This window comes from Sceloporus occidentalis, unplaced genomic scaffold, assembly GCF_023333645.1.
Source record: "Sceloporus occidentalis isolate IW3139 unplaced genomic scaffold, rSceOcc1.0.p SCAF_2, whole genome shotgun sequence".
NCBI lineage: Eukaryota > Metazoa > Chordata > Lepidosauria > Squamata > Phrynosomatidae > Sceloporus > Sceloporus occidentalis.
Window position 1 is genome coordinate 220,428,242 of NW_028316982.1, and position 233,269 is coordinate 220,661,510.

The 233,269-nt window shown below is 41.2% G+C and overlaps 1 protein-coding gene across 4 annotated transcripts; it reads left to right on the forward strand.

The window, feature by feature from the left end:
• The first annotated feature begins 14,943 nt into the window (after positions 1-14,943).
• On the forward strand, positions 14,944-192,550 carry LOC149319699 (5-hydroxytryptamine receptor 1F-like). 4 transcript variants are annotated; one of them, XM_089512214.1, is made up of 4 exons: positions 14,944-15,092; positions 176,583-176,734; positions 181,182-181,256; positions 187,568-192,550. In XM_089512214.1, exon 4 carries the CDS (start codon positions 187,605-187,607, stop codon positions 188,724-188,726), a length of 1,122 nt encoding a protein of 373 aa, XP_089368340.1. In that variant the 5' UTR covers positions 14,944-15,092; positions 176,583-176,734; positions 181,182-181,256; positions 187,568-187,604; the 3' UTR covers positions 188,727-192,550. The 4 variants fall into 4 exon arrangements, with proteins under 4 accessions (XP_089368340.1, XP_089368339.1, XP_089368342.1 ...); XM_089512213.1 differs by lacking the exon at positions 14,944-15,092 and adding an exon at positions 161,942-162,042; XM_089512215.1 differs by lacking the exon at positions 14,944-15,092 and adding an exon at positions 175,040-175,099.
• Positions 192,551-233,269: the final 40,719 nt, after the last annotated feature.

The window sequence follows — 233,269 nt, forward strand, 5'->3', positions numbered from 1 at the left end:
TTCCAAGACAGCACTGGTCTGATCTACTTCAATAAATTTCTGTGCCAAGGAGATACAATAATCTGTCATTGCAGCAACAAACAATACCATATTTTGTATGTTTTTTCTGAACAGTTCTGTAGAGGTCAACAAGGCTCCTGAGGGAACATGAAGTTAAGTACATCACAAGCTGCAGTAGGAGGCACAACTAATTCCACTTAAGTGAATAAACTGTGCCATGCTTAACCTTACCTGGGATCCACCTTAGCATTCAGGTCTTAGAATCTGTAAATCACATCTAGCTCATGCTCTCAATTTATGGTGGATTCCAACTCTGAAAACCTTCAAGCCAGCCTGACCAGCACTGTTGAGGATAGTGAAAGATGAAGTCCAACATATCAGAAGGGAAAGGTGGGGTAAAGGAAAATATTCTGATTATTATTTTAATCTCCTCTTCATTTGTTCTCAGCACTTCTCCCTCTCTACACTACAGATTTTTACTAAAAGGAACAACTTTTCTCCCTACAAAAGACTTGAACTTGGTAATGGTGTCACCCTGGAATTCATTTTAACTCCCTCCTCCTCTAAGAACACATATTCCTTGCCTGCACACCAGTTCCCTACTCTTTGCCTGTGTTCTTTGCAAGGACTGAAATGACTTGATGCTGTGATCTCTGCAGCAGGCAAACAATACAGCCAACACTCCTACGCTCTGACCTTGTAATTTTCTGTTTAAAAAAACATGAAAAAGAAAATCTAGTATAAAGCTCCACAAAAGGTTTCCAAGAGGAAAGTTTATTTATAAATTGAGGGCTAAGGTACCTGAAACAAAGGATCACTTCATTATTGCTTCCCAACACATTAAACTGGGACCTGGAAGCTTTAATCAATGTTTCATTGTGCTAAGTACACATACACACACACAGCACCCCAGATTATTCTTACTGAAAGAGTTTATAATGGGAACAAACAAAAAAATGAGACAATGAGTCCTGACTCTTTACACTGAAACAATCATATCTGATATTAGCATATTTGGTTCAGAGAATAATCTAAAGGTACCCAGGGCACTTCCATCTTGACATAACGCTGATCAAGGACTACCCAGAATACAGATGGGAGAATACCTTGGAGTCCTGCTTCCTGAACTCTAATCGTGCTGCCAAAGCAGAGCAAACTGTAGTCAGAAGCCACCACCTCCATCCTCATGATGAGGCTACTGCCACATGGCAGAATTAATGCAATTTGACGTGGCTTTAACTGTTATGGCCCCATCTTATAGAATCCTGGTATTTGTAGTTTACTTTGGCACCAGAGTTCTCTGACAGAGCAGGCTAAATATCTCACAAAACTACAGATCCCAGAATTCCATAGCATTGAGCCACATGGCAGTTAAAGTGGTGTCAACCTGCATTAATTCTGCAGTGTAAATGCAGCCCCAAGCTATTGCAACAATGCAGGAATAAAGCAGTTTGCCATCACCTTAACTGTCATGGCTCCATCCTGTACAATCAAGGAATTTGTAGTTTGGTGAGGCATTCAGCTTGGTCTGTCAGAGAGCTATGGTACCTCACCAAACCACAAATCTGAGGATTCCACGGGATGGAGCTATGACAGTTAAAGTGGGCAAACTGCTTTATTTCTGCAGTGTGGATACACCCTCATTGGAAAGGATGACTTTTCAACAAGAGGACACAGGGAAGAACTTCCATCTGTATTGTGGCCTTCTGTCCACTCATAAACACAGGATACTGCCTTACACCATGTTATTTCACAAGTACACCAAATTTGGTATTGTCTATAATGACTGGCAGTGACTTGTAGACAGAAGTCTTCCCAGCCTTATCTAGAAATGTTGGGATATAAAGAGTAGGTTTAGACAAAAAAAGAAGGAGTAGTGAAGACGGGAGGAATCTAAGATATGGACATGACACTGTACTACTAGCAGGAAACATCTCAGATTTGTAACAATTACTGAGGAACATAAAAGAAGAAAGTACAAAGGCAGACTTAATGCTGAACATTAAATAAACAAGAATGGTTAACACAGTGGAACTATACAAATTCAACCCAGACAATGAGGAAATTGAAGTAGTTAAAGAATCCTCATACCTGGGATCAAAGATTGATCAGAATGGAGACTGCAATCAAGAAATGATAAGAATACAGAATGGAAAAGGCATCTGTGAAAGACCTAGACAAGATCCTAAGTGTACAGAGTAAAGATATACAACTGAACACTAAAGGTAGAGCTGACCAATCCATTGTATTATTCATCTGTGTGTGTGTGTGCGCGCGTGCGCGCATGCAAGAATTGGATACTAAAGTGGATAAGAGAAAAACCAACTCTTTTGAGAATATGGTGCTGGAAAAGAGTGCTGAGATCAGCCAAAAAGACAAAGAAGTGGGTTCTTGAGCAGATAGCCAGAAATTTTCCTGGAAGGACTATTCAAGGGCAGTTAGCAACAAAACATGTTGAACAGTCCATTTTCAGAAGTAGTTATGCACAGCCGGGGGCTGGACTAGATAGCCTTTGCTGTCCTTCCAATTCTATGATTTCATGGGGAAAAATTGTATTAAAGTGGGCCATTAATAGTGTCTGCAGCCTTAATAACATTTCAAGAAAAAAGAGAAATCCATTTCGGGGTGAGGGGGGGATAAATGAACAAGAACACTTTGCTTAAGTAGACCATTAATGTTAGTGAGGGGGAAATCTGCCAGTTATTTAAACTAATATGTGCTGACAAGTAAAACCAACTCATCTTGTATTCTTATACTACAGCAAGCTGCCACACTATTATTATTATTATTATTATTATTATTATTATTATTATTAACCTTTATTTATAAAGCGCTGTAAATTTACACACTACAAGATATGAAAGGAATCAAGCTCTGCAAAATTGTTAGCTCTATGGATGTGTGTATATATATATATATATATATATATATATATATATATATATTTTTATTTGGCATGTAGCCCTTTTCAGCAGAACAGTGGGCCATTAATAAACTCTTACTCATACTCCATCTCCCCATCACATTATTCAACTCTATTTTCGTGATCTTCAATCTGTTAACTCTAACCATCTTGATCAGATCCTGGAGTCTTCTCTCTCTTCCCTAAATCTTGGGGACTCTGCTGACTCAGTAATGTCTCTATTTAACTCCACTCTTTCCTCCACTCTTGACTGCTTTGCCCCTGTCTCTGTACGCACTTCTTCCTCTAAGACCAGGCCTCAGCCCTGGCTTATCCCCCTCATTAAGTTTCTCCGGTCCTGCTCTAGAGCGGCCGAGCGTCTTTGGAGAAAATCCAAACAGTGGACTGACTTTATCCACTTCAAATCTGTTCTTTCATCCTTCTCACGCGCCCTCTCTATGGCAAAACAAAATTATTACAAATCATTGATCTCCGCCAATGAGAGGCGCCTGCAGCATCTGTTCTCCACCTTCAACACTTTGCTTAAACCTCCCTCTCCTCCTGTCTCTTCATCATTCTCTCCTAATGACTTTGCTAATTATTTCATCTCAAAGATTACCACTATTCGTTCTGAGATAGTCCCTCCTGATTCTTCTTCTGCTCATAATCTTTTATTGCCCTCGCCTTACAAATTTTCTGTGTTTCCCCCTGCTTCTTTGGATGAACTCGCTACACTTCTGAACTCTTCCAAACCTGCAACTTGCTCTCTTGACCCAATTCCTGCTCGTCTTCTAACCTCTATAGCTCCTTCTTTTCTGCCCTCACTTCTCCATATCTTCAATCTCTCTCTCTCTACAGGCTCCTTCCCTTCGGACTTCAAACATGCTCTCATTTCCCCAATTCTGAAGAAACCTTCTCTTGAGCCCTCCTCTTTGTCTAGCTATCATCCGATTTCTCTTCTTCCCTTTCTTTCTAAGGTTTTGGAACGGATTGTTTATTCTCACTGTCTTGAGTTTCTTGAAGCCAACTCCATTCTCAATCCCTTTCAGTCTGGTTTCCACCCAAGGCATTCTACAGAGACAGCTCTCACTATGATCTCTAATGACCTTTTATGGGCCAAGGCTAATGGCCTTTACTCTGTTCTCATCCTTCTCGATTTGTCTGCAGCCTTTGACACCGTTGATCACTGTCTTCTAGTTGACATACTCTCTGATCTTGGGTTCTCAGACTCTGTTCTTGACTGGTTTCAATCTTATTTGTCTGGCAGATCTTTTGCAGTGGTCACAGGTGGTCAGACTTCATCCTCTGTTCCCTTATCTGTTGGAGTTCCCCAGGGCTCTGTTCTGGCTCCCCTTCTGTTTTCTCTCTACACACTGTCCTTAGGTAAACTCATTAGCTCTTTTGGTTTTTCCTACCATCTGTATGCCGATAACACCCAGTTGTATCTTTCCACACCTGACCTTTCTCCAAGGCGTGAACAGCAAGTTTTGTCTTGCCTCACAGCTGTCTCGCAGTGGATGCGCCATTGGCGTTTGAAGCTCAACATGTCCAAGACGGAACTTCTTGTCTTTCCTCCTAAGCCCACCCTTCAACACTCCTTTTCTGTCTCTGTGGACAACATTTCTATTCAACCAGTCCAGCAAGCCCACAGTCTTGGTTTTATCTTTGATTCTTCTCTGTCGTGTATCCCTCAGATCCAGACCACAGCCAAGGCTTGTAGATTCTTTTTGTATAATATTGCTAAAATCCGACCTTATCTTTCTGCCTCTACTGCCAAGATCCTGGTTCATACCCTAGTGGTCTCACGACTCGATTACTGTAACATCCTCCTGGCTGGGCTTCCTCTTTCTCACCTCCATCCTTTAATTTCTGTCCAGTGTTGGCATCCCTTCACTGGCTCCCCCTCCCTTTCTGCATTCAGTATAAGCTCCTGCTCTCGACATTTAAAGCCCTCCATGGACTGGCCCCTCCTTACTTATCAGACCTTGTTTCTCCTCACTTTCCAACTAGGGCCCTCCGTTCTGGTAGTCAAGGCCTGCTGTCCCAGCCCAGGATTTCCTCTGCCCCATCTCGGATTCGCCCCTTTTCACTCGCTGCCCCTCACTCCTGGAACCTTCTTCCCCCACGAACAAGAGCCATCACTTCTTTAACCAGCTTCAAAACGGAGCTGAAGACCATCTTGTTCAGAGAAGCGTTCCCAGGCATTGCATAATTGTCACTTGCTATTTGATGCTCTTTTGTTGTCTGTTTTATTGAATCATTTCCTGTATTGCTATGTATTTTATATGTATTATCCTACTAAAAAGGCCCCTTCCCCACCACCACTCCCTTCTCCTTTTGTGTCGTGTCTTTCTAGATTGTAAGCCTGAGGGCAGGGAACCGTCCGATTAAAAAGATTGCATGTACAGCGCTGTGTAAATTTACAGCGCTTTATAAATAAAGGTTAATAATAATAATAATAATAATAATAATAATAATAATAATATGAAATCAGCTGCTACATATTTGGGAGAATACTGTTTAGACACTGAAAAAGTTATTTCTTTGGACTACATTTCCCAGAATTCCTCATTGGCATGACCAGTGAGGGAGCAGTGATTAAAAAAAATCTTTGCCAAGTGCTGGTACAAGGAGGCAATAGAACAACAGATGGGAGCAGGGGAAATATGACTGCCAGTATCAAGGAGATAGCAGCACTATAATTTTCTCTTCTTCATTTTTTTTTAGGGTATGTGTGAGGGGGGTCTACTGCATTTTTTGAAACTGGCTGAATTCTTCCTTACCAAGGCAAGATAGATCTTATCAAAACTGGGTTCCCATGCATTTACCTCTGAGTAAAGGGGAAATGCTATCAGGGTTAGATACTACATACTTAACATATGGCCCACTGGTTCTGTCAAGCCAGGTCAACACCCACAGTTGTTCCAGTGCACTGCTTCTAAAAGTAGGGAGAAACTGACAAAGGGCAGAGGTTATTCTATGAGATCACTGAAAGGAAGCAGGAAATGTCCAATTGAATTAGTACATTTGAATCCAATTGAATTCAACGTCAAATTGAATTAGGAATTTAAAGATTTGAAGTATCTTTTTAGGCTTTCACCACAGGAAAGCAAATCAGACTGATCGACTAAGTCGTGCAGCCTTTGTGAGAGGCATACGTCTGGAAACCTGGCAGTGGAATATTGCTTCATGTCTAATGGAGGTTATTCAGTGGAGGCACTCTCCATCTCCCTCACCTCCACTCACTTTGTAACAGAAAAGGCTTGGAACAAAGACAATGCTAAATTTACTTGGGAAAATAAGACTGGAGTTTGTTGTTTGGGGACCCAAATATTTGCAATAGTGCAGACTTAGTTCAGTATTCACCCTGTCAGAGCCATCTCACCAGAAGAGGGTGATTATTTCACCTGCATATTACCACACCATCTGGGAGACAGCACAAATGTAATATGCAGAAAAACTGTGTTCTCCTCCCCAACCACCCCCTCATGCAACTTGCTAGTAAGTGCTAATTTCCCCCCTTCAGGCATTGCACACAAGAGAAAGGGAGAATGTTATGTGTGCTATGCGTCAGCAGGATTCAAGAGATGGCATTTCACATGCAATCCACAGGAGAACAGATTTAGCAACTGTGCAGATGGAAGAGTTGCATGGGATGGAAAGAGTCATTGCCCTGTCCCCCTGGCTGTGCAGAAACTGACCCCAGGGCAGAAGGTAGAAGCTTGGCAAGAGGGAAGTGGAGGAGGCAAATCTAGATGAGTAGTGTTTCCATTTTATTTATTTAATACCCCATCTTCCAAAATAGAACCCATGGCTGTTCACAGCGTAGATCAAAACATAATCCATTATTTAAAAAAATCTTCATAATAAAAATCATTTAAAAATTCTCCTAAGAAAAAGAGCAGATTAAAACATAATAAGGGGGATGTAAGTACAGTACCACCATCTGATAAAAAGACCCTTCCACCACAGCTAGTTAGTGGCCAATATCTTGTCTAAATAAAAAGATCTTTGCCTACTGGCAAAAAGAGAGGGATCAATCCAACCTCCAGTGGGAAGGAGTCCCATAGCCTGGGGGCAGGCATGAAAAAGCCCTCTTACATGCCCTCACTTGACAGTGGTAGAACTGAGGGAAGGCTTCCCTGAGCAACATCAACATTTATACAGGCTTATATAGAGATTCCCCAAATTGGACCCCAAGAGCGGGCATCTTTGAAATTTCTTACCCCGAAACCAGAGAAAGAATCACTCCTCCTGGAAGTTTCCAGGGAAAAAAAATTCACTTTTTTAATAGGCTGCAGTGACTTCCTGCATTGGCTAAGTTAAATACCCATTTTTTAAAAAACAAAAAACCAGAAATGGACCTCCAGCATTTTTGGCTGCCCACCTGGCCAGCAGAAGGTTTAAGGAGAAAAAAAATGGGGCCTGGGTCTGTCACTGATGCTATACCATCTGCTATACCATCAAGCCATTCTCCTCCTGAAAGTGGCATGTCTCAATACTCAGACTTGCAAATTAAGCTACTGTTTACTTTCCGTGATTAATCACAAAACAAGGCCACCAAATGCCAGCTACACAAGTGAGGAAAACCATGTGATATGACAAACAGATGTCTTTCACCACTTGGCAGCAAACAAAAATCCATGATAAACATTTGAGTTACTTTGACCTAAAACTTGGATTTTCTGCTATCAAACAAGATGGGAGGGAAAGCATGAGAAGAAAACACAAAAGGAAAGGATCAGACCTATCATTAGGCAACGAGGCCTTGAGTGGTAGGTGCTGGGAGCAGTGAGAGCAGCCTCCTGGCTGTTCCTCCTGGACTCCACAGCTGTTCTCCCTATGGCAGTGGTTCTCAAACTGTGGTGTGAGTCCCTGACGGAGGTGTCAGACTTGTAGGCCCTCCTCCTCCTCCCCTTCCCAATTTTTTCTGTCTTGCAACAGAAGGAGAAAAGTGAGGAGGATACTGTTAAGGAAAAAGCAACATGGGATATACAGTGAATGAAATAAAACATGTATGTGAGAGTCAGGATGACTCAGCAGAAGCAATTAGAAGCCACACAGGTGTAAAAGGTAACGGAATTAGCAAGTCCTAAATGCCAAGGACAGAAATGTAAAGTGGATAATTGGACACACCTGAGAATTGTTAAGTGGACAAGGCTGAGATGATGAAATCATTAATTGTGGGTTGAAACAAGAGAACCAATGAGAGTGGATGTACACGCCCACTGGGTGGAAACAGACAACAGTGGGTGGTATTTTGCAATGACTATAATAATGGCTATGAATCCCAATGTATTTTGTGGGTAGTATTGGAGTAGTGTGGAGTTGCGTTGGATAGTTTTGGAGCTGTATATAGTAGAATAAAGTAGATCTTTTATGTAAGACTACTGAGTTGTCTGGTGTCTTGGGTGAAGATACAAGAGCCAGCTGGATCCTGAAGAAGTGTGAAGACTTCTGTGGAAGCAAGAGTGAGAAGGCTTGAAGAGTTTGTCAGGGTCTTCAGCCTATTCTCTGTAACTCTGCTGCTTTAGAGCAAAGCTTTAACCACTGGCCAAAACTGGTCAGCGCCGGTGCGTAACAAGGTGGTGAGTTCGAGCCAGAGGTGAAGAGCTGCAACTCCCATCATCCCTGACAGATACTTGCACTAGACACCTTTCCCTAAGGGAGGAGGAGGAGAGTGGTAAAGCTTGTTGGATCCCAGCCTGAGCCGCCAATTCCTTTTCCCCCATCCATCTCATCACTGCTCTGGTTCTTGGGAAAAGACACTACTGCATGAATATATTCATGTATATTCATAAATATGCATGGATGTGCAAACTGAAATAAACACATTAAACAATATATATATATATATATATATATATATATATATATATATATTCATATATTACATTGAATGGGGGTGGGTGGGTCAGAACATCTGCATGTAGATGTAAAGTTGGTCACAAGCTGGAGCATGTCCAGAGGAGGGTGACCACTTACCAAAATGGTGAAAGGTCTGGAAACCATGTCCTATGAGGAGCGACTTAGGAAGCCGACCATGTTTAGCCTGGAGAAGAGAAGGTTAAGAAGTTATATGATAGCCCTGTTTAAATATTTGAAGGTAAGTCACACTGAGTTTGGAGCAAGCTTGTTTTCTGGTGCTCCAGAGAACAGGACACAGAACAATGGATGCAAACTACTGGAAAAGAGATCCCACCTAAAAATTAGGATCCTATTCACACTACGAAATAACCTGGTTTGGAAACCTAGTTATTTCTCTGTCGTTCAGACTTCCACCGATTGTACTTGATGCAGTTTGCAAGGGGGGGGGGGACACCAAAAAGCCCATTTAAACCAGATCTCTTAGCGGTTCTTTTTTTATTATTTTTATTTGTGACCTGCTATATTTTATTATTTAATGTTAATATGTATTAATGTGTATTATGTTAAATTATTTTTATAGAGTGTATACCATAGGCAGGCTTATTTTATTGTATTTTATTTTTAACTGATTGTATGTAAAGCGCTGTGTAGATTTACAGCACTATAAATAAAGCTTAATAATAATAATAATTACCACAACGATCCACATCTCCGATAGTGTGAGTAAGCTGTCAGACCGATCCGAATCACCATTTTGATCCAGAACAATGGCAAATGCCATTGTTTAAATGCCAGAGAGAGATTTGCTGCCTTAAAATGTAGTGGGAATGGTGGTCGATTTTTAATCTATTCACAGATGCCAATCTCTCCGTGCGAAAAACATAAGTGTGAAGTTTATTGCTTTGGGGTTAAAACGTTCCCCAGTGTGTTCTAACGTGCCTGCGCACAGGCATGCACAGAACGTGACGGGAATACGATGGGGCCAAGAACCCCATTTTTCTGCACACTGGAATGCTGCCTTTGCCGCCGGGCGTTCCAATCACGTTCCCATTGCGTTCCAGGGGACACCATTTCTGAGAACTGTTTCAAAGCGTTCTCAGAAATGGCATCCCCTGGAATGCAACAGGAACACGATTGGAATGCCCGGCGGCAAAGCTGGCATTCCAGTGTGCAGTAAAATGGGGTTCTTGGCCCCATCATGTTCCTATCACGTTCTGTGCATGCCTGCGCGTGGGCACGTTAGAACACACTGGGGAATGTTTTAACCCCAGTGCGATAAACTTCTGTGACTGGCCCCTAGGAAGAACTTCTTGTCCATAAGAGCTGTTTGACAGTTGAACACACTCCTTCAGAGAGGGATGGAGCCTCCTTCTTTGAAGGTTTTTCAACAGAGGTTGGATGGCTATCTGTCAGGGGTCCTTTGATTGTGTATTCCTGCATGGCAGGAGGTTGATGGACCTTGAAGTCTCTTTCAGCTCTATGATTTTATGATAATGATAGAAAGTGTGAGAACCACTCCACTACATGCCCCCAATCCTATAGTCAAATATCTTAGGTGTATTGGAGGACACTCTCCTATCACCAGTGTCCAAGGTATGAGGATGGGAGTAGTACCTTGTCTGTTGCCCCAGGCAGTAAAATACTTTAAACCAGTTTAGCAGGAAGGTGAGAACTGCCTGGTGATGTCATATAGATGGCCAATTAAAAAAAACAAGTGAATCAAGTATGGCTGGCCTGTTGTGAAAGCACCTTCAAGCATGCTTTACAATCAGTAATAGAATATGTTATCAATGGTTATGGGGCGTGTGTGTGTGTGTGTGTGTGTGTGCATGCACACATGCACTAGAGAGAGGATGATGGAAAAGGGAGAGAGAAAAACTAGCTACTGTAACATGGTGTTTATGTCCTTGGGCTGTAATTATGAATTAGAGGAAGGAGATGGGATAAAAGCCCCCTCTCCCTCAAATATTATGGGGCTTTATTACAGACAGACTAAGAGTCAGACAAATAAAGTTGCAGCTATAAAATCATTACCTGAAGCCAATAAAAGGGAGACATATTCCTTCATTGAAAGTGCTGGAAAGGGGAAAAAAGAATAAAGGCAGTCAAGATATTGTGAACATGGAAAGAATGGGTAACCGGAGGCTTCAAATTGAGATATAAACCACACACTGACAAACTGCTGAAGATTTACTGTACAACAAATTAAGGGGGTTTCAGTTGCCTCATTGTTTTGTAAGGGAATATTGAGCACTTATCCATTATTCTTTTGGGAATATCTAAAGAGCTTTGCATGGGGAGAGAAAAGGCAATGAGTATTACATGATTAGCTATGTGGGAAAGAATGCATTCTTTTTCTTCTTTGGCACTTCAGCTGATAATGGCGGGATACAGACCGCCCAAAAAGGGTGGTCTCCCGCCACCCTCGTTTGTTGCGTGAGAGAGCCACAGCGGATAAACTGTGCGGTTCCCTCACGCAACAAAAAGAAGCCACAAAAAGCGGCTTCTTCCTGCGGTGCCATTATGACGCTGCAAGGCACCAATGGCGCACTTGCAGCGTCATGAAGGCGCTGAGACATGTGGACGCTAGGCATCTGGCAAGTAAAAATGACGCCCCCATCACATGCTAGGGGTGAAGCCAGAATGGATGCTGCGTCCTTGGCCAACCCCTAGTATGTACTGGGGGCGGCACAAAGGCCAATTTAAATCAGGCCTATGCTTCCTTTAAAGCCATTATTGAAATTGTGAAATGATGTACTGTAACTCCCAGCATTCCTCACTGTTGTCTATGTTGGTTAAAACTGCAAGGTGAAGACTTTCTCAGGCCCTGAGATTTCCAAACCAAAACTTGAGACTTGGGATGAGACTTAAGTGATGTCACAGAGATTGGGCCCTGGTGATGTCACAAAGGTGATATCATTAAGCATAATTAGATAAGCATCACTCACTGTTGCAGAGAGCGTATCATTCAATTTTTAAAAAATACCAAGACTAACAAGGAGCAAAATATAGATATGTTCACTTTACATGACAGTGTTCTTGCCCTGAGATTCCTCCTAGTTGTCCAAACCAGAAAAGAGGAGGCAGACCCTAAGATCTGGGAACCCTAATGATGACTAAAGTCACTAGCAGCTGCATTCCAACAACTTCTGGAAAAGCACACAATTCCTACAGTTGCTTTAAAGTACAAGACCTTCCTCAGAGGTTGGTTCTAATTATGCAAGTATTTAGACTGAAGCCTTGAAATTTTGGTTAAATATTATAGAGGTTTGGCAATACAGTATATTTACACAGAAGTTCTCTGTGATGTTGAGGGCTATGTTTCAACAATAGGAAAAGACAATAGAACCAGTTTGTTGCAATAACATTTGTTTTTATGAGATTCATTGCACAAACAAATATACAAACTTGAGATTTTCACATTCTTATTACAGCTAAATATGGAATTCTTAATATGATTAAATATGGAATCAGTTAACAAATTGACAGCAAGTTAAACTGAGTTTCATGTGTTATAAAATGTGGATAGGTTGACTTTTTAAGAAATACTTAAGGATATGGCCTGACAAACTATTATATTATTATATTATTTGTTTTGTATAAGGATAGCCAGTTTATTCTTCTGCAGCTAAAAGGTTTAGGAAAACATGCAGAATAGCCCCATACATGTTGATTCAGAGGAAAGTCCTACAGTGGAATTTCTTCCCAGATAAATATGCAGATATAGCCAAGGTAGTCTGTTTTCACATAAAAAGACATAAAGAAATCTAGTATCACCTTTGAAACTAACTGGGAAAACGAAATTTCTAGCACAGGCTTTTGTGAACACTATCCACTGAAGTATACTGTACTAGAAATGATTTCTTCCCATTTAGTCTCAAAGATGCTTCTATATGTATAGAATTGAAGTCAGATATATATGTAGGTATAGAATTGCAGTCCTGTCCACATCTACTCAGAAGCATATCCTATTGGCTCCACTGGAATATTTGTTGTTTTTGTTGTGTGTCTTCAAGTCATTTCTGACATACGGTAATCCTAAGGTGAACCTTGGCAAGATTTGATCAGAGCAGGATTGCCTTTTCCTTCCTCTGAGCCTGAAAGAGTTTGATTTGCCCAGTGCTACTTTGTGAGTTTCTATGGCTGAGCAAGGAATCTAACCCTGTTCTCCAGAATCGTAGTCCAACACTCAAACCACTACATGATGCTGGGTCCATTGGAACCTATTTCCAAGTAAGTGTGTACAGGAGTCCATGCTACTTTACTGTTCATTCAGATAAAGTTTTGAATGTAGTGTACAGGGTAATGTACTAACTTCCTAAAATATTTTACAAGTTATAGAGGAGGTGCAGGTCAGTTTAGAGATAATAGCCCAAAAGCAATCGAATTTTATTAAACCCGTTAAATCACTGGAATAGAAATTACATAAATGTTGAATGACTCACTAAATCCCATTGGTCAGTCTTAACTCACACTGACAGCTGGGTTTAGGCCAATGTTCTTTAGACTCTTTAAATGAAGTTTAAACTGAAGGGAAGAGTGAGAGGAAAGACAATAGAATTGGAAATTATGATGCTCTTCCAAAAGAATTATGATGCTCTTTTAAAAAGATTGGTTGGATAGATGGTTGATTTATATCTCACCTTTCCTCATAGGTGTCCATGGTGGCTAAGAACTTGCATAAAAACCTCTCTAAAATCAGAAATCACATTCAATTTTTAAAAACACAAACAATAGAACCTACATGTTTCAGGCATCTGAAAATCCTGCAATTGTTTTTTTTGATATCTGATTGTTTTCAAGTTAAGGCATGCAGAAGTATTGCTTGTGCACTGTGGCACTGGAGGTATCGCCTGCTTCCGTATAATCTGCCTCGCACCCTCAGGTCCTCTGGGAGGAATCTATTGCAGCCTTTAAAAACCAGACTAACTGCTACCTCCCAGAGGGCCTTCTCTGCAATTGCTCCCAAACTATGGAATGGTCTGCCAGACAAGATCCATCAAATTGCCAGCTTAGACAGCTTTAAAAAAGCTGTCAAGACAGATCTCTTCTGGCAGGCCTTTCCTGAACAAAAGTGCCCGGCCACAGAATGACTGCCCCTCACATCATGTATCAGCCTACCACTCTGTCCTCGCTGTATTTTTTATTGTGTTTTTAATAGATGTTTTAATTGTAACTTGTTTAATCCTGTTTTAAGGGGGGAATTTGGGACATAAATTTGTAAATGTGGATTTTAACGTGTTGTAAGCCGCTTTGATTGTCTTGTCACAGAAAAGCAGGATATAAATAAAAGTTTTATTTATTTATTATTATTTATATGTATCCTGAGTATTCAGTAATTTTATGTGAGTTAGTATCTGGGCTATGGCAATACAGATATATAGAATTATAAAGAAAGAATGGCTTGGTTAATGAGAGATTATAATAATGGATGGACATCTGTCAGTAGTGCTTTGATTGTGTATTCTTGTGTGGCAGGAGTTGGACTGGATGGACCTTGTGGTCACTTCCAATTCTATGATTCTATGACAGATAGTTCTGATATGAGCTGAAATATTTGGGGATTCACATGGTAAGTTTCTGGATGGCTAGTATTTCATCCAAATGTAAGTATAGATTTGGATTTGCTTTTTGAGCTATCAAAAGCATTGGATATTATTAAGAATAGCTCTGAGGGAAAACAGAAGCAAAGGGCAAAGTGAACAAAATGGAAGATCTAAATGTTTCAATCTAAATGTTGACCTACATTTGGTCATTCTTTGGTCTGCTTCTGCAAGTCACTGATGTATTCACAATATTGACTGTAGGTGACAGTAGGATACTAGACATTGTGATGGGGATAGATTATACATTGTTGTATTACTTGGAACACCTGGAACAATCTCTTATATGAACCTTTACTCATTCCACATGCAAGCTTTACTTCAGAGAGTTATCTACAAGGCAAGGAGGAAAGTTACTAGTAACAACCATTGTGGGATTTAAAAAAGAATTGCGAATGGCAGAAATCTATGGGGTTTGATCAAGCAGTGATTTAAATATCCAGCAGGTGGCAGTGACCAAACCAATTTTGGGTTTCCCTAAGCCGTTCAACAATAGAAGCAGCAGCAAGTGCCGGCTGCAGCTGCTGAGCCAGAGAGTCTGTTTCTCGGTTGCTTTTGCTGCCTCACTTCACTTCAGTTGCTGTTAACTGAGGTGCTTTTCTTTGCAGCCTGGACTATTGTACATACCACTCTTGGGGACTCTTGAGCTTGGTGCTGACTGGAGATGGCTAACATGTGGATTCTTTACCTGGCATGGGTTGAACAGACATAGCCCTGAGGTGAGACACGCATGCATCCTACTCAGTGGGATACTTTTGAGCCTCTACCTATTTGTGCTTTTGCTTATCATCTGCCAAATCAAATTCACCTGTCTGTCCACTCTGTTGCTTTCAGCTAAGGTACTGTATCAGGCAACTAATAGTGGATGATGGTCATTATTTCTTCCAATTAGCACTGAGGTTAGTGCCTTGGAATTGCCTCTAGGTTACTGAGGTAAAGGCTGATCAGATGCAATAGAGGACAAAGCTCTTAGCCTTGAGCAGCTATACTGAAAGGGGAGCGGTGTTGAGTGAAGCTTTTCTTCTCCTTATAGAACTGTGACAGAAGAAGTTGTACCTGTCAAAACTCTTTCTCTCTATATATATATTTACATAATTATTAATGGTATGAAATTCCTGTCAGCTGTTGCTGCTCCAGAGGTGATACCAATTTGAAATAAGGGGGGGGGGGGGGGGGAACAACCTGTGATGACTATGGAGACCTAATTTTGTTCTCTGGAGAGTGGGGAGAAAAACATCAGGAATCACAAATCTTTAATCACATTACCCAAGATTCTTCATCAGCCTTCTGCTGTGACCTTGTTTTTCACTTTTGTCTATAAATTAAGGTGCATGTGTATTTGGGTATGAGTCCCATATAGCTCAAGGAGATGTACTTCTCAGCAGGTCTGTTTAGAGCTGTAGTCCTACTGGCCCTAAGGGCAGTGCACAAAATTACAACTATGCTTGTACAAATATTCCTAAACCAAAGTCTAATTTAGGATGTGCTGTACCTTAAAGAATAGGCATGTTCAGCTTTTGTTCTCAAAAATTCCATTTTATCCCTTTTATTCTCCCCATTCATCTGCTACCACCAATCTCTTTCCGCTGTATTGATCTGAAGAAGTAAAAGTTTGCTCTTGTTTCTGTTTCTAATTTTAAACTTCTTTGGATCTAGATTCAAAACAAACAACTTTCTCCTTCTAAAGATCCTATGCTAGCATCTCCTCCACCTCTCTGTGGTTTTATAGTGTGTACTTTGCATTGTCTAAGTTTAGGATGTTCAACACACTCTTCTGTGAAGAGAGTCAGCTTTGCTTCTTGTCAATACAAGGTAGCAAATGTGAAAAGAGTTTCCTCTTCAGATGCTTTCAGCCTGGGTTCATGTGCAGTGAATGGACTGAACATTTCCTTTTTTTGTCCTCCTTTTTTTCTAGTTTCTCTCTGTTTGGATTTCTTAATAAACTGTCATCACATTGAAAGGAAAATGAATTATATGGGGGGAAAGACAAACCTAAGCATCTGACAACCCGCCTACAGTTTTTAAAAAAACAATAGACTCTTTTTATAAAAAATGTCCTTGAACCACTGCAGTTGTAATTAGCTCTACAGTGTGTTGTTTAGTTTTTATTGCTGAAGCAAAGTGAAATGAAAGGTGGCTGTAACAAAGCTATTTTGCTCAAAGATTTAAATGATTTATTGGAAAATCGTTGCTTTTTTTCCTTGACAACTTTTAATACAGTGCTTCAAAATATTTGTTTTTTGGTTTCAAAGCTGTGCAGAAGACTTTGGGGATTACACCAGGTTGATTCAAAGTGACCTAACAACATCCTTTTGAACCCGTCTACTAATGCAGTACTTTGGCAATATCTAGCTTATCCATATGTGAATTATAGTAATCCTGATCAATGATATATATGATATCTTCTAGAAATGACTTGTTTCTGATAATGCTACCCTAGATTTCTCACTTTCCCTAAAAGGAATCAGTTATTTATTTTTGGTAGCAGAACATTTTTGTTTACATGTCCATTAAGGACCATCATACCTTTTCAATCTGTAAAACAGATGAAAATTGGTGAATGTTGAGAAAAAAATAGAATTGTTAAAATTCTAGCTATGACTGTAGGCAGCATTCATTGGTGAATTATCCTAAAATGGAGAAATAGCCATGAAATTCTCATTCATGACATCCATATGGAATTGTCAGTATTCATTCATATCAGCAACTGTGACTTATAAGTGTATGTCATGTGTGTGTGAATATCAATATTGGTAGTGGTGTGGGTTCAATAGGGAAGAAAAAACATTGTAAGCAATAACTTCATGTACGATCTACCAAATGCCACAAATGTACACAAGCTTTCAAGTACTCCAGAACTTTTTATCAGGATAGTGGTATAAAATTTAGGTAATGGGGCAAAAAAAAAAAGGAAAGTTGCTCAGCCGTATGTTGCAATCTCAAAGTAAGGACTGCAGAATTAATGAGTCACTATTAGATATACAGGTATCAGGTTATGCCTGACAATGCATACTGGGATGGAAAAGATATGATAAGTCCTCTCCAGAAGTGTTAGGGTCACACTAAATTTGGAAAGTCCGTTGATGCTTACAAAAGATAATGTTTGTATGGGGGTGGTATCTTATTTTAACATTTATCTGGAAACACTAAGGCTGAAGTGAACTTAAACTACCCTTATCCATGTGCCACTTTTGATACTAAAATTAAAGAGAGGAAGCCATTCCCCATAGTTCCTTTGCTCAAAAAAATGTGGCTGCCTATGTCACTTGTTTTTGTTTTGTTTTTTAGCTATTAAAAACTAAACAGTCCCATGTCCTTGAGCAGCCAGATCATCCTTGGTGTGGTCAATATAATGGAACTTGCACATTTTTAAAAGCTGCTGCTGTTGCTGCTTCTTCTTATTCACAAGTCAGCTAGTGTTTTCAATATTGTTAATAATTTAAGTATAGCTGTTCTTATCATTGGCAAAAAAAAATCCCCAACCAAACTGCTTTTAGTTTTGTGCTTCCAGCTTTGCATATGTTTGTTTATCTGTTTAGATGGTTAAAATCAGAATGGTGTATTAGAAAATGGATTATGGAGCTGTCAGTCATACTTTTTTTAGAAGCCTAAGAGCCTCATGTTTGCACAAAAGCCTCACAGGAACATATGGTATTCCAAGGCAAGGCTCCAGAACAATACGTGTAGCATGTCACACCTCTTAGTTTCTCAGCATCCCACTTCTTGAAGGTTTTGCTTCAGTCACTTAATCTACAAGCCCTGGTGGTGCAATGGTTAAATGCCTATACTGCAGCCGCTCACTCACAAACCATAAGGTTGCGAGTTCAGCATCAGCCAGGGGCTCAGGCTCAACTCAAGCTTACATCCTTCCAAGGTTGCTAAAATGAGTACCCAGCTTATTGGGGGCAATTAGCTAACAGTTGTAAACTGCTCAGAGACTGCTTAGGTCAGTGGTTCTCAACCTTCCTAATGCCCAGACCCTTTAATACAATTCCCCATGTTGTGGTGACCCCCAACCAATAGTCTCGGTTCCTAAGACCATCAGAAATATGTGCTTTCTGATGGTCTTAGGCGACCCCTCTGAAAGGGTGGTTTGACCCCCAATGGGGTCGCAACCCACAGGTTGAGAACCTCTGGCTTAGATGGTATGAAGTGATATATAAATGAAGATGCTATTGCTATTGCTACAATGATGACTATCAAATGAAATCTGTATACTTTAGATATAACAACCACTTTGGGTTGTAACAATCAAATGTGAGCACCATTTTTGGTTGTAGTTATTACTTTGCTGAACAGAAGAAAAAGAGCAGGATAGCAGAGGGAGGAAAAAGAAAGGAGCTAAGTACTAAAGATTGACTGAATTCTCTAGTTGGAAACAGAACTTAGATATCTTCCTTTTTAAACTACTGTTCCAATGGCTGGGGCAGTAATACAACTGGATGATTTTGTATCATATAATAATAGTTGAAAGGGATCCCATGGGCCATCAGTCCAGGATCTACAGATAGAATATTCCCAGAAGGTAACTGATCAGGCTCTTTTTGAGGAAATCTAGGGGAGACTAATGAGCCCAGAAGATTCTGGACTAATGCTTAACCACTGTTTCTATATGTCTGATATCTTGGAATGAAGTAAAGAAAGAGCACCGAACTAGAAAGAAAGAAAGAAAATAAATACTTTTTACTCATAGTTTTGCTTCATAAATTCACTTCAGTCATAGTACCCTCCTGGCTACAGTAATAGAGCTGTTGTTTTTTCTTTTGTTTTTTGGTTCCCTGATGCTAAACATCATATTTGTCTATTAAAAAATAATCATAATGCATCTGATGAAGAAGTCACGAAATTCTGCTGGTTTGGCTAACATGGGTTACTCCCACTACCAAGATGAATGGATAGCTAGGCAGGAAAAGGTATCTCTTAAGAGTAGAAATGATAAAATGAGCATCTGTAACCGTATGCATGCCCAGCTGGCTCTCTAAATTAAAAAAAAATCAGGAGAAAGAAAGGATTCAGAAGCAAGCAGAGCCAACTGATGCTGTCCCAGATGCTGATACTGGGAATTTTTGTCACTGTTGCTATCACTGGCTGCTCTCTGAGTGGTCATATACAGCTTCCCTGGGTTGTCAGGACTAGGACTTTGGCCTTGAAGTCCAGCTCTAGATTCAGTCATTTTGTCTGAAAGACATCTTCTGCAGTTTATCTCTCTTGAACAAGACAATGTAAAATGTTGTTTGCCCATATTGAAGCTTACTGGTTGAAACACATATATAAAAAACATTTATATGTGTGCAATTTAGAGCATGGAGCTTTATTCTGTTGGCTTTGTGGTGGTGGTGGTTGTGTTCCTCTCCTTCTTTCAAGGGATGTATTTATGCACAGATGGATATCAGCTGCTGCCCATAGGCCACCACTGTTGGTTGAGCTACAGCACAGCAACTGTCATATAACCACTTACTAAATGCTAAAGCAGGAGCCTCCTCATAATTGTTTATAGTCCAGTGAACTTCAAGTGACCCAAGGAAATGGATGAAGGCACATGTCCCACCCATTCTGACCTAGGGGAAAATGTATGACAAATTATGTTAAGAAGATTTCTTAATTTGGAAACTAATATTTCTTAATAGTACTTCAACACCTGAGAAGTGCCGTTGATAAATATTCTCATCAGTGTAACTTTTACATTCAGACTATTTGCCTTACATATGAAAAGGGCCCAAGTAAAAACAAAGCTGTAATAAAATTCCTTCATTAATCCAAAATATACAATTAGCCAATGTGAGGTGAGGGGACAATCCTAATTAGCAAAAATTACCTAATTGTGTCTCCAGTTTTGACAGTCTTGGGTTTGTTATATTGTATTTCCTATCTTTCCTCGAAGAAGCTCAGAGCAAGATATTGTCTTCATAACAATCCTCAAGGGTTGGCTAAATCAGGGAATGTAAAGGCTCTGCAAAGATCACTCCCTGTGGGTCAAACTACATATTATGTGCAAATGCACAGCTAACTGAGAATCATTTCAGGAGAAGAAACCATGCTAGCTGGGGGAGTCTGTGATTTTTAATCCAAATATATAGCTTTCCCCAGCTGGGTGGCTATCTAGTTACTATTACTTCTTTGTTTTCTAATATAGCTATATCAGGAGCTGCATCCACACTGGAAAAATAATGCCACAGTTCAATGTTATGGAATTCTGGGAATTTTTTGTGACACCAGAACTCCCTACATAGAAGGCTAAATGTCTCACAAAACTACAATTCCCAAAATTCTATAGCACTGAGCCATGGCAGTGGTGTCAAAATGGATTATTCCTGCCATGTGGATGCAGCTTCAGTTAGAATAGTGGATATGCTTGTTGGTATTACTTCTTTAATAAAGCTTTGGTATCAATGGCAGAAATAAAATGGAAAGAATAAGGACCACAAATATGTGGACAAGTTTAACAAATTTCAGCAAATCTTTTATTCAAAACCAACATGTCCTTGTAAAATGAAACAACCAGGTGAGGCAACCCTACCATAAGTAAAGACAAAAAAAAAAAAAAAAAAAAAAACCAAAAACATTTTTGAACCTTTTGGAGACAAGTTGAAGACAAGTGTCATTAGCCTCCACTTTTCTTATGATTTCCATTTTGGTACCAGATGTATAGATTTGTGCTTAATATGCTAGAGGTAATTGGTGAGCCATGTTTGTCCAGTTTCTTTTTCTCTCTATTTTGCTGTTTGTGCATATTTGATAAATGATTCTCGAGGTAGCTGCTGTTTACCTTGCCTGTTTTAAGCAGACACAGAAGATTATCACACGGAGAAAAGGGATGGGAGAGAAGTGGGATGCTCCTGTCCTTATCGCGCAATTGCATGAAGATTATCACATGACATCCAGCAATGTCTCAGTCATCCCATCCATGAAGTGGAATGGTCCTGTCACTTTTCATTAACAGGAAACTACTGTTAATGAAAAGTGACAGGACCATTCCACTTCATTGACCATGCTGGCTGAGGATGCTAGGTTGGGGCAGTCTTCCATAAACATTTTGTGATCACTGTGCCAGTTCATCATGTCAGATCAATCATGATCAAGAAGCCTCTCTTTTCATCTAATGTAGCTCTCTGGAATTCTGGATATGTTACCATGAAATGAAACATTTCTGACTGTTTCTACTGTTCTTTGAATGTTCTTATCAAAATACAAGTTTGTATGATTTCCTGTATTATTCTTCTTTGAATATTTTGGAGGAGGGCTTAGAAGATCATAGAATCATACAGTTGAAAGAGATCACAAAGACCATCCAGTCCAACACCTTGCCATGCAGGAATGCACAATCAAAGCACTCCCAACAAATAGCCATTCAGCCTCTGTTTATAAACCTCCAAAGACTAAGACTCCACCACACTGTGAGTCACCATATTCCACTGCCAAACAGCATATTTTATTGTCAAACAGACTTGTTTCAAGCTACACACCTCCAGCCAGTGTGACAGTCTACAGTGGTAAAAGACTGGTTGACCTAAAGAATTTCATCAGCTTAAGTCAAATTCATTACTTACCAGAAGAAAGTTTTTTAAAAAAATCAAGGCTGGTGTCTTCTTCTGCCACTGAGACATCGGAAAACACAGTGGAGCTAACAACAACAACAACAACATCTTTATATCCTGCCTACTCCAGTTAGGATCAAGGTGGCTTACAGTAAAAGCAATCTGGTACATAGTAAAATGTCAATACACAATAACCCCAAATTGTTAAGTCAGTGTGTTAAAAGCAGAAAAGCAGTGAGCATCAAGGAAGTTTTCATGTTTGGTGGGTTAAAGGGTAGAAACCCAGTGATAGTATTGCATTGTGGTTGCCATAAGTCGTAAATGACTTAAAGGCACACAACAATAGACCCTACCCCTCTATATTCAGTGCTGCCACCACGGGCACCTTTTCTGAATCCAGACTCTCATATACTGGAGGCCAAAAGTGTATAACCACAAACAAAAAAATCTTTATTTACAGAAGGTAAACATAACAGAGCAGATTACACAATCTACTCTTTTATCTCACTCTAATTCTGACCCTTACCAACCACTCAGTTTAAACTACCTTCTCTCACTCCAACCCCAGTCTAACTCAAATCCTTTTTCTAACTACACTCTTCTCAGATCCTGGGCTAATTCACTGCCAACTCAAACTAAACTCCCACCATCATTCATCATTATGCAAATCTCCTAAACATTGAACCAATGACCATTCATGTCAATGTTCCATTCTCTCCCTCATCCCAGCTACTTACCTCACACTCTTAATATACAATCAATATATCAAATATCCTCAAATACAAACCCATGACACCCCAATCCAGAATTCTGACCAGAGTTCTGTGCTTATAGTTATCATACTGCTCTTCTTTCACCACTATCACCCAGCTTCCTGCCACCACCACCATTAATGTTAACTACAACTGAAACTTTTAGAGAAAACAGAAGTCTAGAAAGGGGCTATTTCCAACAGAAAGCTATAATTCAGAAAAGTTACTTTTTGATATGGGGAGTTCTGGGAGTTGTAGTCCAAAAAACGGCATTTCCAAGCCATGGAGGAAAATTGTGTGAAACTTTAGTTAGACTAGAACTGCATCCAGAATATAAATCTGAATCTTTAACCCTTGGAATTCCCAACTGGTGCAAATTTAAGCAGGCTTTCTTTAAAACTAGGTATAAATATCTACTTTGGCCCATATTAGATTGTATCACAGTCATAGATTATGGTAGCAAACCAGTATACACTTAGAGCTGTTTCACACTGCACAGTTTTAGTACTATAAGCCTACTTTAACTGCCATGGCTTCATCTTATAGAGTTGTGGGGTTTATGGTTTGAAGGGGCACTGTGGCTGAGAATTCCAAGTGATTTCCCCTAAAATGTAAATCTCAGGATTGTATGGAATGTTGCCATGGGAGTTAAAGTGGAATCATAGTGCTATGACTGTGTAGTGTGAAAGGTCCCTCACCCAGGATTTAGTTCCATTCAGTACAGTCATTCTTACTGCTGAGAACCCATGCATACGATTAGGCAGTTGCTGACAGAGTTGCTGAAACATGGTGAAAGCTAGATAAAAGTAAAATGAAACAATTTGATTAAACTACTCTTTATCTCAGAAAGAAAGTTTGGCCAAAGTATATCAGCATCCATTCACGTAAATCAGACTCCAAGGATGAGTACTTTCTGAGACCATTCAGTCTCAATCATTTCAATTAAGCATGCACTTAACTCTATACCATGGAAAGAATTGGAACTAAAATTGGTGGAAATGTACCCATAGATTGTTCTCAAAATGTTATACAGTCCACAGCATTGTCACTCAGACCATCGCCTTAAGATGTTGTTTTAGTTGAAGATTCAATTTTCAGGAGTGATCAAAGGTTGGCTACATTTATAATGTTGTTCAGCTCTCTGGCTAATACCAGAATTCTGCATGGAGTTGATAAGAGACAGCTGTGCCTCATTAACTTCACTAATACAAGCAATAACTTCCTAAGTCAACTCAAATTGTGAAAATTCTCCCCTTCATTTTCTTTTAATCTGTTGCGGGTGCATCTTCCTTATTTTTGGAGCATTTCTAATTTTTGTTATTTGAGTCTATGGTTTAGATTTAGTTTGCTCATTTCCGACTTAAAGCAGCCATTAGGTAACCCTAAGGCAAACTTTTTTGACAAGATTGGTTCAGATGAGCTTGCCTTTCCCTTTCTCTGAAGATGAGAGAGAGTAGAGCTTGCCCAAGGTCAGCTAGTGGGCTTCTGTGCCTGAGAGGATTCAAACCCTTGTCTCCAAAGTCCTAGTCTAACGCCCAAACCACTACAGCATCTCTAGAGCCAACTGGAGCATATGCATATTGTTGAAACTGACAAGTGTTATCTCTTTGATTTTAGATAAATGATGGTGAAAGTGTGGGAGGACCCATTCTTTTATTTTTAACATTAAGAACATGTTACTTCATTCAGCCTCCATATCCATGGATTCAATCACCACAGCTTGAAATTATTTTAAAATATATACATGATAAAAAGCAAACCTTTATTTTCCCATTTTATATAAAGGATGCCATTTTACTATGCCATTGTGTTTAAAAGGACTTGAGCATCCATGGATTTTGGTGTCCACAGAGGGTCCTAGAACCAAACCCCAGTAGATATCAAGGGCCTGCTGCATTTCAGCAACAGTTACTGTATACTTAGGTCTTTTGTAAATAACAGTGCTGCTTGTGAGAGCAATTAAAATGTTGAGATGCTATTACAAGGAAACTCCTTGGTCAGAGAAATGTATGTTGAAATTCAGAGACCTCAGTTCTATTCAGGTTTTGTGCTCTGGCTGTTGGCGAGAGCCTATTCATTATGTGCCTTCAGGTTGATCCAGCCTATGGTGATCTTTCATAGGATTTTCTTGCTAAGCTTTTGTAAGAGAAGGTTTACCACTGTCTTTCACTTAGGTGCAGAGAGTGTGACTTTCCCAATTTCACCCAGTGGGCTTCTATAGTTGAATCAAGATTCAAATTCTGGTCTCCAGAGTTCTAGTCCAATGCTCACTGAAGCCTATAAAGGATGCAGTTGGACCTTTCATGGATTTGGTGGTTTCACCTGGTTATGGCCTGTTATGAGTATTTTTATTTTTTTAAAAACAAATGACTAGAATGTTACTTCTTTTTTTATATAAAAGCCTATGTGGATCTAAAACAGACTGAGAGGGACAAAATTGAGGGAAAGGGCCATTCAGTCCTCCTTCAAAGGCTTTGGAGATATCTGTTGGCCTCAGCTTCAAAGCCCATATCCAAGCCACTGCTGGATTTCTTGGTTATGACAACATAATCCCATTTTAATAATACATTAATAAAAGTTAATATCAATAATATAATATTATCATTTTATCTGTTTTAACAATATTGTACTTTGTTTAACTTGTAAATTACCTTGAGTCCCTGTATTGAAGAGTAACTAAAGTTAGTAATAATGTCAAAAGCAGAAGCAGCTTTCTTTATGGAATACTCCCATTGGACATAGCGGGATTTCCTACCAACTACTCCTGTATATGTTCAACTATAAATCAACCACATATATAAATCAAAGGCAGATTAAGATTGTGCTGTGCTCTACTCAGTGAAGGAGCTGGAAAAGATCTTAGTGTACAGATTTCATAAATGGATATAATTCCACTGATGACAAAGTGGTTTGGAAACTGAAATCCATAGATGTGAATTTAAAACCCAGTTGAAACTTTCCCTCCCTAAAAATCATTTTTATAGAATTACACAATATTTTGCCTTCTAGTAGATATTTAAATAAAATCTAAAACAGGTTATGAGGTGCCACTGTAGATAATAGATGATGACAGTCATTGCACATTCTTTTGTCATCAATGACAGCTCCACAGTTTTGTTGCGCAGAAGATGAAATGGAAATTGTGTTCAGTAAAAGAGCCTTGGAGAACATACTGAAATACAAAGTGTACTAAATCCCCCTTAACAATAGACATTTAGAGTAAGGAACATTAGATTTGAGGTCTAGTAAATATATTGTATATCTAGGAGCTGAGAAAAATCTTTGTGTAGTAGCCACTGCCCCCCAAAATTGAAACGAGATGTGTCAAGAGGTCCACTTCCAGGTTTGTTTGCTTTAAAAAAAAATCTGGGGAAGGAATGCAAGGAATTGGGGGGTGTCATGTCTTAAAGGAAAATTGCCACTTCTGAATCTTATTCTTGGGAAAAGTGGATTATAAATAAAATAGTTAGCTTGCTGGCTGGCTGATGACAGAATTGGAAGAGACCTTCAAAATGTTGTTAAGCTGCAAATTCCAGCATCCTCTGGCCAGTATGGCCAATGGTGAAGAATGGTGGTGTGTGTGTGTGTGTGTGTGTGTGTGTGTGTGTGTGTATGTGTGTGTGTGTGTGTGTGTGTATAATAATAAACATCAGGAAAGCCACATGATTCTGTTGTATCCCAATCCCTTGCCACAGGTTAAAGCAATAAGCCAATTGAAAGAAGGGATAAGTTAGAGATTAACACAACATCAATGCCAGAATAACATTGCTCGGTGAATAAGATTTATACCATTGTACTCTCCCTATTTGGAGCTGTGTTGTGGCTACCAACATCATCCGCATAGAGTGCTAGAGTTGGAAGGAACCTTATAATGAGGAATGCTAGCATATTGATATTACCTAAGTGTTGTTTCCAGAATGTAGATGCTAGAGTGAATGTGGAAAGCCCTTAACATATTAAAAACCAGAGTGTTTTTTCCCTCTGAATTGTGTACAAAGGGGTAATTCCCACTATGATTTAAATCAAATTACAAACCAGGTTATGTGTCCGTCATTCCCACGTGAAGTCGGTTTCGATCTGATTCTGATACAATAAAGTTCCTTAAAAGCCGGTAAACTCTGTGAGAAACCAAATAAAATCACAACATAACAATATACACAAATATGTACAAATATTTGAAGAGACATATATAATGTATCAATGGTTATTTTAAATGTATGAAATATGGATGTTGAATAAAGATACTTTAAAGTGGGTAAACATAGAAAACCTGCTCTCATTTGTCACTACTTTTCAAGAGGTTCTTTTAAGAAGAACCGAATCACAAGTGTGCTCAACAAGTAGGAATGACCTTCAGATCAGAATCTAATCTCACTGGAGGGGAGGGACCATGGCACAGGGTTTGGCAGGGGGTGTCACCCATCTAGCTTTCGGCTGCTTTAAATCTGCGATTTTTTGAGCACTGCCCTTTGTCTACCCATGTGTATGGTGGCTTTTTAATTTTTTGTCTTTACACTGAAATATTCCTCCTGAATCTGGCCATGATCCTCCACTGTAAAATGTGTTTTTGTTTTTGCTTTTCATTTGGAAGGGATCTGTTGTGTGGGGGATCTGATGTGTTTTTGTTTTTAATTTACTGAATTGGTAATGTGATCTCCCATCATCCCACTGAGGCACCTAATCTAGCAAGGGCTTTCCACCTAATTGACTTTGGGCTTTTGTATAATGACCCTTGCTGGCAAACCACGAGACTAAAAAGTGATTGGAAACTGTGGCCCGTTACAGACCGCCCAAAAGGGGCGGTCTTGGGCCGCTGCCAGTTGCAGCGCGGAGGAACCGTAGCAGCCAAACCGTGCGACTCCTCCACGCTGCAAAAAAGGAGCGCAGAAATCGCGCTCCTTCTGGCAACCCGGAAGAGACGTCGCAAGTGCCAAAGTGCGCACTCGCGATGTCTCTTCTGGGTTGGGACGTGCGGACACAGAGTGTCCGCTACGTCAAGATGGCGGTGCCCATCTGTATAGAGCGCCGCCATTTTGACGTATCGATTATGCGCGAGGGGCAAGGCACGTCCGGAAGTGCCGCCCCTTGCGCGTAATCGCAGCGTGATGACAGCGCCTCTTGCGCCCGTCTGTAACGCGCCAGAGAAAGTATTTGGGGAGGGAGGGCACCATTCTCATGTTGCCAAAATTATGCATGGCTATGTCCGCAAAATAACGCCTGGCCATGTCATCAGTGATGCAGCAATGCAATTAGCTTGACTGGCATTTTTAAAAAATGGAACAGATTGAGCAGCACAAATTCTAGTTGGGATGATAATCATGTCTGAAAACACCCCAAAAGGATTGTCATGATCCAGACTGTATGCACGCCCTGCAACCCTTGTACGTGGTGGCGCCATAATCATGACGGCCTCCCATCTACATGGGGGCTGCCATGATTACGTCACGAACGCGCCACATCCAAATGGCATGGTGCAGCACATCCGTGACATCTTTGTGCTGCCCCAGGCTGCTTATGGGGGCCTGGCTGCAGTGCGAGAAGGAGCTCCAAAACAGAGCTCCTTCTGGGTGCATACCTCATTCACGCAGCCGCCAGATGGCTGCGGGAATGACGCCAGGAAGAAGGCCCCTTTCTTCCATGGCTGTGGATCCCAGGGTGTCCAGGGGCATGAAGCCCCAAGGACACCCATTTTCCATGCCATAGAGAAGCGGCATTTTGCCACTTCTCCGTGGTCCGAAAAAACTCTGGATTGAGGCTGCAGGACTGCTGGTGAGGCTGCCCTACCTCCAACCTGGAGATAAAAGGCTGCCCCAAAAGGACTGGAAAAGGACTCCCAGACTGGAGCGTGGCTTTGGTGTGGCTTCTGGACTCTTAGGATGCATGCATCATTGAAACACCATACCTCCACTGTGACTCGAAGCAGCTTTATTTTGGCTGTCTGTAACAGGCCTCTGTTTGGGCCCTGAGTACTACAGTAGCAAGTATTGCAAGCTCCCAACACATTGAACTCATGTGGGGAAAGAAAATGAGAGAGAACACACCAGAAAACAGAGGTGTAGTGGCACACATTTCTTAGAAAAATAATGTAACCCTTTCAGATTCTTATTACTGCAGCTGTAAGTCCATTAATGTCCTATTAATGAAGCTTGTTTTGATAATGCAGGCTCAGTTTTCCTTAGGAAAATAAATGTTAAGTGAGAACAATTCTAGATAGTAACTTCTACAAAGAGATATCACTATTCATTTTCTCACCCATTTTGATACTGGTTCTTCTTCAGTACAATGCCCTAACACAATTGTGTTGTTCATGGTTCTTCCAACAAAATCTAAAGACAGGAAGAAGCACTGTTAAAGCATAGCACTATCTGTCCCCTCTTCTGAGAGGTACTTTTCCTCCTACTTCTTGTCACTGGACAAAGGAGCTGTCTGGAGGTAGCCTAGCTCTTCATTGCCTGCACCAGAAAGGACGAAGAATTAGCAAGCAGATGAGTCACAGATAGGTCAACAAATCATGGATTCTCCAGTTGCCTTTGCTATTTCATGTTGCCATAATCACAGCTGTCATCTGTTGGGGGGAAATGGGCTTTCTTCTTTTGTAGAATCTGCTGTATTTGTTTGTATCTCATAATGTGCACCAGGCATTTATGCAAACTTCAGTTCCTAGAATTAATAAATAAAGACCACAACAAATGCACTTATATACCACTTAAGTATTCAAAGAATTTCATGTAACATTAACAGAGCAAGCATGACAAATGTCCCATTAAGTAAACTAGGATTAGTTTCTCCAAACTGCAGAAGAGGCTATGAAATTCAGCCTAGGTGGCTATGAAAGATTATCTCAGCCTCAGACTCACTTAGTAACAACTGGGAGTTTGCTTTAGCCCATAGATCAGTTTTCATTAGTAGCACAGTCATATGTTTCTATGTGCCTTCAAGCTGGCTGTTCTTATGGCAATGAATTTCATAGGATTTTCTTAGGCAAGGAATACTCAGAGGTGGTTTCCCTTTGCTTTCCTCTGAAATATAGCCTATAGCACCTGCTATTCCTTGGTGGTCTTCCAGCTAAGTACTAACCAGCCTGACCCTGCTTACTTCCCAAGATCAACAGAATCTGGTATCTTTGCAGAATGTTGGCCTATAAGGATGGTTGTTTCTTTTTTACCTGCTTGGTTTGTTTTGTGTTTTCATCTGTTAGCTTGCTATAAAGACAAAATATTAAATTTGTGTACTGCAGAATATATGATGTTCTTTAGTCATGATATTGATTTATGCTAATGGGTTTTCTTTCTGATCATGTTTGAGGTGTAAAAACTTTGTTGTCCACATGCCTTAAAATCTATATATTTTTTTTTATTTTGTCATTCTTATTTTATCTATACTGAATTTTTCTGGAAGAAAATAATAATAAAGGGGTGGAAAAAAAGGAAAAAGGGAAAACAAAGAACAATCCATAAAGTTATAGTACAGCCATCTAAAAATATCCCCAGGCAGCAGTATCAGGATATAATAAAATTTAAAAGAAGCAAGGATGAATACTTAAAATTCCACAATAAAAAGCAGATGAAATAGAAAACTATTTAAAAATGTCTTTAAAATTGTGGCAAATTGAGGTTCTACTAAGGAAGGACATTTGTACTATTGGCAATATCACAAGGAAGCTCCAGATACTTATTTACAGCTCCTACCACTGTTATTAATGCTCTTCCTTTTTGCACACAGAAGTGCTCACATAAATTCTTTTGATATCAGGTATAATTTCTTAAAACTTGGGATTATTTTTCTTTTCTTGTGAAAGTAGTAGAAACTTCACTTTTGAAAAAGTTATGTGAATCTTTCCAATAAATCTTCCTCCTGATTTATCTCTCTCTGCAGTTTTCTTGTATCTGATATTAGTGATTTTGGCACTAATTAGGTAACCTGATATGTTGCAAATGTTCATGAACTTTCCAACTTCTCACACACGGAAAAGCTGTTAGCCATACAATTTTCTTATACCAGGACAACATTTGTACATTATCTATATCCATTAGGGTTCCCAGATATCCCATTTCATATTAGATGTTCCACATTTTGGGCCTGAAAATCCTGTCTTGTATACAGTATGAGACACACCAAATCCCGTATTTTTTCAATTTAGTATGAATAGGAAGTATGGGCTCAAGGCATACTCATAGCAGAACAACCCCAAAGTATTTCAGGCAGCAAAAAGTTCAAAAATTACATATGAAATGTTGTGGAGATCTCTCTGTTGTGAATGTGGTTGACACATTTCCTGCTTCCAATTTTTTGAGGTGCAGGTGACTGAGGTCCAGATGCCCGCGAAGCCTGCCTCACCTCTCTTACTATGGCGGGCAGCAAGGGGCTGCCTCTTCTTCATGTAGATCTCATGAGCAGAAGAGTTCAGGCTGACACAAGATCTCTAATTCCATTGGATCATAGAATTCTTGCAAGAAGCACGCTTCTCACAAGACTTGAGAGGAACCATCATTTTCAGATTGCTAGTGGACAGGCAGTCAGAAGATCTCATATTTTTTTGCAATGAGTCACAAGCGTTTCTCCTCCTCTTTGGCAGTTGTGGGTTAGCACCTGTGAGTCAGTAGTTGAGGACTGGGCAGGACCTTTTCCTCCTTTTTTCCTGAAAAAACAAAAAGCAAGCTACCTCTACCTGGCAGGCTCCTGCGGAGCCCGATTATTTTGATGTTCTTTAAGTTTTCCTTCCTGTTTTCTGCTCAGGTGAGTTAACTGAGTGGAAACCACTCTTGTACTTTGAACTTAGTGTGCAGCAGTTGAAATAAGCTGAGAACAGTGGAGGAGAGAGACACTGGGACATTTTAAAAGCAGCTCAGAAAGTGGGAAGACAAAGGATTAAACAGGACTGTCCCTGCCAATTAGAGACTGCTGGAGAGAGAGAGAGAGATGGAGTTGACAGCAACAATTTTCTTTATTTGAAAACGACAACCAGAATTCAAGGAAGTGTACACTGTGCTCTATGTTTGCATCCAAGCTTCTCTTATCCTCTTTCAAGTTCAGGGTTGTCAAATTTCAGTGGGTCCTTCAGAGTGATTTCTGAGGTAGTACAAGAAAAGGAAAAATAACAATGTCTCCGAATACTGATAGAATTACTTATGTATACACACAAAGTTCTTTGGAATGTCCAAGACACTTCTAACAAACCTATTGGTATAACTTAATTGTTGCGTACTTGAAAAGATGTTGCTGTTCTGACACTAAGACCTTAGTGTCTCCAAGTGCACACAAAGATATATATGGAAAGAGACAGAGACAGGCAGAGCGAGCCCTATATGGCTCAGGTCCATGATATTTGGCAGACCATATCTCCCGGTATGAACTGGCCCGGGCCCTGAGATCCTCTGAAGAGGCCCTTTTCTTTGTCCCACCACCATGACAAATGCACTTGGTGGGGACACTAGCAAAGGCCTTCTTGGTGGCTGCCCCTAGACGCTGGAACTCCCTGTCCAAGGAGATCAGAATGGCTCTCTCCTTGTTGGCCTTTCACCAGCAGGTTAAAACCTTCTTATGCAGGCAGATTTTTTAAAATAATGTTCTTAAAGGAATAGGGTGTTGTGTCATTTTAAGTGTTTAAAATTTTATCTTTTTAACTGTATTTTTATTCTTTTAATAAGTAATCTATTTTAATACAGTGGGCCCTCGGTATCCATGGGGGATCTGTTCCAGAACCCCATGCACATACCAAAATCCTGGATGCTCAATTCCACTGTCTTCAATGGTGGCATTGCCATGCAACCATTGAGGACAATGGCATTTCATCCCCCGGTGCCCCTGAAGCCTGCCTTGCCACACTTACTGCGGCAGGCAGCAAGGGGCTGCTTCTTCTTGCTCTTCCTTCTCTCTCCACTTCTTCCTCCTCTGCCTTTTCCCTCTCATCAGCTCTTCCTCCTCCTCCTCCTTGTTTCCTTCCTCCTTCTCCTCTTCCCCTCACCACTGCCACCATTTCTCTTTCTTCTCCTCTTCCTTCCTCCTCCTCCTGAAGCATGCCTGAAGGGCAGTGGCTGCAGGTCATGAAAGAGAAAGGGTGTGACCACCGCCTTCCCCCCTCCCATTTAGGAGGAACATATTTTACAAGACTGGTGGAGTTAATGTATGATCTGGCTATGTTTTGCTCCCTGGCACTGATGCAGGGGCATCCATAGATGGTTAGTCTGTGTGTTGTGGGTTTATGTGTGTGAAATGGCAGTGGGAAGAAAGGGATGTATGGGTTTGTGTTTGTGAGTGTGTGGTGTTGTGACAAAGGGACCATTGTGTGTTTTGTGCCCCCCCCCCATCTCCCTTTGGGTGGATTCAGAGGAGGGTGTGTGGGTGTGTTTATGAGTGTTTGGTGTTGTGAGGAAGGGTCCATTATGTGTTGCGTGTTTCAGCTCTCCCTCCCTTTCGGCGGATGTGGACAGGAGGGTCAGAAGGTGATTCGGGGGCAGGATAAATAACTATGAGGAGGAAACAGTTGAGGGAGACTCTGAGAAAGACTGCCTCATCTTCCTTCTTCTCTTCCCCACCACCTCCTTGCTCATCCTCATCCTCCTATTCGCCCCTGCTGCAGCTGCCTCTTGCCTCCTCTTCCTCCCCTTCCTGCCTCTGCATCCTTCATCATCCTCATCCTTACCCCCGAAGCCACCACCTCTTGCCCTCTCTTCCTAATCCTCCTCATCCTTGCCCTGCCACCTCTTGCTACCTCCTCTCCTTGTATTTCCTGCCTCCTCTGCCACTCCCCAGCAGCCTTGCCATCCGCAGAGGCCTAAATCCGCGGATAGCAAGTCCGCATATACAGAGGGTGGACTGTAACAATTTAATTCTGTTTTAATGTATCACTTTTCTATGTTTTTAATTGTATTGGTTTTAAATATTGTGAAGCCACTTTTTCTCCCAGTTCAGGGAAAAGAGCGGGATTACTATTACTACTACTACTACTAATAATAATAATAATAATAACAATAATAATTTGTTAGCTGATAATTTCTGACTCAAAAAGACAGATTCTTCCATATCCAAAATATATTTTTCCATAATATTAAAACAAAGCAAGGAGGGTAAATGGGGCAGGGTAAACATACACAATCCATGTGCTGCTGAATACAAATTGCACAACAAAAGGAAAGACTTGAAACAGATCCTTCTGAAAATGTGATCATAAGTCACTTTATCCTGTTTAATTTGCTTTGTTGTGTCTGTGTGTTCCTTCAGTTCACTTGTAGACTTGTGGTGAGCCCATGAATTTCATAGGGTTTTCTTGGGCAAGGAAAACTCAGAAGAGGTTTTGCAAATTCCTTCTTCAGAAATATAACCTATAGCTTCTGGTATTCATTGGCAGTCTTCCACCCAAGTACTAACCGGGAGTGACCCTGCTTAACTTCCAAGATCAGATGGGATCTGGTGCCTTTGTTATTCGCTTTCTTTGGAGATTTTTAAATAGAGGTGGGATGGCCATCTCTCAGGAGTGCTTTAAGACTATGTTCCTGCATGGCAGGCAGTTGGACTGGAGTCTCTTCCAACTCTGTGTGATTCTATTATTTTAAACATATTTGTGTAATTGAATCAGACATGTTTGAGCTTAAAGACTAGTACTACTTTGCTTCACCTCTAAGAGAGCTGAGGTTTATCTGCTCCCAAGGGGAAATTCAGATTCATCATACAGGTAGATGAATTAGAGAAGGAATTATAGAAGCAACAACTGAACTATTATACAGTAAAATGAACAATTTCTTAGAAATTTCAACCAGATGAAATCACACAATAGCCAAAAGAGTAGAAACGCATATCTTAAATTATAAATTGCATTATTTAATACAGCAAAATGCTTTTCATTTTATATTTCAAAATATCATTTTTATTTTATTTTATTTAAGAATATTACACACAGGTAAACATTGAACCCAGAGTAAAAGTGATTTCGTCTGTCTTAGTTTGTTTTCACTTACCACACCATTTGGAAACCTGTAGGAAACATTCTGATACTTTCTTGCAAATTTATAGCAAAAGTTTATGGTTCATTAGCTGATAGTTCAGTTCAGGGACTCTTTGATCAAAAGAGGTCTCTGTAGGTTTATATGTAACTTTGTGTAAATCGATTGCCAATAAAGAGCAGATCTGGAAGTCTGCTTTCTTTATTAGAGCTCTTTCCAAAAATAAATCAAAGACATTATGCTCTGTGAATTCTTATTGGAAACTCATTGATCATTTTAGTGTAGCAAGCTAGTGGTCATTCTGAGTCAATCTGGGATGTTTCTACTTTTTTGCACAGATAAACATGAAACATATTTATTTTAATTTTTTTTAGTTATTGTAGCCAAGGGTCCGTTAGGGGAATTTTATTATTATTGTTATTAGCTCAAATATTGCAAGAGGAGGGCCTGCTACGACGGCCCTTGCAGAATCGTCTCCCGATATGTATACGGAGTAGACCAGGGGATTCCAATAAATAAAGCTGAGACAGACTTTAATAACTAGATGTCTAATTTATTGAAATAGGGGAAACACATTCGTTGCGCATACACACACATGCATTCAAGGCTCAGGAAAAGCAGGAGTTAGCATGGAATAGGATTTTAGGCATCACTGGGGTGATACATACCAGAATGTAGACTCCCTCCAGGAATCCAAATGGAATATGATGAGGATGGCATAAGGCTCAGCCATGGAATGACTGGCCAGGAGCCAGGATTCAAAGGGACATAGCTTCCCCCTGAAATCCAGACTGGCCCAGTGAACAGGCAAACTTGATGATATTTATAGGCAAAATCTTGCTTCTGGCAAAGGTGCTTGATGGTGAGAAGAAAGGTGTTTAATTACTTTCTTTTCACCTGGATGTCCCTGTCTGATTGTCTTAGTGGTCTTAAGCTGCTCGGACAACAGACCTGGGGAAGGGGCAAGAGCCTCAGGCAAGGCAAACATTTGCTCTTCCTGGTCCTATGATAATCCTCTTATGCGACTCTCTAGATATGATAATGTGGGTGCCCCTCAGGGGTGTGTGTACATGTCCTCATGCCTTGCTGGCAATGGTGGACAGGCTATTAGAGTTCATCTAGGGGTCATTAAGGGTTATCATTTATACCAAAATTTATATGGAGCAGCATGGGTAACATTATTATATCTTAAGAAAGATGGTCCTTTCAGAAAGCAAGCAGGAGTTGTTGCTGTTTAACCTAGAACACTGCAGTTAACGATTGTCCAATACTGGTGTAACGGTTTGACTGCCAGAGTTAACAGTCTCTGGAGACCAGGCAATCCCCACTCAGCCACAGAAACCCATGGGGTGAATATGGGCATGTGACACTTTCTCAACTCAAGAGAAGGCAATGGCAAACTCTCTCTGAAAAAATCTTGCCAAGGAAACATCATAATAGGTGTGCCTTAAAGTCTCAGTCAAATGGAAAGGATCTGAAGGCACACAACTACCATAGAATGATTTTTAAAAGCTTGGTTTTTTTTATCATATATGACAGATAAAGTGACCATACTGCCATATAAAATCCTACAAAATATAAATGAAGTTTTGATCAATACAGCTACCATTTTCTATTGGTGCCATGTATTTCTTATATATACCCTATTTATTTAAAATATGTAGTCTGCCTTCATAATTTTTTTTTAAATGAAAGTGGTTTACAAAGAATATCTAAGACTTGGTTCATACCTGCGGCAGCGATGGTTTTTCCTCTGCAGGGAAGCCGCAGCTGCCAAACCGCGCAGCTTCCCTGCAGAGGAAAAAGAACCTTAAAAAGTGGGTTCTTTTTCTGCCGCGCCAGTTATGACTTGAGTGTGCCAATGGTGCACTTGTGACGTAACTGGCGTGATGTGATGTGCAGATGCTATGCATCCATTACATCATAATGGTGGTGCCCATGTACACAGGGTGCCACCATTATGCTGCTGCCAGTATGTGCTAGGTAGCGTTAGGGACTGTGCGGCTGCTGCGTGGTCCCATAACCCTAGCACGGCGCGAGCACGGTACTTTTGTGCCATCTGTACCATGCCTAAGTCAAGGATGGAAAACCTCTCAAACCCTCCCCCCATGCATTTGGGAGTTGAGATTTAAAACAACTGGAGAGCCAAAGCTTTCCTCATCCTCATCAAGAATAAATAATCAGCGACATGAACTTGAACAACCTTTCCTTGCTTGACTAAACATTTTTGATGTTCTATCATTTGCATTAATGGTGTAAACATAAAGTGTGTATGGGAACACACATACATGTTGTAGGTCTTTACTGAGCTATAGATACACATTGTTGGAGCATGGAAAAGTCACCTATTATAGATTCATACACTGTTGGGGGAGTGGATTAGATAATCTTTAGACGCCTTCCAACTACAAAATAATTATATTACTATATATTTGGGAGTTGGGATTACAACTTTAAAAAACTACAAGCAAGCATGCTCCTGGGGACATTTTTGGAACTGTCTAGAAAACTAACTTTTCCTAGCCCTGCCCCCCTCCCCCGGGCTTCAAGAGGAAGGTTTCTCATTTCAGACCTGCAATCATTTGCCAGTGCCATTATGAGCACATGACAACCATGTCCAGGAGTCTCAAGGACTCTCAACTGTGTCAGCATCACTGCCTATGTTCTTCATGTTATGGGCACCACTGTTCATGTGAAATATGCAAACTTCTCTTAACCTTGACTTATTGTTTAGAGAGTCTGTTTAATAACCTCAAGCAATTAAATGTAGAAGTCACTGTTTTTCACTGATATTCTCATTCACTGCATTATATACTTCAAGTATTATTAGTTGCTTAAATAAATAACACAGAATGATAAAACTGGCAACCCCATGGTTCAAGAAGCAAGGCCAAACTATGTAATGTCAGAATCAACAACATCCAGTGTTTTGTCAGGTAGATGATTTTTATTTTTCCTTGACACTGATTAGTCTGTCTTGCTAACAAATTCATTTAAGGATCATAGCATATCAAAAATGATGTTATTGCTGTTGCCAGTTTTGGTTTCACTGACTATATCGCTGTATCTTCCAGACTAGTGCAGCTGAGTATCAGCTATCCTGCAGCATCCCCTCCCCCAGAGAATAATATATTTTCTTCTCACACAACTGGTCAGTGTCACTGCTTGTATTAGAAAAGCCCACAATGCTTCTCTTGTCTAGGAAGGTTATAATGACCACAGCATCACTACAATATAGAGCTTGCAAACAGACTTTGTGGACCACATCTCCCAGAATTCTGGGAGTTCTGGCAGTTGTAATCCAAATCAGTAACATTTCCAAGCCCTTTCATAGTAGCACCAAAATTCTGTTTCAAAGGTTCATGACATACCTGACGAACTGTGGGTTCAGCATGACTTCCTCCAGAAAGTGTGGCCAACAACTTCCATCAGCCTCATCCAGCCTGATTTATGGCTACTTTCTTCATCAGGCACCCACTCGAAATTTTGCTGTACAACTATCATCACCCTCATCCTACATAATAGGGATGACAGAAATTCTGTTATAGGTTAGGGATGATAGGCTAGGTTTCTAAGCCACAAAACTAGAAGGACCCACATTGGGGGAGGCTGGTGAACTGTGCTAACAAATATGGTGTGTGAGCCTCACGCTTACACTCTTGGCTCACCCCTCCTTTCTCATCTGTAAGGAAGAGTTCTGAAGCTTTTGAAAAATTCTAAGATGCAGTTCTGCACCAAGGGTACTGTTACTTTCATGAGAGCAAGAAGAGTACCACACCACCCATAAACTCCTGCTTACCTCCTGGTTTTGATCTAGTTCAGAGTCATTAAAAGTCTCATATTTCCTGATATCCTTCATTATTATCTTTCTCATTTCTCCTCTCAAATTCTTAAGATGCAGTACTATTTTCTTAAGTTATAAAGGATGCCTTTTATGTTAATAAAACAGAAAAATGAATTAATGATTCCAAGTATTTGAATTTTGCCCAAATTTCCAGTTTGCTCTGAATGAATGAATGAATGAATGAATGAATGAATGATGGCACTTGAACAGCACAAAAAAGATAAACAATGGCCTGTTACAGACTGCCAAAATAAAGCTGCTTCGTTTCTTGTTGGAGGTATGCTATTTAAATGATGCATGGGTCCTAAGAGTCCGGAGGTCGTGCCAAAGTCACACTCCATTCCGAAGCACTGGAGTGCAGCTTTGGATCATTTAAATAGCATACCTCCAACGAGACCCGAAGCAGCTTTATTTTGGCAGTCTGTAACAGGCCAATGGCACGATTCGCAGGGAATCAGATATACAGCACAGAGATAAATGCAGCATTTTCCTACAAAAGTATATATCCAGATAGATGTCAAGAAATCTACACACACATAAGGAAACACACAGTGAGAGAAACATATAAAGATTTCCAGCAATTGTACATTTCTAGCAATGCTGTGGAAGTGAATATTTCTTGAGTCCTTCATATATCCTTCCTAGGAAAGGGAAAGATCCAAGACTCCCTCAGGCTAGCATCAGAATAATAAAGGATTTTTGTGATGCTCAAATGTAGTCACACAGCATGCAGATGCTCACTGTTGTCTTCTGTGCAGCCACACATCTGGATTAAAGCACAGAACTCCCTGTATCTTGTAACTGACAAGCCAGAAAAGGAGATGATCCCAGTATTGTCTTTGCAGTAGTGCAGAACAGTCACGATGATATGTAGCTTTTGCTGCAACAGCTGAGGTCAACAAAAGCAAGTTAAAAACTAAATAACATACTAGGCAATGCCTTGCCTCCATTGATCACTGAGTTTCTCAACATCAATTCAGTTTGACTCTTTCATCTGTGCATTTGTTACCTTTCTGGTGACATTCCCCCCTTTTTTTCTTGGCATGCACATCCACCTTAACTTCAAGAGACAATGCTCTGTTTGTGAGCACTAATCTTTAGAAACCTGAAATTATTTGGCACAGAGATCTGAACTTCTGTTTCCCTTACATCCATCTGGTGATGTACTCAATAGATCAGCAGCTTGCTCTCTTCTAGATCACATTTTACAGACAATGTGAAAGGTAACACTGCTGACATCTTTGACTGATAGTCTCACATTGCTATATACCTTATACTTGCTGCTTGCAGTTTCAGTCCTTTCTTTTGTCAAGCCTGAATTCTTGTCACCAGTTAAAAGTTATTACCTAATAAAGGAAAAGTTAATCTTGCAGCATAACAGGGGTGGGCAAACGTGGCCCTTGGGATCCCAAGTGCAACTCCTAAAGCCCCCATCCCATAAACCCTCCACCAAAGCCTTCAGAATAGTTCCCCACCCTTGTGAAGTTGTCTGTTCTTACTAGAGCAAATGGATTCCTCCAAGCTGATATTCATTGGAATGCCTAAATATTTCACATATTTAGGCATTTCTAGAGTCATAGTCCAACACTCAGCCACTACACTTTGCTGACTTAACTTTTTTTTTTTTTTTTTTTTTTTTTTTTTTTTTTTTTTTTTTTTTTTTTTTGCCCATGTTCAGTTTTTGTAAAGCCATGAACTGGGAGGTTGTAGCAGATGGATAGACTCAATCAAGGAAGCCACAGCACTACATCTGCAAGACCTGAGCAGGGCTATTGATGATAAGGTGACTTCAAGGTCTCTCAGTCATGGAACTGTCATGTTGAAGTCAATTAACAGCAACAAAGCAAGGGCTGCACTGGTTGTAGGGAGGAAAGGAGCAGTAGTGAACAGAATGAGGCAATAGCAGGGTAGGCTCATGTACTCCCACATGAGACAGTAGGAAAACCTAATGGCCCTTCCTTCATAAAATGGCACATGGTGGAGGTGGTGGTTTTTGACATCCAGTAAAAATGTATCATATTGCTTCAGGCACCAAGTCTTGAAAAATATCAGACTCCATGGAACTTTAACTTCTAATCACTGTGTTACATTTTTATCCCGCATAGCTGCATTTCTCCACTTTCACTCCTGTAGCTTGTTTGCTTTCTGTACAGTCTTTGCATGGAGTTTCATGAAAAAAGAATTCAGTTAAACTTTTCTCAAAAAGCTGTACTTTTCTCCAAAAGTTGTACCATGAACCCAGGGAACTGGAAACTGGCATCGGGAGGATACTAGTCATAGGTGTGAGACCTCAATCATTACATAAAAGCACTCAAAAGCAGGCTTAACATAAAGAGATCTTGCTGAGAAAATGATCAACTGTCCCAAGATTTGTTTCCACATTTTTGGATATATATATATATATATATATATATATATATAAATTAAACCAGCATTTTTGTGCAAAACTCAAGTTTTCTGTACAAAGGGATTTTCCTTTTAAAAAAAAATCTAAAAGTGAAAATCTCATTTTGTTTTTGTTTTTTAAGAAAGTCCTGAAGTGCTGAAAAACCTTTGAAAATGCACAAAAATGCTTTTAGCCATGCATTCTGGTGATTAAGTTTTGAAATCCTTTGTTCTTGTACAAGAATGAAACACATAAACATTTTTATCCCCAGTCTGAAACTAAACTATTCCAGGTTTAGTCTTTCTGAGCTTTCTTGGAAAAACATGAGGTTTTTCTGAATATCCTTAAAGAGAGCTTTGGAAAATTAAGCTAAGTATAAGGTGTACATGAAGGTGGATGTAGTTTAGTCCTTCCTAAATTGCATCAGTTGTAAACCGATCAGCTGCTATGCTATTACACAAACTCAGCTTTCAGTACTCATAAAATCTTTGTGTCTCAGAAAATGCCACCAGAAACAGAGAAAGAAGGGAATCTCAGTCCTGAGTACAGTGTCACATATTACGTGGCTAACGTTTGTGCCCTCCAGAAGGCACAACAATGACAAGGAGGCAACTGAAGTAATGTGTTCAATTACTCTCAATGCATCATTTCCTAAATCATCTGTCTTGAGTTGTAGTCACTGTTGTCTGTTTGACCTGATTCTATGCCTTCTAACACTGTTTTGTCAGTAAATCATTTCAGTTTTGAGGCCTGAGTTCCCACTTCTTTTAAAAGGATTAAAGCTACACTAAAGAATGAGGTTTAATTTCCTTTTATCATATCTCAACAGGGGCCTAATTTACATGGGAATCCTGTCAGAGCTGGTTCTATCAGATTTTTAGGGTGGGAGAAGGTATGCAGGTAATTTTACCAGTGTTCCTACTGGTACATTCATAGAAGAACCAGGATCCATTCTATAATTTGCCTTTGTGTTCTGTTTTGTGGTCATGCATTTCAGGAATAATACAAATGTATCTCCTTGTTTGAGTTTCTAGCAAGAAATATGACTGTGCAAACATGCGCGAAGGCCCCAAATGCCTTTTTTATTTGGATTGCCTCCACTTGGGACATCAAAGCTTGCATTGTATTACAGAATATAGAAGAATTTGTTACAGAACATGAATCCCAGATTGTTTGTAGAATACCATCTGATATTTACAGTGCTCTGCACATGTGAATAGTTGTTTACTGCTGTGTATTTTCATGTAGGGCTACATAACAATCAACAGCCTGAGTTGAGCAAGGAAGATAAATAATATGGAACCAATACAAAGCCTAAAGCACTGGTATTATATGCTCTTAGTAAAGCATTTTATCAACATTCTGTATCCAGCACTGGGTAAGGTATATAAGGATACATAGTATGGTACAGCGGTATGGGCGTTGAGTGAATCCCCACTCAACCATGGAAACTCACTAGCTAATCTTGAGCAAGTTACAAGTTCTTAGCCTCAAAGGAAGGCAAAAGCAAACCCCATCTGAACAACTCTTTGTCATGTACTGCCCTGGGACTGACTTAGAGGCACAGTCAGAGGACTCAGACTCTGAAGAGATGGAGGAGGCTGAGACAAGGGCAGATCTGGGGTTGCCTGGATCAGCAGTCTCAGAGGAGACTCAGGAAGCCGCACAGGAAGAAACAGACTCTATGGAGGGATACAGACGGGCAAAAAGGGGTGTATTCATGATGTCATGAAGGTAGAGCCTTCAGATGGGCCTTACCTGAATGCCGCCATGAACACGCCCCCCGCACGCCCCAAGTGGGAAGAGGCGGCATTAAAAAGGTGCTGCTTTTCTCCGCTTCTTTTCCGTTTGATGCGCAGCTGCGCATCTCCGTCTGTAAGCTGCTGCACCGGTACGCCAGAATTGCTACGCCGCTAATTTAAGTTGCCCATTTAAAAGCTCCGTGTCTGCTGCATCGCATAATGAGTCGGGGTCCTGGAACATGCGCAGTTTGCAGTCAGGCTTTAATTGCAGCGTCAGCTGCCATGCAGGCGTGGAAGCTGCAGCACAGCTGCAGCGCATTTTAAGACTCGTAACCCTAACCCTAACCCTAACCCTAGAGCAACATGTATGCATGCGCTGCTTGGAAAGTTTGGACTTTAAAGTGAGCCCCTACACACATTCCTGTGCCATTTTCACCTAACAATAAAAACCCCTAAAACTGTAAATATTTACATATGTACAAGGGAGGTGATGGGGGATGGCAGGGGGACAGCGGTGGCAGCGGCGACAGCTGTGGCTGTGCATTGCAGATTCAGCAGGAGCGCGGGGACCAAAGGAGAGGAGGCATCCATGATGCTGGTGACACTGGCAAAGTGCAAGCGGGCAAGGATGCCAACACCAGCTGATCACCAGCTTGCAGGAGACCACCATTGTTCTTGGGCAGAGCGGGGAAAAAAGTTTTAAAGGGGCTTGGGCACTTTAAATGTGCCCATAGGCTTTCTGCCGCCGCTGCTGAGCGCCGCAGCTGCGCAGCTGCGCATCCGCCAGCCGGCAAAAGAAAAAAAAGCCCCGTTTTTGGCCGCCCGTGAGGAAGCTGCCTCTCTCTTTGCAGCATCCTCCGAGGTGGCGGTTTGGAAACTGCGGGTCAGAAACAGCCCCAGGTGAGGCGTCTTCACTGCCCCCCATGTGGAAGCCCCATCTCCTGAGCCACGCTCCCGGGGTGGGTGGTCTGGAGGCTCCGTATTCAGCAGAATACACCTCCAAGACGTCTTCCCCTGCCCGTTTGTATCCCGCCCTTGTTCTATAGGCTGTAGATGCTAGGTCCTGTGGAGCAAAGACAGGTCAAGGAGTCTTTGAGGAGTTCTTCCAGGCTAGAAGCCAAGAGGAGAGCTAATAGGTTTCAGCTGAGAGAAGCAAAGGCCTTTTAAAAGACCTCCAGCTGCAGAGATTCTTTGCAGTTGACAATCAGTCTTGCAGCCTTGTTGTTCCTTGCTCTTTAATTCATGACTCTGGTTATCTGACCCCTGGACTTGCCTTGTAACTAGGCCCTTGCCTCTGCCCTTTGCTGTGACTGACTGGTATTGCGTGACCTTTGGACTGGACTCTAGAATATACTCCTGCTGTGCTGCCCTCAGTAGAGGTAAGCAGGATACTCTTGCTTAGAAAATTCCATGATAGGTTCACTTTAGGGGCACCATAAGTCAAAAACAATTTGAAGGCACACAGCAAAAACATTTCAGTTTTCACTATGGTTGTCTCCTTGTTAGCATCTATTATAATTGAATCATATGACATTGCAAGAATGAATGGATTAGCCAACAATAACCTGTGAGAAGCAAACACACTCTTCAGACTCAGGTGAGGCCAGACTAGGACAACACAATGCAGGGATACCAATTCCACCTTAACAGCAGCTTTGGGGCCCATACACACTATGCAATGATAATGCTGATTCCACTGGGATTTTCATTTTAAGGAAAGGTATTTAATTTTTTGGGTGAGAGATCTCTAGTGATTCATCAAACTTCAAATTGCAGGATTCAGTAGGATGTCTCCAAGTTAAAGTGGAACCACAGTGCCATAACTATGTACTGAGAAGGAGGCTTGGATGTAAAAATCTTCCGTGTAGTTAAAGAATCAAGGGTAGTGAGATTCATGCACTACAATAATAAAGCCTAATGTGTGCGGAAGGGTGGAAATCTTTGATAGATTAATATTTGAGACAGTTTTACATTAACAATCAGGCTGTGCAGACCAGTCATTAAGGCCAGCCTGGGGGTGGAGTCGGGGCATGGCGTCCACATGACACATGCTCTAACTCCACCCCCATGGTGGAATGACACCATACGGCACATGGCACACGGCGTCACAGTGCTCCTCTGGTGCTGCATTCAGATGACACAGTGCCAAAGGGGTGCCATAAACCTGTGGTGCTGGTGGCTATAGCACCCTTTCCAGGATGTAAAAAGGAACCGCCTTTTGCAGCTCCTATTTGCTCCACAGAAAGGCCAGATCAGGGCCATGGCCTCGATCTGGTAAAGATGGCGTTGGCTGCAGGCTGCCCCTTTAGGGGTGGTCTGCACAGCCCCAATGTCTGCTTAAAGCATGGATTCTAATTCTATCAAATTCTGACACATTTATAGTAGAAAATTGTATATGTGTATTTTAGTAAATGCCAACATAAGAAAATCTTCTTTAAAGAAATTGTTGGCTGACAACAGGCCAAAATATTCTATTTGTTCCAGACTGACACAAGTTTTTAATCTTTGGCATGAAAGACATATGTTTAAATGTTCTCACTGGCTTCTTGTCATATGTGTAATGCAGCCATTCCTTTCTCCGTACCATGCGCCCACGCTTTCTCGTCTGACAATCAAACATAATATCAACCAAGAAATTTAAAGACATGTATAAAAGTAATAAAGAAAGTGCATTAATCCATTTTAAATGTCAGGATAATATCTAGTATAATAACTTAAATTAAAGTGATCTCTTGGAAATTGAATGATAGTTAATAATAATTATAATATAAGGTCCAAGCTAACTGAAGTTTAGCTCTTTTAAATATATTAGTCACAAGGCACACTCACATTTAATCAGCCAATGAGACAAAGTTGTTCCTAATTTTGGCTAGATTGTATTCTTAGAATGTTTACAGCATTTTTCATTCTATGGTGCTTTCAACATATATAGGTCAAATAATATGGTTACCATAAATTGAAGTAGACTTGGTGGCAGTTAATCATAGAATCATAGAATCATAGAATCGTAGAGTTGGAAGAGACCACTAGGGCCATCCAGTCCAACCCCCTGCCATGCAGGAAATCCAAATCAAAGCATCCCTGACAGATGGCCATCCAGCCTCTGTTTAAAGACCTCCAAGGAAGGAGACTCTATCACCTTCCGAAGAAGTGCATTCCACTGTCGAACAGCCCTTACTGTCAGGAAGTTCCTCCTAATGTTCAGGTGGAATCTCTTTTCCTGTAGCTTGCATCCATTGTTCCGGGTCCTGTTCTCTGAAGAAGCAGAAAACAAGCTTGCTCCCTCCTCAATATGACATCCTTTCAAATATTTAAACAGGGCTATCATATCACCTCTTAACCTTCTTTTCTCCAGGCTAAACATCCCCAGCTCCCTAAGTCGTTCCTCATAGGGCATGGTTTCCAGACCCTTCACCATTTTTGTCGCCCTCCTCTGGACACGCTCCAGTTTCTCAATGTCCTTTCTGAATTGTGGCACCCAGAACTGGACACAATATTCTAGGTGGGGCCTGACCAAAGCAGAATACAGTGGCACTATTACTTCTCTTGATCTAGACACTATACTTCTATTGATGCAGCCTAAAATAGCATTGGCCTTTTTAGCTGCCGCATCACACTGTTCACTCATGTTCAACTTGTGGTCTACTTGGACTCCTAGATCCCTTTCACACGTAGTTTCATTCAGCCAGGTGTCACCCATCCTATATCTGTGCATTTTATTTTTCCGCCCTAAGTGCAATACCTTACATTTCTCTGTGTTGAATTTCATTTTGTTAGCTTTGGCCCAGCTTTCAAGTCTATTCAGGTCATTTTGAATCTTGATCCTGTCCTCTGGGGTATTAGCTATGCCCCCTAATTTGGTGTCATCTGCAAATTTGATAAGTATGCTCCCAATTCTGTCATCCAGGTCATTGATAAAGATGTTGAATAGCACTGGGCCCAGGACAGAGCCCTGTGGGACCCCACTGGTCACTTCTCTCCAGGATGAAAAGGAGCCATTGTTGAGCACCCTTTGGGTTCGGCCGGTCAACCAATTACAGATCCATTTAACAGTTCCTTTGTCTAGCCCACATTTTACAAGCTTGTTTGCAAGAATGTCATGGGAAACCTTGTCAAAGGCCTTACTGAAATCCAGATATACTATATCCACAGCATTCCCTTCATCTACCAAGCTGGTAATTTTATCAAAGAAAGAGATTAGATTTATCTGGCATGACTTGTTTCTCTGAAACCCATGTTGACTTTTTGTGATTATGGCATTGCCTTCTAGATGTTCACAGACTCTCTGTTTAATGATCTTCTCCAGAATATTTCCTAGAACTGATGTCAGACTAACTGGACGATAATTGTTGGGATCCTCTTTTTTCCCCTTTTTGAAGATGGGGACAACGTTTGCCCTTCGCCAGTCTGCTGGGATCTCTCCTGTTCTCCAGGAGTTTTCAAATATGATTGCCAATGGCTCCGATATTACTTGTGCCAGTTCTTTTAATACCCTTGGATGGAGTTCATCTGGTCCCGGAGACTTAAATTCATTTAGATTAACAAGGTGTTCCTCTACTGTCTCTTTACTTATTCTGTGCTGAAATTCCCCTATTCTGTCCTCTGCTCCATTATCCTCAGGTTTAGCACCCTTTGCCTTTTCTGAAAAGACTGAGGCAAAGAAGGTGTTGAGTAATTCTGCCTTTTCTCTATCTCCTGTTAGCATTTTGCCATCTTCTCCACGCAGTGGCCCTACCGTTTCCTTCTTCTTCCTCTTGCTGCGGACATATCCAAAAAAGCCCTTTTTATTGTTCTTAACCTCTCTAGCAAGCCTGAGTTCATTCTGCGCTTTAGCTTTTCTGACGTTACCCCTACACATGCCTGCTATTTCTTTGAATTCCTTTTTCGTGATTTCCCCCTTTTTCCATTTCTTATACATGTTCCGTTTCAAACTTAGCTCGGTTGAAAGTTCCTTAGTCATCCATCCTGGTTTCTTGAGACACCTCCCGTTTTTCTTTCTCACTGGAACTCTTTGAAATTGTGCCTTCAGTATCTCTCTTTTGAGAAACTCCCACCCATCCTGAACTCCTTTATCTTTTAGTATTTCTGGCCATGGAATCGCCCTCAATACTTCTCTAAGTTTACTGAAATTCGCTCTCCTAAAGTCTAGGATGTGTGTCTGACTCTGCCTGGCTTCTCCTTTCCACTGTATTACAAACTCCAGGAGAACATGGTCACTTCCACCTAATGATCCCACCACTTGCACCCCATTAACCAAGTCATCCTTGTTGGTTAGGATCAGATCTAAAATAGCTGACCCCCTTGTTGCCTCTTCCACCTTTTGGACCATGAAATTGTCTTCCAGGCAAGTGAGGAATTTGCTAGACCTTGAGGATTTTGCTGAGTTTGACTTCCAGCAAATATCAGAATAGTTGAAGTCGCCCATCACTACTACATCTCTCTTTTCTGACTGTGTGGTCATCTGTTCTAGAAAGATATCATCCAATTCCTCAGTCTGACTTGGGGGTCTGTAGTAGACTCCCACCGTAACACCCTTGTTGTTTCCCTCCCCTTTGATTCTTATCCAGATGCTCTCCACCTGGCTTCCATGATTGATGTCCAGGATCTCTTCACTGGTATAAATATCTCTGACATATAGTGCTATTCCTCCTCCTTTCCTGTTTGGCCTATTTCTCTTAATAAGGTTATACCCCTCTATTTCCACATTCCAATCATGAGACTCATCCCACCAGGTTTCAGTGATGCCTATTATATCATATTTGCTTTGTTGTACTAGGAGTTCGAGTTCATCTTGCTTATTTCCCATGCTCTGTGCATTAGTGTAGAGACATCGCAGACCATGGTTCCCTTTTACTTGCTGCCTGTGCAAGTTTTTTTGCCTCCCACTGCTGGGTCCTTGCACTGTTTGCCTTGTTTCCTCTATGTCAGTTTGACTATTTTCGCCATCCCTTTCGCCTTCCTTAATATTGTCTCCCTTCCCCTCGGAACTCAGTTTAAAGCTCTCCTGATCAAGTTCTTGAGACTGTTGGCAAAAACATTTCTTCCAACTGGCGTGAGATGCAACCCGTCTGTTGCAAGAAATCCCTCCTCATGGAACCGCAGCCCATGATCGAAGAATCCAAATCCTTCTCGGCGGCACCATCTGCGAAGCCAGTTGTTCACATCTGCTATTTTCCTCTCCCTTCCTGGACCATGCCCTTTAACTGGCAGAAGAGACGAGATGACAACCTGTACATCCATTTCTTTCAGCTTCCTACCAAGCACCTCGTAATCCCTTTTGATGTTCTGAATGCTGTGTCTTGCAGTTAATAACAAAGCCAAATAATACTTACAACAGTCTACAAAGTTAGACAGTTTTCTGAAATGTTCCTAGTAGTAAATGATATTTCTAGTGAGAGGTGGTGGCATTTTTGTCAAAGGAATAATGAAACTGTTCTAGTTTTCCAAGGTACTCCACCCTATCTCCCCAGCATCATGGATAGATCTTTTAAAGCTTTGTGACAGAATGGATTCATTAACCACGGACCTGGAAGTCATCAACCACCACTGGACATTTCTGAATGTCCCTAGAAACATCATTACAGGTTCAGGAGCCAGGTGGATAATACAGCGACCTAACTACAGAAGTAGATGGGAGCCACTGATGACCTCACTAGTACAACACTCAGTCTTGCAAGAATATACAAAGAGATTGCTTTCATCTGGCCTTTCTTTTGATTGAAAAAGGGAGAGGAGAAATATGTAAGGAAGATACGGATGAGGTAGAAAACTGGAGCCATTTTGAGTTTAACAGAAACATAAATAAGATTGGAGCTGACTTGAAAAGGGGCATAGGTATTTAACTATGTGATTCATAAATTTGAGGTGACACACACATCTCTTTTCACCCTTATCCTATTCCTAGTCTCACCCATTTTAGTGAAGCTGAGGGGAATTTGCCTGTTACTGGCCACTACTATGTTACAAAAGCTGTAGCAGCATTTTGTGTGAGGAAAGAGCTGTTTGGCAGACTCCATTCATTTCATAAGGCCCCGTAACCCTGTGCCAACTTAACTGTTTTAGCCAACCATACAAAGTTCAAAACACTTCTCACTGAACACCGAGGCTTGTTATCTTCTACCCATGCACTTTGCTTATATTTACAGATACTTAAACTGGACTGTTTGGATATCAAATACTGCATGCTCCTTCAGCTTCTGAACTTCTGGCACTCTGCCTCCTGGAGCAGAGTGTAAACAGGACAGTAAATGTAGAAAGCTATGCCAATACATATATAGAATGATAAACATGGATGCTGAGGGAGTTGTTGCAGTGGCCTGCAACATCTGTACCATGTTTGCTTTCTTGCCAGAGGATTCTCCACACTATATTTGTTGCAAGTGCAAGTTAGATACCCTCTTGAAGAAAAAGATGCTGCATCTTGAAACTTGTGCATCTACACTTCGAAATATCAGGGTGGGTTAAGCTTCTTCTTCTTTTTTAATGAGTGAAGCTGATTCTTCTTGAAAGGGAAGCAGTCAGGGGTGTTGGGGGATTCTGAAACAAGAATGAAGATGTTTGGAGGAATGTGACATACAGAAACAGAACTATCAAGAGCCATGCTTCAAGTTTGGAGTTACACAACTGATTCAAAGTTCTCCCCCAAATGGTGATAATGAAACATGGTCACAGGCACAAGGACAAGAGGCTCCAACTCTGAAACCCCTTTCTGTCCTATGCTGGCTGAAGGAGAGCATGAGTAAGTCTGGCTCTTCCTCCTCATTGTCCAAGTTGGCAGGACTCTTTGCTAGCACCAGTCCTGATGAACTCATGCCAAGTTCTTTATCCTCCTTGATGACATCATTCCCTGGTGGGACAGATGCTGATAAACTTGTGCCAGGCTTGTTGTCCATCTCAGCAACAGATCTGAGTTGCTCTGTGTCCTCAACCCCTGAATCCACACAGGGCATGACAAAGCAAAGGCAAATATGAGTTAATAGTCACCACTGAAATTTAATGGGATGAGTCTCATTATTAGAACATAGTGCTACCCAAAATGATAAGGTCCCAAGAGGTCATCTACAAATTAATGTGTTTATAGGGAAATTTTAATAATAGCTCAAATGAAATAATATTCTGGACAAGGCAACAGTGGCCTTAGGAACCAACTCAATTATACCAGTTCTGAATCACACAGAACTCCAGAGACAAATCCAAATAGGTTTTTGGATTTTTATTAGGGGAATAATCAACACACACACATACAACAAATGCACTCACACATGCACATAAGAGCTAGGAAGCAAAGGTGGGAGAGATGGAAAAGTGGAGGCCTTGTTAATGGCAACACTTACAAAGATGAAGCTTGCTTCCAATTGAAGAAACAGAAATGGGTTCATTAGCCACCTGGAAACATGGGGTGTAGCTGGTTACTGAGGGAATCTAGATGCAAACGGGCAGCAAGGGTGCCTGCTTGTAAACTAAACCTGGGGAACTGTTGTTTTACTACCAATATTTATGCTCAAGACCTTGTCTTGGGGGTAGAAACCAAGGAATGAAAGGATTAGATTCTTGTTAAATGGGTTTCTAGGAGGAAAACAATGGCTAGGAGCTGCGGCAAATGGTAGGGTGATTGGTATGAATATCTTAGACAAAGGGATTTGCATTTCTTGTTGGAAGTTCCCTATCCTATGTGATCACAAATAATCACCTTCCTTGGCCATGACCCACAGTAACCCTCAAGAGACAAAAGGGATGATGCTGGGGCCTTGGGAAATCTCATCATGGTGGGTGCCCTCTAACTCTCTTGCTAGCATAAACTGGTTTTCCAAGTGTAAAGAGGTCAGGCTTCCACAGCATGGTCATTCCTAGGTCGCCCACCCCAGCATCCTTTTTAATATTAACTTGATATTAAATATGAGGGGGGATCGGGTGTCTGATCTTGGGGTAACAATAGTAATGGAAGGGTATAACCATTTCCAAATAAATAGACCAAACAAGAAATGAGGAAGAGTAGCATAATATGTCAAGAATTTTTATACCTGTAAAGAGATCATGACTTAAATGGTGGAAGCCAGGTTGAGAGCATCTGGGCAAAAATTAAAGGACACAGAAAAACAGGAAACACATTGTGGGGGTCTACTAAAAATGCCAAGTCAGACTGAGAACTTGGATCATGCCTTCCTGGAACAGATGACCAAACATTCAGAAATGAGAGGTGTAGCAGTAATGGAGATTTCAACTATCCTGATATATGTTGGAAGTCAAACTCTGCCAAGAATATGTAATACAACAAATTTCTCACTTGTGTTTAATTGTCCAGATGAAATGAGTCTCATGATTGGAGTGTAATGAATTCTTCTCTATAAAGAAACAGACCAAACAGGAAAAGAAGAGCAGTAGCATTATGTTCACACTGTGAAGATATCCATGAGCATGGAAAACAGGTTAAGAGTCTTGGGTTAAAAATTAAGAGAGAGAAACAACAATGCTCTGATTGTTGGAAGTCACACTCTGCCAAGAGTGTAAGTTCTAAGAAATTCATCATAGCATTACAGACAATTTCATTGTAAAAAAGGTAAAAGAACCAACAATGAGAAAATTACCACACTACACTCTTATAGTGCTGCTATTCCACTTTTATTGCTTTGGCTGCCTCCTACTGCATTCTGGGATTTGCAGTTTAGGAAGGGGCATTTAGAATTCTCAGCCAAAGAGCTCTTAGGCCTCACTGAACTACAAGCCTCAGAATACAACAGGAGGCAGCCAGAGCAGTTAAAGTGGAATAGCAGCACTATAAGAGTGTACTGTGGTAATCTACAGGGATTTGCTATTTTGGATATGAGATAATCGAAAGATGCTCAATGGGATGGAACTAGTAGGATCATTAGATGGGAGTGACCATGTGCTACTGGAATTTGTTATACAAATAAAAGGATAAGACATGTATAGTCAGATACTCCTTCGGGACATCAAGAAAGCCAAGTTTAGTACGTTTAGGGAAATACTGGATGGTCTCATGGTCAGAATCTCAAATCTCATGGTCAGAAGTTCTCAAAAGGAAGGGAGATCATGGTGCATGGGAGTTCCTTAAAGGTGACATACTGAAGGCAAAGTTACAAACAATTCCAAGAAGGAAAAATAGTGGGAGGTGTCTAAAAGAAACCAGGGTGTACAAAGAATTTTCAGGTGAGACGAAATTTAAATGAGCCATGTATAAGACATGAAAGATGGGGAAAACCACCAAAATTGGAATACAAACAAATAGCCAATACTTGTAGTGGGAAAGTCTTAATGCTAGAAATTATAGAAATACTAAAACTGAAAATGAGCTCAGGCATGATAGAGAGGATAAGAATAAGAATGTTTTTGGCTATGTACAGCACAAGACGAAGAACAAAGAAGTGGTTCTTCTTTGCATAAGATGGTGGAATGTTAACACGAGACAGCTAGAAGGCCAAACAGTTCAACACATTCTTTGCTTCAGTTTACTCCCAAGAGGAAAACAGCATTCTAACTGGTGGAAACAGAACAAATAAATGCAGTAAAGAGAATGCAGCTGTTCATTGGTAAAGAAGGGACGAAAGAGTAATTAGGGGCTAAACAGACTGGCGATAAATGCCAGTATCGGAGTGCAGTGGGGGCATGGCGACTACACACCACACACCCCAACTCTACCCCAATGCTGTCATCATGCCACCCTCCCAACCAGATGGCAAGCAGTATCACACTATTTCTTTGGTTCAGTGTTTAGACATGCTGTGCCAAAGAAACCCTGAAAAGCTGCCGCCACTGCAGCAAAGGTGCCTTTTTGCCAACTCTAAAAGGAGCGGCATTTTGTAATTTCTTTTAGAGCCATCAGAGTGCCGGATCAGGGGCATGGTGTATGGTTGCCATAGCCCCATTCTGGTGCTGATAGGAGTGGCACAGAGCCGCTCCTTTGGGGCAGTCTGTTTTGCCCCTTAGTTAATCTATATAAATTCAAGTCTTTAGGGCTGAATGAACTGCAATCAACAGTACTAAAGACAGTTACAGATATAATCTCAGAGTCACTGTCAATAATCTTTGAGAATTCTTGGAGAACAGGAGACGTCCCAGGAGACTGGAGGAGAGGAAATGTTGTCCCAACTTTCAAAAAGGTCAAAGAAGAGGACCTGCGCATGTACTGACCAGTCAGATTGATGCTGATACCAGGTGTTCTCTTGGAAAGGAATGTGGTGATTATTAACAGCGAGCATGGGTTTCTCAAAAATAAATCATGCCAAAACGAATCTTCTCTTTTTTATTTGAAATACAAACTAGATAGATATGAGGGTGCTATGGATATTGTGTATCTTGGTTTCAGTGAGGCTTTTTGACAAGGTTTCTTGCAGGCAAGCTGGTGAACTTTGGGTTAGACCACATTATAGTGGAGTGGATCTGAAACTGGTTGACAGACCACACTCAAAGACTACATGCCAACGGTTGCTTTTCATCCTGAAGAGAAGTGACTCATGGAGTACCTCAGGGTGCTGTCATAGGTCTGGTGGTTAGCATTTTTATAAATGGCTTAGATGATGAAATAGAAGGCATGCTTATCAAAGTTGCAGATGACACCAAATGGAGAGGGGAAGTAAATACTCCAGACGATAGGATCAGAATTCAAAATTAGTTTGGGAAAGTGGGTCAAAACTAACAAAATAAATTTCAGCAGGGATAAATGTAAGGTACTACATCTAGGCGGAAGAAATGAAATGCACAAGTATAGGATGGGTGCATCTGGTTTGAAAGCAGTGCAGTGGAAAGGATCTATGGGGTCTAAGTAAAAAAAAAACTTATGAGGAATGGCTTAGGGAGCTGGACATGTTTAGTTTGGAGAAAAGAAAACTGCAAGGTGACATGACAGAGATCTTTAAATGTCTGAAGAGAAAACAAGATGGAGGCAGCTCCTCCAGAGATTAGAAAAGAGATTCCACCTAACATTTGGGAAGACCCTTTTTACACTAAGAATTGTTCAACAGTAGATTAGATTGCCTCAGAGGGTTGTGTACTCTCGATCTTTGGTGATCTTTAAATAGCATTGGATGGGCAAGTTTCAGACATGCTTTAGTTGTACAGTCCTGCATGGCATAGGATTGGACTAGCTTTTAGTCCCTTTCAACTCTGTGATTCTATGATTTATTGGTCCCAGTGGAACTGACTTCTCATTATGTATAAATTGGATAGGACTATTCCTATACATGGAGCCAATGTGTCTGAGTCTTTGACTATGATTCTAGAAAGCAAAAACCTTCTTACAAAGGACCAACTCGCACTACAGAATTACAATGCTATTATTCCATTTTAACTGCTGAGGTTGTTTCCTGTGGAATTTTGGGACTGGCACTTTAGAAAGATTGATTTAGAATTCTCAACTGGAGCATTCCAGTGCCTCACTAAACAAACCCAGGATTCTCTAGGCTGGAACCCGGCTATAATGCTAGAATTCTATAATTTGAATAAGCTGTGGGGTCTTCCCCATCAACTACAGAAACTCACTGAGGCCCTATAGAGATGGACCTGAAAGGCCAGCCTGTGGGCAGAGTCAGGGCACAGTGTTCTGACTATGGATGCTCTGACTCTGCCCCAGGGTGTCATGATGCCATGCACCATTCCAAATGGTGCACAGCATCATGGCGTGCCTCCGGTGCTGCGTCCAGATGATGCAGCACTGAAGGAGTGCCATACAGCTGCACTGCTGTAGCTATGCCACACTTAGGAGGATGCAAAAAGGAGCCGCTTTTTGTGTCCCCTTTTTGTGCCCTCCAGAGGCCGGATCAGGTCCACAGTGTGAGGTTGCTGTGGCCCCGATCCGGCAAGGAAAGTGGCGGCCTCCCACCACCCCTTAGCAGCAGTCTGTAGAGCCTCTGACTCACCATGGAAATATATTCAGGGTTAGCTGTATTAGCCATGTAGAAAAGTACAATAACACCCAAAATCCACAAAACAGTGATATTTTAAAATGTGGCTATTCATTTTGCATTTTGCACTTTGGTAAGATGTGGCTGCTCATTTCCTGGAGTACCCAGATGTTCAGAAGGAGAACAGGTCAGCTGCATAAATCCCAAGCCCCCCCCCCCCCCCCCCCGTATCACCTGAACTGAGAACAGTAAAATGCAGGCTTGTGACTAATGTCATCCTAATTTTTTCTCCTGTATGATTTTTAACATCTTTGCCTGATTAAGAAGCCAGTGAAGCTTTGAAAGCTTGCAACATGTATTTTGTGCATTTTGGCTGGCCCAAAAATAGCATCACTGTTTTGTGGATTTTGGATGTTATTGTAGAGTTACCTTGGATAACTCATGCTCTCTTATCCTCAGTGAAACAAATCTTACCAAGAAAACCCTAAGATAAGGTCACCATAAAGTTAAAATTGACTTTGAGGCACATAACAACAACAACATTCCTGTGAAACATCTACATGGTCTTAAAGTGAGAAATAAACTGAAGATGCAAGTGAGTCAGCAGAACTCCTCACACAAAGTGAAACTGATAATTGAAAGCAGACCACATAATATATGAATAACCTTGTATATATTTTTCTCTATCAAACATCTTCTTTCAAGATGTTAGCCTATGTTTATATTTAGTTAAATATATTATTCAGATTCACATTTAACAATGAAAGATGTCTGATTTCCCTCAGTTTTAAAAATTATTAAACAAAGCCCTCTGTAACAAGCAGTTTGATAGAATCACGAGAAGCAGACGTTTGTCATGCAGACAGTCTATGGCATATTCTGCGAGTGGGAAGATTCCATGGTTATAAAGCAGCTGCTCCCTCATAACTCTATGAACTGCTGCTTTGAGAATGTGGGAGTAATTTTCATGAGATGGGGTGAGCACTTGTCACCAGGAAGGGTAAGCAGAAGATGCAATTGTTGCCAGAGAGTAACTGGGAGCACTTAATGCATACAGAAATTTGAGTGAACAATATTAGAAGAAAAGGGAAAGAGATGTGTCACGGTGGTACCTTGCAACTTTTCATCACAGGTCTTAGGATCCATTTTGAAGAGATAAATTAATATCATTATCAAGTCAGTTTCACCTGTGAACCAAGCTTTTGGAGACAGGCTTTTTCTGAAGATTATCTGAGAATTAAAATGCATGTAAAAGCACTACCTGTGTCTCCTTAAAAAGAATAAGTGATACAATAAGGAAATAGTCCTTAATCTGAAGGCATTCGTCTCAATCAAATGCAGCTCTTAGATGTCACAGACTCCAGCTTTGTATATCCTGTGATTAGATTGTTCTAAGGTAATCTGGGACATTGTTGAAATAACAAACACATGTAAAATATGGGAGGTTGGCAATTTTTTAAAAAAAATGTTGCTGGTTTCTCCTAAAAAGATTTTGGCTAATCTTCAGCAGATGGTGATGATCATTAGCTTTAAAAACCCCACTAAAATATAAATAAACACATGCCACTCTTTCCCTTGGCAAGTATCCAACATTTCTTAAGATGTAGAAGAGTTGACGTCTCTAATTATCTTCCTCTTTTAATACACAGGAAGCTTCCATGACAGTATCTGCTACTTAGTTTTAATTTGTTTTTGTTTTTGTGAGTGAGATTCTCAGCTATGCTGTTCCTGTAAACTTTAGTCGAGATGCCCAAAGTTGCTGCTCATTCTGCTGAAACTAAATCAATTTAATCTCTTTTCTCCTAAAGATACTGCCAGGAAGTGTGTGGCTACTCTCTGTTCCCTGACTTTTGCCCATCTTGGTTAGTTAAGGAAGGTCATGAGAAGTGACTGCTGCCTGCATGTTTAGCAAAAGGGAATATGCTCCTACTAGTGCTCCTACTAGTGCTGTCTATTACTTCTTACTTTAGTCAATTTAGATTTTTAGTCAGCTGTTGCTAAAGACAACTTTTGAAATAACGATCAGTCCATTTCAAATGTATATGAGAGAGACAAACAATTGAAAAGGATCGACAGAGGTGCTCCAGGAACTTCTGCAGAGTGCTGGTTGACTAATTCAAGGGTGGGAACTGGTCGTCTCTCATGATGTTGTTAGATAGCATCTCCCATCTTCCCTAGTCAGCATAACCAATGATGAGGTATCTAGGAGCTACAGTACATCACATACAAGGCCACACAATCCCCACCCTGGCATGAACCTATACTGTTGTTGTTGTTGTTGTGTGCGCCTTCAAGTGGGTTTCATGGCAGAGCTGGGATTCGAACTCTGTTCTCCAGAGTCATAGTCCAAAACCCAAACCACAACACCATGGTGACTCTTTATTACTGCTGACATAGTATGGCATAAATCACATTGGAGGATGAGCAATTGAAAGTCCCTCTAATAATGTGGGTGCTGTCATTAGGTCCTGTGACGACATTTGCTGAATAGATTTGTTAACAGAGTTTGCATCTGGGTTTGTGGCAAGGCTTTGTACCAGTGTCCACATCAGTGTTGTGTATCCTCCTGTAGGTAGGTAACTGTTTGAAGTTAGAAGTCTGGAGGCTGTCTGTTGGGGAGTAAAGGCTGTCCTTGAGAGGGCAGCATTATTGTTCAGAATGGGTTGTTGTAGTTCATTGATAATATATCTGAGGTTGTGACCCCTAGTGGGCAAAAGATATTGTAGCATAAGTTTTTGTTTAAGCATTTGAAGAAGTAGAGGAAGCCCCTCCCGAATTCGTCCCTTCTCGCTTGCTGCCCCTTACTCCTGGAACCTTCTTCCCCCACATGCACACCTCATCACTTCTTTACCCAGTTTCAAAACTGAATTAAAGACTATATTGTTTAGAGAAGTATTCCCAGAGGTGAGCCCCTCTCTGACCCAGGAATCCTCCTTTTAACCATCCATTAAGAAGCCAAGCCCTTCCTCCAGTCAATCTGCCTTGGTCCAGGCCTCGGAGGTGGAGAAGAACTGCTGGACCTGATCCCATTCCCCACCACCACTCCCCTCTCCTTTTGTGTCGTGTCTTCTTAGATTGTAAGCCTGAGGGCAGGGAATCGTCTAACTAAAAGATTGTATGTACAGCTCTGTGTAAATTTACAGCGCTTTATAAATAAAAGATAATAATAATAATAATAATCCTACGAAAGCTTATGCTCCAATTTCTTTCACAGTTAGTCTCAAAAGTGCTACAAGATCTCTTTGCATACAGATCTTTGCAGAAATGTTCAGTATCACTGGTACTTATTCCCATTTTCTACAGAAGTTGAGTTTACACAGAAGTATATAGTTAATAGCCTTTGGCAAAAATCTGCCCATTATAAAACTATCTGACATTGTTAACAAAAAGAGTCATGTTTTAAAAAGCAACATAACCGTGATGGTAGAGGATAAGGAGATATTTTACAAAATCTTCCAAAGAGCTCTCTATTTTAATTACAACAATCATTTTGAGCCTAGCTCCTTTCTCTTTTGTATACTTGCCTCACAAGCTTTGCTCACTGTATCTAACCAAACCTGTGAAGCAGATTGCTAGGCAACAGAGACTCTGCAAAAGAGGTGCTTCTCCTCAAACCCATTACTGCTGAAATGCTGATAGAGACCTGACAATACAGGAAGCCCACTGACAGAACAAATGAAAGGGGGGGGGGGGGAGAGAAGCTTAGTGTTAGAAGAGGGGGAGGTGAAATGCAGGGTTACAGCAGGAGTTAAAAGTAAACGGTTTCCAAGATAAAGACAATGAACATAAAATAGAGTATCAGAGTGTTTTAGGGGGGAAAACAGGAGTTGGAATAAAGAAAGATTTTAGAAGCTAAAAAGGTGCTAAACCAAGTTGCATCAAATGGTTATCTCTTGCTGATTGCAAGTACTTGTGATGATGGGCCCTGCCATTAGTTTGGCCAAAACAGCTGAGAGGTGTGGGTGTTGTTGTTGTTGTTGTTGTTACTGTGTGCCTTCAAATTATTTCTGACTTATGGAACCCCTAAGGCAAACCTATCACAGGATATTCCTCACAAGATTTGTTCAAAGAGGGTTTGTCTTTGCCTCCCTTTGATACTGAGAGTGTATATCTCACCTAAGGTCATGCAGTGGGTTTCCATAGCTGAGTGGGGATTTGAACTCTAGTTTCCAGACATACTTCAGTGTTGAATCTACTAAACCATGCTGGCTCTTACCTGCAGTTAAACAAAGGGTTAACGACATTAAGGTTAGATTGCATTTATTAGGGTCAGCATTATGTAGGCTTGACAGAAACCATTAGAGACAATCAATCAGTGGAAATGATCTGCTTGTGATAAGTATGAAAGCTTCCAGACACTTCAGAGATGAGAAGTTATAAAATAGTGTTACTCAGAGTTGTGGTCCCTGGACTGGTGCTGTCCTCTGAGTCATTGGCTGCTGGTCGTTGGCAAGTTTCCAGGACAGAAAAAATGTTTGTACCTCATAGGCAAACATTTAGTGTTGGTCTCTGGCAAACTAGGAAAAAATAAGTCAATCCCACATAGCAAATAGCATGAGAAGTTTTGGTATACAATTTGGTGGCACAAGGCACAAGAGGGGCTTCTGAGAGACTGATGGAGGGGGAAGAGAGGTGTTACCTACTTCATCCCTAGAGAAGCCTGTTCATAGGCTGGAGGTGCACACTCCCAGCTTGCCATGAAGATTCAGATCACCCACTGTATCATGAGTGGGATAGAAATGTTTACTTAGTTATATTAGAGCTTATGGTTTCTTTCTAACCACGGCTGAATATGATTTAAGACTGTTTCTGTAACTTGTGGTTGCAATCCAGCTTCAGGGGGTCTTGGATGAAATGGATTATCTGGACCCATTTCAAACTGGCTTTCGGGCGGGCTACGGGGTTGAGACGGCCATGGTCGCCTTGGTCGATGATCTCCGTCTGGGCATCGACAGGGGAAGCGTGTCCCTGTTGGTGCTCTTGGACATCTCAGCGGCTTTCGATACCATAGACCATGGTATCCTTCTGGGGCGCCTGGCAGAGGTGGGAATCGGGGGCACTGCGCTCCAGTGGTTCCAGTCCTACCTCTCCGGGAGGTCCCAGATGGTGCAGCTGGGAGACGTGTGCTCCGACGAGAGGGCCCTTAAAACTGGGGTCCCTCAAGGAGCCATTCTGTCTCCCATGCTATTTAACATTTACATGAAACCGCTGGGAGAGATCATCCGGAGACATGGGGCGCGGGGTTATCAGTACGCTGATGACACCCAGATAATTTTCTCTATGTCTCCGACTGATGCAGTGACTGAGGATGGCGTCTCTCCTCTCGTGGCCTGTCTGGAGTTGGTAATGGGCTGGATGAGGGAAAACCGACTCAAGCTGAATCCAGAGAAAACGGAGGTACTTGTGATAGGTTCCCCTGGTCCAGGAATGGCGGTGGTTCCACCTGTCCTGAACGGGGTCACGCTCCCTGTGAAGGACTCCGTGCGCAGTCTGGGGGTGCTTCTTGACTCGTCCCTTCGCCTGACTGCTCAGGTGAATGTGACGGTCAAGAGCACCTGTCATCAGCTTCGGCTTATTCGCCAGCTGCGCCCATACCTGGCCCAGAGGGACCTTGAAACTGTGGTACACGCCCTGGTAACCTCGAGACTGGATTTCTGCAATGTACTCTACATGGGGCAACCCTTATACCAAACCCGAAAGCTTCAAATGGTGCAGAACATGGCAGCCAGGCTGGTCACTGGTACGTCCAGGGCCAGCCATATAACACCGGTATTAAAAGATCTCCATTGGCTGCCCATTCGCTTCCGGGCGCAATATAAGGTGTTGGTGATGACCTATAAAGCTCTAAATGGCCTGGGCCCAGGATACCTGAAGGACCGCCTCTCCCCATACATTCCGCCCTGCACCCTCAGAACATCTGGGCAGCAATTACTTAGGGTTCCCGGGGCGAGATTCGTCTCCACTTCCAGGAGGACTTTTTCCATCGCCGCCCCGGCCCTTTGGAACACGCTGCCCATAGAGCTCCGCTCAGCTACCTCCCTGGCCCAATTTAGATGGGACTTGAAGACCTACCTGTTTAGGATAGCATTCCCTGAATAAGGTCCCATATGCCCCCCCTGCCGCACTGGCAATGGGTTTGGCTAGCCTGGGGCTTTTTGTTTTTTGCTTTTATGGTTTATGCAATTCTTGTATGATTTTAATGTCTACTGTTTATGTATTTCAATTGTTGTAAACCACCCTGATCTGATGGAAGGGCGGTATATAAATAACAATTTTATTTATTTATTATTTATTTACTAAGTAGAGCCTGAAGGGAAGTGCTGTCATGAATATGATATCTTGTTATAGACTTGTATCCTTAGAGTAAAAGCTTCTTTTAAAAGATCTCTTTTCTACCCTATGCCAAGATACCTTTGCTCAGTTTGTGCACAAGGGAAGGGAAAGGAAAGCCTCTCCAAAATCAGAGGTGGAAAGGGGCAAGTTAAAGCCTCCAATGACTTTCCACTAAGCCACTGATCTTTCGGATGCCCATCAATGGGCTGATAGAATTTGGTGATCTCCTTCTACACAAGAATGGAAGATATGGGGAACCCTAAGAGTAGAATCATAGAACAGAATCAAAGAGTTGGAAGAGACCACGAAGTCCATTCAGCCCAAGCCCCTATCAAAGCACTCCTGACAGATGGCCATCCAGCTTCTGTTTAAAACCCTCCAAAGGAGGAGATCCACCACACTATGAGGGAATATGTTCCACTGTCAAGCATCTCTTACTGTCATGAAGTTCCTCCTAATGAAGTGCATCTCTTTTTCTGTAGCTTGTATCCATGGTTCTGGGTCTTATTCTTTGGAGCATCAGAAAACAAGCCTGCTCCATCTTCAGTAGTATTATATATTTCCTGGTTCTCTGAACAGAGAGTTGTATGGACATCCTGGCTAGGAGACATTGTCATGAAAAAAAAATGTTTTCCCCCAAACTCTGCTCAAAAGCAAGTTTCATTGTATTCACAACATTGTATATATATTCAGGACACTTTATAGAGTCTGTTTGATATTTAATTTATTGACCAATATACCAACAAAATATAATAAGAGGCAGACTATTACTTAGAACAAAGAGGGAGAGGGAATGTGGACTGTGGTCCGCATGTTGCCTGCATGACCATTTTCAAGGCCACCAGGTTTGAAGGAAAGTAGCAAAACATTCACAAATTTTCAAAATTGGTAGATGTGATGGAGCCCTTGTTCAGGTTGGAGTCATGGGAGCTTATCGTACTGGCCCTGAGATGGGCCCAGTGTGTTCTAAATGTGTGTGTGGGCAGACGCGCACGGAATGGGATGGGGCCAAGAACCCCATTTTACTACACCGTGGAACGCCACCTTTGCTGCTGGGCATTCCAGTTGCGTCCCCATTCTGTCCCAGAGGGCACCATTTCTGACAACTGTTTGTAAGCGTGCTCAGAAATGGCGCCCTCTGGGACGGAACAGGGACGCGACTGGAATGCCCAGCGGCAAAGGCGGCGTTCCACTGTGCAGTAAAATGGGGTTCTTGGCCCCATCCCGTTCCGTGCACGCCCCCGAATGCACACATTTAGAACGCACTGGGCCCATTTCAGGGCCAGTACAATAAACTCCACAGTTTCAGCTCTTGGGTTCCTACCATAAACAGATATTGTACGAGATGGACCGTATCTGGACTGAACACCATTTCTAGTGCAGAAGTGGCTTATATGCCATGAATGTTGTCTTCTGAGACTCTGTGTTCACAGATCGATACAATAATGCAAATTTTCACATTGATTGCTTGATGTGCAACTAGCACATGGGTAGCTGCTTCAGGCTCCCAGTCAACATAGAAGCTCTCCACTATCCATGTGCACTAAGAGAAACAGTGTGTAGAGTGTCCTTAATTTCCCATTTACTGCCTATGTGCCCCTTGTTTTTGCTTTATATCACTCATACAGTTTATGAGTTTAAAAGCATTTCCAGTAATTTTTCTCAAGAAATGTTTTTCAAGTTAGTACACAGAATAAACAGCATTTTAAAGCTTCTGTTTTCATCAGCTCTACAGCACAGCACGGACTTGGTCGCTTAATGTTTTTCTTGTTTGTGGAATGGGTGTGCATTTAAGTGGTAAATGGGAGTGCCAAAGTGACACTCTCAAGACCTAAATTGTTTTTAAGTATCAAAAGTAGACATTTTAACTGGAAAAAGCCATTCTGGGTTCCTTGGAGTGCTGTAGGGGTCAACTGTGAATAATTTCACCTTAACCTCCACCTATGTTATAAGGTACTTAGCATTACTGTAGCAATGAAAGCCTCAGCATAGGCTCCCTCCCTCCTTCTTTGGTGGACATATTTTTATCTGCTCACAAGCCAACAAGCCTATTTGGATGGTTTATATAAGGCCAATGTGGCCAAATAATAATATGATTCTTTCAGTTAATCTCTAAGGTGCTACAAATTTCTCTCTACATACTGATTCTATAGACGAACACAGCTATATATTTGAAGAGATGGAGTTCATGACAACGTGCTCCTTTTACCTATGCTGCTCACAAAGGACATGGATGATGGATCCCAATGTCCTATGTGGGAGGGGGCTAGCTTGGTGACACAGGGGCAGGGTGCTACAGGGGGAGTTTCAGAAATTTTGAGCTATCACTGAAAAGGATCTCACCCTAACAGCTACCCATAAAACCTCAGAAAATGGCATCCAAGGACGATTTTAAAGAAGATTCAGGTGTATATGATGAAAGGTATCCCAGTTATGTGGGTTTTGGATAATTAACAGTTTTTATAATCCAGAGGAACACTTTCAGTTTGGTTTGGAAGTAAACTGGTAATCATAGGCGGGTTACAGACCACCATAAGGGACGTCCTCTGGACGTCCTAGGTTTAAAAAGGGGCATCACTTCTTGACACCCCCAAGCCTAATACGTCCTGAGGACATACAAGATGGCGGCGCCCCATCTACATTGGGGGTGCCATGATGGCATCACAAACGCGCCACCTCAACGCTGTCGTGCTGCGCGAGGATGCTTAGTGCGCCCTTTCATCGGCGCAGGAAGGAGCTCCAAAACGGAGCTCCTTCCTGGTCTTGCGTCGCTGGCGCAGCCTTTAGATGGCTGCGCCCAGCGACGCAGAGGAGAAAGGAGCCAAGCGGCCCCTTTCTCCTCCTCCCTGCCGACGCGGGGTGTACTTGGGGCTTGAAGCCCCAAGGACACAGCTTTCCAGGCCTTGGGGAAGTGGCCTTTTGCCGCTTCCTCGTGGCCTGGAAAGCGGCGGATTGGGGCCTCAGTGGCTGCCGCTCTGGCCGCTGAGGCCCTGATCCGACGGGGAAAGGGGTGGGTGCAGGCCGCCGCTTTTCGGCGGTCTGTAACGCGCCATAGGGAGAGATCAGTTAGCTATATCTCCTTCAAGGGACAGACTATTGACTGCAATACCAGGTAAACTGGCCTATAAAATAGTGAGATACGTGTCTTTCACTTTTTAGATTCCTGAGCATGAATTATGACACCTCAGATATTTTTGCAAAGCATTTACACAATCTGGCATGTAAGTGTTTTATGCCTCAATAAGAAACAAGGCCTCTCTGGTAATCTTGTCTTGTCATTAGACATTTAGGTCACAATCTAGCACAGAATTAATCAGGCTGAAGCCCACTTACATTCCATAGGCTGAGGTGTACTAACTTCTTTGTTGAACTGAAGCTTCAGTAAATGGGATAAGACTGAATATTAATAGGGTTATGAGAGAAATAAAGCACTGAAAACAACCAAGTGGCATTTGTATGTCTCTGGAAATGGGCAGATTTATCAAACTTTACAGAATAAAAGCACTAAAAAACCTTTCATCTGACTTATTTCTTTAAGCACACTGTCCTTGGACTTAACATAGCAGGACAACTTATTTAACTTGTAATGTCTCAGTCTATAATGCTTTCTCACAGAATGGCTGAGGCATCACAGCAATTCTTTATACCCAAAGGTCCCAAATGCACTTGGCCTTTCAATGAAGTCATACAACCCATACACAATCAAGATAGGCCTTCTGTTCTTTTATAATATAACTGCAAATACTCTAGGTGTACATAAAATGCAATTTAGTTTGGAGCCCAATTCAGTTATTGGATCTGGGCTCAAATTGGTCCAGATTAATCCAGATCCATCAAAATTAATGTGGACCACAAATCCACATCAAGATTTGAAATTCTGATCTGCCAGTCATCCCTTGTTGACTTGATTGAGAAACCAAATGGTTGTAATATTTTTGCATTTTTTACATCTCTGTATAACACCTAGAGATATGGTAGATCTTAATAGAGGGATCATTTCAGCTAAACTTCAGGTACCTTCAGGGATTTTTCTGCTAGGCACCTGTAGTATTAGTTGTTATTCAAAAGGCAAACCCCATTTTTAAAAGCTATTGATTACTCAGTCTTGGAAATTTGTGCTGTTTTGTCTTGCCGCTTTCCACTAGTGCTGATGAACCATTCTACAACACAGAGAGGATCCCCAGCCTCTACAGTTGAGGAACTGTACCACTGAAGAGCAGAGGCAATGAAGAACAAAACTCACATACAGCAATATTTGCCAGAGGGACAAAGCATGAGTCTTCAGATGCTCCTCACTTCTTCATCAGAATGGCAAGCATAGAGCATCAGTCAGCTAAATCTTTTCAAGTCATGATCAGAAATGATAATATTAATAAAGTGATTGCTTGAGGAGAGAGATTTGGTTTGCTGTCATTCTGGTGACAACCTCTTAATTCCCCTTAAGGCATTTGATATTCTGGGCTGGTGAGAGAAATATCTATCTCATTGTCCTATATTTACCCCAATCCACCTCTTCTACATTTGTCTACCTACGACTTATGGAGGAATGAGAAGTCTTCTGGTGCTAGCAATTTGCTACTGCTCAGTTGCTGCATACAGTTAAGGCAAATAGCAATCTTGAGATCTCTTAGGGTGGTTACAACAGGAACATGGTAGCATCAGAGAAGGCTTCTGGCACTGACATTCTCCCTCTCACTGCTCAGCCATCATATCCTCTCATTCAACTAACTGAGGGCCTCCTCAAAAATGTTCCTTTAAATTTGTCAGGTCGCAGAATGCTGGCTTCAGAAATTATGCTTCTCTAGTTTTCTGGGAGACAAATATCAGGATGAAGTGTAGGAGAAGATGCTATGAGTTTTTGTGTTAGGGGGCTTTAAAGATCAGTGTACTCATCTCCTTCCATTCCCAACTGGCACCATGGCTCATGCGGTTAGCCTGAGGGTGTTTGTATTTGTGTTGTACTTCTGTATTGCTGCACTAGTGCAATCTGTCTGTCTGTCTGTCTATGAGAGTAGCAAAGGGGAGAGGCTAGGGAAGAAACTATCATCCATTCTGAAATAAAGGAGGGAATGGGACAGAAGCAATGAAACTTCTTGTAGCACAAATCCTGGCAACAACAGTACCAGGCCTGGGAAGAAAATATTGTTTTTAAGAGTTCTTTGGAACCAACAGAATACTTCAAACACAATATGAGATCATTTATTGAAAAAAAAAACAATACACACACACACACACACACACACACACACACACACACATAGACACATATCCATGTCTTCAATTAGGTGCTGGTGTGGGGTGTGGTTGTAGGATTCTTCTGTATATGGTGCTCAACAGTATTGCAACCTGGATTACAAACCTTAAAGTCCTAAATAGGAAGTGTGAGTATAAAATAGGTGCAATATAATTCCTTATTATAATAAACAACTTTAACTAATAAGAGGATATAAAAGAATACAAATGCAACATTTTTTTCAACTGAAAAAGTGAATCAAGTTGGCAACAAAAGAACAGTGCATTTGCCCCACAATATGGAATGATAAGAGCAACAAGAATAGCATAAGTGTTTAATCCTTTTCTGAAAAGAATTGTGAATTGTAGTAATTGCTTCTTGGCAGAATTAAATGCACACACATGGACAGAGAGAGGAAATAAAAGACAGATTAAATTAAATGTTTAAAGCAACATATATCTCACCTAACAAAATCATTGTGCACGGAGAGAATCCTATACTTTCAGCTTATTGGTATGGAGTGTATCTGATCCTAACTGCCATTTCTTTACACACAGATAACTACATAATTATAATGAGGAAGGACAGAGGAAAAAGAAGAAAAGCAATTTTTAAAAGCAACAGTCAGACACCTAACCTAAAAATCTAGGACTATTGTGGGGTGTCCAAGAATAAAACATACACTGTAAAATCAAATATATACACAGTAAAACTGTGAAGAAGTTGATTTTTTAAAAGTAGCCTAAGAAAATTCAGTGGCTGAGGATTAATGATAAACTTAACAGTCAAATCAACAAATGCATGTGAATACTTAGATCAAAATACTATGCTTGGATTAGGAGGCAGAGAAAAAGAACTAAAATAAAATGAGGGTCAAACCTGACTGAAAGAGATAGTGGAATGGTGGGAATCAGATGGATGAATTGTGGCTTTTCATGGGGATGTTCATGCATGCATTGAGGCACTCTGTCTAGCTGTTTCAGACTTGTTTTTGATGTCTAAGGAAATTATTGCACACCTTTTTTTGCCCAATCCGGGCACAGGCTAGGCACTGTCTTAAACAGGTGAAAACAGATTTTATCACAGATTTGCCCAACTCAACTGCATCACATATACAATCCAAACTCCTGGCGTAGTTTTTGAATGAACAATATTTTCCCATTCTTCAAATAGTATGCCAGGATTCTGGATCAGGTACATGATGCAGCTGATTTGGGCAAGGAAGTGTGCAGTGTGATCCATTTCCACTCATTTAAGCCTGTGCCCAGGCCGTGTTCGCATAGGGTGAAAAAAATGTGAAATATTCTCCTAAATCTCTTCATCAGTCCAACCCACTCTGGAACCAAATCAGACAGATTTTATTTGATTTGGATCTAGTAAAAATCAAATATGAATCATTAATTCAGTTTAGGACTCAGAATTTAACCAAATCAATTGTACATTCTTAGACGACACACTGATGTGTGAAAAGTGTAGCATTTTCTCAGTGTGCAGAACAATTAAATCTAAGGGGGGGAGATAGCATGCCCTGTACAATGGCATAGTCAAGAGCTGGGAACACAGATCTGGAACTTACTGTTGTCAAGATTGGGGAAATTAGACAGGAAAATAACGAAGCAGACATTGGAAATGCCTTTCCTTTCCTTGGCTGTTTCTTCACATTAGCTATTTTAATGATAGCACTTCTTTGCAAGATTCTTTTCATTTCTAAATAAAATGTGAAAGGGTGCACTGCAACTGGATGAAGACCTTTTCTGAATGTCCAAGGTGCTTCATAATCCAAACGTGTGCAGTCAGAGAAATAAGCACCAATGAGCTCAATGGAGCTTGCACCCATGTAATTATAGGATGTAGATATCCTCATAATTTCATTTGAAAGAGAAAGCAGGTAGTCTTGTTGAAGAATGTAGCTTATTGAATACCTAGCCTGGTTAAGTTTTTAACTTAAGTCATAATATGGTGTGTGTAGGTGGGGTGTTTTAGGTAGTGAAACTTATTTTCCCCACCCCATCCCAGCACCAACTGCCCTTGCTGTTAACTGTTTTGTTTTCTTCTTCAATGTGATTCACTTTTTAAAATCATCTCACTAGTTCTTTTGTCTGCCTCTGTGTGCAGTTTTCATCTTTCAACAAGCCCATTTTTAACATTCACAATAGTGTTGTTGTCATTTTTATTATTACCATGAAGCAAAGTAAAAGAGCATTATTTTATTACATATTTGGTTAAGCAAGCAAATTATGAAAATTAATTTCTATTAAATCTCATTAAACTTATACTGTATATCATTTGTTGGTGTTGTTGTTGCTATTGTTATATCTGATCATTACTTTAATTTAATCACTCACAAGGTATCTCTGCAGCAGCAGTTCAAATCCACCAGGTTACAGAAGGAGGGGGGCAGACTAATTTGCTTTTACTCCAAGTAAGACATGTAAGGAGCAGTAATTTTGGTGATAAGATAACGAGATGACCTCCTTTTCCAGGACATGTCCCTCATTTCAACCTTCTGTTCAGAAAGATTCTAAAATGCCCTCTCTTTTGAACATGACTAAGAAGCCCATTGAGTAACATCACATTTGCTTTCCCCTTCAAGAAATTTATCTACTTGGCAGCCTATCCTCCCTGCAAATAGGAGGTCAGGATGGATCCTTCTAAAGTTATGTTTTCCTAGGAGCAGCAGCAGACAGGACTTGCCCCCCAGAGCTAAGAGTGAACTTGTTTCTAGGGGGGAAATGGACAGCAAACATGTTTGGCAATGGGCTGCTTGAAGACACAATGCAAATGTTGAAAGGGTTATTTTCTTAATTTTAGCACAATGGACAAATGAAAGGAATAATTTAAATGTAGATTCAGCCAAGGCTTGTTGCTAGTAAAGTACAGTTTTGAGCATTTGTCTTGCTCAGAATTCTATAAATATATTGTAAGCCAACAAGACATTTTAATACCGTTTCATCAGAAAATATGGTTGAGTACATTATAAAATACAGTATATGTAATATAGCTGTAAATAAACCATATGAAGTGGGTTTATATTTTGAGCAGTGTTTTTGTAATGTCCTACATTTTTGTTGAATGGCCTTCTTTGTGGTTATGACATCTGATCACTATGGGTGAAAGAGGGAGCAGAATTTATAATGGTCCAGGCTGATAGTAATAGGAAGAAGGCAGACAGTTGGGACTCATGACAGAAAAGAAAGAATGTTGTCTGGGACCATGCTGAAGTGAATCCAGATCCCAGAACTGCTATCTGCCTTCACTGTAGGCTGCAAATGGGCAGGAGTAGCTTTCTAAGACACCTCTAGCAGCCTGCTGAAGCAACATCAAAGACAGTAATAGAAAAGTCTCAGCAGTTAGGTGGCAAGAGAAAGACCTGTATGACAGGAACAAAGAAGCAGCTCTAGGCCCTCTCCTTCCAGCTTCACTCCTTGAGGCTTAGGAAGGTACCTCTCAAAATGATGGGGTGGGAAAAATTTTATGCTCTTTCTGCCTACCTGCCTATATGCCTGCCTCTCTGCTAGCCTCTACCAAGTGTTACTGGCTGTGTGCCTGGTGACCAACAGTCCTTTTTCTTAGCCCTGTTTAATTCTTTAAAGGGGTGTCATACTGAGGATGGAGCAAGCTTGTTTTCTGTGGCTCCTGAGATACAAGGCAATCATAGAATCATAGACGTGTAGAGTTGGAAGAGACCAAACTACAAGAAAAAAGATTCTGCCTCAACATTAGAAGGAATGTCCTGACATCAAGAGCTATTTGACAGTGGAACACACTTCCTCGGAGAGTGGTGGAGTCTCCTTATTTGGAAGTTTTTAAACAGAAGCCATCTGTCAGGTGTGCTTTGATTGAGAGTTCCTGCATGGCAGGGGGTTGGACTGGATGGCCCTTGTGGTCTCTTCCAAATCTATGATTCTATGATTCCTCTTTGGTGAATTTTTACAACTGTAAAAGCTGGAGATACTCTGCATCAGGGTGGGCAACTGTTCAGAGAAGCAAAGGTCAATTTTTGCCTCTGCACAACTTCAGTTGAACAAATAGATATATTTTCCCCCAAATGATATGACATCATTTCCAGTTTCAGTTTTAGCTAATTTTCTGCCAGTATTGCACGGGAGGTATTTTAGGAATTTGGGAAGCTTGTGGTGTGGGGGAAACAAAACTGCTGAATTTCTGGAGCTGTTTGGCATGATTTGAAGAGATTTTTGGCCTAAGGTATTTTAGATGCTTGGAATATTGTGGTCTGGGGGGGGGGGGGGACAAAATAGGGTTGGGGAAGAATGCAGTACATGTTGGGACATACTTTTCCCACCCCTACTCTAGATAATGTAGGAAGTATCCCCAAAACCTAGTGGACAGTATCAACAGAAAAGTGATACTAACTGCCAAGACTGATCAGTCAACATTTTAAAAAAAAATCTTGAAAAATAGCAACTATTACAAGTGCGTAGTATAAAAAAGCAGTAAAGGTACCTGTCTGAAACTATGCTGGATAAGAGTCAAGGTCAAGATTGGAAGAATTATAGAGCTGAAAGGAACTTCAACCTTTTCGTCAATGCAGGATCTCCAGTTAAGCATCCCCAGCAGGTAGTTGTGTTGCCTCTTTCTGAAAACATCCAGAGAAGGAAACACCACCACTGCTCTGTTCATCAAAATCTACTTCCTGTAACTTCAAACCATTAGACCTGGTTTTATCCACCGGGGCAGCAGAGAACATGTCTGCTTTCTCCTCTCTGTGACAGCCCTTGAGGTGTTTAAAGAATATAATCATGTCACCCATCAGTCTTCTTTTCACCAGTCGAAACATAAACAACTCCTTCACCTTTCCTCATATGTTTTGTACTCCATACCTCTTATCATCCTCATAGCAGTTCTCTGAACTTGCTCCATCTTGTTTATATCCTTCTTAAAATGAGGCACTCAGAACTGAATGCAGAACTTCAAATGAAGCCTGACCAGCAGGGACGTCGCTAGGGGGTGCAAAGGATCACACCAGGTGACACCCTAAGGGGGGATGACATCATTGCTTCCCAAACATCTACCTTTTGGCAGAAGTAGGCTGTGGCATTTGCCTGAGACTCTTTAAAATGCTGAAGAGATGGAGTGAGTGGGGTGAGGCTCAATGGGAGGAAAGAGAAGAGACCCCAGGAGTTTTTAAAACTAAATTTAAAATTATTATTTTTTAAAAAATTAAATATTGAGTACATAATAAAATATACAGTATATTATAGCTGTAAATAAACCACATGAAATGAATTTATATTTCATAAAAATATTCTTTTAAATTTTTCTTTAAAAAATATCATCTTTTAACTAAATTTTCATTTCAACCACATCAAACTATGTATACGTAAATACATTTAGGCTGTGAATATGCTTTTGTAAGTGAAAGGTATAGTTTTAATTGTGCTAGTTGTTTTACGTCACAGCTGTTGCCACTGCCTTCAGTGATTATGCAGGAATTGCAATTTATGAGTAACATTAGTACAAAAAAGAATTACTAAGGATTCTGTATTGTATGAGAGGAGGTTGACGGAGAGGATGACACCATGAGTTACTGCACTGGGTGACACCAACCCTAGTAATGCCGTTGCTGACCCATACAGAACATTACTTCCCTTGACTTGGAAACTAGGCTTCTATTAATATAGACTAAATGTTCAATTTGTGATCAACAATATTTCCAAGGTCCTTTTTACATTTATTACTGCTGAGCCATGTATCCCCTACCCTTTACCTGTACATTTGTGGTCTAAAGTTAGAATTTTGCATTTATTTCTATTGAACCTCTGCTCAACTTTTTTGTTGTTTATCTAGGTCAGTGGTTCTCAACCTTCCTAATGCCGCGACCCCTTAATATAGTTCCTCATGTTGTGGTGACCCCCAGGCATAAAATTATTTTCATTGCTATATGCAAATATGTGTTTTTGGATGGTCTTAGGCGACCCCTGTGAAAGGCTTGTTCGACCCCCAAATGGGTCCCGACCCACAGGTTGGGAACCACTGATCTAGGTCCTTTTGAATTCTGTCCCTGTGTGTTAGCCACTCCTCCCAGTTTTGTGTCATCTTCAGACTTGATAAGGATTCCCTCCACCTTGTCATTGATAAAAATGTTGAAGCATAATGGCCCTAGGATAGAACCCTGAGGTAATCCACTTGAGACCTCTTTCCAGTTTGAAACTCAGCCATTTATTTATTTATTGGATTTATATCCTGCTTTTCTCTCAAAATGGGATTCAAGGAGGCTTACAATAATTTTAATACAGCTCTTGCCATTGATCATGACTCTTTGAGCATGGTTTTCCAACGAACGATGGAGCCATCTGACAGGGTTCATACCTATTCCATATTTAGTCAGTTTGCTAATCAAAGTATTATGGAAGACCTTATAAACTGCTTTGCAAAAATCTGGATAAATAATATCAACAGTATTCCCACCATCTACTAAACTAGTGATTTGAGTTATTTTTAAAAGGATATAAGATTGGTTTGGCAGAATTTGTTCTTGACAAATCCATGCTGGATCCTACTAATCACTGCATTGTCATCAAGATACTTGCAGACAGATTTCTGTCTAATCTGTTGTAATATCCCCCCCCCCCCCCCGGTATTGGGATCAAGCAGCTTGGCCTGTAGTTTCCTGGATCTTCTTTATTTGTCTTTTTTGAAGAGAGAGACAATGTTTACCCTTCTCCAGTCAATGGTACCTCACCAGTTCGCCAATATTTCTCATAATTGATAGCAAGCAGTTAAGAACATGCATCAGCAAGTTCCTTCAGTAGTTTAAGATCTAACATGTCTGGCCCTGCAGATTTGAATTCATTTAGGTTAGCTAGGTGATTCCTAACTAACTCCCTGTCAGTTTTGATTTGCAATCCAGATCTTTTGTCAAGGTCCACAAAGTTCTCTTTTTGGGGGGAAACTGGTGCAAAATATATTTCAGTAGTTCTGCCTTTTCTTTGCGATGAACCCATCTTTCTTTAAGCAGATGTGTTATTATTGTTGTTGCTGCTGCTCCTGCTGTTGTCATTTTTGAAAAGCTCTAGCCATGCCAGTTTCCCAGTGCAAGTCTACATGGGATAACTGGCCTATCTGGATTTCCAAATATGGATTCAGATTTATCCCCAGATATGAATCAGTAAATTGAGCTCCAAATGAGATAATAATAATAATAATAATAATAATAATAATAATAATAATAATTTGTTTTATTTATATACTGCTATTCCAAAGATCATAGCGGTGAACAGCAAGTAAGCTAATTAGCAAGTAAGCTAATTTGCCCCCAACAGTCTGGGTACTCATTTTAGCGACCTCGGAAGGATGCAAGCCTGAGTCGAGCTTGGGCCCTTTTGCTGGTCTTGAACTCGCAACCTTGTGGTTTTGAGTGAATGGTTGCAGTACAGGCATTTAACCGCTGCGCCACCAGGGCTCCATATCAAGGATTCTGTGAACAGATCTGTCACACTCACCCTGGTTATTCATAGAAGCCTTTATATGGCCAAGCACATTTTAAAGCTATTCTTGCCATCATGGAATTTAGGTATGGAATTTAACAGCTTTCCACCTAGCTACAGCATTTAGAAAACCCCTGAGAATGGTACAGTTAACACTAAAAGAGTTGTCAAAACCCTATTAGCCACTGGTATAGAGAAGAGAGAAAAAAAGATGTCTTAAGGCACCCACTCTTTGTAGTTTCTCTGGAGTATTTGCTTTTCTGTGATAATACTTTCACAGAGGAATCATTTTAGGACACAGCAGTAATATTCTTTTGAAAATTGAAGTCCTTTGTCAGAGTTGTACAATTCTCTTCAAAGCACTGTATCACAAGGGGAGAGTGAGTCTGTGTGGTTGCAGGATGGCCTTTTTATGTGAAATTCTTTATACACGAAAAAGATAATTAGGCTGTGGTATTGTCAACTGTCAAGTTGTTCAGAGCTGTTTTTGATTTTTGGTTTTAAAAAGCAATGGAATTTATCACATGGGAGGCAAGCGTCCTCCTCCCATCATTTAATCATGTTAATCACATGATTGGAGGGAAGATTATCACACCCCAGTGCATTTATCCCATTCTTGTCCCATTTGTAAACAGTAATAGACATGTCATTCGGCATTAACAGGAACTCCCATGAATACCAAATGACAGGTCCATTACTGTTTACAGATGTGACAAGAACAGGATAAGCACGTGGTGATGTGATAATCTTCTCCCCAATTGCACAATTAACTTGATTTAATGACCATTTAATGATGGGAGGAGGACGTTTGCTTCCTCCATGTGATAATCTCCAATGGCATTCATACACTGCAGATAACATGAGACACCGGAATGCTAATGTAGTTAATGTAGATTGGTGCTGTTACTCAAAAGCAGAATGACATCACAGAAACAGAGGAAATGCATCAGCAAAAAGGTCAAAAGAAGGAAGAGATCTACAAAAAAAAATGCATACCATAATGCATAGGTTCAAAGTTAGAAAGAATTGTTGTTATTGTTGCTGCTGCTGCTGCTGCTGCTGTTGTTAATAGCCTTTGAATTGACTTCAGGTCATGGTGACACTGTGAATTAGACATCTCCAAGACTCCCCATAATTTCTGCTCAGGTCCTTCAGTCCAGTCAGGTTTCTGACTGAGTCTAACAATCTGGCATGCAGTCATCCTCTCCTTCTATTACTTTCCATCTTTCCTAGCATCATTGTCTTTTCTAATGATTCATTTTTCCTCATGAAGTGGCCAAAGTACAATAGCCTCAATTTAGTCATCTTGTCTTCTCAAAAAAATTCAGGTTTGATCTGTTCTAGAATCCATTTGTTTGTCTTCTTGGCCATCCATGGTATTCTCAGTACTTTTCTCCAGCACCACATTTCAAATAAATTTATTTCTTCCTATTTGTTTTACTGTCCAGCTCTCGCATCTATACATAATGAAGAAGAATATAATGCTTCGGCCTGTCCTTACTTTATTTTAAAGAGTTATCTCTTTACATTTTATGCAACCATTTCATGATCTCTGCAGTCAAAGGCTTTGCTGTAGTCAATAAAGCACATGCAGATTTTCTTCTAGAATTCCCTGGTTCATTCCATTATCCAACATGTGTTTGCAATGTGATCCCTAGTGCCTCTTCTTTTCCTGAATCCACCTTGCACCTCAGAGAGTCCATGATGCATAAACGATAGGAGTCTTTACTGCAGAATTTTGTGCATTACTTTGTTTGCATGGGAAATTGGTGTGATGGCTCTGTAATTGCTGAAGTCTTTTGTGTCTCCTTCTTTTGTAGATGGGAATATATATTATTTTTTCTCATCTGTGGGCCACTGCTTTGTTTTCCATATTTTTTGGCAGATTTTAATTAAAAGTAACCTTGACTCTGTGGATTGTATTAATTTTATTGGTATGTCATCTGTTCCTGATGATTGGTTCTTTCCAATTGCTTTGGAGACACAGCATCTACAAGTCCGAAGTGACACTGTGCAATCAGTATCACCAAAGATGCTATTTTCCTACTGTAATTGCAGTTTAAAAGCCATGTGTAGTAATCTCCATGGTTAAATTATCTCAATATCATGTAGTCACTATTATCAATGCTATAAAGATGCTGAGTTGTTGTTGGTTTTTACTAGTCTAGATTCTACAAATCTAGAATGTGTTTATAAATGTAGCCATACATTATGAAATACTAGAAAGGGCAGGAAAGAAAAAGATTAGAAATAAACCTGGATTTGTTAAGAAGTACTTACTATGAAACAAGTATTTGCTTCATTTAAGTGTCTAAGGCTGGATAACACACTTCCCAAAAAGAAGACCCCACTGCATTCTGCAAAGCTTCCCTTAAAGTAGTCACACAGGGGATTGCGTGTGTTTACGTTCTTTAAAGGCTTGTGTTTCCATCTTTTGCCCTTATCCTTGGGTCACTGTGTAAATAACTAAGGTCTGCCTCATAATGTCCATCTGTACAGCACAACTAATTCAGAAGTTCTATACTGCACATCAATCAGCTGTAAATAACTAACAGAGCTTTATTCCCCCTCATGAGGCTTTTTGGATTTAACCCCAGATCCCTTGAGAAGGTGCATGGTGGGGGAGGGCAGGAGCATAGCCTTGAGGCATGCTGCCATGTTCTTCTGCATGAATGGACATGTATAAAGTAAAGTGCCAGTGGCTTCAAGAGAATGTAGCTGCAAATCGCTGTGTTTCTGGGGCCTAGAGCATCTCTTCTTTCTATTCTAATTGACAACACTTACATGTGATGCTTGTCTATCTCTAGAACAGCCTCCTCTAACCTGAATTCTTCTAGAATTTCTTAGACTCCCAATTCCCACTAGACCCAGGTGACACATGCACAAGTGATGTACCCCAATTGCGTTCTCACAAAGAAGAACAAACATTTTAAACATTTTTATCTGTATGCCTTTTACATTATTTTATAATGTTTTATGTGGTGATCAACAGAGTTGAGACTGCCATGGTCGCCTTGGTCTCTGTCAGGGCATCGATAGGGGAAGTGTGACCCTGCTGGTGCTTTTGGACATCTCAGCGGCCTTCGATACCATAGACTATGGTATCCTTCTGGAACGCCTGAGGGAGTTGGGAATTGGAGGCTCTGCTTTGCATTCCTACCTCTCAGGAAGGTTCCAGATGGTGATGCTGGGGGACAGCTGCTCTTCTAAAAGAGAGCTGATATCTGGCATCCCTCAAGGTGCCATTCTGTCCCCCATGCTGTTCAACATTTACATGAAGCCACTGGGAGAGATCATCCAGAGACTTGGGGCATGGTGTTATCAGTACGCTGATGACACCCAGATCTATTTCTCTATGTCTTCGACTGTTACAGTGACTAAGGATGGCATCTCTCCTCTGGATGCCTGTCTCAGGTCAGTAATGGGCTGGATGAGGGAAAACAAACTCAAGTTGAATCTAGAGCCCTGGTGGCGCAGTGGTTAAATGCCTGTACTGCAGCCATTCACTCAAAACCACAAGGTTGCGAGTTCAAGACCAGCAAAAGGGCCCAAGCTCGACTCAGGCTTGCATCCTTCCGAGGTCGCTAAAATGAGTACCCAGACTGTTGGGGGCAAATTAACTTACTTGCTAATTAGCTTACTTGCTGTTCATTGCTATGATCTTTGGAATAGCGGTATATAAATAAAACAAATTATTATTATTATTATTATTATTAGAGAAAACAGAGGTACTCATGATAGGCACCCTAGGTGCGGGAGTGGAGATTTGTCAACCAGTCCTGGACGGGGTCACTCTTCCCCTAAAGGATGAAGTTTGCAGTTTTGGAGATCTCCTGGATTCATCACTACAGTTGTCATCTCAAGTAGATACGATGGCCAGGAGTGCTTGGTTCCAACTTCAGCTGATACGCCAACTGCGTCCCTACCTGAACCAAAAGGATCTTGAAGTAGTAGGACATGCACTGGTAACCTCTCATTTAGATTTCTGTAATGCGCTCTACTTGGGGCTACCCTTGTACCAAGTTCGGAAGCTTCAACTAATCCAGAATGCAGCAGCCGGAATGATCACCAGTACTTCTAGGTTTGACCATATAACACCAGTGTTAAAATCTCTACTCTGGCTGCCAATTAGCTTCTGGGCGCAATACAAGGTGTTGGTCATTACCTTTAAAGCCTGAGCTACCTGGGTGAATACCTCTCCCAACATAATCCACCCCGCACACTCAGAACATCAGGGAAGAATTTGTTGGAACATTGTAATACTCGATTAACCACAACTTCCCATAGAGCATTCACTGCTGCAGCCCCTAAATTATGGAACAGTCTGCCGGAGGAGATCCCGTCTTATCACTACCTTAGATGCCTTTAAGAAAGCACTAAAGACGGATCTCTTCCGGTGGGCTTTCCCATCAGATTTGGTATAGAGATGGTGATTAAGACCCCCCTCTCTAAGTATAATGGTATATGAATTGATGTTTGGAGATTTTAAGGAACTAAAAGGGATGTATATCAGTATCAGTATTTTATTGACTGTTCAATTGCATTGTATTATTTTAACGATGTAATCCCACTTCGATCCTTGGAAGAGGCGGGACATATAAATAAAAATTATTATTATTGTTGTTGTTATTTTAATTGCTTTTTAAAATTGTTGTGAAGATTTTTTTATTTATTCTCTCTGGCAACTGCTTTGAGACCCACTTTGGAAGAAAGGTGGCAAACAAATGAAATAAATAAATAAACAAACAAACAAATTAATACATAGCCACTCTGGATACTTCTCATAGCAGTTTTCTACTGGTTAAAATAAGCTGAGATATTTCAGAAAGTTTAAAATTATATCCACATCCGCATATTAAATACTTTTTTGTATCATATCACTTTTCGGCCTTTTGGCTAAGATCAAGTGTGTAGTATCATATCTTGGATGCAGTCATTTCTTATATATGTGAATATGTATATCTTTTTGCCTAACTTTCCCATGAATGAAGAAAATGGAATCCTGTTTTGTTTTGGATTTTTATAGCCTTCTCCAAAGCAAAAACATTTTCTGGCTGTTCTTAGCCATTCCTGCATACAGGAGTGGGAGGACAGGAACTCAGAGGACGTGGTTACAGCCTACCACGGCTGTGAACATTCTGTCTTCCACCATCAAAAAGCCATTCCACATTATTCTAATCTTTGTGCAGTTGCTTAGAAACACCAAACCTTGAACTAAAAACTAGGAAGGAGACAACTCTTTATTACCATTGAAAAGCCCCTTTATTTGAGAGAAGCTTCTTCTTGCAGGCTATAAATTCATATTAGTTGGAAAATAGCTCCTTTCATCTTCACATCACATATTTGTAATGGCTTTTGTTTAAATGGTAAATTTTGTTTATTTATGTCACATTTATTCATACAATGGCACGCATTAGATTAAATTTCAAACTTGAGGTGAGCAAATATCCATGTTTTCTTCCTTTTGGTAATGGCTTTACATTAATTATATTGACTGACATGGCTGACACAAATTTATGGGAACACTAAAAATGCAGTGGTGTTTTAATTCTAATTCTATTTTTAGTAGACAGGAATGCAGCTCTCAAATATGTGCTGTTTCCAGGATGAGTCATATGGCCACACTTTGGATTTGCCATCTGAAGGGTTGACGTTCCATGCACCATTCATTATAGTTTCTAACAAACACCAAATTCTTTTAGTATTAACTAGACTACACCCATTAAAGCCATTAGATTTTAGCCAACTGATTGAATAGATCTACTGTAGTTGAAACTAACCCAGGATGCCAGTCCAAGTTTGCCATGTTCACCATATGTGCCATGCTCACCATATGTGCCATCTGCAAGCTGACTGACAAAAAAGTCAACCTGTTTTGAAAAATAAGACCTAAAATGAGACAAGTGAAGTAAGAGAAAACCTGATGTTGAATGTTTGGTATCCAAACAATTTACATCTATTATTTCACCTTTAACAGCAAGGGTGGGAAATCTGTGGCTCTTCAGTTGTTTTGGATTTTAGCTCCAAGATGTCTCATTAAACATGACCAATGGTAAAGGACTATGGAACCTGTTGTCCCAAACATTCCAAGGATCACCATCTTTGTTCTATATTACATCGGTATTATGGTTCTCAGACGTCAAGGAGATGCTTTTATAAGCTACTTACGCTACACATGTTAGTAGTTTTAAAGGTCTATGATGCAAGCTTGTTCTAACCAACTGTTCTAACTGCATCACTTATGTCTAAAATGAGCATGGCCAGAATCCCTTCATGTTTCACACTAGTTTCCATGGCATCTCAAATTGCACATGGCCAGATGTGACCATGGATTTACATTTTTCAGTATCTGTATATTTTTGTAGCATTACAAGGCATCATCTTTGCTATCTACCTATCAAATCTTGTGGTTCACCACTGCCACCTAAAACATTTTGCTTGCATTGGTTCTGCAACTGTTGAAAATACCCACTATGAAAGTGAGCTATAATATGGTACAGACTGTGCAAAAGCACTGTGCTGATGCTGATTTTAGGGTTAGGTACAGCATGGCAATCGCATGGTCCCTAACCCTAACACGGTGGGGCACCATAATAATGGCGGTGACCCATGTACATGGGCACCGCCATTGTTACATAAGCGCTGCACTGTGTCCACACCACAACGTGGCACTTACGTAACAAGTGCGCCAGTAGTGCACTCGTTACTTTGGCCTTGCAGCACAAAAAGAACCCAATTTTTCCGGGTTCTTTCTCCTGCAGAGGGAAGCCACCTGGTTTGGTGGCTGTGGCTTCCCTCCAGAGGAAATTAGACCTCCGGCAGGCTGTGTTTTTCAGCCGTCTGTCCTGCACCCCCATTTGCATCAATTACACCACTTACTCCTTGACAGTGTATCAGAAATCAATCATTCCAGGTTTTTATTGATGTTATTTTCAGAGAGTGCAGAAAAGCTGTGGACAACTGAATTAGATTGGCTTTATTATTTTGTAAATAGCCTTTATTGTGTTAGCATAATTTAGCATAATTCAGCATAATCGGTAAACAATTTCAATCCTTGTTTTCTTTTATAGAAATGGTCTTCTCATGTTGATTTGAATGTTTATTGCAAGTGATATCTTGCATTTTCAGACAGCTACCTCACTGCCTGCCTGTATTCTAAGAGAAAATCAGCCAGAATTTGACTACACATGGAATGATTCATTGTGATCCAAAGAACTCCTAAGCAAATACTTGAATGATATGTTAAATCATGTGAAGCTCACTTCTGCAAATTACCAGTGTTATCACTCTGACCACCGGAGTTCACTTGGGATTCGAGCTGCAGCCGGGCTGTACTCACCCACCGGCTTCAGCGGCAAAATTCTTGCAATAGGACACGACTGCCTCCTGATTTAGGCTTGAATTCGGATGAAGTAAACCAGGTTATTTAAGTGGGGTGATAAGATCCTTACTATAGTCTCAGTTCAGATGAAGGGTGCCAAATGTTCGTTTCTCCATGTTGAACCATGCCAAGTCTGGCTTCTATATCAACTAGTGATGATTCCCAAACTGATTCTCTTAGATTAGGAATTGAAATCACACAGGCCATGTGCAACCCTGAAATATGTTTTTACAATCCAGTCCATCATCCCCCCCTTTTTTTTTGAACAAAAATATCCTTAGAGAATCCTGTCTTACAGGCCTTCTGGGTATGCAATTCTCCTCTTTAAAAGGTAGACTTCCCAGACCCTTGTTTTATGCCCTAAACCTGTTTTCTTGAAACTGGATTTTTTTTTAATGGAAATGACCAGATGCACTAGTACTGCAGTGAGAGGTGGAAAATCTTCCCCAAAGGCTTCAAGACTCTCCTTTCTTGCTCTTGATCCTGTTTAGTGGAACGTTTGATTTAAAAAATAATCTAATTAGTTACACAACTTCGATTTCTTCTAAACCAATGATTCCTGTAGGAAAATTTATGTTTACAAGCTGCCTGGGCTTCTTTTTTAGATACAAATGTTTTCCAGTAGTTAAGGGTTGCCATCATGATACTGCTATAAAGATACTATAAATATTTCTTGGGGGAGGGGTTAAGCAAGGTCCTAATCCCCAGTCAGCCATGGGAACCCACTGGGTGACCTTAGGCAAGTCACACTCTCTCAGCCTCAAAGGTTTTCCCATCAAATGTCCAATCAGTCAATCATTTTAGTATCCTTTAATCATTTTCTAAGCTCCTGTTCACTAGGCCCCAAATTCTCCTTACCACCGACCCAAACACTGTGATATAAATTACATATTTGCTAACAGTAGCAGCAGTCACAGAGAACCTCTCATACAGTGTTTCTGTTTCTTGGGGAAATAAAAATCCATTTTTATTTCTTATTTAACAACCAATTGCAAATTGATTGTTGAGGCACAGTGTATTTACTGCCTATACCCAGCTTCTGATGTTGTTCAGCAGTTTCACTGGCTTATTTCTGTAAAACTATCAACGTCACTATCACTGTCATTATCAGCATAAGCCTATGGACTTTATCTCACCACTTCCTGTGCCTGACTTACCTCTTCTGAATTTGAGCCAAATTCGGAAGTTACACTGATTTTATCATATGGACCTTTATCTCAGAATAGCTTCCCATTGCCTCCAGTGTTGAATTTGGGCCCCAATTTGGAAGCTTTGGAATTTGAAAAACACTGGAGATAATAGGAAGCTGTTCTGAGGGGAAAGTTCATGTGATAAAATCAGTATAACTTCCAAATTTGGCTCATCTTCAACCCTTCAACCCTTAAAGACCAGGTTGATGTTGACCTCCCAGAGGACATTTTCTGCAACCACTCCCAATTTATGGAATGGCCTGCTGGACAAGATCCGTCACATTAACAATCTAGAGAGCTTTTAAAAAGCCATTAAGACGGATCTCTTCCGGCAGGCCTTCCCGGAATAAAATACTCAGCCACAGACAAGACTTCCCATCTAGTGACTCTGCCCATGATGATTTTTTTTATTAGTTGGTTTTTAATCATATACTGTTTAATCTTGTTTTAAGAGGGGGTACTGTGTATATATGGTTGTATTTTAACTTGCTGTACGCCGCTTTGATTGCTTAGCAAAAAGTGGGATAGAAATAAAATTTTTATTTATTATTATTATTATTTAAGAGGTAAGTCGAGCACCAGAGGCAGTGCAATAAAGTCCCATGACTCTGGTGATAAGAGTTTTAATTCCTACTCAGCCATGGTCACCCATTAGGTGACCTTAGACAAGTTGCCTCAGAGAGAGGCAAAGGCAACCTCCCCCCCCCCAAAAAAAAAAAATAAAAACAAATCTTGCCAAGAAAACCCCATGATGGGTTCGCTTTAGGATTGACATAAGATGGAAACAACGTGAAGACAATTCAGAACAGTTCCTGAAAATCACCCTCTGTGGGATAGTTGAGGAATGGAACGGGGACCTCCAGCAGGATCGGCAGCATTCTGGCATTCAGTAAAATGCATCCTTTCCCTGTTCTGTTCCCTTCCCGCCCCCTTTTGTTCTGTGCTAGGCCCATTCTAAAAGCCCTATGTGATGAAGTCCTAAGATAGAAAATGTCCCATTTTGGTCTTGAAATTAACAATCTCTACATTTCAAAAAATATAACATGTTCCACATTTGTGGTTGCTTATTATTGCTCCAAATAACCCCCTCCCTTTTGGATGGATTTCTTTCTTTTCACATCCAGCCTTAATCTACAAAGGCTGCTGACTATTTTTGAAAACCTTTTCGATGATCCCAGTCATTGTATGGTCTGAACCAGACTAAAGAAAAGCCTTGTCATTTTGAAAGAGTGGAAGGTCAAATGGTGTCCTTTCCTTTCCTTTTAAGTTTCCTTTGTTTAATTACCTTACTTCTCTGGCAATCTTATCTCTATCTGCAGCCAGACAAATCAGTATGGTGAGTGGAGTAGCTGGCTAGATGAGTATTAGAAATAAGTTTATACAATATCTGCATGTCTGTAAATCACCAGCAATTGCCCCCCACAGTCCCTGGCATCAAAGTCCCTGTTTAGTATAGTGCTTTCTCCCTGTTCTCTTGTGTGCCTATTGTTACTGCACTGTTAATCAGTACTCATACTCTTATTTTGGAGCCACAATGCAGAATTAAAGTAATTTGACACTACTTTAACTGCCATGACTATATCCTATTGAATCCTGGATTTGTAATTTGGTGAGGTATTCAGCCTGGTTTGTCAGCTAGCTCTGGTATCTCACCAATTTACCAATCCCAGGATTCTGTAGGATAGAGTTGTGGCAATTAAACTGCTTTAATTCTGCAGTGTGGCTACACTCATAATGACATAAATATTAAATAATTTAAATTATTTATGTTATAATGGATTATGCATCATAAATTATTTTTAAACAAATTAATTCCAAGCACTGGTCACATCCGAAGAACTACATGAGCTGTCTGAAAAGCTTTCAGGGTGGCCTCTACATACAATGAGTGCCATACTTGAAAAACAACAACCTTGGGCTACGCCAGGGGTGTACAATCTACACCCCACAGGCTGTATGTTTTAGGCAATTTCCTTTCACTTTTTCACTACAGTCAGTGAAATCAGCTCCAAAGAACAGCTTCAGGATCCAGATGAGGACTCAGAAGGAAGATTCCTTTAGCTCAGCAAGGAAAACCATTTTATCTCCAATCAAATACTATAGATAAAGGCCTATTAAAGGAAATTAGATTTTAAATATCCTATTTTTAAAAAATCTTGAGTTGTGCCTTTCATGCCAGAGACCTCTTGTACTGGAGCATATATCTCGGTAGACACACTATGGTTTGTGTGGTTGGTGGATAAATGCCCAGATTGGTAAGAATCACATATGCATCTGCAAACATATGTGCGGGTGCATGCACACTTACTGCCCCCTGCAAACCCCAAATTTAGCTGTCAGGTGCACGAAGGTTTTTCACCCCAACAAGACCTGATAAATTATTTGCCAACAGAATAAGACATCAGCTGAAAGATAACCGAGCCCTACTAAGCTTGATTTGCAATCATCCAAAACAGAATGGGAAGATTGAGCTAGGGGGCTGAGAAGCATACATGCTCATTAAGGAAGGGGGGTTCAGAGACTGCAGGAAAGATTAGTCATATTGCTGTTAGCATTTTGGGGAATCGAATTGAAATGACTTAGAAATGACAACATACTTTCATGACTATGGGCAAATGCCTTGAATTTTGTTCTTCTGTTCTTTATCTGGGGTAATGAAATTAATTTACCTCTCAGGACTGCTATTTAGAATTAATTCATCTTCATAAAGTCACTTTGAAGATAAAAAGCCCTGAAAACAGTAAGGTGTTTAAGCAATCCATGTTCAGAGCGCTTACTGAACCCACAAACTCTTTTGATGTAGATTATCACAAAGCTGGCATAAGAGAATATAGCTTTTAAAACTTTGCTAATGTTCCTAATGGGTTTTAATATATTTCACTTTTCAGAACAAAAGAAAGGTTTTCAGAAGGCGATAGTATTTCTTAAGAAGAGGCCATTTGTAGCAATTGTACCCAATTCTGGCAGTTGTAGCCTACAAGAGGTTTTTGTTGTTGTTGTTGCTTTTTAGAAACTTGTATTTAATACCTGAATGAACTCCACATTAGTATATGGCATAAATGTCATCTATACATTCAAGATAATTTGTGTGGGTGAGGGAGATAACTGCATACTGTAAGTTAGATAATAAAATCTTTGGGGGGAAATCTAGATTTATCTCTTTCTTACAATTAATGATTTCTAAATCATTACAAACTGCTTAGAAAGTCACACAGCTTGAATATTATCCTGACTAATGGCATCAAAGCATGAAGAATACTAATTAAAGCACCCAGTGTGTTCCCCTTATTCAATTATAAATATTGAAAAATTCCTCATGTCTTTAATGTAAAAATTCAATTGCTTTGAACAATTGTTAAATGTACACAAAGTGAAAGAAAGCATACTCAAGTAGTTGAATCAATAAATCTTAAACTTTTATTTAAAATGGACCTAACAGTAACTTAATGTCTACCAATTTAAGCTTCAAATAAATAATCAGATAGATCCTGCTGGGCAAGCACAGTTTGTTATTTTGCGCAAATGCCTGGTCAAAATATGTCAATTGATTTTAAAACTGGGATTGAAACATTAGCTGTTTTACAAGCAATAAAAAAATCTGCAACCATAAAAAAGACTTTTTTTCAATCTCTTTTAGTAATGACAAATTAAAACTTGTAATAAACTTTGGTGCCCTTGTGTCTGGCACAGAAGTTTGAACAATGATCCTGCATCTTCCCATCAGTAGACAAAGAGCTATTGGCCTTCCTTAGCCAATGTCATTCTGCTATTCTTTCTATAACATACCTGCTCTGTAAAAGGAGAAGTACATGGCACTAGAGGAACAGAAGCCTAAATCCAGACTTGAGTCCTCCCCTCCATCTCCTGTCCTTCCCTGTAGCAATAGCAATAGCACTTTACATTTCTATACCACTTCATAGTGAACCAAGCACTTTCTAAGTAGTTTCAGTGTGTTAGCAAACTGCCCCCAACAAGCTGGGTACTCATTTTGCCAACCTATGAAAAGGTAGAAAGCTGAGTCAACCACCGGGGATTGAATTCACAACGTTGTGGCTGTAATATCAGCATTTAATCACTCTGCCACCAGGGCCCTCAAAGCTGCTGGAAAACAAAATCTGGAGAGCTTCCCCCCTTCTTCTGGATTCTTTCCTTTCACCAACAGACGTGTGGCATTGGATTTTGCCCAAGATGCAAGTCAGAAACCACCTGAACAAAAACATCCTGAAAAAACCTCCTGCACTGAAAGCAATTGGACTAAAGAGCAATTAATTCAGGCCCACAGCAATGATCATTTCAACAGCTAATGTTGCTCAGGTTAAGACATTAACATCACTGCACCAAATGTTTGTTGCTGTGGTATTTTAAAAAATTACTCTGAAATATATTCAAAGGAAATAACTTGGGAGCTGCCATATGTGATTGATTATTTCTTAAACTAAATTATTAATAAACCCAAAACTTCACTAATGTTTTTAGTAAATAATGATGAACTGCAATAGTGTTTGTGTTCTAGTTTGAAAAGGCACTGGAAACTGTGAAGCCATTTTTCATAACACTGTAAGCCATGGGTGTCAAAGCTGGGAAGATTTAAAGGACAAATTTAATTTCACCATCCAACAGCAGAAGAAGCAGACAATAGCAAACAACAAACTCTGAGGAGGACCATTGGTTAATTTTTAAAATACTGTTTGTCATTCAATCCCATTGTGCTGTCCCCCCATATGGTCCACTAAAATCCTGACGTACCACCAGCATCCCCAAAATGCTACACTCTTCCATGCCTTGATCTCCTTGATGTTTCAAACCCATCCACATATGTTTGTTCTCAAAATGCCCCACATGTCAGACAGCTGTTCCTCCAAATCTAGGAGCTACCTGCCTTTTCCCTATGATTGTTATTGTTATTAACCACCCTCAAGTTGACCCCAATTCATGCCAACCATGTAGATAAGACATCGCCAAGATTTCCTATCCTCCTCTGCTTTGCTAGAGTCCTGCAAATTCATCTTATTCTGAATCCTTTTCCCCTGGTTGTAAATGCTAGCTAATTGCATCTGTAGGCCAGCCCTTTCACTGTAAAGACTTCACTTCTTCACCCTGTGCAGAATATGAAACAAGAATCATGGGACACAATGAGGATCAGAAAGGAGCTGGTGACCCTCCATTTCTTATGTTTGACAATGATACTGTTAGCTCTGACACACATTCAGTGAAAATCATACATCCAGGTCTTCCCCCATGCTTTCCCCCCTGTGCTCTGAATAGCTGCGTGTATTATTATCAGTTAGAGAGCCAGCATCATGAAGTGGTTTGAGCATTGTACTGACTTGTAAATTGTTCCTTGAGTTCCTCTAAATTTAAAATGCTGTTGATGTGCTTTGAAATAGATTTTAAAAACAGCATATGTTATGTTTGAAAACAGTTTTTTTAGGTTTTGTGCCAAATTCTCAAGCTGCTCTCGTAACTCTAGAAAATCTGAAGAATGAATTGGAGGTTTTTCCTGGGCACCTTTATGGAAGCTTATTTGAAGTGTGTCTACAGGCCCTGTCTCAAACTGACATGTAGGTTCCTCTAGAGATGTGCACCCTTTTTTCAGCTCTAAAAAATGTACTATTTACCCCTCCAATTTGTAACTATATTTCATAGGTTCTATATGATATTGGCTGTTTCAAAGATGTCAACACTCTCCTTGACTTACTATACTGAAAAACAACCAGATTGGTATTTAATTTCAGTTTGTTAATACAACATGGCTGAGACAGCCACTGGAACTGACACCAGCAGACTGGGTTACAATTTGAATGGTGCACATATCTCTTTCTGTCATTTTTCCAGCAACTTCCATCCAAGGCAGACAACTCACTCTGCCTAATAGTAGGATCAACATTCTAAAGGCAGCGGTAAAGAAAAGAACATCTCTAGATCCCTTGGCTTGTTGTTGCTATCAAATCATTTCCAACTTAAGGTGACACTAAAGCAAACCTACATTGGATTTTATGATTTAGATTTCTTCAGAGGGGTTTGCCTTTGCCTTCCTCTGAGGCTAAGAGGATATGACTTGCCCAAGGTCATCCAGTTGGTTTCCATGGCTGAGCTAGGATTTGAACCTTGGTCTCCAGATTTGCAGTTCAGCCCTCTAACCATTACAGCATTATGGCTCTAGAGTTATCAGCACAGCAGTAGGAGTTTTTTATTCTGTGAACTGTGTCCTGCCCTAAGCAATACTATGCCCTAGATTTGAAATGTAAGGGACTTTTAAAAGCAATTGGTGATGAAGAACTAGGGGAGAAGTGGTTTCACTTAAGAAAAAAAGATGAAAGTCTTGGTACACCCACATAAATCTCTCCATATGACTTAAGGTTCTCACTGGGTTATACATGTAAGCTACAGTTTGGGGCAAATAATACCATTGCTGGAACAGGCTATGATGTTTTTTAAAGTGCTGTGTTGCTTCTTTTCTTGTTATGAGAAAACAATCATGTTGTACTCCAAAATAATGAATTATCATAAAATATTGTGAATCTTTGGCAATGGCAAAGTATATGCTCTTGCCAAAGATTCACAAAATTTTATGATAATTCATTACTTTGGAGTACAACATGATTGTTCTCTCATAACGGGAGGAGAACCAACACATCACTTTAAAAAAAATCATGACCTGTTCCAGCAATGGTATTATTTGCCCAGAACTGTAGCTTACAGGTATAACCCAGAGAGACTCTTAAGTATATGACCATAAAAAGAAACAAGCACTTATATTTAGAAAGTAGGCAGCCCAAATGAAGATAAAGACAGCCCATAATCTGTTGACTGGTTAACTAGTAGCAAACCTCTGTGTCCTCTTCTTCGTTTTCTCTTGCAAAAGTTAAAGTAAGACACTGGGGAAAGTGAATTGTATCATCTGTACTGTTCCTAAAATTAGAGTTTGGAAAGCTACTTTTTTAAAATTCACCTCCCAGATTTTCCCAGCCAGCAGGACCAATCTATACGACTACGACCTTCAACACATACAGGGTGCATCTGCACAATATTTTAGAATTTATTTCTATACTGTAGAAATAATGCATTCTGTAGGATGGAGCCATGGTAATTAAACATGTGTCAAACTGCATTATTTCTACAGTATAGAATTTATTTCTATACTGTAGAAATAATGCAGTTTGACACCTGTTTAATTACCATGGCTCCATCCTACAGAATCCTGGGATTTGTACCATACCACCTTTTTTATGAAGCACCAGCACTCTTTGGCAGAGAAGGCTAAGATCCTTGTAAATTTCATAGGATGGAGCTACAGCACTTAAAGTAGTGTCAAACTGGATTATTTATACAGTGTACACCCACACTGTGTACTCACAATTTCTGAGGCTTATTTCAGGGGCTAAGCAGAGTCAGAACCATTTCATACCCCTATATATGAACATCAGCTACAGCTAGTAAATAATCCTGTCTGAAAACCTGGAGGGCTGCTGGCAGTGTTAATACAAAATTCCATGGACCAATGGTCACTGTTAACAACACAGAGTTCCATGGATAAATGGACTGTATAAAAAGCACCTTCCTAAATAACTGCATTTTACTACCAAAATTTTGTAAACCTTGCCCAGAATCCTAATTTGGCAAGACTATGGGGCTGTGCAGACTGCCCAAAAAGGGTGGCCTGCAGCCACCTTCAGCTGCATCAGATCAGGACCACAGCAACTGCATGCTGCAGCCCCAATTTGGCCTTTCCAAGGCACAAAAAAGATTTGCAAAAAGCATCTCTTTTTTGTGCCCTGGAAAGGGTGCAATAGCTGTGGTGCCACAGCTTTAAGGCACTCCTTTGATGCTGCATCATGTGGATGCAACGCCAGAGGAGCAGTGTGACTCCACATGCTATGTGAAGTGGTGCACAGCATCACACTGCCCTGGAGCAGAGTCAGGGCGTGTGTCATGTGGACACCACACCTCAACTCTGCCCCCAGCCTGGCCTTTATGGCTGGTTTGCATAGGCTCTTAGGGGCTGTGCACAGCAGCATCTTTGGCCGGGTTGGGGAGGAGTCAGGACATAGCGTCTACATGATGCATGCCCCCAACTCCGCCTTCAGGATAGCATGGCTGCATGCCACACAACACAACGCATGGCATCACGACACTCCTCTGGCACTGCATCCATATGACACAGTGCCAAAGGAGCACAATAAAATCACAGCGCCACAGCTATCGCACCCTGAAAAGGCCAGATTGGGGCCGCAGCTTGTGGTTGCTGCTGTTCCGATCTGTGGTCTGCACAGCCCCTATGACATCCAGTATGCTGCTCTGTGCAGGAGATCTAGAGCTAAAGCATCCCCAAGTTCCAACTTCTGCTTAAAGAAACACAGCAAGGAGAAGGCTCAGTCACCCCTGGGAAATTGGATTCATTATTCAGCTTTCCTTACTGTTAAGCAGTTTCTCTTAATGTTCAACTGAAATTGGATCTTCTTTAACAAGCCTATTAAAACCAATCATGCTTTTTCACGCAGATAACAAACTTTTGTCCTTTTTTGTGTGCGACAACCTTTCAGATAGTGAAGAGTTCTATCAAGTACTCTCTTCTTTAAACTAAGCACTCCCAGTGCCTTCAACTTTTCATCCGAAGACTTGTTTTCCATACTGCCAGTCATCTCCCTTGCTGTATTCTGGATCTATTCTAATTTCTCTACATCTTTATATAAGAAATAAAGCTATCAATGGCTACTATCATCATGAGTGTATATTTTCCCCTGTGCCAGAGACAGTATGTCTCTTAATACCAGCTGGGAAACATGAGTGAGAAGGTGATATTGTCATCCTGCTCATGAGTTTCTCATAAGAGTCTAGTTAGCCACTATGAGATCAGAATGCTGAACCAGGTAGGATATTGGCTAAATCCAGTGTGGCTTTTCTTGTTCTTAGGTTGCTCTTTTTATTATTGTAGTGCAGTACTCAGAATAATCTAAGTATTTCATATATCTTAGTGCAGGTTAACATGGACATAAACTGCAATCACAACTGAAGTAGATGCATGGAACTATTTGCACTTACTTATATATTGATTCACCATTCAACAACTGATTCCATGGATTTGCTCTAGTTGAGGTTAACCAATATGTTCCAGCCATTGAATGACTTGGAAAAAAATGGTTCTTGATAAACTACAGTGGAATTAAAAATGTTCTGTCTGTCAGATCCTAGGATGATTCTTACTGAGGAAGGTGTGTGGCTGCATCATTTATATAAGGATAGACTGGGGTGTGGGGAGCCATACTGTGCCAAGTTCACTAATGACCTCTATTGGTTGCCTTGGATAAATTACTACCACATCTGTCAGAACCAGCTAACTCTGTTTCCAATGTACAGTTGCCCCTCTGCAGAGGATCTGTTCTGGACCCCCCCCCTCCCCCGGCATGAAAACAGAGTTTCACATATATTCAAGCCCCATTGGCTTGAATATAGGTGCACGGTTGTGGGAGCACCCATGTGTCGGTCACTCACTCCATTATTTCCCCCTCCATTCATCCATCATGCGTAAGTGAGAGACACAGGTTCGAAACCCATGAGAATGGAGGGAGGACTGTACAGACAACCAGTCGGATTGTGATGGAAAAACAAAAAAAACTTTATTGCAGACTAAAGAATAGAAGTTGCTAGCAAAGTGTCTGAGTTAGATCTAACCAATTCCAGTACCCAACATGGTATTAAAACTTAAAACAATAAAACTCCACCCCCCACATATTGGTGCGCAAACCTTATTCCCACCAGTTACCTCTAACAGTTTCATTATCTCCCAACCACCCATTGCCATTCCCAAAACTCTAACAGTGTCTATGTCTTGGGGGGGGGGGGGGGAGAGACAGAAAACACTCCTTCATGTTCCAAGCCTCTGGCAGAAGCAATTTACATGTCAAGCAACCAAGATCTTGATGTAAATTGTCCTAACTGTCCCATCCTCCACCCAACATGACTGCCTTCACAATACCAAATAGATCCCAAAACCCACCCCAAAACCATAAATAATGACAGAACCAAACAAGGATCTGACAACATCCTTGTGCCACTCACTTAAGTGTAAGTACTACTGGTAGCAATATCTCATTGGGAATAGCTTGCAAGGAGCTGCATAAAATTCTGTGAAGACAAGTGAGCAGGTTTGTGGAGAAGGGGCATGGCATCCCATCTGTATTCAGCATAGAAACCAGGTGAGACAAGGGAAGTCACCTTCTTTGTTCATTATTATGTAAAAGGCTTATAGTAACAGTCCCCCTAATATAGCTCACAGTATTGTTGGAAGGAGGAAAATGAAAGAAACCTATGCCTTTATGTATTACATGGTGGACAAGAATACTTACAGGAATAAAATATTTTTCCCCTGTGCAATTTTTTTCTGTATCATAGAATTCCAGATTTCGACATGCTTCCACAACATTCCAGTTTTGAGTTCATAACATAGCAGCAGTTGTGTGAGTATGTTTTATTGCTGTTGAGCTCTTGTTATTGCTTTGGGATATAACTGGAGATCAGATGTTCATCATGATCCTAGTCTTAATATTCAAAGCTAACATCTGAGGAAGTAGACTGAAGAAGTCTACAAAACTCATGCTGCCAATTTCTTTCTTTCAATTAGTCTCAAAAGTGCTACAAGATCTCTCTACATATTGAATTCCATTAATTATCTTGGCTAAAACCACCATTTTTGTGGACTGCAACACCACAATCCACACACCAGCATGGCAGGTGATTCTGAGACATATAACCCAAAGTAATTTTTCTGAGCTCTGGCCATGCAAAATGCACATAGATGAGAAGTAAAACTTTACAGGTAGCTTTGTTCCCTGCAGCTAATTATTTTGAGAGGTAAGGAATGTGTCACAAAGTTCCTTTTAAAATGTAACAAGAACAATGTTACTTTATTGGTGAAAGAAGTAACAGTTTGCAATTATTTTCAGCATTACTTTGAAAGGCATTGTTAGAGAGTTTATGACATGATGTTTGCAGGGGGTTATGACATTTTCTCAGAAATAATAGGTATTGTTTCCCTCAAAAAAGGTAACAAAAAGTAGTGGAAAAGTAGTAAGCAGGGCAACAAATAGCATAGAAGGGATGCAGACTGGCAGAAAGAGGTGGTGAGATGCTGCCCCTTTCTCCAGCGGATCATTGACGCATTGACCGCATGTCATGACAATGATGCATCATGAAAACAGAGCTGCAAAATGTGACTCCTTTCTCTGCCACTGCCAAGGCACTATTAGCGCCCTGGAGTGGCACGGTGACATCCCTTGTGTGCCACACCGTTTGGACACAGCACACGAGGCATGTCATTGGTGTGCACACCATGTGAATGTGCACACCCTAGAATGGCACCCAGACAACGCGGTAAGGCTCAGGAGCGTGCAGATGCTCCACTCTCCCAAGCCCTAAAATCAGCTCCAGGCTGGCGCTTTGTGCCAGTCTGTACCAGGCCATAGTCAACTAACTTTCTCCTTCAGTCATAAAGTGTAACAACAATGTGTTCAAAATATAGTAACGGATGCTGAAATGAATTACTTTTGAAAATTAATGTTCTCTAATCTGATACTTAAACTGTTTACTGCCAGTCCAGAATCACCTTTTGGTACCTGAAGGTGCAGTCCTTAGCATGTTTTTTAGGGAGTAAGTCCCATTATAGTTCAATAGCGCTTAGCCTTCAGTATACCTTTGAGTCAAGAGAGAATAATTTTCAGATGCACCCAGTGGCTGAAAAGTGCTAGTATCAGAATCATGTAATAGATAAATAGCATTTAACCTTGCTTAGCACTATGGCCCTTGCAAAATACTGGTTATTTTATGTGATAAATAGCAATCTAATGCTATGGTAAGAGGACCTAAACATTTTCCCTAATTAGTGCTTCTGTTGCTGGGGTGTTGCATGCAGCTTTTAGCACACAAACAGCAATGTTTTGTCAACAGGGAAATAAGACTCTTGCCCCAGTTCACACATCAACTGTTTTCAGAAACGCTGTGTGGAATGTGGTTGCGCAGATGTCATCACTTGGAATGTGTGACAAAATTCTCACCTTTTTTACATTTGCCTTTTAAGCAAAAAAGGAAAAAAAAGGTCTGGAACTGATTTGCCTTGAATCATAACAAATAATTAAAACATTTTTTTGGGTATCATCAAAACATCAATGAGCTCTAGTAGCTCTTTATAATTATGAAGGGAATCATTAAGGATTTGAATAATTGTGATGTTAATGTCCAGGTTTTTTAATAGTTTAGAGATGTTCTTCTTAAGCTATCTGATGTAGTGGACTGGGATGGATTTTACCCAGTGTACCAGGCATTAAAACAATATCCATGCCTATTGTCTTTTCTTTTGATTCTGAAAACATGCCACAGAGCAGCAACCAATGGTTGATAGACTAATACCAGTCGACAAACCACCACTTTGTGTACCACTGCTTTAGAGAACACATATGTGTGTGAGACAGTGAGCATGAGTGGGTGAACTGAACCCCTCTACTGAAGCCAGGGTAAGAATTGTAATGCTCATGGGTTACATGCAGCCAGCCAAACACAAGCAGCAAGAGCCCCACGACTCTCCCAAAATGGCAGCTTAAAATGGCCAACTGCACTCCTAAATTGTGTTCCTCCTGCTCAAATTACATTTCCTAAGCACCTTTTTGGAGACAGAAATAGATTAAGATCTTTCTTTTCCAGCAAACCTTTGGGAACTGATTTTTAAAAGAGAAGAGGGTTTTTTATGGTTTAATCTAGATTTTGTCCCTTTTAACAAATCTATGGGGGGTTATACACCGCCATGAAAGTACAGAGTCAGTCCGTACTAGGGTTAGGAAGGTGCGGTGCTTCCGCACCCCCCTAACCCTAGTACGGACTGAGTCCGTACAAAATGGCGGCTCCCCTTCCACATGGGGGCCGCCATGATAACGTCACGACCGCGCCGCCTATATACGGGGCGGTGCGGACATGACGTCATCGGTCCGCACCAGGGCGCTTAGTGCGCCCTTTGCTTGGACCAGGAAGGAGCTCCATTTCAGAGCTCCTTCCTGGTTTGCGGCGCTGATTTGCGTCGCTAGGCGCAGCCTTCAGATGGCTGCGCCCAGCAAAGCAAGGGAGAAAGGGGCCAAGCGGCCCCTTTCTCCTCCTCCCCGCTGCCGTGGGGTGTCCTTGGGACTTGAAGCCCCAAGGATACCCCTTTTCAGGCTGCGGGGAAGCGGCGTTTTGCCGCTTCCCCGCAGCCTGAAAAGCGGCGGATTGGGGCCTCAGCGGCTGCCGTTCTGGCCACTGAGGCCCCAATACACCGAGGAAAGGGGTGGGTACAGACTGCCCCAAATGGGTGGTCTGTAACCCACCTATATCTGTTTTTATTGTATTTTCTGTCTTTTTCTAAGCCTCCTTGAGTCCAGTCTGGGAGAAAGGCTGGATATAAATAAAGTGATGGATGGATGACATGGAAAAAGCTGTTTTAAATAAGCTTCCAAAAAGAAGGGTGCATGTGGAGGGAAATGGGTAGGTGTGGCCAGCAGACCCTGTACAGTTGCCCACTCTTGTCTTAAGATGACATCCCCTTGCAAGTATTTGTCCCAAAAGTGATGAACAGAAATTAAAGTAGCAAATGAGATTCAATGTAAGTATAAAAAGGTATGCACTAAGCAAAAACAAAAAGGGTCAAATGTTATATATCTGTCAGTCTATGCAATCTGTTCCCTAACTCTGAGAGAAAGAAGAAAAAGCAGTTGGAGCCATTTTTAGTTTAGAAAAAAACTGAATCTCTGTCATCCAGCAAAAGTGGTTGAGGAATTTCTGCAGCCTTCACAAGCCAGCCAAGGCTGCAACAGTATTCTTCCTCCTTTTTCCCTTTACATAGTGGCAAGTCTGCTGGCTCTCTTGGCTGGAGAATTCTAGAAATTCTCATTCAAAAAAGGGAAAGTTCCCAAGCTCTTCTGAGAATACATCACAGTTTTGGTTGTTGTTTTTTTTAAGGAAGACAGAGTTGTATCTAATATAAATCCAATACATGTCAAGCACCCCAAATCCATCCACCCTGTTAAAATAACAACAGTTCAGTTTACCCTTCAACAAGGAAGTTCTATGGATACCGTGGATTGCCAAAAAGACAAATAAAGGGGTCCAAGAGCAAATGAACTTTCACAATAAGGTCTTTATTACACCAGGTTCACAAGGTGCCACAATTGCATTAGTCTATGAAATGAAAACATAGCAGGTTGGAGATTATCAGTCCCACAGCTTTTCCAAAACACCATGCTACTGCTTCTGCCCTGACTCTCTCTTCTGTACACTGCCTCTATAGCCCTGTCTCCCTACCCTATGTCCGTCCCAGCATGCCTTTCAGTCTTTATTTTATTTTATTTTTAACACAATTGCAAGATCATAGCAATCCATTGAGTAAAATCCATTAAGTAAAAAAAGAAGAAAAAAAAATTGAGGAGAGGAAAGGAAACAGCCTGCATGGGAATAGTGAGGGAGAAAGGGGAGAGGGGAGAAGAGCAGACTCATGCCCACTCATACCACACGACTGCCTGCATATCAAAACTGCTTTGGGAGGAACTTCTCACATGTACATTAACAGTGGAAAAGCAGCATAAGTGGAAGGCATTGACAGAGTTTGTCCATCAAGGAGAAGGAGTGCTCCATTGATGTGTGATAAGGTACAGCCACAGGTGCTATGTTTCTGCTCTAATTCCACATGTGATAAAGTCCTCAGTCAAAATGACCAGTCTGAAGCTATCATACATTGGCTGTATTGTGAGACAACATAATTGAGTAGAAAAAAACAATAATGCTTGGCAAAATGGAAAGTGATAGGAAAAGAGGAAGATAAAGTTACAAATAATTGATTCAATAACGGAAGCTACATCCTTGAGTTTGCAAGACCTAAATAGAAAAGCTGATGACAAGACCTTTTCCAGGGCTCTGATTCTTAGGGTCTTCATATGTTGAAACTGACCTGACAACAAATAACAACAATTACAGTACCAACTCAAGGCGTTCGTATTCCCATGGTGGTGTAGGCCTACACTGCAATCCTATGCCTGCAGGACTTACTTCTGAGTAAGTTTGTAGAGGATTTGGCAGTCAATCTTTTGCCTGGTTGGCTTTTTCTCTTTTCTCGTGTTGCTGTCTCACTATCTCACTTTCTAGAATATTATTAATAGCCTTGGATCTCTCAAGTGACATTATTACATAGAAACATTATTGAGAATTAAAGCAAAACTGAGGGAAATCATTTATGTCTAAATCAGCAGTCACCATTAATAGTTATTTAAGGCATATGATTCAAAGTGAACAATTTTAGCTGCAGTTCCTCAACAGGCCCACTTTAGAATAAACATCATATGAATTACGCATACAGTCACCAAAATAATGATGTTAATATGGTGGGTGCATGTATTTCTAGTTGCAACTGACTTTATTTGACTTGCCAAACATTCCTTTTCAGATAGTGGTACCATTTGTCAAATACAGTACTCAATTTTCTATGTTTATTTTCATTTTATTTTGGGGGTTTGATTTGTGTTTTAAAGATATTAAGATCACATGACAGGTCTGCTGGAACATACCAATGATCTGTCCATTCGATCATTCTGTTCCACAGCTAAAAAGTAACTAATTTTAACAAATTACTTTTGTAACTAGTTGTGGATTTCTTTTGTTTTTGAAGTGACAAGCCAAAATGCAGTTACTTGTTGCCTGTAACAGCCATGGCAATAATCCACCATTTTTCAATGGAATGGGGACAGGTTCTCTCCTTGTTCCTCCTTACTGAGTATATGTCCTGATTCAGAGGCTTATCGCATTGGTTATTAAATGAGTTTATCCCTATCTGGTTTAAAACTGAATTCAAGTGGCATCCTGATCTTATCAGATGTTTTTTGCCATTGAATCTGCCACCTGAATACAGCCTGGGTCCCTCCCTGCTTCCACAGCCACTCTACTGGCCATTTTCTTAAGACAGCAAACATCTGGATCCAATAAGAGCCAGAAGGAGCAGCTCTGGAAGTGGGGATGGATCTGGGCTATATTTGGGTGGCAGATTTGGTGGCAAAAAAAGTCTGATAAGATCAGGATGCCTCCAAAATTCAGCTTCAAACCGGATAGAGATAAATCAATAAAATAACTAATGTGATAAGCTTGTCAGTCTGATCAGTGGGAGGGAGATGAGGAAAGGTCAGACTCTGTACCACACCTCTACCAAGATGCACATGTGTATACTCAAAAATGTAACCACTTTAGACTCTCTGGTCTAAGAGATCAAAGGGTTAACTGGTTCAGTCCTTTGCTGAACTCCATTATCTACCACCATCCTGTTGCTTAGGGCCCAAACAGACAGGCCAAAATAAAGCTGCTTCAGGTCACTTTGGAGGTATGCTGTTTAAATGATGTATGCGTCCTAAGAGGCTAGAAGCCGTGTCAAAGCCACACTCCAGTCCCAAGGACTGGAACACAGCTTTGGCACAGCTTCTGGACTCTTAAGATGCACGTGTCATTTAAACAGCAATCCTCCAAAGTGACCCAAAGCAACTTTATTTTGGCCTGTCTGTTCAGGCCCTTAAGTTTCCTGAGTGAACATACTCTGTGTGACTTCAAGTCATCTTTTGACTTGTGGCAAACCCATGAATTTCATAGGCTATTCTTTGGCTTTTTCAGAGGTGGTTTTGCCAGTTCCTTCCTCTGAAATATAGCCTACAGCACCAGGTATTTGTTGGAAGTCTTCCATCCGAGTACTAACCAGGACTGAACCTGCTTAGCTTCCATAATAATAATAATAATAATTTTTATTTATATACCACTTTTCCAAAAGATCAAAGCGGTTTAAAACCAATTACAAAACACATCATAAAATAGATAAAACCAAGAACACTAAATACAATATACAAATCTAAAAAAATTCATTCAATCAATCAATAGGGTGAGGTAGAGAGTCAATGGGCTCAGAGTACACGACTTCATTTTCCAGGGGGGAAGTCTTGACAGAAGAGGAAGGTTTTAAGCCTCTTTTTAAATGTTTCCAGGGGGGAGATAAGACGGAGCTCATCGGGAAGACTATTCCAGATTTGTGGGGCCGCTACTGAGAAGGCCATCTGGGAAATAATAACATATTTAGAAGGTGGAATTTCCAGCAAGTTCTTGCCAGTTGTTCTGAGTGTGTGGGGCGGATTATATGGAGAGATGCGGTCCCTCAAGTAACTCGGGCCCAAGCCATGTAGGGCTTTATAGGTAATAACCAACACCTTGTATTGTGCTCGGAAGCGAATAGGCAGCTCTTTCAGAATTGGTGTTGTATGGTCAAACCGGGACACACCAGTGACCAATCTGGCTGCCATATTTTGTACTAACTGAAGCTTCCGGGCTTGGTACAAAGGTTGCCCCATGTAGGGCGCATTACAGAAATCCAAGCGAGAGGTTACCAGAGCATGTACCACCATTTCAAGGTCCCTTTGGCCCAGGTAGGGTCACAGTTGGCGTATCAACCGAAGTTCATAGCAAGCTCTTCTGACCGTTGCATCTATTTGAGATGTCAATTGCAGGGACGAGTCCAGAAGTACTCCTAAACTGCAAACTTCGTCCTTCAGGGGAAGTGTAACCCCATTCAAGACTGGTGGACAAATTTCCTTCCCCAGGCCTGGGGAACCTATCACCAGTACTTCTGTTTTCTCTGGATTCAAACTGAGTTTGTTTTCCCTCATTCACCCCTTTACTGACTCCAGGCAGGCATTCAGAGGAGAGATGCCATCCTTAGTCACTGCATCAGTCGGGGATACAGAGAAACATATTTGGGTGTCATCAGCATCCAGTGGTACCCCGGGATACGAATTGATCGCGTTACGAAATTTCCGGGGTACGAAAAAGTTAGATTGGAAAAAACTGTTCCGGGTAACGAAAGATTTTTCGGGTTACGAAATTCATTTCGGCGCGAAATTTAAATGCGAAGCGCGGCTAGCAGCTTTCCAGCGCTAACGGAAAGCCTTTTCGGGTTGCGAAATGTATCGGGTTACGAACGGCGCCGCGGAACGAATTAATTTCGTAACCCGAGGTAGCACTGTATTGATAACACCGCGCCCTGTGCCTCCGGATGATCTCTCCCAGCGGTTTCATGTAAATGTTAAACAAAATGGGGGACAAAATAGCTCCCTGAGGGACACCAGATGTCAGTTCCCTCTTAGAGGAGCAAGTGTCCCCCAGCTGCACCATCTGGAATCTGCCCAAGAGGTAGTAACAGAACCACTGGAGCGCAGTGCCCCCGATGGCCAACTCCCTCAGGCGTTCCAGAAGGATACTGTGGTCAATGGTATCGAAAGCCGCTGAGATGTCCAATAGCACCAACAAAGTCACACTTCCCCTGTCGATGCCCAGACGGAGATCATCGACTAAGGCGACCATGGCAGTCTCAACTCCGTAACCCGCTCTGAAGCCAGTTTGAAATGGGTCCAGATAATCGGTTTCATCCAAGACAGCTTGGAGTTGGAAGGCAGCTGCTCTCTCAATCACCTTACCTAAAAATGGCAATAGTGAGACCGGCCTATAGTTGTTTCTTAACAGGGGATCCAGGGAGGGTTTTTTGAGCAACGGTCTGACTGTTGCTAATTTCAAAGTAGATGGAAATTTTCCCTCCCTGAATGATGCATTAATTATCCAACACAATAAAGATGTTACCGCATCACCACCCTGGGCAGTCAACCAAGAAGGACAGGGGTTGAGAGAGCACGTCGTCTTCCTAACACTTCCAAGAAGCTTGTCCACTTCATCGGTATGTACAAACTCAAAATGATCCAGTTTAATGAAGTCCACGGAAGCTCTGGACACCTCTTCTATTGTCTCTGAAGAAATGCCAGTGTCGAGATCAGCCCTTATCCGAGAGATTTTATCTGCGAAGAAGTTGTTAAAGTTGTCACAGCAGGCCTTAGTTGGTTCTAAAATAGGGTTCAGGGCGGGGGAAAGCTGAGTTAGCTCCCTGACCATCCTGAACAGCTCTGCCGGATGCAACTCCACAGACGCAATACATGCAGCATAGAAAGAATTTTTTGCTGCACCTATTGCCACTCCATAAGACTTCAAAAGAGCTTGATGGGATGTCTTGTCGGACAAGCGCTGGTGTCTCCGCCAGCTGCACTCTAGTTGTTGCGCAGCCCACTTCATTTCCCTGAGATCTTCCGTGTACCAGGGTTTCTTGTTCGAAGCAGGCCGGAAAGGACGCTTAGGAGCAACACTGTGTATAGCCCTGGAGAGATCATTATCCCAGATGTTAGTCAGGGCATCAACAGAGTCGCCGTCAGATCCAACCATAAACCCCTCTAAGGCTTTTTAGAACCTTTTGGGTTCCATCAGCCTTCGAGGGTGGACCATTATAATAGGTCCTCCACCCCTGGGGGGGATTTGGGTAATTGCCTTAAGTCGGAGCTCGACCAGGAAATAGTCCATCCATGATGGGGCAGAGGTACTACAGACCTCTGCCCATGGATTATCCCAATCCGTACTGAAGACGACATCAAGTGTATTACCTGCACAATGTGTTGGTCCCGAGACTAGTTGGGACAGGCCTATGGCCATCATGGAGGCCATGAACTCCCGAGCCACACCTGTCAGATCTTGTGAGCCGGCCTCGAAAGGGATGTTGAGGTCCCCCAGAACAAGAAGTTTGGGAGACTCCAACACCAGTTCTGAGACCAGCTGTGTGAGCTCAGCTAGGGAGTCTGTTAGCGCACGGGGTGGATGGTAGACCAACAGAATCCCCAGACTGTTCTTTGCCTTCAGGGTCAAGTAAATAGACTTGATGAAGTCTGTCTTCCAGATGGGGTTCCTGGTTAGGGTGAGAGTATTTTTATGGACTAAGGCAACACACACACACACACACACACCCGCCCACGTAGCCTGGACTGCTCCTTAACAGTATACCTGGCTGGGAGAGCCTGTGCCCAAACAGCAGTACACTCGGACCCCAGCCAGGTCTCAGTGATGCAAGCCAGGTCACAGTTCTTATCCTTCAAAAGATCATAAATGATGTGGGTCTTATTCTTGATTGACCTGGCATTGCACAGGAGCAGAGACAGGGTCTGTGGTACGATTGGACTGACCCTCGGTTCTATTGGGTTAGCAGGGTGGATGGAAGGCAGGATTGGTATTAAGTATTGATCCTGCCTTCCCTTATATTGTAATTCCACCCTCCTATTGCTGTATCTCCCCTTGCCCCACACTACCTCAATTGGAGCTCCGTCAACAAAATCAAGATTCACACTACACCCCACTTCCCCACCAACCCCATCACCAGCATGTGACACATCTCTACTAGATAGCAACATAGTTAGTACTTGGAGGAAAGCCAATATTAAAGACATTCCTCTTGCTATCATATCAGGCAGGATCTGGTGCCTTTAGCGAATTTAGGCCCTTGAAATCCTGGATGCTCCCCAGGTTTTTTCTCACCCAGGGGGTGGCACTGCAATTGGTAATGCATTACAAAAAGGAAAAGTAGAAAATAGCATCTATGGTATTTCTGTAATGTCTTTTCTGAGTGTGCTTGTCCGAGTCATTACCAGCTTTTTGCTCCAAGTACTGGGTAGTCTGCTTCAGAAAATCTAGGTGGACACCCTTTTTTGAAGGAGTCCCTTTGTTTGAAATAAATTTTGTCATCTTCTCTTCTCTTGCATTAGATACTTTAAAAAATTTTTACAGCAACCCATTTTGGAGTGGGGTTTACTGAAGCAAGAACACCATTGTCTGTCTCCTTCTGGAGGACTCCTGATGAAAATCACTGCCTAAACTAGATTAAATCACTCTTTCAGACCCCCAAATTTTGTGAGTTTGGTCAGAGAATCTGATTAACTCTCTCTGGTTCTAGTTCTTGCTTAGTCTGGTTAACTTTCCTTACACTATCCTAGTCATAGGGGCTCCCTAGTGTCTAACATGACCAAGGAAAGGTTATCTCTCAATCTCTTAAATTTATCTTTCACTGAGTACTTTCCTTGTACATTGCAGCACCCCAAAATAGCTTGGTGTGTGTGTGTGTGTGTGTGTGTGTGTGTGTGTGTATTAAGGGAAGTATTATATTACACATATTCTCCCTTTAGCAATCCCTACAGATTCAAACTGCTTTTAATTCCTAACCCTCACAGCCTTGCCAGTTTGCTATTCTGCATGTACCTTTGCCATTTCTGAAGCTCTACCATAACATTTGTTATTTGTCATTGCAACTATTGTGTATATCTTGATTCATGTAAGTGCAATAAAATTCCTCTTTTAAAGAATTCTGTGTGAATGCAGGGAACTTTATTGCACTCGTTTTTCGGAGTGTTAAGGGCACTGGAAGAGGACGCTTGTGCAGATTTGATTTATTAAAAAAATAAAAAAAGACACTGGTTAAATGGGTCTAGTGCATCCCCTCCTCTCAGAATTGCTTCAGTGATTCATATTAAATGGGAACCAGGGTCATTTGAACCGGTTCAAACTGATTCATGATCCAGTTTAAACGTAGTAGGAATGAGACCCTGGATTACAGTTATACCTGTTAGGAGATCAGAGAACAGTCCACTCACATTATACACGGCTTTCAGAATATACTGAAAGCCACGCCAGAAGAAGACTCAATGTGCCCACACGTGCCATGTTCACAAGCTCCATTGTTTTGAATGGGGCTCGAGCATATGTGGAATTCCCTTTATGCCGCAGGATCAGGAACGGATCCCCCATGTAAGGGAAGGGCCCACTAGGCAAGCAGGCCCCATGGGCACCTGGCAGCTGAGAAAGCACTGTGGTGGCTGGGAGGATGCACCCAAGGCACTGGGAAGGCCCCATGGGGGGCAGGAGACTGAACAGGTGTCACCCCCTCTTCTGTGGTGTCAACCAGTGCAGTCTGCACCCCCCCCCCCCCGTGATGCTACTGCTCCAAATCCATGACCTGATCCCGACTAGTAGCCACTGATGACACTAACCTCCATGAATAAGTTAAGTGGAAACCTCGCACATTTGTCACAAAAAAGGGCTGCAGTTCTGCTAGTTAGTCCCAACTAGAGTAGACACATTTCATTCCTCTCTACTTTATCAAAAACCATCATTTCTACATCATGAAAAGTAATTAAATGGCTAGAATCTCATTGATTAATCCCAACTAGAGTTGAACTGTTGAATCAGTTTTTGCGTGGTAAGTCAACATGAAGATAAATTCAACTGATTCAATGGCTAGTCAGGAGTCAGGACTAACAAGGATTTTAGCAAGGTTCATGGGCGCATATATGAACATGTGTAGTCTAAAAAAACATGGAAAGGTGAATGCCAATAGCAGGGAAGGGAGTGATGCAGAGTAAGCCACCATTTTTAGGCCCAGCCATCTGACTCCAGCCACAGCAGATATGGGGAGAGAAGCAGCAAAGAGGTGCAGCAGATCTCCATTTTTGATACTCTTCCCTCATTACTGGATTCAGTGAGGGGTGTGTGTGTTATATAAACCAATCCATCTAGATGTAGTTGATGCCCTGATCCTAGGGCCTCTTGGAAAAACAAAGATGATTCAGAGCCACTCATGAAATGCTGTTTTGGAGCTTACTACTGATGGGAACATTATTGGTGATAGACCATTGGTATCCATGGAGCTTTCCTCAGATGTGCTACAGGCCTCTGCAGTGAAGCATTTTTCCACAAACAGATGAATAGAATTGTAAATGAAGACCCAATCTAAATCTCCTTGAATGGTCAACCATGAAGGTTAGATTTTGCTCTGAACTAATTATTGTGATGTCAAAAAGTGTAATTGTCTCATAACTTTAGTCATCTGTTTCAGGGTATACAAACAAACTGATAAAATGTTCTTTTAAATGCATTTGCCATTTTCCTTCTCTGAACATCCTAGCTGAAGTTTTACTGTTCAGAGCAAATTGTGCATGCATAGTCTTGACTGCTTACCTGCTCCTACCAAGCCCTTCACTACAAGCTGGTACAAAATTTTAAAAAAGGAAGCATATGAAAGGTGGGAAATTTTATTTTTTTAAGGAAAGTGTTTTTCCATCCACCCACCCAACATTCACTGTTATTTTTTGAAAAAAAGAAAAAGAAAAAAGAAAAGAAATTGCCTTCATCTGCAGTGCAAGTTTTAAAAAAAATATCCATTTTGTCTTCTGAAACTAGGAAAGAAAGAGGAGGAAACCAAGAGTGGGTTGGGATTAAATTATTTATTTTGGGAAGGGAAAGGATTGCGGCAGAGCTCTTAAAGTAAAAAATCTTTTCTAAGTCTCTGTCCAGAGGGAACCTATTTCTATGTTATAAGATGTCACCCTAAATTTTCTAGCATTTAAACATCCAGGGAGGCAGAGGAACGCAGTTATTCAAGTGGAAGGAAATCTAAACATGTTAACAGGAGAATTTATCACCATATTCTATAAATCAGTCTTCAAAGTAAAACTGGCTCTTGACAGAGTACTAGTAGGGGCAGTTGGCACCCATCTGAAAATGTTGCTGCATGCAGGCAAGCAGAGTGACCTTGTGCATATGAGCTTCAGCTGTGGCTAATTAGCCTTGTCCTTCTGGTGCTGGATGCTCATGGTCACACACACATCTGAGCATTTCTCAGTTTGCTGGCTTTAACCCCTAACAGGAACAGCCCTCTGGAACAGCCCCCTAGGGCAGCCCTCTGGAGGACAGAGGTGGTGGCAGTGGCAGCTGTCGGGGCTCATTGGATGTACCTCAAGTGTGCCTCTGTCCTCCAACATCTCCTGGAGCATGGAGGCACACTGGAGGCATATCCAATGAGCCTGACTGCCCCAGCCGCTGCCACCGCTACCACAATAATGATGGAGGCAAGCCACGGCAGGGGCAGACAAGGATCCAGCCCCCGTCCTCCCATCTTGGCTTTCTTCTTCCTTCCTGGCATCCATCTAAGGTAGGCCTACCAGCCTGACTGCCCCAGCCGCTGCCACCGCTACCACAATAATGATGGAGGCAAGCCACGGCAGGGGCAGACAAGGATCCAGCCCCCGTCCTCCCATCTTGGCTTTCTTCTTCCTTCCTGGCATCCATCTAAGGTAGGCCTACCAGGGCAGAGAAGGGAAAGGAGGCCGGGCAGCAGAGAAGGATCCGGCCAGCCGGGATACCGAGGAGGAGGAGGAGAGGGCCAGCACAGAACCCTGACAGCCCCTCAAAGCCACCAGCAGCCAGGTAGGCAGGCCGTCCAGCCAGCAGAGGCAGAGAAGGCAAGAAGACAGAGGAGGGAAGGAAGGATGGCAGAGAATGCGAATCTGCCTGTGGTTTCCACTGGGATTAATTGATCTATTTTAGAATAGATCGATTCATCCCAAAAACACCACTTTGAAAGTGATATCAGGAAACATCGGGGTATTTGCGTTTGCCCCGTATTTTCCCCTTTGAAATTGATCTGATAAGGATCAGGATCAATTTCAAATGGGAAATAGGGTCATTTACCTCGATTCCTGCTGTGATTTTTTTGTTTTTGTTTTTGTTTTTTGTACTGGGAATGAGGCCTTAATTTATTTGCTTTTAGCCAGAAGGTGGATGCAGGGCAGAATTGAGGGTGAGAACTGGAACTATATGACTCGGGGATGAGGAAGCTAACTAAATACAAAGATTCCCCTGGAATAGGGTTGTCATTAGTCAGGACCTCCAAACTGGGACAAATGTAGGACAAAATTTTCAAATGTAGGACTTTCCCCCCCCCTTTTTTTTTTGGTCCTACATTTGAAAAAGAGCCTCGCTGAGGGGAGGATTCCTTCTCTGCCTGGGCTCCGTTGGACGCAGCCCAGGCGGAGAAGGAATCCGCCCCCAGGGAGGCTTTCTTTTCCCCCTGGGCTTCGTTTTTGCTGGCGGAGCTCAGGCGGGGAAAGAAGTCTGGCCTCGGCAGACGAGGCTTCTTTCCCTCCCTCGGCTCCAGCGGAGCCAAAGAGGGGAGGGAAGCCCCTCCGCCAAAGGAGAGAGGCCTACAGAGGCCTCTCTCTTTCCCCCACCACCGCTGTTGCACACTTTGCAACAAAGCCCGGGGGCGGGGGAAATCCCGGGGGCGGGGCCAACCCGGAGCAGAACCGTGCAGACCCGCCCAAAACCGGGAAAGTCCCGCCCACAGGCGGGATATGGCAAGCCTACCCTGGAAAGTCTTTGCAAGTTGCAGCAACAAATGAATGAAGCCTTGCAAATTACAGCAAGCTACTGCTTTAGTAGCTGAGAGGGAGCTTTGCACACAGTTCTTTCCTTTTTCTCGAGCCGAGCCCACCAAAACTGGAGAATTTGCACTCCTGTCTCCCACCTGGAGATGATGCCCCAAAAGTGGAAACTCAGGACCAAGGCCTGAGATCTGGCAACCCTATTGGTTGTTACTGAAATAGACCAACATGGCTATCTTTTTTGAAAAATGTTATTTCTAGACTTGAGCTATAAATACTCAAAAGGTTAGGATCCCCAGGTCTCAGGGCCTGCCCTGCTTTCTCAGGACCAGAGGATGAGAAAAAAAAAAATCTTAAGGCAACAGCACTGCCTCAAGAAGAATTTTGTTTCTGTCTGCTGCTGGCCCTTATTGCCACAGTCTGCTTTTAAAAAGGTGTTATAGATTCTCCAGAAATATCCTCCCCTTGCTTTGTTATTGTTGTGTCCCTCCAAATTGTTTTAGACATGGAAACCCTAAGGTGAACCTATCACAGGATTTTATTCACAAGATTTCTTCAAAAGGGGTTTTCTTTTGCCTTCCAGAAACTGAGAGTGTGTGACTTGCCCAAGGTCACCACCCAGTGAGTTTCCATAGCAGAGTGGGGATTTGAACCCTGGTCTCCAGAGTTATGGGATCACGTCTATACTGACAGAAAAACCCAGCTTAATTTTGGGTTACTCCAATCCACAGAGACCATGGGTTTGTCTAGACTCCATCACTAGCACTACCAACATGCACAAGAGTGGTCTGCTGAACATGATTCTTTCCCTGTGAATATTAACAAAAAGGTATTTCAGTTATCACCTTGTACCTCTGAGAAGTTCCTGCTACATTGAAGTTTTGCTTTGTTTTGCTTCTGAACAGCTTTCATAACAGATATCTGGTCTTGGTCACAAAAATATACTGCTCAAAATGAAGAAAAACTGTGGTTCAGATTATTGTTATTTTTAATTAAAGTATTAAATATCCCCTTTAATATAAATATTAAATATACGAAGAATTTAATCAAGTAGTCCAAAATATAATGGATGTAATTCATAAATGCCATCTAATTTTATGACCAAATTTACTTAGACCCATCTGGGGCTTGAGTAAATAATAACAATGAAACTCAGCAGAGTTTATATAAGCAAAGTATTAATATTATAGCTGTGTTCATTTGCAGTAATGAAAATGTGGTAATTTTCAGAAGAGTGCCTGTATTCAGGCACCAACACAAATTACATTAAAGATGTATGCTAGCAGATATGTCTTAGTTTTTTGTTGTACTGTGCAGGAGTGGTTTGCAAACTTTGCTTGGGACTTCAGCTCCCAGAAGTCCTAGCCAGTATGACCAAGACTCAGGAATTCTGGGACTGAAGTCTTAAGCCCTGTCTTCACTAGTGTGGGGAGGCCAAAGTATCTTACCTCCTGAGCTATCCCGACCCCTCTGCATTACAAAGTTCTCCATTCTGAAGAAGAGTAGCTGACTGCACACCCATCCAGCTGAGCCACCCAGTGATCCACCACTACCACAGATCAGAACAAATGAGTGCCTCTTTATTACCTCAGAGTGAGTGGCTGGTAGCAGCAGTGGATGCACCACCTGGCATCAGAATGGAAAGCTCCAGATATTCTGGGAAGGTCTGGGGCAAACAGACACTTTGGAAAACCTACAGTAAGAGGGGTAAAACCTGGTTCTGGTGCTGAGCTGGCTGGCTGTTGTCCAGTCTGCTCACACCAGAACCAAGCTTTGGGCTGTTTGTACATCTAATTTCCCCACCAAGGAAATGGGGAGAGGCCAGTGTATTTGGCCTAAAGCACAGGTTGCGAATGCTTGCTCCATAGGGGCTTGACAGACCACCCCAAAAGGGCGGGCTGGAGATGCCCATTTTTGCTCCTGAAGGAACCCGCAGCAACCAAACCATGCGGGCTCCCTCCACACCAAAAAGAACCCAGTAAAAGTGGGCTCTTTTTGATGCGAGCTTTAGCTGCCATGAGTACGCCATAGGTGCACTGTCAATGATGCAAATGTGATGCCGTTACATGTGGATGCTGCACTGCGCTTGCATCATCATTACAGCCCCGTGTGGATGGGAGGCCGCCATGATGGCACCACCGCCACGTGCTAGGGCTTGGGACCATGCAGATACTCTGCACTCCCGAACCCTAATTTTGACCTGAGGCCGGCGCTTTGCACCAGTCTGTACCAGGCCATATTAAACACAAGAAACTGAATATGGATAAAGATACTAGCATGGGTGGTAAGGTCTTTAACACTTTCCATACCCTCCAATTTTTCACAGATGAAAACTGGGATATATCTGGCCAAGCTGAGCATCATCAAGATGGCAAAAGGTATTACTGATAAAAAGCACACAAGCTAGGAGAGGATGCAAAAGTTTGCTTTTCCCTGAGCCTACTACTCCTTTCTTCTCCATCCTACTAAGCTAACTGATTGCAAACTACTTTTGCACTTTGAACTCAGTTTGCCATAGCTGAAGTAAACTGAGGATAAAGAGGGAAGGGGGATTGTTAGCATACTCTATACTCTCCTCTCACTGGAATATGGGTTTTCATATTTTCATATTTTGATATCTAGAGTCAAGCATGATTTTAAGAGGTTACAATGACCTTTTAAACACTAGGAAGTTTCACATGGGAAAGGCATGCTTTCCCAAAGATATGTGAAAGACCTAGATACTACTAAATAAGGTCAAATGGGTTGGCTGATCACTCCATCTTCCCCCAGACTTTCTGCATATCCTTTCACCATAGGGACTGAGTGAGTCCCATCACAAATCAGGTCTTTGCTACACAGCAGGATAGCAACAAGTAACCCCCGAGGGGCAAAGCAGGATATAAATATCCACCCCACACATGGCCACTTTGTGCATAAAGCTACTACAGACTGAGACTCTGGGGCTGTGCACACTGGTGGGAAAGGCTGGGGTGGGGGCATAGTCAGGGCGTAGCATCCATATGATGCACACCCCAGCTCTGCCCCCAGGGCAGTGTGACACTGCGCACTGTACCACATGGCACATGGTGTCACGGCACTCCTCTGGCGCTGCGTCTGCATGATGCGGTACCGAAGGAGCACTGTAAAAACACAGCACTGCTGCTATAGCACCCTTTGCAGGGCGCAAAAAGGACCCACTTTTGCAGCTCCTTTTTGTGCCCTGAAAAGGCCAGATCAGGGCCACAATGTGCACTTGCAGCGACCCCAATCTGGCTGTAAAAGGGACAGTCTGCACAGCTCCTCTGTCTGACAAACTAGAACTCTACTCTTTGTATCACCTTCAGACTCTGTCAGAGCTACTCTCCATCTTCCATGGAATCCTCTCTTCAGGACTGGTAATGATCACCCCTCCTAATTACTGATTTCACAACATCCAACACCTTTCTGTTAACCTTGTATAGTTCTGAAGATCACATTGATTTTGTGTGTTTTTGTGCACCTTTGCTCATTTTTAAACAAAATTATTTTTCTTCATTGAAGCAAGAGCTCTCTGCAGTTAGCTTGTCAGAGTACAGAGCACTCTGGTCAGAAAATGTCAGAGATTTGGCTATAGCCTGAAACTGGGACAAAGGTGATAAGATAACCTAAGTTCAGGTGGCAAACATGATGACTCGGTATTTGGAAACTTTTGAGTCACAGGAATCTGGTGAGAAAGGGGCAGGAGGTGAAACCAGCAGGCTTTAATTCTGCAGAGTCACAGCTGTCAGGTGACAGGAAACTGGGTGACATCCCAAGAAAGTGTAGGGTTCAAAAACCCAAGAGGGGGATGTGTATATAAGAGAGTAAGCTGAATGCTCTGTGTGGTGGTATTTGTATACAGGAGTCTGGAAAAGCCCTTTGATAGTCTGTAAATATCAGAACCAAAGATTAACGTCCTCTTTGTGAGCACTTGGCAGTTCAGCAGTTATTTATCCAGCCGGCAGCTTCTGCATGGGAGGATTTTTCCTTTGCAGCCTGCACAGTGAAGACCTTCCAGTGGCATTCCTGTTCCATGTGCATGTCTTCTGCATGTTGCATGTTTAATCCTGATTCCACATGCTTCAACAGTTAGAACTATATGTAGGTGGAAGATAACTTTAAGTTACCCAACCTCTCACAAGCCTCCTGCTGAGCTAATAAATTATCCCCAAATACCAAGGAGATGTTGTCCCTGTTGGTTGGGACCCCAAGTCCCCCCCCTTTTGTACACAAGAGAAACTGGGACATTTTAAAATCAACTGAAAAAGTGGGACCATACAGGATCAATTGGGACTATTCCTGCTAAATTGGGACAGTTTCAGGGTATATTTTTTACTTTCCTAGAGTTCCAATCCAGAATGGGCCTAATGTGTTTGTAATTTATATTACAAAATGGTGACCTATCAATTTAGTGGATCACTATTTTGAAACATACATTGTGAATGCAGTTTGCCCCTCACACACCAAGCACAATTAGATAAGGCCCTTGTGCTTACTCTTATTATGCTTACCTTCTTGCTATGATTTTACCAGAATATCTGCTTCAGTTCTGACTTTCCTTGGTAGTGCCATCTTACAAGACTGTTTTGGCTTGGCAAAGTTTTGATTTGTTTTAAGCTTGCAAAAACAGGGCTGTATCCACATTCAGTTCTGCAACATTGCCATTCAGCACAAGGCTTGTATAGTACAATCAACGTGTAAGGCTACATACAGAAATTTATGCTATGCAATGCCAATGTAGAATCTTAGCCAATGTGCTTCATAAAGATCGCTCTCATTTTGAGTATAGTTGACAGGGCAAAAAAAGAAAGGGAAAAAAAGAATTAAATGCCCCATGTTATTTCTTTGGAGAAATAGCTCTTGATTTTATAGTTCTTTGACAATAGCTTCTGACAGCCAAAATTGGTTTAGCTTTATTAGAAGAGATAATGAACCTCCCTCATTATCTGTTCATGTATAATCCCGTAAATACAAATTAGCCCTAATATATTACATTTACTAAAGAGCTGTTTCTTAATTCATGAATCTACAAACAATGCTAGGCCACCCTTCAAGCTTCTTCATATAATTCTATTGCAAACATTTAACGTAATAGCCATTTGTTTTGTTTCATTTTGTTTTATGCATTTGAATGTAATCAGTTTGTAGGCCTGGTATAAACGTAATGTTCCTAACTGACCAAGAATAAGGTTAGAAGATCAGGAACATGCTGCAGGCTTTCCTCTTCTTTCAAATTCTCTCTTTCCCTTCTGTTTTAGCATTAACTGCAATCAGTGTTACATGTGTTTGAATTTTAAGGGTGCTATAGCCTTAAGGCTACACACGTCAATAGCAGATTGATCAGGCACACAGACCACTTGGTTAGTTTTCCCTGCTAGGATGAGATGTGTGGTATTTTTGTTTCAACTGTAATAATTGTTTCCAAATGTACAGCCATGTATCTAAAGTCACCTATAATATTTTAATACAAATATACCAGCTGTATCCTCTTCTTAGTGGTGTTCCCTCTCCCTATTACCAGCACCACTTTTTGTGATGTGTATGTGGGCATGTTAATAGAAAGGATATATAGTGTATGAATCTAATAAAGGAAAAGCTTAGAACTTCTCCATAGAGACCAAACACATTTTGTCCTCCAAAGCTGATTTGCCACAAAAAGGCTGGCCTCTGAAATGTCATGCCATGTATTTATATATAATATAGTTGATATAATCCAGTTAGACTCTTAGACTGATTATATTTGTTTACTATAAGAGTAAGTACAAGGTTGTCAATAGATAAAAATAAACATGCATCAGCCAGAATGAATGATCTTGACATCCTACTAATTTCCATGAGACACTCTTCAGTTTCTCATTGAAGCTAAAACTGATAGACTTTGTTTGGATCATGTCCATTCCCATTTATTCCATTTATAGGTCAGTATTTATTAAAACAACATGAGCCTGCATGTCTTCTAAAAAACTGCTGATGCATGTTAACAATTGCTTATTAATTCAGACCAGTAGATTTAGGAAATGTAAATAAAGAAAATCATTTGCATATGTTTGGCATTCTTCTGTGTGAGAATTTCAATGTACTTTTATAAGTGTCTTGTTTCACCACATCCATGTGAATTAGGTGGGAATTATTCTCATTAATGATAAGCAAGGGAAAACACAGTCTGAGTGCTCAAATTCCACACAGGAGCTCAGTAGGCTCAAAGGAAACAGATTTCAAGCATAATATTTTTTCCTTCCATTGCTGGAAAATAATATATGAAGTACCATCTAACTGGGTCACAGTGAACCTTGGATTATACCACCAATCCATAGGCTGAATTTCTATGCAATGAAGTAAGTTCCATTGCACTCAATAGGATTTACTTCCAAAAAAATAATGATAGGGTTGGGTGATTGAGACTTTTAGAGGGGAAAGATCTTTTCCAGCCAAAGGACCAGAATGCCATCCAAGACACCTCACAGGTCCTCATGCCAACAATGTATGTGACACCCATAGACTCTGTATAGTATTCACACAGGTGCACCCACCACCTCCAGGTGCAGACCTTTTGCATATGTGTGTACATACATACCCACAAACACACACATACACACAAATTAGCATTGAGGTGCCATCTCCTTGACACATTTTAGACAAAAGGGAGAATTTTTGGATTTATAGACTAAAACCTCTAATGCCTCATGGGTTCAGTTTAGAGGATAATACCAAAATCCACTAAGAATGTTGATAACATGGAATTGTAAACTGCCACCTAGTATGCATTCCAGTTTCATCTTTGGCTACTGAAGTATGCAGAAGCTGAAACATTTTGCTCTTGATATGTATTTTAAAGTTCTGTTTGTGCATTGTTTTGATAAATGTATATGTATCTCCAATGATTAACTGCATCCTGCATGGATCCAGGACAAAGATGTCAGGCTGAACAGGAAATCCATGCTGGCTCTATCTGCCTTGTTGTCCAGTTCTCACTTCTCTAGAAGAAGCTAAATATCAGTGATAAATTCTGAAATTTTAAATTGTTTGTGATAGAATGACCTACACACTAGAAGAGTGGTACTCAGAGACACTGCTGGTTATCCATAACCAAACAAGCATTTGTTCTATTCTTTTTCTGTTCAACCAGCTAGGACTTCAACGTGTTTATCATCATTAAAGATTAGCTGTGGAAAAAGAAAGACAGCATGTTTTGCAGAATCTGAATAACCCATAAGCTTCAGAGCACAGACTCCATGGCACTTTATTAAACATACGTATATATGCACAGGAGCTGCTGCTGCATATACAATCAGATCTTGGAAAAATTATTTTGGGGAGTATAACTTCCAGAGCCTCATGGTCAGCATAGCCAAGAATTCTTCAGCCTGCATAAGGATTCTTGGAACTGTAGTCCAAAACTTAATTTTTCTGAGCTCTCTTTGTGGGTTCACTGTACTGGTTGGTTGGACCTTTTCTCCTGGTTTAAATTGTAGGAGAGTAACCTTGTCAATGCCACTGTTGAAAATGATTGATCCATGCTTCTGATTTTGCTATAATTTATAGATCTCAGAGCATCCTCCTCCTGCTGCTGCTCTCAGTTATATATGGCTTCAGTATGTCCTTATTTCTATTTTTATTTAGAGTAACATTCCAAGCTCTGCTTCAAGATGTTTAAACCAGCAACAGTTCTGTGAAGAAGAATACGCTGAAATATAATGATTTGCTTCAGACAATCTCCTAAATCAGTGCTGCTCAGAGTGGTGGTCACTGGGCTGCGGCTGGTCCCTGAGCCATTGCCTGATAATAAGAGAGATGGGAACAATGGGCACAAAGATGAAGTCAGTTCCTGGCAAATTGCTGGTACCCAACATCAGATAGCTTAAGAACTGTCCTAAATCATGGCATAAATTAGGGGTAGGCAAAGTGTGATCCAACAGCCTACATTTGGCCCTGGACTTCACTTTTGTTGTTGCTAAAGCCCCTCATCAGTCCCTCAAAGACCCCCATCCCCCATTTAAGAAAAATGTTCAGCACAGTTTTTGAACTGAATTAGCTTCAAATCTATGCAGAAAACCCCCAACATGTGTGAAAACATGAAACAAAAAAACCTACCGCTCCTTACCTCTCACAACATTTATTTATTTATTTATTTATTTATTTATTTATTTATTTATTTATTTATTTATTTATTAATAGCAATAGCAAATACATTTCTATACCACTTAACAGTGCACTTACGCACTCCCTAAACCAGTGGTTCCCATCCTTTCTAATGCCGCGACCCTTTAATACAGTTTCTCCTGTTGTGGTGACCCCCACCATAAAATTATTTTCGTTCCTACTTCATAACTTTAATTTTGCTACTGTTATGAATCGTATTTTCATTGAACATAAGTAAAGCATAGTGATTAATCACAAAAAAGCCTCAGAGGATGGCAAAGGCAAAGCTCCTCTAAAGAAACCTGTCCCGAAAGCCCCAGGATAGGTATGCCTTGAGCCTTGGGCATGACGCCACACTCTCTCAGCCTCAGAGGTTGGCAATGGCAAAGCTCCTCTGGAGAAACCTGTGCAGAAAGCCTCGCCATAGAAGGGCAGAGGGGTAGTGGTTCAAAGTGAAACTGAAACTCTTTGGCTGTGCTGTCTCTCTTCCTTTTTGCAGAGCTTTATGTTCCTGAGAGAGGCAGGAAAGGGGACTCTGTGTGCAGTTGCTAAGCAGCTGAGGAGGGGCCTGGAAGTGGCTGCTGCTCTAATGGGCCTAGCTTGGGGGCCCTTTGTTTGGGAAGTGGTGCTCTGAGAGGGGTCCCTGGCGACCCCCAAAGGAGTCCCGACCCCCAGGTTGGGAACCACTGCCCTAAACAGTTTACAATGTGTACGCTAATTACCACCAACAAGCTGGGTACTCATTGTAGTGACCTACAGAAGGATGCAAGGCTGAGTCCACCCTGGAGCCCTGCAGGATTGAACTCACATGTAGCTGTGAGTGTGTTTATATATTCTTTCTCTCACAGTGGGATCCAAGACACATAGGTCCAGGGCCAAATTACATATTTGGTTATCTTTTCCAATACCTCTTGGAAGTTTGGGAGTTTGTTTTGTCCTGTTTTGATTTCCTTGAGATATAGTTGTGCTAGATAGAAAAAGCACTGATGAGATGTGAGTGGCTGTTCATTGTCATCTCTCTTTCTCTTTTTAGTTTCTCTTTGTCATATTGAATAACCCAGCTTAATCTCTTGGTGGCATCCCTTGTTAATTTCACTGCAAAATAAATTCCACTACATATTTAACATATAGACTTATAAACAGTCAGAACTCAAAACTGCCAGAACTGACAGTGAAACTAGTAAATGACAATAACACCATCAAGCCCAGTCCTCAGTGGATTCAAATCACCTGTCTAAATAGAGAATTGTGTGACAAGAGAAGGCAAGTCATCAGATCTTTTTCCTAATTTATTCTAGGGAGGGGAAATGGGTGCTTCCAGGAAGGAATTGCCTCCAAGACAACCAGAACCTGAATAGTTTACCTGGTGTATGATGGCCAAGTAGAGGTTGTAAATGTGACTGCTGCCCCCTGTTTATAAAGTAACTTTTATTATAACTTGCTTGTAAAGCAACTTATTGACCAATCTGAGCAGAGAGTTAAGAACATCTATGAAAATCTAACTCCCATAGTTTAGGAAATGTAATACTTTTTGGTAATTTGAGAAGGGGGGGAGAGTTTGAGAGTTTTCAAACTTGCTTAGCTTGCTGTCGAAAAGGCAACACACACACATATATACAGACATAGCCACTACCCACCCACTAATTTGAAGATCTAAAAACAGAAAATGGAAATGGGCATCAGAAATCCTAAAAAATAAAGAGAATTATACAAATTACCATATAGTTGATAAAATATCAGCATGTAATCAAATAGACCAGTAGGCTTTACTTTAGCAGCTGCAATGCCGGTCCTTGAGCAGTCTTCCCAGATAAATAGGGCTGTGATATTCTCAAGTGGCAAGATCTCATTCTGTGATTGTTGATAGGATGCTTTTAAGGAATTCGTGAGAGATTATTCTCCTCAGAGATGTATGAATTCAGATAAGATTAAAGCCATATCAGTTCAACATCAGCAAAATAGAAGTGTATAGTGCTGAGATATGCACGAGTGCATAGACACCCGATCGTTACTGCATTCATTCAAGACACACAGGCCCAGGGCCAGCAAATTCAGACTCCAGCAGAGCTTTTGACTACATTGTGATTTTTTTTTTTAAATGAAACCTCCATGGAAAAACAGAAGTGTCAAAAGGGATGAAGATAAGACATTCTGAGAGAAGAAACTAGCTGGATGAAGGCAGAAGACAGATAACTTTTTAAAAGAAAACCGTCTTCACATTTCATAAAATTTGATCTAAAGTATTTATAATGATGCTGCTATTCCCATTATGTATTGCAAATTTTTAAAAGCATGATTACACAAGCATATTAAGAAACAGTTATGAAGAATCTGAGCATCATTATATAAGACACTGATCCCAGTCATAACCCTCACCAAGGAAGCACAGAATCCAGTTGATAATGAAGTGCCCTAACAGTACTGTAGCTTCCTAAGTGAAGACTTACGTCTCCCAGTCATTCACTCAATTTGCTGCCTAAAGGCAGTTAACTTGCAGTTGATATGTTGGATACTCCACATACTGAATCCAAATACATACCCAGCTTAGCACTCAGTACTTCTGTTATGTCCTCAGGTAACAGAAGTCCTACTGTACATCCATGGCCAGTTCCTGAAAAGTGCGCAAGAAATGGCCACAAACCTGATCTCCTACTAGGCCAATGAACAGGAAACCATCCATGTAGGGCATAAATGCACCCTTACATTCACTTCCCACTGGAAGAATGTGTCTCAAACACAGCAGAGTAAATGAAACACTTTTTTTTTAACTATGATACCCTGAATTCCTTAGTCAGCACCGTGATACTGGTTAGGGGGATTTGGGTAGTTGCCTTTCAATCAATCAGTCAATCAATCAGTCAGTCAATCAATGCCTTTATTACAGTCAACAAACGATAAGGCAAACTGATGACAACACAACTACAACAAAATCAATCAAAATATTCCATCAGTTATATACATCTTATACCTTATACGCAAAAAAGAGGCACTCCATATTGTGGAAGAAGCCATATTAAAATACAATAGTGGGGTATAATTAAGTGCAAATAGTAATATAATAATAAATTGTTTATTTATAAACCGCTTTTCCCAAGATCAAAGCGGTGTACAACATATCATTAAAAAAACAATACTGTGAATAACATAGTAAGAATACACATTAATACAAATTAAATCCAAAATGTTAGGTAAAAAACGTATAATTTATCATCATTAAAATCCTAAATATCAGTACATCACAATCAATAGGGGGAAAACATTATTACAAGGAATTGGGAGGGTAGGCTTGTAGGAAGAGATGGGTTTTTAATGCCTTTTTAAAGGCTTCAACCGTTCCACTAAGGCGGATCTCCTCAGGTAAGGCATTCCAAAGAGAAGGCGCTACTGCTGTGAAGGCCCTTTGCTGGGTAGTCGCCAATCTCACCTTAGGATAATTGGAGACGTGGGAGACATAGAGCAGCAGAGCATTGAGATTCAGAGAGGATGTGCCTTCGGCGTTCCAAGAGGCTTGCTGAGAAGTGCTCATTAGGCAATCAGCAGCTGTGATAAGGGAGCTAGATATAAGGCACCTAGCAGACTCTGAGCTCTCTTGCCAGATACTATTAGTTCTCATTAGTGAATGCTGCTTGATGTGACTCCTGCCTTCCTAGACCCTTGACTGCCTTTGAATCCTTGACCTCAGACCAGACACTTTGACTAGCCCTCTGGCACTCTTGACCTCGGACTGGACTAGTAGTATTGCTCTCTGTAATCCTCAGCTTTGGACTGGCTTGTGGCTTACTCTCTTCAGACTTCATTTGGCATTGTTGCTGGAGGACTGCTTCTTAGCAGCTCAGTGTGTATACCTTTTGCCCAGCAGGCTCTTATCAGCCATGTGAGTGTGTGTTGGCAGCATTCCCAGACACCCCATTTGAATTGAACCACAGCCCAAATTTATGGGGGAGCAAGTGGTGTATGCAGCAGAAACTGCATGTTGTCTTTCTAACTTCTGACCTGGGCTGCACTGCACAATTAATGCAGTTTGATACTGTTTTAATGGCCATGGCTCAATGCTATTAAGTTCTGGAATTTGTAGCTTTGTGAGATATTCTGGCAGACCTTCCCAGAATAAACTTGGCCACACTAGACTCCCCCACACATGTGATGACTCGGCCCATGGTTATTGGTTATTGGTATTGGTTATTGTTTTGGTTTTAATTGTTGAATTTTACCCTTATACTGTTTAATCCTTTTTTAATGGGGGGGGGAGATATTATTTTAATCTTTGTACACCACTTTGATTGTCCTGACAAAAAGCGGGACAGGAATATTGTTATTATTATTATTATTATTATTAGCCTTCTCCGTCAGAAAGCTCTGGTTCCCCACCAAACTACAAATCCCAGAATTCCATAGGATGGAGTCATGGCAGTTAAAGCAATGTCAAACTGATTTATTTCTGCAGTGTAGCAGTAGCCCTTAACTGACCTAAGAATCTGATCATCTTTCAAATGCTATGGAATTTTGACAATATATTTTAGAGGTTTAAGAGTACAGCATTCTATCATATTATTCTTATCTATATCTAATAAACTGATTTCTTGCAAGACATGGTTCCATTTTAATGTCAAGTCTCTTTTTATAAATTTTACATGATTTAACTTAAACTACATATTACAAAATAATAGATAATGTGACAGGCGTACATTTTCAACAAGAAATGCTATTAAACTATCTCTAGAATAATCTTTGATTTAATAAGACATAAATATGAAGAGCAAGATCTTATTTAGTCTTTAATCTCACCCAAAGAGGGTGTCAGTGAGCCAGAAACTTAACCATCAATTCAGTGATTCCATATCACAGTTGCTATCTTCCTAAAATATAGCCAAAAGTACAGAGGAATTATATTTTGCAGCATTCTTCTTTCTGTTTGCTTTTTCCACATCTACAGTGTTGATTTGTCTTACTATTCTTTGCTTCCAGGTTCATTTTTCAAATTAGCACAACACAAACTCCTCTTTCTTTCTTTCTTTCTTTCTTTCTTTCTTTCTTTCTTTCTTTCTTTTCTTATGAGTTTTTAAATATTATTCATATCACTGCTATGATCTTACCAAAGAAGTGCTGCCTGTCTTGGAAGCAAGAGTCTAATTGTTGTTTTTAAAATAAAATTTAATTGAGCACTGGGGAGGCAATAAATATTGTAAAAGGGCAGTCAGGAACACTGCAATGAAAATCAAAGCATTGTTGTGCTGTAAAGAACTCATCAAAAATAAGTGACATTGTTCAGGTCAGAAACCTCTTGGCTTACCTTCTGTAAAGCTGTTGTTGCTTAGAGGCAATTTATGAATAATGTATGGCAACCATCCAGTTGTGTCATTCAACACAAGATCCAAATTACCTTCAGCATGGATAAATTTTGCAACCCTACTATCAGTAATACTCTGCTTTAATATGCTGAGCTTCGGTGCATGTAACCTACTTCCCTCAAAAAAGAAAAGCAAGATGATAGACAGACAGACAGATGTTCTTCTCTTCTTGTTCTTATGTGCCTTTAAGTCATTTCCAACTTATGCTCACCCTAGGGTAAACCTATCATGGGGTTCTCTTGGCAAGATTTGGTCAGAGGGGGGTTGCCTTTGGCTGAGATGCTGACAGAGTATGACTTGTCCAAGATCATCCAGTGGGTTGTCATGGCCAAACAGGGATTCAAACCCTGGTCTCCAGAGTCATAGTCCAATGCTCAAACCACTACACCATGCTGGCTCTCCAGAGAGGGCTGAATCCTATATTATAAATATCTTTTGATAACTCATTTAAAGTTTGAACAAAAAAAGCCCAGAGTGCATTCACCATTCACTGAAATTGCAACTATAAGCCATGACTACAGCAGCTTCTATAAACTGTTATACTGAATTGTTCTATAGAACAGGTGACAGTCCAAAGAACTATATCTCTGGCTTTGCTTCACGAATGAAGATTCAGGAAGGACTCATCCCTGCGCTTTGTACAAGCGCGTTGGTGACTAAAAAGGCCAATCCGGGACAAACAGGTCCGGGTGCAGAAAGCACAGCAGAAAGTTTCTTTGGGTGATGTTTCTGGGTTGTGGTTCTTTCTGCATTGTCATTTCTCTTCGAGACTCATTCGGCGTGAGCTTTTGAAAAAAGCTGCAGCATCATGGATAGTGCATCTCCATGCCTCCCGATGCGAGGCCAGGGCAGACCATTGTTGGTGATCAATTTGGCCAAGCCTGAGATGTTGTTTCAGGGAGTCCTTGTATCTCTTCTTTGGGGCACACCTCCTACACTGACCCGTGGCAAGTTCACCGTAGAATACTATTTTTGAGAGGCGATGGTCCTTCATCCTAGAAATGTGTCCTGCCCAGCGCAGCTGCGTCCTCAATAGCATGGCCTCAATGCTGGTGATCCCTGCTTGCTCAAGGACAGCAACATTTGTCACATAGTCAGTCCAGTGTATATTTAGAATTGTGCGTAAACAGCGCTGATGAAAGCGTTCAAGGAGTCGTAGGTGTTGGCGATAGGTGACCCATGTTTCAGACCCATAGAGGAGAATAGACAGTACAATGGATCTATACACACTGATTTTTGTGCTTCGCCTCAAGTGTTTGTTACTCCAGACTCTTTTGTGAAGCCTTCCGAAAGCACTATATGCCTTTGCTAATCTGTGATCAATCTCTTTATCAATCTTGGCGTCTGAGGAGATGATGCTTCCCAGGTAGGTGAACTGCTGAACAGACTTGAGCACAGATGTGCCTACAGTGATGTGGGGATGGTAGTGTTCTTCCTGAGGTGCCGGCTGGTAGAGAACTTCCGTTTTCTTCAGACTGACTTCCAGTCCAAAGAGCTCTGCAGCTGTTGCGAAACAAGATGTTAGGCTCTGCAGAGCTGCTTCCGTATGGGCAGTGAGGGCAGCATCATCAGCAAAAAGCAGCTCACGGACTAGATAGTTAAGAGTCTTAGTGCAGGCCCTCAGGCGGCTTAAGTTAAACAGGCTACCATCAGTACGGTAGCATATATAAATGCCGTCTTCTTCTTTGAGATCTGCCGTAGCCCTTTGAGCATCATGCTGAAGAAGATTGTAAATAGAGTTGGAGCGAGAACACAACCTTGTTTCACACCATTAGTTATTAGAAAGGGCTCTGAGAGAGCATCGCCATATCTGACTTGACCTTGCTGGCCTTCATGTAGCAGGATGATCATTTTGAGGAATTTGAGGGGGCATCCTAGTCGTTCCAGGATCTGCCACAGACCTTTTCTACTCACATTGTCGAAGGCTTTGGTGAGGTCGACAAATGTTACATAGAGTCCTTTGTTCTGCTCTCTACATTTCTCTTGCAGTTGTCCAAGGGCAAATACCATGTCTGTAGTGCTCCTATTAGTTCTAAAGCTGCATTGGCTTTCAGGGAGAAGTTCTTCTGCAATAGCAGGGACTAATCTGTTCAGCAGTATCCTTGCAAGGATTTTTCCAGCAATGGAGAGCAGTGTTATACCTCAATAGTTTGAGCAATCCGATTTTGCTCCTTTTTTCTTGTACAGGGTGATGATAACTGCATCTCGGAGATCTGATGGCAGTTCGCCTTTTTCCCAGCAACTCACGAGGAGCTCATGGAGTTTAGCATGGAGTACATAATAATAATTAATAATTTGTTTTATTTATATACCGCTGTTCCAAAGATCATAGTGGTGAACAGCAAGTAAGCTAATTAGCAAGTAAGCTAATTTGCCCCCAACAGTCTGGGTACTCATTTTAGTGACCTCGGAAGGATGCAAGCCTGAGTCGAGCTTGGGCCCTTTTGCTGGTCTTGAACTCGCAACCTTGTGGTTTTGAGTGAATGGCTGCTGTACAGGCATTTAACCACTATGCCACCAGGGCTCCTTGTTTCCAAGCTTCAGGTGGAATTCCATCAATCCCGGCAGCCTTGCCATTTTTCATCTGCTGTATGGCCTTAAGGGTTTCTTCCAAAGTGGGAGCTATGTCCAATTCATTTTTCATCGGTTGTTGTGTCATATGTTGAATAGCTGAGCCTTGGACTACTCGGTTGGCACTAAAGAGACTTTGGAAATGTTCAGCCCATCGGTTCAGAATGGAAACTTTATCTGTAATTAATGTTTGACTATCTGTACTGCATAGGGAGCTTTTGACCTGATATGAAGGTCCAAACACTGCTTTAAGAGCTTTGTAAAATCCTCTGGAATCACCCACATCTGCACAATGTTGTGTCTTTTCTGCTAAATTGATCCACCACTTGTTCTGAATGTCTCGGAGTTTTTGTTGGATTTGACTACATGTGAGGCGAAAGGCTGCTTTTCTTACATGGCAAGATGGCTGGGTGAGGTGTGCCTGGTGAGCAGTTCTCTTCTTTGCCAACAGCTCCTGGATCTCGTGGTTGTTTTCATCAAACCAGTCTTGATTTTTCTTGAGGGAGAATCCTAAGGATTCTTCCGCAGATTGCAGGATGCTGTTTTTGATATGTTGCCAAAGCACTGTAGGAGAAGAGTCTACAGGATGGTCTTCAAGTTTTGTTTGCAAATTTGCCTGGAAGTTGTCTCTCATGGTAGCTTGTTGAAGATTGTTGACTTGGAGTCTCCTCTTTAGGATGCCACCCCTCTTAGGTTTAAACTTAAAATGAAGATTTAGTTTACATCTTACGAGGCGATGATCTGTTTGACATTCTGCACTGGACATCACTTGGGTATGACAGACATCACAAATATTTCTCTGGCGCACTAGGATATATACTGAAGAGAACAACAAGTGGGAGGCATAAGAAGATAATGCGATCAGAGTGTCTTGTTGACAAGGTTTCGAGTTTGGAGGCAATGGAGTTTTTGATCATGAAGCCTACACCTGAAAGATGTTTTTCAGTTTTGGGTTTGCCAGACCAGTAGAGTGTGTAGCCGGCACCGTGTCCTTTAAGGCTGCCTTCCTCGTGGAGACGAACTTCACTAAGAGCAGTGATGTCAATGTTAAGTCATGACAGTTCTTGGGCTATTAGAGCAGAACAACGCGCAGGATGTCCACTATCTGCAGAATCTTGCATGGTTCTGATATTCCAGCATGCAACCGTTAGTCTATTTGCACCTTTGGAGGCTGGTGTGTGCCTTTGTCTCTTTGTCTTTGTTTGACTGCATCAGAAGATGCCTGTTGGCTGTGGCTAGCCAACCGGGTTGTTGGGGATGAGCTTTCTTTAGGCCACCTTTTCTAGGCCCCTCTCCATATGGAGCAAGCAGTGCTCTCCTTTAAAAAGGCTGCTTGGTCATTCAGGATGCTGCCGAACAAGACTGTCATCCCCAAGTCAGTCTCAAGCGACCAAAGTCCTGAACCGCCTGCATGCAGGGTTGGGTCTGCGGCTTCCAGTGCATCTGGAAGCCGCAGAGATTGGTTGCTGGATGTTCCAGGGCAGACCATATAACACCTATCCTAAAAGGTCTCCATTGGCTGCCTATTCGCTTCTGGGCCCAATACAAGGTGTTGGTAATTACCTATAAAGCCCTAAATGGTTTGGGCCCAGGGTACTTGGAGGACTGCCTCTCCCCATATAATCCGCCCCGCACACTCAGGTCAGCCGGGAAGAATCTGCTGAAGGTCCCAACTGCGCAATATGTGGTGACCTCGCAAAGGGCCTTTTCCATCTCGGCCCCAAAAATGTGGGGGCCGAGATGGACAGATATAGGATGCACAGATATAGGATGGGTGACACCTGGCTGAATGAAACTACGTGTGAAAGGGATCTAGGAGTCCAAGTAGACCACAAGTTGAACATGAGTGAACAGTGTGATGCGGCAGCTAAAAAGGCCAATGCAATTTTAGGCTGCATCAATAAAAGTATAGTGTCTAGATCAAGAGAAGTAATAGTGCCACTGTATTCTGCTTTGGTCAGGCCCCACCTAGAATATTGTGTCCAGTTCTGGGCGCCACAATTCAGAAAGGACATTGAGAAACTGGAGCGTGTCCAAAGGAGGGCGACAAAAATGGTGAAGGGTCTGGAAACCTTGCCCTATGAGGAACGACTTAGGGAGCTGGGGATGTTTAGCCTAGAGAAAAGAAGGTTAAGAGGTGATATGATAGCCCTGTTTAAATATTTGAAGGGATGTCATATTGAGGAGGGAACAAGCTTGTTTTCTTCTGCTCCAGAGAACAGAACCCGGAACAATGGATGCAAGCTAAAGGAAAAGAGATTCCACCTCAACATTAGGAGGAACTTCCTGACAGTAAGGGCTGTTCGACAGTGGAATGCACTCCCTCGGAGGGTGATAGAGTCTCCTTCCTTGGAGGTCTTTAAACAGAGGCTGGATGGCCATCTGTCAGGGATGCTTTGATTTGGATTTCCTGCATGGCAGGGGGTTGGACTGGATGGCCCTAGTGGTCTCTTCCAACTCTACGATTCTATGATTCTATGGTTCAATAATGTGGAACAACCTTCCCGACGAGCTCCGTTCCACCACCTCCCTGGATCTTTTCAGAAAGAACCTTAAGACCTTTTTCTTTCACCAAGCTTTCCCCCCATGAGATGTGATATTATCCCATCTCCCCCTATTGTGTAACGATTTTCGCAATGTTTTTGGATCAAATCAACCAAGCTGGCTGTGTAATAGTTTTTAATATGATTTTTTACATTGTTTTTATTGATGTGTATGTATTTTTATGTTGAATTTTAATCTGTATGCCACTTCGATCATCGCAGAAAAGCAGGATAGAAATAAAATCTATTATTATTATTATTATTATTATTATTATTATTATCTTTACACCTGCCATTTCGTCCCTCGCCTATCGCTACAGGGCTTTTTCGGAGATTGGATGTATCCTTCAAGTCTGTGCAATGGATTTTTATGGTGGAGCGCAGCATGCACAGAACTGGCCTCACCCATTAAACCAGAGGTTCGTCTGCTGAGGCCTTGACAAGCATGGACGGTGGCAGCGAGGTCCTCGGGTCGTAGGTTTGATTAGAGTTTCCTTCTCTTAGATGGTTGACCTTACAGGGTTAGACGAGCACCATCTGCCCAGGTTTGGGATTAGAGTTTTCCTTCTCCTAGGATGGTTGCCATAAGGCTAGAGAGCCCATCCTGCCCTTTGGCGCTCTTGGTCAGACCCTTCGGTTGTGACCTGTCTCTCCATTGACACCCCCTTGTCGTAAGGGAGAGGCTTGCACACCCTAATGATGTTGTGAGCTATTCTGGTGGTGTTATAATAGCCACCGGTAGGGCCTCCCAAAGAACTATATAGGGGCTGTATAAACAGTCCCTAAGGGGTGGCATGCAGCCACCACTTCTTCAGCCGGATTGGGGCCCCGGCAACATCATGCCAAAGCCCCAATCCAGCCTCTGGAGGGTGCAAAAAGGAGCCGCAAAAAAGCAGCTCCTTTTTGCACCCTCCAAAGGGCACTATAGCATGGCAGCACGGCTGTATGGCACCCCTTCAGCACTGCATCATTTGGACACAGTGCTGGAGGAGCGTCATGATACCACACGGAGCGTCATGGCATCCTAGTGGTGTCGTCATCATCTGAACGCAATGCCCTGACTCTGCCCCCAGGCCGGCACAAAGTGCTAGTCTGTACAGGGTCATAGTTAGTCTTGGATATTCAAAGGGACTTTACATTTCTCTTTCTCAAACAGCAGTATTGCTTGCCATATGGAAATGTGCTTCTGGCCATTTTGAAACTGAGGAAAATCTCTAAAGCAGTTTAGATACAACGCAAGGATCTGCTGTGATAGAAATCAATTTTTTAAAGGTAAGCCTTTGAAATTGACTAAATAGTTGTTTAGAATCTGAGCCTCATACTTCAAATCTCAAGTTTCACAGTATGGAAGCAAGCAGTTTCCCAGACTGTTGCCTTGGTACTGGGTGAGGACTGCCATGTTGTAACAGCAGAGGCAGACCAGATCTTAGTAGTTATTTTCTTTTTCAATTTCCAGTTAGTTGCTGTTATAATTCCCAGGGCATATAAAACTAATTAGTTGCCATCACAGACTAACAGAATTGTAAAAATGGCAGGAACCACATGCATCATTTAGTCTAAGCTGTGCCAGTTCAGGAAACCATAGCTAAAGAATCCCTGGCAGGTGATTATCTAACCTACATTTAAAGACTCCAAACAAATGAGAGACCAACACCTTCCAAAGCAGTCTGTCCCACTGACAAATAATAGTTGTCATGAGGAAGTTCTTTCTGATTTTTAGTTGAAGTCGCCATTCTGATAATTTGAGTCCATTAATTCAGGTCCTATCCAAAGAAAAGGCAGAAAGAGATGTTCACTCCTTATGATAATGCTTCAGATATTTACAGTACTTATCATAACATACACAAATCCTCTCAGTGGTGTTTGGTTTGACCCACTATAGGTGTATGGAAAGGTTTACCAGATAGTGACATCAGACTGCCCTGTCCCCCTCCCTCCTACTGCCTCAGTCATCCTCCTGTCCACCTCATGGCCATCCACCCACCCTTGGCCAGACCTTGAAAGGGCTGCTGGAGCTGAGAATGGCCTCCCCTCCCCTCCCTTCCCTCCTGCTGCCTCACTCACTAGTCCACCCCTGCCTGGCTGCCCATCTCCTGGGCATACCCAGAAAGGACTGCCAGGGAGTGGCAATGCCCTGCCCTCCCTTCCTTCCCACTGCCTCAGTTGCCCACCCACCCACACATTCCTATGGCACCACAATTGTCATTTCTTTCCAGTATGCTGAGAAAACACTGATGAGCACTCTTTGGGTTTGGTTCATCAGGCAACTACAACCCCACCCAACAGTAGCCATGCTAGTCTACAGTTTATCATTTTGTCTACAAAGATAATACAAGGGACCTTGTCAAAGGACTCACAGCAATTAAGATACATCACACCATTCCTCTGATCCTGTAATTCTGTCCAAATAGAGGAAGTGGGAGATGAGCAGGAGATGAGTCTGATTTGTTTTTGATAAGTCCATGCTAGTTCTAAATAATTACAGCATCCTTTTCTAAATGCCCACAAACCATTTAATGATATTCTCTAGACTAGAGCTTTTACTGATGTGTATGTCAAGCTGACTCGTCCATAGCTGCCCTCTTCTGTCTCCCTTTTTGAAGATGGTGACAATGTACCCATCTCTAGTCTGCAAGGATGTCGCTTCTTTAGTAATTTGCAAAGCTTATAGACAATTCCAAATAGTTGTTTCATAATGTTTCATTTTTTTTAAAAAGGTTGTGGTATTTTCAAGTTCTGTAGCAAAACTGAGGGTGGTTTCAGATAACACTTTTTTCACACTGTCATTTCAGGATGCACTCTATGTCTATTTCATCTTTTCTGCTTAATGGGTTTTGTGAAAAAAGAAAAAAGGCAGAAGATACTGGGTGAAGGATGATGTCATCATATAAAGCTGCTGCAAAATTCAGTGAATGAAGCAGGATAATGGTGTGATAAAAGTCTCATCTGAAACCAGCCTGAGGAAATGCTATGAAACTCTAAATACTAAAAAGAAGTTGCTAGCATTGGGTGCAATGAAGAAGGCAGAACCAGTCAAGTAATATTACTTGATAGATTTGGGGTGCCTTAGAAGAAAGATACAAGTCATTCACATATACACAAACCAGTTACTTTGAAGCCTGGCATTCTGTTAGTAAGGTCTGCAGCTGTAAGTGCAACTTACTGCCATGTAACTCACTGTTTTGCGATCGCAAGAGGTCAGAATCCTCACAACTAAATCCCCCCCCCCAAAAAAAATTTAAACACTGAAAACGCGAAACGCAGCAACCAAACGGGGCGGCAACGATGCACAGCAGCAAAGGAGCCGCCTAGAGCAGCTCCTTTTTTGCGGTGTCATAACGGCTGTGATGCAGCCCTATGATACCTCTTCCGCCCAGAGCAGTTTGGGCGCTCGAGCTCCCGTACGTCATGAACGTGTGCCCCATGTGGGTGGGGCCATGCAATTATTGCGGCGCCCATATGTACTAGGTCTCAGGAGCGTGCAGTTGCTGCGCTCTTCTGAGCCCTAGTTTTGGCCCCATGATGGCACTTCCCGCCCATCTGTACTGAGCCTTAAAGACTTTTTAACCTTCATGTACCAGAATGAGATATTTTTGTACCCAGCAGTCGTGTTTTTTTGCACACACAACTGGACTAACACTATATGCATTCCACGGCATTGCAAGATATACATTTTTAAAGTTTCCTCGGTGTTCTACCAAGTATAGGTTTGGGTTTTGGACTAGGACTCTGGGACAGCAGGATTTGAATCCTTGCACAGACACTGAAATGCACTGGATGACCTTGGGCAAGTCACACGCTCTCAGCCTCAGAGGAACACAATGGCAAACCCATTGCCAGAACACCCCATGATAGGGTTATTTTAGGGGCCCCGTGAGTTGGTAATGACTTGGAGGCACTCAACAACAGGATGTTGTTGTTGTTGTTGTTGTTGTTAAGTGCACAACTCATGGCAACCCTGTGGATGAGACATCTCCAAGACTCCCTGTCCTCCACTACTTTGCTTAGGTTTTCTAAATTCATACCTGTGACATCCTTCATAAAGTCCATCCATCTAGTATGTGCTCTTCCTTTCTTTCTTCATCCCTCCACCTGTCCTAGCATTATTGTCTTTTCCAGTAAGTCATACCTTTTCATGAGGTGGTCAAAGTACAATAACCTCAATTTTATATTATTGCAGTCTAATTAAGAAATATGTGGACCTCTAGGTTTTATTGGATCAAAACCCTTCTCAGCCTTGACCAGCATAGCAGTGATGACAGATAACAGGAGTTGTAATCTGGATGGCCCCACTTTCCCAATCCATGCCATACAACATTTATGAATGTGCTGATGTCTTATCATTTTGATTGTTAAAATCTGCAGGCTTTTCTCCACTTTATCCACTGTTGTTTACATTAATATGCAGACTATTTTTAAAATATAATTTCCTCTAGTAAGTTGGCTGTTTGGAATTTTTGACTCTTAAATAGGTAATTTGCCTGCCTGCAAATATACTGCCTTCTTTTCTTTTGTTTCCTCTTGTCATTTTTCAAAATATAAATGAAAAGAAAATATTCCTCTTTGTAATTATATTTCAATAAGCAGATAATCCTAGATGGAAACACTTTTCTCAGTAAGACTACACAGAAAAAATTTTGGGAAATTCTTATAAAAGTATTTTATTTAAATCAGCAGAGAATTAAATGTTCAGGTTTCTTAGAAATCAGTAGTTATGTTTTATGTACTGCCAGTAATATTTTTAAAACCACATGTACAGTGTTGATAATAATTCCATTCATGATATTAAAGTTATTTATTTCTCATACACATGACCTTGGGAAATTGTAAGCATTTCAAAATCACTCCTATTTAGATTTCCCCCCTGCTATTTACTGCTATATCCATGATATTGGGGTAATTTGCACATCTTATGTTCTTATGTTTTACAAAGTTATACATCTTATGTTTTTGTGTTTTATAATGTTATACTAATGTTATACAATCTGCTAGTGCATCAGTTATTTAGGATACACCATTGCCATAGTTAGGATGAGCCTTAGCCAGATATTTAGGTGGGCTGCAGCCGCCAAGCCATCATCTCAAAATCCCTTATACCTAACCCAGACCTTCAACTTTCAGACAAACAGAAAATCAAATCACTAGCTAGAGATGCAAATCCTTGACAATTTCATCACATGCAGGGATAAATAGTTATGGTAGTTTTCTCCCCACTGCAAGAAAAAGCAAACATTCCTCTGCAGTATTCTCTCTGCATTCAAACAACCTGAAATCTTGTGGAGGAATTATTTTGTATGGAAAAAAATGCAGTTCTTTATGCAAACCCAGTTTTCTGTGCAAAATGGTTTCCAATCTGTACCTGGAAAACAGCGCTGGCCTGGATAATTGCTAGGTTGCCTCAGGGTGTCCTTTCCAGATTCCCTGCAACCCTAGCACATAACGGCAGCGTTGTAATGGCAGCGCCCTGTCTACATGGGCGCCGCCATTACGAAGTCACGGCTGCACCACAGCCAAACACCGCAGCGCAGACGTGACGTCCTGGCGTTTGTGGTGCCCTTTCAGCAGCGCCAGAAGGAGCTTCATTTTGGAGCCCCTTCCACCACACGTATCGTTGGCGCGGCCTTTAAACATCTGCACCAGCGATACAGAGAGAAAGGGGCTGAGCGACCCCTTTCTCCCTTTCCCTGCCGCTGTCGAGGTGTCCTTGGGGCATGAAGCCCCAAGGACACCCCTTTCCAGGCCGCGGGGAAGTGGCATTTTTCCGCTTCCCCGAGGCCAGGAAAGCAGCGGATCAGGGCTGTCCCAGGAATTTCCACCCTATATGCATCTGAAGAAGTAGGCTCAAGTCTATGCTGCCAACTTTTTTCTTTCAATTAGTATCAAAGGTACTGCAAGGTCCTTTTGCATACTGCTTTCTGAAAAGTACAGATGATTTCCACTGAGCTAGGTGATTTCCTCAGACTTTGCATTCTTGCCCAAATATTATGGGTGAGTCTGCTCCTGAGGGCATAGAAGAGTACAATGTACTGGGCTCCTAGACCTATTATGGTTTTGATCCAACCATAGAAGCAATGAAATATCTTAAGACAGGGGTCGGCAACCCCCGGCCCGTGGGCCGGATGCAGCCCACGAAGGTGGCAGGACCGGCCCCAGCCCGGTTCTGCCGCCGCCGCTACCACTGCTGCCGCCGCCTCCTCCTCCACCTCCTCCTGGGCCGCGCAACTGTGCTGCCCTCCTCCTCCTCCACTGCGCGGAGGAGGAAGAGGAGGGTTGCGTGGCCTGGGGCAGAGGAGGCAAAGGGGGAAGCCCCGCGCTGCCCTCCCCACCTCCCCATGTGGCCCCGTGCTGCCCTCCCTGCCTCCCTGTGCGGCCCTGCGCTGCCCACCTCCTTCTCCTCTGCCTCCTCTGCCCCGCCTCCAGGCCGTGCGGCGCATGGAGGAGGAGAAGAAGGAAGAGGAGGAAGAAGAGAAGGAAGAGGAGGAGAAGGAAGAGGAGGAAAAGGAGAAGGAAGAGGAGGAGGAGGAGGAGGAAGAGGAGGAGGAGGAGGAGGAGGAGGAGGGGGAGCAGAAGGAGGTGGTGGTGAGTGACCAGAGGCCTCAAGGTTTTTTTAAATTTTATTTTGTGTGCTTTAAGTGCTAACAAGTCCCCCTTGCTTTGACAATGATAGTGTGATGATGATGATGATGATGATGATGATGATGATGATGATATGAGTCAGCTTGAGAGGCATGCAGGCACTGTTTCAGAAGCTGAGAGAGTGTCACCTTCCAAAGTGTGTTTTGGGTGCTTTTAATGCTAACAAGTCTCCCTTGTTTTGATAGTGATAGTGTGGTGGTGGTGGTGGTGGTGGTGATGATGATGATGATGATGATGATGATGATGATAATGATATGAGTCAGCTTGAGAGGCATGCACACACTGTTTCTGAAGCCAAGAGACTGTGACTTTCCAAAGTGCCTTTTCTGTGTGTTTTTGGTTCTTTAATGGTGATATGGATATCAGAAAGCCTCTGAGGCAAGGCCAATGTAAATTGCTGTGATTTTTACAAACTCAGGCGCAGTGAAGAAAAACCAAAGTCCCTTGACCAAGTACACACTTCTGAGAAGTACACTTGGTGCAAGGACTGTGAAACCACCTTGACATGTTAAATATGCATAGCCATGTGAACCCATGTTCAGTGTGAAACCCACAGAGTTTGGTTATGCAATAAGCCTCTGAAATATGCAAGAGATTGCCATGTTAAGTAAAGCCAAGTTCAATGCCCAAATGTGCTGTTTGGAATGGGGGGTGGGGGGGTTGGCCAGAAAGGGAAGTACATTTCTGCCATCTGTCTAGGAATAATGCCCAAATGTCCTCCATTTTGATCATGCCTAAGAAACATGCATTTATATTAACATTTTTTAAAAATCATCAAATTTTTTCGCATGTCCTCCATTTTTTTTAAAAATGTGTCCTACATTTGAAAATGTTGTCCTATATTATTTCATTATTTCATTATTTATTTTTTGGCTCCCCCCCCCCCCCCCCGGTTGTCTGAAGGACACCAACCCGACCCCTGGCTCAAAAAGGTTGCCTACCCCTGTCTTAAGATATTGTTTATTTCTTGGCCTGGCTCAATAGCAGATTCTGGCTTTCACGTCAAGAGAGTGGTAGATTCATTTTTGGATTCCTATGTACCTTGGCTAGCCCTTTTACAGTTGAGACAAAAATCCAGAGCAGATTCACCTCGCACTGCTCTGGAAACCACCAGTGCCTCTTCTTCCAACTTTCCACACTCTCTTTTTAAAAAAGAGTTTGAAAATACAGTACTCTTGTTTCCTATTGCTGTTTTTATGGAAGCTGTAGCATTTTGAGCTTAAGCCGCCCCTTGTTGCGGTCTTCAAAGTAATGGAGAGCAAAGGGAATGGGGAAAAAAGTTATTTAAAACATCTTTCTGCTGACAAGACTATAAAGCAACTATGATTTAGGAACTCATTCTGATACGCTGTACTAACAGCTTTGGCGGCAGCCCATTAATGGGATTTTCTAGGTATAGTAGGGAAAATGTGGTAAAAACAAACAAAATTTCAAAGAACAGAATTGTCTGGAAGCAAATTGATTTTTTTATTTTCTTTCTTTCTTTCTTTCTTTGGCTTTGCACTTGTCTTTAGTATATAAGGAACTTGGGACTTGCTATACTTCGAATGGTAAGAGGTTTCTTTGAAGGTCCCCTAAACTTTCTTCAAACCCATTATGTGGAACTAGGTCCTTGAAACTGTTTTGCCTACTTGAGTGGGGAAGACAAATTACTTTTCCCATCCATTACCATTCAAGCTTCTTTAAATATGAAGACTTTCGCAAGCACAATGTCTACATGTAAGTGCCATCCATATGTTCAAGGTAGCTTGTCCTCAGATAAGTAGGCATAGGATAGATTGTAGGCAGCCTCTGTTATTCCTGGGAAGGCTCAATAGCAATTGCTTTCTAAATATTTCATAATGCTTGATGATTCAATACCCATCTAATGAATAATGACTAAGAAGGCTCAACTACACAGGTGTCTTGGTGGTCCAGTTTTGTCAGATCATTGGCTGAGTCTTCTCCCCTACCCCATTTCCAGGTCAGACTAGATATGGAGGTTACTTACCCGATTTAAACTAGATGGTGTCAACTAATACAATTGTTGAGAATACGCCTGCATCACCTGTGGCTAGCATCCTCAAAGAGCTCATAGCATGAATTTTATTTTCACAACAACCCCATGATATAGGTTAGGCGCAGAGAGAGTGGTGAGATGGAATTAAAACCAGAGATGTCACAAGTCCCAGTCCCAGGTGGGGGACATGTGGGCTTCTAGATTTTGGACTGCAGCTTTCATCAGCCTTAGACAGTGTAAATAACTGGGAGGGATGACAGAAGCTGAAGTCCAGCAATATTAGAGGAGCAACTCATTCCCCTCCTCTGCTCTAAACACTTCATGCCATTGACAACACTACAGGCATGTTTAGTGCAGATCTAGGCCATATTTTATTGTATTAGTTGCATCGTGATGCCACATGCTAAAGCCTACATCAGGTTACCCTGACCCAGACTGTGTGGAGACCTTCATTTATTCTTATCTACTCATCTTTTCTTAGCAAAGAGCTTTATGGTATTTGCAAGATCAGAAGTGGGGCAGGGAGGAATTCAGTGATGCCTTCATTGCCTGGCATGAATGAAAGCACAGAGGATGAACACCCTGCAGTGCTTTCAGGCAGACAATGCAGACAGCAAGCTGGCCTAAGCTTTCCTGCCTCCTATAATATTTGTATGTCAGGATCATCTACAGTGGTCTTTTCTTCCAACTCAGTTTATCATTTTGGTAGGAGAGAAGAGTATACACCTCTTCACAAACAGGCACAAAAGTGAAGAGGAAGGAGGCTGAGAACTGGAGATGGGAGGTATATAGAATTTCCAGAAACTGTGGTGTTAAAAACCATTTCTTTTAGAGATCCTGTAGCCTTTATAGTATTATTTATAATGAAACCTGTGTCTTAAAATAATGTTTTATCTTTATTAACTCTATGACAATGAGCAAGTCTTGTTGCAGCCTTTACTTATGTAAGCATTCAGATGTGGTTATAAAATTGCTAGCAGGAAGTGATCGTATACATTTCACATTAAGAATTATGAGCTAGAATAAATGTCACTTTGATTTGCCTGGTGGGAAGATGAAAAGTGATTTCAAATAATCGCTCTGATTTGGAAGCAATTGACAACTATCAAAATTAACAACTGTTGAAAGGACTTATTTATTATTTGATCAAGAAATCTAGATCATAATAATTGTAACTGGAATGCAGCTTGAAACAAAAAGCCCTAGATAGAAAAGTGTGTGTGCATGCATGTGTTTAATCCAGTTTAAATTTTTTTAAAAGATGCTGCACTGCACACACAATGAGTTTAGTGAACCTAAGCTAAAAAATCCGAAGAGTAAACATCAAACTGAATTGTCTACTCCTCCATTTCTGATGTAATTTTATTATTTTAAATTGAAAAGGCGGGACTGTTGTGGAGAAGTGGATGCATTTTATCTTGATAAGAAAGAGTTGTGGATTTGCTGGCTCCTCATATGATATTAGAGAGTAGCATAACAAAGTTTGGCTGACTAAATTTGTATGCTAGGGTTTGGAGCAGCACTGATATTATTGGATCTACAGGAACCTATAGAATGCTGCACATGTTACTTACTGCCACACTTCCTGTCTTAGCAACAGCAACAAAATGAGACTGCAAGAGGGCATACTGCTTGAATTTTTAAAGCCTTCCATACTGTCTCTCTGTGTATACACCCAGTCTATTTCTCATGGGTTTTTCCCCCATTTCTTGAACACGCCAGCACATCACTCAGTTCTAATGCATGAACACTGGAACAGTCTATACTGTATAGTGTATCACTGATACAAGTAATGGGGTTGGTTGTGATTGTTGTTAACTCCCCTTGAGAGGACCCCAGCTCATGGTGACCCTGGAGATGAGACATCTCCAAGCCCCACTATCCTCCATTGCTCTGCTTAGGTCCTGTAAATTCAGGCCCATGACCTCCCTGATTGAATCTATCCATTTGGTGTGTAGTTGTCCTTTCTTTCTACTACCTTCTATCTTTCCTAGCATTATTGTCTTTTCTAATGAGTCATGCCTTCTCATGGAGTTAGACAAGTTTATTATTATTTTCCAGAATGTCTTCATAAATGGACGTGTCTGCAGGAATTGGAATGATGCAGTTGTGTAACATCCATATCCAGTAGAAGGTTGCTGTTATGTTACTATATAGCAGAACGACCAAAGTGTCCAGATCATGTGGCCAGCATGATTGCACAGAATGCTGTTTATCTTTCCACTGAAGTGGTCCCTATTTATCTACTTGCATTTGCATCCTTTCAAACTGCTAGGTTGGCAGAAGCTGGGACTAGTGATGGGAGCTCACCCCATCATGCAGTACCTGAGCCTTGAACTGCCAATCTGCCAATCTTGCAATTAACAGAGTCAGCATCTTAACAACTTGAGCCACTGCATCCTAGGACGATAGAACAGCACAGTAATTAAATGCCATTGCAGTCAGTGTCTAACCCATATTAGAACAGAAATGTTTTCACTTGCCAATAGATGGGAAGCAAGGAGATAGGAAGCATCCTCACTCTAGGGAGGATCGCTCCTGATGACAAACAGGGACATAGCCAGGATTTTAGGAAGGGGGGGGGGGTCCAGACTGAGTGCCACCATTATAATGGGGCTTGGGTGCGGCGGCGCAGCAGCACACACCATTCATTTTCCTAATGAGAACCCCCCCCTTGGCTACGTCCCTATGACAAATCAGGTAAATGCGACAGTCAAGAGCACCTGTTATCAGCTTCAGCTGATATGCCAACTGCGCCCTTTTCTGGAAGTAAGGGAGCTCGAGACTGTTGTACACGCGCTGGTAACCTCATGTCTAGATTTCTGTAATGCGCTCTACATGGGGCTAACCTTGTGCTTGATTCGGAAACTGCAATTAGTGCAGAATATGGCGGCCAGAGTAGTGTCAGGAACATTGAGGAGGGACCACATTACTCTGGTATTAAAGTCCCTCCACTGGCTGCCTATTAGTTTCCAGGCCCAGTACAAGGTGTTGGTTATCACCTTTAAAGCCCTAAATGGCTTGGGTCCAAACTATCTCAGGGACCGCCTCCTCCCATATAATCCTCCCCGCACACTCCGGTCCTCTGGGAGGAATTTGCTGCAGCCTCAAAGGCTTTCAGCTACCTCCCAGAGGGCGTTTTCTGTTGTCGCCCCCAGACTATGGAACGACCTGCCGGACGAGATCCGTCAATTGACATCTTTAGACAGCTTTAAAAAGGCTGTCAAGATGGATCTCTTCCGGCAGGCCATTCCTGGATAGATAATCCTGGCCTCAGGAACCCTCTTCTCATGAGAGTCCCCAAGGTCCTCTCTGGAAATTTGAGTGGAATGCTGCCACAGTTTGCTGTTTTGTTTTTGTTTGTTTTGTAATGGTGTGTATGTGTTGATGTTGTTTTAATTTGTTGGTTTTAATTATAATTGATTTAATAACTTTTTTAAGGGGGGGAGGGAAGTAGATTTTGATATATATTGTATTGTATTTTATTATTGTTAGCCACCCCGATTATTATTATTATTATTATTAAACTTTATTTCTAAAGCGCTGTAATTATACACAGCGCTGTACAAAGTCAGTAAAATTAAAGAGAATATAAAAGCCTGCCCAAGGCATACATTCTAAAATAATAACAATTAAAAGAGGAATAGATAAAATTGCCATATAGAAAAGAAAAAACAAATTAAAAACATCAAATATAAATCAAATCACATCACATCAAATATTATCAGACAGCCAGATGACAATCACAAATTCCCTGAGAACGCTTCCCTAAACAATATGGTTTTCAGCTCAGACTTAAAGCTGGTTAGGGAAGTGATGAGCCGTGCATGCAGAGGAAGAAGGTTCCAGGAATGAGGGGCAGCAAGAGAGAAGGGACGGATCCGGGATGGGGCAGAGAAGATCCTGGGTTGAGAGAGGAGATTTTGGCTACCAGAGCGGAGAGTGCGAGTAGGGATGTAGGGAGAGAGAAGATCGGTTAAATAAAGAGGGGCCAGCCCATGCAGGGCTTTAAAGGTGAATAGCAAAAGTTTGTACCTGATGCGGAAAGGAAAAGGGAGCCAGTGAAGGGAGGACAACAGAGGGGAGACATGATCGTAACGGTGAGCGAGTGAAATAATGCATGTAGCTGAATGCTGAACAGAAATTAATGGGTGGAGATGAGAGAGGGGAAGCCCTGCCAAGAGGAGGTTACAGTAGTCTAGTTGTGAGACCACTAGGGCATGAACCAGTGTCTTTGCGGTAGAAGCTGAGAGATATGGACGGATTTTGGCGATATTATAGAGAAAAAAATCTGCAGACTTTGGCTGTAGTCTGGATCTGAGGGATAAATGACAAAGAGGAGTCAAAGATGAAACCAAGACTGCGGGCTTCCTGGACCGGCTGGATAGAGACGTTATTGACAGAAATAGAAAAGGAGTAGTGAAGGGTGGGCTTAGGAGGGAAAACAAGAAGCTCGGTCTTGGACATATTGAGCTTCAAACACCGATGGTGCATCCAGTGGGAGACAGCTGTTAAACAGGATGACACTTGCTGCTCTAGCTCTGTTGAAAGATTAGGGGTAGAAAGGTACAGTTGGGTATCATCGGCGTACAGATGGTAGGAGAAACCAAAAAAAACTGATAAGTTTGCCAAGGGAGAGTGTGTATAAAGAGAATAGAAGAGGACCCAAAACAGAGCCCTGAGGAACTCCAACAGATAAGGGGACAGAAGACGAGGTCTGACCACCCGAGACCACTGAAAAAGATCTATCTGACAAGTAAGATGTGAACCAATCGAGAACAAGGCCCGAGAAACCAAGGTCAGAGAGTACGTCTATTAGGAGACAGTGGTCCACGGTGTCGAAGGCCGCAGACAGATCGAGAAGGACAAGGATAGAGTAAAGGCCATTCGCCTTGGCTCGCAAAAGATCATTCGATATCTTAGTAAGGGCTGTCTCTGTGGAGTGCCGTGGGCGAAAACCAGACTGGAAGGGATCCAGAATGGAGTTGGTTTCAAGAAACTCAAGACAGCGTGAATAGACAACTCGTTCCAACACCTTAGAGAGAAAAGGAAGAAGAGAGATTGGACGATAGCTAGCCAAGGAAGAGGGGTCAAGAGAGGGTTTTTTCAGGATAGGGGAAACTAAGGCATGTTTGAAGACTGAGGGGAAGGAACCCGAGGAGAGAGAGAGATTAAAGATATAGAGGAGGGAGAGTAACAAAGAGGGGGCTATAGAGATTAGAAGACGAGAAGGAAGTGGGTCAAGAGAGCAGGTGGTGGGTTTGGATGAGTTCAGCAGCGAAAAAAGTTCTTCCAAAGAAACAGGAGGAAACACATAGAGTTTATTAGTAGGAGGGGCGAGGAGATTAATGGTGGGAGCCAAATCATGAGGAGTTAACTCAGAACGAATGGTAGTGATCTTTGTAATGAAGTAATTGGTGAAGTCAGAGGGAGAAAATAATGGAGAGACGGAGGGAGGAGAGGGTTTTAACAGTGTGTTGAAACAGGAGAACAAGCGCTGCGGGCGCCTCTCGTTGGCGCAGATCAATGATTTGAAGTAGTCTTGTTTTGCCATCAACAGGGCGCGTGAAAAGGATAAAAGAATGAACTTAAAATGGATAAAGTCGGCCCATTCCCTGGACTTTCTCCAGAGACGTTCGGCTGCTCGGGAGCAGGACCGGAGAAATCTAACAATGGGAGTGATCCAGGGCTGAGGCCTAGTCGTAGAGGAAGAGGAGGACACGCGCGTAGATAATGGGGCAAAGCTGTCAAGAGTTGAGGAGAGAGTAGAATTTAATAAAGACATAGCTGAGTCAGCAGAGTCCCCAAGATTGAGAGAAACGAAGGATGAGTCCAAGGACTGAGTGAGATGGTTAAGGTCAAGAGAATGAAGATGGCGGAACTGGCGGAGGACGGTATGATGGGAAGGTGGGATGTAGGTAAGAGTAAAGGAAAGTAGGTGATGGTCAGATAGTGGAAAATCAGAAGCCGAGTAGTCGGACACGACACACTTGGAGGGGAGAACTAAGTCAAGACAGTGACCAAGGGAATGGGTTGGAGAGTTGGAATGGGATTGGAGACCGAAGGAAGCTAAGAGAGAGCTGAAGCGAGAGGTTGAGGAATTCTTGGGATCGTCAAGGTGGATGTTAAAGTCACCTAAGATCAGGGAGGGGACAGTATCTGAAAGGAAAAATGTCAACCAAGACTCGAAATCGGTGAAAAACTGAGACGCTGAACCAGGAGGACGATAGATGATGGCAACCCGGAGTTGCAGAGGAAAAAAGAGTCAAATGGAGTGTAATTCAAATGAAGAGAAGGAATAGCTGGGGGTAGGAGAAAGAACCTGAAACTGGCAGGACTTTGATAATAAGATGCCGACCCCTCCTCCACGACCCTCAGGGCGGCCAGTGTGGGTAAAAGAGAGACCGCCAAGAGAAAGGGCAGCAGAGGTAGTGGTATCATGGGCCAGAAGCCAAGTTTCAGTGAGGGCGAGAAGATTGAATGATTGTGACAGAAAAAGATCATGGATTGCCGCTGCTTTTGGCGCAGCGGCGTGGCAGTTCCAGAGAGCGCAGGAGAATGGGAGTTTAGAGATAGGGAGGGGGCAGATAGGGATGAGATAAGGAGAAGGAGAGGTGCGAGGAGCCATGGAGAAGAGAGGTTTGGATGACAAACAGATGGCAGGAGAAAATGTAGAAAAAAGAAAAGCAGAAAAATAAAGGTGCAGTCCAACAGTGCTGGATGGGATAGGCTGACGATCCCAAGACATGAGGGAGTTCAGAGAGGAGAAGGGTAGCTATAAGAGCCTCTGGACGTCCCAGGTTCTGAGGATGAGGGAGGGAGGGATGGCTGAGGGGATGCTGCCCCACCTCTCTCTCTGCTGAGCTGGAGATGCTGCTGCTACTTCCAAGAAGTCCCAGAACAGTGGGAAGAGGGAGGGAAGGTCAGCATTCAGGAGAGGTTCCTCTCAGGAGGCAGGCAGGCTGGCTGGTATTGACCTCAAAGGGGCGGGATATAAATAAATAAATTATTATTATTATTATTATTATTATTATTAGGGAGGGAGTTCCAAATGCTTGGGGAAGCCACCAAGAAGGCCTTCTACCATGCTCTCACCAGAAAAGCCCATGAAGATAGTGAGACTTGCAGAGAAGCCTTGCTTGAAGATTTTAGAGCCTGGGCATGATTATATCATCTTTCATATAACCTGGACCCAAACTCTAGGTATCTGAAATCCTGCCCAGTAAACCAGATTAACTGGGACTAAGGGGCTGAATAGACCAGCATAATACACTGGCCTCAGGGCAGAGAGGGGTGCAGCAAACGCACAACACACGCCCCAATGCTACCCTGACTGCACAGCGGGTAGTATCACGGTGCTACTTTGGTGTTGCATCCAGATGACACATGCCAAAAGGAGTGCTGGAAAATGCTGCCATGGAGACAAAAGCGCCTTTTCTGCAGCATGAAAAGGAGTGGCATTTTGCTATTCCTTTTAGTGCTGGGGAAAAGCTAGATCGGGGCTGTGGCATGTAGTTGCCATGGCCCCAATCTGGTGCTGAAAGGGGCAGCGGCAAGCCGCTCCAAAGGGGTAGTCTGTTTAGCACCTAAGTTTCCAAGAGCTTCTTATTTCCAGTTTCCCTAGCGTTTTAAATTTTCCACTTCAACTTTATGGCTCCTTATTTTAAAAAAATGGGTTCCCTGTTCCTCTGCCAATGGAATTATGGCATGCCAGTGTCCTTAACTTTTCAGAAATGTGCACAGATAACATTGCCTGGAGACTCTTTTAGTACAGTGACCCATCCTGGAGCAGCGGAAGCATTTAACTGCAATATAAACATGGTCTCATGATCAAGAAGCAATGTACATTGATAAGAGGTTTATTCAATGTACTGTGTAATCTTTAGTTGAATTGCTGTGGGTCTGCAAAGTGCTTTTCAAGGTATATCACTCATTCTTCTCTTGCTGTGGTAATCCAACACTCACTACTGCCATGAAAAGACTTACCAGCAGGATTCTATTTCCAGCTGACTTCTTTAGAACAGAGGTTCTGACCACAACTGGAAGAACAAAATTCAAACTGTTCCAAAGAAACAGGGCCCATTATCTAAGGCGGGGTACATACCGCCGCTTTGCGGCGGTCTGCCGCCGCCACCAGTAGGTCCGCGGGGGAGCCGGAGCCTTCAGACGGCCCGACTCCCGCGCGGACCGAAAAAGAAGCTCCAAAATGGAGCTTCTTTTACCGTCGCGTTTGCGACGTAGCGAGGCGCCAGGGGCGCGCTCGCTACGTCACAAGCGGCGCGACGCGTACGGACGCTCAGCGTCCGATACGCAAAGATGGCGGCGCCCATGTGGAAGGGGCGCCGCCATCTTGTACGTATAGAATACGTACTAGGGTTAGGGGCGGAAGCACCGCCCCTTCCTAACCCTAGTACGTATTCTATACGTACTAAATGGCGGTATGTATCCCGCCTAAGTGTCTTGGCCTTTGCTGTGTCACCGCATGAACATTGTAGATATTAATCATAGAAATATTGGCAAAATCATAGGCTGTTGTTGTGTGTGTATGTGCCAATGCAAGAAGGGGTGAAGTTCATTCCTAAATTCATTTAAATATCAAGAAGAAAGCACCATTGAAAATTATAGATTTCTAATACTATTTTAAGGTCCACTAAAGAGTTAGAACAGTGAAGGGTAAATGAAATAATAACAAGGAAGGAGACTTGTGACAGCTTTAAGACTCATTATATCAGCATAAGCTTTTGTGGACTCCAATCTATAAAGGTTTATGCCAAAATAAATCAGTTGGTCTAAAAGTTGCCACTACACTCCTCCTGTTTGTTTATACTGAAACAGACTAGCCATGGGCATCCCTTTTAAATTATCTTTACTATAATTTAAATTACTTTCAAGATCTTCCAGATGGATGTTCTATGTCTTTAAGACAAATCTTTGACTACTGCCTTAATCATAAGGGAGAGTCACTAAATTATCAACTTTACCCCTACATATTTATTGGCATATAAATGCAAATGAGCAATGGCCAGCATCAAGACACCTCTTTTATTTCTTTGTGTAAGTACATAATTTCTAGATTCCCTATTCAGGGGCAATGATTTTATGAGAAACAAAGAACTGGGCATATTGAGCATGACTGTAGGCACAGACTCAGTGAGTATTTCAATTGTTTTCATCTCTGCTCTATTAAATGCAGCAGAATTAATGTCCAGGCAAGAGTGAGTAGACTGCAGCCTGATAACCCTTGTTTCCTCCTTAGTTTCTCCTTTTCCTTCAGTGGGCAGAATGTCTCCTTCTGTCTCAATCCATACATTCAGAAAGAGCAAAAATTATGTTAACTATACCTAATAGTACACCAATGTTCCCACATTTAAATTCTTTGTTCACACTCAAACAGCCAAAGTCATTAATAACCATTCCCACAGTTTTGCACTGTCATCAGAACTTTTTCCCTTACACAGTGGCACCTGTAGGATTGGCATCACTCAGTTCAGTAACTCATCATGTCATCCCACCCCACTGACCTCTTCCCATAACACACCATACAAAATCCTTAGTAATGTTTTTTGTACTCATGTTACCCATAAATCATAATTCCTGCATACCACTGAATGTAATAGCAATAATTTTGTCATAAACAACTAGCAAAATTAAAAGTATACCTTTAAATTACAACATCATACACACAACCTAAATGTACATATAGTTACATAGTTTCATAGTTAAAGTGAGAATTTGGTAAGTCATGATTTTTTTAAGAAAATGTAAAAAGAATTTTAAAAATTATTTTTTAAAAAAATTACAATAATTTTTAAAAATTAAAATTTAATTTTTTAAAAAAACCTGGGGCTTCTCCTTTCTCTTCCCACTAAGTCTCATCTCTCTCATACCATCTCTTCATAATTTTAAAGGGACATAGTCAAATGCCACAGCCTATTTCTGCCAAAAGGCAGATGTTTGGGGAGTAGTGGTGTCACCCCCCCCCCCCTTTTAGGGTGTCACCTGATACGAACTCCACTCACTGTACCTGCCTAGTGATGCCCCTGTCCTTGCACAAATAAAGTGACAAATTAAACATTTTCCAAGTACAGTCACTTATTGAGGAGGGATGACTTCTGTCCCATGATTCCTCACTCCTTTCCCCCATACTGGTAATGTTCTGGCCTCATTAACAAAGGCTTCCATTTCCACATTCCCCTCTCATATTTTTGTCCACATTTTCTGTCCCACTTGGATGCAAGGGATGCATCACATGTAGTCTTTCATATCATGTGAGCCAGAATTCACAACAGCAGCATCCCTTCATTCTTTCCACTGCAGCCTCCTCATTCTCTTCTCTCCCCACAGTTTTTCCCTTAGACTCATGAACTTTCCAGAACTTGGTCTGACGTCTTCTGAAGTCATTCCATGAGAAATAAAAGGGTTTGGGAAATGTCAGCAAATGGAAGACAAGGTGGTTGAAAGGTGCAAAATTTGTGTAGAATTCAAAGACATAGCCATGTTAGTCTGGACAATCAGTATGCTGAGGAAGTAGGCTGAAGTGTATGAAAGCTCATGCTATCAATTTCTCTCTTTCAGTTAGTCTCAAAGGTGCTATGAGATACCTTTGCATAAAGTATGTGTAGGCAGAAATATAGAAGCAAGGTGCAAAAGGTACTTGGTATGTATAAATCAAGAGGAGATAATTACAAAAGAAATGAGCCCAGGTTACCACGCATGCGCACATGCACACGCACACACTGGGTTGCATGGCACAGCTCCGGTGAACCAAAGTGACATCACATGCAGCCAAAAATCAGCTATTTAGAGGTGTTTTTTATTTGGGGGATTTGGAGATCAGGAGGCCCAAATATATCCATACCACCACATTTTAAGATCATTTATGCAGCAGATTGGGCTATTTCAGGACAATTTTTCATGGGGGATTAGTGATACTTGGTATGAAAACTGGCTTGCGCATGCAGCCCACAAATTGCACTTTTCCTACTCCTGGTATAGATGAACAATTTGCAACATTTTCTGTAATTCAAATAAAAATACATCATATCCATATCATCTACTGGGCAAGGTGGAGGCCAGAATACCCAACCTGTTCAATCTTCCCTCTAGTGTAACTGTTGGTGGGCAACTTTAAGTTTTGTTGTTTGTTCTTCCCTTTAAACTGTACAGGAAAGATCATCAAATTTGTGATGTGTTGTAATGTATTGTGTTGAGTTATTTATATCCTGCCTTCTTCCCAAAGCTAGGACACACCTTAAAATAGAGAAGACTGTCCTCTGTAAAGGAGGATGCCTAGCCTTGGAACAACAAAAATACAAACACTAAAGTCATGTCTAAAACAAACTAAAACAATTTTCCAATTAATAAAACAGCCAAAGTATCATTAAAATACATATTTATATGCAGTGTAGAACATGTGATAATGCAGCAACATACAGAGAGGATAATCTAAATGTACCTCAACTAAAACGAGATGCTTTTGAATTTACCAAAGGTTGTTCTATCTCAGTGAAGCCCATAATGGCTGATGTTATCTTGGATGAGCCAGTCTGACATTACCTGAGGAGAAAGTCATATAATATTTCTAGACCAAGTGTGGGAGATAATTAAATATGCTCAGCTTCATTTAATACTGTCTGAACTACTTCAGGAAGGTTAGGCTAATTGTATTTGAAACTACTACACTCTGTCTGAAAGTACGTAATATAAAATAAGTTTGTTAAGTTAGTAATTTATGCCGCTAAGCTTTTTTTCCCCTGCATAAGCCTCAATAAGGTGAATTATTTTCAACAGATTTGGATAATCAAGAAACTTGCAGAGGACTAGTAGCAGTCCACTAATCAGTTTGTAGTAGAAAAAGTAGTTACCTAAGACCTGAATGTAGACATTAGCCTAAATTCAATTGCTGCTCCCAACTAGAGTAGACATAATGATTCAATGGGATTTATGTAACTGCTGACTTACTCTTCAGCAATTCAGTCAATGGATCTACTGCAGATGGGTCAGCAATTGGATTTAGGTCAATCATCTTCTGCAATATAAAACAGATTGACAGATTATTATTTCCTAAATTACATCAAGTCATGCAGTCCAGAAAAATCATTCTGTTATAGTTTAGGTTTCACCCTTAGCATTTTTCCTATGCACTGGCCCATCATTATTTTAGTTTTATAAATGTTGAGTGTTGGATTAGGGCTGGGAAATCATGATTCAAATCCCCATTCACTCACAAAAACCCACTGGGTGACCTTGGGCAAGTCACAGTCTCTCAGTTTAAAAGAAGGCAAGAGCAAAACTCCTCTAAATAAATCTGAGTAAGAAAACTCAATGAGAGCATTACCATAAGTCAGAATCAACTTAAGGACACTTAACAATAACAGAAATCAGGAACCAAAAATATAGCAATGTCAGTGTGATTACCAACTAAATCCACAGCTATAATAGAACTTAATTTGATTTTCAAGGATCAAAGCACTATTCCATCATCCACTGGATGTCATTGGATATTTCATTTTTGTTTTTGCTGTTGTTGTTGTTTGGAAGGTTGTTGTTTGTTTATGGCATGAGAGAGAATAACATGGCCCTCAGATGTTGTTGGACCACAGTTCCCAACAGCCCTACCAAACAGAGAAAGTGATGAGAAATGCTGAGAGCTGCAGTCCAACAAAATCCAAAGCATCTCATGATTCCCACCCCCAAACTATGGTTATGCTGATCTAAACTCAAAACAGCAGAAATGAATGGCTTATGGTTGAATGGCTACTGCAAGAGCAGCTAAAGCTAAGTGATTGGGGGGTCCCATAACAACACTGTAAAGCTTGATTTCGCAGTTGGAAACTTAATGCCAACAATAGAATCTGTTCTGTATACCAAGAGGGAGCAGCAAAAGCAAACATGTGAAAATCTCACCTTCTTTCAACACTGCTATCCAAGGCCAATTACAATTCAATAGTATCTGAGAATGCACCTCAGATTATAAAACACATTAATAGTAGGATCCACACAGATTTATGCATACCACAGCTAACCATCACCTGTGGTGAACTGGAGATATGTTAACTGGAAAACAGGACAAATAATTTTGAAATGCCATCAAGGGAGAAAAAAGTGTTATGAAAGTAAGCAGAGGGGTTTTTTTCTCCCTCATCTGGATGTTACGGGTTAATGTTACAGATTAAAATTTTAAAAAGAGCATCTCTTGCAACTGTTCAGTTTCTAGCAATGTAAAACAAAATTATGCATTAATGTGCTTTAAGAACAGAATGGAACTAACCCTACAATGTAACTTTTTAAAAGAGAGAAATATTATAGGTTTATGGGGTGGTGAGGGTGGAAGATCCTTTTAGCAAGAGGACTGGCTTTCATCACAGCACAGTACAATGACTCAGAGCAGTGAGAAGGAAATAAAGGCACTTTTTATCTGCAGTGTAACCCTCAGTTCTGGTCAACTGGAACTAGAATGATAAGCTGGAAAGGGATCCAAAGCAGGCAAAGCTACAAAGATGGTAAATCCTTATGAGATCAAGATTTGCCCAGAGAGCTATGCTGATTAGTTTCAAACAGTGGTAAGTGTTTTGGGAGGAGTAGGAAGAAGAAACATATGTGCTTATTCAGACTAATTGAGATACGATAAAATGTTTGGGGCTAGAGGAAAATAGGTTTAGGTTTAATGATGGCCTGTGACTTCCACATCTATAAATGATGATGATGATGACAATGACGACGACGACAATGATGATGATATTTATTTTTATCCCACTCTTTTCCCAGAACTGGGACCAAGAGCAGCTCAAAAGGGGGTGAAGCAGACTGGCAGCTTGGAGCGGCCTAAGGACGCTCCAGCCCCAATCAACCGCCAATTGGCACAGGATCGCAGCAATCGGATGCCATAGTCCCAGAGCTGGCTATGCCAGCAAGGAGCCATGAGCAAGGGCCGCCAGCAAGAAGCACTTTTTAAGCGCTCCTTTTTGGGCCAGCTTTGGGCCAGCTTAGGCGGTGGCAGGGCTGTTTGTTGCCGCTCCAGGAGTCATTTGCATGCTCTGCGCCCGAGGTGGCCAGAAGCCACTCTTTCCTACCTGTTTTTTTTTTTGGGGGGGGGGGGGGGCAATATTAAAAGAACAGTAAAATTAAAAAACATGAATCTGTGTTTAACACCAATCTTTAAAGAAGCTAGCCATGATTCTCAGCTCTATTTCCAAACTAGCTCCAGCACTTCAGATAGCTCCTCTGAAGTATAGAATAAAACTTGCAATGACAATTCAGCAACAGCATGCACTTCCAGTAGTATTTTCAAACCTACTGAGGTTTTCAAAAAAAGAAGAAGAAAGGTAAAATATCTTCTGTATTTATGTTTGTTTCCAGCAAGAGGACTGAACTATAAATGTGGCTTTCAGGAACATTCTAATCTAGGCAATCCTGGAATTCTTTGGAATTTCCCCAAGGTATTCCTCACAATTTTTAAAAACTAGAAATTATCTTTCAGACACCTTCAGATATGAACTTGGGGAGAAGCATTTTTGGTAGTCTGTTTCTAAAACAATTTTCTTAAACAGCTAATTGCCCCTGCACCTATGGCACTTGCCCATTCTTGAGCTAACCCTTCAGTACCCTCTGCCTGGATGGATAAATCTGTCAGTATTACTTTCTCCCACATTCCTTTCATTTTAAAATTTTGAGTTCTTTCCATTCTGTTTAGGAAGAAATGTGCATATATTGTAAATTTTAAAAGAAGAAGAAGAAGAAGAATAAGCTAGAAAAATTCACACCCATCTCTAGGTGTTAGTCTCTTGCCATCAGTGGCACAAACTTGACAAATTCTCCAAAAAGAGCTGACATTTAGAGAAGTGGGGGATCTTTACAGAACATACTAAGAGCCTAGTGGGTTATAACACTAGAATGCAGAGGTGTGGTCACCCTTACCCCTGAGCCAAGTGAATGAAAAGGGTGAAAGGAACCAAAACAGAAGCTGAAACCTCAATTCAGTCTTACAATATCAAGGATCAGGTAAAGCATACTATGAAGACAGGGGCTGGAGAAGCAAGGCAACAGATATCTGCTGTGAGGGGTAGTGCCTAGCCATAGGGAGCCCTGGTGACACAGTGGTTAAATGTTGGTACTGCAGCCTCTCATAGCCACAAGGTTGTGAGTTCAATCCTGCAGGGCTCCAGAATCGACTCAGCCTGGCATCCTTCCGAGGTCACTAAAATGAGTACCCAGCTTGTTGGGGGCAATTAGCTTACACATTGTAAACTGCTTAGGGAGTGCTTAAGTGCACTGATAAGCAGCATAGAAATGTACAAATGCAGACATCTCCACAAAGCAGTGACAAACTAGGGACCGACAAGCTTTACAAGCTAGCTTGGCAAAGCTAAAATAAATAAATCCCAGTGCTGCTCAGATTATGCGAAACTTTATTAGGAAAATCCTGTTACAGATTAAAGGACTGATACATCCTTCATATCAAAGTCAGTCCCATGTTTGAATGGACTCAAGACTAAATGGGTCACCTTCATCCTCCATTAGTTCTGATGACATGGGTAAATGGTTATGTCTGAATCAACACTGGCTGCCATTTTAACTACTAACAATCTTCAACTTCAACAGAACATTAGCCTAGGATATTGTAGAAAGCTAAAATACTGATTCCATACCAAGAGATACCAGGGTTGGCTTCAGTGCAGCAGTGTGTATTCATAGAGTTGCCATAAACTGAATTCATCTTGATGGCATTTAACAACAACAAAAGAAGCTCTCCCTCTCAAAATATCATTGCATTCTTACTTTCATCAGGATATGTTGCCCTACAGAATTTGGAGAGTTGTGTTAAAAGTATTTAATTAAGTTATAATGCCAAGGTTACCATTTTTACTTACAATTCTAAAAGTACCTCATTACTTTCCCAGTTTTCAAAATTAACTAATATGTTAAGTAACTAATGTTCACTATTAGTTAAATTAATATGTTAACTGTTGGTTAAAGGTAAAAGGTAAAGATAGTCCCTTGACACGAATGTCTAGTCATAACTGACTGTAGGGGGCAGTGCTCATCTCCATCACTAAGCCAAAGGGCCAGTGTTATCCAAGGACTACTCTGGTTGTCATGTGGCCAGCATGACTGCACCTAATGCTGTTACCTTCCCACAGAAGCAGTACTTATTTATCTACTTGCATTTGCATCCTTTTGAACTGCTAGGTTCACTAAGGGAGAGGCAAGATACAAATAAATATATTATTATTATTATTATTATTATTATTATTATTATTATTATTAGGTTGGCAGAAGCTAGGACTAGTGACAGGAGCTCACCCCTTCATGTGGCACTTGGACCTTGAACTGCCAACCTTTATCTTCTGATTGTCAGAATTGGCATCTTAACCACTAAGAAGTTTATCACACGGGGCAGAAAGCGTCATGATCCCATTTTTTCCCCTGTTACCATTGTGCAATTGCAAAGAAGATGATCACACGACATCAGGATGATCATGTTGCCGACTAGTTATCAAATGTCATGTTCCCGTCAGATCCCAAAACGTCTCAAAAGTGCAATCTAAATGTTATTACCACAAGTGTGTACTTACAAAGCATTACAATTGAGCAATTGTACATATCTGCAATTGCGGTTTCATTCCCAGCTTGCTATTCAAAATAACAGCAATGATGGTTGGGGGGAGGAGAGACCTGCCAGGATATCTCTTCTGTGCCTGGCAATCTATAGAAAAAGATAGAAATGGGGAGGGGGAAGAGAGACAGGGAAAATCACAAAGACACAGACTTCCTTTTGCTCACCAAGAGCATCTTTGGCTTTAAGCCACATAGTTTAGTAGAGGGTAATTGTGGAAGTAAACAAATGAAAATGTATGTACAACCTGGGAAAACCTCACTTCTGTGTCATGGTTATTTTTTTCCGCTCTTCCATCTTAATCGCCTGAATTATCAAACACTGCATAGGGAACAAACAACACGAAGCCATTTCACCCATTCTTTTCCTTTCAGTTGGCCAGTGGTATGCATCTTATGACGCATGCTTTAGATTTATCCTCAGAACACACTGCCGGTTATTTCCATCTTTTTGGGATGACTTTGAGAATAAAGGGTCAAGAAACTTTCTGGTGAATCTTGGCATCTGCTATGAATTCATCCCATTTAATCCTTGGCTCTTTTCTGGAACATTTGCCTTCCAAAGCATTTAGATTCTTTTCTGTATCTTGGTTGGCTTCCAGTTTTCATGTCCATATGGCAGATGGAAATAACACTAGCACTGAAAATTTATAGTGGCAAATGTTGATATTTAACCTCTTGATCACCAGATTTCCTTTTAGGCTGGTAAAACACAGTTTCCATCTTGACAATATGTAATGTCATTAGACATTCTTATTTATATGTCCATTTCTCATAAGCCCTATTCAGACTGTTTTCCTCCACATCAAGTAACAGTGCATGGACAATAAACAGGTATATTTCCACTGCCACAATTCCTGATTGTTCCAGCCTCACACTATGCATGTGGTGATAAAAGGCTTGAAATTGGCTTGGAGAAGTTACCGGGGGGGGGGGGGGGTTCAACTCCCATAATGTCCTGGAACTTCCAAAGCTACATCTGACTTCACCTAAAATTTTTGCCAGGAGCATGCTGACTAGGAGATTTCAAACTTGTAGTCCAAAAAGTAATATTTTTCCATTCTCTGCTCTTGAATGGGGGAGCCTTCTAAATGTACAGAGGCTACTCACAGTGCAGCTGACTATCTGACATCAGGCCTTTGGAACATAGCTTCCAAGAAAAATTATCCTGTAGGAAAACATAAGACTTAATCAAAATCAGGTGATGTTCAACAACAGTGCAAGACTGGATATTGTACTGGTTCCTCCTTAAATGGTTAAGCCATGAGCAATAACCAGATCTTTATGTAAATTGATATTAAACTTTGCAGCAATCCTCAAATTCATAGAGTCATAGAATCATAGAGTTGGAAGAGACCATAAGGGCCATCCAGTCCAACCCCCTGACATGCAGGAAATCTAAATCAAAGCATCCCCAACAGATGGCCATCCAGCCTCTGTTTGAAGACTTCTAAGGAAGGAGATTCTACTACACTCCAAGGGAGTTGGTTCCACTGTCAAACAGCCCTTACTGTCAGGAAGTTACTCCTAATGTTGAGGTGGAATCTCTTTTTCTTTAGCTTGCATCCATTCCTTACTTTTACCAATCAGGTAGGATTGTAGCCTACACACTGGCAAGAACTCTAACTGAATTAGAGCTGGCAAGAACTCTAACTGCCAGTACCAAGGCAGTTTTGAACCATAGCTCCCAGAATTCCCCAACCAGCATAGCCAGTGGCTAAAAGAGTCTGGAAGTTATGATCTAAAAAATAATTCTTCCAGGCTCTCATTTCAAGTGGCATGGCACCCTTACCACTAGGCAGAGTGGGGTGATTGAAGTATCAAATGGTGAGTTGTTTAAATTATCACTATCATTGTTGCTGCTGTTACAGCATTGCCTCCCATATTTTATTTTCCATCTCCTTGACTTTCCTTGACCAAATTGTGTTGATTTCCTTGAATACTATTCAAACACTAGCTCCATGTTTAAAAACTTCAGTGACAGCACAGCTTCAATAAAGATGTTATTAAATGGTTTTAAAACTACCTGAGTATCTAAAAGCATTTATCTTTGTTAAGAAACTGGAGTATGGACTTCTTTGATTGTTGTAGATTAACTGAAGAAATACATCTGCTTTGAAACTGTACTAAAAATTACACCAGGATGAAAACTTCAATATGGTAATCTCTGAGACTGAACAATGACAAATGGCAGAACATTTTTGTTCTCATTTTACACCCGTGGTTTCCTTTTTCAGGACTAAAAAAAATCTGTGCTTAACTATATAAAATAAGGAGGCTTAATTCCTGTCTTACATAAAAATGCATTTTAAAACAGATTTCCTTTTATTAACATAGTTCTGTGTATAACATCTCACTGCTAAAACAATCGCATTTTTATTGTTGACAGTGCAATAGTACTGTGACAGGACTGGACTTTACAGCTGGTTAGAAGGGATAATGGCCGGATACTAAGTCCAGTCAGTGCTGTTTGATGACTCCTTTCATGTCTACAAATGAACTAAAACTGATTCTAGTTTGTTTCAGCTCACAAATTCCTCAGCTGCAACAAGCCAACCAGTTTCCCCATAATAAAATAATGCATTTTATTCTATTTTACTGTTCTCAGCCATATTATAATATTATATATATATATATATATATATATATATATAAAAAGATAAACATTTTTCAGTATCATGTCATATGGAATGTGTGTGCACTTCTATCCTGGCCACTGTGTTCCAATTGCACAAATGCATTTTGTCATCTTCCAATCCCATCCCAAAAAAACAATTTATATAAATATACAGAAGCATAATTTTGTGAAAAAACAGGATTTAAATGATTATTATGATTAGCAAGATGTTGTAGTGTTGTTGTTGTTGTTGTTGTTGTTGTGTGCCTTCATGTCATTTCCAACTTATGGTGGGAAGTGTTCTCTCTAGAATCGCTCTGGTGGACCTAGAAATGTCTAAAGAGAGTACTTTTTTGTTATATATAGGGCAGCAGTAGAGTCATGGGCAAATGCAGCAATCCAGTAAAGCAATCAAATCTGTGAATGCATAACCCACAAATGTGGAGGAACAACTGTATTAGAAACAAATCCAATATATTTCTAAACTATTTAAACAGGATTAGAAATGGGAACTATTGAGTATGCAACAGTAATTGCAAAGTATCAGGACTGTAACCACTGACGGCAATCTTTTTCATCTTAATGGCTTTATCTTCCAACCTTGAAATTTACTGTGGTTCTTTTAATATCTTTTCCCTGAAGTATCTAGTGGTCACCGTGCTCTTCGTACTCATTAATGTATCATAAGATTGTAACTATGCTGTGCTTCCCCCATATGTTATTCTTAGCCAGAAAACTATTGCATGTTAAAGAGCAGTAATCAAGTTGGTTGATGAGAGGAACTACTGTGACCACCTTAACCTCTCATTACTTCCTGCAAGCTGGTGAGTGTTTTGTTTTATGGGGATAGCAAGAATTGTATTTAAAAACTCCAATGGTCTGTGAAATACATAAAACAGATTTATAAAGTTTGTCTGGTAAATTCTACACATTACCCAACTCCATTCTTTAACAAAAAATATAGCCTTTCTTTGTCCTAGGATTTTGTTAACTGCTATCTTAAAAGACTGAGGCTGAAGCCAATGGGATGCAATAACCAGTGCAGCATTGTGGTTAGAGTGTTGGAGAGAGACTTGGGAGAGGTGAGGTTTGGACTTTTTTGAACCGTGGAGTGCCTGGGGTGACCTTGAGCCAGCCCCTTTCTCTTGGCCTAAATTACACCACAGGATTAGAGAGTCATATACGCTATCCTGAGATGGTAGGAGGAATAGTGGAATAGAAATGTAACTAATTCCAGAATGTCTGGTATCCTGCTTGCAAGTTGCATCATTGTCAGCTGACTTTGGAGTGCATAAAGTTATACTGTGCCATTGTGCAACATTTGTATTCTCAGGATGGGAGGGGAGAGATAGGCCCATGGCACAAACAGTACCAGTTGTGTGGCTGTTACGGAACAGTCCTGATGCATAATGTGTCCTGAGACACAAGAATTTATTACATTCAGGTTAGAATGGCCCTTGAGCGTTCTTAAAGGGACCGTTCTGGGGATGGGAGGCAGAGGGGAATGCTGTATATCACACAGCGAGAATGCCACCGCCGGCGAACATTCCCCTTCCATTCTGGAAGCGTTCTAGAGGGCCAGTTTTTGAGAACGCTTGAGAAAGCATTCCCGAAAATAGGCCCTGGGGAACACTCCCAGAACAGAAGGGGAAAGCTCGGCGGTGGCGTTCTCGCTGTGCGATATACAGTGTTCCCCGCCACCTCCCATCCCCAGAATGGTCCCTTTAAGAATGCTCAAGGGCCATTCTAACCTGAATGCGATAAAGCTCACAGTGTGTTCCACACTGAAGAAGTCCAATAATGCAGTGGAAGCCCCTGTTGATGCAGAACCTCAGCCATAATTTATCATTAAGTGTGTGTGTGTGTGTGTGTGTGTGTGTGTGTGTGTGTGTGTGATTTATTAGTGGTTTAATATAATATGTCTTGAAAGTTAAGGTCCCAATCAAAGTAGCAAATCCAGTCACTTTCTGAAAAATCATTCATTTAAAAAATTACTTTGAAAACCCATATCATTCTCAGTGTTTAGGATTCATAGTGGGCCCTTGGTGTTCGCTGTAGTTTGGTTCCAGGATCCCCCAAGGATATCAAACTCCATTGATGCTCAAATTCCATTAAATACAATAAAATGGTTTCCCTTATATAAAATAATAAAATCAAGTTTTGCTTTTGGGAATCTCTCTATATATTTAAATTTTTTCAAATCATGGATGCTTGAACCCATTGATTAAAAATCCATGGATATGGAGGGTTGATTGTAGTTTGCTTGCATCCAATGCCTAGCCAGTACCAATTTCCAGTTAAGTACTTACAATATAAGACTTTGAATGAATGGCAAGAAGAAACAGATTTGAATGCAACCTGCTTTATTATAAAATCTGTCTTTCAGTCCTGACTGATCATTCAGAGTGGCTATCTGTGTATGTATCGATCTATCTGCTGAACAGTTATCACAGGGTGGGACAGTAGGTGATGAAACTTTGCAGGACTGCACAGATAAAGATGGCAAATTTATTGAGAGCATCCTGTCCTTTGCCATTATGTATGTCTTTTTCCAGTTAGTTCAGGTGGCGATACTCAACACTCTGCAATGGCACCCTTAACTCTTTATTTACCATTCTACAGCCAGGCTGCCCCTCCATAGCCATTTAGTAGACAGAGAAGGACAGAAGTTGTCAAGCCAGTGATGGGACACATGCACCTGAACAAGCAGGCATCCTCATGCACCTCCCAGGATCTTCAGAGGACTTCCAGAAGGTCTAGAGCAGGGGTAGGCAACCTGCGGCCCGCGGGCCGGATGCGGCCCAGCAAGGCCTTGGGACCGGCCCCAGCCCGGTCTTGCCGCCGATTGCCACCGGAGCCTTTGGCCTCTCGCGTGAGGGTGTGGGGCCTTTGGCCTATCAGGAGGAGGCGGGCAAGGGGGCAAGTGGCAGGTAAGGGGGGCAATTGTCTATAGAAGCCTCCGAAACATGCATTTATATTAACATTTTTTTTAAAATCAGCAAATTTTTTTGCGTGTCCTCCATTTTTTAAAAAACGTGCCCTCCATTTGAAAATTTTGTCCTACATTTGTCCCGGTTTATTTATTTGATTAATTTTTTTAAAAATTATTTAATTATTTATTTTTTGGCTTCGGCCCTCCAGTTGTCTGAGGGACAGCAACCCGGCCCCCGGCTCAAAAAGGTTGCCTATCCCTGGTCTAGAGGATGTAATCCTCATGCATCCAGCTGCAAGAACATAGCCTCCTATCCTTTGCTGGCCACTAAATGGAATTACAATTAAATGGAATTGCACTTGGTAGTGATTTACAGTCCACCATCACAATCTAGAAAAACATTCAAAGCAGTAAGTAAAGAAAGGACTGTCAGTTTTGTTGTATTTTTCCCAATCCTACCTGCATTTTCTACTCATCTTTGTTTTGTATCAGATTGTGAGAGCCTGCTGTTTGGCAGTCACATGAAAATACATGCACATCTTTACAAATTGTTCAAATATATGCATTTATTGACAAGCTTTACCCAGAATAGACATTGTCCCATTTTTTCCAAGTATACACATTTTTTAACAATTTGCAGTTTATGAAATGCATATTGTTGTATGTGTTTTATTCCTCCAAGCAGCCCCATAACCCTGGTAAAAGTGCAAATTCTTGAGACAAGGGCTGGAATCCTACATTGGAGGTAGATGTGTCTCATGTAGCTATGTCTCCTGAACCTAACAACTCCACACACAGGCATAAACCACCTTGTAAGTAGCACAGCCTGCACGCAACAAAGCTATTTTTGTGATGTCAGAAAATGAGTGTGGGAGATGCATCTGCTATTTTCCTGTAACTGAATGTACTACAACATGTGTGGAGCAGGTCCTCTGTTGGTTCTTGAAACAGATCCAGTTACAGGAAAATAGCTGGACACATCCCCACTGGTCACCCCCCCCCCCCCGGCAGTCTCTAGCAACAAGGAAACAGCTGTGTTGGAGGCCTGTTATCAAGACTGGGTTAATCCTGTCATGAATATTGTGCTTTGAGACCATGATTGGTATGCTACGTCTCCTGCCATTAATACAGTGCTGTAAAATACTGTATGCTTAGTATGTTCTGACATGATCTGTATGGTGTATATGTTTATTGTGAAGTTGTGGAATATATATTTAGAATAGAAGGTTTTGCTATGTGTGTGTTTATGGACTTAGTCAGATTAACTACTTTGATTTGGTGTCAGTTATGCTGCCTTGGTATGACTGTGGTTGATAGGCTATATGATACGTTCTTTGTTACGCATGTATGTGTTGTACCATGTGTGTACCATGGTTATGCATGTATTGTTTCTGTTGGGTGGTATGGGGCATGGGGTTGGAATATAATTATCCTTGAGAGAGGGACATGCAGAGAGGATAGGTGTTCAATGAATAGGTATCAACATTGTTAATTTGATTCTGTGTTATATGTTAATTATTAGTTATGTAGCTGAATATTAGTTATTGCTTTTAAATCTTGGGAGTGTGTGTTTGGTAGTTTCATCCAGCTATAGAAAAGAGGTCTGAGAGGGAAGACCAGCCTTCACTGAAAGTTTGCATGAAAGAAATCCCAGCTGCATATATGAGAGTTAATTCACCTTGCATGCTAGCTCTTTGTTGTCACTGGTTTTGACAGCTAAAGAAGCCAGGCAGAGACAGCCACAAACAAAACCGTAAAGTCACCCAATTGTTTGGGAAATGAGGAGAATACATTTAGCCCACCAATTGTCTAGAGATGGGACTCTATCTTTCGAATACTTATGGTTGGTGTTTGTGTGCCTAGCCTTTAGTTCTGTCCTATCCATCCTCCTGGATGCTTTCCTTCATCTACTGAAATAAAGTCTTACTGTTTTCACCTACAGTGGATTGATTTACTGAGTTGGGGGAAGAGTTCAACTAGTTTTTGACACCTATGTTTTTGCAAGGTGTTTTGGGGAAAGATTTTGGTCATTGCATGGTCAGAACAGAATTCCATTGTCTACAGTGACCAACAAAGTGAATTGCAATGGTATAATTCAATTAATGTCATCACCAATAGAATTCAGTCAATTTGTGGAAAATGCAAAAAGAAAGTCACTTTTTCCCATTACTAATGGAGAACAATCATTGACCACAATCCCACCAAGATTTACAGGAACAAAAAACTCTCACTGAATATTGTGGGATATCAACACTAGTCATACAATATAATCTGCAATGTGAAATGTGGTTTAAAAGTTCTGACAGGTATAATAGGGTGAATTTTTTTCATGGTGATTGTATTCATCATATTCTGGTTTTGGGCATCTTGAACCTTGGACTTTGAGAGAAAGGAAATTTGTATGTGCTATGCCAGATACTGTGCAAACACTCTTGGAGTATAATTGGCTTTCATTGTTCTCCCAAAATATCAAATTAAGAATTATAGTCATGTCATCTTTCATCAAATGATGTTTGTGATTTAGCAAACTCAAGTGATAAAGTGAAATTATCTGTCTTTCTGTGTCATATGATGAAAGAAGTTAATTACTGGATATAGCAAGAGGGGGAAAGAATGGGATAAATAAGTTGCATGGGTTCAGTGTTTGTCCTGAATAGCCCTGACTGCCACAATCCATCTAAAACATCGGACCATAAATATTGCTTAAGAGCATGGTCAATTTCTGGAGTCAGCATGACAGCTGTTTGTTAACAACATATGTGACACAAAACAAGAAGTAAAATAAACATTTCGGAAAAGAAAGCTGGCGTGGTAGTACAGACAAAATAGCTGATCTTCATGTAGAACAGCAAGCACATTAATTTTATCTTTTCCAAGTGCATCTCCTAATTAAGTGAATCATTAACTGGACCTCAAGGGCTCAATTATTCCTTTTAGTAGGCTGAGATTGGGAAAAAGAAGTGTCATGTTTCTGCCCTGCCTGCAGTTATAATGTCTTTACTCACAATGTTACCAAGGACACCAGGCAACAGTGGTATCTCTTCTTGTGCAGCAAGTTTAGTCAAGAATCCCTAAGAAGCTAGCAAAGAATTTAAAGAATGTATGTCAAAAGTACTCTTTTGGTGCAAGTTCATCTTGTGAACAGAACCATCCAATATTATTACTGCAGAGAATGCCTATTGACCTGGATTCAGGAGATGATAATGGACTTTTCTTTCTCTATTTTCCCCATGAATAAACTGACTACCATGAAATGGAAAAAGAACATGTGGCTCATCTATTACAGACAGTTCATAAGCTGTCATATAAACCATCATTTAATTTAACAAATTGCTGGAGTAAGTAAAAAGTGAATAGGAACAGGCAGGAAGAACTTTAAAAAGAAGAAGTTGGGAAGATTTGGTAAATAGCGCAGTCATCATCCTAATAAACCCAGGCTTATACATGATGAAAAAATAGCAATAACACTTGACAATAGAGCTCTCCATCTCCTTTCACCCGTCTCATTTTAATTCTATCAAAATCCTAATTGCATTCAAGATATTGAATTATCTTTAACAGCTTTTCAGAATTTGGCACTTTTCATTTGTGGTGACTACAACATCCATTATCCCCAGAAGCACAGATCTCTGTGTGTGAGAGGGAATATTTGACACTGCTTAGAGGATGTTATGATTATCAAATGGATACCACATACTACCAAAAGACAAATAAATGAATCCAAGAGCAAATCAAGCCTAAACTCTTACTAGAAGCAAAATTACTAAACTAAGGCCCATTCCGGACGGGCATAAAGTACGCGCTCTGCGCGTACTAGGGTTAGGAAGGGGCGTCACTTCCTGACGCCCCTAACCGTAGTACGTGCAGAGCACGCACAAAATGGTGGCACCCATTCCACACGGGGGGCCACCATGTTGACATCGCGGATGTGTAGCGTCTGGACGTCACGCGGCAGAAGTGACGCCATGAGTGTGCGACTAGCGCCTCGGGGTGCCACTTCCAGGGCACAAAAAGAAGTGCCATTTTGGCACTTCTTTTCAGCTGCACCCGAGAATCACTCGGTTTGGCCGCTGCGGTTCCTGGACACAGCAACCAGCGCCGCCGGCAGACCGCCACTTTTAGGCGGTCTGTAATGCGCCTCTGATTACCATACTTTATACCTATCATAAAACAATTTCTAAAATAAATACAATTTCTAAAAAAAAATATACACTTTTAAATGTTTTTATTACGCTTTCATCTTCACCTAGGCCTCATTGAAGATACATCATTTCAGTGTTTTTGTTTTAAGATGGTGGGTAATTTCACTTTAGCATGGAAATTTACTGGTCAGCCCCTGGTCCTTACTCTAAGACATTCACAAAATTCCATCTTGCCTCTCGTTCCTTTTAGCTTCTACAGAAACAGCAAAGGGAGATCATCAGGAGATTTGGAGTACATGTACAATGATGTTGCCCTCTATTTCTCCTTTTTATCTGACTCAGGGAAGACAGCAGAGGAGCTGAATCATTGTCTGGGGTAAGTAATAGGCTGGAAGAAAGCCAATAAAATGAATCTCAATCCAGATAAGACGGACCTTCCATCATTCAATGATGGCTGTATATTACCTTCAGTGCAGAAGGCAGTATGCCTCTGAATACCAATTGTGGAGACCACAAGTGAAACCAGCTAATTGTGCTTGTGTCCTGGCTTGTGAGCTTCCCATAGACATCTGATTGATTACTGTGGGAACAGAACACTGGAGCTGGCATTCTTTCAGATTGATTCAGCACAACACTTCTTATGATCTTTTATCAATGTTCCCATCTGACTGGAGACATGGTGTTGAATCTGGTCTGGACACGTTGCATTCACACTGGAGGATTAGATACTCAATGTGTAAGGTGTTAATAGAGCCACCATTGTAATTATATGCAAGTGACATTTAAGGCACCAAGATTTTCACCAGCTAAGGCTATACCTCCTGGACAAAATAATAAAAATAAATAATAAAAATTTTATTTATATACCACCCTTCCATCGGATCAGGGCGGTTTACAACAGTTAAAATACAATAATACAATAATAAGCATTAAAATTATACAAAATTACGTAAGACATAAAAACAAAACAGAGCAAAAAGGCCCCCCAGGTTAGCCAATCCCATTGCCAGTGCGGCGGGGGGGCCTATGGGACCTTATTCAGGGAATGCTAACTCAAACAGGTGGGTCTTCAAGTCCCGTCTGAATTGGGCCAGGAAGGTAGCTGAGCGGAGCTCTATGGGCAGCGTATTCCAAAGGGCCGGGGCGGCAATGGAGAAAGTCCTCCGAGAAGTGGAGACAAGCCTCGCCCCGGGAACCCTAAGTAGTTGCTGCCCAGATGTTCTGAGGGTGCGGGGCGGAATGTATGGGGAGAGGCGGTCCTTCGGGTATCCTGGGCCCAAGCCATTTAGGGCTTTATAGGTCATCACCAACACCTTATATTGCGCCCGGAAGCGAATGGGCAGCCAATGGAGATCTTTTAGTACCGGTGTTATATGGCTGGCCCTGGACGTACCGGTGACCAGCCTGGCTGCCATGTTCTGCACCATTTGTAGCTTCCGGGTTTGGTATAAGGGTTGCCCCATGTAGAGTCCATTGCAGAAATCCAGTCTCGAGGTTACCAGGGCGTGTACCACAGTTTCAAGGTCCCTCTGGGCCAGATATGGGCGCAGCTGGCGAATAAGCCGAAGCTGATGACAGGTGCTCTTGACCGTCGCATTCACCTGAGCAGTCAGGTGAAGGGACGAGTCAAGAAGCACCCCCAGACTGCGCACGGAGTCCTTCACAGGGAGCGTGACCCCGTTCAGGACAGGTGGAACCACTGCCATTCCTGGGCCAGGGGAACCTATCACGAGTACCTCTGTTTTCTCTGGATTCAGTTTGAGTCGGTTTTCCCTCATCCAGCCCATTACTGATTCCAGACAGGCCACGAGAGGAGAGACACCATCCTCAGTCACTGCATCAGTCGGAGACATAGAGAAAATTATCTGGGTGTCATCAGCGTACTGATAACCCCGCGCCCCATGTCTCCGGATGATCTCTCCCAGCGGTTTCATGTAAATGTTAAATAGCATGGGAGACAGAATAGCTCCTTGAGGGACCCCAGTTTTAAGGGCCCTCTCGTCGGAGCATACGTCTCCCAGCTGCACCATCTGGGAGCTCCCGGAGAGGTAGGACCGGAACCACTGGAGCGCAGTGCCCCCGATTCCCACCTCTGCCAGGCGCCCCAGAAGGATACCATGGTCTATGGTATCGAAAGCCGCTGAGATGTCCAAGAGCACCAACAGGGACACGCTTCCCCTGTCGATGCCCAGACGGAGATCATCGACCAAGGCGACCATGGCCGTCTCAACCCCGTAACCCGCCCGAAAGCCAGTTTGAAATGGGTCCAGATAATCCGTTTCATCCAAGACCCCCTGAAGCTGGATTGCAACCGCCCTCTCGATCACCTTCCCCAAAAATGGCAGCAGTGAAACTGGCCGATAATTATTATACTAAAACTAGCCAAGACTCAGTTATCCACATTCTGGTATCTTCTAGACCTAGAGTGGGCAACTTGTGGCCTTCCAGATGTTGCTTAACTTTGGTTCCTATCATTTCTCACAATTGGTAGTGCTTGCTAGAGCTGTAGGAAGTTGGTGTGTAACAACATACCAGACCACCATTCCACTCAACATACCATGGTTTCAGAAACATATGTGGTTTCAGAAGTGTAAGCATGGTCAAATCTGATTAATACCTAAATACAAGAATTTCCAGATAAGACTAGGATATGCCTGAAAACCTGATTGGCCATTGCCAGCTAGACTTCCCAATACTGGAATTGATGGAAGAAATGTGGGACTCATGGTGCATATATACTTTAGAAATAATGTAGTTTGATGCCCCTTTAACTGCCATGGCTATATCCTACAGAATCTTTGGATTTGTTGTTTTGTGAGGCACCAGCATTGTTTGGCAGAAAAGGCTAAAGACCTTGTGAAACTACAAGTTCCAGGATTTCATAGGATGGAGCCACAGCACTTAGTGGTGTCAAACTGTCTTATTTTTACAGTGTAGATGTGCCTTTGATTATCTTTACTAGTTAGGAGTCACCTGTTATTAACTGAGGCTTATCCTTAGAAACATCTCCTCAGTGGCTAGGTGGTTATGTTGAATGTAATCTCATTTCAATGTTCAATTCAAGGTGCTTGCTTTCACCTGTCATAGCCCTAAATGGCTCGGTTATCTGAAATCCTTCTACCACAGACCTTTATAGATTTACCAGAGTGAAAACTGGAGAGGGCTCCTGTACTTTTGAAGAAGAAATAAGTGGTTAGTAGGTGTTGCTTGTTACCTGGTACCTTGTCAAGTAACATCTGTGGAGATTCCCTTTTCTACACAATCATTAAAAGTACAGGAGCCCTCTCAGATTTTCAGATTTGGCAACCCTACAGAAGACCTGTATGGGCTTTTTTGGCATGATTTTGTACAAGCTATTTTTCAAGACTTTTTTTTAATAGCCTCTAGTTTGTATGATTAGAGAGCTAGTGTGGTGCAGTGGTCTGAGCACTGTGCACAAAGGCCAAAGTCTAAATCTCTGCTCAGCCATGGAAACCCACTGGATGACCTTGGACAAGTTACAGCTTCAGAGGAAGGCAAGGGCAAAACCCCATGGACAAATTTTGACAAGAAAACCCTGTAACACAGTTGCCTTAGGTTTGCCATAAATTGGAAACCCACACAGCAGCAAGTTTATATGCCTATATCAGGGGTGGGCAATTGTCAGAAACTAAGGAAACTGCACTAAAATATCCCCCCAAACATGGTGAAAAGGCTGCACATTCCTCTTTCACAGGGCATTTGAGGGCCAAAAATATTTTGATCCTAAGGTAAAAGTAAAGGTTTCCCCTTTGACAAGATTGTCTAGTTGTGCCTGACTGTAGGGGGTGGTGCTCATTTCTGTTACTAAGGTGAGGGACCCAGCATTGACAAAGATAACTCTCTGATCAAGTGGCCAGTGTGACTCTATGGAATGCTGTTACCTTCCCACTAAAGTGGTACCTATTTATCTACTTGCACTTTTACATGATTTCAAACTGCTAGGTTGGCAGAAGCTGGGGCTACTGACAGTAGCTCACTCTGTCACATGCTGGCTGGCTCTCAACCTACTGACCTGCTGACCTTGCAATAATCAGAGTCAGCATCTTAACTGCTATGCCACCGTGTCCCACAATTTGATCCTAGGGTGCCCTAGAGATCATAAGAACAACCCTGGGAGTCACACGCTGCCTATTCATGGTCTATATAATTTTCAGTAAATTGCTAGAAGTTATGGCTACAAAATAAAAAGTTAAATTAATAATTAAATAACATTTTATTGACTAAAAGGAAATCCCATTACTAGCCAAAACAAATGTTTGAAACATTATTCTTGGTTTAAAAAATTGACCAAAACTGCAAACGGTATCTCAAAATAGGCATTCATCATGCTTTCTCACTATATACCAGTTTTTCTCATACAGGATGAAACACCTCTTCTGTGGATTACACTAGATGCTAAGCTAATTGTGTAAATGCAATTAATGTGTTTAAGTAGGATAGTGAACACAGACTTAAATCTCAATGCTAGTCCTAACTAGAGCAAGAGATAAATTTATCTTAGCTGGGACTAACAATCAGATTTAGGCCATAACATGAAGGGAGAGCTGCTTAGCCCTACAGCTTTCTTACAGTACCAATGAAAACTTCTTGTTCACAAAGTACAGTGCACCCTTGCTTTACGCGGGGATCTATTCTGGAACCCACCCCCCCCCATAAAGCAAATAGTGTGTATGCTGGAGACCCATTGAGAATAATGGGACTTGTGCATGCGGCATGGCGTGGCGCGTGCGCCATTCTATTTCTATTGCACTTCTTTCAGCATAAGCTCAAAGCTGCGTAAAAGGTGCCTGCATATGACGTGGGCGCACTTTAATTATAAGAACTCGAGGGGGGGGATTTTATCAGGCAAAGGGGTTAAACAACTGTGTCTGCACATCATGGTTCCAATCCTCTCTACCACCAATCATCGTGGTTATTTAAGTTGGGTTTTGATGGATTTCAGTAAATGAACAAATCTTGGCATTCTAATGCTAAGAAAGTGTCTACAACAACAAAGAAAACAGAAATTATGCTTCAGAATAGTTTATATATATATGCAAATCTATAAGAAAATTAACTAAACCTCATACAATAATGATTTTTTTTCATGACTTGAAAGAAATAGAAGAAAACAGGAAACCTCTTTGAAGCAAGAAACCAGATGAGATTGTAGAGCTTTTGGATAATAAAAGATTGGATAATAAAAGATATGTAAAGGGATTACTCAAAGAAAGTAATCATGGAGAAATTAAATACATTCTTTGTATCTTTCAGAGTGTAACACAAATATCAGGTTGAAGTCACAAAGGACTTAGAATTAATCATTTAACACTAGAGTGACTTCAAGACCAGATGGCATTCATTCAAGAAATCTTTAGAAAATGTGAAATTGAAGAGTGAAGAATGCAATATAAAACATTTCTTTTAAGATCAAATCCCATACAAGTGGCAGGAGAGTCAAAATATCACACTGTTCCTAAAAGGAGCTGGCCTGAGTGCAGGGAGATTATCATACAGAGGATAAGGACAGAAGCAAAGTGAAATGCGCCCATCTTTATCCACACAATCATGTAAAAGATTACAACAAACAGCGTGCTTATGCCATTCTTCTCCCATCAGTGAAGTGTAATGGCCCATCATTTGGTATTAATGGAAACTCCCATTAATACCAAATGACAGGGCCATTACACTTCACTGACAAGAGAAGAATGGGATAAGCATGCCGTAGTGATAATCTTTTGAACAATTGCGTGAATAGGATAGGATAAGGACTGGGATAAAAATACAGTGAATGATTGATTGATTGATTGATTGGTTATCATTACATCAGCCTAACTTCTGACCTAGTTACATTTGGAATAGAACAGTTCAAATATAAGGATGAATGCCCAGGCTTCAACAGTTCAACTTGCCACACTCTCCATGGCAACTGTGGCACTACCCTACATGGCAGGAATGAGAGCACTTGATGGCTGTTTCAAGCTGCAGTGATGATGAGTGGAAATAAAACTCAGAAACTTCTGGGGCCTTTTAAGACTGTTATAACACTATGATTCCACTTGAGCCTCCATAGAAACAGTGATGCTATTGAGCGTCAGTGCACTGTACCAATGGTATGGTTGTAATAATGTGTGCTTGTGAAATTAATTTGCACATCTATAGAAGGAACGGTGCAGTACTGATGGTATCATTGTGCTAATGTGCACTTTTGTGATCAATTTGTACAACTACAAAAAGAATGGCTTCAGAATCGTGCAAGCTTAAAAGTGAAAGTGCTGTGGTGGGGAGTTGGAGGTTTTGGGCAGGAAGAGGTCAGCAGTTTGTCCATTGCCACACCAATGTGCAATCTGCATACCGAGGGCATTCTCCAAAGTTTCATCCCTAGTCTAGAACCAAGGGGACTTTTTTTTAACTCCAGAGAATCACCCTGGAGCATGGCTTGGGCCTATGTGGGCCTCATGCATCATCTAAACAGGTCAATGTAGGAACGAGATGGGAATGTTTATTTTCTTCTGTACAGACACCACCAGTATCTAATTAACATTCTACACCAAATTATAAATCACAGAATTCTATAGGATGGAGCCACAAGAGATAATATGGTATCAAACTGCTATAAGACTCAGGAGACTCCAATTCAAATGCACATTTTATAACAGAACCATTTGGATAATTCTGGGTAAGTAAAAACAACAAGGAATGCTGTGATGCCTTAAAGGCTATTAGGTTCTATTTCACCTAAGCTTTTGTGGAATCCATCTGATAAAATGGGCTGGAATCCATATTATTTTTGTTGTAACAGACCAACACAACTATGTTCACTTCTCAAAATCCTGACCTAGTAACTACCTCCCAATCTAATTTAGGCCTAAAACAGATGGCCCTAAAGGATTGTCTCTGCACTGCCCCTTTGCTTGTCAGATTGGGGCTGCAGCAACCGCATGCCATGGCCCTGATTCAGCATTTTTTCAGTCCCATAAGAAGAGGCAAAATGTCACTCCTTTTTGGAGTGGAAAAAAAGTTACCCTTGCCACCGCCATGGCTCTTCCATATTTCTTTGGTGCAGTGTGTGTAAACTTCTGGTCAGGTGGATGGCATGATGTCACTTTGAGGCAGAGTCAATGCAGGTGGAATGTGGTCATCACACACACCACTCCACCCCAATGCCAGCATTTTTTGCCAGTCTGTAAAGCCCCTTGGTTCACAGAATTACTGTAAGGATAAAATGAAAGATGAAGGGCATATATCTTTCTTCAGTTCCTTGGAAGAAAGACAAAATATAAATATAATAAATAAAAGCAGGGATACTCTTCTGGAATTATGCCACTATAAATGGCAGGGAAAAAATCAGTGTTCATTTCACCCCATGTATTTCTCAGTTGAAAAATGTTCATACTTTGAACTATTTTAAGAGAGAGCAATCAAGTTGATAATGCTATCAACCTTTTTGCATTGGAAATTCTACATGCAGGAATTGTTTTTTAATCACAGTTTACAGAGAGTGGAGAATTGGGTAGAGCACACAGACATCATCTGTATTTAACTGTAAATATCTTTGAGCTTTTACATTTGAAAGCAGGATGCTTGCAGATTTAAATAATCTGTAATTCAAGGACTGACAATTCAAAAAAATCTTTACAGCTGCTTTGAATATGACTATCAATAGTTGTATAAAGTTCTCTTTTTCAAGAAATATGTAGCACTTTTTTAAATATACTGAAAGCACATATTGTTTTTCATTTCTTGTTCCTTTTTAAAATGGAATTGTCTTAGACAAATAGACAGGCTTGCATGGTAATTAAAACTAGTCCTTCATTATTCATTCTGAATCACTGATTTTAAAGCTTACATCTGAAAGTCACTCACCCTTGTGTAGGCCTTATGTCAGGTGTCATAAAGATGTCAAAAGTTGTTATGCAAGAGAAGAAGCTTTTGTGACAGTCAGTTATTTTCGTATCAGGAATGACAATTAGATAGCACAGTGGTGTAGGCTGAAATGCCTTATTTAGTAATCAGAATGTCTGAAGCTGGAGAACAAGCATAGTGAAAAGTGAAATTTTGTCAAGATTCTTCTAAAGATAAACACAGACTCTCCTTTCAGCCTATATTAATGAATTATTTTTAGCAATCCCTGATTCCTTGCATGTTTTAAGCAAAGTTAGTACGGAATCATAGAATTTGAAGAGACCCCAGGAGAAATCTAGTCCAACCCCTGCCAATGCAAGAAACCATTGTCAAAACAACCCAAGGGGTGGCTATGTAATCTCTGTTTAAAAACCTGCAAGGGAAGATAGTTTACCCGCCCTACCGTCCAAGGGAGAACAATAATGTCATGAAAATGTAATATAGGTGGAGCCTGGAGGCAAAATCTATTGATCAACAATCCTATTACAACTACTTGGGTTTAAGATTTCAATCTAATTTATCATGGAAAATGTAATAAAATACCTAAATTTCCAGAGGTTGGAAGATTAGTTTTTAAAATAATTCATGCTAATTGGTCCTTGTAACATGTAAAAGGTATTTTGTTGCCATTGCTCATTGCAATGTGAAAGGGTAGCTGGTTCCATTAGTCGTTTTGTTGACAGTTACTTTTTCCTTCATTTACAAAACTGATATGATTGATAAGACATTGCCATACAACCTGGTAGGGAAGGAGGAGCCCGATCAAAATCTAAACATGCCTTTAAAAATGATTTTAAAAGTAACTGGAAAGCATCACTTCTTACACCAAAACTACCTTTATCCCTGGCTCTGTTTGCACTGCAGAAATAATCCAGTTTAACACCATTTTAACTACCATGACAAAATGCCATGGAATTCTAGAAAGTGTAGTTTTGTGAGACATTTAACCTTCTCTGGCAGAGAACGCTGGTGCCACAACAAACTACAATTCCCAGAATGCTATAGCATTAATAATAATAATAATAATAATAATAATAATAATAATAATAAATTTTATTTGTATTTCCCGCTTCTCCCTGCGGATTGAGGCAGTTAAAGCAGACTCAAACTGGATTATTTCTGCAGTGTGGATGCAGCCGCTGTTGACTACCTCTCCTCTGCAATGTATTTTAATCAGGGCCTCATTACAAAAAGGTAGAAGAGTCCTTGTTACTACTGTCTACATTGCTTGTATATTTCTGCTTCCAAGCTTTGTGAATTGAGGGATCTGGCCATCATGCCCTACCTATGGTCTTTGAACAGGTCTAGCTGTATTCATCTTATGTCCTTAGTAAATATTTTCATGCCCCCCAAATGTTCCTATCTAGCAGCAACAGACTTGCTTAATTGCCCCACTTTTTTCAGCTGCTTTTCAAATATTCCAGTTAGTTCTCCCTCTTCCACCTTCTTCTTCTTCTTCTTCTTCTTCTTCTTCTTCTTCCTTTAATTTCTTCAAAATAAGTTCAAAGTCCAAAGGTTGTTTATACTGTATTATCTCAAAGGGACAAAGAGAAAAGTGGCAGATTCATGCCCTTCCCTGCAGACCCAGGCAAAAGCAAACTGCTGCAGCCTCCCCCTAGCTTGTATGTTGTTATCATCATCATCTTTTGTTTATTTATTTATTTACATAGCACCATAGATGTACATGGCACTTTACTGTATAACAACCAAAAAACAACTGGGTCCAGCCAAAGGACAACAATCTAAAATATATGTGTATACACAAAGATACACAGAGGGAAGGAAGGAACAGTAAAACTTAAAATTATATAATGCAATTGCAAAACAAATTATCCAGATAAAATGCAAAAATGCAATATAATATAAAACAAACTGAGCAATATATGTAATCAAAATATACAACACTATAAAACAATAGCAAACTAAAATTCCATATGTTTGGGGGGGGGGGAACTTAACTGAGATTTCAAAATAACAAAGGAAGGAGCAGTTTGGAAATATTCAGGGAGACAATTGCAAGAATATAGGGCAGTGAGTGAGAAAGGATAAAGCTGAGCCAAGGAAAAGGAAAGCCTTGGTTGAGTGAGAAGCCTCGAGTTCTAGAATGCCAATCTCTGGTAAATAAATAAATAAGGGTTGAAAGATAATGAGGAGCTAGATTGTGCATAGCTTTGTGTAGGGCTTTCTTTGTTAATAACTTTTGCCAACTTGACTATACTGGCATTACTTGGCCTCACACATCCCAGTTTTCATCTGTGAAATGTTGGAGGATATGGGATCTGTGCACAGTAGCCAAAGATTGTCTTCTTGCTGAGCCCTTACTCCATTCCCTAGTAGTAAAAATGCAGGAATAATTACATTCATTTAAATAAAATAACAATATGCTGTGATTTCACATCATCCCAATCTAGCTGCTTGAGATATATCAATTATTATTATTTAGACCTCACTAAGGAAGGGTAGCTTAACACATCATAACAGCTCACGGGAAAAACTATAAACTGGAATGAGATACTTTTATTGTTATTTTTGAATTTAAGAAAAGATTTTGTTCAAAAATGTTCATTTGCCCCCAATTTTGTGCAAAAACATGTTTTTGGTGTATCAGTTCTTTGCCCCAATTATTTGAATTTTTATTTACTTATTATTTTTATTTATTTATTTTTGCTTCTGCATGGGAAAATCAAATAAGCAGCTATTAATATCTCTACCAATTGGTTGACTGATGAATCTGCCTCACTCTGCCTAACTCTGTTATACTTTATGTCAGGAAGTAATTGGACTCAGAAGAAAAATCTTCATTCATTGATAATTCAGGCATTGAAGGAGAAACTAAATTTCACTTTTGTTAAACACAATCTCTGTGCACAACTCCCCTCTCCTTTTTGCCTGTCTACAATAGGGACATTATATTGGTCTACAGGCCCTTGCAGAATAACCTTTATAGAAATATCAAAGTGTGTCTCTTGGGGTGCCTCAAGAAGATGGCTTCTAGGGGTTCCAATTAAAAAATATATTGGCCATGGTGGCTGGAGAATTCTGGGAATTATAGCCAAAAAATTAACTTGTGCAATAAAAATATCATCTGGAAGTATTTCTTCTCTGCTAGAAGTCTACTAGATGAGAGGCTGTCACCGTAAGACATGTAGCATGTTTATGTACAGCCCACATAAATTCTCTACTTATCTACCTAGTAGATATAAGGGAATGGTGAAGTATGTACTATGTACAGGTTATGCTCTTGGCATGAGGCAAACAAATCCCCTTTTGATCCTATTCTGCATCCCTTTTATCTAGATACCTTATCTAATACCTTTTATCTAGAATAGGTAAATTAATTTCCCTCCCAGATATTCACAGCAATAAAAAGTAAAGATGGCAGAAATGATAATTTCACATTAGAAGCAGTATTAGTAAATCCGTGCTAACATGTCCTTTAAACATAAATAATGAAAGCTTGCATTCTTGCTGTTCAGCAATTAATGGCTTGTGTGTATTGATAGAATTGTTTTTAAAATGGCCATAAGAAAAAGAACAGTGTATTCCTAGAAAAAGACTCAGGGGCTGTATAGACCAACAGTGAGTGCCAGCTTCGGGGTGGCATGGTGTATGGTGTTTGGACAACCCATGCCCTGATGCCACTCCCAAGTTGGCATTATGCTGCCCACCTGATCACATGGTGGACACCATTACAGTGCTCCTTTGGTGTGGTATTCACACACCACATTCCAAAGACAGCATGGAAAAGTTCCACTGTGGTGGCAAGGGCATCTTTTTTCCAAACCAAAAAGAAGCGGCATTTTGCCAGTTCTTTTTGGCCCGGAAAAATACCAGATCAGGGCTGAAGCATGCAGTTGCCGCAGCCCTGATCCAGCACTCAAATGGTTGGCGGCAAGATGGTCCTTTGAGGCAGTCTATTTCACCCCTAAGTCAAGGTAAAATGAAATTATCTTCAACCTTTTGGCCTTATTGCAAATGCAGTATCTTTGGTCAGAGACAAGTGGGTTGTATGCTGACTTCATATGGAATTATTAAGCATTGGGACAAATCCAGGTTGCCCATCTTATGGGGAAGGCATTGGGGAAAGGCTTCTGGGACATTCCTAGCTCAAGAGTAGTGGATCTGTTTTATTCCAGAAGGCAAAGAAATCACACTGTCTTACACCTATGTGGGTCTTGTTTCCTGTCACTCCTTAGTAAGCAAGCTGAGGTGGCTTGCTGGCTGATACATGGGGTTGCCAATGTCTAAACCCTTTGCAATATCCTTTGCAATATCCTACAAGTCTCTTCAGCAAATGCCAATAATGTTGTAGTCGCAGCTTGCATTCAAAGTACAGAACTAATTGAAAAGTGTGTTTTTATTTGTAATTATTTACAAAAACTAGTTCAACTACATTTGAGTGATTTTTAATGGTATTATGCAATGATATACTGCATTACTGGGCTGCTCGTCATGTGGGATCATCTCAGAGAGTGAATGGGTCTCTGGACTTAATATCCATTCTGGACTGAATGTCTAGAGGTTAAATGTTTGATTTCTGGCTACTATTCTCAGAATCTCCAAACTAGTGGTACTATAGATTGGCAAATTTGGGGCGCTACAGTCCAAGAAGTAACTGTACCAAGCTCTGGGTGTTTGCAGCATCAGTTAAAGAATTGTTTTCCCAAATATCTTGCTTATTTTACTTATTCTTAACATTGTCAGTGAACTCTGGTTTTTAATGACATGTTTTCAGTGGATAATTTTATTGGGTTTTTTTTTTAATTGAAAAGGTTGTTTTTAATTATATTTTAGTTGTGTTGATAACTGCTTTTTGGTTTAATAAAAATGAAAAGCAACATAAAATATCCTTAAATATAATACAGTATATCACTGGGAAATGAAGACACCTGCATGATGACATTTGTACACTCGCATATGAAACACTTAGGAAATCAGTTTTATTTCAGTAAAACTCTCCTAGAAAGAAAACAACAAAAACAAAATGACTTTGATTTGATACTTTGAAAATGCAGACTGCTCATTTTGAACTGGAAAAATACAGGGATTTGTACAGTCTGCATTTTAAAGATGTCATTTCCTATATTACTGTCAAGAAGCAAAGAAGTCCAATTTTCTGCTTCTTGAATAGCTTAAGCTGCCTTACTTTATAAAGTTCAGACAGCAACATTTTTCCCCTAGCACATTTGTAACACTAAGGAAACAGCTGAAGGGATCTTCAACACTTTCATATACGTACACACACAAAAACCTAGACTCCAATTACTAGCTTTTGAACAGTGTAGGAATGTTGTGCTTGTCAAAAAGTTAGCAAATGTACTGCAGCTTCTTATGAAATGTCTCTAGACGTGAAACACCAGAGCAGATCCATTGCCCTGCATTCCAAATGTAGAGACAGAGGCTCAATCCTACTATGCATAGATAACAAAGGATGTCATTTTTCTTGCATTCTCACATACAGGAACAAGATTTTCAAGTTTTCTCCCCAGTGGATGAAATTATAAGAGACTTGTGGGGACTTGTTTTTGGTTTGTTTGTTTGTTTGTTTGTTGTTTTGTTTTTGAGGGGGGTTTTGGTGAGAGAGTTTGCATTTTTATAGTTTTCACATCTGGGAACCTTTTTTGTGAAAATGTTGTTTGTGCAAAAGCATGTGGTTTTGTGCAAAAATATTTGGTGCAAAATATGTTTCATGCAAAGTACATGAACCTGGTGCATGAAAATCACATTTGGACAAACTAATTCCCCCCCCCCCCACCAAAAAAAGGTCCTAAACAAAACTTGCAGGGCACCTTGATGTACTGAAAACGATTTCTGAACAGGACACCTTGATGTCCTAAAACACCCTTTCTCATCGAAGATTATCATGCTAAGGCTTACCATCTGACAGTTGTCCCTGGATCATTGGGGAAGGGCACATGTATGAATGTCTGGTGCACTTCCTCAGCATCATAGAATCCTCAGCTCCCTCTAGCATCATGGTATCATTCAGGGAGAGTGAATTTCCTCTTAATGTAAAGTTTCTGTTAAGAGGCAATTCACTCTCCCTGAACAATTCCATGATGCTAGAGGGAGCTGACAATTCTAAGATGCTGAGGAAGCATGCCAGGCATTCATACAGGTGTGCTTCCCCAATGATCCAGGGACGATTCACAGACGGTCAGCCCTAGCGTGATAATCTTCATTGAGAAGAAGAAAACCTATCATGTTTTAGATTGTGGAATAGTCTCCCAGAAGAGATCCATCTTACTACTTCCCTGGAAACCTTCAGGACTGCAGTTAAGATGGAGCTCTTCCAGTGAGCATACCCACCCAATTTTATATAAGACACGAATCCACCTCCTTGAACTTCAGTGTCGCTTTGTGTTCTGTTTTTAATAGCTAATTGTTATGTATTTTATTGAATTGTTCAATAAAATACATAACAATTAGCTATTAAAAACAGAACACAAAGTGACACTGAAGTTCAAGGAGGTGGATTGTTGTGTTTTATTCTGTATTGTACCCCAAATTAGGTTGTGATAGAATCATAGAATCATAGAATCGTAGAGTTGGAAGAGACCACTAGGGCCATCCAGTCCAACCCCCTGCCATGCAGGAAATCCAAATCAAAGCAAAGTGATCCCGCCTCGATCCAGCCAGGAGAGGCAGTAAAATATAAATTATTATTATTATTTCTAATTAATTTGTATTATTAGAGTTTATTTGAGCTGCACTTTACAGTATCATCATATCACATTCCTTCTAAAGGACAGATGCTCATTCAGCATACTTCTAAATGAAACTTTTGGTGTGCAGTTGCCCTGAAAATGATTTGTGCAATTGTGCTTAATATGCTAGATAACCACTGGTTCCAACCCATTTAAACTTCCAATTTTCCCCGTGTGATAAACTCCTATGAGTATACATGGATGTCCAGGGTACTCAAAAATTCATTTCTAATCTTTAAAATATTAATAATTTTTTTAAAAATTGTTATTTTTAACTGAAAAACCTATCTCCTTTATGTTATAGAATGGTAAACAAGACACAATCACAACCTGTCCAGAAAAGATCCCATCTAGAAACATATGCAACACACAGTTATAGATGTGTTAAGACTGGGACCAGAATCACATCATACAGGATCGTGATGTCTACATTGATGTATGGAGCTTCAAGGAAAGGTTTGATCAGAAAACCTCTTTGTTTAATAGCTGTGTTTGTCAGCCTTTATTATAGTCACTACAACAGAGCTTGGAAATGTATTTTTGTTGTTGTTGTTACCAGAGGTGGTGTGGACCAAAATTCCCAGATCCCCTCAGCCAACATGGCTAGCAACACATTTACCTGAGAGTGTGCAGTCATTCTCTCCATGTACAGGGAGTGCAACATAAAGGCTCCATGTCTGGCAAGCAAAAGGAGTGAAGAGGAGAGAGCAGACAAAAATGGCAGGAAGGCAATGACAAATGCTGAATGACAGGAGACAGGCAGAGAGGAGGAATTGGTTATCCCAGTCGGCTCCCCTACTCCATCTTGAGACAGCATACAGGTATCCAGCTTCACAGCTTCCAAAGTACTTCATTGCAGGCAGCAAGCAAGGAGTCCCAGTTACTGGTGGCATATATTGTAGCACCTGACAGATACAACGTAAGGCACTGAAGGCTGCTGCAGGTGCAGGGCAGTTATTCTGTCAAAAGGCACTGCAGAGTGATCAGTGGAAGTTAGTGGCTCCCATGTGAGTGAGATGCTGAATCTACACCAGACTTTCAATGAACTTTCAATGACCTATCCAAGGTGCTGAACTTATTTGGGCAAGAGGATTCAGCACTTTGGATAGTAGTTTGAAAGCTATTCCTTCTCTTTTCTTCTTGCCCCTGACATGTATATTTTATCGTCTTCCTGTTCCGTTTTTGTACTAATGTTTTTAACTGTTATATTGTATTTTTTAACTTGTATTGGCATGTTTTAATATTTTTGTAAGCCGCCCTGATCATACCTATGGAAGGGCGGGGTAGAAATAAAATTTATTATTATTTTTATTATTATTATTATTATTATTATTATTCCAGTTTTCTCTCATTGGTGAGTTTTCTGTGATTAAAAAAAAATTCCAAAGAAGCTATGGGAACATATGAGAGAGATTAGATATAAACAGAAGACATTGTGATGTGGACTGCCTACTACACTCCCCCCCCCCCAACTTGCCAGGCATGCTCAGGACTGCTTAGGACACATGACTGAGACCTACATAAGGCTGCATCTCATATCAAATCTTGCAAAAATAAAAATAAAAATATGGAAATCTTATGATGGCATACAAGCCATTGTGAGATAAAAATGCCCTGTTCCTGCTTGGCCAGCCAGAAAGGATAAAGAGCAGCCCCATGGCCCCTCAGACAGATTTGTTGCATTTGGTAAGGCCTGATTACTGCACACCAAATGCTCAAGGATTGGTTGGTTGGGAGCATGGCCAACATTCTCAAGAGTTCAAGTGATTCAGGATTTGATATGGAACCAAACTTAAGGCTTCAAATATGGGGCATCCCATTATCAGATGAGAAGTCTGGTGAGAAACCTACTGCCTCCTCAGAAATTCCATACATAATGTGGAAGAACTGCACTCACTATCTGTGACAGTTTCTTTTAGCTTCTTTTAGCCAAATTTCAGAGACATCCCTGGGGGTTACATTCCAGTACTGGGCTCAACCAAAGAAACAATGGTGGGGACATAAATGGCCATATATTTTAGCTTAACATTCATACTGCCAAGTCTTGGGAGAGGCATTTCAACCTTTCAGGGGAAAAGGCATATAAAATCTGGGAAACCACCAAATAATGGTACTGTGAGGGGAAAGGAGAGACCAGAAACCAGAATGAAAACCCAGGAGCATCCAATTTGACCCGGGGCTAAAAGTGTTCAACTTTTACTAAGAGACACTATGTGTACCCCCACCCCCAGCATAACAGGAGTCTTTGCATCATTTGCACAAGAACAGCAGGAATTCACCTATATGATTCTGCTGAGTAACCGAATATTTGGAATGAAAAAGAAATAATTGCCCTCAACTACTTCTAAGACACAATGCATCCTTTGTTGCTGTTACTGTTGTTGTTGAGTGTCTACATGTCATGTCTGGCTTATAGGGACCCTAAGGTGAACCTATCACCAAGTATTCTAGGCAAGATTTCTTCAGAGAAAATTTGGCTTTGCCATTCTCTGAGGCTGAGAGAGTGTGACTTGCCCAGTGGGTTTCCATGGCCAAGTGGGTATTTGAATCCTAGTCTCTAGAGTCCTAATCTGATGCTCAAACCACTTTACGATGCTGGTTCTCAGGGTCCTAGGCTAAGACTCAAACCATTACATGATTCTGACTCTCACAGTGCACACTACATGTTCTAATTGCCCAAAGCATATAGACTGCCCTTTGTGGCTGAAAGTAGGTATGCCTCTTGACACTGACACAGAAATACCATTAGACTCCAACATCATGTCCATGCAGTTTGAGAGTTATCTAAAATGATTAACTAAAGTAAGATGTGGATTACACCTGCAGTATTATTGAAAGCAATGATTGCTATTATGGCACTAGCCCTAGCTGGCCATGGCAGACACTGAGATTAGAATTTTCCTTTCCATTCTTTTTATTCTTAGTAGATTACCATATGTTTGGCTGATCAAAGCATGGAAATGTATAGTTATTTTTGGTATGTATACCCAGAAGGCTATCGCTGGCATAGCTCTAGAAGGCTGGAAGGACACATATTCTGTGGAGCTGCAGTTTAGCTATGTAATTTAAATTTGTTCTTGTCTACAGATGAGTTTGCCTTTTGTCAGACAAAAAATGGGGGGAAATCAGTGCAGTTCCAGTCTAGCAGGGATTTAGCTTAGAGAAAAAATAATTAATTATTCCATTTAGTATATAAAAAATCTTTCTGTTTTCAAGTTATTCCTTAAATGAATTATTGGTAGAGTTTTTGGTGACCATATGTGAAAAGGTAAAACTGGTTCTTTACAAGATAAAATTTAGATGTAAACGTGTAAAATAAAGCATGATTTTTTGGTCAGTCTGTCAGTTTCCCTTTGATATTTATAAATAATCAAGGTATTGCTAAAGCTACTGCCGCTTAGATAAATCTCAGATCTCCCTCTCTCTCACTCTCTCTCTCTCTCTCTCTCAGTCTCACTCTCTTTCTCACACACACACACACACACAATCTGGACTCTCCTCCTCCCAATAGAATTCCATAAATGACACAGAATGATTGCCTTACCTGGAAATTATCACTGTCTGGAACAATTTCTTTCAGCCTCTTTCAGCCTAAGGCCAAATTCAGTTTCATAGAAGTTATTGGGAGTTAAAGACACACATATTTATACCATCCCAAGCATCTAGTGTGCAAAATTTCTACATCATGTATCTTTATTGGGCTATATGTGGAGAATAGATTCTTACCCCTATAAAAGTTAATTCTATTTTGGTCAAATCCCATAGGACGAAGGATATTCTGCCTTAGCAGCACATAATACCCACCCAAACCCAGATGCCTAGTTGTACAAGATGTACATTGGGAGGGAGGTTAGTACAGCAGACAAAAAAAAAAAATCCCACAGACACTTCATGCATCTCTAACAGTAAAATGTGCAATAACAAACAAAATAATATTTCCTGACATGGCCTGATGGAAGAGTTAGTGCTGGAGCTAAGATACCAAAAAGTCATCCAAGTGAATCCAAAATTCTCAGCAATCTGAAAGCAACCTCCTCTGAATGAAGTCAGAGAATTTAGAATCTATGCTTTCATGGAGGTCTTTTATTTGGTCAGGAGAATTAAAAAAAAAAGTCTTCCATTTTGTTTCTGTCATGTGTGAAACAGATTGCTAGGAAGTATACAAATAGGACATGAAGTCCAAATGGAAGCCTGTAGCTCAGGGGTAAGGCACATGTTTTCTAGTCAGAAGGTCTCATCTTCAATTCCAGGTCATCTAACTGACACATTGATGAGCCTCTACTAATCAGTCAACAAAAATAGATTGAACTGACCAATACAGTGATTCAGGCAACTTCCCATATTTCTCAACCTGTTGTTTATTTTCTGCATCAGAATTTTCATGCCTCTGAACACAGAAGTCCAATTTAGCTACCATTGCTAATTGCTATTGATAGACCTATCCTTGACAAATTCATCTAATTTTATTCATAACAACAGATTCGAGTGGAGATGATCCCTTTCTTTTCTTTTCTTTTTAAATGAGAAAAAAAGTGTGACATTTTTATAAAACAAGCCAACTGAGGCATTGCTTAACTTGAAGCAGCCTAATGTTTAGCCAAACCAATTAATGAGCACATTTCACATGTCAAGTAGCTGTTCTTTGTGAATGATCTCCTGTGCATTAACTTCAGTGTGACAGGTGGAATACACACCTACCTAAATGTGTTTCTAAGAGCCAATAATGAGTGAGTGAAAACAGGAATGCAACAGCAAATGCCATTATTCCCTTAATTGTTTTCTGGTTATCCTCCTCCCCATCCCCACCACACAGATTCTGCATATTTATTTGTTTTATCTGCTCCTGTGTACTTTTTAAATGCACCTATTTTAATATGTGTCCTTTCAACTTGTTTTTTCAAAGGGCTTTGTGCAAAAGAAACAAACAAACAAACCCAAAATAACCCCACCTGCCTCCGGAAAGCTGGAAGAACAGAATGTAAGAAAGTAATTATTTATAGGGTGACCTGGGGTTTTATTTTTATTGGCTCAGTAAGCAATTACTACTTGAAAAAGAAAGAAGCAACAACAGCCTTTGAACTGTACCTGGCCCTCTGCTCTCCACATTGTCTATCAGTGAAAAATAATAAGCCAGAAATGGCTAGAAAAGCTCTCCAGCCAGCCAGCACAGAAAAAATCTACCCTGTTGTGCTTCAAGAGACTGTGGTTTCAACCTAGTTGGTCCTGTAATTTGGTGGAGTGAGGCCTCAAGAAAGAGATACTAGCTGGTGTAGACACAAATGCTATGGTCTTTCTTGTATGTTAGAGACAGATCTATGTGTTCCAGGCATCTAGCTCTGGGCTCCCTTAGATATCCTACTGCCTGCAAGTGTGAGGGAGCATTTTGTCCCAAATCAGAAAGATTTAACTGGTAGTTTTCTCAGCTTTTACAGATTGAATGGGGATGGGGGTGCCATTTTGCTCTTTGTCTCAGTCAGCAAATGACTTGGGCCAGTGCTGGACAGTGAACAGCTTCCACCTAAGCTAACATAGAAGGACAAAAGCTTCCATTGTCATGATGATGGCAAGACAACTGCTCCTGGACATTTATGGAGTCATTTTGTTGGTCTTCCTCAGTGGGCTAATTTTTAATGTTCAATGTGTCACTTTCCAATATCAAATAGTTGTAGTGGTCCAATGTGTTAGCATTTTCCATGGCAGCACTAATGCTGCCCTACTAGGTTCATACAACTATGTACTGTTGGAAACCAACATATTGAACTTAGACATGCATGCAGGATGATCACGCAGATAGATCTTTGGTATGGTTCAGCAAGACTCAGATTAATTCATTATCAGTTACTGCAATGCAAAAAAAAAATCCTCTGTTGAAACACCCCGGACTGTTTTGAGGTATTTAGAGATGTGAGACTAGGATTTCTGGTAATTTTTGGTAAGAATTATACAGTTATAAGATTGCTTGAAAGTAATGTGACCTTTCCTGCTTCAAATCAAAGCTCCCGTAAGGATTTAGGAAAACATCTGGCTTTGGTTATCCCCGCCAACTTCTACTTTCTTTCAGGATTCCCAAGCCTGTTGTAAAGTGTTCTCCATTTATTCCCCTGAATCCTGTCCTGAATCCTCCCCCAGAATGACTGTCATGCAAAATTTTAAGAGGACACTACAGCCCAGTGATCCCCAGAACAGGTGTGTGGGCATCAAGCAGCTGCACCATTAAACTTGTCAGCAATTCCTTGCCTCAGTAAGAAGTCAGGCATTTCAGCTAAGAACTATTTAAAGGTTCAGATAAATGATTATGTGGAGGCAATACAATGCAAAGACAAAACAGTTCATAAAACTGTGAGAAAGCAGTGTCTAGCATTTTTTCTATGATGGCCATATAGTATAATGATAGCTGTAACAAACAACTGTTAATATATGATACAAGAACACTCGTTCTCTATTTACTTCTAATAATATGGTTGCTTCAGTTACCTTCTGTAACAATCTTTGTAGCCTACAGACCACAGTTCTGCAACATGTGCCTCATTGCATGTTAACATATGTTAACCCATTGCATGTTAACATAGGACAGGAAAGGTATGGTGCTTCAATAGAGAGAACATTACCTACAAAGTGACATTCAGCAGCTGTTCTGTCTTTCCTCCTAAACATGTTTTATGGGTTAAAAAAGGGACAAGAGAGTGGTGGGAAAATATGGGTTTCAATATAAGAAGGTGGCATTTCAACCCCTTAACTCCCATGTTTGATGCAATTGTGGAATAAAAGCTATATTGAAGGATAAAAGCCTTGTTGTAGATTAAAAGCCACATTTGGAATAGCCCATCATCTCATCTGAGGGTTCCTGGCCCTCATAATTCAGCTTCATGCAGCCCTAGAACCCATGTGTGGCTCCTGAAGAGTCTCAGCAGTCCCACAAAATCCCCACCCTCCAATACTTTTGGAGAAATATTTTGGGTAATTGCTTGCAGATAAAATCCCCCAAACACACGAAAACAAAAGATACACCTCCCCCTCCCACACAATTTTGTCTTTTTCTTTTGGACAAAAGGTGATAGACATTAGATTATGGTCTGTATCACATGTGGATTGCCACCTTCCCATCTACTGTCATCCTGGCGAATTCCACCCCAAACTGCTGTTAGACACAGTTGGTAAATCAAAGAAGACCCTTGATAGGGATTAGATTTTCATCTGGATAGCAGGACTGAAGGCATGCTAATCTCTCCCCCAGCAACACATGGTAGAGGGTTACCCTCTACCAGGGTACAGTGGTCCCCCCACATTTGCTGGGGATAGGAGTGAAGGACCCCCATGAATGTGGAAAAACTATAAATAAAAAAACCCACTCTTCTTTTTACCTCAGAAAACACCTCTCTATGGCGCTTTACAGACCGCCTCTGCCGGCACCGCTGATTGCTGCGTCCAGGAACCGCAGTGGCCAAACCGCGTGATTCCTGGACTCAACAAAAAAGAAGCTGCAAAATGCAGCTTCTTTTTGCGCAGCAGAAATGGCACCCCAAAGCGCCAATGGCACACTGGCGGCGTCATTTCTGCCGCGTGATGTGCGGACGCTAGGCGTCTGCAATGTCAAGATGGCGGTGCCCATATAGAATGGGCGCCGCCATTTTGTACGCGCCAAACGCGTACTAGGGTTAGGGGCGTCCGGAAAGGACGCCCCTTTCTAACCCTAGTACGTGCTCGGCACGTACGTTCGGCACGTGTGCAACGCACCTATGAATCTCCAGGTCCTCCAGTGCAACTCTGTGGTCAACATCTGCCAGAAGTTGATCATAGAATCATGTTGGAGGACCTACAAATGCCTAGAGAAGTGTTTTCTCTAGGAAATTCTGGGTCCTCCAGCACAACTCAATGGTCAACTTCTGGTAAAGTTGCACTGGAGGACCTAGAGTTTCCTAGAAAGAAGATATTAATCAAACCCGCAAATAATCAAATCTGCAAAAGTCAAAGTCACAAATGTGGAGCGCCAACTGTAATTATTGGGTCCTGGCTGCAATATGCAGACTCTACTATATAATCAGTGAACAATAGTCAGTGGCATTAAAAAGGGGAGTATGTGAAAAAACAGAATCCCAAAATAAGTATATTAAAGTGAAGGAACAGCTGGATGAGAAGTCGAAGGCTTTCATGGATGGAATCCATAGTTTTTGTGGGTTTTTTGAGCTATGTGGCCATGTTCTAGAAGAGTTTCTTCCTGACGTTTCACCAGCATCTGTGGCTGGCATATTCAGAGAATGCTTTGCCTGGAAAGGACTTGGGTATATATATTGTGTGATCTGGAAAGGCAGGAGTGATTTGCATGTGTAGTGTTCTGTTGCTAATGGCAGGCCTCAGGGTGGATGGGTCTGCAAAAGAGGATTAGTGTCTGCTTGATAGTGCTCATTGTCTTCTGGAAGATTTCTCATTTGCATTTGTTGAGTCTTGACCTTGCTATTTTTCAGGACTGGTAGACAAACCTTGTTTACTTTAAGGGTTTCCTCTTTCCTGTTGAAATTGTCCAGGTGTTTGTGGATTTCAATGGCTTCCCTGTGCATCCTGACATGGTAGTGGTTGGCATGGTCCAGAATTTTGGTGTTTTCAAACAATATTTTATGCCCAGGATGTTTTGTGGCATGTTCTGCTACTGCTGATTTTTCTGGCTGGCCCAGTCTGCAGTGTCTCTCGTGTACCTTAATTCTTGTTTGCTCACTGCATTTAGTGGTGTCTATGTAAACCTGTCCACAGCTGCATGGTATGCGGTAAAGTCCTGCAGCTGTGAAAGGGTTTCTCTGGTCCTTGGCTGAGCAAAGCATTTGCTGGATTTTCTTTGTCGATTTGTAAACCATTTCAAGGTTGTGTTTCCTCACCACTTTGCCTATTCTGTCTGTGACTCCTTTGATATATGGTAAAAATACCTTCCCTTTGGGTGGCTGCTTGTCTTCACTCCTCTGGGTTTTCCTGAGCCTGGCAGCCCTTCTGATGTCTGAGCTGGAATAACCATTGGCCTGAAGAGCCTGGTCCAGATGCTTCAGTTCATCTTCCAAGAAGTGGGGTTCGCAGATGCGTTTTGCTCGGTCTACCAGTATTTTGATTGTGCTTCTTTTTTGTCCTGGGTTGGAGTTCTTGTGCATGTATCTGTCTGTATGTGTAGGTTTTCTGTATATGGTGTGATCCAAATGTTGGTACGGTTTGTGGATGACAAGGACATCCAAGAATGGCAGAGTTCCTTCCTTTTCTTTTTCCATAGTGAATTGGATGTTGGGGTGGATGTTGTTCAGATGGTTCAGGAACACAGCCAGATCTTCTTCTTCTTCTTGGCTCCAAATGGTGAAAGTGTCATCCACATATCAGAACCAAGTTTGGGCTTTTTCGGTGCTGTTTCCAGGGCTTGCTTTTCAAAGTGTTCCATGTAAAAGTTTGCTATCACGGGGCTTAGAGGGCTTCCCATTGCTATCCCATCTCTCTGTTCATAGAATCCATTGTCCCACTGGAAATAGCTTGTGTTGAGGCAGTGTTCAAACAGGGCTGTGATGTCTTCTGGAAAAATCTGTCAGATGAGTATCATGGTGTCCATTACAGGAACATTGGTGAACAGGAAAACCACATCAAAGCTGATTAATATGTCCCCAGGTTTTAGTTCAAGGTTATTGATTTTTCCTATGAAGTGAGCTGAGTCCTTGATGTAAGGGGGGGGGGGGTCTGCCCTAAATGGGTTTGTAATTGTATGGCCAGAAACTTGGCCAAGTCATATGTGGGGGATCCAATAGCACTCACTATGGGTCACAGCTGGATGTGATATTAAAAATGTGATTGAATTTAATATGTCTATTTAAAAACAGAACAACAGAGATACCCAAAGATATTGGGATCAAGGAAGGGAGCTACGCATGCTTCTGAGCTTATATTTGTGTGTTACAGTGGGAGAGATTAACATGCCTTCAGTGCTGCTATCCAGATGAAAATCTAATCTTGATCAAGGCTGCTATTTAATTTACCAACTATGTCTAACAGCAGTTTGGGGTGGAATTCTCCAGGATGACAGTATATGGGAAGGGGGTCATTCCCATGTGACACAGACCATAATCTAATGTCTATCACCACATATTTATTTAACAAACAAAAAAAAGACAAAATAGACACATAAAATGCAATCACACATTTAGCAGTGTTTCATCTTAAGGACTGATATACTTCTAAATGTGTTTTCAGAATCAGAGCTTAGATAATAGACTTTTGTGTTACGGCTCATAGAATTCCTCAGCCAGAATGGTCACTGAATGGAGATTCTGGGAGGTGTAGTCCAAAAAATAAACCTTTTCTACTCAGCCCTGTTGCATATATAAATGGGCTTAAATCCAGAAGAAAGGAGGTTGATGTTGTCAGAAGGCAATTCTACGCCTATACATATATGCTGGAAGAGGAACAAAAATGTTTAGTATGGACACTGCTGTAATAAGCTTTTCCGGGGAAAGGGAAAATAAAGTGAGATATAAAAGATATACAAAAATATGAACATTATGTTTTGACCTTTCGAGTTGGGTATAAGAAACAAAAATTAGTTGTGTTTAATGTTTGGAGAGATATATGTAGAAGTAATAGTAGATGAGTGAAGATTCTATGGTTCTATGAAGAAGGGTTGATATAGTAAATATTAAGAAAGTCGATTAGAGAATAAAGGAACAGGCAAATTTGGTAATAAGAAAGTTGGAACGAATGTTAAAGTAAATGAAATGAAAGATAGTAGGGTGATTGAGAAAGAAAAGAGAAAAGTTAGTAAGTTAGAAGAGGGTTGGCGTAAGTGAATAGAAAGGAGTGAAAGTGAGAAGAGGTCTTGTGGAACAAGAGAAAGAAAAAAGTGAAGAAGAAGGGGTAGTATGGAAAGGATGTGAGAGATCAGAGAAGAGAAGAAGGGGAAGAGAGAGAGGAGAAGAGGAGAAAAGAGGAGATAAAGTGAAGAGAGTAGAATGAAGAAAATAAGAAGGATATTTGGAATGATTGGAAATGAGAAGAATGTGATTGTTAGTTGTATATTTGGGATTATGGGGATGTTTTGAATTGGTATGTTTGTTTTTTTAATACTGTTTACTATTTGTGTATGTTTGATTCATTTCTTGTGTATGTTTGGGTTTCTCTTGTTCTTTTTGAAAATCAATAAAAAATTAAAAATGTGTGGTATGGAAATATAACAGGAAAATATTGAGAAGAAAGATAAGATTTGAATTTCCTAGGAAAATGCATGGTGGCTTTGTTCTGTTTTGTTTTTTCTAAACTGTGTTTACTCTCCTGCAGGTGTCTTCATTAGATAAAAACCACCTCAAAGGGAATAATGGATTTCCTAAATTTTACAGAACAAAATTATACGCTGGAGCAAAATGATACATCAGAAGAACTACTTAAAAAAGTAACTTCCAAGATTCTGGTTTCTCTCACCCTTTCTGTGCTGGCAGTAATGACAACTGTCATCAACTCTCTGGTCATGACAGCCATCATTGTGACACGGAAGCTTCACCACCCTGCCAACTATTTAATTTGTTCCTTAGCAGTCACTGATTTCCTGGTTGCCATCCTTGTTATGCCCTTCAGCATTGTCTATATTGTCAAAGAGACCTGGATCATGGGTCAGGTGATGTGTGATATTTGGCTCAGTGTTGACATCACCTGCTGTACCTGTTCCATCTTACATCTTTCAGCAATTGCCTTGGATCGCTACCGAGCAATCACAGATGCTGTGGAGTATGCCAGGAAGAGAACACCCAAACATGCAGGGATTATGATTGCCATTGTGTGGATCATTTCCATTTTCATCTCAATGCCACCATTGTTTTGGCGGCACCAGGCAGCCAGCAGGGATGACGAATGCATAATTAAGCACGACCACATTGCTTTCACCATTTACTCCACATTTGGAGCCTTCTACATCCCACTGGCATTAATTTTGATCCTTTACTACAAAATATACAAGGCAGCAAAGACATTTCACAGAAGGAGCGTGAGCCGGGTTCTGAAAGAGGAGGTAAATGGACAGGGTCTCTTGGAGGGAGGTGAAAAAAGTTACCGACTAACATCTTCAGCATCATGCACTAAAGACAAAAAATCTAACCCTTCAGGAGATTTGGACAGGATCCACCTCTCGTTGCGAAGTCCTGATTCTGAATCCAAAAATGAAAAAGGGTGGCGGAGACAACGGATTTCTACCACAAGAGAGCGCAAGGCAGCCACTACCCTTGGTTTGATTTTGGGGGCCTTTGTGATCTGCTGGCTGCCTTTCTTTGTGAAGGAGGTGGTTGTTAATACCTGTGAAAGGTGTCAGATTTCAGAAGAAATGTCAAATTTTCTGACATGGTTGGGATATATCAACTCTCTGGTTAACCCATTGATTTATACAATCTTTAATGAAGATTTCAAGAAAGCATTCCAGAAACTTATCCAATGCAAGAGCTATCTTTGAATGGGAGGAGAAAGTCAATTTTAAAACTTGGTTTTTAAGAAAGAGAATTCAGTAAGGGATTCATAGCTCTGCCCAAAGAGAGTGATGTGTCCATTATACTAGAGAATTCACAAGAATTGAGAAGGTTCCAACGAGAATCCAGAAAGTTTCAGGGAGATTATATGTACTTCCAGCTTTGATCTTCTGCCATAACATAGTATCACAACAGTTCTAGAGGCATAAGCATTAACCAGGAACTTCTGTGCCTCATACTTTCCCAGAATGTTACTAAACAGTGCTAGCCTATATTGACTGGGTAAATTATAGTGGTAGAAGTTGATTGCAAATCTGGACACACAATACACACAACAAAAATCCAGCTCCACCAAACTTTTATCTGGAGCACATCTCTAATATTTATATATTTGGCATTTAAGAATGTTAGCTGTGTTTTTAGGAAAGGCCTTGATACATCCCCATATTGACTATCTCTGTTTTGTCTCATTAGCATCTCACAGTGAATGTTGTCTACTTGTTAAGATGTAATCACTAGTCATTTTATTTATTAGAAACAGGAAACTATACGCACAGAAAGGATGTAGGGCTATTCAGATGTGTGGAAAAGCTTAATGTTTCAGCATGTATTTTAATTGCATGGCATACTTGGGGTTCATCCAGAATGTAGATTAATGTGTTCTTGATTGGGTGCTGTAGCACGCAACTAGGAGTTTAGTTCCAAGAGAATGCAGGCATCTGTTTCCTGTGACATCACTGAAAACCAAGTGCAACATCCCAGATATAGAAAATAAAAAGTGGAACCTTTCTAGAGAACAAATTCATTCCTCATTTAAAAAAAAAAAATAGAAGATTTGACTAGTTGAGCTTGTAATTAACATTGGAGGGGAGAGAAATTTTAATTAAGGCTTTGTCCGGGCACTTAACTTGCCAGGCCTGTCATTAAGGGAATATTCTTCCAGATAACTACTCAACATGAACAGTGACATGTTGTTTCTTGGGGATTTAGTATGCCTTCAGTTTCTACTGAAGTAGTCAAATCACTACCGCTTTACTTATCTTACCATGTTCTGACTGATATGTGAGCATATGATCCAACAGTCATGGCTCTTATTTAAAATAATGGGCCGGTAATTTATATTAGCTACTTAACCCAAAACAGACAGGCTTAAAAAACCAGCTGCTGTGCAGCTTGGAGTGGTGTTGAGATCACACACACATCCAACCCGTGCAGAAGCCATGCTGGGGTTGGTCCCAGGCCACCTAAGTGGCCCAAAGCCAGCCCCAAAAGGAACGGATGTTTTCACTCCTTGCCATTTGGGACCGCAGTAGGGGCTGGCATTGAGACCACCACATGCGGTCGCTGCGGTCCATTGGCACTACAGGTGAGAGCAACCTCTGGCTGCTCCTTCCTGCCTGTCTGCTCCACCCTTCAGTTAACTTGTGGGACATGGTGACTTACCAGTTAAGATACTGACTCTGATGATAACAAGAAATATATAAAGGGCTTCAGCTGGTGCCAAAAGCCATATGTAAGGTCAGGTTTTTGTATTGCCTGTTCAAGGAATGAATTCCACACACAGTTCTTTATGACTATTGCATTTCTAATTGAAAGCAAAACACAACAGCCTGGAAATCTTGTTACTCCCAGTATGATCTGATTTGTGGAATTAACTGCATAATTTGAAAACATTACAAGAATACTTTCCAATAGAATTGCATGAACTCTGCTCAAAAGAACTACAAGCTTGCATGCACTCATTTTTTTTCAATCTGGAAACAATCACCCTTTGAGAAAACTCTAGGACAAAGGTGGAACCCCTTTCACTCCCAAGGGTCAAACCTAATTTCAGTGAGGTTCCTGAGTGGAAGGGAGATGCATTCAAGTACTGGGCAAAGCCAAAGATGAAAAAGTGGGGCCAAAAACCCCCATACCTGAGTACATTTTCACTTAAAGCTTTTACTGCCAGTAACTAAGCCTTAGGCAAATCATTTTAACTTTTTATAAGAGAAAAAATACCACAGAACATCTAGGAAATCACTAAACTATGGTAAGATAGCATCAGGAAAAGACAAGAGAGCTGAATTAAGATTGTCTTCCTGGAGTGTAAGAAGAGTCAGAGGATGTGTTGGCTACACTGTTTCTAGAGACTGCTTTTTTCTTTCAGCCTATTGCAGCTGTCTACTCAAGCTGAATTATTTATTTTATTTATTTGTAGCATTGATAAAATGCCAATGCATTGTCTGTTGTTGTTATTTTTATTATTATTAACCATAATTTTATGCTGCAGTTTTTCAGATACTCAGTTCCATTGCACCCATATTGCCAAAAAAGAAACTTGTCTTTGCAGCCATCATTCCTCTGTCTCTTCCCATACAAAAAGCATGATGTTTCCCATCAACCAACCTGGAACAGATAAATTGCTAGTGTGTTGAGAAAGACCATGTAGGTTTTACACATGGCAAATGAGTCAGATGAGTTTTGCTACTAAGATATGCTTAAAAGTAAAACAATGCATTATTGTGTTCCATTATCCCCACACAATTAATGTAAGTAAATTTGGTGAAATTGAGCATTTTTGGAAAAATTATACTTTTGCTTTTTTAAAAAATGTCTTTTTTCCTTCCAAACTTTACTGCTTTCCCACATAAATGTACTGCATCTTCTGTGTATGTGACAGCTTTAGAAACTACAATTGATATCCCTGGCCAGATTCTTCTATCTCCCACACATCCTTTCTCTTTTCTGGTTTGTACATACTTTATCACTCTATCATTAGCTGTCTAGACTGTGGTCTCTGAGCACTGCTTACAGTGGCAATGAAACCATTTAAAATTAATCACTGATCCTGCCATAACAGGAGCAGGCATGGCTCTCAGTGAAAATATTTTACCTCCCCCCCACCCACACACACACACACACACTAGTGTAGCCAGGTTTTTCAAACATCGATATATGGCAGGACATCTCTGATGGCCAGCCAGCTGAAGACTGACTGGTACAAGTGAGGCAAGCCCATATAAAGCCCAGGTCTTGTGAGAGTTCCAGGTTCTCATAAGATCAGAAATCTTGTTGAAGAGATTGGATCTATCATGCAAAGCCCTCTTCTTGTGAGATTATATAAAGCCCACTTCATGTTACCCAGTTAGCTGGTGTTGGAGAACTGAGAACAAGAAGAACAGATGCCTGACATACAACAGCAGCAATTAGTCTGTTATGAGCGAAGCTGGCACCTACTCTTCATGCTCTTCCTGCTCTGATCTGAACAAAATATCCAAACGTTAAGGCTCTTCTTCCCCAGAGACAAAAAACTATGCAACATAATCAGGCTCAGGCCACCTTCCAGACTCCTGGTCCCCAGAACTTTGTACTACACCACCACACACACACCATCAGTCCTGGCTCTGAGGTGAATAGGAACTCCATGGTGCTGAATCTCTAGTCTGGCATAAGCCAAGCTCCAGTTCAGTGCCAAGCTATTCTGAAAGGAAGATTAATAAACTCAAGAGTGGATTAATCACCTCTATGGTGATGGATGCACTGGTTACCCCTACACTTCAGTTCCATCTTTTCTCCAATTTGGGACTGAAGGAAGCTTTCACCAGTTAAAATAAACACTGTCAAAAATTCACAATAAGCTAAAAAGTAATTAAACCATTGTAAAATTCAAAACAATTAAAAACATAAATCACTAAAACAGCAACAACTACTACAGGTTGAGCATCTTTTATCTGACATGTTTTGGGACATGTTTTGGATTTCAGATTATTATTATTATTATTATTATTATTATTATTATTATTATTGGGTTTTGGAATATTTGCATATACATAATAAGATATCTTGGAGATGGGACCAAGTCTAAACACAAAATTCAGCTATGTTTCATACTGTATGCACTTTATACACTTAGCCTGAAAATAATTTTATACAACATTTTACATACTTTTGTGCTTGAAACAACATTTGTGCACATTGAACCATTAGAGGTGCCATTGTAGGTGTCACTATATCAGCTGCCCCTGGGGAAAAAAAGGATTTTGGAGAATTTTGGATTTCCAGGTAACAGATACTCAACCTTTACTACTAGTACTACTACTCTTATTGCTGCTGCTAAAAGTCCAGCACATTATCCAAGACCTGTTTCCCCCAGCTTAGGAAACACTGCAAGACTACAAAAAGACTGCAACATCTCCTGTACTTCCATGTCACATGGTAACCTGTGTGTTAAAGCTCTAGCTTTGCCTATTAAATCATCCTTCATTAAGAGAGAGAGGAAAACTTATCTTTGGCACTTTACAGACCGCCCAAAAAGGGTGGTCTGCCAGCACCTCCATTTCCGCCGTTGGGAAGCCTCAGCCTCCAGATGGCGAGGCTTCCCGGTGGCCAAAAAAGAAGTCCCAAAAAGCCAGTGGTGCACTCGCAACATCATTACCACATCGTGACATGCGAACGCTAAGCATCTGCGATGTCAAGATGGCAGCGCCCGTGTAGAACGGGCACTGCCATTTTGTACGCACTTGGCGCATACTAGGGTTAGGGGCATCTGGAAAGGACACCCCTTTCTAACCCTAGTACGTGTCGTGCACATACTTTACGCCCGTCTGTAACGGACCATAGGCTGCTTATCATATTATAGCTAGTGGAATTTGGTCATGTGGAAGGAATGCCTAAAAGAGGCTTTTCTTAATACATGTATTGCATTGCCCAAAGTATGGAACTATCGTGACTCTCACCATGTTTGTCTGACATTACTATGACCTGCTTGGTGGGGTTTTTTCCCAGAACAGTCAAAGAACCCAAATACTTCAGCTAAAGAAAGCATTTTAAATCACATTTACTAATGGTTTCATCAGGATTTTTCTAATATAGGCCCAGTCCAGACGTGCCAAATGTGCCGTGCTGGCGGCATACTAGGGTTAAGGAACCGTGTGGCAACAGCACAGTCTCTAACCCTAGTATGGTGCGGCACCATAACAATGGCGGTGCCCCATGTATACGGGCCCTGCCTTTGTGACATGATGGACACATAGTGTCTGCATGTCATGCCACGCCAGTTACATCATGATTGTGCCATTGGCGCACTCAGGCATAACTGGCACGGCACAAAAAGAACCCGCTTCTCATGGGTTCTTTTTTCTCTACAGGGAAACTGCATGGTTTGGTGGCTGTGGCTTCCCTGCTGGGGGTTGGGGGGGAGGCGCCAGCAGGCCTCCCTTTTTGGGAGAGCTGGTAGAACAGAGTCAGTTTCAACAGAAAACAACAATGGTTGTGGCTGGGGTCTAATTTCTCTGTAATTCATCAGATTCTGACATGGGGAGGGGAGGGAAAATGTTACTTGATCTATGAGACACAACTGATATCATGGGGATTGGTAGCCAAACTAGACACAATTCACCATCATGTCCTGTCTGTTTATTCACTCCCTATGAAGCATATTTACATCGTAGGTATACTATTTGATTTCAATTGCCCAGAAAAAAGTTATATTCAAAATAATTTTAAGGGACAGCTCAACATTTCTATTGTATGTAAATACTTCTCCTCTGCAAAGTTAACTCAGAGCACTTTACTAGAACTGCAGTAACTGCTTCTTTGGATGCAGCAGCCACTGTGTTTCAGCTTATTAAGGTGAAAGTAAAGGCTAGAAGGGCAAATTGACTGGCGCTTTACTTATCCCTGACTCCAAATAGTGCTACAAAATTGCCGTTCTATAAGGACAATAGCCACAGAAAGGGACCTTGATGTAATGTGTCAACTAAAGGACTTCTTATAACTGCACAGCACTGCCCTTAAACCACTCTGTCCAAATTGGGTGTTCTGATGTAGGACTTCGAGCCAGGAGCTTCTTAATTTGCCAGTCACAGCACTGACAATTGATTTATATGGTCCATTTTCATAGTGGTTGCTGGGTGCAAAAGTATGATATTGACATTATTTGTAAAACTTGTGGAGCCGAACAAAAATGGGCTGGGGAAGCAGTAAGGCATCACTGTTTGGAAAGAATGTATTAAAGCTATCATGCAATACAGTGGCTCAGGTTCAGAAAATGGACCAATATGTAGATAATAAAAGAAAAAAGGAAATATCAGTTAACGTGTTTTACAGTGCTTATGCATATGCTTGATGAATATTAGTTATGCTATGAGTCAGAGGTGAGATCCTTTCATTCTTTCTGGCTGGTTCCATCTCGGCAAGAAACAGTAGTGTGAGTTCTGGTAGTAATGACAGGTAAGTAGCATTTTTATGAACTCTTGTCATACGTTACTGGCTGATTATCCAATTCAATATGAGGTTTTCTGACTGGATCCAAGAACTGTGCTGTATCATGAAATGTCGGGACTGCTATCTGCAAAGCAGCAAAAGACTGGTTGAGTATGCAACTCAATCACACACCCCTACACAACTACAACAACAAAGATCTAGCAGACTCAAGAACTTCAGCTAGAGTTACCTAAATATGTACGTAAATATGTCATTTGGAAAAGACCATGCCAACTCTCTATGTCTAGAATGTCAAGTATGAACCAAAGACAGGGAAACAAAAAGAAATCTATTCAGACATGTGGAAATGACAAAAGATCAAACTCCACACTAAAGATCCTCAATTCAATGGCATTTGACAGTAATTCAAGTGATTTTGCTAATAGAAAAGTTCTAAATGGTTTTCAGACTTTTTCTTCTTACAAAAATTACTCTAATTTGGGGAATTCAGTAAACATTACCTTTCCACTCAGGTGCTTCCCAATCTTAATCAGGAACAGGCAGAGTACAAGTTTCCGGATACAGTTGAACTATCACTCTTATCACCTCTATTACCTTTATCTAAACTGGCAAGGGCTAATCAGGGTTGCACTCCAACAACATTTTGAGGGCCAAACTTTCTTCATGTTTGTGCTAAATTTAAGGTGCCAACATGACCAATCTGAGCTTGGCTTATTGAAGAAATGGCATTGTACAAATATCACCTTGGTCATCACATCAATAGCATTTCATCATAATAAATAATAATAAAATTTTTATTTATATCCCGCTTTTTGTTAAAACAATCAAAGTGGTGTACAACATTAAAATGATACAGTAATATATACAATCTCCCCTCCCCCCTTAAAAAAGGATTAAACAGTTCTAACAATTAAAATTACAAACAATACAATCTAAAAACAATAATACAATAATGGTGGGCAGAATCATCCCATATATATGTATATGGGGGGATCTTACGTGGATCTTTACAAATAATAATAATGCACACTTTAAAGTTGCCTGTTCATTTGTGATGACCCCACAAATTTCCTAGGATTTTCTTAGGCAAGGAAACCTCAGAGATGGCTTTGCCCATTCCTTCCTCTGACCTATAGCCTACAGCACCTGGTATTCATTGGCAGTCTCCCATTCAAGTACTAACTAAAGCTGACCCTGCTTAGTTTCCAAGACCAAGCGGTAACTGGTCACTTTAAGGATTTAGGTAGAAATAATTACCAGAACTGTGAAATGTTAGATTCATTCCCAAATACAGAGACTGGAAAGATGTGAATGTCTAAAATGGTATACTTTCTTCGCTGCAAGAAAGTATGGGAAAAATATGTTGGGAGGCTGGGGAATTTGTTGCTGTCACTCTCAGGGTTGTTTTTTGTTTGTTTGTTTTAATATCCAAACATTTCTGTTGTCCTGGACTATTTTCTGGCAATTCCTGGCACCAGCAGCAATATTTTATAGCTACCCCAAGTGGTTTTCTTTTTAATTCTGACACTTTTTTCTTTTTATAATGCTAAAGTACATCTGTATATTAGTGAAATGGCACTTTAGCAATATAATACAATAAACTTTTTTTAAAAAAATCAGATAGGAGAAAGTGTGCCCTTGAAACCATAGGGCCACCTCAGCAAACCATGCCCTGTTTTGTTTTGTTTTTAAAACCCTTTGGAAGAGCCCAGGCGAATCACTACAAACAGCCCCAAAAAAGAATGGAATGAGAGGACACCAACACCACAAGAATCAGCAAAAACCAGGGAGCTATATTGCAAGACATAACACTGCTTTAGACCAAGAGTCCTATCTATGAACTTTCCAAGTGTGATAGTATGACAGCCAAACAGTCAGATGGATTCTCCATCACTGTATGGTTCTGTACATGTACAGTGATATTCTGTACATGTACAGTGGTATTCATCACTCCATAACCTAAAATGGTGGACTTTATTCCTGTATCTAGATTAAATGCTGCATGATATTTAAAAGTTTGTTCTTTACAAAAACTCGGGGGGGGGGGGGTATCTTAAGTCTATGAAAAGTGACTCAAACTTAGCATGTGAACTATAGAAAATGTCCTGGGCTTTTTTGTTTGGCATACAAACCAATTTAAGTTTTCTGCACTCTCAAGTTTTCCTTAAATAGGAGTGTGCTCACCCAACTCTAAATAACATCAGAGCTATCATTGTACCTGCTTTGAAGATCTCCATGTGTTAGCTTGTACATAGTTGGATGACCAATTATTATTTTTAAAGTCTTTTCACTTAAAAACATTTATTTATTTAGTGTACTGCTTACCTTTTAACATTAGTATGAAACAGCTGCAAAGACCATGTATAACATGTCAGAACACTGATGAGAGAAATCCATTTTTAAAAAACAGCTAATTATCTGCTATTTTTTCTTCTGCCTTTTCTTCTCCGCAGGACCTCTTACAATTTCCCTTATCCTCACAAAGGCCTATGCCCACCTTAGCAGAAAACTTTGTCCAATATTCAGTTGCTTCTTGTATTTCCAGTTTTGTGCTAAAGACTCAGTTGTATATATAGAAAGCTAGTATATGCACCTCATCATAGGCTGCAATCCTACACAACCTTTCCTTGGAATAGGCCTTGTTGTACTCAACAGAAGGGAGAGTGCCAGGCTATATTCAGAGGAAGGCAATGACTAACCACCTCTGAGGATTCCTTTGCTCAGAAAACCTTATGAAATTCATGGAGGCCTTCATGGGTCAACAGGCAGCTTAAAGGCACACATCTGACTTGACTCAGTAGAACTTAATTCTAAACTGAAGAGCTTAGAATTACAGAGTAAGGCTGCACTCCTGTGTGGGCTAGTACAGCACTGTAGATCTGAATACAGATTTAAACTAGGCTGAACCATGTACCACCATCATCACCACCCCATCTTACTGAACAGCTTCTGAAGTCTCCCCTCATCCTGCACAGCCATTCCCAGCTTTGTGGGGAGCCAGCAGGATCACAGAAGCATCTAGCTACATTTGCAGTGTGTGTGTGTGTGTTATGTGCCTTCAAGTCATTTCCAACTTATAGCAATCCTATTATGGGGTTTTCTTGACAAGTTTCTTCAGAGAGGGGTTGCCATTGCCATCCTCTGAGGCTGCGAGAGTGTGACTTGCCAAAGGTTACCCAGTAGGTTTCCATGGCCAAGATCTCAGCACTGAATTTAGCATTTCACATCTGGCTATGGAGAGACACTTCTGCAATCCTGACTGCTTCCTAAGAAGCAGAGAATAGCCATTCAGGGGGCTTCAGAGGATATCCAGTCAGTCTGGTGGTCTTGGATACTGCAGAGAGAGGAAGGAAATACTCCTGCAATGTCCAAAAGATGACACACACACACAAGATACTTATACGTGTATACTAGGGGTAAAGTTGCTGACTCTGATGACAGCAAGGTTGGCAGAACAGGCCCCAAGTGCCATGTGATGGAGTGAGCTCCCGTCACTAGTCTCAGCTTCTACCAACCTAGTAGTTCAAAAGCATGTAAAAGTGCAAGTAGATGAATAGGTACCGCTTTGGTGGGCAGGTAACTGCATTCTATGCAGTCATGCTGGCCACTTGACCATGAAGTCATCTTTGACAACGCTGGCTCCCTAGCTTAGTAATGGAGATGAGCACCACTCCCTGCAGTTGGACATGACTAGACAAACTTGTCAAAGGAAAAACCTTTACCTTTACCTATGTCCCTAACAGGATGCAGCCTAAGTGTTCCTGAGTTATTATGGTAATATCTACCTTCCTTTAGCAAACAGCTTCTGACAAACTGTGCATTATTTGAACTCTGTCAGGGAAAAAGTCAATGGGTCATAAAAATATAAGAATAGACGTGCAATAATCTATTGAGTCTATTGTTCAGGACCCTATCGCATGGGGTAAAGAAACCCGGCTTACCTTTCCTGAACTGAATTCTAACTCGGGAGTCAGTCGAGTTCTATCATAGGTAAATTGCCACCTAGATCCAGCCCGGATGCAGTCCAGGTCGAAGCTGCACCCAGCCAGCCCCTTTTCAAAGACAGAAGTTTCTGACTTTACAAAATGACTGCCAAAGCATCTCCAGGGACCCAGGCTGTATCCAGGCAGCGATTTTGGTGGCAATTTATGCATGATAGGACCAGGCTGCTTCCTGAATTAGAATTCAATTTAGGATAGGTTATCCCGGTTTTTTACCCCATGCAATAGGGTCCTCTGTTAATGTGTGCCTCTGGAACTGGAGGAAAATCAGAGAGAGATTCATCTAGCAAGCATTTGTCCAAACCCTTCCTAAAGCCATCTAAATTTGAAATCACAGTTTTATCTTGTGGTAATAATTTTTACAGTTTAGCTATATGCTCTAAAGAAGTGCTTCTGTTTATCATTTACATCAGTATGTCATGACAACCATGTAAAAAAGAACACTTTCCAAAAACAGCTATGAGAAAGAGGGAAAACAGGATGTTTAGCAGTGCCTATCTCACATTCCAGCTGACAGTTGGGGACTTTAGACACTGAGCCTTGAAGATACTGCCATGCTCTTTTCTGCTTTTACCCATCTAGATTCCATGAGATTCTGAGAGATGTTAACATGTGGCTTTAACATCATCATCATTATTATTATTATTATTATTATTATTATTATCATTATTGTTGTTGTTATTATTATTATCGCATCAGAATGCTTCTGCTGAATCTGGCACTGAAATGTGCCTGTTTAGTTCAAGCAATAAACTTGGAATTGTAACTATGTTTGTCCCAATGGCTATCAAAGCCTTGAAGCTGTTCTGTGTCCCTTGAAAAAAAATATTGGAAGCAGGAAATACAAATTGAATTGGTCCTAATGAATACAGAAACAATTTGGATTTAGTTGTGGTTAAAGACACACAGATGTCAAGTGCTGGGTATGGGCTATAGGACTGGATTTGAAAACTAGGCTAGTAGATGGCACAACTCCAACAGTGTTGCTCAGGCAGCTTCTGGCTAATGGAAATGGTCCAGGCCAAACAAGTGCAGTGATCCTGTGGCCTCAGTTGCCCTGATGCTGGGACATTCATATAGGCAAAACTGCAGTCACATCCAACCCTCCCACCCCAGAAAATGAATGCATCACAATCATTCTGATGGAGAAATATTGGTTGTATTGCTGTTCTCTTTTGTCTTGCCTATAGCACTCCTTAATAATATATTTGAAACCTCTGCCTGGGAAGTAACATACCCTGATAACAAATTACTTGGTAATCCTGTTTGGAATTGTGGCTTGCTATTATCCTTAGAAGGCTACCAATGGAGAAATTGTAGCATTGCTCTTAGAGATATGACATATGATTTGCACACTGCAAGATACCTGTTATTTGTAAGTGAAGAGAAGGGCACACTTCAGAAAGCATATAGAAAAGCCTGGAGCAAATAACTTTTATCTGTCAGTGTTGTGCAGTAGTGCTCACTAGTGGCCCCAAGCAAGCCTCAGCCACCACCTGGATTGTATGAGTAAAGATACTTAACTACTTCACAGGATTGCCGGAAGGTTTCTTGAAATAACATCATGGGTGAAGAACATCAAACACACAAAAAATGCTGTACAAATAATGCCATCAAAGATTGCAACTACTGCATTACACTGACTGATATCAGCACACTTCAGGACTAGGGATAGAGTAAAGATCAGTAATTAATTCAGATAGTAACTGAGTATCTTTGCAAACTGCTGCAATTTATCTTCCCATATTGTTGTAATAATAATAATAATAATAATAATAATAATAATAATAATAATATATTTATATCTCCTGTTTCTCCCTTCGGAGATGTTGTTAAAGTACAGTGGGCCCTTGTTATATGCTGGGATTTGGTTCCAAGATCCCCTGTTGATAACAAAATCCGTGGACGCTCAAGTCCCATTAAATATAAAGACATAGCAAAATGGTGTCCCTTATAAAAAATGAAAAATCAAGGTTTGATATTTGAAATTTATAGTTTTTTGAACATTTTCAAACCGTGGATGCTTGAATCCGTGTATAAAAAAATCTGTGTATAAGAAGGGCAGACTGTATTTGTATATCAAAAGATCTCAGAGTGTCTTACAAACAGCAGTAAAATAAGTTAAATAGTTTAAAACAATAAAATAATTTAAATGAGTTAAAAATATACAAAACATCATAATGAGTTAAAATAGATTTTTTTAAAAAAAACTATGTACAACAGTATTTGGGATGAATTAATGAGACCCAATGGCCTTGGTGAACACACATGTTTAACTTGGTGCCTAAATGAAACGAGTGCTGGCACCAACTGAGTCTCCAATCCCATAGTTGGCCCCTCTGGGGACTGTAATGTCCAACAGCCATGGGCTGGGAGTTTGAGAAGCTGTCGTCTAAAAATGTAACTTTTTCCCACCTCTGGCTGCACTCTCAAAGCACACAATTAGACACTCCTTTATATAAAATACAATCTCCTGCCCACACAACAGGTCATGGTAACCAATGCCTCCTTACTGCTGTTTATGCTACTGAATCATTGCATCTTTCCTCCTTCAGCTCCACTAGCATTCCTACCCACAATGGCAAAAAGCAAGTACATGATGTGAAAATCATTTTTGAAAATCACTTTCAGTTCAATTATAAACACATATCAAAATGATAAACACATGGAAGGATAACATCCTTGACATTAATCAAACAATTAAAATATGGCCGAGCAAGAACTGAGTGTTGAAGGGGCATGATTGCATAGTCCCTGAGCAAATCTTCATTCATTTTGTTCTAATCAGTGGAAGAGCCTGACAGCCTAAATATGCAATCCTTTTATACTTACTCTTACCACTTACTGTATGGTAAGCATGACCAGGAAAATAGAACAGGCTGAAGAATGGCTTCCAATGTTGGACATTATACTTGGCCTCAACAAAAGATTTTGTATCTTCATCCCCTCTACATTTCTCATTTCCTGTGACAGACATGGCTAAAGATAGCCAGCACACATATCCAGTTCCTTGCATGATTTCCCCTTAAGTACAAGGGACCCAATCCATGCAGAGACCATGACAAGGTGAGGGAGGTGACATATGGGTTTTTACTGTTTGGCTCCCATTATGGCACCAGTTCAGAACAACAACCTCCTGACTGTAATTTGCACACACTGAAGCTCATGGAAGCTCACCATACCCATGCAAATAGAAGAAACAGAGAGTTCAATCCAGAGTGGATGAAAAAAACTTTATTCCCAAACTAGACCAGACCCCAGTCCAGAATGGGGACCCTGTCCTGACTATTTCTAAAAGAAACAATTTCTAAAAGAAACAATTCAAGGACACCTATGTGGTTGATGTCACATATACACTGGGTCTTATTCTCTGGTTTTTATAGTATGTGACCTATCAAGATAGGCAAAGACCAAAATATTTTACCTCTGCCTTTGGTGCAAATTTGATCATCTAGAACACCCTCAATAAATGCAGTACCAGCAAAAACAGTTCTGTACCTGCTGAATGGATCAGATTCTAACAAAGCATACTCTGATAGAAAGCAGAATCTGATTTATATAATTGCTAAGACTTTAAAATCATATTTGGATCCCAAAGGAAGCATGGGTTCCCTAACCCACTTCATTCTGAAACGGCTTGGCATAGTATTCAGCTCTGATCTGCTCTTAGTTGTCCATGTGCTAATCCCTATTGGTTTGAACATATAAGAACAGAGGTGCTTTATCAGCACAAAGATCTAGTTCATCATTTTGTCCCCATGGTGGCCAATCAGAAGATGCTGGGAAGACCACCAGCAGAACTTGAGCCCATTGGAACCCTCTCACTTCTGTTCCCCCACCCTTGGTGCTGAACAAGCATATTGCTTTTGCATGTGTGATTCTGAAGTTGAATACAGTGTGCCCGCACATACACGGGTGCTCCATATGAGGCTTTTGGCTTATGCTGAAACTGCGCTGTAATATACATGTCCCTTACACATGCAGATCTGATTTTTCAAGCTAGTATTCCTATCCTCTCTGTGCAGTGCCCAAAACCCTACGCCTAACTCATGTTGAAGCCTCAGAGCCACCTCATACAGGCATTTTGAGCTTCAACATAAACAGGCAGGATCAAGGAAGCATTTGTAATCCCCCCATCCCAAGACAGATGCACAATGATCAGAAAAATACTGGGAGCTCTGGAGAACTCTTACGGATATTGGTACAGATGTCATTGTTGTGCATACAGGACTAGGCAGACCTTCTCCGATCCTGCCTGCTCACATTGAAGCAGGGAATGCCTGTGTGGTGTGGCATCAGGTCTTTCAAATAAGCTGGGTGGAGGTGACACATAATTCACTTGGCAGAAAAGATGTTGAATTGAGGCCATAATCTGCAATGTGGCCAACACATTGCCCGTCAGTAGTTCCAGCTGGTTTATTGCTGGAAAGCAGTCAGTTCAATGCAGATCCTTAGGAGGCCCTGCTTACTCTGTTCCCTCCATTGTCAGATTGTTTATTCCTGCTCTGTGTTCAGGGTCAGCCCAATTTTGCACAGAACACATTCATTGCTCCTGAGGCAAGATAACATCCTGCCCACATACAGAAGTCAATTGGTCTGACCATTGTAATTTCCATACTTATAGTGGGACAGTGTCTTGAGCCATAGCTGAACCAGTAGGCTGGTTTAGAAGACCCATGACAAGATTCCATGCCAAACAGGAACAACAACAGGAACAAACAGGAACAGCCAAAGATATTCTGAATGAACTGGTAGGATAAGGTCATTGCTGTCTCACAGTCTCTTCCCTGAGACAATCACCTTACTCTACGCATAGGGCCAGTTACCAGTTAGCAGTTGACAGAGGGACAGTCATCTTATCCCATGATGACTATGGCACAGTACAGATCGGTGCTTTGCACCAGTCTGGGGCTAATTTTGTAGGGCTGGGCATCCGCACATGCCCAGCCCTACTATCACCATGTGGGCACCGTGGTAGCGTGCACCCATCCATATGGGGCATGCAATGCTGACAGCCGTGCAGTGTGGCACCCAAACAGCATCACACCACACAGATGTCATTGTTGCATGCAAGTGCACCAATGGCACCTCGTGTGGGGCAGAAAAAGAACCCTCTGGGAGCAGGTTCTTTTTAAGCCTCGCGGAGGCAACAGTGTTTGTCTGCTGTGGCCTCCACCCGGGGGAGAAAGGGACGGCACTTCTTTATGCCCGTCTGTATCCCCCCAATGTTCTTAAGAATAAGCAGATTAGTACTCCTCTGAACATGATAATTCTATAGCCCATGAACTTAGGTTCAATATCTTACAATATTCCAGAGCTTTGGTATGTATTCAATCACCAGTTTCTACTGAACTGAATTGCAGGTCTCACCATACTGTATAGCCTTTCACACTATACTATTGTAGCACTATATTTCATTTTTTTGCCATGGCAACTTCCTATGGAATCCTGGGTTTTGTAATTTGGTGGAGCACTAGAGTTCTGTGACTGAGAACTCTAAATAACCCTCCCTAAATTCCACAGCCCAGGATTTCATGGGATGTTGCCATGGCAGTTAAAGTAGAATCATAGCATTATAACTGAGTAGTATGAAAGGCCCCGTAGGAATCTATGCAAATAATTTCTTTACTCTTGGCAGTTAGCTTAGAGCATTATTTGATCTCCTGGCTAGCAACAAAACATACCAACAACAACAAAGCCATGCTATAGTTCCACTTGCCTCATCCTAAAATTATATACTGTTTGCATTCTGACAGTAAGGATTTTAAGACACACTCATTTTGCTTTCTGTTTTCTTTTTCTTGTCTGGAGGTAAAGGTGGTGAAATCCACTCAAAAATATCTGATTGCATATGAAAAGGATAAAATTCAATGCACTTTCTTTCTTTCTTTCTTTCTTTTTTACTTCACTGAATATAAATAGAGTAACACTTCCCTGAACCATCCTTTCCATTTACTTAGCTCCTTGTTCCTACTGTTTCCACCCACAGCAAAATAGGCACAATAGATGAAGCAGGAGAACTGGTTAAAATAGAAAGAGACATGATTTATTCTGTATAATCAGCTGAAAGAAGACTGACAGGAGAAGTGGATAAGCGTAGGATTGAAGAGAAGCCAAGTGACTATGGAGCGAGACTCTGCCATGGACTCCCAAAATGATCCAGTCTAAATGATACAGAGAAAACAGATTAAGGACTGCTTCTTACTAAACAGGGGGAAATAATGCTAATATTTCTGTATCAAGGGAAGAAACTACATCTTGGATGGTAGAGAACATATGATTCACTCAGTCTTGCTGAAGTTAATTAAGGCTATGTGTAGGTTCACATACCCCTACTTAGATTGTAGACTCCCTTATTTCTAATAAGATGTTTTATATATACTTTATTCCCATTTCTGGTTACTTATGAATTCTGTAACAGAGGTTGGGTCCCCAACATTCTTCAGTCCACTCAGCATTTCAGGAAAGTGACATGTGGGGCGCCTTCTTCCTGCATCCATGATCCATACATATAATAAACATACCAGAATACCTCTTCCCCGTCCCACCCCATTCTCCATGAAGTCTAGCAAGAACAAGAAATCATTAAAGTACATCCATCTGGATTCATCATATTTCTACATAGTCAGTACCACTACCATGCTGCTGACTATCAGATTGAAATGTATATTGGTGTCTATAGACTACAGGGTAAAACATCCAGATCCAACATCATTGCAGCCAACATCATTGCAGCATAAAAACATAAAATCATAGGAGAGATTCTCATGGATCATCAAGAATGTTCCATGGAATGCCAACCACTGTCAAAACAAAGAAGATGCTAGTAAGCACAGAGGTGAAAAGCCTTGCACAAATCATGTGAATCCATAAGGATCTTTTTACCAGAACTATGCCTTTGTCCAATGGTGACAATGAAAAGGATTATATCCATATTTTTGTGTTTTAATAAATGTTATTTTATGGTGGAGGACTCCTTTGTAAAAAAAATCATGCAAATTCAAGAGGATCAGTTTTACTAGATCCATATCCCTGGTGATCCTCCAATGTGAAATATGTTGTGATCTGCCAGCAGTGTCCCATAGTGTTTATATAGGGCAAACAGAACATCCTCTACAAAAATGGAAAAACAGACAAAAATGTTATATGAAAAACTGCAAGTATTCAAAAGCCACTGACGAAACCCTTCAGTCTCTCAGGACACTGTCTCAACCTAGAGGTGCCATCCTTGAACAGAACAGCTTCAAAGACAGAATCCAATAGGAAGCAGCTGAATAAGAATCATCAAGAATCATCAAGCTGTTTAACTTTCATTGCTTGATTAGGAACAAAGGTTTCCTATAGCAATACCAGCTGCATTTCTGTACCACTTCATATTGAACTAAGCAGTCTCTAAGCAGTTCACAACACGCTAGCTAATGGCCCCAAACAAGCTGGATACCCATTTTAGTGACCTCAGAAGGATAACAGGCTGAGTCGACTCTGGAGTCCCTGGCTGGGATCGAACTCACAATCTTGTGGCTGTGACTGAGTCGCTGCAGTACCATCATTTAGCCACTGTGCCACCACGGCTCCCTTTCCTATCTCACTATAGACACCATCCTACATTGTTCAGCATAATGTAGTAGAGTTACATGCATAAGTATGCATTGCTGAGCCATTTACAACTTCATGGACCTACAGCAGAGACAAGGAAATTATGGTTATTCATGCTTGGAAAAGAAGAGGGTGGGGTGGAATTGCAGAAGCAATTGACTATGTCCCTGTATCCAGACACAAAATAGTTACATAAGTCACTGGTATCCATCAGGGACCTCCAGAGGCTCAACTGATGATGTAATAATTCCACATCTGGCTATCAGTATATAACTAGATGCTTCTTGGGGAGTCTTCAGTAGCTTTATGAAAGGACCAGGAGAAGCCTTAATAGCTGCAAAAGAAGGAAAAGAAGACTAACGTTCACAGCTTCCAGGCACAGTACAAGGTGTTGGTTATCACCTATAAAGCCCTACATGGCCTGGGTCCAGTCTACTTGAAGGAACGCTTCCTCCCATACAATCCTTCCCATACACTCCGATCCTCAGGGAAAAATCTCTTACAATCTAGAGAGACTAGACTGGTGGTGACCTCCCAGAGGTCCTTCTCTGTCACTGCTCCAAAAACGTGGAATGACCTGCTGGAAGAGATTTGCCAATTATCCTCGCTCGAGGCTTTCAAAAAGGCGACAAAAACCTTTCTCTTCCAGCAGGCCTTCCCCAATTGATAACATCCAGAACCAATTGAATCCCCCTACTTTTATTATTTTTCTTATTTGTGGTTTGTTTATTAATTTTGACGTACTGTTATGTACTTTTTAACCATGTTTTATTGTTTAATTTTATACTTGAGAGGGAGGGTTGGGCCGGGGTCTTGTGGGGCTTGCTGTTTTTATTGTTGTATATAAAGGGAGGAGGTGGGATATAAATAAAGATATTATCATTATTATTATAATTATTATTTAACTAGGATATATGCAGGAACAGGGTTAATTTACCGTATGCCTGTGTATGCCACTAACAGAATACCAGCCTACATATGTTAACTAGTTCATGGAGGACACTGCGCAGCTGCGCACCCACGCGGAGGACTTACCATCTGCGGCTCCCCAGAGAGCAAGCGCGCAGCTGCGCAACTGCGCAGCTGCGCTTTTTAGGTGGGTTAGGGAGGCTGGGTTCGAGCCCTTAGAGCAGGGGATGCCTGGGGTGGCTAACCCCTGCTCTTTATATCGCCACGGTGGGATGGGGGGAGGAACTGGTGGCGGGGAATGCACAGGCTGGGGAGGGAAGGGATAACATCGTGTTGAGCGGAGCTCCTATTGAGGTAGTGTGGGGCAAGGGGAGGTATGGCGGTGGGAGAAGGGGCTTACGTTCCAGGGGAAGGAGGGATCGATGCATCATATCTATCCCTCCTTCCGGTCCCCCTCCCAACCAAAGGAACCTGAGGGTCGCTCCAACCGTGCCACAAACCCTGACGCTGCTCCTGTGCAATGCCAGGTCAATCAACAACAAGACCCACATCCTCCACGACCTTGTGGAGGACTCAAAATGTGACCTGGCTTGCATTACCGAGACCTGGCTAGGGCCTGAAGGGGATGCTGTGTGGGCTCAGGCCCTGCCTGCTGGGTTCTCGGTGAAGGACCAGCGCAGGTTAGGTGGGCGGGGGGGGGGTGTGGCCTTGATACATAGGAACACCGTGTCCCTCATCAGGAACCACATCCGACAGACGTCCCATATTGAGTGTATCTACCTGACCCTAAAGGCTAGGGACAGTCTAGGGATTCTGCTAGTGTATCGGCCACCCCGTGCATTAGCGGACTCCCTTAACGAGCTGACACAGCTGGTCGCAGAGCTGATGTTGGAGACGCCCAGGCTTCTTGTCCTGGGCGACCTCAACATCCCTCTTACGGCCAGCTATGTTCCATCCGGTGCGGCTCGGGAATTCATGGAAACCATGGCAGCCATGGGCCTGTCCCAGCTGATACAGGGTCCCACACATTGTGCAGGTAATACTCTCGATTTGGTCTTCTGTTCGGATGCGGAAAATCCGTGGGCGGAAATAGTTAATATTTCCCCCTTGTCATGGACGGATCATTTCCTGGTAGAGGCAAAAATCAAGGTCTCTACCCAGATCCCCCCCGGGGGTGGTGGACCTATTCGGATGGTCCACCCTCGAAGGCTGATGGAACCTGGAAGGTTCCAAGAGGCCTTAGAGGGGCTCATGGTTGGCAGTGACGGCGATTCTGTTGATGCCCTCACCGGTATCTGGAATACCGGTCTTTCAAGGGCTATACATAGTATCGCTCCTAAGCGCCCTCTCAGGCCTGCTTCCAAACGTAAGCCTTGGTATACGGAAGACCTCCGGGCAAGGAAGCGGGAACTGCGACGGCTAGAGTACCGTTGGCGGAAATACCTTCGCTTAGACGACAAGGCTCTCCTAGACCAACTGTTAGAGGACTATGGAGAGGCAATACGAGCAACAAAGAATTCGTTCTATGGTGCTCGTATTGCGTCCGCAGAGTCGCGTCCAGCAGAGTTGTTCAGGGTGGCTAGGGAGCTAACTCAGCTCCCTCCCTCCCTGAACCAGATCCTTGAACCTTCTAAGGCCTGCTGTGACCAATTTAACGACTTCTTTGCGGATAAAACCTCTCGGATAAGCGAAGGTCTTAACGCCGACATTCAAGCAAAACCTAGGGTAGAGGTGTCCAGAGCCTCCGTGGACCCCATTGTACTGGATCGATTTGAGTTGGTGAGTACCGATGATGTGGACAAGATCCTCGGAAGAGTTCGGAAGACGACCTGCTCTCTCGATCCCTGTCCCTCGTGGCTAGCGGCCCAGGGGGGACCGGCGGTAACTTCGTTGTTACGCCGGATTATTAATACATCTTTGAGGGAGGGCCAATTTCCATCAGAACTCAAATTGGCCATTGTAAAACCTATTTTGAAAAAGCCCTCCCTCGACCCCCTGGTATATAATAATTATCGGCCAGTTTCGCTGCTGCCATTTTTGGGGAAGGTGATCGAGAGGGCGGTTGCAATCCAACTTCAGGCGGTCTTGGATGAAACGGATTATCTAGACCCATTTCAAACTGGCTTCCGGGCGGGTTACGGGGTTGAGACGGCCATGGTCGCCTTGGTCGATGATCTCCGTCTGGGTATCGACAGGGGAAGCGTGTCCCTGCTGGTGCTCTTGGACATCTCAGCGGCTTTCGATACCATAGACCATGGTATCCTTCTGGGGCGCCTAGCGGAGGTGGGAATCGGGGGCACTGCGCTCCAGTGGCTCCGGTCCTACCTCTCTGGGAGATCCCAGATGGTGCAGCTGGGAGACGTGTGCTCCGATGAGAGGCCCCTTAAAACTGGGGTCCCTCAAGGGGCCATTCTGTCTCCCATGCTATTTAACATTTACATGAAACCGCTGGGAGAGGTCATCCGGAGACATGGGGCGCGGGGTTATCAGTATGCTGATGACACCCAAATTATTTTCTCTATGTCTCCGACTGATGCAGTGACTGGGGATGGTGTCTCTCCTCTCGTGGCCTGTCTTGAGTCAGTAATGGGCTGGATGAGGGAAAACCGACTCAAGCTGAATCCAGAGAAAACGGAGGTACTAGTGATAGGTTCCCCTGGTCCAGGAATGGCGGTGGTTCCACCTGTCCTGAACGGGGTCACGCTCCCTGTGAAGGACTCCGTGCGCAGTCTGGGGGTGCTTCTGGATTCGTCGCTTCATCTGACTGCTCAGGTGAGTGCGACGGTCAGGAGCACATGTTATCAGCTTCGGCTGATTCGCCAGCTGCGCCCATACCTGGCCCAGAGGGACCTTGAAACGATCGTACATGCTCTGGTAACCTCAAGATTGGATTTTTGCAATGTACTCTACATGGGGCAACCCTTATACCAAACTCGGAAGCTACAATTGGTGCAGAATATGGCAGCCCGGCTGGTCACTGGTGCTCCCAGGACCAGCCATATAACACCGATTTTAAAAGATCTTCATTGGCTGCCTATTCGCTTCCGAGCTCAATATAAGGCGTTGGTAATTACCTATAAAGCCCTAAATGGCTTGGGTCCAGGATACCTGAAGGACCGCCTCTCCCCACATATTCCGTCCCGCACCCTCAGAACATCTGGGCAGCAACTCCTGAAGGTGCCAGGGGCTAGGCTTTCTTCCGTCACTAAGCGGACGTTCTCCATCGCCGCCCCGGCCCTCTGGAATACGCTGCCCACTGAGCTCCGCTCGACTACCTCCCTGGCCCAATTCAAGAAGGACTTAAAGACCTTCTTATTTCATCAAGCATTCCCCCCATGAACATCTTTTAGGGCCTCCCTCCTCTTCCGTGGCCATGAGGAAGGGCTAACTGGGGTTTTATTTTTTTATTGCTTTTATTGTCTCTTTTGATGTATTGTTTGCGCGCGATTTGTTGATTTATGTATTTTTTTTTTCATTGTTGTAAACCGCCCTGATCTATGGAAGGTTGCGGTATATAAATAAAACTTTTATTATTTTTTATTATTTATCTGTACATGTTTCTCTGTATTACTACTCAACTCTTCCTTGTTTTGTCCACTATTCAGCAATTTTTCTCTCTTGCTAATAGCATTTGATATTCCTCCAACCCAGGTGAGAAGTTAAACTCCATCTTTTATATTTGTATTAGATAAAGACCAAACAAGTTTTAATATTCTTATCTAGGCTTCGTTGTTGTGAGCCTTCAAATTATTTCAGACCTATGGCAACCTTAAGGTGAACCTATCATAGAATTTTATTGGCAAGATTTGTTCAGAGGAGGTTTGTCATTGCAGTCCCCTGATGCTGAGAAACTGACTTGCCCAATGTCACCCAGTGAGTTTCATGAAACCTGATCTCCAGAGTCCTAGTGAAATGCTCCAATCAGTATGCTAGAAAGATATAATTTGTAGTTAATTCCCCATGGTATTCAGTTAGCACTATTTTCCTGTAAGTATTAAGAGTATAAAAGCCTTTGTTCATCCCCTAGACCAAGATTTATCAAGCAGGGTTCCACAATAGGTTACTAGGAATTAGAAAAAAATGAACTTTTTTTAGCTATATTTTCTGCAATGGTTCCCTGAAACCTGAAAATTATTTAAAATTACTTTTGTTCCAGAGTAAAGGGGTTGAGAAAGCTGCTTTAGGCCCCATTCACACTAGTGTTTTGTGCCGGGAAGGTCTGGGGAGATTCAATAATGCATTCAAAAATGCAAGACCGAATTTGACCTGAATTGAAGTTCCCACTATGTTTACCCTGATTGAATCTCTGTGGCACAATTTAACCCTCTCAAAGTTCACACTGACCAAAGTAATGATTCAAAATGGATCATCCATATTGATCACATTCAATCATGTTTGGGTCTTTCTTTCTTTTTTTGTTCTGTCAGTCAAATGATGTGCATACATATAATTCTACTTCTGTTGCCATCCTTGTCCTCCGTGTGGTAATTCCTGCCTCCCCCTGGCTACTATATCACTCTGCTGTTTCTGCCCAGGAACAATGTCCAAAATGGCCTCCATTTTGAGCAAGACTAAGAAGCATGCATTCTATATTTATGAGCTTTTATTGGAACATGTCCTCCATTGTCCTTGTACATCTTCCATTTTACGGTGCCACATTCTACCCCTCCAGCAGAGACAACATCTATCTGGTCTTTCTGAGATAAGGACAGGGTGACCAGAGCATCCTCCTTTCCCAGAACCTGTCCTCCGTTTCATCCTCCTGTCCAGGAAAAATGTCCAAATGCCCTCCCTCTGTAACCTGACCCAGCATACATTTTATTTTTCTATGAGTGTTTTTAGTTTTTCTTGGGGCATGTCCTCCATCTTGTGATGCCTTGGGCACGTTACAGACCACCCAAAACAGGCGGTCTGCCGCCACCACCGGTTGCTGCATCCAGGAACTGCAGCGGCCAAACCGCAGCCAGAAAAAAGTGCCAAAATGGCGCTTCTTTCTGGGCCCCGGTAGTGTTGCCGCGAGGCGCTAGTTGCGCACTCGCGGCATCACTTCCGCTGCATGACGTCTGGACGCTACACGTCCATGACGTCAAAATGGCGCCCCCCGTGTGGATAGGTGCCACCATTTTGTACAGACTCAGTCCATACTAGGGTTGAGGGGCGTCAGGAAGTGACACCCCTTCTCAACCCTAACATGCCCCTTCTCAACCCTAGCACGCCCCTTTGGCGCGTCTGTAACGCGCCATGGTCCTCTTTGGTAGTGATGGCATCTGGGATGAGGATTAGCATGATGATGATGATGATGATGATGATGATGATGATGATGATGATGATGATGATGATGATCGGGAGCCCTTCTTTCCACTCTGGCCTGGGGGAGTCCCTCGGATTCCACAACCTTAAGCTGTCGTCTCTGCCCACTGGGGGGAGGTGCCTGGGGTTCTGGGCTGACACAGTGTAGGGGTGTTTGTGTGTGTCTGTTGGGGGGAGACAGAGAAAGACTCCCATAAACAAGCAACAGGGTGTGTGGGTGTGTATTTTGGGGGGGGGGGCTGCCATGAAAATGTGGGGAGGGGTATGGGAGAGACACAGAAGGAAGTGAAAGCAGCACTGAACAATAGAGAGAAGTGGCAAAGAGGAAGGTCTGGACACGTCAGAAGCCCCTGCTGCTGGTGGTGGTTGCAGTCCCTGGCTCTGTCTGTCTGTCTGTCTGTCTGTCTGTCTGTCTGTCTGTATATATCTCCTCCTTTGGGAAGAAGAAGAGGAGGAAGAGAAGAGCCCCCCCAACCCCACAGAGTTACCAGTGGTAGAAGCATCATATCTCCTCCTAGCCCCTGGCAGGGATTGCGGGGCACCAAGGCTGGCTGGTGAAAGCTTCCCCAACCCTCCCTCCTTCCCTCCTTCCTTCTTTTCTCCTCCCTGCTCTTTCCCCCCATCCTTCCCTCTATCCACCCACTCCTTGCAATGGCATCATTAAGGAACACAAAAATAGCAGAAAATGGAAACAGCGGAGCGATAAGGTAGCAGGGGTTAACACTAGGAGAATAAATCACCCCATGCAAACACAAACTCAATGGATTCCACAGTCTGTTAAAAAAATATTTTAAAAAAATGTTCCCAGAAGACACAGCCCTGCCCCCCTTCCCTGGGTTTGGCGAGGTCCGAACATGTGACAATGGCATTGTTGGGGGAAAAGATCAGAAAAGGAAAACATCTGAGCAGTTGTTTAAAGGGCACACCAGCGGGAAATTTGAAAAGAAGACCTGCAACCACTGGATGCCTATCCAGTGGTTGCAGGTCTTGTTTTCAAATTTCCCGCTGGTGTGCCCTTTAAACAATTGCTCAGCTGTTCCTATGCCCACTTTCTCCCAGTTGATCCCTCCCTTCAGGAAACCCCCGAATCTGATTGGGAGCCAAGTTCCCATTGATGGCACCCTGACAAAACCCAGTTTTGGGAGGAAAGAAGCAGGGAAAAACATGATATTGGATAACCAGTGCTAAGGGCCCACCCCAATCCAGATTGGAAAACAAACAAAACAAGCTTCATTTATATACCGCTTCATACCGCCTAAGCAGTGTCTAAGCGGTTTACAACTGTAAGCTAATTTCCCCCCAATAATCTGGGTACTCATTTTAATGACCTCAGAAGGATGCAAGCCTGAGTCAAGCTTGAGCCAAGCTTGAGCCCTTTTGCTGGTCTTGACCTCATAACCTTGTGGTTTTGAGTGAGTGGCTGCAGTACAGACATTTAACCACTGTGCCACCAGGGCTCCTAAAAATCCAATTCAAGTGTGAATGACCCATGCTTAAACTGGTTTGCAAACCAATTCAAGTGTGAACTACCCTCTTTTAAACCAGTTGGCAACCCATGTTATTACATAGTATGAATGACCCCTTAGACAGTGGTTCCCAACCTCTGGGTCACCACATATCAATGGACTACTGTACCCAAAGGGAGCCCTGGTGGTGCAGTGGTTAAATGCCAATATTGCAGCCACAAGGTTTTGAGTTCGATCCCAGAGGGCTCCAAGGTTGACTCAGCCTTTCATCCTTTTAAAGTCATTAAAATGAGTACCCAGCTTGTTGGAGGCAATTGGTTTACAGATTGTAAACCACTTAGAGATTGCTGGGGTCACTATTAAGCAGTATGGAAATGGAAACTTCACAGCTGGCCACACTAGCTGCAGAAGCTCAAGCCTAACAACATGTAGGGACCCAAGGTTAGCAACCACTGCTCTAAAGTATTGAGGTAAATATTTGCATTTCTAAATGGCACTGCATGCATCTGTCATAATGATATTAATCAGTGAGATGTGAAGCAGATTAGGTGGCATTTCAAATGTCATGATGGAGGTTGTTGTATGCCAGACAGTTGCCAGACAATGGAGCAGGCTTTGTTTCCTGATTAGCTGACTTGTGCCACTGTGTGATTTCCACCCTTCCATTGTTCTCTGGATCACTGTTAACAAAACAAAAATTCTGGCCAGTAATCCATGGGCAATCGCCAACTGAAGTAAAAGATAATCACCTCTGGCAATGTCAACACAGAGTTCTGCTAAGCACATCACAGAGGTTAGCCATCTCCATGGTTCTTAAGCTGGTTGAACTGAGCTGTCAGTTCTTGGTCTAGCAGTTCCCTCCAGTGGCTATTCCAATAAACTGTACTTTCAAAATGATAGGCATTAAGGTGAACAGGAAGATTTTTTTTTTTTTGTCTTGTAGGCTTATATAATATGGCTGTGAAACCAAAACAGACTGCAATAAATACATGCCTTTTCTCCCCTATTAACAATATTCATGCAATGGTGGGAAGGAAAGCTGCAAAGGAGGGATACCTCAGTATACCCATGAATTAGATGGGAACCTGGTTAACAGAAAACTGAGTATCAGAACTTCCTGGGCAACAAAAAAGAAGACCATTTTAACATGTTTTAGCAAACATTTTATTCAAAATTAACAATATGTAATAACAATTTCAAATGAAACAAGAGAAACAAGCCTTGTAAACAAAAACACTTTAAACCTTCTAGACACCACTTGATAGCTTCTTCTAAAGTGCAACCAAGGATGATTTCCCCCCCACTAATTTCCACTTTTCTTATGATTTCCATTTTGGTAGCCAAACCTATATATATATGGGTTTTGGGGGGAGAGTAGCATGCTGGGGATTTATCTGCTTTCCTTCTTTCAATCATTATGTTGTTCACACATGCTCAGTAGGGGATTCTGAAGGCAGCTGTTGTTTTGTCTGTAAGCAGACACATACAGCAGCATTGGTATAAAATAGAACAGAATCCTGCTTCTTCCCATCTCAGGGCTTTGTTTATTGCATTGTTTACTGCAGGCATAGTGCTGCAAACTGACAGCAAAAGTCTGTATTTTCCAGCCCTCTGCTATCCTCCCAATGCTGATGCTACCAAAAATTTCATCTAGACAGAGAATGAGGAAGAAAAGAAGGTCTGGGGAGCATAAAAATGATATTATTGAAAGGAACTTCTTTGTCAGAGGCTTTGTTAACTAATGTATGCCTGCATATTTTTCAGTGGCTTACGTGAAAATGAATTTACAATAACATGTGAGACACATCTCATATCTGATGCTGTGGGTCATTTCTTATATTTTGAAATGTATTGTAACACATCGATAATCTACATGTAAAATATGAATGTGCATGTGTTTCTAAACAGAAATATGTAGGTAAACACTTGCATTGTGCTGGATCACCTTTCTCAGAGTGGTAGACTTTAAGCAAAGCATGACCTTGATATCCCATGATGAAATCAGAGTCAGCTCAAGACATTTTGGTGCTTGAAATAGAATAGTAAGTGCCTCCTCTCTCTCCTAGTTCAAGGGGTAGAGTACCAAAAACTATTCTGGCACATGAGCTAGAAGGTCCTACAAAACACTCCTCCCCACCCCTTGAAGCAAAATAGCATATTCAATAAGAAACAATGTGCTGCCCTTTCACCCAAAATCTGCTACTCAAGGAAACTGCTTCACTCTGCCTAATGGTAGGGCCAATCCTGGATAAAGTCCAAATGTGGTGACAACAGATGTCGATATAAAAATGCCATTGGAACATAATGTAATCTGTTGAGGGGGGGAGCCAAGAACAACAGGTACTTTTTATTGTGAAACAATCAATCATAATATAATAGAAGGTACTAAATCCAAAACATTTTTTGCATAGGAAGTGATTTCTTTCAGCAAGGTCTGAAAGGGTTCCCTTAAGCAATCATCTCTAGTCCTCATACTGAGAGCAATCACGGATAGCCTAATTTGTCAGACATCCTCTACTCTAACAGAAATCTCATTGCTGTTGTCCTGGACTATTTGCTGTAATTTCCAGCACCAACAGCAACATTTTAAGCCAGTTATTAATTGGGTTCCTTTTTATTTCTGAAACATATGAAAAAAAAGTCTTTTTCTTTCCTTTAAAAAAATAGAGTTATAGTGCATCAGAAATAAAAATTCAGATAAGACAAAATTTCCCCTTCATTCCATATGAACACCTCAGCAAACAATGCCCTGGGATGAATCTACACCAGGGTTCTGTCCCAACTCCAGCATGGTTATTCTTCCAGTTTGCCTCCTGTCAAATGCCAAATGTTCCTTTTAATCCATCTTGGAACTGTAAAGGCAATCCACACAAATCCCTCATCAAAGAGCTAAAACAGTTTACAAGGACATATCTGGTGTGCTCAGATATTAACTGTGTCCAATTGTTTTGAATCACACAATCGTGGAACTCACAGTGGATGTTGAGCTTTCCCTCCTTCCTTCCCTGCTGCGCATGTATACATTCCCATAATCATAGCAGTTACCAAAAAGATCACATGGATTGCTTTGCAGTCTTTGTTTTGTTTTCACAGTTGTTCACCTGTGCTCACCCACTTGGCACTGACACAACTGCCTCCCTCCCCACTAGCATTGGCAGTCCTGCTGCTGCTTTCTCCTTATTGGCATTATAGGTGAAGCCTCCTCAAAAATGTGTATAGAGAATTTCAGCCTTATCAGCATAATCTCATATATGCCTACTCATAAATAAATCCCAGTGAGTGAATGGGACTTTTTCCCAGGACAGTGGATATAGGTTTAAAACCTTATGGTGCTGTTTTAGTGGGACTTGCTCCTGGGGAGAGCTATATAATCTATACTGATGCTAGAACATATCCCTGGTAGAGATTCAACCAAGGACATGGTTTGCTGAGATGATCCTATGGTTTGAAATTCAATAGTGCATACTCCCAGGAGAGTTGCTTATAGTGCTTGATCCATGAGATTCCCCTCCTTCTTCCTCCCCTCACTCAAAAGATCAACCAACAGTCTGGCAAAATCAGGTTCCAAAAACACTTAAAACCAAAAAGCCAAAAGATACATGGATTTGCTGACTCTGAGTAATAAATGCATGCACCATTGTATATAGAAAAGTCTGGAGTGCAAAGAAAAAAATGGCACTGACATTTCTGCATCACTGCTAATACAAATTGATGTGGCTCAGTGTAGGTGACCCATCTCCTGCTGTGTTTCTCCAGCCATTCTACACCTCCACATTTCACTCCCATCCCAATCTTGGCTGCAAGACACACAGTTAAAAGAAAAGAAAAGAAATTCTGGTTCTTCCCCAAAACCATAAAGTAAAATTTAAATCATCTCAAAGCCCTCAGTCATATCTAATATCAGGCAAGATCTAATTTGAAATTGGATGGGTTGGGGGGATTGTGTGTTGTGCCTGGACTGAGAAAGAGATAAAGTTACATTATTTTACCTTTAGATTTATCCCTCCTTTTTATTTTGCTTTTCAAAACTTTAAAAAGAGCCAAATTCAGATCCAAGAAATCACTACAAACAGCATCCCAATAGAATGGATGTAACAAAGTAATAATTTGTAGTTAGAGTTACTGGTAATCTCAGTAAATTAATTTAGTTGGATTTGTAACTGTAGAATAATATACTGGTTCATGTGTGGGTTTGTCTCGTTCTCATTACAGTTTTGATTGAAAGTTCATACCCCTTTTCTGTTTTAGTTAAGCCCAATACAGATGGCCAAAAGCTCCGTCATGGGGCCAATTTTAAGGCTCCGGAGAGCTGGGCATCCATATGCACTCAGCCCTCCTAGCGGAGCCTGTGCGCCATCTTGCCAGCGCACCACCTACATAGATGGCATGACAATGATGCGGGGGCATCCACATGCCCAAATGGAAGTGGCAGTGTCAATGCACGCAAGCACCATTATGGCACTTCTAAAAAGAAGCTGCTCTAGGCGGCTTCTTTTTAGGACATACATCAGTGCCACATTGTGGGGTTGGCGCAGTGCCGATGAGGGGCAGAAACAGGTGTCATGGAAGGGCCCGTCTGTATCACCCCTTGGTTATGTTTAATGTATTAGTATGTCTATGGCCTCATTCCCACTACCTTTTAAATCTGATCGTGAATCAGTTTGAACCAGTTCAAACGCCCCTGGTTCCCACCTAATTCAAATCGCTAAAGCAATTCTGAGAGGGGGGCATGCTCCAGACCCATTTAACCTGCATCTTTTTGACACTGATTTTTTCCACTTCTTTTTTGATAAATCGATTCAGCGCAAGTGTGAACCACAAGCGGATCAGAATCGATTCAAATTTCCCCTTTGGCCAGCTGGAACCAGTTCATTTTGATTCATTTCATAGTGCATTCCTCAAGGCCCCCCTACTGAGCCTTCTCCACCCTATTGCCAAAAAAGCAAAATGAATAAACAAAAGCACCTTCAAAGTGGGCTGATGGTGCCCCTAAGGAGCATTTCTTTTGTTCCCATGGCAATTGTTTTAGGTTTGAAATAGCCTTGCTGTTTTGTGGTGGTGGTGGTGGTGGTGTGCCTTGAAGTCAACTCCAACTTATGGGCAACCTTGCCATATTTATTTATTTATTTAGTGGAAAGATTTGTTCAGAAGGGGTTTGCCATTGCCTTTCTCTGAGGCTGAGAGTGTGTCACTTGTACAAGGCCACCCAGTGGGTTTCCATACCTTAGCAATAGATTTGAACCTTGTTTTTTTTAGAGTCCTAGTGCAACACTCATGCCACTATGCCACATTGGGTCCCCCCAAATCAGAATATTCTGGAAATTAATCACTTCCAATTTTAGCGAATGACAGTACCAAACCCCCTCTGAAGAAACGGGCCAAGAAAATTCGCCTTAAGGTTGCTGTATGTCAGAAACAACTTGAAGGCACACAACAACAACAAACAAACAAACAAACAATACTGAAACTAGGTATGCACAAGGGATGATCAGGCATACCAGAAAGGAACATTATTTTGTACCAGGAAATCCACAGCTACATGGTGTTGCAGATCCTCACTTGCTCCTTTTTTCTTCAGTCTTCAGTCCCTTTTCTGTCTGTCTGTCTGTCTGTCTGTCTCTCTCTCTCTCTCTCTCTCTCTCTCACACACACACACACACACACACACACACACACTACTCACTCACGTACACACACACACAGCATGTATTACCAGCTTTGGAAGAATCCATCAATGGATCTATGTACATTCAAGTGAAAGCAAATAGCAGCATCCCACATGGATGCTGGTGAATCAGGGCAGGGGCTAACATGTATTCCATCTCTTCATTTGTAATATCATACCTAAGCCCATATCCCCCATGACATCATTCTTCCTTCTAGGAAATGGGGGCTGAGAAGGCGAAAAGAAGTTGCAGTGTCCCTATCCCTACCAGAGTTGTTCTTGGTCAAGGACTCTATTCTTAATGCTAGACAACACATGCCTTTGAGGCATAAAAAGGATAGCCAAAAATTTTTGGAGAAACGGTTGAAAAATTGATTTTGGGGGGTATCAGAAAACCCTGTTAAGGAGAATCATCTATGAGAAAGAATCTTTAACAATCAGAATTTATTCTACATGAAAAATGCAAGTGGGGACAGAGAAAAGCATTTTCTGCACAGAAAACAAGCCTAGAATGGTATTTTCTATGGAGAAACTAAAATGCTGTTTTCTGAACAACAATAAAAAAGTCTATATTCCAAGCTGTGCAGAAAACTTTAGGTGAAGGAGGGGATACAGATGGTGCCATTTTCCTTTTGGTACTCTCTACTGGTGTTTTTCCACTGCTTTTTTTTACTTCTTTCTTTACAGAGAAAATTGATTTAGAAGGGGAAAAGTCAGAATTGTTATAAAACAAACTTTTAACTGGTGGTGTCAAAAGTTGTCTGAAAGTGCTGCAGGACCAGTGTGATTCAGTTCAGAGCTTGCAAGAGACGGGGAAATATTTGATGGAAAAGAGAAAAGGTTTGGTGTGGGTCCGGCTTTCCAAGTTTGCTGTTTGTAGTCAACATAAATAAATGCTTAATCTAAATCAGAGATACATGATATGGCAGCCATTATAAAAGTTGAAAGCCATTGTGTCTGTTCATTACAATACCTTGTCATGGAAACTGATCTGACAGTTTCATGAAGTGCTGTTTTCCTTTCTTTTTCTTTTTCTAGCTAGTTTTGCTTGTGTTGAAAATGGAGAAAGAAACAACAAAGCTACATGGTGACAACTAAAGCCCTATTCAAACATTTGGGATCAATACACAAAATGGGGGGCATGCTAGCCTTCTGCCTCCAGTTTTGTGCTCACATGGAGAGTGACAGGTTTGAATAGAAGGGTTTCTGCTGCAGGTGAAGGCTTTCCACACAAATGGGCCCCCTGATTTTGGTGGGGTTTATTGTCACATAGAGAACTTCCGTGTATAGCAGAAGAGCTCTTTTCATGATAGTTTATTTCCACGTAAGAAGAGCAATGGGCATATGCCTTGATTCAACTTGTATCCTAAATGAATGACCAGGAATTCTGTGCCTCAGGGGGCAGTGGCAGTGCAGATGGAGAGCTAGTGTCACCTGAAGATTTTCCTTTCTTGTCATCATGGCCTGTCTTCTTTAGGGGTTAGTGAAGTGCACCTGTCCAGATGTTCTTGGACTGCACCTCTCAGGAGATCTATTCAGCATAAACAGTAGTGAAGAATGTGGCAACTGTGCTCTAGCAAATGTCTGGAGAGCTGTAATTTGGCCACCTCAGGTCTAGATAGGAGCCAGAGTGGTGTAGTGGTTTGAGCATTGAACTAGAACTCTGGAGACTAGGCTTCAAATTCTGGCTCAGCCCTGTAAAGCCACTGGGTGACCTTGGGCAGGCCACGCTGTCTCAGCCTCAGAGGATGGCAAGGGCAAACCCCTTCCTAAAAAAAACTTGCAAAAAAAGCCCTTTGATAGGCTCACCTTAGGGTCACCGTAAGTTGAAAATGACTTGAAGGCACACAACAACAGGTCTAGACAGCAGGGATGTAGCCATAGAGAGTATAAAATTAAGGCATTGTTTCCTCTCACCATAAGAATTCTGTCCTCCCAAATTAAATTTTCCTATAATCCCCAAATTCTTCACATTGCAAAGAGTGAGACACTGAAAATTGTTCACTCTTACAAAACTTACATTTACTTACTTGGTAACTGTGGCCCGGTTCATACTGACCTGAAAGACCGGCCTGGGGGCAGAGTTGGGGCATCACATCCACATGACGCATGCCTTGACTCCACCCCCCAGGGCACCATGATGCCATGTGTCACTCCACATGGCACGCGGCATCATGGCGCTCCTCTGGCAATGTGCACTGAAGGAGTGCCGTATAGCTGTGGCAATGTGGCTATGCCGTCTTTTCCAGGGAGCAAAAAGGAGCTGCTTTTTGTGGCTCTTTGTTGTGCCCTGGAAAGACTGAATTGGGGCTGTGGTGTGAGGTTGCCATGGCCCTGATCCAGCTGATTTGTACAGCGCCTGTGTCCCTAAGTAGTAGTTTAGACAGTCAAGATACTACAATGCTTGAAATCTGAGGCTTGAAGGAAAAGTTAATGGGTGGTGAGGTTCCTTTTAGGAGGCAGTTATTCCCCCTCATAATTATATCTCTACTAGACTGACATTCTCTGGTATGACCTCACTTCATTTGTAATCTGACATCGTCCATCTCTCACTAATACAAAGTTAGTCTGCTGATAGGATCTCAGATTATCTTTCTGTCTCAGATAGGGTTCTATAATAAAGTTATCTTTTCCATCCTCTTCTGTGGTCATTGCTGCTCGGCTATCAGTTTGGACTTACTTCTTGTAATACCTCTGACAGACAACATTAGGCTCCATGGACCAATGACTTTACTCAGTAAAAGGCAGCTCCCTGTGTGTATTTGACTCACACAAGAGCTACAAGTGTGTGATTTAATAGAAGAACAGGAAGTCTTTTGTGTCTCTGTTAACTAAACACTGGTTTCTTTACAGAGCTGAGGGAGTGATCACTGCAATTGATTTACTTTAACCTTTCTTTTCAGGAGCTTATTTTAACAGCTCTGATTCATTGTTCCTGAGGTATTTTTAAAGCCATGCACATTTGTTACATCCAGAAAAGGGACAGTTTTCTATGGTGAAAGCAAAATGAGAGGCCAAGAGCTCAATAAAGCCATTGTAGCACAGCTGTGTTTAATAACATATATTTGACTACAGGGATGACTAAAACCGAGAACCAGTATTTGTCTTCAGCCACAAACATGAAAAAGTCCAGTTCTTAGAATCTACTTTCATCTTACTTGAATTTTAGACTGGTTAATCTGCTAATATGCTTTTCAATCCTGTTGGGTTAGTTAAGATCTTCTTGTGTATCATTTTTGCATGGAAGGTGTGGACAGGAACTGAAAGGTATGTATGTAATATTAATTGTTTTTACTGGCTTTATTTTATGTGTGTTCATTTGGAATGTGTACAATTGGGAGAGCTTTTACACACATTCTTAAAAAGCAGCACTGATTCTATTCAAAGCTACTATGAGCCCAGAGGGGGGATGGATATTCACAACAGCACTATTCAGGTATTATATATTTAGGAGTTGGGGGGAGAAGAGCTGCAGAGATTAGCTTCACCTGCATATTTTGCATGGTAACTAGTCTCTGCTTCTAACCAGAGCTTGGAAACTACTGTACAACTCATAGTTGACTGGAGGATTCTGGGAACTATAGTCAAAAAGTAATCCCCACCACCACCTTACTATTTGAGATCCATACTTACAGCATCTCTGTCTCTGTGCTCCACTCTTAGAGAATAAACATCTAAAGAGCGAGAATATTCATATATGAATACAGGATCAAAGGTTTCCATGCAAGTTGATCAGGGATGCAGATTGCTCTGAGGGCTTCAAGCAAAGATCTGTATACATAAAGGCTTACTGGAAGAGATCTTCCTAATTACATCATTAGACGCCTTTAAGAAGGCATGAAAGACGGATCTCTTCCGACGAGCGTACCCATCCGACCTGGTCTGATAATATGGAAAACAGATGCTCCAGATGCGCTGCTTCCCATACTGCGACACCCTGACTGACTGGCACTGTTGATACTGATGTTGATATTGTATTTATTATGTAAGGTTGTTATATAACGCTGTTTTAAATTTGCTGTTTTAAACTGTTGTGTATTCTGTATTTATGACATTGATGTGATCCCGCCTTGATCCGCAGGGAGAGGCAGGAAATAGAAAAATAAACATTATTATTATTATTATTATTATTATTATTATTATTATTATTACCACCTCCTGGAAACATTTTGAAAGGTCTTCTAATAAGCCGTTTATAAAGGTTTTATTTATCTAAAAGTTTTTATTGATGAGCATGTATAGAACATGGAAATAATGTTATACATAATAACATTACCTGTAATTCATGGACGGGGGGCAGAATAATGAGGATATAATGATGTAACTTTTGCAAATGATACCTTTTTGTATAACAAGTAATGTTTACTTGTCACTTTTTCTTGTAACTTTTGGAGAGTGAAAATTCTTTCCTGGAGTATATTAGGGGGCTTTCAACTACCTTCCAATCTTTCCCTCTGCAGAGGGTGTGTGTGAATAATAGTATGAATTGCATATGGGGTTATCACAAGTCACGTACCCTCCCAATAATAGAAGGTTTCTATTTGTATGCCCCATCGCAAACGTTTAAGGTTTATATTCTCCATGGCAGGTTCTGGAGGCAAATTTTGGATGCTCTGCTCTTCCAAGGTTGCCTACCCTTGTTATGAAAAGGCCCATCTCAGCTTAAAAACAATGGAGGAGGAGGGCAGCAACTAGTTAACATCCTACCTTGACTACTTAGTTACAAGTGCATAACTAAATATGGCCTGACCACCTAAACCTGGCCCAACCACCCAAACCTACTTTGCCAGGCAGCAGCTGGACCAAAAGAATGGAAATTCACCCAGTTGATTATTAGGGCACAGTAGGATGATGCTTTGATCCCTCTCTCACCTCGGTCCAAAGCTGTGATGAGGAAACAGGGAAACAAGAAACTGTCTTTTCCTTGTACCTTGATTGGTAGCTGACCAGGTCTCTTTCACCCAGTCCAGAAAATAGTTGTTAAGGTTCCAGGGGGAGCACATACATAATCTTACAGTGAGATGACAAAGTCTTACTGAAGACGGACCAGTTACTGATCTGTAAAGCTAGGTTACAAGTCCATAACTGCAATACAGAATGCCAACCACCATCATCATTCTCATTTTACAAATTAAAACAAGTGTAATATAGATATTTTTTTAAAAAAACTTTTATTATATGATTTACATAGATGTTAATATACAGTAAAGTCACTTTCATCAATAGATGCCAATCAATTTCAGTGCCGAATGAATTATTGATAACAATAAAAAAAATAGCCATGGGTATAATAATGCAAGAAAATTTAAGATGTATGATATAGGTTTATTGTTAAGTAAGTGTAATATAGTTTAAACCTACAGAAGGTCAACATTAAAATGGAATTAATAATAAATATAAATAACCATTAAAATAAATTTAAAATATATATTTAAAACATAAAAAAGCAGATTAGGTCTACATTTTAAAACTGTAAAGCATCCTATTAAAACAACCTATTAAAAACCTTTGCTTCCAAAAACATACACTTCTCAAAGCCCTGCCAAAATAAGAAACTGTCTCAATCACTAGCAGAACAAAAAGAAAAGGGCCATCCTAGCCTACCCATGAGGGGAGTTCCAGAGTTTAGGAATGGTTAGCAAGAAGCCCTCTTAGCCCAAGAGTGGGAAAAGAGCAGCCAATGGACTGCATGTGGACACAGGACCTTCCAGGGGTCCAAAAATACCACTACAAGTATGCCCTCATGGCCCCTAAAGGGAACTTAGGAGTAAAAAAAAATAGAACATCTGTGTAGTAGGGTGCAGCCCTCCAAGGTCTCTTGGAGGGCTAATGTACCCCATTGCTCTCACATGAGCTGTGCACCTCACATTAGCCTAACTAGAACATTAATGGCTACCATTAGACTGGTACCAACAGTTTTGGGGGGAAAGGGGAAAATGAGAATCATGTACACCACCTTGAGATCCTTGGAGGAATGATGAGTTATGAAGGCAGGAAATAAGCGCATGCTCCCATTTTGTCTCCTTGCCAATTATCCACAAGCTCTTTGGGTCATGAAAGGCCCAGCTCCTTGGAGTTGTTTTTTTCCCCCTGTTATTGTTGGTGGTAGTAGTGGTGTTTCTTTACATAGCCACACACCCCAAATATTCATAGTTAGATTAACATTCAAGTGTTGCTGACTGAAAAACCACACAGAGACATATTCTCCATCTCTACTTAACTTCAAAATAATAAGGTGACCTGGGACTGTTGGATGCACTGTATTTCAGAAGATCGTTCTATATCGCATGAATATACACTATCTCCATAGTGATTCCTAGAACTTTGGCACATTACAAAAAGTTCATAGAGAGGCCAGCATTTGCTATATTATCATTGGTTATATGAGCATGGACTTCAAATGAATGTCTCATTTTTGTTTAACAAAATGTGGCTATGGTCTAGACACATGTGGTCTATAACACTTATTATCACTAAATGCCATGTCATATTTAAAGGTGGAAGAAAGACATAAGCTTATGTTTATAAATGCCAAAAGCCTCTCAGTTGCCCAAATGCCAACATCCACCCCCCTTTCTTCATTAACTACTGACCCAAGTCTGCTCTCTCCATCTGTTTTAACCTGTAAACCAACAAGACAGCTTTTATTTGTCCAAAAGTATGTAACATTTACAATATTAACATGTCAGTGTTACATTTTAAGGAAATCCAACATAAAGATTTAAGGAAACCTAACATAAAAATATGGAGATGGCTAGGTAATATGAGATAAATAGCTATACCAGCTAGAGGGAGGAAAGAATCCCTCTCTTGATTTATTTTTAAATATTCATTGATCAATAATCTATAATATTGTATTGGATATGGCCTATCATCAGTTATTTTTAGACCATGCCTTATTATTGACCCTGCCAATCAAAGGATTTAAACATCTAATGAAGATTTTAATCCAATTACTAGTCCCAGCAAGATTAGACCCACTGAATCAATTGCTCAATAATCAGTCAACAGTTATGGAAATCTTGTTCATTCAATTAAGCTATTCTAGGACTTAGACCAAAGGCTTTCTTCTTTTTATCTTGAGGTGATTTTTTTTTAAGTTAAGCAATTGATATAAAAAAGGCTCTTTCCCTGGTTGCTGGTTGAAATTTAAGATAACAAAGGTTAAGGGTCTGTCCATGTGTTACAATAGTAGTTTCAGATGATATTCCTCATTTTATTATGATGATGATGATGATGAGACTTCAAGTCAGGTCTGACTTATGGCAACCTTCTCATGGGGTTTCCTGGCAAAGTTTATTCACTGAAGGTTGCTCTATATTATTCTGTTAATGGATGTGTAAGGGAAAAGGTTGATGAGAATGATGACATGTTTCTTTCCCATGCTAAAAACATCATCCAATGTCTAGGGAAGACAATGCTGGCATTAGAAGACAACATTTAATTTACCTGCCCTGTGATTTCTCTCATCCACATATTAGAAGAGTAGGAAGAAAACCAATAGTTGGGAAACATACTTTTGGGGGCTGCAAAAACTCAGTTTGGAGCAACCCATTGTAAGTCGAGCACAAAGGGGGAAAGGGGGAGAAACTGGGACATTTTAAAAGCAGTTGAAAAAGCAACATGAGTGAAGATTAATTGTGACTATCCCTACCAATTCATGCCAATTGGAGGGTATGGGGCTGATCTAAATGTGACCGTTCAGGAATCCCTTACAGTCTGCAAAAATTGGAAGTAGTTTTGAGAAGGTGATACCAAGCAGAGCTTGGGAAAGATCTTTTTTTTAAAAAAACCAAACAAACCTATAACTAGGTCCCCCCAACTGGTGTGGCTAGTGGCCATATTGGCTCAGTGATTCTGTGAAGTATAGTCCAAAAAACAAATCCTGCTGTTGCTCAAGCAGACTTCAAGACTGAAATGAGTGCTATAGTACCCACTGCAAACCTAATGGAAGAGTACCAATTCATTAGGCTATTCATTCTATTAGTTAATTTCACTAATATTTGACATGAATGTGAGTGTGTGTGTGTGTGAGAGAGAGAGAGAGACATTGAGACTGAGAGAGAGAGAGAGAGAGAGAGAGACCATACATCACAATACAGCATCAGTGGGCCTCCAGATCTCTCTTTTAAAAGAACCCACACCCTGCGTTAAACCAAATGTGCACCCCACAAATCTCTTTACACAAGGATGGAGGCAAGGCACAGCAAGTAGAACAGTATGTGCTTTAAACAGAAGACGAGCGAATAGATCTCAAAACATTTTAGAGACACTTTCAGAACTTAATGACCAATTTAAAACTTCAGCAAAGACATGGTGTTTTTTTTTAACAAAGACTTTAAAAAAAGTCTGTGCTTGAAGAGCTCAACAATAGTCTATTTGTTGTTGCATTGATATGAAGACACCTTAATCTTGCTTGTTAAAATCAAGTTCTTTGACACTAAGTACAGACAGTACTCTAGAGAAAGTCAGAATATCTTTTATGACTAGTTGCTCAGGAGTTTCCTGCTGTTTGTTGTTGCAAAGGTACAAGAATAGAATCCAGTTAAGTAAGACTCTCTGTCTGTCTGTCTGTCAGTCTGTCTGTCTGTCTCTGTGTGTGTGTGTTTAAAGATATACTGTATATGAAGGGGATTTTTTTCCTGAGACACTGGCATACCAAAGCATTGGAAGAATATTCCAGTTTTACCTCCTAACAAATGAGGGATTTGCAACTATTTCCAGTTTTATTTTTTATGAGATTTGTAAATTTAAATTTAATCTATATTCTATAATTTCCAGGATTGCAGTATTTACCTGGGATGGATTTTTTTTTTAAATTTTTTTTTTTTTTTGAACAGAGTTTGGAAGTATCTATCTTTTTTTTTTTTTTTTTTTTTTTTCTTTTTTTGGTAAGTAACATATAGCAGGCCTTGGCATCCTCTGGGTTTGGTTCCAGGACCCCATGGATACCAACATCTGTAGATGTTCAAGGCATATAAAATACTGTACAATGGCATAGTAAAATGGTGTCTCTTATATAAAATGGCAAAATCAAGATTTGCTTTTTGAATTTTTTAAAAAATATATTTTCAAGCTGTGGATGGTTGGATACAGAGGGCCCACCGGATTAAGCATTACTTGGTACTTCTGGTAGTTTTGAAAAATAATGAATTGATAATGACTTTTTTTCCCATTGCTTTTCTGAACATTTTTATTTTACAAATATGCTTACTTGTTACCCTAAATGACAAGCTCCTGGTAGGGCACCCAAAATTAATATGCTAATTAGGAGATTATCGCACTCCTCTTTCTGCCCAATCTAGGCACGGGCTGCGGCATGGATCTTATTGCATGCCTCCATGCCCAACTTGTCTGCATCGACACACCTGATCCGGACTCCTGGTGTAATTTTCGAAGAATGGGAAAGTATCATTCTTCAAAAAGTATGCCAGGAGTCCAGATCAGGTACACGATGATGCCGAGTTGGGCACAGAGGCATGTGTTAAGATCTGTTTTCACCCGTGCCTGGATCGGGTAAAAAGAAGCATATGATAATCTCTTTAGTAGCTCAGTTAAATCAACTGAGAGGACCTGGGCAGTTTAAATCGGGGACTAAGTCTGTGTATACCATTTCTGAGAAACAGAACCCCAGAGAGCACATTCTCAAATAGTGTTGTTTATAAGTCAAAGATAACCACCATTCACATAAGAAGAGAACACTCCTTCACCTTATTTCTTCTCCTTAAAATGGCAGTCCCATATGGTTTTTTAATCCCACCGCTGCCACCAAATTATGTGATGAAGCTTTCCTATTGTGGCAGCCACATGATTTATTCTAATCCCACCGCTACCACCAAATTATGTGATGACCACTCTAAATTCCTCAAACCACTGTTCTTTTAGGCTGACAGCACCCTGGGCCTTCTTAGCCCACCACTGCCACCAAAATATGTCACAACCTACTCCAGACTTTGTAGCATGTATTGTGTTTCAAAATTCAGGCCAAGTGGTTCTTCAAACAAGAATATAAATTTATTCAAAAGTAAAGATGTACAATGTCTTATGCTTACGTAGTTGCTGTTTTAGTCTTGCTTTGTTACTTAGGCCCAAGACAGATGGGCCAAAAGGGGTGTGGCGGTGGCAATACTAGGGTTAAGGACAATGCACCAACCGCACGGTCCCTAACCCTAGCACAGCATGGTAACGTCCTGATGGTGGCGTCCCATCCATATGGGCACCACCATCTTGACCTAAGCGAGGCACAACATATACACTTTTTTTTGCCCACTGGTAATTTAATTGGTGTCCAGCAGCTAATACCTATTTAGGCATATTTGTTCCTCAAGGTATTACTAAAATTATTAAGTTGATTTTTTCTGTACTGCTTTCTGAAATATCTCTTGATCTGAACAGGTGGGCCGCAGTCACATTAAGTACTTGAGGTGAAGTTAATGTGCTTAAGATGAATGTCTTACTGCGGATACTGTATAAAAAATCTCACTGTATGTATTTCAGATTTATTTTCGGAAAATGAATATTCTATTTAGAAAATGTATGGGAGAGCTTTCAGCAGCTTGTTTTTCACTCAAAAGGATGCAGCTGTTATTTTCTGACAGTGAATTTAATTTTTTAGGCTTAAGTTTGTATCATAAAGCATATCTCCTCACACACACACACACACACATATAGAAAGAGTGACTTGGTTCAAATATCCCATCTTGGCCAATCGTAGAATCAATTTACTTGGCATCTTTTTCTGCCTGTACTGTTTTAGATCTGAAGAAGAAAGGAATGGTTTCCCCCTGAAATGTTGTAATCTGGCATGCAATCACTTGATAATTGCAATTCAATTTATATGGTGCTGCTAAACTGTGATATAATCCCAATTTGAAGATAGCAAGATAATTATTTCTATGATTGAAATAGTCAGATGATAGGATTTATACTTTGAATCAATTGATAGGTTCAGATCAAGAATTCCTGCCATTTTCATTATTGCAGTCCACTTATCAGTTATCCTTGGGTACACTGTGACAGTACTTAAAATTGCAACATGTTCTAGTGGATGGACCATCAGCTCTGTTGTTGGAAACAATTATATATTCAATGAAACTGAAATGAACTAGTATAGTATATGAAGATTTGTTGAAGAGTCCTAAATTTGAAGTTAATGAACTTAGAACTGGAAGGAATAAAGAGTTAAATAGTTTTGTGCAAATCAACCAATGGGAGACTGCCCTAGCTCCAATATCTAAAATCTATTCAAATGTAAAACTACATTTGGCTCAACAGAATACTGGACACCACTTGGGCAAGCCACATGCTCTTACCCTCAGGGGAAAACAACAGCAAGCCTCCTCTGACCAAATCTTGCCAAAAAAAAACCAACGATAAGGCTACCATAAACTGGAAATGACTTAAAGGCACACAACAACAACAAACAAATGGTTTTTAGAAAGAAATTGTCTGCTTCAACTAAATTTTGGCAATGTAATATGGCTAAAGAATAAAGTATAAGATTTTGATATGCATGAGATGTGGCAGATCATGAGAGCAAGCTAAGTGGCTATCTGTTTCTGGAAAGATTTTTATTATTAATGCATTAATTATTTTTCATTGGTTAATTTTTTAAGTAATGCATCACACTAGTTTTGTATTAGAAAAATCTTTGATTATTTGCAAATGTACATGTATTTTACATTATATCTCTGTGAATTGAAGTTCAACTGTTATTCAATGTGGTTGGATCCTGCATACTTCTGCTGTTGTTTAAAAACTTAATGCTCCAAGGCTGTGAAATTAAACATTTACCATCCTGTATTTAATGTTGGAAGATCTTATTGCTTTACCTACATGTGGATGTGTATCATCTTCAAGAAAATTTATTTTTTACATGTAAGACAATATTAACATATATGCATAGCCCATAGTAATATCCTATGTACTCCCCTGTTTTTCTTCCTTTTTTTTCTTTATCTCCTTTGTTTTTATGCTTTAAATAACAATTAAAAGTTTAGAAAACTAAAACTGCTTTACCATGTTCTACACTCACACAAGCTGTACTTTGTCCACTCCTGCTCTATGAGCATCTAGAATCTTGCTTCTATTGGGCCTGAAACTCTGAATCATTAATGTGGAGTACAGTGCCCAAACCACTGCAGATTTTTTAGCCAGAAGAAATAATAGTATAGGAAAGGTGGTATTTAGTGTACCTTTACTTCCTCTTTTGGCTCTATCACACAATTTCTAGCTCATGGGAAAAGATGGAAAACAGGGGACAAAGAATCCATCCGACAAATGAGAAAAAGAATTAGGCTACCCATAGTTATAATCAATTATGACATTAAAAATATATATTTTAAATGTCTATCCTGCTGAATAATGTAATCCCACTTGAAAAAGTATGACAATTTGTTTTAGAATAATGTACAGAGAAACAAAACCATTTTCTCTGAATATTGGATGACTCGTTGAATATTGCATAGCATATAGGCATTTTAGGAAGAGTAAACTTAATTTTTCTCTTAAATGACTTTAATCTATCTCCAGGGAAATGCCTTATTTTTATTTCTAGGGGTCTTCTGTTGTTGCTGTGTGCTTTCAAGTAGTTTATGACTTATGGCAACCTTAATGCAAACCTATCATGTCCTTGCCTTCCCTGAGGCTGAGAGAGGGACTTCCCTATGGTCACCCAATGGGTTTCCATAGCTGAGCAGATATTTGAACAAATGAGGGATTTGCAGTGTTCTAGTCCAATATTCAAACACTATATCAAACTGGCTCTGAAGTCTTTAGCACTAGTAATATATAAACACACACACACAAACCCTTGTGTAGTTGTTGGAGAATTGGGCTTCACCTCTGGAGGCCAAGATTCAGTTCCCTTCTTGGCCATGGAAACCAATGGGTTAAACCTGGGCAAGTCACATTCTCTCAGACTCAGAGGAAAGCAAAGGCAAACTCCCTCTGAAAATATCTTGTCAAAAATCCCATGATAGGTTTACCTTAGGGTTCTCAAGACACACAAATTTCATTTTTTAAAAACTGATTTTTATACATATTCACCAAAAGGGGTCAGTAAACCTACACCTTATTACTAAAGTACAGCAGTAGTTCTCTCACCTGCAATCTAATAGATTGTATAGTAAATATATTCAAAACATACTTTCAATGCAGTCCACAAAGCATGCCTACTCAGAAATAATTTTCTTTGATTCAATAAGCCTTACTCCCAGAGAAATGCTTATAAGATTGCAGCTTCAAACATACAATATATCTGGATCATTTATCATAGTCTATCACTGTTTTATAATGAAGAGATGCTTTCCTCAAACCTGTTAGATTATAACTTTACTATAAATTTAATTTGACTTGACATTAAGATCTGATTTTTA

Coding starts and splice junctions, on each gene's coding strand:
- LOC149319699 (XM_089512214.1), top strand. CDS start 187,605: ATGGATTTCCTAAATTTTACAGAACAAAATTATACGCTGGAGCAAAAT.